The sequence below is a fragment of the Lissotriton vulgaris genome, chromosome 12 (genome assembly GCF_964263255.1).
Source record: "Lissotriton vulgaris chromosome 12, aLisVul1.2, whole genome shotgun sequence".
In the NCBI taxonomy this organism is placed as follows: domain Eukaryota; kingdom Metazoa; phylum Chordata; class Amphibia; order Caudata; family Salamandridae; genus Lissotriton; species Lissotriton vulgaris.
Genome location: NC_141700.1, coordinates 105,535,655 through 105,824,012, shown reverse-complemented (window position 1 = coordinate 105,824,012; position 288,358 = coordinate 105,535,655). Strand labels below are relative to the sequence as shown.

The window sequence follows — 288,358 nt, the reverse complement described above, 5'->3', positions numbered from 1 at the left end:
TCATCCTACTGACTAGAACTAGGACCCAGTACCTCACACCTAGTCGGCTGACTAAGTATGAGAGAATTTTGATTGGTGCTGAAAATATAACTATCTCCCGGTGCAATGTCCTAAATCCTGCGACACTGTTACCTGTCCCTCTGGATGCAGAATCGGATGAGGGTGGGGAACATAATTGCATTGATCTGACTGAATATAGCACCAAGCCCCGTCCTGACATTCGTGAAATAGCACTACGGGACGGGGATAAAACAATGTTTGTGGATGGCTCGTGTTTGAGACATGAGAGTGGGAGTCTGAGTGCTGCCTATGCTGTGGTTACTCTGACAGGAGTCATCGAGGCATCTTACATGCGCGAGGTGAAATCTGCACAGGTGGCGGAGCTTATAGCGTTAACTCGAGCATGCAAGAGGGGAAAAAACAAAAGAATTACTGTTTACACCGACAGTCAGTACTGTTTCGGGGTTGTTCATGACTTCGGCCAATTGTGGTTGCAAAGAGAATTCATGACTTCCTCTGGCACACCTATCCGAAATGGGAAAGTAGTGCATAACTTACTGGAAGCTATCCAATTGCCCAAAGAATTGGCTGTGGTCAAGTGTGCGGCTCACAGGTCTGGAAATGACGACGTGACTGCCGGTAATAGGTACGCTGACAAAATTGCACAGTTTTGTGCCCGACACCAGATGTCCCTACAAATTGCCCGGTGGGATGGAACCAGCTGCCAACTTATGTTGTTTGATAATGTGTCAACGTGGGAAGAATTAAGAGAGATACAACAAGCCACAGACAGGCAAGAAAAAGGCAGGTGGGCCGCAAAGGGATGCGAGTTGCGAGAAGATGGTGTGGTGGTAAATCCGGATGGGGTGCCTGTACTGCCTGATAGCTTGATCGACCCCATGGTCAGAATGATACATGAGCCAACACATATGGGAAGAGATGCGATGTGTCGGGTGTTTGAACAAGTGTTCTGCAATTCAGGGTTCAGGGACCAGGCGGAAAGGTTTTGCCAGAGGTGCCTAGTGTGTCAGCAATTCAATGCAGGAAAGAAGACTGTAGTGAAACAGAGTAATATTGGAAAGGCAGTAGGTCCCTTCGTAAGAATACAGGCAGACTTCATAACCATGCCCAGATGCAACGGATACAGATATGTTTTAGTCATAGTTTGTCTATTCTCTAGGTGGGTAGAAGCATATCCAGCTAAGAAAAATGACGCTATCACCACAGCCAAGCTATTGCTCAGGGAGTTGATACCTAGGTATGGGATCCCAGAGACAATCGAAACGGACCAAGGTGGGCATTTTGCCAACGATGTCCTATTGGAACTCTGTAGAGCATTCAAAATGAAGCAAAGATTGCACTGCGCCTACCACCCAGAGGCTTCTGGGGTAGTGGAACAAATAAATGGCACTCTGAAGTCCAGACTGGGAAAAATGTGTGATTCCACAAAAATGAACTGGATAGAAGCTTTACCCCTGGTACTGATGAGTTTGAGAAGTATCCCAAATCGAAAGACTGGCCTGAGTCCCCATGAAGTGTTGATGGGAAGAGTGATGCGCCAGGCATGGGTACCCGGAAACAAACTGCTAAGCATTTCTGATGATATGGTACTAGAATACTGCAAGCAGTTGGGTGACCAAGTGCGTTCTCTCTCTCAGCAGATTGGAGAGACTGAAGACGAGTGGCCAAAGACTCCAGCACACAACCTGCAGCCAGGAGACTGGGTGGTGTTAAAGAAACACACCCGGAGCAGCTGCTTGAAGCCAAGGTGGGGAAAGCGACGACAAGTGATCCTCGTCACTACCACTGCTGTGAAGTGCGCTGGTGTACCGAAGTGGATCCACGCCAGCCACACAAAGCGGGTATCTGGAGAAAACGCGACTGGAGCTGAAGGCAGCACAGCTGAAGAGACCTCCGAGGAGGAGAGTCCGGAGCTAGCTGACATCGAACTGCCGAGCACAAGTCAAGACGTTGAATGGTATCCCGCCGACGAACCGGTTCATGATCCAATACGAACCCGGAAATATTCTTACTTAGACAGTGAGTGGGATAGTCCAGGTGAGTCAGAAATAGAAGAAGCAGGTCAGGTCAACGAAAGCCATAACCCACCTGATCAGGAAGTAGGCCAAGTAGGGTCAGATCAGGACATCGACACTCCTCCTGAAACTCCCGAGAGGGGAGAGGGACAGTTAGAAATTAGGGCTGACGTTCATGCAGAAGAAAGCGAAGAGGTCGAAGAGCATGAACAGGAACAGATAGAACTAGATCAAAGTGCTCAGACAACGGAAACAACAGTAAAAAAAAGTAAGAAGAAAGTGCGATTTGAATCTGAGCAGGAACAGATTAGCGACCAGGCAGAAGAAATAGACGAAAGACCTGGAACTAGTCAGACAGGCAGGACAACAGAAGTGCCACAACAAAAAGTGAAAAGAGTGCACGGAGAAGGAGAAGTCTCCTCAACCACTGGGAGGCACGGAGGAAGAAATACACCTCGATACGTCAAGAGACTAAGGCTCAGACTAAAGACAGTCGAAGAAAACGATAAAGACCGAAAAAGGGCTTTAAGTGAAAGGAGTGCAGCCCAAGGCAAATCGCTGAGAAAGAGCGACAGAATAAAGAAACAGAACCGACTGTATCGGAGCCCTGAGTGGACGTACTTTGTGTTGGAAGAAATTGACGAGCCTCACCACAGTGGCAACAGTGACCACGAGTCCATTGCTGATCGGAGTTCGGACGAAGACCCTCCTTAAGAGAGCCCGAAGTGAGCCTTTGGTGCAGAGAAACGAAGAGGGGTAGCAAAAGCCACCTGTAAGCTAAATATGTCTGATCCGAGTGTCTCTGGGAGATCCCGCTGTGGGTGTCTCAAAACCTGTTGTAAGATATGCTTGTGTAGTGTAGCTATGCTAATAGTAATGTGGATAGGACTAACAGTTTTTCTACCTTTTATGATAAGTAAGAATCCTAACTTGTCCCCTACTGAACCCGAAGCAGTAGATGTAGGGGTTGTACAGACTGCAGAAACACCACGAAGACTAGAAAGACGCGACCAAAGAGTAGGACTGACACACACACGACCTGATTTAGAAGCACCAGATGAGGATGGACTACACTTTCACAAAATGAAGAACAGGACGCACTTAAATGTTTTTGCTAACTTGTTAGTGCATTATGTAGAAGCTATGGAAATAGAGGACTGTTATGTCTGCATGAAGCTGCCAACTTCAGTGGCTGAAGGCGTGACATACCACCACCTACCTTTGACCTATGGAATCTCCTGTAGTATATTAGCTAGCTTGTTCTATAGAAGCACCTTGCAGTACTATTATTCAAATGATGACGTAGTATTTTCTGAACTTCCTGTTAGAGGACATTTGAACCGTGTACATACTACAAGTGACGTGACCCGCTATATGGGAGAATATTTCCTGACTATAGGTAACATAGACTTAGATCAAGCAAGGGAAGACAATCTGACCTGTTCACTGCAAGAGCAGGAAAAGATGTTTATAAAGATGGCAGACAGAAGGAGAGAAAAGTTTCAGAAGAAGGCAAATGACGAGAAGGATAGAATCCCTAAGTGGGCTGAGCACATGAATATCACCTCAGAGGGCGAAGCCAGTCCTGCCTTGTTGCTGGATTTTGAAAGAAAGGGGAAACTTTGTATCCATAGGGAAAGGACAGAGTACTATAACAATGTATTCATCGGTTCCAGCGAGTGTGAACATAATTATAAGGTAATTGGAGGTTGGGGTTTCAAAAATGGGTCAGAACCTGTGTTTCCCGGAATATATTATATATGTGGGAACAAGGCTTATTTCAAATTGCCGGATCACTGGTATGGGAGCTGCTACTTTGGCATTGTTTTCCCGAAAATATACCATGTGAACAACGCAGCTGGAAGCGATGATGAAACTAATGGCTTAGTGCGTAGTAGACGCGAAAGTGTAGGCGAAATTGTAGGTGATATTTTTAGTGCACTGATACCTGGAATGGGGGTAGTTCTGAACACCCATAGAATCTGCAAATTGTCTACAGTAGTGGACCGGTTATCAACGGACACTGCTGCTGGTTTCCTGCTGGTCAATACTGAAATGGTTGCGATCAGATCAATGGTTTTACAAAACCGTCTTGCCCTTGACACCCTATTAGCAAAAGAGGGCGGAGTCTGTAGAATGCTGAAAGCGCAACATTGTTGCACCTACATTCCTGACAAGAGTATCGAATTAAAACAATATGTGAGGAACATAACTAATTTGGAAAAGGAACTCAAACCATTGGAGGTTGACAGTGCCTGGACGAGACTGACTGGAGGTCTCTCCTCAATAGGTAGTTGGTTTACTAATCTAGGTAGAAATATTTTGTGGAAAATACTGATGCCAATAGTCATAATAGGTGTGATTGTATTGATCATTTTTATCTGCTGCAAATGTCAGAAGTGTAAGAAAAAATATACAGTCAATCCGAGGGGGGTGAAAAGAAACATTGATGAATTAGAATTAGAAGAGCTGAAAAGTGCAATTTATAAAAAGGCGAAAAACCACCACTCTCATAAGGAAGCTGAAAGAAAACTAAACAATAAGTTTATTGAAATCGAAATGGACGATATGAATGAATGAGAAAGTTGGCATCTGTTTCCTTCATGTAGTGATGATAGTAAATATCATCAAAGAGGGGATTGATGAAGCAAGGATTCGCACGTATAGCGCCTTGCTCGTATGCAAAACCCTTGTTTAAATGGAATAATGATATTAACACCATTGTTCGTCATTTGTAAAGTGTTTTCCCCTACACGCGGGTGTCCCTAGGATGCTTGCTTGTTTGTCTTTTCACGTACTAACGAAGCTTGCACTGAATATGGCTGCTTTGCCGCAATTCAGTCTGCGCATGCGTCGGTCATACCCATGTGATGTGACGCACTCGCATTCTGGAGGGATTCTGTGCTCATGCGCATTGATGCTGAATATGGCCGCTTGTCTCTCACCACGCTCTCTGCTTACAGCAGCAGCTTTTAGCCTATCTATTCTTTCGCATTAATCCCTAATGCTATAGTTATTATAAAAGTAAGGGTTGGTTATCTCTTATCGTGGTATACAGTGCGATCATTTTTATGTATGATTCTAATTTGTTTTCGCTTACTTTTCATGTACCGCGTCTTTGTGGGCTGGGTATTCATGAGCGGAGCCATACTTGAAGCTCTGCTGGGCACTGTCACGTGACCGGAGAAAGTTCCAACTGCGCAGAAGCTAAACCTAGCCAGCTGGCTCCTGAAGCACACTGCGCCTGGGAACGTCGCTGGGAATACGGCGCCTCACCTTGGAAGTAGCAAGACTGTTGCTACCTATTGAAAACTGTTCTGTACTGCTGTATTCTATGCATGGGAACGTGAACCTGAGGGGCGGGTATTCAAAATTGCATATTTATCATGAGAAACTGAATTCTAGGAGGTGGTAAAGACCGCACCACCTCTCCTGACCAATCACAATATGGGAAACTGTCACTTGCAACATTAGGGGGTGGTCTGAGGGTCCCCAAAATTGTATAATTACCCTAGTTTAGCTTATGAAAATTGTCCGACTTGTCCGAGTAGCAGACCTGTCACTGACCCTACGATCTCAATAGGTGCTCATTCTGAAAGTGCTGCGGAGCACTTTGTCCATACTTTCCACAAACTCCCAAGGGGTGGAAAATCCTAAGTGCTGGCGAAGCACTTTGCTGGGGAATTCGAAATCCAATCAGGGTTTCTGGCAGATTACTTGCAGGAGGGGGTAACGCAAGCGTTGCTGTCCGAAGCTGTGGGTGTTGGTCGTACCCTGGGAGGCCCAGTCCTTGATCCGAACCTGAGGGGTATCCTGTCCTTATTCTCCGTGAGCTGTACCTGCTCACAGTCTGGCATTCCTTTTCTGAGGGTCCATGTCCCCGTCTTCCCAACTGACCCGTGGCCAGGGTTGGTCTTCAATCTGAATTAGGTAAATATAGATTGTGGGTTTGCGTATCTTTTCTCTCTCTCTCTCTTTTTATCTGATAAAGCTTTCTTACCTGTGTTATTGCCTTATTGCCATTGAACTCATATGTGCCTGAATTTTAGTTGGTTCCTTCTCTCCCCCTTTCCTTTAGAAATTCATTGATTTTATAAACCATAGCATGTTCCCGTTTTTCCCTTTCCTTTAGTGGATTGCAGTGAAAGTAGCAAGAATAGTTCAATACTTAGGTTAAGTACATGTTCTAGGTCCCATTCCCATCCTATGTTCTAGTGTAAAGTTGCAGTGAATAGTATGTGCTAAACTTCTCCCTGTAGTTTCCCATATATTCTAAATGGTCATATTGTTTGTGCAAAGTTATCTTTTGGTATTGATTTTGATGTTTGATATATTACTCTGTGTATCGCTTATTATTCTGGCTTCTTCACTTTGAATTCTTATATAAAAACTCGAACTTAATCAGGTGTCTGTGGTCATTTTACAAAACTGTGGAAAGTATATTGTGGATTTTAAGGTGCATTGGATGTTAGGCCTGTCTACTTTTCCTTAACAGCTCCAGGTCCGTCAAAGAATTGCGCCTGTGGTAAGTCGGGTGCATGGTAAGCAGAGGTAAATCCAAACTTGATTACTCCTAGCAGCGTGCAGGAGGAGAAATCCTCACCCAGTTCCACCCAAACGAAATTAATGTGTTCTTCACGCCAAGGGCCCAGTGCGTGTTAGAGAATTGGTATCCCGGGTGACCTGGGGAAAACTGCGCGCTCTAGCAGTAATATGGATGCAGATGCCCCTTTTAGAAATGTATGTTATTGGATGGGATTTTTCTTTGATGTTGGGTGCTCCAACCTCCAGACAAGTTGTTGAAAACAAGGATGGTGCACCAAGAAACAAAGTTCAATGGAAACTTCCGATTTTGCCAAAATAAGTCCTTTAGTCTTTTCAATCTTTAAAAAGCCTTAGCCAACGCGTTTCGTTCCATTGGAACTTCCTCAGGGCTCGGTAGTCTCTTGTAATTCCAACACAGAGGTCAACAAATAGAATAATCCATGTGTTTTCAGTTCACGGTCTCATCAAACAAAATATCTGGTGCTTTTTAGGGCTCGCGCCCTGCGTTGCGCTGCGTAGCAGTGCTTTGCGGCGGGAGCGCATTTTGTAATCGAAAAACGGGGTTTTGAAGCTGCCCTAGCAATCACACACGCTCGTGCGTGTGCTTTTCCTTCTGTGGGCAGCTATTGGCCTTTGCGTGCGTCTTTTAATTAAAGACTGCACGCAATAGGCCACAGGCGGGCGCATTGCTACGCCCGTGGTCTATTGGTGTCTATTACGCACTTGGTGCGCGTAATAGACACCAATAGGCCGTCACGTGTGTCGCAGGGGCGCGCGCGCATCACTCACACCGTTCGCTGGCTTTTTTTTAAACTTTGAGACTACCTTTGATCCTGACCAGGGCGAAACTCTGCATGCCTCTGAGAGCAAGCACATGGGAGCAAGTTGGTGTCCAAGGGTAGCTCCGGCAATCTACAGAAAGAAACCATGAGCCGCACGGATTACTAAATTTATCCTATCTTGGACAAGCTGCACAAGGCAAACACAAGCTTTTCTAGGCAAGCAAGTGAGAGACTTCTGTTGCTGCCCACCGTGAACCCTTTGCAGGCTCAGCTGGTGGCAGAGCGAGCCGTAACATAGCGTTTCAGCATTTAACTGGTTTTAAATATGCAAGTTGCTGTGAAAAAAGTAAAATAACTGTGGATCATAAACAAGTTTCAGATCTCAACCCAATACCACTCACGCTCGAAGTGAGCCGCTCCAAGCACACTGCCCCACCTCCCCTCCCCCCACCCCCCGTCCTAAACCGCCAGACCGTTGCCGCCATTCCACCCCTGCGGGCCAATGACTCCTGAACCACGCCTAGACCCAACCCCCCCCCCCCCCCCCCACCTCCAAGGTCGGCTGTTGCGAGCAAAACCCCCCCTAGAAACCCCTCCATCACCCACTGTCTCTTTTCACCACCCCCTGCGCTCCCAAGCCCTAGACTCCATCCTAACACGTTATTTTACTCGTGTCGCTTCCTTGCGCTTGCGGCTCCTTGAGACTGCACCCCCCAGCCAGGTGCACGCCGACCCATGCTGCTGGCCTTTGTCAACCTCTGCCAACAAAACACGGGTGTGCTACGGAGGCCTGAACTCCACTTGTTCAAGCAGTGGATTAAAAGGTGAGAGGGATTTCGCGGAGACACGTTTAGTGGGTGTACTGGCCACTTTTACCATATATATTTAGGGTCAACCCCGGTGAAAAGAGGGGAATGGGGACTACAGATTTGGCGAAACATCTTTGAAACGACGACTACCTACCAAATTTTAAAGTTACTGATGGACTGGACCCCTCCCAGCCCCCTCTCTTTAACTCTTCTAGAATCCTCCCTCTGCCCCCACCTTCCGTCTTTCTCGCCTTGCCTTCCATGTCTGCATCCTCTCACCCTCCCACCATCCACGGGTGCCTCTCTACTCGGGTTCACTCGGCAGCCTCTCCCCCCTGCTTGGGCCTCTCTCCATCCGTCTCATCACTGCCTTCTTCTTTACACTTCTTCCCTCCATTAACCCCTCCTGCTTTTCGTTCTATCTTTCCCCTCCTTGTGTCTCTCGCCTTTTCACTCCTCGCTCCTCGTCCTGACTCTCTCCTCGTTTCATTCTCTGCCCCCCTCCCTGAGGCCAACTCTCCTTTCTGTTCACCCCATCTCTAGACTGACACTCCTGCCATGTGGCCTCATCTGCCCCTTCCTTTGCCTCTAAGTCCATCGGTGATACCTGGGGAGCAGCACCGGGGCGTGGAGCTCTGAGGCTCGGGAGCCAGGGAGCAGCCGTGGACGTCAGTGCACCCCTCAGTGAGAAACTTGACTGCAACCCAGTATTGGGACTTTACATATGACAGCGCTGCGGCACGAATTTCATCATTACCATCATCAGGAGCGAGTGTGACAGCTGAGCACACAGTGCGGATGACAACAGGTTCGATGTCACACTTTCAGCCTTTTAACCCTGTTCTTTTCATCGTGTGCAGCTTGGTTCACTGTTAATGCTTTACTCTTAGGGCCTAAACTCATACATGCCTCTAAGGTCAAATGTCATGAAGGTTTGTGTTTTAATGAGTTAAAATGGCCGTATTTGTCATCTTGTGCAGCGCTTGATCCTGTTGTTTGGTCATTCTTAGCGCTGTAAAAGAAAGCTGCTGTGACTGTCTCAAATCTTCACCTTTTCAATCTAAGCCTTACAGGGGTCCTCAAACCGGTCCTGGAGGGCCGGATCCATGCCAGATTTTTAAAATTACAACATGTATCTCAATGGGGATATCCCAAAATTCTTGCTTGGATCCGGCCCTCCAGGACCGGTTTGGGGACCCCTGATAAGCAGTAAGACAAAATGCAGAGACAGCCTAGATGGATTCATATCGGTGACCTGGCCGTGAACTCACAGATCTTTGCAGTCAGTGTGTTAACCCACAGAGCTATTTTACCAACTGACTAACAGAAAGCATATCAAATAATTATTATTACAAACGAGAGCATACCATTGTAGTGGCATACCCTGCACCAGAGGGCATTACGTTCATGTCTCTGATTTGACAATGGCACATGACTATAGTTACTGCCATATTGCATTACACCATTTAATTAATGCTTCACAAAAGGAAAAAAAAACAATAACATTTACAATGCCAATAGCTCAAAACAATGTAATTGCGAGACCTATTGCATTTTAAATGCTTTTTTTTCTGTTGTTTGTGCTGTGAAATCCGTGCAGCCTCCATGTTACTGTAGTTTCTGTGTTTTGCATCTTTTTTGTGGTTTGCATTTTCTTACTTTTCTACTACGAGCTGTGTTTACTTGTCTGTTGGTTTATAGGGTGTGAAATACGCACACAGCCTTGCTGGTTTTGTATGACTTTTGGTCTGATTGTCTTGTCTGTAATTGTCCCAGCTTTGGAGTTTTTGGGTGTGCTTTTGGCTGCTTCATGCCCTCAGAGGCGGCCGAGTTTTGCATCCATAGCCTGTTCTAGTGTAGGAAACACAAGCAGCCCCACCACACCAGGACTTCAAAAGTCAAAATGTGTGCCTTTCTGAGTTTTTAAAGGGGTGCTTTTCCTGAGTAAGCGGCACCCCTTCCCTCAAAGTGTTTCACTTGTAGAGGGATCAGTGTGTTTGTACTCCGTCAGTGTAAAATGTGTATTGCTCCTGATCAATACGCAGTTTTTAGGTCGAGCTGATGTGGCGTTCATGCGAAGCATGAATGCTGTCAGCTCGACAACTTATGTTGCCCGTATTTAGGAAAGTGGACAGCAGTCAGACGCGCGCTTTCCCATTGTCAGATTTCACCTCGGGAGTGCGCGTCTGAGCTGCGCTTGCGCAGAGCACAGCCCTCGCTCACACACAGACACAGGCAGCCCCAACCCCTCTGCATGCACGCACGCACACACACACACAGGCGCGCGCATGCACACGCAGGCACACTATCCCCTGCCTCGCATTCTCTCAATCACACACAGTCACGCATGCGCACACACATGCACACACGCACACACGCGCGCACACACTTCCGCCCCCTCCCCTCCCCCACAGGCATACACACAGGCACGCACGGACTTCACATTAGCCCTGGGCCCCACTCACCGACTGACCAGTGTCGCATTTACGCAAGTCTCACCCTCACACTCACACACACCCTCACGCTCACACCCACCCTCACGCTCACACCCACCCTCACGCTCACACCCACCCTCACGCTCACACCCACCGTCACGCTCACACCCCCCCTCATGCTCACCCCCCCTCACGCTCACACCCCCCCTCACGCTCACCCCCCCTCACGCTCACCCCCCCTCACGCTCACCCCCCCTCACGCTCACCCCCCTCACGCTCACACCCCCTCACGCTCACCCCCTCACGCTCCCCCCTCACACTCACCCCCTCACGCTCCCCTCCTCACGCTCCCCCCTCATGCTCACCCCTCATGCTCACACCCTCACGCTCACCCCCCTCACGCTCACCCCCCTCACGCTCACACCCCCTAACGCTCACCCCCCTCACGCTCACCCCCCTCACGCTCACCCCCCTCACGCTCACACCCCCTCATGCTCACCCCCTCACGCTCCCCTCCTCACGCTCCCCCCTCACGCTCCCCCCTCACGCTCACACCCTCACGCTCACCCCCCTCACGCTCACCCCCTCACGCTCACCCCCTCACGCTCACCCCCTCACGCTCACCCCCCTCACGCTCACCCTCTCACGCTCATACCCCCTCACGCTCCTACCCCCTCAAGCTCACACCCCCATACCCCCCACACACCTCCTCATCCTCACACCCCTCATCCTCACACCCCCTCACCCTCACCCCACAACCCTTTTACCCTCACACACCCTCACTCACCCACCTACACCCTCACACCCCCTCATCCTCACAACCCTCTCACCCTCTCACCCTCACAACCCTCTCACCCTCACTCAGCCACCCTCACCCTCTCACCATCTTAAAATAACTTTTATTTAAGTATTTAAAGAAATTAAAAGGCATTATTTGTAATATCAATACATGTAAGTCACGTAAATACAACACATATTGCATTACAAATGCTATAGGTGTCACATTTGCGAAAGTTATAACTATTGGCAATGTAAATGCAAAGCTATTAATTTCGCTATTTTCAAAAACAAAAACTAAATAAAAAATGTGTCATTTACAATACCAATAGCTCAAACTTTCCTAATGCGAGACCTATTGCATTGCAAATGCTTGTTGTTACTGCTTTGAATCTGTTTGTCCCACATGGACAGTCATCTCTCCCCCACATACCCACTTCCCCTCTCATCTTTCTCTCACACTCACACTGCCGCTACCCACTCTCATCTCCCAATACCACTGCCCTCTCTCATCCCTCCCTCACACAAACTGTCTCCTCTCTATACTGCCTACTCACACATGCTACTTCCCCATACCTCCTCACGCTGTGCGCTAGGCCACCTCTTGTCTCACCCCCGGTGCCCCTTCCACTTGTCTCTTGTACTCTTTCTCACACAACACTCTCGCTCTCTCACACACTACTTCTGCCTCTCTCAAGTGGTTGACTCAGGTTTTCAAGCAAAGTTTCTATACTATAACTTTTCAAAGTTTCTGTCCCTCCAACCTACGCTCTCCTCCTCTTCTTAGGGTGTCTTCTGCATACACAAAACTTCACTCTTTATGCGTCAATGGCCTGCTCTCACCTTCTTATTATCTTTCTCATACATATTTCTGCTCCTTTGTCTCAAGTTCAATAACTGCTCCCTACACAAACTACCTATCCCTCTCGTTCTTCCTTTCTCTCTATTCTCTGCAGCTCTCACCACTATCCATTCACCATGGCATACAATTCCACTATACAAATACACTAGACAACACACAAATATACAACTAACAATTTGAATACAACCTGCATAATTCCGCTCTAGTCCATACCACATACATCCACTAAACTCCAAAACAAAACACACAGGTAAAAGACATAATTTACAACGCCAATAGCCCCAACTCTCACAAATGCGAAACCTTTTGCATTGCAAATGCTTATTTCATTAAGACAGGAGGGAACATTCTCAGAATTCAAATCACGGTCGAATGGTCCCAAGTTTTTGCACATGTACCTTACATACAGCCTTTATAAGGGCACAGATTTAGCAACCATATTCCTCCAGGATCAAAGGGGGTTCTACTGGCACATAGTCTTGGCACATGTACCGCTATTTACTGAAAAATATTTCGAGAAACTGTATGTTCAGTGTTGAGCCTCAAAATGATTCGAATATTATGGTCGTAGTGGGCCCAAGAATTCTTATTATTCTAATATGACATTTATAACCCACTATCTCAACTAAACTGGATGACAACCGAAATGACTGTCATTCATCCTTAAGATATAACGGGGCATGTATAACCCCCCGAAACAAAATAGCTCAGCGGCCCACCCGTCTGCATCTGTCCTCTCGACGAGAACGCCACCATAATCTCCGTGGGCGCAAAGAAAGCTGTGTTCACTTTCCAAAACAGTTTTCAAAATTGACACAATACACACACTTGCAACAAGGCTTTCTTAGTGATGCAGTCCCATTACAAAGCATGAACACCAACAGGTATGGGGCAGCACTTTTAGTGTGGCTGGGTCATGTCCGAAGCAATGCTTTAAATGGGTAGGTACTGAGCACTTAATTAATGTGAAAGGGAGAGTGCCAGCACTGGTGCATTACTTTTAATAGGGGAGTACAGGCATTTCTTGGTAGCAACCAGGGACCAGATGTACGACCCATTTTTGCATGCGCAAACCGGTTAGTGACCAGTTTCTGCATGCAGAAACTAAAAGGCCATGTACAAACCCTATTTACCGAGTCACAATTTATTTGCGACTCGCTAAATAGGATTTGCGACTCGCAATTAGGAAGGGGCGTTCCAAGGGCGTACCTTCCTAATTGCAACTCGCTACCCTATGTAAGAATGTTTTGTGGCCGCAATTGCGGTCGTACAACACTCTCAATTTACCGACCTCTTCAAGAGGGTGGTAATGCACTCGCAAATGGGAAGGGGTCCCTAGGGGACCTCTTCCCCTTTGCAAATGCAGGGATTTTTTTTAGGGGCAGGCAGTGGTCCCAGAGACCACTGCCTGCCCTTAAAAAAAGAAACGAAAACGTTTCATTTAAAAAAAAAAAATACATGCCATTTTCCGTTAAGGAAAACGGCTGCATTTAAAAAAAAAACCTGCTTTATTGAAAAGCAGTACCAGACGAGGAGGTCTGTTGAGCCCAGCAGGCCACCATACCTGGGAGGGCCAGCCATTCCTAATGGGATCGCAAATTGCGAGTGCTTCATAAATATTGATGAGGCATGCAATTGGCGACCCCATTGGGAATCGCAAACCGTGTCTCCGAAACTGTTGTACATGGCATTTAGCGACTCGCAAATTGCGACTCGCAATTAAGCTCAATTTGTAAGTCGCTAAATGCCCAAGTCGTACATCTGGCGCCAGATGTTTTGGGAAGTGAGTACCTGAATTTTTTATGTTTTTCTATATTTCCCTTTTCAGTTCTGGGCTTAGAGCACCCCCTAAGACCAGTACTGTGACTCCTTCACTGATCTGCTAGTGCACTGCAACATTGTTCTACAGTACCTCGCACCCTTTCAGTATTCACTCCTCGTCTCATAATCACAACTCTACTAAACTTCCCTAGTCCTGACGTAGTATCCCTGACCCATCAGCTATTCCAGTACTGGGAACTTCATACCTGCCTGTCCACAACTAGAACCCCGCCCTCCTTCTCCATCACTACTTTTATTACACATGCACCTCAAAGCTACTCTGCCTTACCCTCAGCTGCACCAGTACTGAAACCAGCTAACTGTATGCTTCTGACCCCCACCAACGCACTGCAATACTGCCCTGTAGTATCTGGTACTATTCTGTTATTGGCACCATTAACACAGTGATCCGTATATAGGAGGACATCAACTACCATAACTTAATGCCTGAAAAAACTGAATAGAAAACTAAACTCAATTCCTAGATCCCCCAAAAATGTAATTCAATACAACACTTTATTTTCTTGAAAGTTTGACAATTGACATTACATTTCACATAGCCATACCACCATCTCCTTTAAAAGAGTCCTTAATCTAGAGTTGTGGGTTCAGTCACTATTCCTTTTGGAGCAAAACTACCGCTGCCACTTGCCCCTTCAAATATAACTCACTAGATGATGGAGGCCAGCTCTTTCATCACAGTGAAAATGGCTTTTGTGTAGTCCTTCCTTTTTAATGGTTTGTCCCTCCCCTACAGCATGGGTGCATTGCTTATGTCCTTCCACTGCAAATTTTCTCAGGCTCTACTTTTTTCTGTGTGTTTAAGCATTCTTCTAGAGTGCGTCTTTTTCATCAGTCTGCCTCGTGTACTTCTACCTCCTCAGTGTTTCTCCCACCCACAGACCCTACACTGTCTGCCCCTCCCAAATATAATCCCGCCATTGTTCCTGTTGCCCCTCCTGCGATTGTTCTTGTTGTCACTGCCCTCACGCCCCTGTCTTCCCCTCTCATCCACCCTCCTGCCGTTGTCCTTATTCCCAGCCCTGGATTTGTAATACCCATGTAAGGAATTTTTGGGACTGTAGCTGCTGGTTTTTCGACTCTTGAGAGTGCACTGAAGCCGGCTAACCAGACCTCAGTACCAGTGTTCCAACACTATATCAAAGTTATGTGAAATTGAATACACCCAATTGGCAAAATACTGACTTAGACGTAAGTCCCTAGAATATGGTGCCCCAAGTACCCAGGGTATGTAAGGCAGAGTGTTTACCCAGGGCTGCAGCACTGTTTGTGCCACCCTGCCTGTGACAGACACAAAATGGACCCCAGAGTTTCACTGCAGACTGAAAGGTCAGTGTTTTACACTGCCAGTTCAACTTTGCCATCACACCTAATAGCAAAGCCATCACTTCCCATAAGGATATATGTATGTCTCCCCTAAGGAAGGCCCATGGAGCTCTATGGCAGGGAGCTATATAGTTTTAAGTAGGAGTTATGATTTTTTTATAGGTCTTAGCAGCAACACTTCCAAATTGTCGTTTTACTCTGGAAAGTTTAGGAACCCCATTGGATATCACATGGTTACCAGCTGGCATCGCAACCTGGCTAATCTCTGAATGGGACTGCCCTACAGGGTTGAGTAAGGTATCAAAATAATCATGGAATTAAATCTGACCCGATGCCCAGGCCAGATGTAAAGTAACTATTACATTTTGCAACTTTTAAAAAGTTGCTTCTCTGCACTCCATCTAGTACAGTGGCCTCACAAAGGCCCGACAGATTTCGGACCACCTGGGGGACCGGGAACAAAAGCAGTTGCTGCAGAGCGAGGAGTTACCTCCTCTCCCAGGAATGCCACCCAGGGTGTTAGCCCAAAGGTGAGCTTGAAAGGTGAAGCTGCCTTTGAAGGGCCGCTTGTAACAACATCCCTGAGCATGATGCCTTTTGTTCCGGCAGACAATTAGGAGACAAAGCCAAGGAAGGGAAACCTGAGCCCAAAACGTTTTTCCCATGTGTGTGTGTGTAGCCTACTGGTAGCCACACCTCTAGGGTGGACTACCCTGCTCCTGACGACTGAGGAAGGGTTGTGCCATCTTGAAAGGGGCAAGAATGGGGCACCTTGAGATAGCCAGATGCCACACAACACAGGAACATCACAAGGTAGGAGGGAACCCAGTAGCCCATTGGCTAGTGATAGCGTGGTACCCTCTGGATTCTTTCCTGTGATAAATATGACACACCTGGCACCCTGCCCCTTAGTTCACACTGGAGAAGAAGAGACTGCCTCGCTGCCCTTGACCCACACAAATAAAAGACTTCACCATCTACAGGACTGCACCTGCTACACCTTTGGGCTAGCAGTAACCTGGTCTGTGCCTGTGGCTCCTGACAAGGGGATAAGTTGATTTCCAGCCTTCACTAACAGCAGTGACTCCAAGGATCAATTAGCTGATCCCCCGGAACCAACTCCACAGTTACAAGAACTAAAGAGCCCAAACTGACAAGTTGGTTGCCATCGCAAAAGTTTTGCTGCTACCAGTCGGTCGGCACAAGAAATAAATACAAAATAGCCAGAACTTGCACATGGTGCACAGACAAAATATCGACTCCAAAATATCGACTGGACATAATATCGACTTTTAAATATAGACTGGACAAAATATCGACAGGACAGAATATAGATGACCAAAATATCGTTTTTAAGGTAAGTGATATAATATCGACTGTTAAAAATATAGATAGTAAAAAATATCGAATTTTTAATAATATCTAATTTTTATAGTGTATTTTTATGGTATAATATGTGTGAAAAGTGTGTATTTATGTTATAAATAATATTAATTAATGATTTTTGTTTTTATAATCATTGCGTAATTTAATTCTGTAGCGGGTTGTGGGTTTATAGGGGAATAGGGTGGGAAGTATTTTAATTATTATTAATTAAATTTATTTATTGATAGTAAATTTAAATTAATACTTAATTAATTTATAATAGTTAATTAATTAAATTGTATTTGGTAATTAATTTTAATTAATTGATTAATTGGTAATTATGTAAATTTTACTAAATTATTTTTGTAGCGGGTTGTGAGTTTATAGGGGAATTGGGTGGGAAGTGATTAAATTATCAATAATTAATTAATTACATTTATTTATATTTATTTAATTTCAAATAATTGTTAAATACTTTTTCATTATTAAATAATTAATAGTAAATATGTTTATTAATTAGTATTAATAGGTGATCAATATAAATAATTATTGTTAATTAGTAAATATAATATATTAATTAATAAATTGTATACAAATATTAATTATTTTTAATAAATTATTAATTGATATTCAATAATACATTTTATAATTATTTATGAAGTATTAATTTTGTATTCTCTGGAATGGGAATAGTAATTTTAACCCCTACGCTATCCAACTTTTTCCCTACTGTTGCACCCACTGGAGTGGGAATAGTAATTTTAACCCCTACGCTATCCAACACTTTCCCTACTGTTGCACCCACTGGAGTGGGAATAGAAATTTTAACCCCTACGCTATCCAACGCTTTCCCTACTGTTGCACCCACTGGAGTGGGAATAGTAATTTTAACCCCTACGCTATCCAACACTTTCCCTACTGTTGCACCCACTGGAGTGGGAATATTAATTCTAACCCCTACGCTATCCAACGCGTTCCCTACTGTTGCACCCACTGGAGTGGGAATAGTAATTGTTACCCCTACGCTATCCAACGCTTTCTCTACTGTTGCACTCTTTGGAGTGGGAATAGTACTTTTAACCCCTACGCTATCCAACGCTTTCCCTACTGTTGCACCCACTGGAGTGGGAATAGTAATTTTTACCCCTACGCTATCCAACGCCTTCCCTACTGTTGCACTCTTTGGAGTGGGAATAGTAATTTTAACCCCTACGCTATCCAACGCTTTCCCTACTGTTGCACCCACTGGAGTGGGAATAGTAATTTAAACCCCTACGCTATCCAACGCTTTCCCTACTGTTGCACCCACTGGAGTGGGAATAGTAATTGTTACCCCTACGCTATCCAACGCTTTCTCTACTGTTGCACTCTTTGGAGTGGGAATAGTAATTTTAACCCCTACGCTATCCAACGCTTTCCCTACTGTTGCACCCACTGGAGTGGGAATAGTAATTTTTACCCCTACGCTATCCAACGCTTTCCCTACTGTTGCACTCTTTGGAGTGGGAATAGTAATTTTTACCCTTACGCTATCCAACCCTTTCCCTACTGTTGCACTCACTGGAGTGGGAATAGAAATTTTAACCCCTACGCTATCCAACGCTTTCCCTACTGTTGCACCCACTGGAGTGGGAATAGTAATTTTAACCCCTACGCTATCCAATGCTTTCCCTACGCTTGCACTCTTTGGAGTGGGAATAGTATTTTTTACACTTCTGCTATCGTACGGTAATATAATAGTATCTTATTTAATTATAGTATGTTACTATATTTATATGTTTTAACAAATATGATTGTAAAAATTTATTTTTATTAATTTCATTTATTATTTAATTATTATAAGTTAATTTAAGTATTTTTAAGTATATTTTAGTAATTAAATTTTAATATTAATTTAATTTAACACTGTTTTTAATAAAGTCGATATTTTTTAAAACTATATTATTGTAAACGATATTTTGTACTCGATATTTTTGTACTTACCTGTTTGTAGATACAAACTCGATATTTTGACTGTCGATATTTTGTCCACGATATTTTTGCAAGTCGATATTTTGGCCCTCAATGTTATTTCAGTGATCCCTTGCACCCATGTCTACCGCACCCCGGAGTGCTATCAGAGTCCGGTTTCGTCATACTTAAGGGACACCATCCCCTACCAAAGAGTTTCTATCCAACCACGATGCAGCGAGACCAGTAGTGCAGCATCAGCTGTTCAACTACTGCAATGTAGAGGACTTTGAGGGACCCCGATCTCCGTGGCCAAAGTCGCTCTACGTCATCCGTGGTCAAGAAACCACCACAAGACACCCCTGTAGACCATAACACAACCGAAGCATCCTTTTGAGCTTCTTTGTCTGTATCCTCAGCATCAGGACCACTCCATTGATGACTATGGAGGCAGTCCTGTAAAGTTTGGAACTTGCTTCAAAAACGCTCTGGCGGCTAGGTAACTGTTCATAGTATCCTTTCGAACACCCTAGGCCTTTTCCTTGTTGGATTGGGTCACCCAAATCGGGCCGGAGTACCCTTTCTAACTCTTTAAAACTTTTCAAAAGTTTACAAATTTTTGTTGAATAATACTGGTTTGCGGTTGCATTTAAAAGTGATAAAAGCTTCTAAAATCTGTACCTCCGGAATCCTCCGGTGGATGATCGAGGTCTCTAAAAATAACAATACGCACTTTTTAAAATAAATTGTTGTTGTGTCTTGTTATTGGTGTGTTATTTTCTTATTTTATTGTTTGTTGCGGTTAAATGCTTGATGCTAAGTTCCTTTGCCAAGCCTTACTGTTCACAGCCACAGCTACCCAGGGTTGAGCTGTGGTAAGTAAATGATACTGACTGGACCAAAGATGGTATCTGCGAGGGTACTCCATGATAAGGGCCCACAGCCACATCATACAGTACACCCAAGTCCTCACAACCCCTTTTTAGGTTGAAGCTTACCACACAGCACAGCTGTCTGGTAGGTAATGACAACTTGGGGGAAATTCAGAAAGCTTCCTTGGGAATGCCTTCCACCCGTTTCTTATCATCAGCTTTGTGGTTTGTTACTCACATTTTCTGTTTTTTTATTTGCAGGCTCAGTTTGTCCATCCGAAGGAGCCAAGCCTTTTCACCTTACCTCTTCTTGTGTTTTTCCATGAGCGCGCCTTTCTGTAATCAGGTCTGTAAATCTTGTTGTTATCTTGTCACATTTGCTGTGCATTCAAAGACAGAGTTCAAATGTCATGCTCTGTCTTCCGAGGGAGCATGGTGTTCACTTTTCTTTCTATGACTTCAAAGTGAGAGGATTTATGTGACAATCTTGCTGGATTTGGGGGTGGGGGTAGGAAAGAGTTTTGTGTAGCACACAACAACATTTAAATGGACTGGAAAAGTACTTCAGAATATATCAGAATTAGCAACGCACAAATGAAGCACATTTTTTGTTAATTCTGAAGTGTGTTGGAAATAAATACTTTAATACGCTCAAAACAAATCAATACACTAGGTGATACCATTTCCACTCATTATCGTTTGAGTGCTGTATGATTATATTAGTTAAACTGTATGTCTGTGCAAATATAATGGTCATTTCAATTGAAAACGCGTTGTCTGTAATGGCAGTTTGCTACCACACCATGCAAACTCCACTCTATGCCACTGCACTCTACTCTGCACCACTCCACACCATTGCACTGTCTACTCTGCACCACTCCACTTTACACCACAGCAATGCACTATGTGCCATGTCATTGTACGCCTCCCCACTCTACTCTGCCGCACTCTACCCAATGCCAATACACTCTTCTCCAATGCACCCTACATCACTTCAGTCTAGGACACTCCACTATACTCTGTACAACTCCACTGTACTCCAATACAATATACGCCACACTGCAATACAGCACTCTCTGCTAATACACTCTACGCAATGCTCTCTAGCTTGTACCGTTCTACTCTATGCCCCTGCACTTTATCCCAATAAACTGTATGCCACAGTTATCTACTCTGCACCACTGCACTTTATGCTACTGTACTCTACACCACTTTATGCCATTACTTTACGACACTCTACCCTGCACCACTCCACTGTACTCCGAAATAACCTATTCTATACCACTGCACTCTACTCCACTGTGCGCCACTCCACTCTATGGTACTACACTCTACTTGAAACCACTGCACTCTACACCATTGCACTGCACTCTGCACCACTGTAGTCTACGCCACTGCTCTCTATGCCACTACGCTATGTCACTGCACTGTACACCTCTGCAGCACTGCACTCTCTGCCACTGAACTCTATGGCACTGTAGCACTCCACTCCATGTCACTGCACTCTGTCACTCAACTCTAAACCACTATACTGTACTCTGCACCACTCAAATCTACACCACTATACTGTACTCTGCACCACTCTACACCCTGTATGCTATGCCACTCTACTATCCACCTCTACACTCTATGCCACTGTATTCTACGGCACTGGACTCTATGCCACTCTGCACCATTCTACGCTACTGCACTCTACATCACTCTGTACCACTGCACTCTATGCCACTGTATTCTACACCACTGCACTCTATGCCACTCTACTCTGCACCACTCCACTTTGCACCACTCTAATCTACACCACTGCATTCTACGCCGCAGCATTGTATGCCACTATACTCTGCAACACTCTACACCAATACACTCCATACCGTGACACTCTACTCCACTCTTCGCCATTTCACTGTACAATACTCCACACCACTCTCCTCTACGTCACTAACTTGTAGCCATGCTGAACAGCATCTACTCTGCTGTAAAACATGACAAATACTTTGGTAAAGCCAATAATTCATTCTTGCAGAGGTGAGACCTATTGACTTTGCCAATAGGTCAGGCTGGCTGCTAAAGCTGTCTCTGACGGTACACTTCAACAAGGAATACATCAAACACATTGCCCAGTATCCCTTTTGACTGTACTAGGAGTTTGGAGGGCGGCCCCCAGCTGTTGGGCCCAGGAGGCATCTAGGGACAGCACACATGGCACCCCTCCAGAAGGAAGGCTCCTTGACTGCATCGTGTTTCAAAACATCAGCAGTCGTGTACACAAAGTAGTTGTTGGCAGCCAGATCCTCTTCCTTCTCCGAGTCAGACTGGAGCTAGCCTCAGTAGAAGGCCTGGCCGGTAAATTCCGTTCCCCTCGCGGAATTTGGGTAATTTTGTGTTCCGCAGAGAACACGAAATTGCCCAAAAATCTGCGTTCAGTGACTTCGCGAAATGTTTTGCTTGTTCGTGTTCTCAAAATGCATGTTTGCGAGATATCCCCCCCCCCACCCCCCCCGAGCACGCAAACAGCGATTACGAAAAGGAAAAAAGCATAGCGAACATGCAATTCTGCATATTCGCAGAGATTTTTTACCGTTTCGCGGAGATTTGTGTAAGGCAATTCCGCAAATTCCGCCCACCCCTACATAGCCGGTGGAAAATGTTTCAGGCAGTTTTTTTATATTGATTCCTTTATAGTTTTTTAATAGTGCCTATGTGGTCTGCTTACATCAGTAAAGCCCCAGAAGGGGGAAGGGTACAGCCACAAATATAGAGTGCAAGTTTTATAATCTGACAAAGAAGACTTTAGTGAGGTTATACGTTTTGCTTGTTGGACGAGGTTTGTTTTTAGAGCTTTCTGGAACTTTATTAACTTCACCCAAACACCAAAATGCCAAGGGCCTAACACACCGTCGAACCTTTATGACATCATAGCGTTGATCCTGTCCACAATTAGATCCCCAAGGTCCCCCTGCCGGTGCTGCTGTAGGGCCAAGCGGTAAAATTGAGGAATTGCAAATGTTTCCTAGGATGCTGCTTACTTTCTGTAACGTTGCTGCCATGAAGACATCTGAGATCCGAGGTTGCAAGGCAGTGCCAGAGGTACATAGGTTGCAGCCAGGGACAGCAAGTGCTACCGCTGCGACCCCTAATAGACATCCATCGATGGTCGAATGATCTATTAGTCACCGGTTTGGAAGGTAGGAAGGGATTAGGAGCAGAACCATGTGGAGCTTGAGGTAGCAGGATTAGGGTTGGAATTCTGAACTCAGTGTAGTTGGCAGGCAGTGGAGTTGATTCAGTGTGCTTGTGACTGACCTATGTTCAGGCTGAAGGTCCAGTTCTGTGGCTACTGAAGCTTGCACATCGTTTGTGGTGTGTGGCTGTAAATGCGTTGAAAACAATATTGGCGAAAAAGTTTGTCAAATTCAAATTATTTGCAACCTTGAGGAAAGCAGTGGTGTGGTCAGATCTACAGGTGGTGAACAAATGCTTAACTTGTAGAACTGTGGGACGATCAAAAGTAACATGCAGTTTGTGAACTGCTTTGGAAACAGTGTAACGTGGAGTCAAGACAAAATGATTCATTACGTGGTTGCAAGGTCTGAAGTAGCAGGACTTCCTTTTAAGTACACCACGGCTAGTCCTGTTATGTTGCATCCAAAGTTGTGATATGAGCAGAATTTATAAAGCGCAGCAAATGCCCGTAGGCGTCAAGGCACTGCAGTCTCAGCGGACCGCTCGGCAAAGAAGCAGGAATGCAAATGAACTGACTCTCCCTACAAGGTAAAGAGCCAGGTCATTAAGGCTTTCCTAAAGGGAGGGTGCATTTTAATACAAGTCAAGTGATGAGCGAGCGAGTTCCAGAGCATGGCAGCTGCAACTGAGAAAGCCCTGCCTCCTCATCTTTTCTTTCGAGCTCTGGGCACAGTTACCAAGTTGTAATGAGGGGAACAGTGATTTCTCCTCGGCGTACACCACTGAAACATAGCCTTAATTCCCTCCGGACTAACATGATAGAGGGCCTTATGCACAGTGCACAGTGCTTTGAACATTATGAGCTTTTTTATTGGGAGCCAGTGCAGATCATGTAATCCCTTGGACACTGACTTCCGTTTCATAATATTCAGTGTGAGCTTGACCAGCGCATTCTGTAGTAGTTGCAGTTTGGTTTAATTGTTATTGTTGGTCTCTAGGTACAGCGCATTACAATAATAATTCCTAGAGGAGACCAACGCCAAGGCTTCTTGTTTCCATGCCAGAAAGGGGATGATTGGGAAGATTTTCTTCAATATTCTGATGATCCAGAAACAGGTTGTCGTAGTGGGATTAACCTGTTGGTCCAGTGAAAGCTCAGTGTCCAGAGTCACCCCTAAATTCTTGGCCATGTTTGTAGGAGTTGGTAAAATACGCAGAGTGTCAGGCCACCAATTATTGTTCCACATAGAGGATTGTGTTCTAAAGAACATCACCTTCTCCTTCTCACCATTAAGCTTCAGATAATTATTTTTTTTATCCACCCAGCTCCTGCTATCATACAGCTATTAGAAGTTAGCTGCAGTGGCATCCATATTTTTCTAAATCAACACGATTATCTGGGCTTTGTCAGCATATGAAATTGCTTGTAGCCCAATGGAGCGGTATACAGACAAAATATCGACTCCAAAATATCGACTGGACATAATATCGAGTTTTAAATATAGACTGGACAAAATATCGACTGGACATAATATCGACTACAAAAATATCGTTTTTCAGGTAAGTGAAGTAATATCGACTGTATAAAATATAGATAGCAAAAATATCGAATTTTTAATAATATATAATATTTTATAGTGTATTTTTATGTAATAATATGTGTGAAAAGTGTGTATTAATGTTATAAAATATTTTATTAAATGAATTTTGTTTTTATAATAATTGCGTAATGTAATTCTGTAGCGGGTTGTGGGTTTATAGGGGAATAGGGTGGGAAGTAATTTAATAATAATTAATTAATTAATATATGTTTGTTAATATTTTTAATTAATAATTAATTGATAATTAATTAATATTAATTAGTTAATTAATTAATATAATTTGGAACATATTTTGTATTAGTAATTAATTGGTAATTAATTAATTGTAATTAGTTAATTACATTAATTAGAGTACATTTTTAATATATATAATTTTGTGTTATTTTTAAGTAATTAATTGGGAAAAAATATTATTAATTATTAAAATAATTACAGCTAATGTGCTAATATATTTACTTTATTGTTATTGTTAATTAATAATTAATTGGTAATTAAATAATATTGATACATTTTGGGTAAAGGAGCATTTTTAGGGTTCAGGGTCAGTTTTCAGTTTTAGGGTAAAGGGGTATTTTTGGGGTTCAGGGTCAGTTTTCAGTTTTTGGGTAAAGGGGCATTTTTAGGGTTCAGGGTCAGTTTTCAGTTTTAGGGTAAAGGGGTATTTTTAGGGTTCAGGGTCAGTTTTCAGTTCATGGGTAAAGGGGTATTTTTAGGGTTCAGGGTCAGTTTTCAGTTCTTGTGTAAAGGGGTATTTTTAGGGTTCAGGGTCAGTTTTCAGTTCATGGGTAAAGGGGTATTTTTAGGGTTCAGGGTCAGTTTTCAGTTCATGGGTAAAGGGGTATTTTTAGGGTTCAGGGTCAGTTTTCAGTTCTTGGGTAAAGGGGTATTTTTAGGGTTCAGGGTCAGTTTTCAGTTTTTGGGTAAAGGGGCATTTTTAGGGTTCAGGGTCAGTTTTCAGTTTTTGGGTAAAGGGGTATTTTTAGGGTTAAGGGTCAGTTTTGGGTTTTTGGGTAAAGGGGTATTTTTAGGGTTCAGGGTCAACAAATAAGATTGTAAAAAATTATTTTTATTATTTTCATTTATTATTTAATTATTATAATTTAATTTAAGTATTTTTAAGTATATTTTAGTAATTAAAATTTAATATTAATTTAATTTAACACTGTTTTTAATAAAGTCGATATTTTTTACATCTATATTATTGTTAACGATATTTTGTACTCGATATTTTTGTACTTACCTGTTTGTAGATACAAACTCGATATTTTGACTGTCGATATTTTGTCCACGATATTTTGGCAAGTCGATATTTTGTCCCTCGATATTATTTCAGTGATCCCAATGGAGCATGTGAGCCTGGCCACTGGGGAGATGTAAGGATTAAATAGCGTGGGGCTTAACGATGAGCCCTGCAGCACCCCAAAAGGCAGGGAAAATGGATCAGACTAGAACTGATTCACGCCCACCCTTTGAGGTCTAACTTCAAGAAATGAGGACAGCAGTTTCAGAGCCCGTTCTGTGATGCCCAATTCCTGTAAGCGTTCGATTAGCAGGGATGGAGAGATGGTATTGAAGGCTACAGACAGATCCAACAGTATCAGCACTGCAGTCTGCCCTGCATCCACTAAGCGTCTAATACTGTCCAGGTAACAGCGCTGTTTCTGTTTTATGATGTTTCCGGAACCCGAACTGAGAAACATCCAAAAGACTCTGTTCCTCCAAATGAGCCATCATGTGGCTATTAAGATGTTTCTCCAAGATCTTGGCTGGGACAGGGAGCAGAAAAATAGTACAATAGTTTTTAAGGTTGTTATGGCCAAGATTGAGCTTCTTGAAAAGTAGCTTCACTATTGCTTCCTTTCAGAGCAGAGGGTAGCATCCTCAGATGATGGCTTTGTTCATCGTCACTGATTACGGTTGCACTACCGTACCCGCCACCATTTTCCAAGATTTTAGTGCACATTGCTCAAGTGAGGAACCTGATTAGGTATTGAGAAGGTGTAGTTCAACAAGCTCCGGTGTAAGACAACGGAAACATGCAAACGTCTTTACTGTATTTCCCTTGACTTTAATAGATTTTACGGAGTCTGACTGCAGCTCTCTCCTTGAAGACAGCGTATCATCGGCTTCTGTTTTAGGATCTTCTAACTCTATAAATATTAGAATTTTTAAGTTGAACAACCTTTGCTAGCTGGTTACATAGCTCTTATGAGCCTTCGATTTCTGGCAAAGCGAGAGATATGGATAGCTGCTGAATGACTTTAGAGAGTTATTTGGAACAGTCAGTTACCTCAATTTTATTAGTGTATGGGCAGGGGGTAAAAAAAAGAAGAAAGCTACACTATGATCGGATCAGCGTAAGGGAAGCACCTTCTGGAAAGACAATTGAGGGTCGTTAGAAAAAATTCCATCCAGGATGCGTCCTCCTACATAAGTGCCATCCGTGACCAATTGTGGAAGCCCGAGGCAAGCCAAAGTCTCTTTCAGTAGCACTGATTCTCGATTGGCACTGTCCTCCAAGTAGAAATGAAAGCCCTCCAAAATGGTAATGTTTCTATTCACCATGTGGGGTTCTATAAGATCACAATAAGCTCTTACGCTAAAATGCACTTAACAGTATACTATTTTCCTGCTCACAAAGCACAATATATAATTCAATCAACAGGTGACGTTGTTTAGTTGAAGGGAGGAGGGGGAGGGAAGAATGAGATTGTTTGTATTGCAGGTTACTACTGTGCGCAATTAATTGACAGGGCTCAGCTTGATAGGACGGAATTACAAAACTTTGACATACTATGTATAATATCATGATTAAAAGCAATGTGTAACAAATATGTCGCATATAAATAAAATTCAATAAAGTTTGTGTTAAAAAAATGTGGTGCTCTATAAGATTTGATAATACGGTCGGGAAGGACGTTCTTGGGGCCTGTAGATTAGAATTCCAGTGAATGGAAAAGTAGAAGATATTTTAACATTAAAATATAGGGCTTCACAAGAGCTTCTACATAAATTTGACTCCAGGTGACATGGGTACCATACTTTATGTACAATAGCCAGTCCTCCTCCTGGCCTGCCCATTCTATTGAGTCTGAGGCTTGAATAATCTGATGGAATGCCATCCCCTAAACCAGGAAATGAAGCATCATTGGCCAATGACTCCATGATAACCACCCAATGCGGGCCGTGAGCAGACATAAATTCCGCAACTTCCGTTATATGTTTAACTAGCAGCCCGTCCCGACGTTGTCCGGGAGCAAAAGGCTGCTTCAGGGCCCCCGCCGGCCCGGCAGAAGAGTTGTCTGTGCTAGTCCTGGCCCTGTTCAACTGATTTGGCCCAATTGTGTTATTTTTTTAATTCGTATGTATTGTTTTCCGCGTTTTATGTTGTCCGCAAGATGTGAGAAAAGTGTCGTGTCACCTGTTTAATGTTTTTTTTTCTTTCGAAGGCTCTTTCCGTGTGTTTGTTTTTGTATCCCTACAAAGAAGTTTCCCTTTCGTTTTGTCAATTGTGTGGTGAAGTCCTGGCAGTGCTCGAGTGATTATGGGCAGTTGTGTTATTTTCGTTATTCGTATGTCTTATTGTAAGCGTTTTATCTTGTCCGCAAAATGTGAGGAAAGTCTTGTGAATGAGCAGTCAATTGCGTTTCTCCGTTAAGAAATGTCGGCTTTTTTAGTTCGTGTTTACCCCCCTGTGACGTTGATGGTCAATGGGCAATGGTTAAAGACTTTTTTTTTGGTAAGCCGAAGTTGTGTGTGTGTTTTCTTTAATGCGTTGTGATTGGTGTAGTATGCGATTAATCCTGCCCCCTGTGTGGTGTCATTTGACACTCCTCGTCGATGGAAGGCCCGCCCGGTTTTTAATGCGAAGGCGTCAATGTTGTCTGGGTAACTGCAACAAATTTGTGTATATTTCTTATAGCGCGCACCTCTGCTGTTTTTGTATATTGGTGTTACTGCCCTGTATGTGTGAATTTAAAATCACTGAAAGCGTATTTCTGCTGTATGTGTTGGGATTTGCAAATGTTTGTTAGAAATTCATTGAAAGCGCATTTCTGCTCTGTGTGCATATGTAAGTGTGTTGTGAAGTCGCTTGGCCTATGTTTGTTATTTGCACTTGGCACCGCCCTGTAAACTCCCACATTTGTTGTTTGAGACGCCCACGGCCATGCCCCCAAGGGACTACTTTACCACTTTTGGCGTTTTTGCTTTTTTAATGAATATGGCCTATGTCCTTCTGCCACATCTTCCCTTTCAAATGGTGTATTGGGTGTATTGATTGGTGCATTACTTTTGTAGTTTACCTGGCTCAAAGGTTTGTGTTCTCTCTTTATAATAGTAGTATGTTTAATAAATCACCTCACATTCATTAGGAATCCCTTAAGTGTAACATCCTGCCCAGCTTGATACTTAGGAGGCACATCAGATTTTGTGCTATTACAGGAATTCAGCGGCAAGGTTACAGATGGGTAAGTAGCCTTAAAGTTACAGGTGTCACAAATCCAGGTTCTTACATCATACATTTCTGCAGATCTGAATGGTGCACATTGATGAGGCTTACCCTCCCATTGTCTCTTCGGTAAGGATTTCATGAGATACTGACACTGTGTAGCTTCATGCTATGCTCTTTCGACTTGGGGTGCTTTTACGTAAGAATCCTTCCTACTGACCTCTGTTCCTTGCTTCCCATAGATTACTAGGGTTTCCCTGAAATGAGTATAGGGTAGGATAAGTTAAACTTTATTTGAAATACTAATGACTACGCAAGAGGATCGAATTCTGCAAATCGAACTTCAGATTCTCTTTCTCGTCTTCTGTATTGCAACCACCAAGTTTTTAGTGTGCTTCCTATTGTTTAGACTGAATTTCATAAGGAGTTTTGGCTTCATTCTTGTGATTCTATAATTCTATATTATGCTTTTCAGACTCATTTATATCAGTTTGTTTCTGAGCCGGTAATAAAACCCTTTAACTTTCTTTAGTAGTCCTTTTTAGGTCTCGCCTAGCGATGCAGCGTCATGCGCTGCTCGCGTAAGCGAGACTTGTTGTTGCCGGGTAGCATAGCGAAGTGGGACAGGAGAGGTGCACTAGCATGTAAATACATTGGAGACATGAGCTGTGAACGTGTGCTTCTGGAGACATGAACTGCGAACGTGTACGGCGGGGTCTGCAAGCGAGGGCGGCCGGTGCGTGCAAAGGCTGGCAGTCTGCTCCGCGCCGGCACTTCACTTAGGTTCCCTATCGGGCTAGCGGGAGTGAAGGATTTTGCAGCGCAATCCCCGATTCAGGTAAGGTGTTGCATTATTTATCAGGCCGCAGCGCACTTAGTGCCCCCAGGCCATGACACTGCCCTGCCCGAGCAAGCCGTCTCGCATGGCCCCACCGTCTCTCGCTCGTGCAAGCCATCTCACGTGGCCTCACCGTCTCTCAGCAGCAGGGTGGTCACTTAAAGATCTCGCTGTGAGTCGTGTGCTTTTCCTGGTGTGACGCAGTCTCCGGCGCCGCGTGCCATGCGCCAAGCACTGGCATGGGGTCCCCGCACACCTCGCAGCCTCCAGCGCATGCACGGGCATCTCAGCCCAAGGCGCCGGCCTCAGTCAGTCCACGTCCAGGGCCAGCTTTCGTTCCGCAGGATGTCTCCCAATAGCAGGTAGGCGGTAAATTTTTTCCCTTTAGGACGCAGCAAACTCCCTGAGGGATTAAAGTCCAGTTTGCTCCGATGTATTTTCGATTGGAGAATCCCAGTACGAGTCACAACGCGGTGCCCTATCCGGAAATGGTGTACTAAAATGTATGCTATTCTATGGAAGGTGGGGGAGCGGGGTCGGTGGGGGGGGTTGAATGGTGCTATTTCTGATAGGCCAAGGATGTAGTGACTGCTGATAGGCGGATGCGAACCACTTGCAGGGAAAGTTAACTTTTCCTCTCAAGCAAATATTTAACTCGAAATAAGTATTTTGTGTTCTGCTTTAGCTGCTCTGGGCCCAGACCGCAGCTCAGGTATTTGTGAGTGAGTTTGTTCGGGGTAGGGGAGGAGGTCTGGGATAATGCCGAGAGGAAGTGTTTGTGGATTGCCCCCTCGCACACTTTGCCTTTCAACAGACCTTATGTTCCAAATGTTGCCCCAGGCTCTCGCCACTGAAGCTCTGTGTGTATTGAAGAAACCCAGATCTCTTCTGGTGTTAATTAGCGCCGTTTGACACCCTATACAATGACCGACGTCACATGCCCCTCCCATCAGTGTTTAACCCATAACGCCGAGCCCCCATCGCCTTCACCTTGTTCCCTTTTCTTTAGGCCGCAGCAAACTCTTGCCGTCCTCCAGGCAGCAGGACGTACATTTTAGGCTCCCAATGTGGGTCACTGTTTGCTCCTGGAGCAGCTGTACCTCCGGCACAGTGTGGCATTAGCCCACGTACAGGACCCGCCTTTGTGTCTCGGTGTGTCTCCCCAATGCTGTTTTTTTTTTTGCTTTGGGTGATTGACTGAGGTATCTGATGTGGGGGTGGGAAGGTTGCGCATCAAAAATAGAACCCCATACCAACAGCAGTCTCCTCCGTGCCTCTGCTTTTCACTGCATACTTACTATTTTTAGAAATAGAAAAAAAATGGCGTTGTCCAAATTTGGAAGCTTTTTCTATCATATGTAAAATACTTTTTCTTACTCTAGCAGCCCAAGGTCGTCCTGCGGATTAGCGTTTTCAGATGGCTTAAGGAAGTGCTTGAAACAATTTCAGTGGTAAACGCAGTCCTCGTGTACCAAATGCCATGGCCTGGTGGTACATAAATGGGCCTAACAAACTCCACCCTGTAGCCGCATAGGTGCACAGATTGGCCGATAGGCAGGCGTCATGCCAAGGGTGCTGGCAAATTTGAATGGGAGGAAATGAACAGGCCAGCCTTTAATTTGTTTGTAATGGGGAGATTAGGCTTAAACTCTGGGATGACGAAATTCTTTAAATAGAAAGGAATCTGGCTTCCTGCTTAATCCAGAGAGTTCTCTGGGAACCACAGTCCTGCCTGCGCATTGTGTGCGTGCACGCACCAAGAACTCACACCCTGCACACCTGGGGCTTACTTAGAAGTTGGCGGATTGATACTCCAAAAAACGTGACAGATTATCTTTACAAGTGCCTTAAAATATTATCGGGTCCACTTGAATTATGCGGAAGTAGAGGATAAATTTATGTGCCAGGGTTTACAATAATATGCCGACAAGAAAAGGTACATTAGGAGGCGTAATGTGACTTATTTTCTAATGGTGTTACCTCGTTATCTTTTACATTTTGTACATACTATCTGGGTCACGGTTTCACCTCATCAGTACTAGTCTGACACCCAAATATAATTTAGCAATAGTCTTCAGAAGAGTGAAACCATTGCTCCTTCCTCTCCACTATGCATAAACAGGTTTTGCTTCAGTTTACTTTTTTTTATCCATGTGAACTGGATGTTTTGGGGTCAAAATATGCGTTTTGTGGCAATTCGGGAGATATGTAATTTTGCGGAAAGGCAGTGGCTACAAAATCACATCATTCCAGTGGCCCCAAATATGCACTTGTAATAAGGTGTCAGATATCCATAATGTTTGCTCCTGGGTAACCAGCCTGCCAAACTGTAAACAAGGGCCCTGGTCTCTATGAAGGGGCTTTATCAGTGGAAATGCAGGGAGTTGATTGGTCAGGCCTGCTGGGCAGGGAGCCCTCATAGCAAGACTCCAAACATTGTTTACCCAGCTATGAACTGCCAGTGATGTAAGGGAAAACATAACTGTTGCTGAAAACAGCTGTCCTTGACTGCTGGCATAGTGCACACTTATTCTCAATGGTGCTCCTGTCAGCATAGATATTTGTTCTCTCAGTGGTGCTAGTGTCTTTAGCTTTGTGAGGTTAGCGATAGTGCCCTGGTATATTGAGTACCCGTTCTCAGTGGTGATACTAGCATCACAGCAATCTTTGAGCACTCAGATGTGTTTGCATAGCACTCACTGCTTTGTATGGTGCTAGTGTGTTGCTGATGGGCTCTCTCAATTCTCAGGTGGCAATGTGCTGGGATAGTGTAAATCTGCTCTAAATGGTGCTCACTATCGTTATTTTTGCGCTATGTGGTGGCAGTGTGCAGTGGAGTCCAGTGTTGTCAGTATACTTGGGTGGTGGTGGCGTGTGCTGTCACCTCTATCTTTGTAACCTCTGTGTTGGTGGCGTTATCATGGTGCTCTCTGTGGTGGTAGTCTGCTGGTATGCAGAGCGGCCTTTCTTTCTTTTGGCAGGCGCTGCCATTGTGTTTGTTTTGTGCACTCTTTGGTGGGTGTATACCAGTATACAACACACCCATTCCCTCTGCTGATGCGGTCAGTAAGTGTTGCTGTGGTTGTAGAATTGCGGTTAGTCCTGCTGGGTTGGACACCACTACCCCACTTTGGCTAGTTTAGCAGCACTACTGACTGTTGTCGCTGCCCTCTGTTGGTAGGATGATGTATAAAAGCAGCAACACCTAACCATGTCGGCTGTCTCTGTGCTGCCGATGATGGTCCTGAGCCGCTAGGTGTCGCTGCTGTGTGCGAACTGTGTGCGTGATTGGCGATGAAGTCCTAGTTGTTTCATCAACTAAGGTGACCCCAGCAAGCTGCTCAGTCTGAGGTGGGTGGGAGTCAGGTCAGAGCACACGCTCTTTGCTCTGGAAAGCAGCATGTGCCACTTACATGAGACGCTATGGAACACAGTATGCAGCGCCTGTGCTATTCACACTTCCAACTGATTTCATTCTGAAAGCTGGTCGTCTGCATTTTTTGTTGGGGAACTATTTTCAGCATCAGTTGGCAATCATGGTATGTGTTCTGCAACAGAAAACACACTTGGCAAAACATCATATTAATCCATAGCTATCAGGAGTGGCAGTAATTTATAGCGTCTTATCCCACGTGCATAGACTTTATTTCCTATAACACATTTGCTCCACTATCACATACTAACATTATAAATAACCTTGTATTTATTTATTGCTTTGAAAACAAAATAGATAAAAAACAATGCCATTTACAATACCAACAACTTTAAACTTTGCTACTGCGAGAACTATGGCATTGCAAACGCTTGTCTGATTGTGTGGCTAATTTGTTATATCATTATTGTGATATTAAATTTATACTTGCGCTATTTTACCTCTCATGCAACTAAACCGACCAAGGAGAGAAAGATCGACAGGTTTGTAGCATATTCAGCTAATTGGGGACTTTTCCACCCACAGGCAGGGGAACTGGAATTATGCAATTGTGTGGCGGCGGCAATTTTCGAATAATAGATTTGCCGCATTTGCCAAAATAACCGCTGATGTGAACAAACACTTTTTTTGTTTCTAGCACAAATGGTTCAAAAGTTACAAAAAATGCAGTGACATATGCTGCTGCACAGAGGAAGGCCCTTTGCAAAGCTGGATTGGTCACCTTCCTGTTGCCTATGGCTATATTTGGGCCCTAAATTGGTACTAATGCCCATACAGTGTTACCAAGTTTAAAAATGATGAAATGATGAAGTAATACCATTACAAAATGTGCAGCATTATTTGGCTTTTCTAGCCGCATAATTTACTCAACCCTACTGCATAATTCGCCCATCTCTTGCCACATAATTCCATCGGCCTTGTCTACAGGGCAAGAGAAGAACAAGATTTTTGCTTTCCAGTTTCAGCCAAAAGACCTGATAGTAGTAGTACACGTGTTAACTCTTTTCAAAGTCTTAAGACAAGTACACTTGCATTCCAGTTTTAGAATAAAAAGCTGTTCTGCACCAACAACCGCCATTCTCTCAGTTATAAGTTTAAATAAGTCTGACCATTCAAAAAAAGAAACCAACCCTGCCGGTCCATTGAAATCTGCAGATTGTTGTAGTGTCTTGCGAATTAGAAAGGATAGATCCCTTTTGACTCCTAATAGACTCCATAGAACTGTGACTTAAGTGTCAGAACGGAATGCAATGAAGACTGGTTTAGAATGTTAGATTCGCAGTCACACACAGAGGAATAAAGACGTGTAAGACTAAGCTCTGTGTGTGGTGTACTCATTGGCGGGTACCCAGGCTGGGGAGGACTCTACAATTGTGACGATAGCCGTAGCCATTGAAACAAGCATTTACAATGCAATGGTTTCGCCTTTGGAAAAGTTAGAGCTATTGGCATTGTAAATGACAACATTTGTATTTATGTGTTGGTTTTGGAAGCAGATAAATAAATGAGAGAGAAAGAGGAGAGAGGAGAGAGAGTGAGAAGGAGAGAGAGGAGGAGAGAGAGCAGGAGAGAGAGAGAAGGAGAAGGTGAGAGAAAGAGAGAGAAGGAAAGCAAAAGAGAGCGAGAGAGAGAAGGAAAGAGGAGAGAGAGAAGGAGAGAGAGAAGGAGAGAGAGAGGAGAGACAGAGGAGAAAGAGAGAGAGGAGAAGGAGAGAGAAAGAGAGAGAGAGAGAGAAGGAGAGAGAGAGAAGGAAAGAGAGAGAGAAGGAGAGAGAGAGAAGGAGAGAGAGAGAAGAGGAGAGAGGAGAGAGAGAGGGAGAAGGAGAGAGAGAGAGAGAGAGAGAGAGAGAGCAGAGAGAGAAGGAGAGAGAGAGAATGAAAGCGAGAAAGAGAGAGAGAGAGGGCGTCTCTATATGCAGTGGTGGCTTTCCTTTGATAAAACCACTTTATTAACTGGGTCAGAAGAAGCTACCAGACCATAACTCCCAAAAGGAACCAACTTATTTAATGAAAATGTTAAGATCAGAAACAGTGTTTACAGTATGGATAAATCAAAAATTCCTACGGTGCCTGGCACTTTACATGCACCAACTGAGTCAGATTTTACTACTTGGAAGATTTTATGTAATTTCTTGCTTTGGGTCCCGAAAATATGGATTTTAACACCTTGCACCGAAGTAAAGAGTAATCTTTTATATTATTCCACACTGCTCGTACGCATTTGTTTACGTTAATAGCTCTTAATCAGTTCATGCAACATATCTTTGTATGGGGAAACCAGGGATGAAAGAGCTCTGAATTGAAGTCTTGTTAACATGAAGAGGCAAATGCCTTGACAGGCTGCCAAGACCGCACCTGGGTCAGGCGAGCAGATTAACGCAGGAAGAAGCCATAAGAAGGCCATGGAGCATAAACCGCATTTCATTTCTGAACACTCTTGCTTCACCAATTGTGCTACCACAGAGTGAATCCCATGGGACTGCGCTGGGAGCATTGCATCCCAAGCTCCTTTCAATTAGGCATATTTGGCAGATGTTATTTAAGTGAATCCCTCCAGGATCCTCTGGGGCTCTGCACATTTGACGCTCCCTCACCACAGGTTTAAAAGAGGTCCCTTGATTGACAGGTTGTGGATATTGTCGGTCCACTCCAACATTTCTACTCGGAAGCCCATTGATTGGCTGTCCTCTATCCAGGCGGTTCACACTTCCTTCGTCCTTGACACCTGTTATGCTTTTTTATAAAAACACTCCCAGGGTCGAAACGTCAACAACATTAATAATCAGGATCGGTCCTCTCGGCCATCAAGCCTGAAGAGTGAACCATCAGTACAACAGACTGCGACTTTGAGCTAACGGGATTGAAATAACGTGTGATCTAAACTTATCAGGTTTATGTCATGTGCTGATATTTGTTGGCGATTGTTGTTTTGTTCACACTTTGTCACCTTCTCATGAAGTCAGTACGTTTGCTTTCATGGTAGAACAGCCTTATATGAGACGTTTTCCCATAATCACAGACCTACAAGTGTGGTGTTAAAATCATTTATTGATGTTTATATGTTCCATTTGACTGTTACATATGTCATTAAGAAAGCAGGGGTTGGGCTTGTATCAGTCAGCAAAGCAAGGCCCTACAAATGACATTGCTGATGATCATTTGACAATACCACCGATTTTTGGTTTTATGACCGCACAATTTAATTACCATGGCCACTGTTTAATTCCCAGTATATTTAAAAATAAAACACCCCAAAAAAAGTAAATGAATCATTTATGTACACCAGCATCATACAAGGAAGTTGGACAAACATTCGAAAACAATTTTTTTTTTGAAAAATCCAAAACCACAACACATTTCACAATATATAACATGTAACAAAATATATTACAATGCCATTTAGCCTATGTGTAAACATATAACTGTGTTTGTATCCTGGTTTTGGTCTAATCTATAAAAGCTGTAATAATTACCAACTATTTCATAGCTCCGGACTGGGGGGCTTATTGCAGAAACAATTGAATTCTGTGACACATTACAGGGTGTTTTCTTTACACCATGAACTTCATTATCCCTGTGTGCCCAAAATGTCTTTTAGACCATGCTCTTTGGGTCATGCCCTTGTCGACTCGTTTCAAACCCTGGAAAGGCTTGAGGGTTGTGCTCAGGACTCGGAACGCATAGATACTCTTTGGTCAGGGTAAGAATCCATATACTGATATCCAGAAACACTTCTTGCTGGAATCTTAAACTTTCTCAAACCTACCAGCGCCTTGCTTGCATTAAATCTTCTGAAATGCAGGGAAATTGGTCTTATTCTGGGTGGGATCTTAATTAAACAATGCTACACACATGCTGAGGGCGAAGCCTCATGGAGTTTCTTCAATTGTCTGTGTGCGTTCCCTTCAATCTTTCATTTCTAACTCAGATTCAGGAAAATAATTTCTCCAAATTACATATGTGGCATTGAACATCCATTGGTCTGTACGAAGGTGTTTGCGTTAAAGCACCTCAATATCTTGTAAAGAAAATCACGACTCCCAACAGAACTCACTGACACACTGTAGATTTGTAATAATCAATTGTGAAGCCAGAAACTGCACTTGTCCCACACACCCAACAGTTAGTTCTCTGGGGTGGACTATAAATATATATCAACATATGTCTTACCGGCAACAAAGGTTGGGCAGCAAACGGGCCAACTACTCCCTCCTAGTGCCCTGATCATTCGTAGAAGCTCACCACCCAGGACCTGCCTCACACTTACTCCAACAGAGGCAGACACCAGGAAACACAGGCACATAGGCTCACTGGCAGTCGAGGGCAGCAGCACGGGGGAGGGGGGGGGCACCTCCACCCCTCTGAGGGTAACAAAAACAAGGTGATGGGTGGAATGCCTGAATTACTCACTGTGCGGCCGTAACTAAACTAAACCCGACTGAAATGCCCCAACTGGGGGAACATTAGGGGATGGGTGGGTGCAGAGTACCATAGCTGTACTACAGGAAGTAAGGCATTCCTTGCGCCCATCAATAAAAGTGATTCTAATTTAAACCCTCTATTACACGTTCCACTCAAGCACTACTAAGGCAAAAGATCACTGAAGTGCTGTAAAACGCTAGAAAATGACTAATAGCAGGTCGCGGCTATGAGCCCAAAGCCATCGGCTTCCCAGAGACATCAGAAAACGAGAAAAAAAGAAATGCCAAATCCATCGGCTTCCGCAAAGCATATTTTACAACACTTGTATTTCCGTTCGACCACCAAAAGGGCCCTTCCCTGCCCCATCGCCACACCGTGCTACCACTAGCCTGCACACCACACACCATACATCAGTGTTACCACAGCTCTCATATGAAACGGTCCCGACAGACTCCCCTCCGAGCTCACTTACAAACCGCTAATAGACGGTAACGAGCAGTTTATTCACCAGTTCCTTTTATAGACTCCCACAAAGCTAATTTCCCACCATGCCTGACCCTACTCGATCATGCCTCAGCCCGCAGGCCGGCGCTGCAAGGGTCCCCTAATTCACTCTAGGCGCGTAGGACGGATCCACCCGCACCTCGCCCCAGGCTCGACACAGAAGTATTTATCGCCACAACGTGGCGTGGCATTTTATGCAAACAAATGAAAGCACGCGGCCTCGGGCGGGCAGATATCACGTTCTCCGAGCCGGGATAAACAACAACCGTGCGCTGCTGATTTACACAAGCGATGCCTGGATCGGTGAACTATTTCAAAGGAGCGATGCAGAGACAGGACTTCCCTGATCACTCCCCAGACGCGTCATATCTGTGCCACCAGTTTAAAACTACTTCCTACGTCCATAGCGCCCTGAGAAGGACTTTGACTCTGATCGGAGATGCTCCCAATCACCACTGCTTAAAGGATGATAGCGCTGTGGGGTGAGGGAAGAAGGGAGCGAGGGAGGGGAAAGAGCAATGGGGGAGGGGTGAGAATCCTGCCTGGGTGGACGGGTGCAGGGAAGGGTGGACGGGTGCGTTTTTACTCGCCGTCATTTTGGGATATTGTTAAAAGTTGGGGGTACTTTAGTGGTCTGGTTCTTTCCTTGCTTTACGTCACCAAAGAGAAGGGAATGGGGAACAAGTTGGCACAACGCACAGCCCAGGAGGGGAAATTTGATCTTTGCAGTGGGTAAACATGAGAAGCGTGTTCTGCCTGAATCACAAAGACAAATATGACGTGAGAGCTACACTGTGCAGACGGCGACGAGGAACACATTTTAACCGAGAGCAATCACAAAATGTAATACAACACCCTACGAAAAGTGTCTTTTGTAGATCTGATCTGAAGAGTCTCGCATGGTAGATTTGATCACTACACACCTCCCCTACCGCTGGCCTCAATTCTTACAGCGCCTCGTGCTCCGAAAGAAGTACCGAATTGTTAGCACTTTATTTAGCAAGCTTCAGGAGGGTAGGCAGCCCGTTAGTACCACTTTATGGGATCCCGGGAAATAGATTTTCAGCTTTAGAGGGGCGGACAGAAGAGCAGAGGCCTACAAATGGAACACCTCTATATTAAAACGTGCCGCCGCCACCATCGAAATCACAATTAAAGCACCTATCACACCCTGGTTAGAAAAGCCGTCAATCTCCCGCCCGCGTCGGGCGTGTGCAGGTATACCCCAGGTACCCACACCAGAGCTTCCACGTGTGACGGACGCGGCCTGTAGCGCAGACCCAACACCCCCACGAGGGCGGCCCACGGCAGTGCTGGCCCGAGCCCCATCACACAGCAGCAGCGTGGGAAGCGGGGCCCCGGGGATTAGAGGCAGCGGCTCTGACGGCCAGGTGGCAGCCGGCCAGCGCTGTGCCAATCGCAGCCTTGCACTGCTAGGGAGGCGCCCGGCTGGATCCTGTCCCCAGGGACTGTCTGCAGCCCCGCTGGGGAGAGAGGGAGGCCTGCAGCTGAACAGCAAAGGAACGCGCACTGCCAAGGAGGCGATCGGCGGATTCAGCCCCCAGGGCCGGCCTTGTAGAGAGAAGGATCGCGCAGTGCGAAACCTTGCACTGCTGAGGCGGCGCCCGGCTGGATTCAGCCCCCAGGGCCGGCCTGCAGCTCCACGGGGAGGGGGTGCCTCTGCACCACGAAGGATCGCCCAGTGCGCAGGCTTGTGCTGCTAAGGTGCTGCCCGGCGGATTCAGCCCCCAGGACGTGCCTGCAGCCCCACTGTGGGATGGGGGGGGTCGCTTCCAACACAAGGGCTGTGCTTGGTCTCACTGAAGCTCAGCGGAAGATGCTTTAAATAGGAAACCCGTGTGACCTCACGACCCCCCCCCCCACATCAAGAAGGGCTCCGGCACACACACGATGGATGTTACTAGACGGCTGCGACCCACACCCTGCTGTGCACCCGAAAGGCAGCGCGAGCGTGGCATAACCCTGGAGCACGGACAGGCAAGGAAACCCAAGACACGACCCCGGGGATTCAGGGCAACTAGTAGCCAAGGAGCCACAAACCGCCCGACGCTGAAGATCGCTCTGGGGTCGACTGGCGAGCAGGCATGGGTGGCTGAAAACGTGTACCTATTACCCAACTTTGATGACGGACCACGTGGGGTTAATAGGAACGATTATGGTACGTGGCTTAACAAAAGCGTCATGAAACCAACGAAAACGAACCACCTGGCCACAATAAAGCTGTAAAAGGCTCCCAGAATTGCGGCACAAAGCAGGCTTCCCTGCACCTCCTGAAATGTAATCGATGGAGAATAGAACTTCGTTCAACTCTTGATCGAAATACATATAGTTTGGGATTCTGATTCAGCAGGGGGGGGGGCGGGAGAGGACACGGACGGCGGGAGGGGGGCGGGAGAGGACGAGGGGGGCGAGAGAGGACACGGACGGCGGGAAACGTGCACAGGACAGCGAGGGGAGGGGGGACGGCAGGAGGAGGGACACGGAGGAAGGCAGGACAGCAGCAAGCACGGCCCGGCCGGACCAGATTCGGGGGCGAATCTGGTCCGGCCATGACGGACGCCTCTCTGTTCCAATGGCTAGCCTCCATTTATGGAGCTAGCCAATGAAACAGAGGGGCGTATTCAAGGCACCCATACTGGAAACTACAGATTTCTCTGGGGGCGGAGCTAATAGCTCCGTTCCCCAGTCGAAACCTAATCACAACCACAGTTGGGTCAAGGTAGGACAAAAGGCAGGTGTACTGCTTCTTACAGCCTGAGTGTTATTCTAGAACCCTCAATGAATCAGTGGTGGCTCCTCCGCTAAGGCGGAGGAGCATCTCCACACTGCTCTGCTGGCAGGTTAAAAATAAAAATAAAATGTTAATAACGCAATGTCATTATCATTTTATTTTTTCATTCCTGCTTAGGTACGGGCCGGGCGGGGCTGGGCTAGCCAGAGCAGGGGCCAAGGGGAGTAGTAATCAGCACACTCTAAGTGCGCATGACAGTTTGTCGGACGTGTTTGGCTGGCCAAACAGTCATGCGCACTTTGCATGTTATCCACCTGCTGTAGTGCACAGTTTGGGTGGAGAACATGCACAGCCTCCCAGTCCCTCTCTGAGCACCGAACCATGGCATTCAGACCAATCACAATGCTGCTGTAAGGCAACCTAGTGATTGACTAGGGGAGTCTGGGAACCTGTATGCTTCCTCCTCCTGGAGTCGACCGATGAGCAGAACATGACCTAGAGGGGGCTGCCAGCCTACAGGTGATATTTTTTTCATTTACCCACTCTCCACCCACACCCCTGCCCTGCCACCCCCATTAAGTAGAAGCCACCACTGCACTGAATTCGAGGCTCTCTCCTGTCATCAAAAAATTATATGTAATCTTATACTACAGAGACTGTAATCGCTGTATTGCTATTAGGATGAACTGCCAGCCTTATCAGAAATGGGTACCTGGAAGAATCCATTCCAGACCTGAGTCTTTGTTGTGATGGTTTGAATACAATCTTCAGTGGTGTGAGTATGGTTAATAACGTGGTCCACATCTATAAACATGGAAACTTACTCCAAACAAGTGTGTTGTTGTAAAGGTTGAAGGTGGAGTTGCCTATTAGGGCAGAAGATAAGGGCTAGTTAGTTCCTTAAAATCTGACGACCCAGGATTTAATATTTGTTTTGACACTTAAATAAAGAGTTGTGTGTTTGTGAATAAATTACGTTGACTCCCTACCCAACAGGTTATACGTAAAAGCACTCTAAATATGTAAAAACACTTGTTGAGTGAGCTCTTGAGTGCTGACCCAGCTACATGTTAAATCATATCTCACCCAGGTTCCAGCACAGACAAAGAACATTTGCTTTGCTGTTCCCTATTTCAAGATTGGCAGGAGGCATTATTAACTTAAGTGTTGCTCTGGGGGTTTTGCTTTAACACTAATTTCTTATTGTTGAAGAGTACACATCTGCTTGTGAGTAACACGGTGATTCACAGCTGCGCTTTCTAGGGGCTCACTCACCACCTCAGGACTGTGCCAGAGCCCCAAGATAGGCAGACTTGAGTCAGGGCTGAGAGAATGAATGGGTCCTACAGTCTAGAATGTGTGTGCCTTGTCTTTTCAGAAGTCTTCCAGGCACTACAGTAATTAAAACTCTTTTAGATCAAATATCCAGTCCTTCGTGGTTTGTGCATCACGTCTTACTCACTAAACGACCGGGTATGTTTCGATTACCTCAGTAGATATAGTCAGAAAAGCATAACTCTCCTTTTAAAGTCTGGCTGAAGGGAGCTTTGGCTTTTTTGCCATGCATTCAATGCTGTTGTGAATCCTTTGCACGCAAGGCAAGTTGTCCGTTTGCCCTCCAGTTGGGTAGTAAAAAACAACCACAATTTTGCCGGCTTTAGTGCTGGTGGCGCCCTGTGTGACAATGTTTGTTGGTGCCTCCTCAACTGTGTTGGAGGTGGTGATCACCTCAACCACGGATTCCCTCACCCCCACCTTTCAACAGTGCCCCTCAAGCCTCCATGACCACTCTCTATCAGATGCATTTAATTAGTTATATAGTGCCACTCATACCAGTGTAGGGTGTCAGAGCACTTTACATCTCCCACACACATTACACAGAGACAATCAATCATACGTGTGTAAAGCGGCGTATAGTAAATGTTACATAAGACAAAGGACTACAAGGTATAGGAGTCACATGCCATCCATACTGGTAGGCAGTATAGTTTAAAAGTGCTTGATTTGGAGAAGCACTAACTCAGAATTGAAAACGGAACACCGTAGTTGGGGGTTCTCTTTAATAACAAGAATCGATTTCTACCCAAATGAACCCTTTTTGCAACATTCATCTATGCTCTAATCTAGACTTTGCAGTGTGCACGCAGTTCTTTGATGACAGTTAATAATTCACTGCTCTATATTAGGATTTTAACTTATAACTTGCATGTAACAAAAGGATGTATCTAAGAAAAGCAGTAACCCACTGACCAACTTACATTATATGCACTTTGTGATCTGCATGGTACACGTCCTTTGCAGTAGGCATATTTACCCTCTGTGCTATTTTATGATCAGGCAAAACCTCAACTAGCTAAAACTCCCATCTCTCTCCAGGAAGAATATTAATCATCGGAGTTATATTGACATTTTTATTGTTGCCTGGAAATTGCTGGAGGCGAGGAACGCGGCAGCAGGTGCTTTTAAAACCAAAATAAACTGGCAAACTCTGCAGTCACTCAGCCCTAGAGCTGGCCCTTTGTAGTTAGTTGTATATATGGCTACTGAAAACCTTAAAAAAAAGAAAAATTGTTTATAAATGCACCAATACAGTCTTGAAGTTACAACAACCCACTGGTAATTCATTTTATTAGAAGGGAGACAGAATAAATTACATTTCTGGCACTCTAACCTGATATATTTTGGTTGCTCACGTATCTATGCAGCAGTGGCATGGATTTGATGAGCTAATTTGCGAGTGCATTGTAAGAATATTTTCTAATTGTACTCTTTGGCCAAATCTTTGCAAGGTAGTCTGTCTTTTATGTCTCGGACACAGGAGGTATAGAACACGGTATCACAAAAATGATCTAAATGTATTCCTACATCCCCATTGTATGGGGTTATGTGTGGCGATGTAAAACTCCTCAAAAGACAAATGCAGCCCTCATATTCCACAAAGAAGAAACAAACGTTTATCAATGCAAGGCCGTATCGGACCTTGGCCTCAGCAGTGAACAGCTTTGATGTTAGGAAGTGAATTTCCAATTGTAACTGAATTCTTGTGAAGCTTATGTTTTATGTTTTGCGTTTTTTTCAAGCACTGGCGTAAAGGTCCAGGTTTTCGGTCCTTCACGAGAGCTTTCATAGTTGTGGGAGGCTTCAGACAGTGAGAGAGTGCAGTTTTGCATGTTGTGCCGGCCCACACATGAATTTCCTAGCCCCCAGGGATTCTTAGAAGCGATGTCCATTCTTTCCACAGCCATGTAGGTAGTCCTGCAGGTGTAAACATGACGACCCAAGTAACTGAAGGAAAGGAAGAAGGAAAGCAGGAAGATATATTGAAATAACAATGAAGAAATGTGAGAGGAAAAGATGGGCGGCTGTAGGAAAGAAGAGAAAAAATAAATAACGAATGGAAAGAAGAGAAAAAGAAAAGAGGTGCGAAGGAACGACATGAGCATAAGAATAAAATGATATGTAAAAGGATAGAAAGCTAGACAAGCACTGGCGTTGCCAATAGGTCTCGCAGTAGGAAAGTTGGAGCTATTGGTTTTGTAAATGACATTTTATATTTATATATTGTTATTGACAATGCCAATAACGATATATAAATATAAAATGTCATTTACAAAACCAATAGCTCAAACTTTCCAAATGCGAAACCTATTGGTAACGCCAGTGCTTGTTTTAACCCTGATTAAAATGATGAACGAGCTCTGCTGAGCAGCGGTGTCTGCCCTGATCAGCTTGCCACTACATGTTACTCAGCCGCATCAGATTACACCAGCAGGCTGCAGCCGCCACGGAGCCACCACGAACACCAGCCGGACGCCCAAGTGATGCCGCTGCCCTGGTGCATCGAAAACCGGCGGCATTAGTATAGTCACCGCACTTGTGGAAAAAGTCATTGCGGAAAAGGGATTCACTTCCGGGAAATAAACTGTGCTGCGGCAAAGGAAGTAAAAAGCTGCACTTGGAGATAGTTTTGTAGCATGCCCTGCATGGCCAATTAGCTATCACAAATCGGGGAACTAAATTACTTATATAGTTTTGTTGATTCAATACTTTCTCACAACGCACATAAATCATCGTTGAAGAGCAGGCTGCGCTGACGCTCTGCCAAGCTTGTTGAAGCAAACTGCGTAGAAGCAAATGACTACACCCAGAACAAGAGCAAGGCGTCCCCGGGGAGGGGGGAGGGCGGCGGAAGGAGGCTGGCGGGGGGAGGGGGCGAGAGGCAAGAAGGATGGATGAAAGAAGGGAGTGGTTAAGGGAGAGTGATTAGAGAACAAAGAGAGAGAAGGCAAGGGGGAGGGGGAGCGGTGACAGAGGCCAGTCGGGTAATGGAATTAGAGGAGGGTGAGGTGGTTTGAAGGGGTGGGATGTGACCTAGGCTAGTGGACGAAATAATAGCCCACACATGCAATGGCATATCAAAGCCACAGGTACCCCTCGCGTGTGATAGGGCTGAGGCCCAGAAGCAGGAACCAGTCATTAAATCCCGAGCACACAATCCTGGAGACAAGCAAGAATAGGGTTGCGTAAAAAGAAGGAATGAGTAACAGACAAGCTGGGGAAAAGATGGCCGTGTGCGAAGCACTTGGAGAGTGTATGCTGGCAAATGGTGGGGGGGGGGGCGGGAATGCGAGCGAGCGGAGGCAGGCTGGTGTGGGAGGGGGGAGGTGCTGGTGTGGGAGGAGTGCTGCTAGGGGAGGGGAAGCCTGATGCCGGATGGGGGCGGGAGAGCCTGGGAATGCGAGAGGCTGGGCTGGGCTTGCATGCGATGCGCGTTTGCCCTGGTGGTAGCAGAGTCACTGTGGTGTGGGACAGAACCAAAGTGGGCCAATAACACCCCTCAGGTCTTGATCTCTGGGAGCCCGGTCTACACCTCTGCAGGGAGTGAGTAGTAGAGTGGGTCTGACCCCAGGGCCTGGACCCCATGGGCATGGAGGAGGCTGAGACACGGGAGGAGGCTGAGACACGTTATGGCTGGCATCGAGACAAGGGGCAAAAGCGGTGGCATCAGCGCTGATCCCTGGCATAAATAAGTGACCTAGTGGACGAAATAATAGCCCACACATGCAGTGGCATATCAAAGCCACAGGTACCCCTCGTGTGTGATAGGGCTGAGGCCCAGAAGCAGGAACCAGCCATTAAATCCCGAGCACACAATCCTGGAGACAAGCAAGAATAGGGTTGCGTAAAAAGAAGGAATGAGTAACAGACAAGCTGGGGAACAGATGGCCGTGTGCGAAGCACTTGGAGAGTGTATGCTGGCAAATGGTGGGGGGGGGCGGGAATGCGAGCGAGCGGAGGCAGGCTGGTGTGGGAGGGGGGAGGTGCTGGTGTGGGAGGAGTGCTGCTAGGGGAGGGGAAGCCTGATGCCGGATGGGGGCGGGAGAGCGAGCGAGCGGAGGCAGGCTGGTGTGGGAGGGGGGAGGTGCTGGTGTGGGAGGAGTGCTGCTAGGGGAGGGGAAGCCTGATGCCGGATGGGGGCGGGAGAGCCTGGGAATGCGAGAGACTGGGCTGGGCTTGCATGCGATGCGCGTGCATGTTCACGTGAACTTCATGAAAACCGCGGGGCTGAAAGCCCTTTGGTTTGAAGATGTTTTCGCCACATGAATTCTCGCTCCGCTCGATGCGCTTGCGCACATCGATAGGTCGCGAGACCTAAAAAAGGTCATATGGAATGAAAGAAGAATAGACAGAAGAAAAGAAAGATGGAAAGACAATGAAATATTCATTAAAACAAAAGGAAGGCGATGGAAAGAAGGAAGCGAAGAAGCATTAAAGGAAAGCAAATAGATGGAAAGGATGAATGAGAGAAATAAGCCAGTACTGGTATCTGTAGTTTTTGGCCAAATTCCTTTAACATCTTTCTGTAATATTTATAATTTTGCACCATTTTCTGCTACTTTTCCCCAGGAGTACAGTTCCTGTGGCACTTCATAGTAAAGACTGGGGTCACTAACTTTAGTCGTACCTATATTGCTATATATGGGTCAAAGTGGGAGGTATTTAATTTTTATGGCTACTGCCTTGGTAGCCAGTCTCTAGCGTGGGCGGTAAAAGGCTGAGTTCAGTGGCTTATTTGATTCTGTGACACAATATGGATGTTTATTGAGAAGAAAAACACTGCTACTGTTGCACTCGCCTGAAAGCTAGGCAAAGGTGCTAAGGAGATGTAATGTAATGTATGTGTTCTTGTAAAGCGCACTGCTGCCCTGAGGCGTCGTGGCGCTGTAGACCGCTGTAGAAGCCGTCCTGGCTATCCCTGTGAGATGGTCCCTACTGGGTATCTCCAAGGTGAAACCAGGCATCCCCGGCGAATGTGGGGGGCGTTGTAGATATGAGGCAAGCTAATGCCCAGAGTTGCCGAGTGTGATCCCTGGTTAGAGTAGGCACTGAGGCGAGAATTATCGAGTCCGCTGACCCTGGTCCACGACCCTGCCGCGTCGGGAATTGAACCCTGGTCCCGGACCGTTCTCTGCTTTTGGGTCTGCCGCCTCTAACCAGTGAGCCACACCACTCTAAGATCTTACCTCCTGAACCAGCCATGCACAGCCGAAGGCCGAATAAGTATGTGGGTGAGACCAGGATATGGCCAAAGGGGTTAAATGCAAACCACCCCACCGTGCTAGGCCTATGGTGTCCACAGTGCTGTCTTGAGCAGTTGATTTTGGGTCTCTCATATCTTTGGTTTCATCTAGGAGAGTGCGAAAAATTTAATACTTTGCGTAGTTTAGCAAAATGTCGGTAATAGGCCAAATGAAAATGTAGTCATTTAACGCTATATTTTAGTGGGAAATGTGTTTCTGTGCTAAAAATAGTGCACAAATCAAAAGTGCAGCAAACAGCTGCCTGCGTTCTCTTGTTCTCATGCGTTCACAGTAAATGTTTACTGTAGATGGTGTGTAATTACGCAAAGTGGTACAATAGCGTAATTTCTGGAATTTCATGTTACAAACATATGTGAATGAAGCAAGCATAATTTACATTTCAACCAGGCCTAGTTTCATCATTGTACATAGTGCTAAATCGTGTTCAAATCCTTTGAAGTAACTAAGGTGGTCTTCAGCCATTTCTCATGCTCTCATCTTAGGCACAAACTGCACATCAAGAGTTGTCTATATATATATATATAACTCCGATTGCTGCCAAAAACGCCGTACGTCAGCTTTATGTGCCGGGGCCTGCGGTGGCGGCAGAGGCCTACCAAAATTCAGTGAAATCATGCCACAGACTACAAGGAAAGCTGCACACCGATTTAATCCACAGAGTTTATTTGTGCAAGAACAACGCGTTTCGGCCGAAACAGCCTTTGTCAAGTTAACATTACGTTCCCAAAATTCCAAATAAATACTTATTCTATTGACATTGAAGAATTTTTCGTCATGGATAAGGAAAAAATATACATTTATCTATGCATCCGTATATCTTCAGTAAAAATTCAGTATCAATACTCATAAATGGAGAAATTAAAAGAGAATGTATGCAAGAATAATTCCTCTGTGATCAATATCGTCAGCAAGAAATTTAATTCCGTGCATTCATAAATAAATAAGACAAAAGACTATACTTCTACATTTCGCTCAGTGATTTTCCTAATCATCATGATTTCTGGGATCATACTTGAAATCTTAATTACATTTCATACATTTTACTAAGAGGTGCCTTAAGTGATAAAATTAAAACCACAGGTTTTACGATCATGTAACAGTATATTAAGTATATGTTTTGACCGTTCCCATATGTCCATAAATTAATTGGATCCCATTAATTCATCAATTTTATTGCATGTATCAAATATACCGGGGACAGGCAGACAAATCCCTCTCTAGTTGGATAAATATCCTAGTGGAAGGATAATTCTATTTAAAATTAGATTATTGTTACTTCAATGTCTGGCAAGTGCCAAATTATCCATTCAATCCAAACAATTACATTTTAAAATTACGATCATGATCACGTGTGGTGTATAACCTAAAAAGAGGAAAAAGAAATTGAAATAGAAAGAAAGGGACAAATGATGTTTATAAAAAATGATTCCATAAACTCTCTTTAAAAAATACATAGGCAATGCAGTTTTGTCCCGGTAATCATAGAATAGATAAAGATCACACACCTATGTGTGTTGCTAACTCTTCCTCCCTATTCATGCCAAATGGTATCCTGGTATGCAAATCAATTATATATGCATAGATGTATGTATATTTTTTCATTATCTATGACAAAAAACTCTTCTATGTCAATGATGATGTAATACTTATTTAGAATTCTGGGAACGTGATGTTAACTTGACAAAAATGCCGTTTTGGCCAAAACGCGTTGTTCTTGCACGAATAAACACTGTGAATCACTCAGTGTGCCACTTTCCTTGTCGTATGTGACAGGATTTTGCTGAATGAATATATATAAAAATCAATGGAGCTTAAATATTTTGTTGTTGACTCTGTCCCTCCATTAAGAAGAAGAGGTGACCATGTGGCTATGTTACGCAAGTTAGAGACCAAATACATTCTGGAGCTGGACTGTAAGACTCCAAATGGTTTGAATTCGAGTAAAGATTTTTTTACATATTTATGAAGTTAAGCGTTTGTTCAAACTGCTTAAATCTTGTCGCTGCATCAGTCAAGGTTTTTTAAAATCTTGCATGAATTTGCACATGTGAATCTACGGGTTCATTGGCTGACACTTTAATTTGCACAAGCACTTTACCTTAGACAAAGAACGATCTTAGGAAGTGTTCACAATTTCTTAACTTTGGCATCATGGTGTACATTATTAGAATCATGTTGGACTGGTAAAAGGATGTGTGCACTGGCTATCCAATGGCAAGTCCCCGCGCCCAGATGGATTGCCAGCGGAGTTTTATAAGGCCTATTTGGATTTGCTGATCCCGGAGCTGATTCCGATGTACGAGACGGCAATAGAAGACTCCTCACTTCCACCCACGCTCAATGAGGCAACCCTTGTCTTCCTCTTAAAACCAGGCAGAGATGGGAAGCAATTGGGGTCGTACCGACCCCTTGCTCTTCTGAAAACCGATTATAAAATCCTAGCATCCACTTTAGCGCAGAGACTAGCCCCCTTCACGCCCACACTAGTGCATGCCGACCAGAACGGGTTTGTACCCACGAGGAGCACCTCATACAATATCCGCCGATTATTCAGAGTACAAGAGTATGCAGTGAAACAATGGCCAAGGTCGGGGTGCTTAGTGCTTGATTTAGAAAAAGCATTTGATTCCGTGGAATGGCCCTACCTTCGGGCGGTGATGCAGAAATACGAGCTGGGGGATGCCTTCATAGACATAGTCAACTTGCTGTATCAGACGCCCACAGTATGGGTCCGCACCGGCAGCCTATTGTCCGCAACCATCAGAGTCAGGAGAGGCACGAGGCTGGGCTGCCCTCTGTCGCCACAGCTTTTTTCCCTAGCGATGGAGCCACTAGCGGAACTGTTAAGGAGACAGAGTGAGGACTGGGCCATCCCCTTGGTAGACAGAACCCATGTGGTCTCGCTGTATGCAGATGACCTACTTTTGTATATTAAAGATCTCACGCAAGTGCCACAAGTGCTCACGGACACCCTAGACGCCTTTGCAGCCCTTTCAGGGCTCAGGGTTAACTGGGGTAAATCCGGGGTATACTCCTCCAGCCCAGACATGCAGGAATGCGAGGTGCGACTTGGTGGAGTGCGGCTGGCCTGGCACGCTACCACATTCCGATACTTAGGCATCCATATCTACCGGTCCCCCGCAGATGTGTTGGAGGGTAACCTGGTCAGAGCCATCTCTTCCCTGGAAGCACAAATAACCGTCTGGAAAACGCTCCCCCTAAACGTCCCTAGCAGAGTAACCCTGACAAAAATGATCGTACTGCCAAGGCTACTGTACTACTACTCCAACATACCAGTAAACGTCCCAAACCGCATCTTTCGAGAATTGGAAACCATGGTTAGAGCGCTCATTTGGAACACCGGCAGACCCAGAGTGGCAATGGCGAAACTTTACGCACAAGTGGCAGCGGGGGGACTAGCCGTTCCCAACCAGGAACTCTACTACCTGGCAGCACAATTGCAATGGGTGGTTGGTTGGCTGAGTGGGAAATGCCTGATGGACACGACTTCCGATACCTCAACTCTGACCCACACACAAGTCCTCACATTGTTTTATCCCCTGGCCAAACCACCTCGCCCGACGCAATTACATTTAGCAGTAGCATACAAGTGCTGAACGCATAGCTTGCGGCTAACACGGGTGGTGACGCCCTATGCCCCTGCGCTCCCACTGTTGGGTACTCCCAAAGATGGAGGGAACGTAACCACGCCCACACTAGAACGATGGGAACTAGCCGGGATAGACACAATTGCTGACCTCTATGCGGAGAGTGCCCTGCTTCCATTTGATAGACTAGCCGCGGCCACAGACCTACCGGTAGGACAGTTCCTGTCGCACACATCCTTGATGCGCACGTACACAAAAGCCTGGGGAGACATGACCGAGGAACCACAGATACACTTGCTGGTGCAGTATTTGCACATCATGGGAAATGGATCCCACGTGATACATTGGCTGGCACAGGCACTATTGCCACACACAACCCGCACCCTCCAACCACTAAGAGACAAATGGGCAGCTGATAGGGGTAGAGACTGGACAGACAAAGAATGGGAGAGAATACTGGAGGGACCCATTAATATCCTACGCAATTCACGTTTTAAAATCATACAATTTTATATCGTACTAGAGCATATTTGTCACGGACAAAATTAACCAATGTTTCGCAATAGACACGTCCGCATGCCCACGCTGCTCACTAACAAATACGGACATCCTACACATGCTCTGGACCTGTCCTAGACTACTCACATACTGGCAAGGCATAACGTCATTGTTAACGAAAGGGGCTGGCGTGGAACTGCCACACATATGGGAGGCATGTTTGCTGGGATTGTTTAAACGAACGAAACATACTAAAGTTCACACCAGGTTCTGGGATCTCAGACTAGTCACTGCCAAGAGACCTATCACCAAGCACTGGAAGAGTAGAGACCCACCATAACTCCAATATTGGTGCACCTCCCTTAATAACTGGGCGGCAGCGGAAAGCGCAACCCTTCACAGGGAGGAGACGGCGGGACTGAGAGCCATACCAATAGCACTACCTTGGGATGACGTTTTCAAATCATTTCACCAGGCGTGTCTTGACCAGGGAGTCACATAGACTACAAATAGGTAGAGCGTCATTGAAATAACAGATGTGAAGGGAGGTAGCCCACCTGGGGGAGGTAACCGGGTCCCAGTAGACAACAGCATGTCACGCACACGATACAAGGTATCGATCGCGCACCACCGATAAGCAACTCTAACCCGCCCCCGTACGTAACACAGGACACCGATGCCCCACTGTGACCACGCTGCGGAAAAGGCCACCCACCCAACGCCACATTCCCCATACCTGAGAGCAATGACATGCATACATCGACACAAGCGAACACGTTGCCTGCATATACGCCTTCCTAGCCATACCCCAGTATAGTGCTTCTTGTATTCCTTTTCCCTATTATTATTATCGACCCCCCCCTTTTTTTTTTCATTATTTCACCGGCATATTTGTTCTCCCCCCCCAGTTAGCCAAGTTGGCAATGTCCCTAAGAATTCATTAATGGACGCAATAGTTAAACTGATCGAAACCCACTGTGACACATGACATATGGTTGTTCCTTTAATGGTTCGTAACACGCACGCCTTTATCTGAGGAGACACTTTGCATAACGGGACTACTCGGCATGATACGAGACGAGATGAGCCGTCACATATGAATGACGCTGGGTCCTAACCGGCGCCCATAATGAAATGCACCACATTTACAACAGATCCAAGCGACGACGTGCCCTTACGACACCCCACTGGGCGCACACTTGCTGCACACGATGGGCCACAACCACATGACATGTACCATCGACTCAGTTACCAAGCGCCATCTCCATTCTAGCTGATGGTCCGTGGCTCTGTGGAGACAGGCAACACTATCAAGTATGAAGTATCACGAGGAACTGTTATTTGATTCATGTATTGTTTTTCCTTTTCAGCATCGACAGCTAAGATATGAGAAGACTGTAATGTATAATACTGTTGCTGTGCATGTTCATTGATATGCCTCGCAAAGATAACCTTTATTTTACCCTCCTCAACCTATTGCTCTGTATTGTTACTATACGTTGAACTCTCAATAAAAATATTCAAACAACAAATAAATAGGATGTGAGCACTGGTAATATGCTTTTAAATATGATAAAGTTTACATTTGTTACTTTTTATAGGCATTTTTAACCATTCTATGCGAGTTCTTTAACATCTAAGCATTCACAGTTTTTTTAATGAGCTCTATAGGTATGTATTTAATATTTATTTATTTATTTACATATTTATTGATATACAATTTGCTCATTTTGCACCTTTGAGGATTTGCCAAAGACAATTCAGGAGGCATTGAAAGCCCGCATTTACTACTGTTATTTTCCTGCATTCTGTGGTTTATGTTATGTTATAGAAATTTATTAAGTGCAAACTTTTACCCAGAGGTGTCAAGGCGCTTAGATAGAATTACCCAGCTCTTTAGACCATGATGATATAGAGAAGTGCACCGGTTTGCATTGTGCTTCAGGCACCTTGTCAGAGGGCATGGATGATAGGATTTTGCATTTAGTTTTGCCTGTGTGGGAGTTGTTCGTTGCGATGTGTGAGTTTCGGAGACATGCTTTAAAGTGATGCATTTTTGGAATATGAAGCAGGAAAAAAAAACTTTGGATAGGCTACCTTAGAGCTAGGTTTGTGCTATACTATATATATATAGTGTGCGCCTCACCACATGGAATGAGGTCCCTACTTAAGATCTAATGTGGAGAGACTTGGGAAAAGGGAAATGGCATCTGATGAAGGCAGTCGCTGAAACGCGTTATGACCTATTCCTTAATAAAAGACATTTTGAAGCCCCGCTGCATCCTTTGATTCTGCTCGAAACGGAGGGGATTTGTTTTGTGTGTATATATATATATATATATATATATATATATATATATATATATATATATATATATATATATATATATATATATATATATATATTAAAGCTCCAAGTTAGTCCACAAACAAGAGCGCACGCAGGCTGCAGCAACGTTGCAGGACGTTGTATCAGCAAGAATAAACTGCACCATTTACTGAGGCCACGGCTCCTGTGTCGTTCTTTCTGTCATCGCCTGAAAGGGGACGCTGGTGGACTGTGTTGGATATATATATATATATATTAAAGCTCCAAGTTAGTCCACAAACAAGAGCGCACGCAGGCTGCAGCAAATCCCCTCAGACCTTCACACACAGCGGGATGTCGCCGATGCGTTTCGGATAAATTCCTTTGTCACAGGCTGGTAACCACAGTTCACAGCGTTTCTTGCCACACCACTTTATTCAATTACAAGCCTCCAGATAGGCCGGTAAGCCGCTCCAATCAGCATCGTCCCCGGTCTTATGGGACATGTAGTGCAGTGATTCTACCCAGATGGGTGCAGTGTTCTGTGGGCCCCCAATCACCGCACTACATGTCCCATAAGACCGGGGACAATGCTGATTGGAGCGGCTTACCGGCCTATCTGGAGGCTTGTAATTGAATAAAGTGGTGTGGCAAGAAACTCTGTGAACTGTGGTTACCAGCCTGTGACAAAGGAATTTATCCGAAACGCGTCGGCGACATCCCGCTGTGTGTGAAGGTCTGAGGGGATTTGCTGCAGCCTGCGTGCGCTCTTGTTTGTGGACTAACTTGGAGCTTTAATATTTGCACGGCGGTCCAGCCGTGGAGAGCGCACCACCGCTTCTAAGAGTAGCGGGCCATTGAGCTTGATATCCTGTTGAACTCTGCATATGGGGAAGCAGTACCGAGTATGTAGACCTCACCCACTCCGGGGCCCATCAGTGGGTTAGATTGGGGACCCACAGAACACTGCACCCATCTGGGTAGAATCACTGCACTACATGTCCCATAAGACCGGGGACTATGCTGATTGGAGCGGCTTACCGGCCTATCTGGAGGCTTGTAATTGAATAAAGTGGTGTGGCAAGAAACGCTGTGAACTGTGGTTACCAGCCTGTGACAAAGGAATTTATCCGAAACGCGTCGGCGACATCCCGCTGTGTGTGAAGGTCTGAGGGGATTTGCTGCAGCCTGCGTGCGCTCTTGTTTGTGGACTAACTTGGAGCTTTAATATATATATATATATATATATATATATATATATATATATATATATATATATATATATACACATTCGAAATGAAATTTGCTCCACAAATGAAAGCACTCACGCAACGGTAGTTTCCTCCTTTTAAAGCAGGGCAGCTACAACGGACATGAATTCTCCTTCAAGCTGAGTTCAAAATGTAAACACCAATCACCTACGCGTTTCAGGAGAGGTTTTCCTTAATCATGGCTTCGCATACAAAGTGGGAAGAGAGCAGCCACGTCATTTTCAGGTGTTTGAAGGGTGTTAGTCCGGCCCCATTGAGCGTGCCATCCGCAAAGCATTCTGGTTCATGTAGTTTGCGAATTGTAGAATCCATAGTGGGTGCCACTCTCAAGTCCCCTCATATAGTGTTACCCGTCAGGTCGCTCTCCGGGTAAACCCCAGTGAGCTGCTGCCTGCCAGAATAAATAAGGGTAAACTCAAAGTTGTGAATGGAGTCTTCATTTGTGCGAGCAACTTCATTTGGAATATATATATATACATACATATATCCAAAACAAACAAGTTGCCCCATTGGAGACACCACACGCAGAGAAGTTGAAGAGTTTTTAATGTCAGACAGCAGAGTGGCAGCATTCGAGCCCTTCAAAGTTTCCATTCATTTACCCAATTCGTTTCAAGCACCACCGTAAACTAATAAACTATTAAGACCAGCATGCCATGGGGCATACGCCCACAAGGGCGGGATTACAATTAATGAAAAGAGCTTGCCGATCTGTTAACTTACCTATTGACCCGTGACCAAGAGCACGGTGGTGCTTGAAACGCGTTGGGTAAATGAATGGACACTGCTGTCTGCCATTAAAAGCTCGCACGCAGATCGAGTATTTGGTAGTCATCAAGAGCTGTGGAGCGGAGAAGGCTGCATGGCAGGACGTAACTACGAGACAGTGTAGCGGTGTTTGTTTTCCCTTCTCACCACTGGGATATTAATATTACAGGACACTTGGGAAAAACATGGGCACCCACTTGTGAAAACTAATAAACTACTAAGACCAGTATGCCATGGGGCATACGCCCACAAGGGCGGACTTACAATTAATGAAAAGAGCTTGCGGAGCTGTTAACTCACCTATTGACCCATGACCAAGAGCACTGTGGTGCTTAAAACGCGTTGGGTAAATTAATGGAAACTTTGTAGGGCTCGAATGCTGCCACACTGCTGTCTGCCATTAAAAGCGGTTCAACTTCTCTGCTTGTGGTGTCTCCAATGGGGAAACCTGTTTGTTTTGGATTTGAGTGGCCGGCCCGGTCGCGGAGACACCCTGCTGCTCGCACGCAGATCGAGTGTTTGGTAATCATCAAGAGCTGTGGAGCGGAGAAGGCTGCATGGCAGGACGTAACTATGAGACAGTGTAGCTGTGTTTGTTTTCCCTTCTTACCACTGGGATATTATTATTACATGACACTTGGGAAAAACATTGGCACCCACTTGTGAAAACTAACAAACTACTAAGACCAGTATGCCATGGGGCATACACCCACAAGGGCGCGACTTACAATTAATGAAAAGAGCTTGCCGAGCTGTTAACTCACCTATTGACCCGTGACCAAGAGCACGGTGTTGCTTGAAACGCGTTTGGTAAATGAATGGAAACTTTGAAGGGCTCGAATGCTGCCACACTGCTGTCTGCCATTAAAAGCTGTTCAACTTCTCTGCGTGTGGTGTCTCCAATGGGGCAACCTGGTTGTTTTGAATTTGAGCGGCCGGCCCGGTCGCGGAGACACCTTGCTGCTCGCACGCAGATCGAGTTTTCGGTAATCATCGAGCGCTGTGGAGCGGAAAAGGCTTCATGGCAGGACGTAACTACGAGACCGTGTAGCAGTGTTTGTTTTCCCTTCATACCACTGGGATATTATTATTACAGGACACTTGGGAAAAACATCAGCACCCACTTGAAAAAACTAATAAACTACTAAGACCAGTATGCCATGGGGCATACGCCCATAAGGGCGGGACTTACAATTAATGAAAAGAGCTTGCCGAGCTGTTATCTCACCTATTGACCCATGAACAAGAGCACTGTGGTGCTTGAAACGCGTTGGGTAAATGAATGGAAACTTTGAAGGGCTCGAATGCTGCCACACTGCTGTCTGCCATTAAAAGCTGTTCAACTTCTCTGCATGTGGTGTCTCCAATGGCGCAACCTATTTGTTTTGGATTTGAGCGGCCGGCCCGGTCGCGGAGACACCCTGCTGCTCGCATGCAGATCGAGTGTTTGGTAATCAGCAAGCGCTGTGGAGCGGAGAAAGCTGCATGGCAGGACGTAACTACGAGACAGTGTAGCAGTGTTTGTTTTCCCTTCTTACCACTGGGATAATATTATTACAGGATACTTGGGAAAAACATCGGCACCCACTTGGGAAAACTAATAAACTACTAAGACCAGTATGCCATGGGGCATACGCCCACAAGGGCGGGACTTACAATTAATGAAAAGAGCTTGCCGAGCTGTTAACTCACCTATTGACCCGTGACCAAGAGCACGGTGTTGCTTGAAACGCGTTGGGTAAATGAATGGAAACTTTGAAGGGCTTGAATGCTGCCACACTGCCGTCTGCCATTAAAAGCTGTTCAACTTCTCTGTGTGTGGTGTCTCCAATGGGGCAACCTATTTGTTTTAGATTTGAGCAGCCGGCCCGGTCGCGGAGAGACCCTGCTGCTCGCACCCAGATTGAGTGTTTGGTAATCATCAAGCGCTGTGGAGCGGAGAAGGCTGCATGGCAGGACGTAACTATGAGACAGTGTAGCGGTGTTTATTTTCCCTTCTTACCACTGGGATAGTATTATTACAAGATACTTGGGAAAAACATCGCCAGCCACTTGGGAAAACTAATAAACTACTAAGACCAGTATGCCATGGGGCATACGCCCACAAGGGCGGGACTTACAATTAGTGAAAAGAGCTTGCCCAGCTGTTAACTCACCTATTGACCCGTGACCAAGAGCACGGTGTTGCTTGAAACGTGTTTGGTAAATGAATGGAAACTTTGAAGGGCTCGAATGCTGCCACACTGCTGTCTGCATTTAAAACTGTTCAACTTCTTTGCGTGTGGTGTCTCCAATGGGGCAACCTGTTTGTTTTGGATTTGAGCGGCCGGCCCGGTCGCGGAGACACCCTGCTGCTCGCACGCAGATCAAGTGTTTGGTAATCATCAAGCGCTGTGGAGCGGAGAAGGCTACATGGCAGGATGTAACTACGAGACCGTGTAGCGGTGTTTGTTTTCCCTTCTTACCACTGGGATATTATTATTACAGGACGCTTTGGAAAAACATCGGCACCCACTTGGGAAAACTAATAAACTACTAAGACCAGTATGCCATGGGGCATACACCCACAATGGCGGGACTTACAATTGATGAAAAGAGCTTGCCGAGCTGTTAACTCACCTATTGACCTGTGACCAAGAGCACCGTGGTGCTTGAAACGCGTTGGGTAAATTAATGGAAACTTTGAAGGGCTCGAATGCTGCCACACTGCTGTCTGCCATTAAAAGCTGTTCAACTTCTCTGAGTGTGGTGTCTCCAACGGGGCAACCTGTTTGTTTTGGATACATACATGTAATTTGGGCCCTTGTTGAAACGGACACTTGGAGGCATGGTTGATGCGGTGTGGGGACTCGAGGGGGTGCTTTGTTTTCCACACACATCAAGACAGTGGCAGTGTTCTTTTGCTGAGTCTCATCGAGCCAAATTGTTTTCCACCCATTCCAGCATCGCCCGGGACCAGAACAATGCATTCTGGGACATGCGGTCCACCGCTACACAGTGGACAGTAGTTTGGGCGCACCAATCCACTTGGAAAGAGCGTGACAGGGTGGAACCAATCAGCTCAGAGCGGGACATACTTCATCAGGGTCTGAGCACACCTCCTGGTTCACTTACCTGGCACTGAAGAAGGCCTCACGGCCGAAATGCATTTGCCTTGTGTATTTTAAATAAAGCGGCCTTCATGATGTTCCCCCGCTGTGGCTTCCACTTCTTTTTTGTGAAGGAGATTTTGGTGTATTTCTACAACGTGTTCGCCAGTGACACGTTTCTGGAAGGACCCGCATCACAAGTCGGCTCCGGTCTCACTTGCTCGGCGGTTGCCTGTGTGTTGTTTGCCGAGTTATCGGATGTTCGGAGCGCACCTACAAATATGGGAGTAAGAGATGCGATGCTGAGGCTATTCTGCCTCACACCGGGCCTGATGCACTGTCGTTTGGGCCCTTGTTGAAACGGACTCCTGGAGGCAAGGTTGATGCGGTGTGGGGACTCGAGGGGGTGCTTTGTTTTCCACACACATCAGGACAGTGGCAGTGTTCTTTTGCTGTGTCTCATCGAGCCAAATTGTTTTCCACCCATTCCACAATCGCCCGGGACCAGAACGATGCATTCTGGGACATGTTATGTTATGTTATGTTATGTTAGATTGCATTTTTATAGCGCTCGGCTACTCTGAAAGAGTGTCCCGGCGCTTTACTCCGTGGACAGTAGTTTGGGTGCACCAACCCACTTAGAAAGAGCGTGACAGAGTGGAACCAATCAGCTCAGAGCGGGACGTACTTCATCAGCGTCTGAGCACGCCTTCTGGTTCACTTACCTGGCACTGAAGAAGGGCTCACGGACGAAATGCATTTGCCTTGTGTATTTTAAATAAAGCGGCCTCCATGAAGTTCCCTCGCTGTGGCTTCCACTTCTTTTTTGTGAAGGAGAATTTGGTGTATTTCTACAACGTGTTCCCAACCGACACGTTTCTGGAAGCCCCCGCATCACAAGTCGGCTCCGGTCTCAGTGGCGTGGGCTGCTGCGGCTGCTCGTGTGTTGTTTGCCGAGTTATCGGATGTTCGGAGCCCACCTACAAATCTGGGAGTAAGAGATGCAATGCTGAGGCTATTCTGCCTCACACCGGGCCTGATGCAGTCATTTGGGCCCTTGTTGAAACGGACTCCTGGAGGCAAAGTTGATGCGGTGTGGGGACTCGAGGGGGTGCTTTGTTTTCCACACACATCAGGACAGTGGCAGTGTTCTTTTGCTGAGTCTCATTGAGCCAAATTGTTTTCCACCCATTCCACCATCGCCCGGGACCAGAACGATGCATTCTGGGACATGCGGTCCACCGCTACACAGTGGACAGTAGTTTGGGCGCACCAATCCACTTGGAAAGAGTGTGACAGGGTGGAACCAATCAGCTCAGAGCGGGACATACTTCATCAGGGTCTGAGCACGCCTCCTGGTTCACTTACCTGGCACTGAAGAAGGCCTCACGGCCGAAATGCATTTGCCTTGTGTGTTTTAAATAAAACGGCCTCAATGATGTTCCCCCGCTGTGGCTTCCACTTCTTTTTTGTGAAGGAGATTTTGGTGTATTTCTACAACGTGTTCGTCAGTGACAGGTTTCTGGAAGCCCCCGCATCACAAGTCGGATCCGGTCTCAGTGGCGTGGGCGGCTGCGGCTGCGGCTGCTCGTGTGTTGTTTGCCGAGTTATCGGATGTTCAGAGCCCACCTACAAATCTGGGAGTAAGAGATACGATGGTGAGGCTATTCTGCCTCACACCGGGCCTGATGCACTGTCATTTGGGCCCTTGTTGAAATGGACCTCTGGAGGCAAGGTTGATGCGGTGTGGGGACTCGAGGGGGTGCTTTGTTTTCCACACACATCAGGACAGTGTTCTTTTGCTGAGTCTCATTGAGCCAAATTGTTTTCCACCCATTCCAGCATCGCCCGAGACCAGAACGATGCATTCTGGGACATGCGGTCCACCGCTAAACAGTGGACAGTAGTTTGGGCGCACCAATCCACTTGGAAAGAGCGTGACAGGGTGGAACCAATCAGCTCAGAGCGGGACATACTTCATCAGGGTCTGAGCACGCCTCCTGGTTCACTTACCTGGCACTGAAGAAGACCTCACGGCCGAAATGCATTTGCCTTGTGTATTTTAAATAAAGCGGCCTCCATGATGTTGCCCCGCTGTGGCTTCCACTTCTTTTCCGTGAAGGAGATTTTGGTGTTATATATATATATCAGCTCCAACTCTCAGGAAATCCAAAAGGAAGACAGCACTCGTGGGGGCTGGTTCTGTCAATTTATTAAACAGAACGCTGGCACTCAATAAACAGACGCGTTTCGGCAACGGCCTTCATCTATGATTGACGGAACCTGCCCCCACGAGTGCGGTCTTCCTTTGGGATTTCCTGAGAGTTGGAGCTGAAATTGCTATGCTGGTGCACTCCCACATCTGAGCAGCACCCGCCTGAGAGTGCACCGAGCTGGTGTTTTTGAGGGGAGAAAAAAAAAAAAATATATATATATATATATATATATAGTGAGGTTGAGGGACAAGGGTAGATCAAGCCGTTTATATTCACTGCTATCTGCCTCCTTTTGTGCTCTTACATTTTGCTCAGGACAAAAATTGTTGCATGGGCAGTTAACGCAGTTCCGTACCATCAGGCGACCATTGGTAACGGCCACACCACACTCACAGAGCTCTAAACAGTCTAAGAAGGAATAATAAAGTCATACTGTAACTGAAGTATAAACGGTTCTCCTTGTTAATTCACATTATATGCAGACATCAATCATTACCTGAAAGCGAAGCGGCGATATTTGCAACTCACCTTCACTAGCCAGTGGCAAAAAGGAGCCTTCTGCACAGGTGGAAGGCTGAAACGGGAGGAGAATTATCTCTTACTTCAAAGCTCATTAGGTGAAAGCCTACCATAGCTGTCTGGTTGCTACAGACTTCTTGGGGACATTCTGAAAGCCGACCTAAGAATGCATTCTGCCCATTGATTGCCATTGGTTTTGTGGATTATTTATCACATTTCCTTGCCTTCTATTTGCTGGATTTATTTGTTTTAGGCTATCCAGCACATTTTTGGCCCTCCTGTGGAGCATAGCCTCTTTACTATATTCCTCCACGAGTGCTCGTTTTTAGTAAACAGGCGTTGTTATCTGGTCACATTTGCTATGCATTTAGTCAGAGGTCAAATGTAAGACTGTCTCCTCCCAGAGAGCTTGGTGTTCACTTTTCTTTCTCTGACTTCAAAGTAAGAGGATTTATCTGGGAATCTGGGGGTGTGAAAGGAAAGGCTTTTTCCTAGCACACAACAAAATGTAAATGGCTGTAAACGAACTTTGCAAATATTTCAAAATGTATTAGAATTAAGAAAGCACAAATGAAGCACATTTTTTTGTAATTGTGTAGTGTACTGGAAACAAACATTTTAATATAATCAAAGTAAATGAATACACTTTGTGATCTATGCCACTCTATGTCCCTCCAGTCTACGCCACTCTACATAACTCCACTCTACGCCATACCAACCTGCGCTACTCTACTTTCCTCTACTCCACTCCACTCTACTTCATGCCACTCTACTGAACGCCACTCTTTTCTATTCTATGCCGCTCTGCTACACTCTATACCACTCCACGCCACTTCCCTCTACTACATTCTAGGCGACTCTACTGCACTATACGACACTCCATTCTGCAACATTCCACCCTCTCACTCCACTCTATCCCACGACACTCTGTGACACTCTACTCCATTCCACCCAACTCCACTCTGCAACACACTACTGTACCCCACTCCACTCTTCCACACTCTACACCACTCTATGCCACTGCACTTGACACTTTACTCCACTCTAAGCCACTTTACTCCACTCTGCGGCACTCCACTCTTCACCTTTTCATTCTGACACTTTACTTCACTCTACAACAATTTATTCCACTCTATACCCCTCCACTCTGTGACACTTTATTCCACTCCACTCTTCTCCCCACCATTCCTCTCCAAGGCATTCTACGCCACACTGCCACATAACACAAGTCCACTCGACTCAAAGACTATACTCTACTCTACTCCATTCTACATTGTGCCTCCACACTGTTCTTTACGACATTTTACTACACTCTATGCCCCCACTCTATGACCCTACAGGCTATGACCCTCTGCTCTATGACCTTCCGCTCTACGACTTTCTGCTCTATGACCTTCTGCTCTAGGACACACCACTCTGTGACAATCTATTTCACTTTAACACTCTACGCCCCTCCAATCTACAACACTTTACTCCTCTCCACGCCCCTCCAATCTATTACCTCTCCACTCTACACTGCTCTGCAACACTCTCCGACACTCTACTATGTGCCACTGTACCCAACACCACTGTACTCTACTCCATTCTACAAAACGTACCTCTACGACACTCCACAACACTCCCTTCTATCCCACCCGACTCTACACCACTCCACGCTTTGCCACTCCACTCTTCGACACTCCATTCCACTCTATGGTACTCCAGTCTATGACACTTATGCCACTTTATGCCTCTCCACTCTACAACACATCACCCCTCCACTCTACTCTCCTCCATGACATTCTACGCCACTCTGCTCCATTATATGACACTTTACTGCACTCAATGCTATGCCACGCCACGCCACTCTATCCCACTCCACTTACGACACTCCTCTCTACAACACTCCACTCTATAAACTCTACTCCACTCAACGACATTCAACAACACTCCACTCCACTCCACAACTCCCTACTCCACTCTATGCAACTTTACTCCATTCTGTGCCCCTCCACTCAATGACACTCTATACCACTACACTATACTTTACTTCTTGCTACACCCCTCCACTCTACTCTACAGCACAACACTCTATGCCACCCTACTCTACTCTATGCCACTTCACAACGCTCTACCTCACTCTATGCTCCTCCACTGTACACTCCTCCACTCTAAGCCCCTCCACTCTAGGCCTCTCTACACCACTCCACATTACTCCATTCTACACCACTGTACTCCATGCTATTCCACTCTACACCACAACACTGCACTTTACTACACTCTACGACGTTCCCCTCCACATCACTCCTCTCTACGACACTCTGTGCCACTTCCCTCCATTACATGACATTTCACTCCACGCTGCTCTCCTCTGTACCATTAACTTTTAGCCATGCTGAACGGCAGCCACTCTGGTGTACAACATGGCTAAAACACACTGGCATAGCCAATATCTCTTGAATAGGTGCGACCTATTGGCTTTGCCAATGCCTGTTTTATAAAATTTCTACTCTGCCAGCTACTAACAGCCGGAATCATTGAGCCATGTCTGACTCCTGCCTGTAATGCAGCCCCTCCCAAACCCCGCTGACACTCTGGCACCGAGAGTACGGAGCATTTCCAGCCTCTCTGGGCTCCCACATCCTCTATCCAAAAAAGTCTTGGCACCAATGCAGATCCACTTGTGTGCAAGCGGTGGGAGAGCAGCTGGAATATTTACAGACAGCAAGGAGCAGGCCCATAAAGGGGCACAGTCCTCGTAGTTAGGATGTGTAAACACCACCACAACCACCAAGGAAAACATGCACATGCTGAAACATCCCATTCAGATCATCAGAGCTACACCGGGTGGCTCAAAACACAACCTGTCTGCTGAGTGCTCTGCATTTATTATTATTATAAATGATCATCTTCTTCTTTTTCATCTTCTTGTTCCTCATCTTCTTCTTCCTCCTCCTTCTATTATTATTATTATTATTAATAATGGTATTAGTATTGTAAATTTTTGTATTATTACTATCATTTTATTAACAATTGCATTATTTTTTTGTGTTATAACTAATCGAATACTTGTTGTCATTATTAATGTTATTATTTTCCTCTTTTACTAATGCTTTAGATAAGTACACATCTTGCCTTGAAAATATAGAAATAACAGAACATAAAAGATGCTTCATTCTGCCAAAATCGTATGGAAGGTTGTTCTTATCTGGGGTTAATGGTTGTCTGTTTTTGAAAGAAGAGCAAGTCTATTTGTTACAGCTCACCAAATACAGTAATTAAATATTACTTAAATAACATTATATACAAATTATTACTTTTTTACCCTTTAACCATGTAAGGCTCACAAGCGGGACTATACAGGTCACCAATTCATTCACCTTTTTACCATCTTTACAGCAAAATACAAATGTACAAAAAATGAATTAAAAGCAAGGTTTTACACGTACTGTTTGTTTACGGGTATTTTGTGATCCTAATCGATAAATGAGAAACAATATACAATTAACAGTACCAATATGTCCCCAGTTCTCTTGGATTATAGGGTCTATCCTGTGAACACTAATGATCAAAGGAAATGACATCACACAACCTTTGTCTTCTCTTATGGGCTAATATACCATTTAATTCTCTTACCTTAGAAAAGTGGACTGCAAGCATTCTAACCAAGGGTTGCTTCTGCAGAACTTTATTCTTGAAAACCTTGTAAAAGGATAAAACGCCCCACAAAGCCCAAAAATACTGAAAATACACATGTTCCAACAGCATTAGCCTTCAAACTCCCAAAGTCTGGTCACAAAGATCATTGTGTAGTAATCTGAATATTTACCCAAATTCCCTACATAGTTCTGAGGGAGAGTTTTTTTGGGAATGTTAGAAGTGTCATAGTGGTTCATTAGTAAAGTTTTTGTCTGTTCTACACGCGAACAGGTCTCGGCATCAGCTACTTTAAGGAAAGATTTTGCTTTAGGACATTGCCGACGAGGACATTAAAGTGATATATTAGTTAAGAGTTAGAACAAGTCCAGTTGCCGAGGATCTGTCAGTCTTTACTGTATGGTACTACCAACACATCATATGCCCCACGGACAAGCAGAATTGGAAAATACCTACAAGAGTATGCATTACAACACCATGCTGCAATCTGTCCTCCATTAGTCTGCTATCCATCCTGTGTCTCCTTTTCCTTACCTAGTACACGCCCTAAAGACCCTTGCTGGAGCATGGTTGTTACGAACACACCCGTAATATAAATGTTATACTATTGATTTAAGCAAAAAGAACAGATGATGTCTGAACATGCCGTTCCCACTTGAGGCGACAAAAGCAAAAACAACAGACGATGGACAGAATTCTGAATGAAACATTTACACCCAGTCACAGATCTGGGTTCAATCCATCGTTTTTTTGCTCTCCACGCCACCCCAATTTAGATCCAGCTATATGCAAATCACTCTTGACCTTGCTCCCCATGGGAACAATCCAGACCAAACTGCCAGGCCAGGTCTTCCCTGGACCGGAAACAAGCATTCTCAGTCCAGTTAAGGGGTATCACCCCATATCAGCCATGCTATTCGGAATCCAGTGGCACAGTGAGAATGGAACCCACGTCTGGGTATACCCTTCCCACTAAGGGCGACAAAAGCAAAAAGAACAGATGATGGACGGCATGCTGAACAAATTAAACATTCACCCCCCATCACAGATCTGGGATTAATCCATCATTCTTTTGCTCACCATGCTACTTCAGTTTGGACCCAACCATCTGCAAATCAGTCTTGACACTCCTCCCCATGGTAACAGTCCAGTGACGGCTCCTCTGCTAAGGAGGAAGAGCGTCACCCCACTGCTTTGCAGCAGTGTAATAAAGGAAAAATAAAATGATAATAACTTGATGTTATTATCATTTTATTTTGTCCTGCTGCTGCAGCTTTGCAGGGTAGGCAGGACTGCTCTTTTGACAGAGAAGCAGGGGGAGTGGTGGGCACTCTGTAAGTACGTAGGAATGTTTGGCCAGCCGTCTCGGACTGGCCAAACATTCATGCGCACTTTGCATGTTCTCTACCCAGGCTGTATTGCAGCCTGGGTTGAGAACATGCCCAGGCTCCCACTGCCTGTCTGTGCGCTGAACCACAGCGCTCAGACAAATCACAACGCTGCTTTGCAGCGTTGTGATTGGCTTAGGGGAGCCTGGGTGTGCTTCCTGTTCCGGCCGGAGGAAGGACGACGGAGGAGAGATGCGTCGAGGAAGCAGCGAGGAGGTACGTTTTGTTTCTTTTTTTCACCTCCCGCTCTACCGATCTGTGCTAGCTGCCACTGGAACAGTCCAGCCCGAAATGGGAGGACAGGTACCTGCACGCCGGAAAGAAGCCTCCTAGGACCAGTTTCGGGGTATCACCCCTGATCAGCCAGGCTCGCTTGAACCCAATGGCACAGTGAGCCCTGGCCCACATCTGGGCATACCCTTCTTATTTAGGGCAACACAATCAAAAATAACTGATGATGGATGGAATGCTGAACAAATAAAACATTCAGCCCGTCACAGATCTGGGTTTAATCCATAGTTGTTTTGCTTACCATGCCACTGCAGTTTGGATCCAGCCATATGCAAACCAGTCTTGTCCTGTTTCCCATGGAAACAGTCCAGCCCAAACTGCCAGGCCAGGTACTCCCTGTACCGGAAACAAGTACCCTAGGACTGGTTTCTGGGGACCAGCCCTCATCAGCAAGGCTAGCTGGAATCCAGTATCACAATGAGCAAGGGACCCACGTCTGGGCATACCCTTGGACACTTAGGGTGAACATAGCAAACACAACAAGATGATGGACGGAGTGCTGAAACTTTTCAACCATTAACCCCCAGTCAAGAGATCTGGGGTTAATCCATCGTTCTTTTAATCACTATGTCACCCCAGTTTGGACGCATCCATATACAAATCAGTCTTGGCCCAGCTCCCCATGGGAACAGTCCAGCCTAAACAGAAGGCCAGGTCCTCCCTGGACCGGAAACATGCATCTTCGGAACGATTTCGGGGTATCGCCCCATATCAGCCGGGCTAGCTTGAATACAATGGCAGAGTGAACAACAAAATAGAAGGGGGTTCCCCAGAGAAATGATTCAAATATAGGCAGGAAGAGGGGGAGGAAACAGCTAAATAGAACAAAAGAGCCCTGCCAATATTAATTAGTAGGTCCCAAAGGAGGGATCCTAATGATATGGGGGTGGTGACACAGTAATACGTATCAGAGTCAACAGTACATCACACAAATCGAATACAACTTATTATGAAAAATAGAGTTGATTTATTAATAAGAAACTGATTCATATTTAAATTCATGTATAAAGTAAGAAACAAATAGGCAACAGTCAATTACAATAGGGCTTCACAGAGAACAAAACATTTAGTCATGTCCCACACACTACCGACGTCATTCACTAAAGCATACACTCACTCACAGGCTCACTCACTATAATAATACAGTCACACACATAAAATGATGGAGGTACATTATAGTCTGCAGATGATGAATTTTAGAACTGCTAGGGCTAAATTAACACCATGGAGGCCAAAAAAGATGGGCAGGGTGAATTGATAACAGCTACATTAGAGGCCATCATGTAGGTCACGCCAACACGCGTTTCGATGCGAAGCCTATTTGGGCTGCACCTTCATCAGGGCGAAGAGGACCAAGGGGTGGGGACATACAAACTGTGGATGGAAAAGGAGGTAATTACATTTGAGTCATATGAATCGATACACATCTGATATATACATTCAAGAATTCTGGGATACATTGGTCATGATTAGTATCATTAAAAGCAATACAGATACATGTAAAAAAGAATTTTCAAATTCATGCACATGTTTAAGCTAGTTCAAGGTGCGTGTCTAGACTCTGATCACGAAGTCACTCAACATATTAGAGTCCTTCCTCAGTGGAAAGAACTAGTGGGGCAAAAAAGGATGACCCCAGGGATATACACCAACCAAGCAGAGAACCAGTGTGCCTACAACCGTACAATCCATTTATACTAAACAGTTCCTAGCTTTAAGAATATGGGGTAGCATCAGGACAGTTCAAAATTTTACAGCAACAGAAGGACAGTTTTCAATTTTCTACTGTTTTCTCCTTACTTTTAAAAGCACCAGCATAAGTCGACTGTTCTTGTTTGTGGACTAGGTACAAGCTAAGTGAATCTTGACTATGACGTTCCGTCATGTGGTCTATCTTGGTCCGGGCTAATAAAATGTACACCTTTTTGTGAGACACGTTTCTCACCTTCTGTGGCTGTAACACCATAGACCAGAGGAAGATGAAAACTCTACACCTGGATGTAAAACACCTCTCAGTGGCTATGATCAGTAGACAAGATCATCTTCGTTCACTTTTCATGATGAAATCTCATATATAAAACTCATTGAAGTGACATCATGCGTAGGCGAGAGGCGGTGCATGGTACACCTACCTTACAGGATGTCTCCAACCCATCCAAACCACCTACCTGAAAAAATATCTAATGAAGTTAGGGAAAAATGCAAGCACTAGAGGTCCCCAAAGGTGATGAAGCCATCAAAGTCATAGGGAGGGATGTATGACGGTACGACGCGTACCGTCACAACGCGTGCTTTTACAACGCGTCCCATACAACGCAAGTCGTTACCACGACTTGCGTTGGGGGCGCGGATTGAGAATAGTATAATTTACTATTCTAACATCAGTCCCCGTGGACACTAGGGAAGGTGTTAGAATAGTAAATATACTATTCTTAATCCTCTAGCACCCTCCAGCGCAAGTCGTGGTTACGACTTGCGTTGTAACGGACGCGTCCTAAAAGCACTGCGGAGTAAAATCCGCGTCGTAAAGGATGTTCCCCCATAGGGAGAGTTCAGCCAATCCGGGAGTCAGGATCAGCTCTAACTGCCAAAACACGGCCGAATCATCAAAAGAATTGCCATAAAAAAGAATTATAAAAATTGTTTAAGAATACTAAAGAGTGAAAAACGTTTAGCTTTGGTTGTGCGTTTCAACTCAGTACATTAACTTTTGGCACTGCATTCATTTACATTATTTAATATGAATCGTTTCTAAACATAGGCTGATGCCTTGCTTGTGTGACCCAAGAGACCATTAAGTTAGATATGAACAATAAATAAATGACCAGTCCATAGGTCTTCAGACGAACAAGTACCTGGGCTTCAATAGGAGAGATGTGGAATTGTTACTTTCTGCCTTTTGAAAGTAGAAATCTACTTGCTTATATGAAGTGTTTTATGCACAAAAGACAAATTAAATATTAGACCCTATTTAAAGTTTAGCGGACAGGAAAAACTGCCATAAATGTGGCGGGGTACCCTGTCCGTTGTACTCTCAGTTCACCGGCTCTTTTTAGAGTTGGACAAACTGTCACGTTTCTGCTGTTTGAATCTTCTGTGGCTTTGCCGGCAGAAATCTTAGACCTGCAGTCCCAGTTGTATAAGGCAGTAGGTCTAAGTACCTCAGACTGTACACCACATTTAGGGTGGGCCTTCTGAGGCTGCTGATACTGAATAAGAAAAAAACACAAATTACCCCCAAACACTGAAAGAAACCTCAGGGCTATTAGCTTTTTTACAACTTAAAAAAAAACTGCTTTTGGAAAAAAAACTGCTGAGCGGCCGCATTGAATAAGGCCGCCATACAGCAAAGCTACAGTGCCTTCAGAGGATCCGCTGTCATGGCCTCTCCTCTGAAAGTATATATATCTCCTCCAGGCAGGCTGAGATGTCCAAATAGACCTAGAGATTATTTGCCAGGGCAGTAGAAATTGTGACCTCTGCCACCCAGGCAGAATAGTGAGCCTCCCAACAATCTTTAAATAAAGCTTTTAGTCTAAACCCTGTAGCTGGTTGAACTGAGACCAAGCACCACCTCCTCTTGCCCGTCACTGTTGAGGTATCAAACCCCACTGACTTTGGAACAGTTTGGAACTCCACCTGCGAGATTACTTTTCCATTGCCTGCTTGGGCTGGCGTGAGCTCTGAAGTGACTTCAGAGAAAAATTGTTGAATAACAGAGTATCAGAAAAAAACAAATAGACATTATAGAGTATTTTAGATACATCCGTCAGTTACATTAGTAATCTCAGTTCTTAGGCAGAAAATATCAATTGGAAAAATGGCAAGCTATCTTTATTTAATAAGTTAATCTCACACTCATAATACATAAATGTGCAAGGTCTTCGATTTATATAAATATTGCAATTTGTTTAAAGTATCACCTTTGTCATTTCTCACAAGTTGGAAATGGTTATTAAGCACAGCTATTAATAGTAACTGTCCTCTGGGTGATGAAGGGGATACAAGTACTGTATACAATTCTATCCTGTGACCATTGTACAGTTTATCGTATGAACCAGGACAATGTGTGGTGCAAGATCTCGTATACGTCTTTGGCTAATAAATTAGTGTCCTGTGACATGAACATTGTCCAGTGTCCTATGGAACATCCAAGGGGTACCTGTTTATTCAGCAAGACGCCATTAATACATGTGCCGTTTATTATGACAGGACATTCATCGAAGGAAGGTATATGTGTTGGTGGTGTAGACTTAAGATATTACAGTGCATAGAACTTTGCCTGCAACTGTGTAATTTTAAATAGGGATACTTAACATATGTGCGTTCGTATCAACAGGTGATAACAGTCTTCATAGAATTACACCGACACGTGTCTGAGAGATTTTATTCATCGCATAAGTGTTGATCCACCATACCACTGATCAACCATCTGCACTAGCGGAAGGAAAGCTTTGTACCGATTTTGTTGCTGTTGTTTGCGATGTGGGTTTTCATTTCCTCATGAAGGTGAACGTCCACCCATAGGACAGACATTCAAATATTGCGGGAAAGAAAAACACTTCTTAACAGTTTGCAAGGCAAAAGAGAAACCAACTGCTTCAAGGCAAGAAGAGAAAACAGACGTCAGAAATTTCCAGAAGTGTTCTAGCCACACCCACAAGGCCAAAAAAACATCAGTTATGGCAAGTAGAAACCAGACAGTCGATCATCATCAAGTTCATCATTACAAGGATCTTCAACATCATTATCAAGCGCCAGTGAAGAAGATGGATGTGCATTGATGGTATTGAACGAAGAACAACATGCACATGTAGGTTTGGCTGCTTTCAGAGAAGAACGAAGGCCAAAGACAAAACTACAAATCAAACAAAATAAGTAATTTGGACACTGCCCCAAGATTACCATAAAGGTAAATGGTTGCCCCATAACCTTTATCAAAGACAATAACGCGTTAATTAACATCATGCAGTTGAAAAGTTTAACAGCCTGACTCCTGTGCAATGCCTCAACCTGTCAGATGCAAAGGTATACATGTGGGCTCCCACTAAACCTTTGCAGAGTCAAGAGTCGTTCACAGGAGCCATGTGACATAAAATGACGTCAGTGCAGTCGCCAATGCACGTTCTTCAAGGAACGTCATCTAGTGCATGCCTACTCTTTTTTGCCACTGCTGCAGACATGGGACTGATATCCCTCAACAATAACCTCCATACTCAATCTAAAATTGTGAGTCAGTTTCCGTCATTGCTTCATGGTCTGGGTAGGTTTAAGAAAATCAAAGTGCAACATCATATCAACGAGGACATTTGCCCTGTTGCCCAGTGGCACAGCCAAGTCCCATTTCACTTGCAAGCAGCAGTTAAGAAAGAACTGGAAACGCTGTTGAAGCATGACATCTTTGAGCGCTCCACCGGTTCTACACCCTAGTTCTCGCCCATAGTGGTGGTGCCAAAAATGAACAGTGAAGGTGTGGTGCACATCTCTGTTGAGGTGCGCCAGGCCAACAAAGCAATTGAGAGAAAAGACATCCTGGTCCACACATAGCAGACATGATCGTGCAGCTGAACGGAGCCAAAGTTTTCTCCCATTTTGACCTGAATAAAGGATACCCTCAGCTCAAACTGGAAGAGAAGTGTAGGTACATTACTACTTTTTTGACTCATGTTGGTTTGTTTAGATACAAAAGGTTGAGTTTTGGAGTGTTGTCGGCTGCAGAAATATTTCAGGATGTTATACGTCGAATAATTCAAACTGTTACACATGCTTTTCACTACAGTGATGACATACTGGTATTTGGGACTACACATAAGGAGCATAACAAGGCTCTTACACAAGTGTGCCAGCTACTTGCAGATGTAGGTCTCACTCTGAATGTAGCAAAGTGTGAGTTTTACAAGACCAAACCTAAGTTCTTTGGGCACATATTCTCTGATGAAGGAATGACTCCTGACCCAGATAAAGTGCAAGCACTGTCAGCTACTCGCCCAAGATGTCATCAAGCTGCGATCCTTCTTAGGCATGGCCAGATATTGCTCAAGGTACCTTTGTGACTTTTCTACTGTGAGTGCCCCATTGAGAGACTTGACAAAATGAAAGGTCCCTTTCCAGAATGCCTATTTTGACCCCAAGTTACATACTGAGATCACAGTTGATGCGAGCCTGGTGGGGCTGGGAGCCATCCTTGTTCAACATAATGGTCATCTAAATGATCAGAGACAAATTGTGGCCTTTGCCAGTCGAAGCCTGTCTGACACAGAAGGTGCCTATTCTCAGCTGGAGAAGGAGAGTCTGGATGTATTGTGGGCATTCAAACATTTTCATGTGTTTCTATACAGAAAACGTTTTGCTATCATTACAGACTAACAAGTGTTGCTCACTATTTTTGGAAACCTGAAAGCCAAGATGTCCCCTTGCATTGAGAGCTGGGTGTTGTGACTGCAAGAGTACAACTATGCAGCTGTACACAAGCCAGGTAAAAATCAGAACCCTACTGATTGCTTTTCACAAGTACCTCTACATCATCAGAGTTTGACATCTAAAATGGCTGAGGAGTACATCAACTTCATTGTGAGGTCCTGCACACCAACAGCCTAATCCATCGAACATATTATTGCTGCCACTAATGCTGACAACAACATGCTTATCCTTAACCCCTTCGATGATCATGACGGAACGGTTCCGTCATGAGGCACAGTGGAGCTGTGCTGATGACGGAACCGTTCCGTCATGACCACACCCAGTATCATTATACTCTAGCACCGGAGGGGAATATGGCTAGCAGCGATGAGGTTAAATAAATTATTACTACTCAATCGTGGAAAGAGCACTCAGCCTTTTGCTGACAATGTTGAATTTCAAAAATGTACAAGATGAGCTGTCTGTTACCAAGGAAGGTGTTGTATTGAGAGGCTTGAGAATCGTCATGCCTAGCCCACGAAGGACATCGTGACATTGTAGGCACCAAACGAGCCCTAAGAGACCGAGTGTGGTTCTCGCACCTAGATTAGCGATTTGAGAGGGAACTAAAAGAGTGCCATCTTTGCAACTGCTTTGCCCCCAAAGTGACGCAGCATCCATTCACAATGTTTGACTTTCCAGCACATTACTAGAAAAGAGTTGCAGTGATTTATTTGGGCCCTTAGGAAATGGACATCATCTCATGGTAGTCACTGATGAGTATTCACGCTTTCCTTTAGCAGAGGTGTTATCATCACCAACCCAGGACAATGTCATTGAGTGGCTGGACGGCATCTTTACTGCTTGGGGTTCCCCGCCATTCTCAAATCTGATAATGGGCCGCCGTTCAATAGCAAAGAATTCAAGGAGTTTCTAGTCAGACTCATTGTCAAGCATCAAAAGAGTACACCTCTCTGGCACAAGCCAGTTGTGTTGTGGAATGATTCATTGGCACCCTCAAAAGGGTAGTTCAATGAGAATCGAAGGAGGGAATCGGGTTAAACCAGGTTGTGAGAAAGTGCCATCTGTCTTGCCTTGGTATGCCCCCACTTTTTTTCTGAACTGCTTATGTACTTTGAATGAGTGTGCCCTGGGTCCCTGCCAATCAGGTACCCAAGGCCTGTGTGTGTTTCCTTCCCTACAAAGAAAAGCTATGCTGAAACAAAATACCCAATTGGCATCTCTGGACCCTGTCAGCCCCCAGTAAATGATACCCTAGGTACCCAGGACATGGTTACCAGAGAAGACCCCTGAGGGCAGCAGCACCCTCAGGGGCCCTGTACCCTGGCCCCCACACACTGCCTTTGCAGGCTGAGTGCCTAAGTAGAAAACAAAAACAAGAGTCGACATGGAACACGTCCCTGTGTGCCATGCCCACAGAACCCAATGCCCTGGCATACTTCAGTCACCCCTCTAGCTGGGTGCCCTATGCCAGAGGTGAGGGCCCAGGTGCATGAGCCCTGTGCCCCTACAGTACCCAGGGCCATTCCTGGGCACTGTAAGTGCAGGGTTGCCATTTAAGAGTATATGGTGCTGGGAGGTTGCCATTCACGAACTCCACAGCACCATAATGGCTTCACTGAAGACTGACAAGTTTGGTACCAAACTTCTCAGCACATGAAACCTGCACTGATGCCAGTGTGGGATTTAATGTAAAATGCACAAGAGGGCATCTTAGAGATGCCCTCCAAAAACCAGAACCTCCAATCCACATCTGGGCTGAGTGGCTGCAGAGGCTGCCACACAGCAGACATGTTGCTGGACCCCTGGGTGGGGAGCGCCCCGCTCTCCTGGGTCTGCAACAAAGCACATCCTGGGCAAGGTGCTATGTGTCCTCCCCCAGGATGAACAGGGGGAAGCTTCAAAGGCATACCGCCTCTGAGAGCTTCTCCAGACCATTTGCTGTACCCAGCAACCAGCCCCCCACCAATCCTACCCCCACTCTGGCGGGAAGGCTGTCGGGAAAAACTACTTCAGGAACGGTGGCGTGCCAACTCCACCCCTCAGGTGTAGGAGGCGAGGTGAAGCACGACCCGGGCTCCGGCCATCTTGTAGATGGAGTCCTGCCCAATCTCAGCTAGGCTCCTGCCCCATCCCACAGGAGAGGAGCAGGCTAGGGGGTGTACTCACCCCAGGACAGGGACCCATTGGTCCCGGCCCTTGCCGTACCTGTAACACCCCTAAATTTTGTATTTAGGGGCTCCCTGAACCTTCCTTCCTTAGATCCCAATAACAAAAAGAAGACAGATGATCAAGAAGAAGACCCGCCGCGCAGCTGCTAACAACAGGACAACAACAACTGACTTGGCCCCAGCCCTACCGGCCTGTTGATCCTGGAACCTGCTCCTGCCTAATCCCGGCGATCTCCGCTGACAGCAACCTTGGGACACCCAGAGGACTTGCCTGCCTTGACCCTCTCGAAGATTGGGACTCCCTACAGCAGAGGCTCTGCTGCAACAACCCACCTGGTGCCAGCCAGGAAGCTCCGGACCAGCCCACTCTGCACCAGCCGAGCCCGGGCCGGGCCGGGCCAACCCGAACCGAGACCACGAGGACGTCCCTCCGGCGACTGGGACCCGAAGTCCAGTGCCCAAAGACCCACCTCGAAGAATCAGCCGACCCCAGCACCCGGTGCCCCGCGGCCCCCTGTGCCTCCCTTTGGGGTACCTAACTGTGCTCCAACATCCCAACGTACCTCTCGAAGTGCTGGTCGCCCCTGGAGAGTCTCCGTCCCGAGCCTGCAGCCTTTGTTCCCTTTTCACGATCCTCATTGAATAACATTGAGCGCCCGACGACTCAAAAGCACCCTGCACCCAGCCACTCGAGTGCCGCTGGGTGTGACCTCTTTGTCCTATCCTACTTCCCCCCTTGCCCTGAGCAGGTGACCAGGAGCCCAGCTCCCAGAACCGCGTGGCCTGCTAGCCAGCAGCCACCAACCGAAGGCCCCCTTTCCACCATTGGATATCATTGGGCCTACCTACCTCTGCACCCAGCCGCTCCTGTGCCGCTGGGACCGAACTAACTCTACTTACCTGACCCTGGGGGACCCCTGAGTCTATGCCCAGAACCTTAACTTCACCAACCGGGTACTCACCTGGAAGCCGGTAACTCACTTACCTGCCATTGGATAACAATGACTCATTTTTAACTCGAAAATTTTCTAACTGTGAAGTTTTGAAAACTGAAAATATTCCTATAAAATCAGCCATTCCGAATTGCGAATTCCGAAGTACTCACCTGTGATCAGGGGAGAAGCCAGTGCTGTACCTTTCAGCCCAGTACTGAACCGCAAAAGTAATCCCTAGCGGGTTTACTAGTAATCTGTATTTTCTCCATAGGAACCCATTGTCTGCTTTTCTATGAAATTTCTTCTGTCTACTTTTGAAAACTGCAAATATTCCTTAAAAATCGTACGAAATACTTAACGTAATTACCTACCTGTTTTGAGTTAATCCCCAAGTGCTGGCCCTAGGAGACTAGTGCTGGGTTACAAAAGTAACGCAATCGTACTTTACCTCTAACCTGAATTTCCTCCCATTGAATAACATTGTGAGAATCACCTCGAAAAGTTTCTAAGTGTGAACTTTTAAAACAGCTTTATATTCAGGAAAAATCATCACTGTAACTAAAACGTTTTTGCTAATCTGGTTTCAGCTTAGACCCTAGGACTGAATCCACAATCTAGTCCTGGAACTACCAAAGTAAAACATAAAGTAATCAACTGTACTTTCCTAGGAAAACCCATTGAGCTCAATGCTAGAGTGTGTTTCAAAACTGTATTGCTTATTAACTAACCTGTAATTATTGTACGTACAAACGTATTGCTCCTCTGCAAAGTATTTACCTGAGAGTACTCGTAACTTGAAAAGTATATTTTTATAACTGTTGGTTCTAAAAATAAAACAACCATATCTTTGGATATACAAACAATTGGCCTGGAGTTCAGTCCTTGAGTGTGTGAAACCTTTTGCTGACTGAGTGTGTACATCAAATGTTTACACTGTCCTCTGGTACTGCCTTACTGCTCAACCAAGCTACCACTTTGGAGAGTAGGGTCAGTTCTGACTTTAATCTCTGTTATACCTCTGGGGTTGGTGGACTCTATACACACTGTACTTCCTTCTAGTCCAGTATATATAGAGCCACTTTTTCACACAAGTTCTGTGTCAAGCCCTCTGAGCTTATCGTTCAACTCCTCACTTCACCATTGTTGAGAGTCCTGCCACTTTGCTATTTGCGTGAGCCATCGGAACCAAACTGCCACAGTGGACATCCGACCGAGCAATTAATTCTTTTAAGGTTTGTATCACAGACTTTTCTCGAAAGTGCAAAATGAAAACATATGCCGATCAGCGTTGTCGTGCTCAGGGAACAGTCTTCGATGAAGTTGACTGGGTCCTGGTCAAGCAGAAACGAAAGTGGAAAACAGATATTTTGTTTGCTGTTGATCCTCTGAAGGTTGAGACGGGCAAAGGATACATGGTGACAGAGTATAGTCCCGGAAAGCCCATCACACGGGACTCGTCACACTTTAAGCACCTACCTCGATGTACGTCAGCTCCTGCAATCCTGAATGAAGCGACCCAACTGATATTTCAGATCAAGCATCAGAACCCATGCCATCGGTGCCCAATCAGAGTGCACCACAACTACTTCATACAACTCTATCTGTTCGACTAGTGCGAGCACCTTGATGACTTATTGAAGAACTATGATGTGACTGCTGTTTAGCTGACTGTCATGAGACAGTGTGCTAAGACCCTTGTGGTTCTGGATGGACTCAATATAGGAATTATGTAGCATGCTGGGAGGTGTTACGGTGTGGTTATTAATGGTAATGACGTAATGAGAGAGTAGTGTGTGATCAGTTCTGAGGAATACAGATGTCTAGTACAGAGCTCCGGGTGTGGAGTATTCCTTTGCATGCTGCTGGGCTGGGGAGGGCGCTACAACCAGTATCCCCAATACCTCATCAAACTACTGGTACATACTAGATGACCAAACGTCTGTGGTGGTACCCAGAACAGACTCCCCAGCTGACAGGCATAAAGCAAAAGTTTTGGCAACGGTATGTTAATGATCACAGAAGAAAGAACGCCCTCGTCCCACTTCTTATCCATGCAAAGGATTCCGAGACATTTCAAAAAGGCATTAAGATACACTTAGTCAGGCCTTGCTAATATATCTAATGTTACTTGGTAAGTGACGATTTTCAAGATATGACTGTGAGGGACTGCAGCTTATTGTGCTGGAGCTCAGTAAAAGAACATGGCTATTGAAATACCATAATCTGGGTCGATTGCGTTTCCTTAGACTTTCGTTTACTAACTTTATTGGCTGCAGTTTGTTAATTTACTGAACTTCAGCCTTCCCCCAAGAAGGAGCTTCAAATGTAAATGTGAAATATTGTCCCAAGAAGGGTGATTAGTGGTTTAGAAATGTTACGACCTTTGAGTTTGGATTTGCTTATTAAATGTGTTATTGCAGCCCAGTCCTTTGGGTCTGGTTGAATCAAGTTACACAGTGCTTGCAGATGTCTTTGTGCTGACTGCTGGCAGACATGTAACAGGCATGATGAATCCCCCATTGTCTCTTCATTTCACGCTCACTTTCTCCTTTATCTTCCCTCTCTATCCTCTTAAGCGGTCTCATTCTATATATGTTCCACTCTCTCATTCCTTCTGCTTTGCTTACTCGCTGACTTTCCCACCTATCATTCTTTCTCGTTTCTTCTCTTTCTTTTAGTTCCTCGCTCTGTTCTCTTTCTCGCCTTCTGTTTCTCTTTTCCCTCCTAATCCTTTTTTTCTTCCCCTCTTGTATCTTCGTTCTTTTGTTGGCTCTCACTCTCCTGTTCTCCACTTCTTTCTCCCTCCCCCCCTCTCTCTCCCTTTTCTCATTATTGTGCTATCCTTTTCTCATGCTTAAAACCGCTCTCCTTCTTTCACCTCTCTCTTTCGTGTATGTGCTTACCTTTCTGCTCTAGCAATTGGGCAGAAATGCTACACAAAGCTTTAATTAAAATGATTCATTTTAATTAAATGTATGTTGCATGGCGAATGGTTCAGTGTTTGGTTTTAGAAACTATCATATAGATGCATCCATTCTGCGAATCCCAAATAGCGAAAAATAACGAATCGCTATTTAGAATTAGCAGAATGGGATGCATCATCCAAATCGCTAAATATCTGCGATTCTCAACCGCCCGCAATCGACGAATGCGAATCCGCAAAAATCCCTACAAAATCGCAGATTCTGCTGTTTCCAACCCCCTAATTGTGAATCCGCAATTACCGATTTCGCAAATAGCGATCTCGCAGATTGCGAGATCGCAAAAACGTGAAGTCGCATTTTGAGCACAATGATGACATCACTACCAGGAAGTAGCCTGCTCCATGCATCATTTGGATCACAGAGCTGGATACAGGAGGAGGCAGAACGCTGAGCTCCAAGAGACACACCCTGCAGTGCCAATACAGGATTGAAAAAAAAAGCACAATCTCCCAGGAAGCTGCAGGACCAAGTGAAAAACCCAGGCAGCGCAAAATAAAATTTTGCAAAAAAGAACTGGAGTACCTGATAAAAGGAGTGAGCAGGGACCACGACCAACTGTTTGGGAAGCTGTCCTGGAAGGTGCCCGTGGCTACCAGGAGGCGCATCTGGCTGTGCCTCAAGGCAACGGTGAACGCGGTGAGAGTCACGCACCGGTCCATCGATGACTTATAAAAGAGCTGTTACAACCTCAGAGGCTGTGCCAAGGAGCGGATAGCAGGTAGACTGGGGGAGACAAGGGCCACGGGAGGGGGACACCCCACAGTCCCTGAAAACACACCCATGGAGGACCTAGTGGAGGACACCATCCACCCTGAAGCCTGCGTGGGCGTTACTCAACTGGACACCTCCAGCGACACACACCAATCTCAAGGTAAGAGCCATGCTACTGCGACCCCGTACCCTAACAATGCCCATGCCCCCGTGCAATCCATATTTGTGACCACAGTATTCCAGTCTCTGCTCCTCCCAAACGCCCAAATGCATTGTGGAACCTGTAGTGTGTAAATGTGCCCTGATAGCCACACACAGCCAGAATAGTCAAGTAACACAGACCCATAAAGCCAGTCAGGGAATGCAGACATTAAGCAATAGCGAGCCTGCATGCATGTTGCTACATCCCAGGTGCCTGAATCATATCATTAAACATGCACTCATCCACATCACAGGTGCTGCGGATGCTGACACGTCTGACAGTGAGATTCTCCACATTGCGGAGACACCTGAAGAGACGGAAGGGGAGAGCCAGCCTGCACCTGCACCTGCACCGAGACCCAAGGCCACCCCTGCAGCTACAGGTGGAGCACAACCTCACCTCTCGGCGCGTATGGCAGTGGAGCACACCCCACCCCCACCCAGGAGGCAGACACGACGCACAGCAAGTGTGCAGGCCCACGCCAGCAGCAGGTTAAGGCAGCAGCGCTCCGTGCCCACCACAGCATACATGGAGCAACACGCACACAACGTGGGCCTGGGCATTGAGGCTCAGATGCTTGCTGTGCACCGTAAACAGGCGCAGCACATGGCAGCAATGCAGCTGTAGCCATATAAAACAGCACGCAACATTAGTCTCCTCACAGAGAGTGTGCAGGAACTGACCACGGCGGTGAAGGAGAGCAACCAGCTGATGGTAGCGCAGCAGGACATCACCCGAAGACGCGACAGGCAGCTGATCACACGGCTGTCAGCCTACACACATTCCAATCACCTGATTGTGAACGCCACTTCTCAGCTCTCGCGCAGATCATTGGCCATGCAAATCCAGATGGTCCAATGCTGTGCTGACGTTGCAAGGGCCCTGGAGCAGGTCACCAATGCTGTGGAGCATCAACAGGCGGTAGACCACAGCAATGCAAGGGGGGGGATGATGCCAGCGAAGGGACATCTTGCCTCGGCAGCCTGTCTGTGCCGGCGCAAACAGAAAGGCGGCGCAGTGCCCGGCCCAACACTGCATCCCGACATAACCAGCCTAACGTGGAGGATGAGAGGCAACAGGGTGCGTCCGGCAGGAGGCACTAGTAACTTAACCTTTCCGGCAGTGCCGCGGTGAGGTAAGCATGCACGCCAGCTCAGGTTACATAAACTTGGATGTCTGAAAACAGTACCCCAATTTTGGGCTGATGAAAGCACATCGAGACCTTGTGAATTAAACAAGAGCTTTATTTTTTAAAACAAATCTTCCTCATGTCAATCATTGATGTGGCTTGCATGAGTGCAGTGTTGTGTGAGGGGTATGGATGCACTAGAAATAGTTCTGTGTGATGTGCGCGCTGAGCCTGTGACCTTCAGCAGGAGTCTCCCCGTGTGCATGATGCACATGTGCAGGTGGCAGGTCGTCTCCCTCCGACTCACTATCAGAGACCTCAACAGGTATCCTCCGCTTGGTGGCAATATTGTGCAGCATGGCGCACACGGCAAAGATGCGGCAGCAGATCTCGGGCCGGTATTTGAGGGCCCCGCCAGTATTGTGGAGGATGCAGAATCTACTCTTTACCATGCCAAATGTTCGCCCCATCACATTTCTGGTGTGTATATGCGCACCATTGTACCTCTGTTCCTGTGGTGTTGCTGGGTTGAGGTATGGGGTGAGGAGGTATTCACGGAGGGCGTAGGCGCTGTCACCTGAAGGGAGGAGCAGAGGGCCAGTGCATGTTATGCGCGGCAACATGGTCTTAACATACTGTATGTGGGCATGTGTACTTATCTAGGAGATGTCCCTCGCAAAATTAACCCCTGACCAAGCGGGTGTGTATGCCGCTGTTTCTGAAGATAAATGAATCATGCGTGCTCCCTGGGTATTGTGCCACAATGTCTGTGATGATGGTTTTCGAATTGCAGACCACCTGAATGTTGAGGGAGTGATATGAATTGCGGTTCCGGTACATGTATTTGGTCTCTGCGGGTGGACAGATATGTATGTGGGTGCAGTCAATGCAGCCAATTACATGGGGGAAATGGGCGGTTTGATAGAAGTCCTGTTTAGTTTGCATTAAGTCCTGTTGGGTTGTTGGGAAGGTGATGTGGTGATGGATCTGGCTCAGCATGGCGTCCAGGAAACTCTGTAGGCAGCGTGAAAGTGTACTCTGGGATACACCCCCTGCAACTGCGACTATTGCCTGGAACCTTCCGGAGGCCAGGAGGTGCAGGCAGCACAGGACCTGGACGTGGGTGGTCAAAGCATTGGTCCTCCGTGTTGGGTGCTGCATCAGGGTCTCACGGTCTCTGATGAGCTTCAGGATCATAGCCCCATTGAGCCTGTATTTGGAGAAGATCTCATCTTCAGTCTGGCCCAGTAGTGTAATCAGCAGCCGGAAGATGCGTTCAAGGATCCTGCGTCTGTTCTCTGTTGCAGCCTGGAGCCTCAGCCGCCTTGCCACGATGTAGAGACCTGCCATTGTGACTTTCCTCATGAGTCTCCTTAAGTGTGTCTGATTTAGCCAACACCTGTTTGTGATTTCAGAATTATTTTTTGTTTGCCACTTTGACTTCATGGTTACCACCTGATTTAGCTTCTCCTTAAATTGCGACTCGTAAATAGCGAAAAATTGTGTTTTCGCTATTTGCGATTTTAGATGCATGCGGATAGCGATTTGTTTGCGAATTCGCAATTAAATTAGCAGATTATGTGGCAAATAGGTATTAAGGAATCACAGTGGGGGTTTCTATGGGTTTAGCGATTCTTTGTTTTGCGAGTTCGCTAAATATTGCTTTTCCACTACATGCAATGCGGAAGGAGATTTTGCAATCACAAATGCTGTTTCGCAGCTATTGCGATCGCAAATTTGCTTGATGGATCTATGCCTAAGAGAGTAAAAACTGCATTTATTGTTATGTCTTTTGGGTACATTAACGCATGGGCTCCTCTCTGTCCTCTTCTTGGGCACTCAGATTAAACTGAAATCAATGTTATCAAAAAAGGGTAATCAGTGCTTAATATGTGAAAGGTGGTTGAAGGGTTCGACCACTGACTTTCATTTTTTGGGGACCAGAACTTACTTCAATCATTAGAATTTTCCCTAGGGCAAAACAGAGAAAGAAGGAAGAGAAACTCACAGAGCAACAAAAGGAGAAATCAGTGGTAAAAAGAACTTCAAGAATGACATAAAGATAGGATGATGAACTGTACTGACACTCCTGTCCAGCCAGCCCCTTTTTCTAAACAATTGACACCATCTATGAAGCCATCATGACCAGCGCCCATATCTATGTGGTTGACAGACTTACCATCTGTAGTGGCTCTCTGCACACCTGCTGCCAGAACACCATCAGTCTAGAGATGAAGAAGTGAAAAAAAAGCAATAGTCCTTCTCAGTTTATGCAACCTGGATCTGCAACAACATCAGGGGTAGCAAGTGTTATATAAATGCAAACTCTTCCCCTATTCTACCCCTCCACTATCCTTCTGAATCCAAAACACTGACTAACATTGCCACCTCTCAAATCACTTTCATCTTTCACTATACTAATTCACCACTAATCATTTATGGGTTCCGGAGTAGTGTGCTACTCACCGAACAAGCGCTTTGACACCTCGTCAGGGGTAGTAAGTGCTATATAAATGCAATTACAATACAATACATCAGTACTGCCCAAAATGTGCTCCACTTTAGGAAAGAGCTTAAGACACTGTTGTCTTAGAACAGAATGTCATAACAAAGTAGTAGTCCAAGTCTCTGTCAAAACCAAGTAGCCTCTTCAATAACACGTTGACTGTATCTTTGACTTAGACCCTGTGCAGCACATTGTGCTTTTGGCTCGGTTTGCGCTCTACAAATACCTAAGCCATACATAGGTACAATTGTAGGATAGTGGTGAAAGACAAAAGGCGTGAGGTGAAAACAAGTAGACAGCCTTGGCATTCAGCCACCCAGACATTCGGTTGCCCCAGTAGCAGGCTCAAAAACAAAATCCTGGCACCCACACACTTATGTTCTTTTTATTACAACATAAACAGTATACTGAGAGCATTCAGTGTAACTGGCTGACTTTTGAGGAAATATCTCAAAACGACTCCTGTCCTGAATCCTGTAAAACTATGCATTGAATAGACAAGCGATAGGATAACAGGTAGTAAAGGAACGCTCAAAGAATAGATCCGCATAGTCTTAAGGTGATATATCACTGGTCTAAAGTAATCTGAAGCTAAAAGAATTGGTGGAGAGTAAGCTAACACTCGGTAATAACCAAATTAATGTTTAAGAGATTGCTTGTAGAGGCATTGAGATACGTTGAGGTACTTCCCATTTGCAAAACAGCTTTGACATCATATACATACCTGTTGGGAAGGTATACCAAAAAGATCTGTGTTCCTGAGGAAGGTACTTGCACCAAAAAAATACTGTTACTTCCTGATGGAATGAAGATATTCCAATTGTATTTCAATCTAGACATACTCACAATGTGGAAAATAGTGCTACAGTTGCGCTACTTTCTCCCCGACAGAGGGAAGTTACTCTACAGCATTGAATCCGAAAAAGAAACTCTTAATGGAAAACCACTGTTACACTCCTATCCAATGGATATATTCGCAAAGAAAATCGAATGTTAGATTTGTCAATCTTCTGCAAGAGTAGTTCGTGAGATACTGAAAGCTCTCCGGCTACCATTAAGTAGCTCTCCGGTTTACAGCAAAGCCTTCTAACTCATAAGCTTTGTCTTGATTGAATTAATATATGGATACTAAAATTGAGATGAAAATCTATATATTTTCATAGCTCATAAGCTGATGTTTGGAGAAAAACTGCTGAATATCCAAAATATATTTACAGCTGATAGTTAAGTGATAAATCATGTGGTTTTGGGGAGACATTCCTAACATTGTAACAGTGATCCCAGGGCATTGCAGCTTTGGCTGCTATGTAATACCCATGTAAGGCATTTGAAATTGGCAACACGTTTTTGTAGTTTTCAGGAATTATGCCAGTATTTTCGATGCTCCAGGTGAAGTAGCATTATGCTGTTTAAGCATCCCCAATCACTTCTTAAAAAGGCAATTTTTGGCCTTGTCATTTCATGTCACTACTGTTGCTAAATCGGAAGGCTGCCCTTTTTAGTAACCACAAAACCTTCTTTATTTTATCACCCAAATGTCTGAGCAAGGTGTTCAGCTGGAATAACGCTGCTCCCAACTGGAGACCAGTGATGGATAAAAGGATAACCGTTCCACAACCGTTCAACAAAAAATGCTTGAGAGGCAATCAAACTCCTCCTTGTACTGTACCTGGAACAGGACGGTGACTTAGCGTGAGCCACTTCTGCCAGAACTTCCAAGCACAACGAGCAAGAACTAGGCTATGAACTATGAGCCTGCCTGTGTAGTGGGGTTTGGCAGTCACTGCCTTGACCATGTTGGTTTGGAGAAGGACGGGAGACCATTATCCATAGTAGGCGCACGGCCAGGTCCTAAGTTGAAGTACAAAATGTAAATGCATGTCAGTGAAGCACACTGCGACTATGTTTGGAAAGACTAAGGAATTAAAACAGTGCTTTGTGTGCAATTTTACAGCATCAATGGGCCCTGTTCAGAAATATTTTAATTTCATTATCCATTTTCAGCTAATTCAAGCCTTCATGATGCCAAAAGAATTTCGGAGGTTTTTGGGGGGGGGGGGACTCGAACGGTCGACCTCGAAGCTGGGGAACCAGGTTCGAGTCTTGGCAACGATGCTCAACATCCTGTGATCTTGGGCAAATCATTTAATCTCCTCGTGCCTAACAAAAAGGAATGTGTCCTCATGTAATGAAACTGGTGTTCACGTAAAGCGATCCGATACCCGATGTCTCGGGCCTAGTTTGCGCTATGTAAAACTCTAAAAAAAAAACTGTACCTTGCCAGAGGCCACAAAATCCTTTAGATGGCATTGGACTTTGAGAGGCAGAGGTGGGCAGAGAGGCGAGAGGTTGACATACAGAAATAGACATGTGAGAGAAAATTCATTTTCCCAGGGGGCGCTTTGGAAGGAGGGGGCCCTGGGCAATTGCCAACTTTGCCCATGCCTTACTTAAAACGTCTCTACGTCAATATCGTGACATAGAAACTCCGGGCCTAGAATCTTTCATTTTAGCAGTGAAAATACCTGTCTGTTTTCTTATTCTTCACTGACTCCCTTCTTTCAAAGTCTCAAGAGCCTGCGACAGCGCATGTGCTCGCCCTTGAAAGAGATATTGTATACAACAAAGGGCTTGCAGCCCACCCATTGCTTACCATTTGGTGTCTTCATTGTCACTCTTGCTTGCTGCCTTCTAATTGGCCAACAAGTGCTTCACTTCCTCTTCTTTCGGCTGGTGAATGGACCCAGTATGGATTGCTTCAGCTTGATTGCTGTCCTTTTGTTGTTGTGCTGTGATTGAGGTACTATTTATATTTATTCTTCTTCCGCTATTGTTGTTGTCTGTGTTGCTTTCAGTGTTGCTACTTTTGCTCTCACTCCCTTGTCTGTGTTGCTTCTTCCTCTCCCAAACCCACCACCCACTGTTTGTGTTGCTTCTTCCTCCTCCCTCCCACCTGCCCTTCCTTGTCTGTGTTGCTTCTATTGCTCCCACCTACCCTGTTGTTGGTGTTATCCACCCCCACCTGTCATAGGAAAAAAAAGATCTATACTGCAGCTAGAGCACTTTTTTGGTCCCACTGTCCTTTCCCACCCATGGTATCCATTGCTCTCACCCTCCATCTCTCTGTCCGTGTTACCCACCCCCATCTGCCTTAACAAAACAAGCATTAACAATACAATAGATCTTGCATTTACCAGAGTTTGAGCAAATGCGAGACCTATAGCATTTCAAATGCAATTTTTGGAAAAGCGCCCCAAGTTGACAAACAAATGCTTTTTTGTGTAAATGTGCCCAAAGCATGGTTTCACTTTAATAGCAGCTGCGCACCTTTCTTTAGACGTGGCTCGTCTAAAGCAAGGGGCGTGGCCGACAGTAAAGTAAAAGAGTTGTATGGGGCGCTTTTGCAAAAAAAAAATGCAGTGCCATACTTATCGCATTTTTTAGAGTTGAAGCGATTGTCATTTATAAGACCTATTTGACTGCAAAGAAATGGCCATGATTGTACCGGGCTGCTTTGAAAGTGAAAGCACGCATGGCATGCTTAATGTTGCAGGAAAGCATGTCGTGCCTGCAGTTCCAGAAACTCATTAACCCATTTGCTGCTGCTGCTGTAGGCCAATGGCCGTCGCGAGCACTACCTCGGTAGTGCTGCGCACGTCCGTTGGCAGACGCGGCCCTGCCCGCTTAATAGAACGTTCCGCACTGGAGCGGAACATTCAGAGCAGCAAACGGGATAACGAAAATTGTGCTTACAGACTAAAAAACATACTGTGTAACAACAGAAGTAAAAAGGCCAGTCCTCATGGGAGGTTACAAATGGAGATAAGGCGGTACTAAGGAAGGACTAACACGCCTATTAACGAATCCCAAGCCAGTATTTTCGAAGGATAAGGACACAAGCCTATGAAAAATATGGGTGGAGAGTGAGCGGGGCTCCAAGGACATACTTGAATACAGCATGCTTCGCAGAGCAGCGCATGTGCTGCCCAGGCTGGACCTAAAAAAACGCTATGATGTGACCAGCGCTGGCCACGTCATAGCACTTTTTTTTTTTTACAATATTTAACCATGCTGCACAGCATCTATGGTGGCCTACAAGGCTAAAAGACATTGGCAAAGTCAAGTGCTCTTGCATAGACGAGACCAACTGGCTTTGCCAATGCTTGTTTTGGTTTTCTTAGCATTGTGCAGTGGTTAACCAGCAGGTTGAAATCACCAGTATAGAGCGAAATCCATTGCCTCGGTCTGAGAGCTCCTTCAGACTGTAGTGAAGCCTGTGTTTCGCCTGTGACTCTCTCCCTTCATGCATATTAGGTTTGCTTTAAGATGCAATTGATGGGGGTGGCAGAGGGACCCCTGGGACTTAGGCTTGCAGTGCATACATGTAAGAAAGTGAATCTGCTTTTACATACACAGGGATGTGTGCCGCAGACTGGCTGACCTCTGAGTGAACCCTGGCAGCCTCTAAAACAAAGGTGTCTGGCCGCAATGAATGTCTCAGACTCCTCGCGCGCTTGGAGCCCGGTTTGTACAGGTTGTATTAGGGTGACCAGACGTCCCGGTTTTCCCCGGACGGTCCCCGTTTTTGGCAAAGTGTCCCCGTGTCCCGACACTTTTCCCAAAGTTAGTCAAATGTCCCCGTTTTAGACCAGTGTCCGGGGCAAACAGAGAAATGTCCCGGTTTTTTAGTGCTCTGGTTGCACGCATGCTCTGTTCGCACTGCGTGTGACTGTGACTTCACTGAGGTGAGCCGTAGCAGGGGAACTCCTTTGAAGAGATATTTTCTCTCGGGATTTCCCTTCTTTATCCACGTCGCAGCGCCACCTACGTCATCGTTGCGTTGCACCATCGCACAGCAGCTGGTTAGAACCACCTGTGACCGGCATGACCCTGATTTTACCTTCAGTCTCCTGCTGTGCCTTAAAGCGAGCGAGGGCCGGACATTCTTTCTCTGACTAGAGCAGAATCCAGCAGCAGCTTCGTGACTCTTCCCCAGCCCAGCCGAACCAGCACCGTCGTCGGGACCCGCTACCTCCACATCGGACCTGCCTCAGCCTGGAGCCAGAATCATCTCAAGCCACACAACGAGACTTGCCCTGCCAGCCTGCAACGTGTGTATTGTAATCCCCTTCCCCGCAGAAAACCACCTATGCCCGACTTTGTTTAAAGAGATGAAGCCAGAGCCCAGCTAGGGAAAGATTGCAATGTGACGACTGGTCCAATAAACGTCCTCTAAACACCTGACAAAGACCGTTTCTGATTAAAAACATTATTTCTTGACGGCACATATTTCACTTTAGCACATTATTCTACGTCACTGCCTGGCATCTGTAAAAAGTAATAACTTTTAATCCTGCACTTTTCCCGCCCCCTGTGTCCTGACAAATCTGCCTCATTGGACCACGTGCATCGATAAAAGAAACATTATTGCTGGGGCAACTGGAATTATTTGATTCTGGGTCCCAGCGTTTTCTGTATATTTATAGATGTACTGCACTTGCAACATAATTCTCCACCTGCCGCATAATATGCAGATAAAAAAAAATGATCAAAAGTTACTAAACCACAGCAACATATGTTTCTCCACAGTGGAAGGTCCTTCGCAGGGGTTAACAGGTCACCTTTCAGTTATTTATTGCTTTATGTTGGATGTTGAACTGTGTTAACCTGTGTAACAAGCATGGGCAAAGATATAAAAGATCTCCTCTTCAAGGCCTATTGAGTCTGCTGATGTCTTCACACTGTACAGCATGAACGCAGACGCTGCACAGATAAAAAAAGCAATTAAAAGTAAGCAGAATGAGGTGGCTGCTGGGTGTGACATTTGTAGTTACACAAATGTGTGAATGTCATTGAGTGGAGGTATAGATTGGCGAGGTAAATAAACGCAAGGATTGGCGGATCAATAAATGCATAGGTACATGAGAAGTATAAAACTTGATATGGTTTCAAAATTTGTGACAATTGTGGCTACACAAGGATTCAGGGAATCAGTAGCTATCTGTGCAGGGCTATAAAGTGACGGTGGACAACACATGTCCAATTACTTAGCGGTACTCTTCATTACTCCTGGTCCGGGTCAAAAAGCTGCATGGCAAGCCAGTAACACGCACCAAATAGGCGCTGCTCAGAAATGGCCTCTAGTGACAGCTCCCCACTGACATGATGTGTGATGTGTGGCAGAGAGAGCCGTTTCAACTAGAATATTTCCATGCTTCTTTATTGATAAATGTGCACCCTCCTAGGCTTCCTGGCAGCTTTTAGCACAACAGGCAGCCGTTTTTCACACAGTACTGCACTTGTGTGAAAACATTAGATTATTGTTCAAAGACAAGTGTTCGGTTCTAGTTACTTAAGGAGCACCCCCACCCGGTGCTGCCAGTGTGCCCAGATCTGCCCTGGCTAAAGGAGAGAGGCCTGGGGAGACAGACACTCGGAAATTGAACTGTATCTTCCATAACAAGCATTTACAATGCAACGGTCTCACCTTTGAAAAAGTTAGAGCTATTGGCATTGTAAATGACAACATTTTTATTTATGTGTTGGTTTTGAAAACAGATAAATAAATGGCACTGTCATTTACAATGCCAATAGCTTAATTTCTTGCAAATGCCACACACAAACACAGACCCACACAGAGTCCCACACACATACATACCTACAGAGCCACACGCAGAGCCACACACACACACATACACAGAGCCACACACACACATACACAGAGCCACATACACACATACAGAGAGCCACATACACAGACACACACACAGCTACAGACACACACACACATACTTCATCCACCCACTAAGTACATCCACCTAGCCACCACTCAACTCCATTCATCCACTGACTCCATCCACCCAACCACACCTTGTCAGGGGAAACCTAAAAATGCAGATCTGCCCTCCTAAACCCCTTCTCTGTTTGCACATCCTACTACCTTTTATGCTTCTCTACATTTCCCCTTCTCAGTGCTCTCATACAGTCATTTATACATATTTGTTCTTGAATTTTTTTACATTGATTTCAAAATAGTGCTAGCACACAGCAGTTAGCAAGTTGAAAATCATATTTACTACATTAAAAAATGGAAGGGTTGCAGGACCTCACTCTGCAGATAAATCATTAGAGTTGGGACTTAGTGGAGTATTGTGTGATTCTCAAAGCTGACACAACATTGTGCACTGCGAAGCCAGTCTCAGCCAGTGGATAAGCCTTTCATCAAACCTCCTACTCTGTGGTGGCTGGCCTCTCTTCCCTTGGCTGCCGAGCAGCAGTATCTGATTTTGACGACAAACAGTAGGTATATATATAATATATCATAATCGATAGCGATGCACTCGTTCACTTCCTTGCGGCAAAAACAAGAGCACAAACTCCTCTTAGATTGTGCGATTTTCTTTATCGTTCAAAGTTAACAATGATAATATACACTTATTTAATCAGCAAACATACATGGAATTTCAAGGCAAGGGTGGTCACCAACTATAGCAAATGTTGAGGCAAAGTGTGTTTAAATGGAATTAATGGTTACTGCTGATAAAAGACCTCTGATTTGTCATCTGTAATGCTACATCTCAGTTTGTGGAGGGAACTGTCATTGTAGTCCCTTTTCTATGTCTATGACAGCTGTGAAATAGTCCTACTTTTATGGCGATGGTTTCTGCAAACCTTAGTCCTACTTCTATGTCTATGACCTGTCCCCGTTTTTTGTTTTGAGAATCTGGTCACCCTAGGTTGTATGAGAAGTGACTAAGGACGACTGCGATCTCCTGAGCTAACGCATAAGACCCGTGGGATACCGCAACAAGGTGTCGCTTTTTTTGCAATTTTATTATATAGCGAACTCGACCCCGAAGGTATCAGAGAGGTTTAAACGAGCACCAGTTGCATCACAGATGGACACAATAATTTTTCAGGCACAGGGAGATTAAGTGATTTGCTCAGAATCACAGGATGCTTAAACGTCCCTGCTCCGACTTGAACCCGGTTCCCTAACTTCAAAGTCGGTCGCTCTGGCCGTTGAGCCACACCTCCTCTGCCACCCATGTACCTATCTGAAGCCTGAGTGAGGGCCCGTGTCCCAGCTTTTCTGGCACTCCATGGAACACACGTGCGACTTTTCTGTCCATCCATTTCTCCCCGGCCCCCGTCTCCATGCCTGGCTCTCTGTTTGCGTTTCCAACCCTAGGCCAGTTATAATGCGAAAAAGCCTGTCTCAGAGGTGGGGAAAATGTGATGGAATGAGTGTGTGTGTGGGGGGGGGGGGGCTCTGAAAGAAGCGCAGTCCGCTCACGGGCCGCCGTTCCGTGGGCCCCAGAGCGGGTCTGGCGCCTTTCTACCTAAACACCGTCAGACATTACGGGAATGCCTGTATAAAGCCTGGCACGCGACATCCCTCGTGCGCAGGACAACACCCTGCAGCCCGACCACAAACCTCAGCGGTTGGTGCATTTGCTGCAAAAATAAACGAAGCATTTACACCGCGCAACTTTCCATCCTTGCGGGGCCAGCACGGAGTCTCTCCCTCTCTCTCACACACAAACACACACTCTCTCGCGCACGCTGTTACTTTCTCGGGCGATTTATCTCACACTCACACACTCTCTCGCGCTTTATCTCCTCTATAAGTGCCACGGACTCTAATAATGTTATGGAAAATACTTTTGGGGATATTTCTTCCCCTTGCCGTTCCTTAATTTCGATAATATTCCTTAGAGGAGGTTGGTAATAATATATTGTTATACGACTGCTGTTTGCACCCAACTCTTTAGCAAGTAACCGTTCAAGATCCATCTAGAGACCGGCTGCCTGTGGGGTCGTCGAGTTCAGACTTGCCTCTCCGCGAGGGAGCTGTGTGCAGAAGGAGCATTATTAAACCTTCGGCTGATTGCGAGGGTCGGGTGTGATTTGGGGGCAGGTAGGTGAGATAGGGGGTGGGGGAGGGCTAGTTTCCATTGGGTACGTGACTTTACATGTATCTGATGCAGCTATGATGAGCCACACAGACTCGATGTCGATAGAGTAGGTCTTTGCCAGGGTAGCGCCCTCGATGCTGAAGGAAATGAGGCAGCGGGGAAGGGCGCTTTTGAGGTCAGAGGTCAGCCCCCAGCTGCTTGCATGAGATGAGTGACTGACCTGACCTCCTCTCTGGACCCCACCCACTCACCTTTATTGTGCACAGATTGTCATCTCACGCAGGTGTTAAGTTGTTTGTTTGAGGGGGATTGATAGTGTCTGGCAGGAGGGGGTAAGAGGAGATAGGTGCAAGAAAGCAGGCTTGCGGGGTGTTAAATACTGCGCCTGCAGCACTGGTGCCAGGTGACAAGGACACTGCTGTCTGCATGCAGGCAGCTCCTTCGCCCTTCTGAAAATTGACGCCCTGGGCCTGGGCCTAGCTCGCCCATACCAAAAGCACGCATTGAATGCCAAGCCCACTCATTATGAAAACCAATGAAGAAGGGGGTGGTGAGAATAGCTTTCATTACCATGAGTATTTGTGTGCAGCATAGGGCTCGGTCCACGGGAGCGCCGAAGGAGGCTGCTCCCTCCAATCCAGGCACTGCTTTCATAATGCATGAAAGCAGCACCAGGATTGATTACTGCAGTTTCCTGCGCCCGCGTTGGAGCCTGCCTGGAGAAGCCCCGAGCGAGGAGGATGTCGCGCCAGGATTGAAGGTAAGAGCAATTAAAAAAAAAATGTCTTTATAACTTATTTTTTCCCTCCCTCCCACCCACCACCATCCTTATATGCCAGCTACCACTCGGTTGATGACAAAGCCTGGCAGCAGGGCAAATCCTATTTCCAAGCTATACTGGCTCACCTGTGGTGGATAGGATGCAGAGCCTGGCTGAAAGCCATCAGAAGTTGTCCACCTTGGCGTGCTAGGCGCAGGGCCTTCAGAATACCCATTGTTAACTCACAGACCAAATGTAAGAACCAATGTCATATTTCAGCATTAAATGGATGACTTAACTGGTAGGGTAACAGTGGAGAATGAGCAGATGGGGAATCAGTGAAGGGTTTGCCAATGAGGACCTAGTGTATGGCGGACGGGTAGGGAACCAGTGTAGGGTTGGCAGGGAGTTTGGGGGTTCTCTTAGAAGAGGGTCTCCAGGATAGAAATGTTACCCGGGGAATTAAATTTGAAATACAAAGTAATTGTAGTCAGTGTCGCCACAATCCCATATCCCGAAGAGTTGGAATATCCTATGTTGCTCGAAAAGAGAACTCTCGAAGAGTCCTACCACTATTTTTGAGGTACAATTAGCCAGTTGGTGTGACTCTGTGCCAATTGGCAATACAGTGGCAGGCAAATATCCTTTTGCATGTGAGTGCAAGGCTTAGACACTCTTGCCCAAGGTAGGCCTGCAGTGGGAGGATAAAGATACAATGAAGAGGTTGTTAAGGGAGTGTTCATTTGCACTACAAATATTTATGCTTTTCTCACACTCGTACACTGTTTTACAGTTTCAGACCTGCGACGCTCCACAGGGACAAAATGGCATTTGTCTAACAGACGTGATTTCCTGGAGACTAAATTAGAACACTGGAATTTTGGAACACTATTGAAGACAATGGAGTGGCCGAGAGCCAATTGCTGTTGTAGACAACCTCACCAACATTGTGATGCTTATGTTAGTGTTTGTCCCAGTTTAATTTAGAACACTCGATCCTCAGTGCAGGAATGTTCTAATAGCATTACATCAAGTGTGCTTTGGGATATACAGGTCGTTTAAGCCTCTCTCTGTGGAGGACCTTAACCTGTTGCTCTGACCTATAACTTAGGTAGAGGACAAATAACGACTGTCATAGCCATGGGCAGAGGCTCCACAGAAGACAATTAAGTGGTTTGGGGCAAAGATAATGGTTGGTACAGACCTTCTGTTTCAACATTGCAATATTTATTTTTCTGTTTCTCCCTTTTTAAGTTATAATATCTACCCCAAGTAGGAGGAATGTTCTAATAGCCTGATTGCCCTTCTGCCTTAGGCAGTAACGGTTGTCACTGCCTTTGATGTAAGAGAGAGTAATTCTTTCAGTCTCATCATGTCAGAACTGAAGCATTTTCAGTTTTATATGCAACAAATCTGTCGCTGTTGCTTATTTATCTTATACAACAACCATTGAAAAAAGCCAATAGTCCTGGCTTGTTGTAGGTGTGATGTTACTTGTATTATATATCTGGATGCAAGGACAGAACCAGCAAAATACCAGTCAGGCAGCACAGATTTTTAGCTTGCGTGTTTTTAAGCCATGCCTTAAGTACATCAGCCGTGCCCCTGTGAATGACCCCTCAGTTTTTTCATCCCACTTAAAGCCATGAGTGAGGCAGAGCGAGGATGGGGTAGAGCGAGGATGGCAGCGGCAGTGCTCCATTTAGAAACAGGCTGGCAGAAGCAGCGCTCCCTTCAGTGGCTGTGCTCCCTGCAGAAGCAGCGATCCCTACTGAAGCAGTGCTCCCTATTGTGGCTGCACTCCCTGCAGAGGGAAAGCTGGCTGAGGCAATGCTCCCTGCATGGGAGGACTGGTCTCACTGAGCTGGTGCTTCCTACAGAAGGAGGGCTTGCAAAGGCAGTGCTCCCTGAAGAGAGATGGCAGCAGAGGCAGTGCTCCCTGAAGAGAGATGGCAGCAGAGGTAGTGCTCCTTGAAAAGAGATGGCAGCAGAGGCAGTGCTCCCTGAAGAGAGATGACAGCATAGGTAGTGCTCCCTGAAGAGAGATGGCAGCAGAGGCAGTGCTCCCTGAAGAGAGATGGCAGCAGAGGCAGTGCTCCCTGAAGAGAGATGACAGCAGAGAGAGTGCTACCTGCGAGAGGGCAGCAGAGGCAGTGCTCTCTGAAGTGTGATGGCAGCAGAGGCAGTGCTCTCTGAAGTGTGATGGCAGCAGAGGCAGTGCTCCCAGAAGAGAGATGGCAGCAGAGGCAGTGCTCCCAGAAGAGAGATGGTAGCAGAGGCAGTGCTCCCTGAAGAGAGATGGCAGCAGAGGCAGTGCTCCCTGAAGAGCGATGGCAGCAGAGGCATTGCTCCCTGAAGAGCGATGGCAGCAGAGAGAGTGCTACCTGCGAGAGGGCAGCAGAGGCAGTGCTCTCTGAAGTGTGATGGCAGCAGAGGCAGTGCTCTCTGAAGTGTGATGGCAGCAGAGGCAGTGCTCCCTGAAGAGAGATGGCAGTAGAGGCAGGGCTCCCTGAAGAGAGATGGCAGCAGAGGGAGTGCTCCCTGAAGAGAGATGGCAGCAGAGGCAGTGCTCCCTGAAGAGAGATGACAGCAGAGGCAGTGCTCTCTGAAGTTTGATGGCAGCAGAGACAGTGCTCTCTGAAGTGTGATGGCAGCAGAGTCAGTGCTCCCTGAAGAGAGATGGCAGCAGAAGCAGTGCTCCCTGAAGAGAGATGGCAGCAGAGGCAGTGCTGTGCTCCCTGAAGAGAGATGGCAGCAGAGGCAGTGCTCCCTGAAGAGAGATGGCAGCAGAGAGAGTGCTACCTGCGAGAGGGCAGCAGAGGCAGTGCTCTCTGAGGTGTGATGGCAGCAGAGGCAGTGCTCCCTGAAGAGAGATGGCAGCAGAGGTAGTGCTCTCTGAAGAGAGATGGCAGCAGAGGTAGTGCTCCCTGAAGAGAGATGGTAGCAGAGGCAGTGCTCCCTGGAGAGAGATGGCAGCAGAGGCAGTGCTCCCTGAAGAGAGATGGCAGCAGAGAGAGTGCTACCTGCGAGAGGGCAGCAGAGGCAGTGCTCTCTGAAGTGTGATGGCAGCAGAGGCAGTGCTCTCTGAAGTGTGATGGCAGCAGAGGCAGTGCTCCCTGAAGAGAGATGGCAGCAGAGGCAGTGCTCCCTGAAGAGAGATGGCAGCAGAGGTAGTGCTCCCTGAAGAGAGATGGCAGCAGAGGCAGTGCTCCCTGAAGAGAGATGGCAGCAGAGGCAGTGCTCCCTGAAGAGAGATGGCAGCAGAGATAGTGCTCCCTGAAGATAGAGGGCAGCAGAGGCAGTGCTCCCTGAAGAGAGATGGCAGCAGAGGTAATGCTCCCTGAAAAGAGATGGCAGCAGAGGCAGTGCTCCCTGAAGAGAGATGGCAGCGGAGACAGTGCTCTCTGAAGTGTGATGGCAGCAGAGACAGTGCTCTCTGAAGTGTGATGGCAGCAGAGTCAGTGCTCCCTGAAGAGAGATGGCAGCAGAAGCAGTGCTCCCTGAAGAGAGATGGCAGCAGAGGCAGTGCTCCTGAAGAGAGATGGCAGCAGAGGCAGTGCTCCCTGAAGAGAGATGGCAGCAGAGAGAGTGCCACCTGCGAGAGGGCAGCAGAGGCAGTGCTCTCTGAAGTGTGATGGCAGCAGAGGCAGTGCTCCCCAAAGAGAGATGGCTGCAGAGGCAGTGCTCCCTGAAGAGAGATGGCAGCAGAGGCAGTGCTCCCTGAAGAGAGATGGCAGCAGAGGCAGTGCTCCCTGAAGAGAGATGGCAGCAGAGAGAGTGCCACCTGCGAGAGGGCAGCAGAGGCAGTGCTTTCTGAAGTGTGATGGCAGCAGAGGCAGTGCTCCCCAAAGAGAGATGGCTGCAGAGGCAGTGCTCCCTGAAGAGAGATGGCAGCAGAGGCAGTGCTCCCTGAAGAGAGATGGCAGCAGAGGCAGTGCTCCCTGAAGAGAGATGGCAGCAGAGAGAGTGCTACCTGCGAGAGGGCAGCAGAGGCAGTGCTCTCTGAAGTGTGATGGCAGCAGAGGCAGTGCTCCCTGAAGAGAGATGGCAGCAGAGGCAGTGCTCCCTGAAGAGAGATGGCAGCAGAGGCAGTGCTCCCTGAACAGAGATGGCAGCAGAGTCAGCGCTCCCTGAAGAGAGATGGCAGCAGAGAGAGTGCTACCTGAGAGAGAGATGGCAGCAGAGTCAGCGCTCCCTGAAGAGAGATGGCAGCAGAGAGAGTGCTACCTGAGAGAGAGATGGCAGCAGAGGCAGTAATCCTTGTGTGGAAGGCCTGGCATAGGAAGCTGGCTCTCTATATACTGCACTAAAATGAAGTACACTGTGTAGCGAGTCCAGTTGATCCCCAATTGGTTTACAGAGCCTAAAATAGATCATACTAATGCTTACTTCCGTGGCAGTGTGGGCAAGTAGTTAGGCTTATCACAGGGTAGTGGAAAGCATTTGTTGTACTCACAGAGGCAATAACACACACTTAAAGAACCGATCCGAGACAAGATTAGAATAATAATACTTGTGCAGGTAAGTAAACTTATCAAAGTTGTGAGCTTTTACGCCCAATGCAATCCTATGGGAGGAAAAACCATGTTTGCACAGCGGTAAGTACAGTCAGTTTCAGGGGGTTCACCTTCTGGATTTCGGTTTGTAGTGGGCCAAGGTCCAAAGTACTACCAGCAGTTCTTGGGGAACTACCTAGGTTTCGCCTGGTGTTGGTGAGGTTGGTAGCTGTGTGCCCTACGGAGAAGGGGGGCACCTGGAAACAGGCTGCAAAGGAGGATTTGGGGACAAGTCTTAGAGCTCTGAAATGGGGGCTTGTGTCGCAAGGGGTCTTGGAGCAAGGGGGCACAGCCTGTTCTGTAGTATCTAAGCCGGGCGGCTCGGGTGCAGAGTGGTTAGATTGGTTGGGCTGGATCCGCATAGGTGCTCTTCGCGATTAGGGACAAACATTTGGCAGAGCCAAAGTCAGAACAGCTGGGCCACTCACAAAGTGTGTCTCAGTGAGGCAGATGTCCCTTGGCGGCTGCTCGGTCGTGGTGCAGTGAGAATCCAGATTGGACTATAGCTGACTTTTTTTGTGCAGGGCATCTGGCAGCCCAGGTATTGGTGCTGCAGGCTCCAGTTGGTCCTGGTGTCTTCACACTGGGTGGAGAGACAGATCTGACACCCAACAGCATGAGTACTTCTTCCTGGTCGTCTGTGTTGTCGGTTGGGCCGGGGAGCTGCAAGGCGGGGGACCGTACTCTGCTTCTTGGTGCCTGTAGGCTGCAGGGGAGTAGATACTCTATTCCATGGGAGACTGTATGTGATTTTCAAAGTGCTGGCAGGGTACCCAAGGCTGTGGTAGATCTCCAGCTTGCAGGAAGTGTCACTCTGTCGCAACTGTCGAGAGAGTTGTGATCAGGCATGGTTTCACACCAAAAGTTCACAGTTCTTCTTCAGTTCTCGCCAGGCAGTGACTCTTCTTCATTCTTCTTCTCTTGATCCGTCGAATCAGAGTTCTGGGTTCAGAGTTGCCACCTAAATACCCAATTTAGAGGAGTGGCAGGTAGTATCCAATGGCTAGCTTCCTTTAGGGGTCTACATCATCTATATAACACTTCCTGTAGGAAGCAGGCATAACCCTGACCCTAGAAGGCCAATTCCGTTCAAAACAAGATGGAGGAATGTGAAATGATGGTGTCCACATCAGCTAGTCCACGTTAGGGGTGGTGCTGGCTTGATCTGAGCACACCTCTTAATCTTACTCATTTTCCTGCCTGTCTTGCTGCTAAAAAGTGGGGTCAGGACAGGGGTAACAGCATCTGCATTACCTGGAGAGGCCTGGGTCGCATAAGAAAGGTGGTAGGGCCTTTGAAGCTTCCTGACTTGAAATGCAGTGCCTGGGTGGAGGAGGTGTAAACACCTCCACCCTGAGCAGGCTTTGTTCCAGACCACTGGGAACGATCGTTCTCATTTCAGGAGTAAGAAACTTGTCTATGGTGGCTGGCTGGTCAAGACCAGTCAGTGAACACACTAGTAGTCAATAGGTTATCATGGGGCACCTCTCAGGTGCCCTCTGGGTGCATTTCTTAATACATCCAACACAGGCATCAACACAGGTTTATTAAGAGGAGATATTTGGTACCAAACATCTGGGGGTACAGTGAAGTCATTATGTAGATCATGAACTCATAATTACGAGTGTCAAGCCCTTGTATTCAGTATGGCTTCCCTGTGCACTTTTGGTACCCAGGAATGGACTTAGAAATCACAGGGACATAGCCACTCGGGCATATATGCCCACACATGGGGTATAGTGTACAATGCCATAGAGCTGTAAGGCCTGCTGTAGGGGTCTTACCAATACCACATGTAGTGCTTTGCAGGCATGGCACACAGGTATGTGTGCCCTGTTGACTCTTCACTTTTCTCTGCACCAAGACACGGAGACTGCAGTGGCAGTTTGCACAACCTTGGTGAGGGGTCCTATAGGGTTGCACAATTCATGTTGCAGCCCTTAGGGACCCTCTTTAGTCCCAATTCCATAGGTACCAGGGGTACCATTTACTAGGGACTTACTTGGAGTCTAAAGTGGTGCCAATTGTGGAACAATAGTACAGTTTAGGGAAGGAACACTGGTACTGGGGACTTAGTTAGCAGGGACCTAGTACACTTTCAGTCGAAGTTGCATCATATAACAGGCAAAAGGTTGGGGGTAACCATGTCAAAAGGGGCACTTTCCCACACCTGGCCTCACAGAATAGGTGCTTCTTGCAGAGAGAGGGCCGAAAGAGGCAATTCTCCCTGAAGAGACAGAGGGCCAGCAGAGGGAGTGATCCCTACAGAGAGAGGGTTCCCAGAGACCCTGCAGCGAAGAGGGGCTGGTTGAGGCTGCGCTTTCTGCTGAGAGAGGTCTTGCAGAGGTAATGCTCCCTGCAGCGAGGAGGGGCTGGCAGAGGGAGTGCTCCTTGCTGCTGAGAGAGTGCTGGTAGAGTCAGTGCTCCTGGAAAGAGATGTCTGGAATAGGCAGCGCTCCCTGCAGAGACACGGGCTGGCAGAGGCAGTGCTCCCTTTAGAGACACGGGCTGGCAGAGGCAGCACTCACTGCGGACAGAAGGCTGGCAGAGCCAGTGCTCCCTACAGAGAGAAGGCTGGCAGAGGTAGCACTCCAAGCAGAGAGAGGGATTGGCAGAGACAGCGATCCCTGCAGAGAGAGGGACTGGCAGAGGCAGCGCTCCCAGCAGAGAGGGCTGGCAGAGGCAGCAGTTCCTGCATGGCAGGCCTGGGTTCACAGAGTTGGTGCTTCCTGCAGTGTAGGACTGTTCCGGCAGCAACCGTGAGCCCTATGGGTTAGGTCACGACTGTTGCAAACAGTGCTTTCTACGTGTGGTTTAGTAGATACAGTGCTCCATGTGGAGCGGCTCTTGCCCTTCAGAGGCAATACCTCCTACGGATGATGCCTGGTGCAACAGAAGCAGTAGTCCCTCTACATGAGTGATAGTAGTGGCCACATAGGGAGATCTGATTTGGGAAAGGGGTGCTCTCAGCAGGGGTATGTGTGGTCTGGTAGAGGTATCTGGAGAGGGAGGACTGGCTTGGCAGGGCTGTGCTGGCTCCTGTTTCCAGCACGGACAAGTCAGGTCTAGCAGGGCCTGGCCATTTTGGCCTGGAGCGTGCGTGATCCCCTTAAAGACAAGTCAGGTAAAAGGGAGTATCTGCAGAGGGTCTGCTCTGGTCTAACAGTTGCTGTGTTCCCCAATGTGGCAGTCCGCTCTGGCAGATGCTGTGCTGATTACACACTAAGGTTTGTTCTTTGTTCCCTGCAGAGTCATGTAATTCAGTAAGGCAGGATTAGTGCTCACTACAGGTCCAGGTGAAGTATAGTAGATGCTTAGCTTCTTACAGTGGCAAGTCTGGCAGGGCTCTGCTCCAGAGAGGGTAAGGTCTGGCAGGGCCGTGCTCAAGATAGGCTAAGGTCTGGTCTGGCTGTGCTCCCTGCAGGGTAAGTTCTGGTCAGGCAGGACTCTGATCTGTGGAGGGTAAAGTCTGGTCTGGTTGGGCTGTGCTCATGGCAGGGCGAGATCTGATCTGACAGGGCTGTGCTCCCTGTGGGGTAAGGTCTAGTCTGACTGGGCTGTGCTCCCTGCAGTGTAGGGCCTGGTCTGACAGGGCTGCTTCCTGAAGTGTGAGGACCGGTCAGGCAGGGCAGGTCTGTGCTCTCTGGAGGCTAAGGTCTGAGGGCTGTTCTCCCTGGGGTGCCAGGTCTGGCAGTGGGCGCCCTCTCTCTTGTGGGGCAGGTCTGGTCTGGTGGGGCAGTGTTCCCTGAGTCTATGGGCTGAGGACTGTTCTTGTAGAACCAGGAGGTAGGGTGGCGGCTGTGCTCCCCGCAGGGCAGGTCTGGCTTGGGTGCCTGCTCCCATGCTGGGGCAGGTCTGGTATGGTACAGACAGTGCTCCCTGCACCTTGGCTGGGGGATGCTCTCCCTGGAGTACCAGTTAGGGCAGGGGCTGTGCTCTCTACAGAGACAAGTCTTGCAGGCGTGCCCTCTGTCCTGTTGGGGCAGGTCTGCTCTGGTAGACAGTGCTTCCTGCACCTGGGCTGAGGGCTGTTCGCCCCGCAGTGCCAGGTAGGGCATGGACTTGTTCTCCCTGAAGTACCAGATAGGGCAAAGGTTTTTGCTCTCTGTATGGCCAGGTGTTTCAGATGTGCCCTGTCCAGTAGGGGCAGGCTAGGTCTGGTACAGATAGTGCTCACTGCACCTGGGCTGAGGTGTGTCCTCCCTGAGGTGCCAGTTAGGGCAGGGGCTGTGCTCTCTGTGGGGCCAGGTGTAGCAGAGGTGACCTCTGTCCTGTTGGGGCAGGTTAGGTCTGGTACAGACAGTGCTCCCTGCACCTGGGCTGAGGGGTGTTCTCCCTGTTGTGCCAGGTAGGGTAGGGGGCGTGCTCCCTGCAGGAACAGGTCTTGTTTGACAAGGGTTGTGCCCCCCGCGGCAGCTGCTCAGACGAGGGCTGCACTCCCCGCAGAGGGCGGGCCTCTGGAGCTGGGCTGGCAGTCCCCGCAGCCCCAAACACTTTTATGGGCGCTGGTGTCTGCAGGCTACAGCTGGGGCTGTCTGTCTGTGATTGAGGGTTCTTTGTTGCTCCCCTGCACGCCGGACCCTCCCCCTGCCCGAAGCTCCCATCCCAGCTGGCCTCTCCTCCCAGCACTGCTGAGACTCTGCGCGGTGCTCGCCCTGTCCTGCAGCCATCCCTGGAGAGCACAGAACCCCAGACTCGACCGCCAGGCTCTGGGCAGCTCACGACAAAATCATGCCGAAGAAGGGTCCCGCCGTGATCGCCCCTTTGCTCGTTCTCTTCCTCCTGTGCGCCGTGAAGCCCGCCAGACAGGAGCTACAAGGTAAGAGAGGGCAGATCCCGGGGCATCCATCGCCCTGACCGTGATCCTCGGACGCCTTATGCCCTTGCATCCCGACGAACCGCCGTGTTCATAGCCATATGTGTACATGCTTCTGCCCGCTGCCAGAGCCCCGGACACAGTCCCTTCTGCCCCTTCCCCGTTGTCCATGCTGCAGTCTTAGGCATGTCCGTGCACGCAGGGATGCCCCTCGCAGCCTTCCCAACTGGCTGGCGCTGGTTCCCGGTCCGCTGCCCATCCATCTCCGAACATGTGTGCCCGGTGCACGCTCCACCTGCCGCCCTCACATCCCACTGCCCCGTCCTCTGCATGGTGCCCATTAGTTGTCCTGTCCGCATTCTACCGGCGTGCGCGTGCTCCCTCCGCGCGGTCCACGTCCCATGCCTGTGTGCGTGCTCCCTCTGCGCAGTGTACGTCCATTGCGTGTGTGCGAGTCCCACAGCGCATTTTACGTCCCATGCGTGTGTGCGTGGTCCCGCCGCGCATTGTACGTCCCATGCGTGGGTGTGTGCTCGCCGCGCGGTCCACGTCCCATGCCTGTGCGCGAGCCCACGCCGCGCAGTGTACGTCTCATGCGTGTGTCCGTTGCCCTACGCCTTAACCCGATTCCAGTGCCACCCTGATGCTCGTCTTCGCTTCTACGCTTGCCAGAGATGGCCGTCACATGCTCCCCATGCACGTGCCATGTTTGCTCTCCCAATTCATCATAACAGGCACTTGCCGCCCTTGGCCTGCCCCTGCCCGCTTTCACGCACTGTGCCCTCTGCATCGACACCCTTCCTCCTATGCGTACCCACTCTGCCCTTTGAATGCCCCGTGCGTGCTTTTTGTTCCGTGAATGTTGCCCACTGTAGCCAGCCGGTCCGGTGCATGCTCCCTTTGCCCTGTCTGTGCTCCTTGGTTGGCCCTGCGCATGCTCTTCTCGTTTGTTCACACTTCCTTCCCCCCTTTGTACCACCTTACACCCCTGCCCGATGGCGGTGCATTCTGGGAGTGCCCCTGTTTTCTGTCTGCTCTCTGGCACCCAGTGTTCCCCCCATGGTGCGCGTGCTGCTCTCAGAGCTGCCAGCTGAGCTCTCCCTAACTAATGTGAGCAACCGGTGCATAGCACCTAAACGTGCAGCAGCCTTGCCCACGTGCCAATAATAATAGTGTAGTGTAGTGGTACTGTCGCGACTGCCATCCTGTTAAAATTGTAGCGACACACAAGTTCTTCTGTGACAATACTCCGAATTAACTGTAATTCGTAATACGGTGGAAGTTTAGGTTTTTATTTGACCTGTTGTCAAAGATGGTTTTCAGAATCTCGTAATTATTTGTATGTGGATTTTTTAACAAACCAAGAATAAGCTGTTGAAGCGCTTAATGTCCTATCACACGCCTTTCTAAGTGCATATATCACATTAAAAGCAGTGAGTCCCTGTTGACAACGCCTTCTTAAAAATGTAAATAGTCTCGCTGAGAAGTACCATATTGTCCCATTCATAACATTGCCACCGCTGAGAGATGCCCCATTTTTGGAACTGCATTGCTGCTGACAAGTGCTGTTTTGTATTGTAACATTTATATATTGCTTACTACCCTCTTGTGGAGCACTGAATACCTATGTGAGACGCTACACCGTGTAGACGCTACACCGTGTAGGGTGTGTGAGTGGCATTGTGTTGGATTTTTTTGATCCGATGTGGGAAGTGTTGCCATCCATGTCCTGTGTAAAGACCACAGAGGCGCTGTTATCGTGTTGTGGGATGTAGTGCTTAACAGTGTGATGGCTTAGAGAAGTGTGAGCATGGTTTGAGCAGCTCTGCAGGTGACATTATGCTCTATCTTATGTGCATTGTCCACTTAGGTGGTTACTGTCAAAACTGAGGTGGTGTGTTGGGCAAAAGAATGATGGGTTGGAGAGCTACTCCGAGCGATGGCCTGTGGTTAGATAGATTGCAAGCATTCCTCCCCTAACTTCTTGAGTGTTTGATGTACTGCCCTAAGTAGCAAGGGTATGTATGCTCAAATGTGGTCTTGTGCTCACTGTGCCACCGTAACCAAGCTACACTGGACTGACAAGCTCCAATCACAGCAAAAATGGCCTGGGACCAAATTGAGGTGGCATGGTGGGTAAATGAGCTTTTAAATGCCTGTTCAGTTAGTGATATGTGGTTTGTGTGTCATGGAATGGTAAAGTGCTTGGTGATGGACACAACCCTTAGAATTTTTCTCTTATGTGAATGTAAGAGTGTCGCAGGGTAAAAAGGAATTATTATGCTGACAGTGTGAACTCCAATCAGAATTATTATGCTGCCTGTGTGAACTCCAATCAGCTGCCCACACGCTGAGTGTTATGTATTAGTGTGGGTTACATACTGTTTTGTAATTGCATCCACATAGCACTTACTACCCCTAACGAGGTGTTGTGGAGCTTTATTCCGGGTAGGAAGCGTCTCCGTAATCCAGGGTTATTAGTGTTTTTGTTTATTTATTTATAAAGTTTTCTTTAGCACGAACATGATCCCAAAGGATATCAGAACGCTTTACAAAAGAATGGAAGGAAGGGCATTAATCCAATATCGACATCAAGTAAGAATACACAACAGGAATAATCACATAATTCCCAGACAAACAAATCAAGGAGAGTAATACAATAAACAGCTTTATAGCGGGTTACGAAGGGGGACACACAGTGCGGTAAAGAAGAGCAGCATCAAATCATGTTACAATGGTTGTAGGATCAATGATTTCGAGCAGGTGAACCTAGCCTAAATTAAGGTAAGAATTTATTCATTAGGAATCTTTTGGCTTCCAGTTTGAAAGCAGAAGTTGAGATTCTGCGTACTTCCTCCGGTGGAAGAGAGTTTCATATCTTTGGGGCAGCGCCGGAGAAGGCTTGGTGACAAGTTCCCTTTTTGCTAAGGATGAGTGGTTTCAGGAGGAAAGTGTCAGCGCTACTTGAGGCTCTCCCACCATAGGAAAAATCAAGCTTTTGCGCTAGGTACCTGGGAGTTTTGAAATGCAGGGCTTTGATTGCCAGACCGGCAATCTTTAACTGAATTTCAGCTTCGTAGGGCAACCATTTGAGATATTTTATGACTGGGGATATGTGCTCATATCTTTTGGTACCTGTGACCAGTCTGGCTGCAGCATTCAGTGATGCCCTTAGTGGAGCCAGGGTGTATTTGGGAAGGCCACAGAGCGTAGCTCTGCCGTAGTCTAGCCTCGGCAAGACAAGTGCTTGGACCACCTGCTTGAAATCCTTTTGTGGAAGGAATGGTTTGATATTTCTAATCAAGTGGTTAGCTCTCTTACACACATTGCTGATATGATTTTTCATATTCAGGTGCTTGTCCATGGTGATTGAGAGATTTGGCTGAGTATATGATGAGAGGGGTGCAGTTGAAAGCATTGAGGTGATTCAGCCAGAGGTCTAGCTTGAGAAGGAATTCAGTTTTGGAGGTGTTGAGTAGGAGATGGTTCTCCGTTAACCAATTTTGAGTAGACGTTAGGGTAGTGTTGAGCGAGATGATGTTATACGGGGATGAGATTTTCAAATAAAGTTGTGTGTAGGCCGCATACATATGGAAGAGAATGTTCGTGGAATTTAGAGAATTAGCTTGTGGTTTCAAGAAAAGGTTGAAGATGGTAGGAGATAGTGCGGACCCTTGGGGGACACCCATGAGTACTGGAGAGGGCTGGGAGAGGGAGTGGTTTGCCTTGTTATGTTTTTCGGTTATTGTTGATTATTGGGATGACTTTCACTCTTAAGTAAACCATACCATTCATTTACATACATTTTTTATGTGCTAGATTAATAGTAAAAGAGTTAGGTTTGATTTAGTGGCACAGTGGGATATGTGAATGTATGCATTGTTTGAAGGCATTAATAGATGAGCTACAGGAGATTAGGTGTTAGCTTGCAAGGTATGACTTTTAAAAGATTGGCTGTGATCTTTGAAATGATGGCGGGTAGCACACAGGTGGGCAGTGGATGCAAAGCAGTAAGGCTCAGGGCAGGCAGCAATGGCAGCCAGGCAACCATTTATCCATCCATCTCTCACCACTTATTTTCATTGGTTGCACCGTTGTTGAAAGTCAGCCAATGAGGGAAAGAGTCTAAATAAGTGACTGGTTTGAACTTCTATTAGGCAGACTTACTCTGAATTTGAATCCTGGGCAAAGTGAACAACTGCTTTTATGAACCGGTCAGCAAGATGGTGCAGTAATGCACAGCTTTCAAATCTAAAAAAGGTTTATGCTACAAAATATTTTTTTCCGCTTCTCTTTGAGGCAGACATAAGATCTGGAGCAAAACTGAAGTTGCCTTACATCTGTATGCCATACCATACATGTGACAAGCAACGTGTGATGCAAACAAGGGTGTGAAATCCCTACAGCCTGGCACCTTGGACATATTGTTTGGGGTCAAGGACAGCAAGTTTTATTTTTTTGTACCCACTTTTGTAGTAGATTCAAATCCCTGCAGTATAAACCCTTTGGCTGCCAAATTACAGTGAACAATATGGTTGTGGAAAGAGGATTGTCTGCTACAAAGGCGAGATGTGCATCCACATTTGTGATATGTAAAAAATGTATATATGGTTTTCTTTCAGGGGATCCTTATCAATAGTCGTATGCTTTGATTTGGCCCGCCCATGTGCGGGGACCACAAAACACTTCTTAAATATTTTATATATATTTATATTTATATATACCTCGCACGTAGTACTTAACATTTTAAATATAAATATATATCCAAAACCACCTCCTGTATCTCTACAAAGAGCACGCTACCCGAAGACTGAAGTGTTCACTTCTCTTAATGCGCTGGGCCTCCCAATATCCGGCAAGTTAAAAAAACATTCAGAGACGCGTTTCTGCTGTCTCACAGCCTTTTTCAATCTGAAAAACACGAATTGGGAGGTGCCTTTTAAAATTAATAAACCAAGAGGAAACATTTTTCGTAGGCAGGAACCGAGATTATACCTGAATTTATTGCATCTTGCAACGTGAAGAAACATAATTACTGCAAAACATCACAAACATTTCATACCAATTAAAGACAGAAAAATTTCAGCCCTACTTATTTGAGCATCAACAATGAATTGTGATGAATTTTAACGCTGCTGCAGCTGCCCAAAAGCACTAATAATCATTTCACTGGATCTCACACTGCAGATGCTTCTACACAACTTTTAACCCACCTGGGAGCGAGAAGGCTGTTGTCTGTCCCTGAGACCTCGGGACTGTCTGCTGTGCTGGGCTCTGTCATCACCGCCGCCTCTCGCCGCACCCGCTCCGCGGGTGCCGCTTCGTGGCTAGGGGAAAGTGTGCAAGCGCTGTGCTGAAGGAGGCGCTGAGAAGAACACCACGTCGGCGCTCTGCAGGGACTCAGAAGTCCAGGAGTCCCTGCTTTCCCCAGGTGCAAGCGGACGCGCCCACAAACAGACACGCCCCCCGCCTGGCCAGAGTGAAAAGGGCGCGTGTAGCACTACTTGCTGGGACCCACCTGGGAGCGAGAAGGCTGTTGTCTGTCCCTGAGACCTCGGGACTGTCTGCTGTGCTGGGCTCTGTCATCACCGCCGCCTCTCGCCGCACCCGCTCCGCGGGTGCCGCTTCGTGGCTAGGGGAAAGTGTGCAAGCGATGTGCTGAAGGAGGCGCTGAGAAGAACACCACGTCGGCGCTCTGCAGGGACTCAGAAGTCCAGGAGTCCCTGCTTTCCCCAGGTGCAAGCGGACGCGCCCACAAACAGACACGCCCCCCGCCTGGCCAGAGTGAAAAGGGCGCGTGTAGCACTACTTGCTGGGACCCACCTGGGAGCGAGAAGGCTGTTGTCTGTCCCTGAGACCTCGGGACTGTCTGCTGTGCTGGGCTCTGTCATCACCGCCGCCTCTCGCCGCACCCGCTCCGCGGGTGCCGCTTCGTGGCTAGGGGAAAGTGTGCAAGCGCTGTGCTGAAGGAGGCGCTGAGAAGAACACCACGTCGGCGCTCTGCAGGGACTCAGAAGTCCAGGAGTCCCTGCTTTCCCCAGGTGCAAGCGGACGCGCCCACAAACAGACACGCCCCCCGCCTGGCCAGAGTGAAAAGGGCGCGTGTAGCACTACTTGCTGGGACCCACCTGGGAGCGAGAAGGCTGTTGTCTGTCCCTGAGACCTCGGGACTGTCTGCTGTGCTGGGCTCTGTCATCACCGCCGCCTCTCGCCGCACCCGCTCCGCGGGTGCCGCTTCGTGGCTAGGGGAAAGTGTGCAAGCGCTGTGCTGAAGGAGGCGCTGAGAAGAACACCACGTCGGCGCTCTGCAGGGACTCAGAAGTCCAGGAGTCCCTGCTTTCCCCAGGTGCAAGCGGACGCGCCCACAAACAGACACGCCCCCCGCCTGGCCAGAGTGAAAAGGGCGCGTGTAGCACTACTTGCTGGGACCCACCTGGGAGCGAGAAGGCTGTTGTCTGTCCCTGAGACCTCGGGACTGTCTGCTGTGCTGGGCTCTGTCATCACCGCCGCCTCTCGCCGCACCCGCTCCGCGGGTGCCGCTTCGTGGCTAGGGGAAAGTGTGCAAGCGCTGTGCTGAAGGAGGCGCTGAGAAGAACACCACGTCGGCGCTCTGCAGGGACTCAGAAGTCCAGGAGTCCCTGCTTTCCCCAGGTGCAAGCGGACGCGCCCACAAACAGACACGCCCCCCGCCTGGCCAGAGTGAAAAGGGCGCGTGTAGCACTACTTGCTGGGACCCACCTGGGAGCGAGAAGGCTGTTGTCTGTCCCTGAGACCTCGGGACTGTCTGCTGTGCTGGGCTCTGTCATCACCGCCGCCTCTCGCCGCACCCGCTCCGCGGGTGCCGCTTCGTGGCTAGGGGAAAGTGTGCAAGCGCTGTGCTGAAGGAGGCGCTGAGAAGAACACCACGTCGGCGCTCTGCAGGGACTCAGAAGTCCAGGAGTCCCTGCTTTCCCCAGGTGCAAGCGGACGCGCCCACAAACAGACACGCCCCCCGCCTGGCCAGAGTGAAAAGGGCGCGTGTAGCACTACTTGCTGGGACCCACCTGGGAGCGAGAAGGCTGTTGTCTGTCCCTGAGACCTCGGGACTGTCTGCTGTGCTGGGCTCTGTCATCACCGCCGCCTCTCGCCGCACCCGCTCCGCGGGTGCCGCTTCGTGGCTAGGGGAAAGTGTGCAAGCGCTGTGCTGAAGGAGGCGCTGAGAAGAACACCACGTCGGCGCTCTGCAGGGACTCAGAAGTCCAGGAGTCCCTGCTTTCCCCAGGTGCAAGCGGACGCGCCCACAAACAGACACGCCCCCCGCCTGGCCAGAGTGAAAAGGGCGCGTGTAGCACTACTTGCTGGGACCCACCTGGGAGCGAGAAGGCTGTTGTCTGTCCCTGAGACCTCGGGACTGTCTGCTGTGCTGGGCTCTGTCATCACCGCCGCCTCTCGCCGCACCCGCTCCGCGGGTGCCGCTTCGTGGCTAGGGGAAAGTGTGCAAGCGCTGTGCTGAAGGAGGCGCTGAGAAGAACACCACGTCGGCGCTCTGCAGGGACTCAGAAGTCCAGGAGTCCCTGCTTTCCCCAGGTGCAAGCGGACGCGCCCACAAACAGACACGCCCCCCGCCTGGCCAGAGTGAAAAGGGCGCGTGTAGCACTACTTGCTGGGACCCACCTGGGAGCGAGAAGGCTGTTGTCTGTCCCTGAGACCTCGGGACTGTCTGCTGTGCTGGGCTCTGTCATCACCGCCGCCTCTCGCCGCACCCGCTCCGCGGGTGCCGCTTCGTGGCTAGGGGAAAGTGTGCAAGCGCTGTGCTGAAGGAGGCGCTGAGAAGAACACCACGTCGGCGCTCTGCAGGGACTCAGAAGTCCAGGAGTCCCTGCTTTCCCCAGGTGCAAGCGGACGCGCCCACAAACAGACACGCCCCCCGCCTGGCCAGAGTGAAAAGGGCGCGTGTAGCACTACTTGCTGGGACCCACCTGGGAGCGAGAAGGCTGTTGTCTGTCCCTGAGACCTCGGGACTGTCTGCTGTGCTGGGCTCTGTCATCACCGCCGCCTCTCGCCGCACCCGCTCCGCGGGTGCCGCTTCGTGGCTAGGGGAAAGTGTGCAAGCGCTGTGCTGAAGGAGGCGCTGAGAAGAACACCACGTCGGCGCTCTGCAGGGACTCAGAAGTCCAGGAGTCCCTGCTTTCCCCAGGTGCAAGCGGACGCGCCCACAAACAGACACGCCCCCCGCCTGGCCAGAGTGAAAAGGGCGCGTGTAGCACTACTTGCTGGGACCCACCTGGGAGCGAGAAGGCTGTTGTCTGTCCCTGAGACCTCGGGACTGTCTGCTGTGCTGGGCTCTGTCATCACCGCCGCCTCTCGCCGCACCCGCTCCGCGGGTGCCGCTTCGTGGCTAGGGGAAAGTGTGCAAGCGCTGTGCTGAAGGAGGCGCTGAGAAGAACACCACGTCGGCGCTCTGCAGGGACTCAGAAGTCCAGGAGTCCCTGCTTTCCCCAGGTGCAAGCGGACGCGCCCACAAACAGACACGCCCCCCGCCTGGCCAGAGTGAAAAGGGCGCGTGTAGCACTACTTGCTGGGACCCACCTGGGAGCGAGAAGGCTGTTGTCTGTCCCTGAGACCTCGGGACTGTCTGCTGTGCTGGGCTCTGTCATCACCGCCGCCTCTCGCCGCACCCGCTCCGCGGGTGCCGCTTCGTGGCTAGGGGAAAGTGTGCAAGCGCTGTGCTGAAGGAGGCGCTGAGAAGAACACCACGTCGGCGCTCTGCAGGGACTCAGAAGTCCAGGAGTCCCTGCTTTCCCCAGGTGCAAGCGGACGCGCCCACAAACAGACACGCCCCCCGCCTGGCCAGAGTGAAAAGGGCGCGTGTAGCACTACTTGCTGGGACCCACCTGGGAGCGAGAAGGCTGTTGTCTGTCCCTGAGACCTCGGGACTGTCTGCTGTGCTGGGCTCTGTCATCACCGCCGCCTCTCGCCGCACCCGCTCCGCGGGTGCCGCTTCGTGGCTAGGGGAAAGTGTGCAAGCGCTGTGCTGAAGGAGGCGCTGAGAAGAACACCACGTCGGCGCTCTGCAGGGACTCAGAAGTCCAGGAGTCCCTGCTTTCCCCAGGTGCAAGCGGACGCGCCCACAAACAGACACGCCCCCCGCCTGGCCAGAGTGAAAAGGGCGCGTGTAGCACTACTTGCTGGGACCCACCTGGGAGCGAGAAGGCTGTTGTCTGTCCCTGAGACCTCGGGACTGTCTGCTGTGCTGGGCTCTGTCATCACCGCCGCCTCTCGCCGCACCCGCTCCGCGGGTGCCGCTTCGTGGCTAGGGGAAAGTGTGCAAGCGCTGTGCTGAAGGAGGCGCTGAGAAGAACACCACGTCGGCGCTCTGCAGGGACTCAGAAGTCCAGGAGTCCCTGCTTTCCCCAGGTGCAAGCGGACGCGCCCACAAACAGACACGCCCCCCGCCTGGCCAGAGTGAAAAGGGCGCGTGTAGCACTACTTGCTGGGACCCACCTGGGAGCGAGAAGGCTGTTGTCTGTCCCTGAGACCTCGGGACTGTCTGCTGTGCTGGGCTCTGTCATCACCGCCGCCTCTCGCCGCACCCGCTCCGCGGGTGCCGCTTCGTGGCTAGGGGAAAGTGTGCAAGCGCTGTGCTGAAGGAGGCGCTGAGAAGAACACCACGTCGGCGCTCTGCAGGGACTCAGAAGTCCAGGAGTCCCTGCTTTCCCCAGGTGCAAGCGGACGCGCCCACAAACAGACACGCCCCCCGCCTGGCCAGAGTGAAAAGGGCGCGTGTAGCACTACTTGCTGGGACCCACCTGGGAGCGAGAAGGCTGTTGTCTGTCCCTGAGACCTCGGGACTGTCTGCTGTGCTGGGCTCTGTCATCACCGCCGCCTCTCGCCGCACCCGCTCCGCGGGTGCCGCTTCGTGGCTAGGGGAAAGTGTGCAAGCGCTGTGCTGAAGGAGGCGCTGAGAAGAACACCACGTCGGCGCTCTGCAGGGACTCAGAAGTCCAGGAGTCCCTGCTTTCCCCAGGTGCAAGCGGACGCGCCCACAAACAGACACGCCCCCCGCCTGGCCAGAGTGAAAAGGGCGCGTGTAGCACTACTTGCTGGGACCCACCTGGGAGCGAGAAGGCTGTTGTCTGTCCCTGAGACCTCGGGACTGTCTGCTGTGCTGGGCTCTGTCATCACCGCCGCCTCTCGCCGCACCCGCTCCGCGGGTGCCGCTTCGTGGCTAGGGGAAAGTGTGCAAGCGCTGTGCTGAAGGAGGCGCTGAGAAGAACACCACGTCGGCGCTCTGCAGGGACTCAGAAGTCCAGGAGTCCCTGCTTTCCCCAGGTGCAAGCGGACGCGCCCACAAACAGACACGCCCCCCGCCTGGCCAGAGTGAAAAGGGCGCGTGTAGCACTACTTGCTGGGACCCACCTGGGAGCGAGAAGGCTGTTGTCTGTCCCTGAGACCTCGGGACTGTCTGCTGTGCTGGGCTCTGTCATCACCGCCGCCTCTCGCCGCACCCGCTCCGCGGGTGCCGCTTCGTGGCTAGGGGAAAGTGTGCAAGCGCTGTGCTGAAGGAGGCGCTGAGAAGAACACCACGTCGGCGCTCTGCAGGGACTCAGAAGTCCAGGAGTCCCTGCTTTCCCCAGGTGCAAGCGGACGCGCCCACAAACAGACACGCCCCCCGCCTGGCCAGAGTGAAAAGGGCGCGTGTAGCACTACTTGCTGGGACCCACCTGGGAGCGAGAAGGCTGTTGTCTGTCCCTGAGACCTCGGGACTGTCTGCTGTGCTGGGCTCTGTCATCACCGCCGCCTCTCGCCGCACCCGCTCCGCGGGTGCCGCTTCGTGGCTAGGGGAAAGTGTGCAAGCGCTGTGCTGAAGGAGGCGCTGAGAAGAACACCACGTCGGCGCTCTGCAGGGACTCAGAAGTCCAGGAGTCCCTGCTTTCCCCAGGTGCAAGCGGACGCGCCCACAAACAGACACGCCCCCCGCCTGGCCAGAGTGAAAAGGGCGCGTGTAGCACTACTTGCTGGGACCCACCTGGGAGCGAGAAGGCTGTTGTCTGTCCCTGAGACCTCGGGACTGTCTGCTGTGCTGGGCTCTGTCATCACCGCCGCCTCTCGCCGCACCCGCTCCGCGGGTGCCGCTTCGTGGCTAGGGGAAAGTGTGCAAGCGCTGTGCTGAAGGAGGCGCTGAGAAGAACACCACGTCGGCGCTCTGCAGGGACTCAGAAGTCCAGGAGTCCCTGCTTTCCCCAGGTGCAAGCGGACGCGCCCACAAACAGACACGCCCCCCGCCTGGCCAGAGTGAAAAGGGCGCGTGTAGCACTACTTGCTGGGACCCACCTGGGAGCGAGAAGGCTGTTGTCTGTCCCTGAGACCTCGGGACTGTCTGCTGTGCTGGGCTCTGTCATCACCGCCGCCTCTCGCCGCACCCGCTCCGCGGGTGCCGCTTCGTGGCTAGGGGAAAGTGTGCAAGCGCTGTGCTGAAGGAGGCGCTGAGAAGAACACCACGTCGGCGCTCTGCAGGGACTCAGAAGTCCAGGAGTCCCTGCTTTCCCCAGGTGCAAGCGGACGCGCCCACAAACAGACACGCCCCCCGCTTGCAACGTGTCTACTTTACGGCCAGCACATCGCTCAGCGGGACGCGAGCGGGACGCCGAGCGAAGCCCGGGCAAAGGGCGGGCCGTCTGTGGCCGTCCGGGGCAGGAGGAGGCAGGGCAGGGCCACCCCATTTCCATCTATTGTACTGGTTCCAACTTGTGGTGCCGCATCTTAGCATGTCAACACGCTCCGGTAAGGCCTTGAGGGGTTGCGGGGAGAGTGCCCCCGGGGGTGCTATGTTTGGCTCTATGGACAAATTCCTGACAAGGGTGGCGGCTGTCATAGACAATGAACTTGCCATATCTGAACGGCGCCTTTCACTTGACTTCCCTTCTGCCAAAAGTCCATCGCCAGGAATAGTGTTGTCCCCTCTAAATCCTACTCCCCCTGCACCCTTGCTTGGGGACTTACCTGGGGATTCCCTTATTGCACCTCCAACGGGTGGTCTAGAGGGGGTAGAAAGCTCATTGCCTGGTGTCCACGGTACCAGTTCATGTGCCGTGCTCATAGACCCATGCAACGAGCTCTCTCTAGTAGGTGCACCTGGCATTCAGTCCCCACACTGTCCTGAGGTTCTTGCTCCCGTCCCACAAGCACCGACCAAAAAGCAACCCATCCAGGAGACTATCAAAAGGAAGGGGAAAAGGGCACATCACACTAGAAAGGGTTGCCCATTTAAGACCACTAACCATCCCAGGTACCTGCCCCTGAGGGGTCCCTTCCCTGAGAGCACCGCAGGACCGGTATCCACAGGGACAGCCATTTGCGCCCCGACTGTTATCGATACAGTACCACCCTCCTTGTCGGCCCCACTAACGCCTGTCCAGGACAACGCGGGTCACTCTATGGAGGCGTTTGAGAAGATGGTCAAGTCTCTTGTGTTGCCACTTATAGACCAGGTCAAGAGGTTGGGGGAAAGGCTTGACTGCTTTGAGCAGGCTACTAGGGACAACTTCTTTGCCCTAAAGACCCTTCTCAAGCACCAGCCAAAGCCCAGTAAGGATAGGACTGATAGGTCAGATGAGTCCAATAGGATAGAGGTCCCAGAGACACCCCCCCTGGGAGACCAACTGATGCAGACGTCCAAGCTCCCTGCACCTGGGAATACGATCTTGGCTGCTCCTAAGGTTGGTCCTAGACAGATAAAGCCGAAGGCTTCCACTTATGATGCCCACGTGCATGCTACCCTTCCCCTAGCAGCAATATCCACGGTGGCTACCCAGGCCCCAAGTCAACACAAGAAGGGAGGGACGGGCCCTGCTTCGCAACCTGGGGTTGCTATATCTGATGCAACTGGTGGTGTTGCATCAACCCCTAAGGTTGCATTTATTCCCGTCCCACCTATAAATCGGCTCCCTCTAGGTCCTCCTCAGAACAGTAGACGCAAGTGCCCCCCAGTTAACCTCCCCCCTGAGTGCCACCCGTATGTCGTCATCCTCACGAAAGTCCCCCCTATTGGGAGTACCCAGCGGGAAAACCATCAGGAACTAAAGAATAAGGTCACCCACTGGCTGAAAGTCAACAGGCCCTTGCCTGCGGGAGTGGATGGAATTATTCTTGGTGTACGTAGGGTGGGTTGGATTGGATACGGGAAAAAATCGCTTGAAGGGGATTGTGTGGTTGTAAATTTCCAAGACGCTAGGGTTGCCCAATTTATATGCTCACAAGGCCAATCCACGGCTGGTTCGGGTATCGACATAGTCGATTTGACATTTTTTTACCCACGGTCTATTATGACCACCCCCTCCATCCACCTTGGACAGCCCTCCTTTATTGGCAGCCCAGTGGGTCAACTTTTGGTGGAAAACACTGCCCATGGCCTTCTGACCCCGGGGGTTCTTTCCCAGCAGATATCCCCAGCTCCAGTGTTACCAAACTGGGGACCTGGGAGTTGTTGACTCAGTCATGATCAGGGGGAGGTCGTTGTGGCCCCAGGTTTTGTCGCTGAGTCAACACCATACCCCAAACCCAATGGCTCCTCCTACCACCCGCAGACTCTGGCTACGGCCGGGTCTGTGGAGGGGAAGGGGGAGACTGGGGCTCCCCATAATTCTACGCCTGGTCCCCCTAATGTGGGTCCTGCGGACTTGTCACCCCCTGTCGAGGATTGTAGCATTGCAGCTGTAACGGACCCCCAGATTAGGGTTTTCAGCTGGAATGTTGCGGGCCTCGAAAGGAAACTGGCGTTGCCGGATTGGAGCGAGCATGTGGAGCAATACTCCATATGCCTGTTCCAGGAAACCTGGAGTCGGGTGCCCCTTCACAAGGCGGGTTATTCCACCCACTTTTTGCCGGCGGCAGAAAGTGTAACTGGCAGGGGCCGCCCCTCTGGCGGTCTGCTAATCTGGGTAGCCACCGCACTTAACTGTAGGGTGGAGGAGAAGGACACTAACTGCCCCGACCTCCTAAACATTTTGCTTAGAAATTCCAAGGGCAGAGTCATTTTAAATATTTTTAACATTTATGCCCGTGGTACTAAGGGGGGAAGAGAATCCCCAGTTATAGCTTGCTTGGAAGCGCAGCTCCGCTCATCTCCATACAGGTCTTGTACACTGTTGGCAGGTGATCTGAACTGCACTTTCGAGCCTCTGGATCTGGACATCCTGGCAGACCAAGAGGAATTTGATAATGGGTGGGGGATTCCTCCCCTCGAGCTTGGCCCTGTTAAAAAATGGACAGAAGTGGCCCTCCAGATTAACGCCCTAGTTATGGAGTTTGGGCTTAGAGCTGCCAATGGCAGAACCAGGTCCGACAAAGTAGGGGCGCACACCTACAATAGGCCAGGACACACGTCACGGATTGACTATTTCCTCCTTGACATACACCTGTGGGGCATGGTGGAGGACATGGTAGTTTTACCCTCTGTGGAGAGCGACCACAATCTCCTGTCCCTCACCCTGTCCCACAGGTGTGTCAATAGCACCGTGTGTGGTTCACCTTGTAATCCCGCGCCAGACCTGTCAGTGGTCACGAACTGTGGGCGTAGGCTAAAGTGGGCGAAGCTGGCTCTTTCGGAGGAGAAAACCTCTGCGATTAGGCAGCTTCTGGTTTCATCCCTGGCCAATCTTGACTGCCAAGAGGAAGGGCTGATGGAGGTGGCACCTAGGTTTTGTGTCATAATTCAGACCATTGGCGACCTCTTTGTAGTCCCAGCCCACCGGAGCGGAAGGAAACCCAGCCTACGACCGGGTCAGGGCTGGTACAACCAGAAGTGTAGGGAGGCAAAATCACTTCTTATTGGGGCAGTCAAGTCCAAATTGCCGTTTAGGACTAGGGAGGCCAGGAGACACTACACACTGTGCCAGAAAAATGCAAGGATGGAATGGGAGGATAGCTTCTGGCAGGACCTTCTGGCTGCCAGCCGAGGGAAAGATGCTAAAGGTTTTTGGGACATGGTGGGCAAAAGGAATCGTCCCGCCGATTCCCGGAGGACTTGTGCGATTAATGCTCAGACTTGGTTTTCCCATTTCCAAAATCTGTACTCTGCTGTTGAAGGTCCCCTAAATGATCCCTTTAACTTTCCAGCCTTTACCCTAGACCGTGACCTGGATCTGTTTTCCCCCCTTGATGTAACAAAGCAGATCAAAACCTTGGTCCCCTTGAAAGCAGCTGGCCCGGACGGCCTACCGGGGGACATCCTCCGTGCTTACCCGGAAGAATGGGGGGCTCTAATCTCTGCACTCCTCAATGCAATCATGGGGGGAGGGCTTGTGCCTGACTCCTGGAGAGGTGCAGAGGTGGTCCCCATTTTTAAAAAGGGCAGTCGGGATTTACCCGGGAACTATAGGCCTATAAGCCTAATAGATTCCAGCCAGAAATTGGCCGGGAAAACCATCTTGGGGAGAATTAATCAATGGGTGGACGACAATCACATTCTGTCCGACATGCAGGCTGGGTTCCGTTCGGGTACAGGAACTATTGAACAGGCCTTTAGACTTTTGTTGTTACACTGGAAGGTGGTGGTGCTGGGCAAAGGCAGTCTCTATCTGGCCTTTATTGACCTTAAGACTGCCTTTGACCTGGTACCAAGGGAGGAACTTTGGAGGGTACTTCATGGTTTAGGGATGCCCCCATACCTACTGAACCTCCTCATTAACCTGCACACCAACACCTATGCACAGGTTAGATGGGGGCTGAATGGGGAAAAGACCGATAAAATCAGGGTCGAGAGGGGAGTAAGACAGGGCTGTGTTTTGGCCCCCACCTTATTCTCCCTCTATATTAACGGGGTGGTAGATCATCTATTGGGCGAACCATCAGATGCCCCCAGCCTGGGTGGAGTAAAAATTCCAACTCTGTTGTTCGCCGACGACACCCTCCTCATCTCCAAAACCCCCCAAGGTCTACAGTTTTTGCTGAACCGCTTCCAGGATTTTTGTACCACTAAAGGCCTCGTCATTAATATAGACAAGACCAAGTACCTAGTCATGCACCCACCCCGCAAACTTGGTCGCCCTCCAATCCTGAACTCCATACCCCTAGAAAGAGTGGCGGAATTTGATTATCTGGGGATCCGTCTGAATGATGCAATGAGCTGGACTGCCCACATTGATAAAATGACTCTGGCCCACAAAAGGGTGGGGGGCGCTCTTCTTAAGGAATACAATAACTCCTCAAAACATTGTGTTGCACCCATACTGGAGATTTATAAAGCTCGTGCAGTCCCTGCTTCTCTCTATGGTTCGGAACTGTGGGGCTTGGGCAAAGTCGACTCATTGAGTAAGGCCGAAAATAAATTTATCAAGGATCTTCTTGCTATCCCATCGAGCAGCCCGACCATCCCAATGCTCTTGGACACTGGCTGTAAAGCCATAAGGGACCAGGCTCGGCTTCGTCCCCTTCTGCTCTGGGCACGTTTGTGGAGGGTCCCGGAGCTACAATCGTATGCCAATGGTCTAGCAGAAGTGATGCATGCGGACGGTTGGAGCAACATCAAATGGCTGAAGGACATAAAACACCTTTTAGGGGAACTGGGTTTGGCTTCTTGCTGGCATAGTCACTCCGCTCCACCTAAGAAGATTCTAAAAAAACTTTTCTGGGAGTGGGTCGACGTGAAGCGTTCTAGTAGCCAGCAGCATTGCAAAACCACCGCAGCTTTCCTGTTGTTCAAAGACGTTGTCTTGTATGAGCCATATATGGATATTATAACAGTGGCTATGGATAGGTCCTTGTACATAAAATTTCGGCTAGGAACCTTGCCCTTGGCGGATCTCTGTTCAAGGTGGAATAAAGCCCAGCCCACATCACGCTTTTGTGCCTCTTGTCCGGACAAACCAGAGACGGTGCCACACTTCCTTTTCGAATGCCAGGACTATGGTCGCCCCAGATCGCGTTGGCTTGCCCCCATTTGCAGAGAACTGGGGACTCGTCAGCACTCTGTTGCCCTACGGATTCTTTTAACTAATACGGCCCCTCCTATTGTTTGTGCTGTTGCAAAATTTTTAAAATGGGCTTGGTTGTTAAGACTTAGAAGACTGTCCATAACAATTTAATTCTTTTTTATCTAATTTATGCTGACATACCGTGTTTTAATTATCATTCCATTTGTACAGTCTTATCTATTTCGACATGCTGTTTTTATCTTTTTGTACTGCTTTTATGATATGTGCATATCGAAATAAAGCATCAATCAATCACAATCACAACTTTTAACCTCCTTACAATGTAGCAAAATTGCGCTGGTATTGCGTGTACCATCACTGCCAAAACTGAAATTAAAACTGAAGTCTTTCACTTTACAAATATAAAATGAGTGGAGGCACAAAACATACCCGAAGCAACTGAGCCACCCACCAATTATAGTTTACATATATTATCTGCCACATTCAGGTATGACCAGGCATTTCAAATGTCTTTCTTTGGCAAAGTCTAGCATTGTGTTGATTTATATATAATGTCACCTTGTAACTCAAAGCCCGTTTTCGGCATGATTGGTGAAGTGTAGAAATCCCAAGATCGGCACCATGGTTAAAAACTGTCACGTCGGTGAACGCCTTCCCGTAAAAGCAATAGGAGCCCACAGTCCTCACAGCAACGATATTTTGCACGGTGCCCAGAACCAGAAATCCTTATTGACAAACTCAGTGTCGCCACATGCTTAACGTAGAGAAAGACAGTCCCTGTGCTGAAAGTCTCCCGACTTCCTCGCGCCAAGTGCTCCTTTCCACCTCAGCCAGTGCCACTTATTCCTCATCTCAATTGAAAGTGTGGCGGCTCGTCAATGGTTCTCTTTCAGGGAATCCTCCCGAATAGTTGTGAGCTTTGATTTGGCCCGCCCATGTGCGAGGACCAGGGAACACTTATTAAATATTTTATATATATATATACCTTGCACATAGTACTTAACATAATATATATATTTATATTTATTTATTTATTTTTCTTCGACGTGTGTGGTCAAAATTTACTCGCACCCGCGCATACGTAAATTCCGGAATAAATCCGGATTCCAAATCAAAAAAGGAAACCGCACTCCAGACGGTGTTTTCACTCCATTTAATCCATCATTTGGCAAAGATAAAGCGTCAGACTTCTTTCGGCTGTTAAGCCTTTGTCACGACACTGACCTCGTCAATGCACACCATCTTTAAACTTTTCTCCACAAAAAGAAAACCTAAAGAAAGGACTACACATTAGTCCATTCAATTCGCTGCCATCCTATAATGTCAAACAAAGGAAAAAGATGGTGTATATGTGCACATTTGAAATATTGTGAGCTGTCTATTTCAAAATTGGGCGTTGCGATAATGTTATATTCAACAGATGCAATATAATTATTTCCTGAGCATAGCTTTGAGGCATCAGAGAATCATGATGTTAAATCCCTATTGTTTTTACAACGCTCATTTGCGCATGTAAAGAACAAAACGGTAGGACTTCTTATCAGCGCTTTTACTTCCCCACATCTTATGTCACCATCTTATGACCTAAAATGAAAACAAATACAACGGGCATGTGTACGTACACATTTGAAATACTGTGAGTTGTCAATTGGAATATTGGACATTGGGACAATATATAATCAACAGATACAATATCATAAGTACATGAGCGTAACTTCGCGGCGTAAGGGAACCATATTGTTAAACCTTGATTGTGTTTCCGAAGTTCATACGCATTGTAAATGATTAGTGCAGCATCTGTGGTCAGCTTGCTTACATATAGAACACAATATTGGGGTTTGAATGGGTAAAACTATGCCTCAGTGGGCAGGTAACATTCCCTGAATTACAATCATGTATCATCACACCTAATAACACGGTTTGAGGTCCGTCTGAAACATAATCCTGAAAAACTTGCATCATGTGGAACAAAGCCCTAGCGGGCAGAACTTATTTCAAGGCACAATTGTGTGTGAGCCCCAATACTCTAAACTTCTTAGATAGGAAATTATATCTGTGCCCCAATGTGTCTGTGCCCTTATTTCGTTTTTTGCCCCAGTGGGCTAGTCTTATTAGTCTAAAAAATGAGCCCGCCAGTGGTATAAGGTACACCTAGCTCTGACCGCCTTGTGGATTTCCACTTGAGTGCAGCTGTTTCAAAAAAGTAATTATTTTATCTGCCTCTCTTCTTAACAGTGAACCTGTGACGACATTAATTATAAGAAGTGAAGATTAGTGAAGTACGAAAGACAAAAGTAAAGTTGGCTAAAAACATGGCATAGCTCATGTTCTGATGTGATTTAAAAACGATGTAAAAAGTGTCTACAGAGTGATGTAAGTTCTTCGGCAATATTTAGCCCGTTGGACTCTAGTGTCTAGTCTTAGAACATATTTGGATTCCAATCTCCGCAGTGTTCTCTCCCTGTCTCCTCCTCTTAGTATTTTTGGAATACAGTCTATCACATTGCATGTCAATAGGCTATGATCATCACTGTTGTGAGTGTCTTGCTGTGGGGTAATTCTCTTCCAGGTTCCTTATGGCCCTTATATGCGGTAGTATCCGTTTATGTACCCGCAGTTTGGTGCTTCCTATGTACTTTTTGGGGCATGAGCATTCAAGCATATAGATAGCGTAGTCTGTTTTACAATTCACAGTATATCTGATTTTAAATGTTTCATTGAAGTCCTTCTTAACCTCTGTGATACTCCTTCCATATTAACAAGCCTTGCATCTATTGCACCTCTTGAAGCCCATCTGAGGTTTCAACCAGTGAGTTTTTTCCTGCGTCACATTGTTGTGTACCAGCTTGTCCTTAACCAAATGTGCTTTCTGTATGTGACCTTAGGTGTTTTTCCCACTTCCTTCCCTATCACTGGGTCATCTCTGATACAATGCCAGTTTTTTTGTAGTATTTTCCAAATTCCTTTATGTTACCTGTTGAATGTGGTGATAAATCGGCAGATTCTCTCACTTGTGCATTTTGAGGTCTTTTGCTGGAACAACACTGTTTCCCCTTTCTGTTTAGCAATCTTTCTTTTTGCTGTTGTTAATGTTTCTGAGGTGTATCCTCTAGCTTTCAATCTGTGAATAATCTTTGTGTTTTTGTGAAAAACTCTTCGGTGCTGCAAATACACTTGACCCGCATGAGCTATCCATAGGGGAGGATGCGTATCAGGGGGGCTGCCTTGCTCTTCCTATATACTGTGGTGGTGAGCTTGGAGGTCTTAACTATTAATGTGATGACTAAGAACTCTATTGTAGTGTTACTGAATCGACTGGTAAATTATAAGCTTGGATTGTTGTTGTTTCCCAAACTCGTTAGCAGTGTTAATGTCACCTTTTCACAGAATAAACAAATCATCTTTGTAGCACACCCACATTGTTATATGCGGGGACCACTGTTACATAGTGCCACCGTTGAGTACCTGCTCCTCCCACCAGCTCATATGCAGATTTGCATACCTGGGGGTGAAGCAGGTAACCATCGCAGTCCCCCCTCATCTGCTGAAACAATTTGTTATTGTACAAAAACATGTTGCACGTAAGGCACCAGAGTATAATTTTAAAAAGGATTTCGTTGTGTGCACAAAACTTAATTGTTCTGGACCTTATAAAAATATTTCACTGCATTGATACAATCTATGCAACATACTTGTATACAATAAGGTTACATCTAGACACATCATTTATGAGTTTACCCTCATGTATCAAAACACCTCAGATTACTTAAGGAGAATATTTCATATTCAATGGGAAGAGGATCTCTTAATGATATGTCTAGATGTAACCTCATTGTATACACATATATGTTACAGGGATGGTAATAATGTTGTTCCCGCACAGAGTTCCACGACAGAACCGTTAACATGCTGACATTGCCTCTTCTCCTGAAACACTGCCTCCACGACTGCGCCAAATTAACTCAACTGTCTTCTATTCAACGCACAATCTCTCAGCAAGTACACCACGGGGAATTGGGATACCATCACCTAACTCACCCCATATGTGGTCTTCCTCGTCAAGACCTGGCTCAACCCTGCTTCCACGCCTGAAATTGCTGCAGCAACACCGGACGGCTACAAGATCACACCCAGAGACCGCATCAACAAACATGAAGGTGGGATGGCCATCATCCACAAGGAAACCATTCTCTGCAGCACCACCTTAGACGATGCACCCTGGTCATGGAGCACATCAACTTCCAGGTCCAAACCGATGGCAAAACCACCTTCAGATCTTGCTGCAGCTTCTGTGACGCCATTCCCGAGCTTATTGTCCCACTCGCCATCAACTTCAAGCACTACATCTTCCTCGGAGACCTCAACTTTCACCTCAACTACTCCAATGACACCAATACAGCAAACCTCCAGGAAAGCATGGACAACATCAGCCTCATCCAGATTGCCACCGACTCCAAACACATTGCAGGACACACACCCAACCCCTTCTTCAATAATACAAAATGAAGGGTATCCTGCGGAGATAGTTGATCGCAACCGCAGGGACCCTTTGGCTCAGTTGCACTACTAAAACCTGCCGGATCGGCTAATAAATAATGTAAAAGATTGAGCCTAAAACGTGTTATTAAAAATCTGTCCTAGGCATTGTGTATGAGGGCCAGGTATGGTTCTATCCCTTCACTTGACCTCACCAGCCCATAAGCTTTGACCGACTTTTTGTTCTAGTCCCTCTCTTCTCTAGAAGACGCTTTATACATAGAAACCCCTTCTTTACATTAACCTTATCCCCACCTGTGATCCCACCCGGGTTTGAAAAGAGATCTTTACGACCAATCGCTTCAAAAGCGGCCTTCAGATAATTTAGCCATGGAATGTTCATTCCCCTGTCCCTACCTAGACAATCCGTAATTATTTGTCTGGTTAGTTCTGCTTCAGGGTTGTTCCAATTTTTAGCCAAGCTAACCGGGGTCTTACCTGGACCTTGTCCTCTATCTGGAGAGCCGCACCCAGTTGTTCGTGAACAATGTGGGAGGGAACACACTGTGGGACCTTGAGGAGTCTTCTCATGAATTTGTACTCCTCTACCTGTAGTTTCTCTACCTCAGCAAACCCCCAGAGTTCCGCCCCGTTCGCCGCTTTGGCATAACAGATTGAGTTATATAAACTCATCATTTGGTCTGGAGACCAGCGTCCGAGCCTACTACCTAAGTTCATAATTGCCCCTGTGTTGGACGCTAGCTTATTTCAACGTTCTTCCATTAGAGCTTTAACCCGTTCAGTGCTGCGAACGTCCAACGGTCGTCGCGTGCACTACCTCGCTAGTGCTGCGCACGACCGTTGGACGTCCGTATCCCGTTAGCGCAATCGAACGTCCGCACTGGGGCGGAATTTGCGGCGCGCTTAACGGGTTAAAATGTAAGTGCCCATCAAATAAAATGCCCAAATACGAGAAGGTCTGTACCTTCTCTAGTTTATGGGCGCCTATTTTATAGTTATAGATTTTCCTTAATTTACTCCCTGTTTCTAGTACATACGACTTGGTCAAGTTGGCAGACAAATTTAATTTATTCATAAAATCCACTAAGCCATTTAGCAATCTCTGCAGGCCCAGTGGGGTGCGTGCCAACAAAACCGCGTCGTCTGCGTAAAGCAGAACCAGGATTGCTCTACTTCCTACTCTCGGTGAGTCCGCATTTAGACATAGTAGGGCTTGTTCTAAACCATTTATGTATAAGGAGAACAAAAATGGGGCCAGGATGCATCCCTGTTGCACGACACTGGTGCAGATAAAGGACTCAGTGCATCCCCCCTCTGTGTTGTACCTTACTTTGGCCGAGGTGTTCCAATGCAGGGCTTTCATGATCTTTATAAGTTCTTGGTCTGCCCCTAAATTACTCATTAGAACCCACAGCTTCTCCCTATTAACGCAGTCAAATGCTGCAGTGAGGTCCATAAAGGCCAGATAGACTGCTTCATTGCTAGTGATAGTATATTTTGCCACCAGTAAGTATAAATTTAGACATTGATCTGTGGTGGATCTACTTGCCCTAAATCCATATTGGACATCAGTGATAACGTGCTGGTCCGCAGCCCAATCCATCAGGCAAATTAGAACAGCACGTCCCAGGACTTTAGCGGTAACATCTATCAAGGAGATTGGGCGGTAACACTGGGGACTGTCCCTGTTCCCCTTTTTGAAAATGGGCACTATAGTGGCCGTTGACCATGATCGGGGGAGTCCTGTAGCTATAGCGGCGTTTATTATTCTTGTTAGGATAGGTGCCCATAAATTACTTAAGAAGAGGTCCGGAGGGATCCTATCTGGGCCTGGTGCTTTATTTCTGGTAAGACCCATAATTCCAGCGGTAATCTCTTCTAATGTAAATTCGATTTTAGCATTTCACACCTCCCTCCCTTCACCGTTGTGCGGCTGCACAGCGTTGTGCAGCTGCTCGCTGTTCCCCCGATTATACAGCCCTCTAAAATGCTCCACCCACTGTTCTGGGAGGACATTAGAACCGATCTGATTATTAGATGCATCGTGAAAACAGGGATTGTTAATTATTTTCCAAAAAGTGGTCATGTCTTTCTTTTCGGAGGCTTCTTTTAGGTTCTCCCAAGTTTGGGTTCGGAGAACATACTTCCTTTGCTTAACTACCTGCTTATAATTTATCCTGCACTGCATGACCCTGTATTTGTCCCTTGGGGTGAGTCTTGGGGCACCTCAGAGCTTCTTCTGTGCAAGGGAACATGCCTTATCTAACTATCTAGGGTCATTTTTGGGCTTACCCTGTCCTGGTGTTTTTAAAAGGCCATCAGTTAGCCGACTTAATCCTTCAAATAACTCCACCAGGTGTGTCCCTTCCATTGATAAATCTAAGCAGTCCTCCAAAAGATGTTTACCTTCTGCTACTAGTGACCTGTAAAGGTTTTCTCCATTGATTCAAGTCCATTTTAGTCACCTGCACGATCAGTGGCCTTTTCTAAGTTTGCCTCACTCCCCTTTTTCTTGGTCTTATTTGGGGGTGGATCTGCTAGCGACAGTGTTAAGGGGTTGTGGTCACTGAAACTACTCATTTCAATTGAAAAGCCCCGTAATCTCATCTTAAGCTGTTGGGACATTAGGATAAAATCAATAAAAGAATTACAGCCCTTTCCTTTGAAGGTCGGGGTGACCAATTTGTTTGGGTAAACCATCAATAATTCCATTGTATGTTCCAGGTTGTGGGTTTTCATCACCAAGTCAGCTCCCTGCCCACCGGTGTATGCTCAAAGTGTGGACCCTCCTCTGAACTACAGGACGTCCAATCTTGCTTGATGGGTAGTAAATTGGGGCACAAGTGACAGTTGAAATCCCACACAATTAAAAGCATGGGTGTTTTTGGCCCCTGCCTCTGCTCACTTAGGTCACTTAATCTGTCCTCTAGCTCTTTTGCTTTCTGACCTCCCGCGTTGTAAAAGTTCACCAAAATTATGTGGAGACCCCTCATTCTGAGACCGAGGCCCATCATGTTTTCCGAATTCCATTTCAGATCGACCCACCTCCCTTCTATACATAAATCAACAAGTACTAGGAGACCTCCCCTTGCTCTTCCGGAAGATGAAAGTTAGAGTGGTCTACCTCCCAGGTTTCCTGAACACAAATTATTTTAAATTTACTGATATATTCTAACCATTCCTGGTTCTGGCACTTGGTTGATAGATCTGCTACATTCCAGGATAATAATTCGATCGTACTCACTGGAACATGGCCGTCCAAACCTTGGGCTACTTCGGTTCTCAGTGGTATTATCTTATCTCAAACCTACTGGTACCCCTGCAATGGCACTTCTTTTGCCTGATCGTCCCCTCTTGATTTTAAATTCAGTAGGGCTGCCCTCAGAACTTGTTCTTGTCCAATGTTCTCACCCGGTAGTCAGTCCACTTCGCTGAGGTGTCTTCCCCAGTGGGGTGGTACGTCTCTACTTTATTGCGAGAATGCCGGCCCTGCCCTCTCTCTCAGTGATATCAGCTGTTGACCATACATATTCCCTCCCCTTGATGCAGTTGACAATTGCATGTTCCTTGCCTCCATCGCCCCCCCTCTTAACCTTCCTGGGTGGCCATATCTATCCTCGTCATCTTGCGGGTGATCTAGATTTGCAAAAAAATTTGGGGGCCTATAAAAATAACTTAGATCTTGTACCTGAATGTGAGATCGTGAGTGTGTCCAGATACCCCTACAGATATGATCTACCACCTTAGGGTCGTTGAAAATAATGACAATGCAGTCTCCTGCTATATTTTTAGTCCTGCCACCTACCCAATTCACACTCCTAACATGCAGAATTTTGCATTTTTCGTCTCGGGCATTGGTCTATTATTGTTTAGCCAGTAAATTGCCTTGTTTTTCAGCTGATCATAGGATTCAGTCTTACTGTCTTCCAATACCGGGACACCGGTCAAAACAGCCACGTACGGTGTGCAATCTGGGGGTAAATCTAGACAAGGACCCAAATTCTTGGCTAATTTCTTGTCCCTACCCCAATCATTGCTACCTCCGCCTAGCTCAGTTGGGGGGACATTTCCACCACTCATTATCCCACCCCTTGGGTCTTCTGGGTGCGTTGGGTGCACAATCGGGTCCACAATTGATGACACAGTGGCGTTGGGACATACAGACAAATCCCTTCCTCCCTCCCTCCTTGCTTCGTTTACAGGGCCAGAACTCGCTATTTAATTTTCAATACCACCCAAAGTGGACATTATCGGACTTCCTGTTTCCACAAGTCTATTTTCGATTAGTGAAAGTCTTTTCATTAGTGGCTCCAGTGAGGACGATATTAGAGCCCCTATTTTCTGCCAATATAGTTCCTCCAAAAAAGGTAGACACGTTGTAGTTCGGTCCAAGGTTGTGGGAGTTAGTGCGTGCGCTGTTCCATGTGATTCTTCAGCGATTGGCAAGTCTGCTTGCGGTGGCTCTCTCTGTTTGCTCTGATCAGTGATTTTGGGCTTCTTTCCCCTAAGCTGGGTGCCTCCTCGCGTGCATCCTCTTTTCCTTTTTAGGTGACCCCCCCTGCATATGATTTGTAGGGTTGGAGGGATCGGTGGGCTGCTCATGAATTTCTGCCACACACATAGCCGTTTTCTTCCAGTAGCTGTGTGGTGTAGCCTATAGTTGTGCATTAGCTCCTCACAAGTATGTTTATATTTGTTCTACTTTATATAAAGTAATACATCATTGATGATTAAAAGTGCAACATGGCATTAAGTTATATTCTACTCAGTGCTGACGCTAATAGGTGGTTTTAAATGAAGAAATATTCTACTGTGGCCTAAAGGTTTGGCACAAAGTAGTGAGTGGCTTATTTTTGGGTAGTTTGTGCATGTTTTTTGTTCAGTCTTGGCTATGGGGCAAAGCTCACATTTTTCCTAGTGTTTTTTGCTTTCCTTATCTTTTCTGAAACTTAATGTATAGTTTTGGGATTTTCCTCTCCTAACAGAATTGCCTATTAAATAACTCCCAAAACCAGGACATTTATGTTCTCCCTTTGTTACCGATTTTGTGTTGAAATAGATTTTCCAATTATTTCTTGCCCTTAAATTGCAGACAAACTCTTTGAAAGTCCATTAGAGATCCGAATAACAGCAACAAATAACAGCTAGCAGCACAGAACTGTAAAACCGTTTCTGCTAAAAAGCCACAAGTGCTTCCTAATAAGCTATCCTTTGTATAGTAACTACTGGGCACACATTAAGTAATATCAGTCGCAGCCTAAAGGTGCGAAACACTTTAGCAATATCTTAATGTTATGCATTTTACCAATTTATGTTACTCAGATTGATGGAACATGTTGCTTGTCACTGCTAAAGTAACTTCTTCATATTTCTTGCTCATGCTATGCACGACAGCAAAGCAAGGTGAACAGAATTTTACTAAGCTATTTACAGAGATGTAAATTGTGCCAATAACACATCAACCTTATTGATAATACTTTATGTCATTTGCCACAAGCCCATCTTCTAGTAGATAGAAACAAGAGCAGGAGTCCTTCTCCATCCGCACCCATGCAGCAGAATGCAGGTCTTTTGTGGCAGCAACATTAGTGAGCAAAGCTCCAAAACAAACTTAGCTGACTCCAATACATGATATATTGCACTTTGTATGCTTGGCTCCTTCAACTGGAAAAGCTAATTGGTTTGGCTTTAAAGCACTAAGACTCTTTGTTTACCGTGGCTGTGCAACGTGCCTCTTTCTGTGCTCCTATGCCTGCACCGTTTTTTCTTTAATATCAACATGTGAGGTGCATATAGGACACATGCATTAGGCACAGGAAGATGCAAGTTGCATGTAGGCACAGCATAAATAGACTGTGCATATATGTGCATGCCTGTGTTTGTGGACATTAACACTGGCAAAGCCAGACCTATTGGCTTTCCCAGTGCTTGTTAGGTCGAGTCAACAGGACAGCACAAACTATCTGTTTGCAAAAAAACTATTGCGGGTTTACCAAGAGTTTATAGGGACCTATGCTCACCATTGGTTGGCTTAATTGTCACTCTCATTTGTTTGCTTCTTATACGATAACTTTCCGTGTCCCAGCTTGTTCATCTTGTGTTTGCCCCTCCAGTGAAGCATAGCCTCTTTACCATCTCTCTAATTGGCTGGCTTCCATCCTTCTGCTGCTTACTTTAAGGGAACTACTTTTTGTCTTTTGTGGTTACGCACTCCATGAGAGTACATGTGTTTTCCTGCTCTCTAATTTTCTCCTCCATATGCTTTGCCCAAATTACCACCCATTTTTTTCTGTTATTCTCTCGTGTACTTCCCTCATGCCCCTTGCACTACCTGTTTTTCTCGTGTGTTTCTCCACGCTGCTTGTGTTGCTGTCACTTTTGTGTGCTTCTCTTTCTCATATGTGTTTCTTCCCTCCCGACCATGCTGGTTTCTTATCTCTCCATGCTCTTTTTTCTTTTCTCCATGTGTGCTTCTCCTTATGCCCACAGGTGCGCAACAACCATTGGGCTGAAAGGGCTTCAGCCCCCCCCCATCAGGTTCCGTGGGCTGGGCTGAGGCTGCCAGGCAGTAGTCAAGGTTCATCGAGGGTATTACTCGATCCATCCTAAAGCCCTGGCGGTCACAGCTTTCCTCTTGTTTATCCTACTTACCTCTTTCATTCTTTTAGGAGACTCCCTGCATGACCCTTTCATTCCTTAATGTCTGTGTCTGCATGACAACAGCGGTTTAAAGGTGTGAACTAAAGTCAACACTCCCCGTCCAGGAATGAACAGAGTATCTTGCGAACACAAAGGAATACACCCACATCACAACAGACGATTGCAAAGAAGAATGTAGGGGAGAGATGATTTTAGAATGGGCATATGATATACATAGGGTTGCCACTTTTTCAAATGCAAATGGGGACGAGGCTGGTAAGTGAATAGCAACTAAATCTGCTGTTAGCCTTTAAAAAAAAGTATTCACTCACAACTCTTATTTTTTTTTGCTCAGGCAATTTAATTTTATTTTATAATGTCACCAAACTAAAATGACAGTGGGGTTTAAAATGAACACAGTATAGTGAGTGTTACAGAAAGTATAGTAGTCTTGATGAGTTCGCAATGCACCCTCGGATATTATAGACAAAAATAAGACTTCGTCTGGAGCACAGTGAATCTGAAGCTGCAATTATGTGGCATAATGCTGCACATTTAGTTATAGCATTACTATATTAATTTGTAATTTTTCCCCTATTAACATTGTCTAAACATTGGTTGCATCTCATTAATACCAGTTTAAAACTCAAATACAGATATAAGCAACTGGAACGTAACCAGTCACCATTTGCAAAGGTCCTTCCACTGCGTGGCAACATGTTGCTGCGTTTTTTAGTAACTTTTGAATGTTTAAGCTCAAAACATTTCTTTCTGTTAACATCTGCAGATTGTGAGGCAGACGATAGATTGTGGCACATGCAGCAAATATTCAACTATGCGAAAAAAGCCACAGCCATACAGTTGCATACCTCCAGTGGCTCTGAATATATACTGGAATTAACTGCTTGGACCTCATATTTTAAACCCGAATAACTATGAGCTTTTGTTGAGTTCCAACAGCTGTTACTCAAAAATATCCGCTATTTAGGTAACAGACTGGCCAAGTGGCAATCCAATGGGAAATTACAGCATGGGCGGAAAAATGGATGAAAGTGGAGCAGAGCCACTGAGCGAAAGTAACAGACTATAGGGGTGAGGGAGGGAGCAGGGGGAAAGGTTAGTGTATGAGGGAAATAATCAGTGAGAAAAAGTAATGCTCCACAAGAAAGAGGAAGGGTAGACATAAATGGAAGAAGGTAAGAGACAGGGGAGAGATGAGAGTTGAAGATTAGGGCATGGAGGTAAGGGATGGACTGCAACTGCGGACACTGCTGACATATTGAACCTATATTGCTCACTATAAAGCATACTCGTGCATCTCTGGTAGCAAAGATTGACACTCTAGTGCTTGATGTAGGATTAACTATGTTTCTAAGAAACAGGCAGTTTTAATATCAGAAGCCAAAGCAAAACTGACACAAGATCTGGATGGACCATACACAATTGATGATACACAAGTACTGATATTTCCAGATTACACTCCAATGGTGCAACAACAGAGGAGAGCATATCTGGAAGTTAAGAAACAACTCCCTGAATTACACCTCAAGTACATGTTTTCATTCCCAGCCGACCTAAAAGGCTTGTACAATGGGAAATCCCACATCTATACTGATACATCAGCAGTATGGAAATGGGCTGAAGCTCTGACAAACTTGGTAAGCCCTATTTATTGGTCATCCCAGAACACACTGAAATCCAGACCCCAACGTAGAAGAAAAACACAAAAGGTTGACAGACCAGCCGCTACTCTACACAAGCTGATAGGGCTGCTGCAGCAGTGGAGGCACTCCGTGAATCGATGGGCTTGATTACCAATTCAATTCAAAAGTGCTTTATTCGAGTATTACTCATAAAAGCAGACATACAAACACATAATAAAATACAATTAAATTACAGAATCGAATATGACGTAAGCACATTGAACATATAAAAGAATTACAATTACATTTAAACATACTACATACAATCCCAGGTGCAAAGTTCATTTGATAAAAATCAGGTTAAAAAACAATCCAATATCTCTATTAAAAGTCAATAAAAATTTTTAAAATTATTCATCCGATAAGACACCTCACGTGGGAACAGAACAGAGAATAGATAATCTAGCAGTCTCTGTTCAACTAACTAAGCAGAGAGTAGTTACCCTACTAGCAATCTCTGCCTAATTACCCACGCCCACCCCAAGTACTTTGCAGTCGCTATTATAATCCAGGTTAGGGAGGTAGATTTTATAATACGCAAGGCTACCATACTACTTTTAGTGCCCAAATTTCTACACATAGGAGCCAACCAAACACGTCTGGGAGCAGAATATACATAACAGGAGAACAAGAAATGACCTAACGTTTCCTTTCCTTCCCCACATACTGGGCAAGTAGCTGGACCTCCATCTCTCCACTTAGATGTTAAATTGCGTAGAGGTAGAGATCCAGCCCTCATTTGGAAAAACAGTTTCCTGTCCATGGGTTTCATTATAAAATCCCAGTACATTTCATACGTAGGAAACAGCTTAACTTCAAGGAAGGCAGTGGTCATAGACCCATTGTTAATACTAAGCAAACTCCTGTTTTCAACCCGTTCCCAGAAAAGATTTTTTATGAATAACTTAGATGGAAATGGGCTGAAGCTCTGACAAACTTGGTAAGCCCTATTTATTGGTCATCCCAGAACACACTGAAATCCAGACCCCAACGTAGAAGAAAAACACAAAAGGTTGACAGACCAGCCGCTACTCTACACAAGCTGATAGGGCTGCTGCAGCAGTGGAGGCACTCCGTGAATCGATGGGCTTGATTACCACCAGTGACTTAGGAGAGAGCACATTGGTGATTAGTGGCAACACAGATGACCCGGAAACTTTCCTGAATATGGGACTCGTGGCTGAAGCTCATTAAGTATGCAAAATAATAAGACCCACAGGCTGCTCTTAGTTAACCTGCGCTGGGGTATATTGCCTGTTAGCATTCACTCATGGAAACTTTAGGTGGCAGCGCTGTGAGATGCAAATTTTTGGGGGGCTGTGAGGGATGCCAATGTGGACTATTGTAGGGAAAGTGGAGGTAAAATAGGGAGAGTGCTGACTGAATTATAAGTGTTAAAGCTAATGATTCGGGTAGTGTGTATCAGCATAGTAATTGGGGCTCGAGTGCTGCTAGAGAGGGAAGTATGCAAGAGAGAGACTGCCATGCATACTCCTATGAGGGAATGGCGTTGACATTAAGAGCAGTGATAGATTTCGAGCTTGTAGGGAAAGGTACAAGATGATCAAACATAGATTGAACCCCATTTGCTTTCAAGGAATTCACAGCCAAGCAGCTCAGTGTGATAGATCAGGTTGATAGTTAGCAAGCTTTCTTAATTGCTTCATCTGCTTGGATGCGCTATCATGTGAGATATAGGGCGCATTTACTGAAGATTTAAGGACATAAGGTTCTTCCCATTTCATCCCAAGATCAAAGACTTGCTCTGGAGGCACCCCTGGCTAAACTATTCAAGCTATAGAAGTGATAATTAATGGCCAGAACCCAGGGTTGGATAGCCTGCCAAACACATTTTACTCAGCATACATAAGACTAATGGCTGCTCAGCTCTTGGATGTCTATAGCCAGACTTGAACTTTACTCATCCTTCCGCAAATGACAGACATTCTAGTAGTGATTCTGCAATTTGGCTGTGATAGTTTTGATAGGACTTTGAAGCAACCACTCTCTATGATTACTATACAGTATAAAATCCTGAGGAAGGTGCTAGCAAATAGATTGTTGCCCTTGCTCTCTGTCTCATGATCAAAATGGCTTCATTTTGGACATTTAAACTTCCTTGAACTCTAAAGTGAGTAGTCTACTCGATGGCAGCCCTCCTAGATGTTTTACACTTACCACCAGTGGCATCCTTGCCCTTTTTAAATTAATACAATTTAATGTTCTTCATCAAAACTATCTCACCTCAAGGAAGCTCAAAAAGATATGGAGATTAAAGATTAATCTTTCAGACATGAGGGTCTAAAGATAGATCTGATCATCATCTGTCTGTCTTTAGGAGTGCTGTAATCTATTAGACTACTGGAAACATGACTTAAACAACAGCAAAAGTAGTGGGTGAAAGAACAGACTGTACTTGGAGGGTGAGCATGATGGTCTTGACGCCTAGAGCCAAAAAAAGGAACACTCTTCAGGTGTGCAGATTTGACGATAGTGGCAGCAACATGTAGTATAGCTGTGTAGCACTTAACAAAAAAAAAGGTTGAGGGAGACAAAGAAATGAGTGGAGGCAGAATGTACAACAGTGAGAAACTCAGTTATACACATACATGGAACAGATAGGTGGAAGCAATAATGTTGTAAACTGAAAGGCTTTCGGATTAAAGGCCACCCTCAATGACCGGCCCTCCCAACTGCATAAAACACTATACTGGTGTGTGCTTAACAATTAAATATAGACTGTATAAGAGGCAGAAGGTAATCAAGGGGTGGACACACACTACTCACCGGAAGAGCAGATACACCGTTGAGTTTAATAGACTCACACCAGTGGGAGACCCAGTTTACTCGGGGTTCAAATCAGTATCCTAAGGTATTGCACAGTTGTGATCACCCATTAAAAACAGGTTAAAGCTGACCCCCAACACAGTTTTTTGTATTTTTTGCTGAGGTATACATCTTATTGTCTACACTTATTGAAGGATAGTCTATGTCACATAAAGAGTAAATTTTAAAATAACAAAGTATGTGCTTTAAGGTGATATTCATATGCACTTTAATAACATGATTGTTTTACATTTTATAAAATGTTCATTAAAATACCAATTATTTGTAGCAATGTAGCATTGAAGATACTGCACTGGAGTGTCTTACCTTTTTTCTATCTGAGAGGGCATAAAGAGTCCTCATCCCTGTATCTTAGTCATGTTCAAGACCTCTCAATTGCAGTATCCCACAGGGCTTTTTGCTGAGCCCTACATTGTTTACTCTTTATCTTATTAAGTTCACTTTATTTGTACAACCCTTTAGTTTCTCTTTGATGTCCTACACAGATGATAACATAGGATCACTTTCTTTGGCAATGATCTGGGGTCTGCCCAAGAGAAATTATGATATTGCTTTTTCACAGTTGCCTCCTGGATCAAGTCAAATCAAAACTCAATTGTGACAACACAGAGGGCTTCATCTTTAGGGAATTTTCAATGAATAGATATGGTTTTCAATTTAGTGGTGGTGGCGGAGCTGGACCCATCGCCCACTCGAGGTTGACTCAGCAAAAATCCTGGATTAATTTTCAACAAATTTTTCTCTTTCTTTCAACAGATCAGGCACATGTTTTACTTGCATTAACAGCATACTCATGTTATGCAAAACCATGTCTTCTTGCAATCACATGACTGCTATAAATTCAAATATTTTCTCACAACTAGATAATGGAAGTCTATCTTGGGCTTCCTGCTTTCAAATCATTCAAAACCCCCTGCATGCCTCATCTGAGGACTGCCCCCTTGCTTCACTATCTCTTCTCACTCACTGTTGTACTGTCTGTTGCCTTTGAACGTGAAACAATGTGACTTCAAAGTGTTGTTCCTAGATCTTGGCGCTCTCCATAAAACAGGTTCTCTGCTTCTTCACCATTGTATCACTCTTTATATTCTTTCCAAAATCCTGTGCTTTGCAGTAGTCAACTGCCTGCATTCCTAACATTAGGCAGGTAGCTATTGGATGCTGAGGCTGCTCATTTCTGGCATCAAAGCACAGGAACTCTCTGGTTCCCGAGCTCCAGAAACTCCAGTCCTTAAAAAAAAAAATTTTAAAGTGCCTTTTCCATATTAGTGCTGTCTCCACCTCTTCTTCATTTACTGCTCAGCACCGAGCTGCTTGGTTAGGGTACAAAGTGCGCTTTACAAATTATTTTCAATCATTCACTTTATTCAGTAAAACAATAACTATAAAAGTGTGCTTGAACTGCAATATTTGCCACAATTTCTCGAAACACTCTGGGAGGTGGGACGATGGAGGAACCCAAATATCTTCTAAAAGTATTTTGAACAAAACTGTCATTATAAATGTCATGTGAGAGTAGGTAAACTCATTAAATATGTACTAAAATACAACATTTAATATCTGTTCCACTACTAGAATTCCTTGAAGGAAAGTCCTAGACTTCCTGCAAAACTTGTTAAATACTATTATGAATACATTAATCGCATCGCTGCTGCGGTTATTTTTGCGCTGTGCGGCTTTTTTCGATTAACCGCGTTACATGACGAGCTCAGCTCGTCATCCACACACGCCACCCTTGGCTGATGACGAGCTGAGCTCGTCATCAGCATCGAAGGGGTTAATGTTAGAGCCCAGCGAGCTTTGAATTGAGCTGTGATGTATTGGCAAAAAAATAACCCCTATGCATTATACCACTACAATGACAGGATGACCCACCAGCATTTGAAGTGTTAGCCCCCCCCCGAAATTTGGGTCTAGTTGCGCCCCTGCACCTGTGTTGTTCTCTCCCTCATGCGATGCTCCCTTTTAGTGCCCCCAATTGCTACTCCCATTCACACCTCTGCTACCTCCAACACATGCAGTCCATTTTTTAAATGTTGCTCTTCCACGCTTAGTTTATAAAAAAATGACTGATCCAAGAGTCATCCATTATTCTGGATATGTAGATAAAAAATATAAACAAATGACACTTGCGTCATTCCAATGGCATACGCATACCATGTACAGGGCCTGGATACCCTCACGGGTGACAAGCAGCCAGGGGCGGCTGGTGACATTTGAAAGTGGTGCGGCGTAAACTAATTTGCATATTGCACCGCAGCGATCGAGCGCAGCGAGCGAGCCCGAACCACCTTGCATCCATCCATACATCATTCATGCATCCACCCATCTATCCACCCACCCACCCTGCATCCATACATCATTCATTCATGCATCCACCCATCCATCCATCATGCATCCACCCATCATGCATGCATGCATCCATACATCATTCATACATCCACCCACACATCCACCCACCCATCCTGTATCCATACATCATTCATTCATGCACCCACCCATCCATCATGCATCCACCCATCATGCATGCATCCATGCATCCACCCATCCATCCACCCACCCACCTTGCATACATCATTCATTCATGCATCCACCCATCCATCCATCATGCATCCGCCCATCATGCATGCATGCATCCATACATCATTCATGCATCCACTCATCCACCCAACCATCCTGCATCCATACATCATTCATTCATCCATCCACCCATCCATCCATCATGCATCCACCCATCGTGCATGCATCCATCCATACATCATTCATGCATCCACCCATCCATCCACCCACCCATCCTGCACCCATACATCATTCACCCACCCATCCATCCATCCATCATGCATCCACCCATCATGCAAGCATCCATCCATACATCATTCATGCATCCATCTATCCATCCATCCACCCATCCATCATTCATTCATGCACCCACCCATCCACCCATCCAGCCATCATGCATCCACCCATCATGCATGCATCCATCCATACATCATTGATGCATCCACCCATCCATCCACCCACCCACCCTGCATCCATACATCATTCATTCATGCATCCACCCATCATGCATCCACCCATCATGCATGCATCCATCCATACATCATTAATGCATCCACCCAACCATCCTGCATCCATACATCATTCATTCATGCACCCACCCATCCATCCATCCACCCATCCATCCATCATGCATGCATCCATCCATACATCATTCATGCATCCACCCATCCATCCATCCACCCATCCATCCACCCACCCATCCTGCATCCATACATCATTCATTCATGCACCCACCCATCCATCCATCCACCCATCCATCCATCATGCATCCACCCATCATGCATGCATCCATGCATCCATCAATACATCATTCATGCATCCATCCATCCATCCACCCATCCATCCATCATGCATCCACCCATCATGCATGCATCCACCCATCCATCCATCCTGCATCCATACATCATTCATTCATGCATCCACCAATCCACCCACCCATCCATCCTGCATCCATCATTCATTCATGCACCCATCCATCCATCCATCCACCCCTCATCCATCCTGCATCCATCATTCATTCATGCATCCACCCATCCATCCATCCATCCATCCACTCATCCATCCTGCATCCATCATTCATTCATGCATCCACCCATCCATCCATCCATCCACTCATCCATCCTGCATCCATCATTCATAAAGGGGTGGGGATCGTGGGGAATAAACATTGCATGTAACACTGACAAACACAAATGTTGCAGAAGGGCAGCAAAACGAGTGTAAATGAGGGCAGCAAAACGAGTCTAATTGACGGCAGAAGGGCAGCAAAACGAGTTGCAGAAGGGCAGCAAAACGAGTGTAAATGAGGGCAGAAGGGCCAGCAAAACCAGTCTAAATAAGGGCAGCAAAACGAGTCATTAGCAGTTAGATGGCCGACAAAGCTACACTCATTTGTAGCAGCGCGCCAAAAACCGCCATTCCAAGCGTTACTTCCTATAGTGTTTCTTTAATGAGTTAATCAGGTATTTACTTTTCTATCACCACATTTCATAAGCAAACCTGTGCTGCCTAACTGGCGATTGCTACTGCGGCATAATTTAATAAATAAAAATCACTCGGCATCTATATTTCTCAAGGTCGGATTTCACTTTCCGTGTACACTACACTACTACAGTGAACCCGTTTAGTAAACAATGTTCCTTCATAGCACTCTGATCATACCTGAGCTGGTGTGAACGCCGGGTCTCCCTGGCCGAGCGGTTCCTTCGGGACTTGACTGTCGCAGTGTCGCCCTCTCAAGTATTCCTGCCTGGGTCCGGTCAGGTCAGGTCTGAGGTCAAGTCTTCCATCAAACGAACCCCATAAACAAACAGAGGCCGCAGTACGAGGGAGGGAGAGAGCTCTGGCCCCCCAGACAGGGGGTTATGTACCCGGGCTAGGTATTGACCAGCCAATCCTGTGGCTGTATGGTGCCCCCCCAGCCAAACTGCTCGCCCAGTCGCCCTGTACAAATCCGCCTGCCCCCATGTCCTCTCTCTAAAGGGAAAATCAGGGGGGAAACAATCTGCGCATGCGCGGGCATGTTTGTGCCCAAAAGTCGACATGCGCAGCTTTAGCAGGCCCATCAGGCCCCCACCCCCCCTGCGCACTCCGGGAAAGTCGGGTGTCTCCCCGATTCCCGGCCGGCAGGTAGCGCGATTTTTGTAAAAAATTTGTATGTGGTTTAGTGGCGACGCGGTGGGTCCATGGGGCTTAGTGGGGCTACGCCCCTACGCCCCAATGGACGCACCTCGCCTGCAAGCAGCACTCTACAAATCCTCTTTATATTCCATGCGTTCTAGCTCATGCACCAGGTGAATGACGTGACCACCAGTAATGGTCATGCCATCGCACCTCTTTTTCCTTTATTTATTTATTTTTATGATCCTGCACATCGTCAGGAGGAAACGCCAATAGGTCCCAAAGCTGAAACCTGTTAGCTTTGCCAATGCTTGTTTTGATTGCCTTGCTGCTAAAAGTCTAAGACTGACTCCGGTGTGGCTGACGTTTGGTCAAGGGTTGGCCCTTTTCTGTTGTTTAACTTCCTTGCCTATTAAGCATAAAAAAAACAATCTCAGGTGGAGTCTGTGTACAGGTGCATTGTGTATTAGAGGAATGTATCACGGGTCACCTTGAAACCGAAAATAGTTCTTTGAAGTATTCCTAACACTTGAAGGCAGGAGGGTGCTTGGCATATGAATCTACAGCACTGCAAGTGGTCGATCAAGTGTTACTGGTTTGTAACATTTTGGATGCCTACCCAAGTTGATAATTGACTGATTGATTTGGATGCTTAGGAAGCTCTGGGCTACCAAAAGATTTCATGGCTCTAAATTAAATGAACAAGTTTGGAAAGCTTTGAAAGCTCTCAAATAAGCAAAGAAATGTTGGCAGTCTATTCAGATTGAAGGCTGCAAAACAGGAGATAGTGGCACATGCATAAAAGTTACATTTTGCAATTAGTAAATAGCGATTTTTAAGAAATCGCTATTTGGTAAGCACAAAATGCAATGCAAGAAAATAGGGAGCAAATAGCGAATCTCTAATTGAGATTCCTCAAGAATTGCAAACGCAATTAAGGAATTGCTATTTGCAATCGTGACTCCATTCTTTCATATGGGCCTCAAGGCCCATAGGTGAAAATGGTCTTGCATTACCTAAATTGCGATTACCTAATTGGTAATCGCAAATTAGGTAATGCAAAGGCAAGGTGCCCCTGAAAAAAAAGGTGCACATGTAAGACACACATGCCTTACATGTGTTTTATGTATGCAGTTTTATGCATTTTTCAAAGTATGCACATGGTTAACATCAACTTGAAGTTGATGTTAATTACTGTTTCCTAAATGCGCAGTTTGCATTTAGGAAAGGCCTTTTACATGCGCATTGGGGAATCCCAAATTGCAATTCCCTATTTGCTTTTGCAATCTAGGGAATCTCAATAAATTGGGATTACCTAAATTGCGAAAGCAAAAACTTTCATGCATTAGGAAAGGCCATTTTTCAATCGCAAATAGCCAATTTGTGCGAATCGCACTCTTATCTTTGGTAAAGCTGAGATTGTCGAGATTTCTGTCTTCAAAACCTAGTTTTGCAGATTTGTGTTTTCCAATGAAAACACAAAATCTTTGCACAGGGTTTAAAACCTGCTAAATTGTGAATCAAAAAACACAGCTTAGAGAGGAAAATGTCAGGTTGAACACTTGGGAGGGCTCGTTTTTGTTGGCAGACAACTTACGAAAAGTGATAAGTGGAATGCTTGAATTAATCTCAGCCACTGATATTTACTCTTGGCCACATTTCCTTCCATGGCCTCGTTGCTTTCAATGAAGCTACAGTCAAGGGTCAGCCATGTGCAGTACAGTCGTCTCCCCAGTCTCAAAGGTGCAGCCTTACCCAAATTTCCGGGCTCTGCCCTCATGGCATGGAAATACAATATAACCCCTGACTGGCCTTATTCAGTCCAACTGGTAAGATGCAGCTTAGTTAACTTTTTTAAACCAAAAATAAAATTCACATATAGGGGCAGAATGAAACAAAATTTGATTGTTTCAAATGTATTAAAACTTGCTGATGTTGACTTGCTGCCATTTTTGTAAAGCGATTATGGCTGATTATGGGTCTTGTAACTGCTTAGTAAAGTTGCATCCAAAGGTATAAGTTCTTCTGGGCCGTAGCAATACCAGGCAATAACAAAGCTGCCACGAAAAATATTGTATAGCATGTGAATCCTACATGTTATTCCTCATTTTTGGGTGGTTTTTATCTGGGCATCTTGTATGAATTGAACAGGTGAAATGTCCAGGTGAAAAACTCAGGAGTCGTAGTATTCCTGTGAATCTCGTAATCACGGCATGACTGGTGATGAGAGTTTGACTTTGGTTCAATAGCAAATAATTTCAAAATAATGTAAGAACATTTTTCTAATTTAGTCACAGTAGTTGCATTCAGGCAATGAGGCCGGCACTTGGCCTCATTCTTGCTTATTTATTTTTTTTGAAAACCTTTATTGTGCAGTATCAGCATACAGTTACGGGCCTACAACCACCTGGCCGGCCTCGACGTCAATTTGCAGCACATACGCAAGTTATATGACAACTCAGCAGTACGCCGATATAAAAACAGCAAGTATTCCGTGTAACCCTTAAGGCAAACGTGACTACTGAGATGCAGGAGTAAATAAGGTTCATTTTTAAAATGTAAGAATATAAAGGCTCAGATGCTATACAATCGATCAAAGACACCGAGTGGGCAATACACACGTCAGAACGGCAACACAGCGGATAATCAGAATACCGGTGCTGAAACACTTAACAGGATAAGAGAGTACATATTCACGTATCGCACCAGTCATCGCCCACCCCATGAACGTGGGACAACCCTAGTACCTCCTGCGTTACTACAGTAAGCAAAAACAGCAAGAGGCACCACACTGACCCAGCATACTGACCCAAAAGAAGAAAGAATAGCTAAAGGAGACAAGAGAGAAAGAGAAGGAGAAAAAAGAGGCCCATAGTAACTAAGGGAGAATGAAACTAAAAACCCAACCCCCCACCCTGCACCCCTGCAGAGGCTATGGCCTACCCCCCCCGGCAGCGTGCCTGTCGCCCTTAAAACGAATACCCGAAATATAGGTACAGCAAGAGAAGAGAGACTTTTAAACTAGATAGAAGGGGGAACCCCTAGAACGAAGACAAGAACAGAGAGAGAACACAGCCAAAGAAAGAGGGCCATAGAAATAAGGAATACACAAAACCAAGAACCCCACTTCTCCCAACCCCCCACCCTGCACGTCTGAAGAGGCTACGGCCCACCCCCCTACCAGCGTGCCTGTCGCCCCGGAAATGAACCCCAAAGAAAGGGGAAAAAACGGAGGAGAGCCATTAAAACCAGGCCCCTGCCTTCCCCCGCCCCGCTCGCACTAAATAGCGCAGGATCGGTCACAGATAAGCCCACGGATTGACAATCAACTGTGGCATTATGAAGAACAGAACAATAAAGCACACCCCTCTCAGTAGCTGGCCGGGCATCCGTCCCTTGTCATCTGGAAGAAATTCACCCCTGACCCACCTTAACCCGTCCATTGGTACATATCAACTGAACATTCGCCACACAGCACAATCCCACACAATCAGAAACGCCAGGAAAGCAAGGCAAAGCCAACTCTATGTGAGACTCCAGCAGCAAGGAAAAGACAAAACACAATGTACGGTCTAGTAACAAGGTTCCAAGCCACCCTCTCAAATCGCGACACAGGCAGGGCCACAAAGGATAGAAAGCCACATCAACAGGGTGCAAAGGCGGTGCAACTCGGGTGGGCAAAGGCACTGTTCTGTGGAAATATTCCGCCTGCGGTGTAGTTCCAGGCCACCATGTAGCACTCGTGTGATCGGCCAAGCGGAACCTATCTCTCATACCTGCCGGGGCCCCACAAGTAACCAACTGTAGGTGTGCAACAGTGACCCCCGGTGCCGGTGCAGAGCCGTGAGCGGCACCACTTGTCCGAGGACCATCGGGGCTCTCATCCATCGGTGGGACACCAATGGCGTCCAGCCTCTGTCCAAGCTCTCTGGCTCCTCCCACCCATGCGGCATGGAGGGCGCCGAGAGCAACAAAGAGGTCTCGAACCGTGGGCTCCATCGTACGTGTCCGGGCCAATCTCTGTCTCTCGCGATGTAGCTCCTCACCCAGCACAGCACCAAACGCCCGGACAGGTCTACCTGGTATAAGATCTATATTTAGATCCACAAGGAGGGGGCCGACACCATCCTCAGCAATTAGGGGCAATCCGCCACTGCCACCACGATCATGCACAGCTCATTCAGTCTCTGGACCCCTTGTGTGCGGCGCAGGCATCAGCAGCGCTTTGTGACACAGGAGTGTATTTTTAATGATTGACCCTCCAAGTGTTTGTAGGATCAACAACCTCCACGTCACTGATGTCTGGAAAGCAGGATGCACAGGTCTGCCCCAATTCCGACATTAATTGCGGTGCTTTGCCCAATCCAAAATGGCGGCCTGCCGACTCACACAAGCAAGCTTCGAATTTATGATAAAGTCATGCAGGCTCTTTAATGTATTGCATCTGTGGCTGGGACAGTGCCCTTACCCCACCTCCACCTGCGCGGGTCCTGTGTCGCCTCCCGCAGTTCCATTTCGCGATCGTCCAGGCCCTCACAGCCGCGTCCTCAATTTGCACTAGTAGCAGGTGCCGACCTCCAGCACCTCCGCTCACAGCCCAACTTCGCCACAGCCCAGGCAGTAAGGAGTCGAAGATGGGTTCCCGTTTGTGCCAGGACACCAGAGTTGCTGTTGATTATTCCCCAGGCCATCCGAAGGCATATCGTGTTGTTTCCGAGTTTGTGCATGCGGAAACAGGCAGGATTTTATCAGGATTTATGTTGCGGCCGGCGGAGCTCGCTGACTAAGCGGCCATCTCGCTGCTCGTTCGGCCACGCCCTCCATTCTTGCTTACTTACTTATGGATTACTACCTCTCCTGGGGTATAGGCCATCAACCAGGACTCACCAGCCTCCTCTGTCCAGGGCTTTTCTTTCAATCTACCTCCATGTGTAACCTATCTCCTTGCCCTCTGCCTTAAGGCCTCGGTGGCAAGTGTTTTTTGGCCTTCCTCTCTTCCTTTTCTCTTGAGAGTTCCAGGTCAAGGCTTGCCTGGTGGTGTTTGATGTGGGCTTGCAGAGGCTGTGACCTATCCAGCCCTAGCATCTTTTCATAATTTCTTCTTGAGCAGGGGTTTGGAAGTTCTGCTGCCATAGGTTGTTGTTGCTGATGGTGTTTGGCCAGTGGATTTGGAGGATTTTTGTCAGACAGGTGTAGATGAAGGTCTGTACTTTGTTGCTGGTGGTCACTGTTATCCTTCAAGTGTCTGCTCCATACAGAAGGACCAATTTTACGTTGGTGTTAAAAAGCATGCTCTTGCTTTGCAGCGTTAGGTCCTTGGAGCTCCAGATCTTCTTTAGTTGAATGAAGGCAGCCCTTGCTTTGCTGATTCTTGCCTTGATGTCAGTGTATGTGCCGCACTACTTGTCTAATTGTTCTTTTTGCAATTGTCACCCCAAGTGAGACTGATATGCCCAGACGTAGGTCCTGTGCTCTCTATGCCACTGGAGTCAAGCTAGCCTGGCTGATATGGGGTGATGCCCCGAAACTGGTCCCAGGATGCTTGTTTCCAGTTCAGGGAAGACCTGGCTTGGCAGTTCGGGTAGGACAGTTCCAATGGGGAACTGGGTCAAGACTGCTTTGCATAAGGCTGGTTCTGAACTGGAATGGCACGGGAAGCAAAAACCACAATGGATTTAGGCCCAGATCACTGTACGGGGATGCATGTTTGATATTATGTAGAATTCTGTCCATCAATTGTTTTTTTTGCAATTGTCACTCAGAGTGGGACGGGTACGCCCGGACGTGGGTCCCATGCTCTCCATGCCACTGGAGTCAAGCTAGCCTGGCTAATATGGGGTGATGCCCCGAAACCGGTCCCAGGATGTTTGTTTCCAGTGCAGGGAAGACCTAGCCTGGCAGTTCAGGCTGGACTGTTCCCATGGGGAACAGGGTTAAGTGATTTGCATATGGCTGGGTCTGAACTGGAATGGCAAGGGGAGCAAACCAGAATGGATTTAGGCCCCGATCTCTGTACTGGGGCGAATGTTTGATATTGTGCAGCATTCTGTCCATCAATTGTTCTTTTTGCCACTTGTCTATGACACAGCCCAGGTAGGCGAAGGCCTCAACCTCTTTCACATTGCTTGCAAGAGTGACTGCAGTTGTGCTGGCCGTGTTAGCCTTTAAGATCTTGTTTTTTCCCTTATGAATGTTGAGACCAAGTTGCGCTGATGTAGCTGCCACCTTGTTGGTCTTCTCTTGTATCTGCAGATGGATATGGTAGAGTAGGGACAGGTTGTCTGCAAAGTCATAGTCGTCAAGCTGCATCCATGGAGTCCACTGGATCCCATTTCTTCTCCATGCTGTGGATGTCTCTGTGATATAGTCTATGGTCAGCAGGAAGAGAAAAGGCAAGAGAAAACAACCCTGGCAGACTCCGGCCCTCACTTGGAAGGCTTCCATGAGTGGTTCTCCATGGACTATCTTGCAGGTCATTCCCTTGTAAGAGTTCCTGATGATTCTTACGAGTTTATCTAGCATACCGTAGGTATGTTATGCATGTTTATAAAGTGCATAGCTACCCAAAAGCTTCCCAGTGTTGCATGAGTAATGACTTGCACCTTAAAATATCATAACTATACCAAATTGATTTGGTTGGGATACAGCTAGGTTTTTAGCAACTTTCAAAACATATTCTCATTGGATTCTGTCCTCATATCAATTGGCATTGAGTTCTAAAATTTAGGGGGATAGAAAGGAAAAGGTTCTACCACCCCATCTGGTCCTTTGAATGTGTGGGACCTTCAAAAGACCTGTGTTGGAGGATCTTAGAGTCCTATTGGGGGAGTAGGGTACCAAAAGAGCCCTAGTCATAGGGGGACCCTTGTGGCAGAGGAGATTCTAAAGGGTTTCTCTGTTCACAAAGCCGAATGCCTTCTCACAGTTGAAGTTGACACGAGGGCGGGGGGACTTCCATTCCATCGACTTCTCAATAATGATTTGCAGTGTTACGATATGGTCTGTACAGGATTTATCTTTGCAGAAGCCAGCGTGCTGATCTCCGAACTGAGCATCGACCTGTTCCTTCATTCTGTTCAGGATGACTCTGTTGGACACTTTGCCTGGGGTTGACAGAAGAGGTTTCCCTCTATAGTTTGTGCAGTTACTCATGCCACATTACTTGGGTATCTTGATGAGATATTAACTGTGCCTTTCTTGACCTCATTCAGTGTTCAGAAACAAAGCTAACCTGTCTTTGGACTACACCAGAAATAACAGCAGACAGCATGTCTGGCAGCCTTTACTGGCTCTATTAGCACATTGTTTTCACAGGCCAGGGAAGAAACGACAGACCCCGCCAGGCTTGAAACCAGACCTGAAGTTGAAATAAGGTTGCAAGTCCAAGCAAAAACGTTTCAGAATTACTATGTGGCCTTTTGCTTATGGAATGTGTGCCCACTTGGAAGAAGAGATAATCAAAAGCCCTTTTAGACAAGATATACAGGAAAACTAATAAGTTACTGCCACACCTGAAGTTACAGATTGCATGGGGTATGGTAATGCTATGTTTCCCAACTTAAAATGAGGAATACCTCCTGGTGTTGGTGTAATTCCATCCTACCCTGAACTTTGTCTAAGGCAAATTCCACCTAGTTTTAACAGGATATATGTGTTGGAGATCGAAAACTAAGTGTGCAGTATTTACCACTCATCTTGTAAATAAGATTCGGTCTGAAACTCTTGTACTATGAATAGTATAGGAATGGACATTGTTAATTTTTCGAAATGTGTGTGTGTTTTGGGATGAAACTGCTCTGCATGTCTTGGAAAACGTGTCACCCTGCCACATTCATAATGGGATAGGATAATATTAATCTTCTTTTATTATTTTTTGTTTCAATTGGGATGGATTTGTTTAATTTTTTCTTTATTATCAGTATATCCTTTCTCAGTGTTTATTTTAGGAAAATTGAGTCATTTAAATCTTTGTTTGGTTCCTTTCTGTGTTTTAGATATTCAGTATCTTTTGAAAATGTATTTGTAATCTGTAAGTAATGTAATTATTATTTGGTGAGGGTGACTGCTCACCTCAAGGAATATTCTCAACTTTTTCTGGGTGAACTCTCAAAGTCACTTAATTAACTTGAGTAGCTATGGCACAGAGCAGATAGGCTTAATTTAGGAAAGTACCAAACAGTAATAAAGTCAAAACACCAAGTAATATATATCCTAAACCGAATTAGTAAAATAGGTACATTTTAATCAATAAAATGACACCAAAATGACATAAATGCAATATTGGGAATCGAAGATACGATGTAAAACAATTTGGGGGCAAAATAGCGCCAAACCCATTAATGCCAATTGAAGTCAATGGTCGCACTTAACCGTGACCTTGTTGCGATATTCGGGTCATTGTGCTGGAGCGCAAGCCGAATAGACCAAGCAGGTTTGACATGGTCAGAGGTTTTACCTTCGGGCTTTGTCTTAAAAATGGAACTAAAAATCCTTTTGTGGGGCTATGCAGCAGGCTGCATCTGATGATGTCGGAAACGTTGGACAAGGCTGTGCTGAAGCTGGTGGTTTAGGGGGAAAAGCTAAGAGGAGGCAAATTAAAATTGTGTGCTCCTGGAAGTCTACTCGCTGGCCTGATATTTTTGGTGCAGTCTCCTGGTCAACATTTCTACCTTTGGAGTTTATCTCTATTTTTGGAGCTTGGGATCAGGCTTTGGGCTGCGCCAAACAAGGGCCCCATGAAGCCAGCTAGCTTTTTGCAAAGGGCCCCCGTAATTAGATTTGCTGCTGAGCAGAAAGTCAGAGCACGAAAAACTTGATTTCAAAGCTCAAAAAGGTCGTGCTATGGTGGATAAGCTGCAGTGGTTTGTCCTATTCTGGAGGGCTTGAAGTCCAAAAAATTCTATGTCCCAAGTTTTCTGGGATTTCAGGAGACGACCAGTTAAGACAGAGCCCAGTGTTCTTGGACTTTAGGACTAGCACTTGTGGGTCAAGACTCACTCCAGCTGAGGCCCCCACTGGGTTTGGTGCCTGCCTGACCGGGAGGATAAAATCTGCAGCCTTTCCAGGTGTCACCTAACATTTTCTATTGACAGCGGAGACCCCTTTTTAAGTAAATAAGTTCTAGGGCCCAAACAAGCCGGTCTTCCTGCCAGACGAATAAACGCCTCCCCATTCTGAGGCCTTTATATCTCCTCAGGAGGGCTAATCACCCACCGGGCTACTGTTGGGGAGCTAATGCAAATTAGCCTCCAGGGGTTTCAGTAGGAAAAGGTAACTTTAGAGACTTCACACAAAATAGTGTAATTTCCCACATATTCGGAGAAATTTCCGTAAGAGATACCCTGCTGGAGTACCTTTTGATGGAAATTTCTCACATGCAGCATGTTATTTGTAGCTGTTCCTTTCCAATACAATGTTGTCTCAATGTTATGATTTTCTATATAGATCATAATACATACTTCTGTACATAATACTGTACAGATTGGCCCTTCACCAGGTTATTACTCTCTGCGCCCCTGTGGGGTTGTGCACATCCATTTAAAAGTGCCCACTACACTCAACCTTTGGCCTACGACAAGGCCCTACACCCAGCCGTAAGCAGGCAACCAACCCCACACTGCACATGTCCTTAGGCTTTGAACAGAGGGGTTTCCAGCAGGGCCTGGTCTATAGCTCGGCCCTTCTTTCTTTCAAAAAACAAATGTTTAATGGATATGCTGATCCTAAATTTGTTCTGCTCTACCAAATGCAAGCGACTTGATCTGGTACTGCAATCCTAGGATTTGCTCCACAGACCCGTGCTGAAGCTGCCGTTCCAGACCTGGAACCATGGATCCAATAGCAGTCCAATAATGACCTGTACAACGTGCCTCAGAGTTCAGATACACAGCTGTGAAGCATGTGCAGGACTCCCAATTCCTTGCCAGGGTCCGCAGAACCCGGCGCTGCTCTGGGAACCACTGCTCCATGGAAATGGACACTAATTGCACTCTGTTATTGAGAAGGGCACTGATTGCACTGGCCCTGGTTGAGAGATGGACACTATTTGCACGGGCCCTGGGTGAGAGATGGACACTGAATGCACGGGCCCTGGGTGAGAGATGGACACTGATTGCACGGGCCCTGGGTGAGAGATGGACACAGATTGCACGGGCCCTAGGTGAGAGATGGACACTGGTTGCACTGGCATTCTGTGACAGATGATCACTGATTGCACAGTGTGAGAGATGGACACTGATTGCACTGGCTTTGTGTGAGAGATGGACACTGATTGCACTCGCTCTGTGTGAGAGACGGACACTGATTGCACTGTGTAAGAGATGGACATTGATTGCACTGTGTGAGAGATGGACACTGATTGCACTGGCTCTGTGTGAGAGACGGACACTGATTGCACTGTGTAAGAGATGGACATTGATTGCACTGTGTGAGAGACGGACATTGATTGCACTGGCTTTGTGTGAAAGATGGACACTGATTGCACTGGCTCTGTGTGAGAGATGGACACTGATTGCACGGGCCCTGTGTGAGAGACGGACACTGATTGCACTGTGTAAGAGATGGACATTGATTGCACTGTGTGAGAGATGGACACTGATTGCACTGGCTCTGTGGGAGAGACGGACACTGATTGCACTGTGTAAGAGATGGACATTGATTGCACTGTGTGAGAGACGGACATTGATTGCACTGGCTTTGTGTGAAAGATGGACACTGATTGCACTGGCTCTGTGTGAGAGACGGACACTGATTGCACTGGCTCTGTGTTGTTGAGAGGGGCACAGATTGTTCCGACATTCAGTCAGGGATGGCACCATTTGTCCTGGAACTCAGTGATAGATGGATCTGATTACACCAGGACTGCAAGAGATGGACACTGCTTATAATGCACACCGATTACACTCGCACTGCATTGTGAGTGAAAGATGAACACTGGTTCCACTCTGGCACAGGGATAGAGATGGCCACATTAAACTCTGGGCGGGTTTAGAGTGAGAAAGAGAGCGAGAGAGAGTAGGTCTGTCTGTCCGTTTGTTCATCCGTCCATCCCCGGGAGACATTGTTATGTTGATTTGTATAGCGCACTAATCACCCAAGAGGGTATCCAGGTGCTTGGCCAAGGTGTGTAGATTGTGCTCCCAAGGTGCTTATGCGAAGGGCCAGGTTATCAGCTTCTTGCGTAGCTCAAGTAGTGATGAGGAGGCTCTGATGTGTTGAGGGAGGTCGTTCGAAGTCCTGGGTGCGATGTAGGAGAATGAGTGCCCTCCCGTTATGCTTTTGCGGATGCGAAGCGTGTGCACGAGTGACTGAAGTGTAGGTGTCTAGTGAGTTGGTAAAAGTGTATACAGCTGTTCAGTTATTCTGGTCCTGGTCCTGAATGCAGGCACCTACTTGCGTCCCTCCGGTCCGGATGTTAACATAACATCCGGACCGGAGGGACGCAAGTAGGTGCCTGAATGCAGGAGGTAACCAGAGCACAAAGTTGCTAGGATACCGATACCCCTCCGACTCCATGGGGCCCAGTTAGGTCTCTTAAAAAGAACCACGTGTTTTTTGGAACAAAATACGTAGGTATTATTGCATGCACTTAGTAGAGTTTGCTGCAGTTAAAAGTCTTTTTCTATAATATCTCATTGAAAGAGCTAAGGAGTGGCGAACACAGGGCTGGTCCCTGTGTAGTCCCGAAGAAGTGCTTGGGGTATGCACGAAACATGTCGACTTAGGAGTTGATAGGTACATCTGGACACATTAAGTTTAGGGCAGCCTATCTCCCCACCCCGTTTTTAATGTTACCACCTAGAGGTCAGAATAAAGTTTATTGAAAACCTACTGGGCAGGTATTTTTAAACCCACATCACATAGTCCACTCCCCACAAATACACATGCACCACACATAGTCCTTAAAAGTGCTCCTACGTAATTTCGCAAGTCGTAGCACGCCCCAGCCCGTAGAGGACTGGGATGGCCCCAATGATGAAGCATGTCACCGTGGGGCAACCCCGGTGAGTGAGGGGACACCTAAAAAAGGAACAACTTTTCCTTTTTTATACACATCAAACATATTTCTCACAGTCAACCCCAGTGTGTGCTGGCTGTTCTTCTAGCGAGGCTCTTAGGTATCTGGAAACAGGAACCTTTTTGTTTAACATAGTTGTTGGTCCTAGCTCATACAGCCACCAGGTGAAATCTCATGGAAAGGTCTTGTTGCTAAAGACTAGTACTTACGTTTTGTCGGAAGTTGAGCTTCAGGCAGTTGGTTCCCCATCAGTCTGTGCCATGGTCATACAGTTGGTGAAGTTGATTCTGGCGGTGGCTGTTTTGTCCGTTTACGGAGAGGATGAGTTGGGTGTCGTCATTGGCATAGGCTATGAAGGTGCTGTTTTGTGTCTGAATGATGTTGGTGAACGGTGCCCTGTATATGCTAAAAAGAGTGGGACTGAGGAATGATCCCTGTGGGTCACCACATATCAATTGCTTGGTCTCCGATGTGAAGGGGGGCAGTCTACCCCTTTGGGTTCTTCCCCTGAGGAAGGAACAGACCCATTTGACAGCGGATCCTTGTATTCCAGTTTCGTGGAGTGTTCAGATGAGGGTGTTCTGGGAGATAAAGTCTAAGGTCGCAAAGAGGTCAAGCAGGATGAGCGCTGCTGTTTTCCTCATGTTGTTCCTCATGATATTTCAAATGTTGTTGATGGCAGCGGTACTGTGGTTCTTTCTGAATCCCGATCGTGTGTTGTTTGATTGCAAAGTAAAGAAGTGAGAGCTGAACATTTATTGCAGTGACTGTACTAGATGTACAGTGATCACTGTGACCGACTCTGAGAGATGGACTCTGATTACATTGGCCCCGAAGAAGTGAGGATCACTGATTGCACTTGGCCTAATGATGTGAGAGACTGTTACTGATTGCACTGCATGCAACCCTATTACACTGCATGTGAGAGAGGAGCATACACCATGAGAACGACAGTTTGTTGGATTTCTCCCCAACGTGACCCACACCACGGAAGCGAGGATGGCCCCACCCCTCTACCCCTATTCGGAACGCCACACGCCCTTTAGATATCAGCGTGGAAGCGGACCGAACAAAGGAAGAAGGTAGGAGAAACAAAACAAAGAAAGAGAAAAAACGCCCGGGCTCTTTCTATGTCACAGCCAGAGAAACTCTGTATTGGCCTCTAGGATACGTTTTCTAACCTGCAGCATGATAAGACAAAAAGCAGAGAAGAGTACATGGGGTTACTCACAGTTCCAGTGTCCTCCGTATGTATCCCCCTCCCTTACCTTTAACACTGCCCAACTCACCCCCTTTTCCTCCTTACCTGTGTAACATAGAAGGCACTTCCAAAGGGAGATGTGTAACAAGTAGTCCCACAGGATTTGGCAAACAAACTCCCATAAAATGAGCGTTTAGTTCAAAATAGGGGAAAAAGTCATTCTTCTGACTCAAAAAACCCCTTAAATAAGTATGCCAGCTTCTATTGCCGTGTATACATTAAACAATCCTATCTGTGGCCACAAAACTAAAGTGCGTTCTAAAAGAAACGCTAGAAGCAGAATGCTTCGTGAAAAAATCCCAACTGCACACAACGATGCGGATCGGGTACTCAAGAACCCGGAAATCGGCACCGCCGTAGCGCTCACTGAATCCAGGAAGAGCTCCAAAAATACTCTTGAAACAAACAATCAAAAGTCCCAAGTCCTTTTTACGCTTCTATGTCCTGAAGCGCGGCTCAATTCTCCCGATAGCATCCGATTTCAGATAGGTGTTTCAGGCAACGGAGATCCGGATTGCAGAACGAAGCCTCGTTCTGCGCAGCTCTGCAAACAGCGGAACAACGCCGGGAATGAAAGAACGCACCCAACGGGATTCAAGGTAAATCCCCACAACACGTTCTGGCAAGGAAACAAAAAACCCAACCAGGTAAGAAACCAAGCCCCGATCAAAGGCACGGGCACCTAGTTATGGAAGGAGTGGAAGGAAAAGGGGGCGGAGGCTACCGAAAGGTAGACACAAACAGAGGACACTGGCGAAGTCATGCAAACAGATGGAAGGAAGAAAAGAAAAGACTGCCTAATTCCTAACAGTACCTCCCCTCAAAGGCCTCCCAACCGGACGGGGTTTAGTCGGGTGACGGAGATGGAACAATCTAACTAAACGAGGGGCATGCACTCCTGTAGCTGGTTCCCAGGACCGTTCCTCAGGAGGGTACCCTTTCCAATCAATCAAGTACATCAACTTCCCCCTTCTCCTCCTAGCATCGAGAATAGCATTAACCTCGTATTCCTCTTCGCCATCCACTATCACAGAAGGGGGAGGGGGCAAGGTCTGATCAGTGTGTTTATATGGCTTCAACAATGAAGTGTGGAATACCGGATGTATACCATATTCATCAGGCAACTCCAGCCTCATAGCCACAGGATTAATCACTCTTGCTATGGGAAAAGGACCCACATATCTAGGTTGGAGTTTCCTGGAGCCTTCCAATCTCAAATTCCTTGTTGACAACCAGACCCTGTCTCCAACTACATAGGAGGGGGAAGGTACCCTATGTTTGTCGGCCTGCCTTTTCATGTCCTCCTTTGCCTTCTTCAGATGTTCCTGGGCTATACCCCAAATCCTACCCAAAGCTATTCCTAAGGAGTCGACCGCGGGCACTAGACCCGAAGGTTGGATAGGGATGGCCTTGGGATGAAATCCCATAGAACAGTAAAAGGGGGACATACCCACAGCGGAATGAACGCTGTTGTTGTATGCGAATTCCGCAAGAGGTAGGGCTATCACCCAATTACATGTCAAAGATGTCAACAAACAACGCAGATACTGTTCCATCGTTTGGTTGATTCTCTCAGTCTGGCCATCGGACTGAGGATGATAGGCAGAAGACAAACAGATTTTCATTTGTAAAGCCTCACATAACTCTGTCCAAAAATGGGACACAAACTGCGCTCCCCTATCGGATACTATGGCAGATGGTAAACCGTGCAGTCTCACTATAGATGACACAAAGACTAAAGCCATTTCCTTCGCAGTAGGCAGCTTAGGTAAAGGGATGAAGTGGGCCATCTTTGTGAAGGAATCAACCACAACAAAAATCACAGTACACCCTGACTCCTCCGGTAAATCTGTAACAAAATCCATACTAATCGTATGCCAAGGTGCAGGGGGTACTGGTAAAGGTTGTAACAGGCCAGAAGGACTGGAATGAGATGGTTTACTCACAGCACAAACAGGGCAAGATGCCACGAATTGTTGCACGTCAAGTGGGAAAGACTCCCACCAAAACCAACGTAAACAGAATTCTCTAGTTTTATTTATTCCGGGATGACCTACTAAAGACGATGAATGACACCATCGTAACACGGTATCCTTCAAAGCAGGCGGAATGAACAACTGTGTGCCGTGATACAACAATCCATCTCTCATTGAAAAGGAAGGAAGAGAATCCCAAGGGGTCAGATCCATGCTTTTCAACTTATCCTTTACTGTGGTCAAAAAGTCATCCAAAGAAACACAGCCCACAATCTTTTCTGGTGCAATGAAAGACCCCACATCTTTATCAGTCCCCCACTCGTTCTGTTTCACATGTATTCTGGACAAGGCATCCGATTTCAACTGCTGAGCGGCAGGCCGATAAGTAATCATGAAATCGTATTCATTAAAAAATGAAACCCACCTCATCTGCCTAGGGGTCAAAGCCCGCGCGGACCTGAAGAATTCAAGATTCTTATGGTCCGTGTAAATGGTAATGGAATGGCGAGCTCCCCACAAGTGGTGTCTCCACTCCTCAAAGGAGAGCTTGATGGCCAACAATTCACGTTCTGCCACCGTATAGTTTCTTTCGGCGGGTAACAAGGTTTTTGAAAAGAAAGCCACAGGATGCATGAACCCCGTCTCTACATCTCGCTGAGACAAGACGCCCCCGACAGCACTCAAGGAAGCATCCGCTTCAACAAAAAAGGGCAACGCTGGGTCAGGATGGACAAGAACAGGGGCTGAAGTGAACCGTTCAATCAATTGATCTAATGACATTTGTGCCAAAGAGGACCACACAAACGGTACTCCCTTTCTCAATAAAACAGTCATAGGAGCAACAATCTCAGAGAAATGGGAGATAAACCGCCGATAGAAATTAGCGAATCCTAGCAATACCTGCACCTCTTTTACACATTTAGGCGGTGGCCAAGATGTTATAGCCTCAATCTTGCGTGGATCCATTCTGATCCCCTCAGCAGATACCAGAAATCCCAAAAACTCCACTTTATCTGTATGGAAACTGCATTTCTCAGGCCTCACAAACAACTGGTGTTCTTTCAAGGTTTGTAAGACTTGGCGCACGTGGGTCTCATGTTCTTTCTCCGTGCATGAAAAAATCAAGATATCGTCTATATAGACTATTACGCTCAAGTCCAAATATTCCCTTAGAACTTCGTTGATGAAGAACTGAAAAGCAGCCGGAGCATTACACAATCCGAAGGGCATAACACAATACTCATACAGACCGAACTTAGTCCGGAAGGCAGTTTTCCACTCATCGCCTTCACGGACTCGTATGAGATGGTATGCCCCTCGGAGATCCAATTTTGTGAAAACCGTTGCATGCTTCAGTTGATCTAGCAACACAGGTATCAAGGGAAGAGGATACTTGTTCTTAATTGTACCCTTATTGAGCGCTCTATAATCTACACAAGCGCGGAGGCCACCCTCACGTTTGGGAATGAAGAAAATAGCTGAGGAAGCAGGAGAGGAGGAAGGACGAATAAACCCCTTGGCTAACATCTCATCTATGTACTCCTTCAAATGATGTTCTTCTGGTTCGGACAAGGCATAAATACGACAACATGGCAGAGTAGCCCCGGGAACCAAATCTATTCTACAATCGAACGAGCGATGAGGAGGCAAATCCCTAGCTCGTCCTTTGTCGAAGACCTCGGCAAACTCTACATACGCCTCAGGAATCTTTTGCACGTCACACCTCAACCCATCTCCCACCGCACAGGTTAAAGGAGTAACCCAATCCGTGGCTACCTTATAACAACGTTTCAGACAATATACTGAATCCAGAGTCACAGTTCTTCGAAACCAATCAATCCTAGGATTGTGTGACTGCAACCAAGGTACCCCCAACACAATACCAAAAGAAGGAGCATCAATCAAATCAAATCCGAGATATTCAGAATGGCCATTGTCACATATCATACACAAGGGTTCAGTCTGTTTCGTTATAGTACCAGAGGACAACTCAGTTCCATCTATGGCCCTCACAGGTTCGGGTTGGTCCTTCATGATCCAAGGCACCTGTAATTGTTCAGCTAACCGAATATCCATAAAATTGCCTGTGGCACCAGAATCCAATAATGCCGATCCAGGGGCCCTATGACTGTTAGATATAACCAAACAGACGGTAATCATGAAATGTTTGGGAACCCTCTTTACTATACCAGCAATCTGATAGGATGGATTAAGTTTGTCTAGCACCGAGTCTTCAGGTGTTTGTACACAAGCTACAACTTTCTTAGAAGGAATAGAGGATGGTTTTACAGAACAATCCCTGGCATAGTGGCCTCCTTGCCCACAATACAGACACAAATTCTGAGAACGTCTTCTACTCTTCTCTTCCGCGGACAGGGGACCCCTAACTCCACCTATCTCCATAGGTTCCGGAGTTGTTCTGCCTTCTCCTGTACTCTTAACGTCACTTCTAGTAGGAACTCCTCTGGACAACTGAAAGCGGTTTTTCTCACCTTTCCTCTCCAGTAGTCTGTGGTTCAGCTTTACCACTAGGTCAATAAACTCCACACAGTCCTCAGGGGGATTCACCACTTAAGAAACAACGTCCTTCAAGTCTTCTGACAACCCTTGATAGAACAAAGAGGTTTGTTTATCAACGGGCCAGTGGGTCTCAGATACTAAACGATTAAATGTGGACACATAAGTCAATAAATCCTGTTTCCCCTGTCTTAATTTTAATAACTCAGCATCACTGGCTTGCATAAACGCATGTTTCGCAAATAAACAACGCATCTGCTCCTTGAATGCTCCATAATTATACAGAACCGGATCATCATTGTCCACCAAAGGTACCGCCCAAGAGGCAGCGGTTCCCGCCAAATATGAAATGACAAACGCCACTTTAGAGGAGTCGTTAGGGAATGAAGCAGGACGACACATAAAGTGTAAATGACACTGATTCATAAACACACTGTATTTACTAGAATCGCCAGAAACCTCTCCGGGACGGCCAACGGGACAGGGGTAGGAGTAGTAACATTCACTGTAAAAGGGGGGTTACTAGTACTAGCACTTGTACTCCTGTCAAAATGGAACGTAGCAGGCTGAACTACAGAGGATTTTCCCATTCCCCAAACAGGCTCCTTACTCTTTCCTACACTCATTTCCTGTCTTAGCCCTTGATTCTCCTGTTGTAGTTCCTGCACTTTGATTTGAAGAGCATTGACAGCCCCCATTAATTCCTGCATCGTAGGGGCCCTCTCCTCCAAAACATTCCCATCCTCATCCATTCTCGCTCAGGTGGCGCGAATTTCGTGGGCTTGGTTTTCTGTAGGATTTCTCCCCAACGTGACCCACACCACGGAAGCGAGGATGGCCCCACCCCTCTACCCCTATTCGGAACGCCACACGCCCTTTAGATATCAGCGTGGAAGCGGACCGAACAAAGGAAGAAGGTAGGAGAAACAAAACAAAGAAAGAGAAAAAACGCCCAGGCTCTTTCTATGTCGCAGCCAGAGAAACTCTGTATTGGCCTCTAGGATACGTTTTCTAACCTGCAGCTTGATAAGACAAAAAGCAGAGAAGAGTACATGGGGTTCTGTAGTAGGGGATCTCTGTGTATAGTCATAATCTAGTGAATAGTCCCGCCCATGTGCATGGACCCCGGCAATTAAAAATAATCTCTTAAGTTGTCAAAATAATGCAGAAACTGCAAAGACACTTAAGAGAGAATTTAAAGACAAATAATGCAGCCTATATCCACAGGCTACACTGTCCAGTACTTCAACTAGAAATTCCACCAAAAATCACCACACACAGCACAGCCTGCTAGTTTCTACCATAGAGAAACCTGCCTCCCCCAGTCAAAGACTCAGGAATGATAGAGAGGAAGGTAGGGACAGACAAGCCCCATAGGCTGCCGTTATGTGGCTTAAATAGGATACTGTGCCTTTAAGAGAACTTTCCAGAACTTCTCCCAGTATCCCAGAATGCATAGCAGGTCCCTCTACTTTCAGTTCTTTTTTCCGGCTCCTGCTTACAGGACCCTGGCATTGAGCTCTCCCTTTTTCAAGGGTTTATTGAATTTGTTTTTGCACTTTTGAAGTCTAAAAAGTGTTGCAGTTTACTTCTTGGTGTTCTCTTCTCCTTTTTGTGCTGTTTTAGGCGTTTTGGGGCTCCAAAATGCCTGGCCTTTTTGTTAAGTGCCCAGCATGTGAGAGGAAGAAGGCCAAGAGTGACCCCCATGATGTCTGCATCGTGTGCCTTCCAGAAGATCATGTCCCTGAGGATTGTGTCATCTGCCAGCAGCTTTCTGCTCGGACCCTGAGGGACAGATTGAAGATCAGGCTGGCTGGCCTGGAGGATAGGCGTCTGCGAGCTGCAGGTGGGTCTGGGCAGCCTGGGAAGGTTCCCTCTGCCTCTGCTGAGGCCCCTGGGGGGCTCCCCGGGGGCAGGAAGTCCAGCAAAAGGTCCCATTCTCCGTCGACGTCGATGGCATCGACGACGACGTCAGGAGGGATGACGACGGCGTGCTTCCCTTCTCCCCGGGGCTCCGGGTCGAGACGGCGTGGCGGCTCGACGACGAAGGAAAAGCCGACGTCGCAGCCACCGTCGACGTCGTCGTCTTCGTCGACGTCGAGATCTTCCTACCGACGCCGAGGGCGAAGTGACGTGCATCGGCGCTCGCCGTCGAAGCGGCACCGACGCTCGCCGTCGAGGCGACACCGTCGATCGCCGTCGAGGCGACACCGCCGATCGACGTCGAGGGGCTCCTCGACGCCGAGGACATCAAGACGACTGCGGCGTTCGTCGTCGAAGGCGGAACGCCCGACGTCGAGAGGGCGACGTGAGAAGTCGCGGAAGAGGAGGTCGACGTCGAGGAGTCAACGGTCGACGTCGAGGAGTCGACGGTCGACGCCGAGGAGAAGAGGGTCGACGCCGAGGAGACGGCGATCGACGCCGGAGTCCAGGAAGCGTCATTCGACGCCGGAGAAGCGTCGCTCTGCGTCCAGCAGACAGCGGTCAGCGTCGAGGAGTAGGTCACCCTCTCCAAAATGGCGAAAAAGGGACTCTAGTCCCAGGAGTCACGCTGCTTCCAGTGGGGGACACAAGAGGAAGCGGTCGCCTGCGGATGGGGATGGCTCCCCGCGCCCTTCGCCTAAAGGGTCACCGGGCTCGGTGTACTCGGAAGTGTACACCCCATCTCGGCCCAGGACTCCGACTCCTCCCCCTGTTCCCAAGGAGGACCCTCCACCCAAACCGCCACTGCCTTCAGGAGACCCTCCTCCACCTCCGGTCCCTCCGCATGGGCCCACCCCGCAGCCGAAGGTTCCTCCTCCGAGGTCCGCTTCCCTGCCGTCCCTGCCTGTTCCTCCTAAGGGGACTCCAAAACCGAAACCCCGGGAGGAACCGACGAAACCCCGTGAGGAACCACGGAAGACCCCTCCACGTAGACCGAAGGAGCGCCCGCGAGCTGGCAGGTCTCGCTCTCGCTCTGGGAGGAAGGAGAGATCGCGGCGCAGATCATCCACGAGATCGAGACACCGCCATAGGAGGCGCGAATCTCGCTCACACACGAGGTCCTCTGGAACCAGGGATTATTCCCCTACCCTATCGCGGTCACCGGACACCAGAGTGTCCCCGATAGATGACCTGGTGGCGTTTCAGGATGTCCTGTTGAGGGGCGCTGCGAAGCTAGGCATATCCCTGACGGTGCCTACTCCAAAGACGTCGGTCATTTTCGAGACTCTACATCAGAAGCACCTGGCTCGTCCTCTCCTGCCTCTGGTGCCGGGCCTGGAAGAACCGGCGATGGCTCTGTTTCTCACCCCGGCGGTGACGAGGGCGGCTCCATCACGATTACTAAAGAAGTACCGGGCTCCCGACTCGGATCCGGCCTTTTTGAGAGCGGAGCCTCCGCCTGACTCTGTCATCGTCACGGCGGCCCGCAAGCAGCATGCCACCACTCCGTCCTCCACGGTTCCTCCGGACAAGGAGTCAAGGTGGATGGATTCGGCGGGGAGAAAAGTCTGTGGAACCTCCGCTACATCCATGAAAGCGGCGAGTGCCACGGCTCTGTTGGGCCGATACGACCGCGCCCTCTGGGACTCCCTCGAGCGCTTTGCGGAGCATTTGCCTCGGGAGCAGCGTGAAGACTTCATGGAAGTCCTGAGTGAGGGGATGCTGGTGGCCAACCAGATAATCAGCGCGGCAGCGGACTCTTCCCTGTTGGCGGCTCACGGATTTTGCCACGGAATCAACCAACGGCGCCACGCATGGCTCCGGCTTACGTCCCTGAAACCGGACGCACAGCAGAGGGTGGCCAATCTGCCGTTCTCCGGAGAGACCCTCTTCGGAAAGCATGCGGATGATGAAATGGCCCGCATGAAGGCGGAGGCAGAAACGCTGACGGCTGTGGGCCTGGAGAAGCCCAAAGAGACCAAGAAGCAGTACCGCCCCTTCCAGCGGCGGTTCGGCGGGCAAGGCCGAGTAAGAGGACAGGCTTCGGGACACTCGCAACAGCAGCAGCAGTTCCGTAAGCCGTTTCAGAAGCGGCAGAAGGGCAGGGGAGGCCAGCAGTCGGCTCCGGCGCCCAAGGGCCAGGCTGGGTCTAGGCCCTAGGAACTTACTTCCCCCGGATCCGTTACCCACTCCGGTAGGGGGAAGCATCCAACTTTTTCTGGCAGAGTGGAGAAAAATTACTCAGGACAAGTGGGTGCTGAATATTGTTTGCAATGGATACAGTCTTCGGTTCACCAGCCCTCCTCCAGCGATTCCCCCGGTCAGCTCGCAGTTTCAACTGCGCGAGCTTCAGGCGGAAGCGGATGTCCTGTTAAGGAAAAGGGCGATAGAAGACGTACCTCGGTCTCAGAGAGGAAGAGGTCTGTACTCCCGGTTCTTTCTGGTTCGCAAGAAGGACAAGAACGAGTTCAGGCCCATTCTGGATTTGCGACAAGCAAACAAATGGATTCGCAGGGAAAAGTTCCGCATGCTGTCGTTGCATCAGATTTACCCTCAGTTGCAACAGGGAGAACAGGATGCTTACTTCCATGTGCCCATTGCACACAAACACAGGAAGTTCCTGCGGTTCCAAGTCGGCACCAATCACTATCAATACACAGTACTCCCATTCGGACTGAAGTCTGCGCCGAGAACGTTCTCGAAGTGCATGGCGGTGGTAGCAGCACACCTGAGGAAGAACAAGGTGTTCGTCTACCCTTACTTGGACGATTGGTTGATCAAGGCATCCTCCTTCTCGGAAGCGCGAGCACACTTCCAGAAGACGTGCGTTCTCCTGAACAAGCTGGGGCTGCACATCAACATGGCCAAGTCTGTCCCGACTCCGGTCCAATGCATACAGTACTTGGGAGCCTCCATCAATACGCTGTCAGCAAGCGTGTCTCCTTCGGAAGAGCGACGATTATCACTCCTTCGGAAGGCTCAGGCTCTTATGACGACTCCATCTACAACAGTGAGGACGGTGTCTTCTCTACTGGGATCGATGGCCTCTTGTATCTTCCTGACGCCACACGCACAGCTGCACATGAGACCGTTGCAGGAGTGCTTGGAGGACCAGTTGGATCAGAGGAAAGGATCTTGGGACGACAAGATTCGACTGTCGCTGCATGCTCTTCAGTCTCTGAAGTGGTGGTGTTTGGCGGAGAATCTCCTCAGAGGGGTTCCCTTTCACAAGGACATTCCCACGCAGACTGTCGTGACGGATGCGTCTCTTCTGGGATGGGGAGCGCACTCCGGGTCTCTACAGATTCAAGGCACGTGGTCACCGATGGAGGCCACGTATCACATCAATTTCCTGGAACTCAGGGCTGTTCACTTGGCACTGAAGGCCTTTCTTCCGTCCTTCCGGACCAACTCTCTGCTTGTACAGACGGACAATACTACCACGATGTATTACCTCAACAAGCAGGGGGGCTCGAGTTCGCGCACTCTGTCACAGGAGGCGCAGACGATCTGGCACTGGCTCCTGGCCAGAGGACTGACGATAACGGCCACTCATCTACCAGGTGTGCAGAATGTTCAGGCAGACGCACTGAGCAGGCTGCTTCAGGAAAACCACGAATGGGTCATAAACGACGAAGTACTAGGAGAAGTCTTCGCAAGGTGGGGAACTCCAGACGTAGATTTGTTCGCCACCGCCGAAAACAGCAAGTGCAGAGACTTCGCCTCCAGGTACTTCCAGCAAGGGACGCTGGGGAATGCGTTGTGGATCGACTGGACGAACAGCTTTCTGTACGCCTTTCCTCCCATTCCTCTGATTCCGGCGGTGCTCATCAAGCTGGCCCGGTCCAGAGCTCGGATGATACTCATCGCCCCGGAGTGGCCCAGGCAGTGGTGGTTCACGGACCTACTTCACCGGTCTCTCCTTCCTCACATTCGGTTGCCGTGCAGGCCGGACCTTCTCACGAAGTTCGGGGGACGGATGTTACACCCCAACCTCTCGTCTTTGAGTTTGGCGGCATGGCTCCTGAGATAGTGCAATATGGCCATCTGAATCTGCCCGATGATTGCATGGACATACTGATGGAGTCCAAGAGACCTTCCACTCGGACTTCATATGCTTACAAGTGGAAGAGGTTTTGTATCTGGTGCCAGTCTAAGAACCATGATCCTACGACCTGTAAGGAAGATGTCATCCTTCCTTACCTTTTACATTTGGCGCAGTCTGGCCTTAATGTGCATTCCATTAAGGTTCATCTGGCTGCATTGACTGCCTACAGGAAATGCCCTTCACAGACTTCCTTTTTCCAGATCCCCGTGATCAAAGATTTTCTGGAAGGATTGAAGAAAGTATTCCCTCCTGTCAGGCTTCCCTCGCCTTCATGGGAATTGAATGTGGTGCTGTCCAGATTGATGAAGGAACCTTTTGAACCTATTCATAAGGCTTCGTTGCAGCACCTGTCCTGGAAGGCGGCGTTCCTCGTGGCCATTACATCGGCCCGCAGGGTGAGTGAAATTCAGGCGTTGTGTTGTAATGAACCTTATACTGTATTTCATGCTGCTAAGGTTGTTATGCGTACTCACCCTAAATTTCTTCCAAAGGTTATTTCTGATTTTCATGTCAACCAGACTATAACTTTGCCTACGTTTTTTCAGAACCCTTCATCCCCAGCGGAGAGGTCTCTCCATTCTCTGGATGTTAGGAGGGTGTTGAAATTTTATCTAGATAAAACCAAAGATATTCGTAGGTCTGACCAGTTGTTTATCAATTATGGATCAGTCAGGACGGGTCTTGCGACCTCTAAGCAGTCCATCTCTAGGTGGATTGTGTCCTGCATACAATTGTGTTATCAGAAGGCTAATAAGACCTTAGGAGGTAAGCCTAAGGCTCATTCCACCAGGGGCAAAGCTGCCACGACGGCTCTGCTCCGTAACGTGCCGATTGCTGAAATCAGCAAGGCAGCCACTTGGAAGTCGGTTCATACCTTTGCTAAGCATTACTGCCTGGACACTGACGCCAGGGCAGACGCTCAGGTTGGGCAGGCTTCGCTGCGAAATTTGTTCGCACAGTAGTGGCGTTATGTATTTATTCTCCACCGCCGCTTTGGTGTGGGGATGGGCTTGCCATTCTATTCACTAGATTATGACTATACACAGAGATCCCCTACTACAGAAGGAGTAGTTTCTGTCCTGTAACTCCAGTTCTGTAGTAGGGGTATCTCTGTTATAGTCATAAGCGCCCGCCCTCCTCCCCGGTGGAGATTTTTCATCATGTAAAGAATGCGACAGGTCTGGCGTGCCTTGCCTTCAAAAAGAACTGAAAGTAGAGGGACCTGCTATGCATTCTGGGATACTGGGAGAAGTTCTGGAAAGTTCTCTTAAAGGCACAGTATCCTATTTAAGCCACATAATGGCAGCCTATGGGGCTTGTCTGTCCCTACCTTCCTCTCTATCATTCCTGAGTCTTTGACTGGGGGAGGCAGGTTTCTCTATGGTAGAAACTAGCAGGCTGTGCTGTGTGTGGTGATTTTTGGTGGAATTTCTAGTTGAAGTACTGGACAGTGTAGCCTGTGGATATAGGCTGCATTATTTGTCTTTAAATTCTCTCTTAAGTGTCTTTGCAGTTTCTGCATTATTTTGACAACTTAAGAGATTATTTTTGATTGCCGGGGTCCACGCACATGGGCGGGACTATTCACTAGATTATGACTATAACAGAGATACCTCTACTACAGAACTGGAGTTACAGGACAGAAACTACTCCTTACTCACAGTTCCAGTGTCCTCCGTATGTATCCCCCTCCCTTACCTTTAACACTGCCCAACTCACCCCCTTTTCCTCCTTACCTGTGTAACATAGAAGGCACTTCCAAAGGGAGATGTGTAACAAGTAGTCCCACAGGATTTGGCAAACAAACTCCCATAAAATGAGCGTTTAGTTCAAAATAGGGGAAAAAGTCATTCTTCTGACTCAAAAAACCCCTTAAATAAGTATGCCAGCTTCTATTGCCGTGTATACATTAAACAATCCTATCTGTGGCCACAAAACTAAAGTGCGTTCTAAAAGAAACGCTAGAAGCAGAATGCTTCGTGAAAAAATCCCAACTGCACACAACGATGCGGATCGGGTACTCAAAAACCCGGAAATCGGCACCGCCGTAGCGCTCACTGAATCCAGGAAGAGCTCCAAAAATACTCTTGAAACAAACAATCAAAAGTCCCAAGTCCTTTTTACGCTTCTATGTCCTGAAGCGCGGCTCAATTCTCCCGATAGCATCCGATTTCTGATAGGAGTTTCAGGCAACGGAGATCCGGATTGCAGAACGAAGCCTCGTTCTGCGCAGCTCTGCAAACAGCGGAACAACGCCGGGAATGAAAGAACGCACCCAACGGGATTCAAGGTAAATCCCCACAACACGTTCTGGCAAGGAAACAAAAAACCCAACCAGGTAAGAAACCAAGCCCCGATCAAAGGCACGGGCACCTAGTTATGGAAGGAGTGGAAGGAAAAGGGGGCGGAGGCTACCGAAAGGTAGACACAAACAGAGGACACTGGCGAAGTCATGCAAACAGATGGAAGGAAGAAAAGAAAAGACTGCCTAATTCCTAACAGTTCACGTCTGTCTTTCCAAGGAAGAGGCCCATGAACGGGCATTCATAGCAGTTCTTAGTGTGAGAATTTGTATTTGCATACAAATTACCAAAAGTACGCAAGATTAACACTGGCGTAACCAAATTGTTTTCCCAGGCCTAGTTTAAATGTTTAAAAGTAGCCAGCGTAGATGAGCTAAATCTCTCCGTAGCAAACAGCATAAGAGAACAAGCATTTGCAATACAATAGGTCTTTCCTTTGGAACCTTGTACGTTTTTAGCTATAAAGCACAGAATCGCTTGTTAAAGCGATTCTGGTATTTTACTGACCTCTGCTGGTCGTTTTCTTTCAAGACAGTTAAATAGAGGCAGTTGCTAGAAAAATTAAAAAAAGAAAGTCCCTGAGCAGCAGAAAGCGGTTCTGTTATTTTACGGACCTCTGCTGGTTGTTTTCAATTAAGACAGTTAAATAGAGGCAGTTGCTAGGAAAAAGGTAGTCCCTAAGCAAAAGCGGAAGCAGACAAGTCCTGGGGAAAGGCTCCAAAGCAACAGATCTTCCAGACAGTGCAAGCACTGTCTAGGTTCGACCTAAAAAAGTGTATTACTTTGTTCACAGGATCTTCAGTTTTTGTCATTCCTAGCTTTACATGATGCTGGCTGCACAGCACAGGACCCTGTCCTTTTGAAGTCTCTCAAAGTTAATACTGACAGTGGTACAAGAGGGATAACTCATGGCTCTTCCCTGCCTCTTACTGGCCAGTGGAGAAAGTCTCTACTTCACAGATTTTCTGTGCCCAAAAGGTTTTCGCAGGCAACTGGCAGGAACTTACTCCAGTACAAAAGGTAGGTTACACATTACCTTCCTCCAAAGAAGATGACATTCTGGCATCACTTTAGAATAGAGGATAATATTGAAGCCCTTCTATCTTCTGCTCAGTATGCACTTCTCTAACAAAGTTACATGTACTATTCCATTATTCAACGTAGGACCATTAGCTAGTTCTATGAAGACCAAGCTTTGTGGGCCCAGAAGTCATACTACAGGAAAGCAGTCAAGCGCCATTGCTCTGGAAAATCTTTCAGAATTTATTCTGATTTATTTTTTCAATTTACCGAAAAGCGGTACACAACCTTTTTAAGTTGGATATTCCCAAAATCTGTGTTTTCCTGAGTAGTTTTTATGTAGGGGTTTTCATGTATTTGGTAACTTATTTGTACAAAAATATTATTTTTACTTCTTTCAAAAACCACTTGATTGTGCAATGCTGCAATTCCTGCCAAGAATTGCTGCAGTGCTCATACCATACTCTATTAAATAGTGTAGGACACGTAAGTCCTGATTGAGTTGTGCTACTTAAGTATGATATGTGGGTAACTACTATTCAACATAGATTCACATGCTTGAATCATTCCAGCCATCTTGGTGGAATCCCACAATAAATTTACAATAGCAGTACAAAGCATAGTATGCCTGAAAAACCTTGAAATTTGTCACTTTAGTAGCACACTCACCTCACTAGAAAAGGCCTACACTTCAGCCATTGAGGTGAGAGTGTTGCAATACATACCCCTACCAGAGGCCATCTTACCTCAGAGTTCTAGTTTACATCATTTTGAAAGGCAGTCCCAGAGATTTGCTCTGTGTTTAAGCACATAAGTCTCTATGTTACTTTAAAAAAATGAAAACTTTTTTTAGCCTTTCTCTAGGTTGTGTGTGTCGAGTTCTTCCGCCACTACCTTTGGAGTAGTTAAACATTTGAACTGGAAATGGACATCCTTCAAAAAGGAGCCTTTTAAGGCTTGTGACTCTGGTGGTAAAATTAGAGTTTTCACTGATGATGATTTACTACCTCTACCCGGATCATAAATCAAAAGACTGCAAAACTGATGTAACATTTTCAGTCAAAACCCTTCATGACTGTGCGGGATGGCTTCTGAGGTGTTTACTGAAAGCCATGGATGCAGACAACCCCTCCTCAGACAATGAAAGGTGCCAATGCTAAGGAACTATAGTTACAGGTAAGTAACTTTTTATTCTGCCCTGTGTAATTCAAAATGCACTGTGTACTTCAGCGTTACTTAAAAAGTTCCTTGGGACTGAACTCCCTAGTGCCTCTGTAGAACTGTCTTTGATTATTGTTTAGGCTTCCTGTTTTCCATTTTTACACATTTGTTACAGATAAACACAGACAGAAAACATTGTATTTTCAGTCTGCATTTATTTTTTAAAGTGGATAAATAGTGAAAATTGTACTTCTTTTATGTGACTCTCCATACTATCTTTCATGAATTGTAGCCCAGCAGATGAGTAGATGGACAGCATGAGAAATTTAAAAGCAGGATGAAATTTCTTTAAATAATTGCACGTCAACATACATTTGTGGTATAATGCTTATATTTTAAATAGCCACGTAATATTTGGCAGCTTAAATAGCTAAATCGCGACAGACATCAAAGGACGAGTACGCTTCTATCAGTTAAATAAATGTGGAAATGTACAGTTTTACAACTTCATTTATACATAAAACACAAAATAAATATGGATAATTACTGATCAAATGGCCCAAAAATAAATATGGATGAATACAGACAGAAATGTTAAAAAAAAATACCATAATATAGGGAGCCCTAATTATTATCCAGCTATACCTGGACTTAGTGTCTTAGATGCAGGGTTTAACTTCCATGAAGTTCATAGCAATAATGACCAGGGCTGGCTTTAGGACAGTGCGACCAGTGCAGCCACACCTGGTGCCGACCTTGGAGGGGGGGGGGACAGGGAGGGGGGCTGTCTTTAGAAATAACATGAGTTTAAAGGCAACTGCTGCAGAGTATATTGAATGTCCAACGATTTGTAGGCAACCATAAAATTGTAAAGATTACACTGGTGATTAATGTTTCTGCTAGAAAGAGAGCAGAGCTTTGTCTAGAGGGAGTTTGACTCATCCTAAAGTAGAAGGCCTGCTGCAAAGGGTATGTACCATTGAGATCACAGAACTACATTTTTTTTTGTAAAAGTAGGTTCACAGAACTACATTTTATGTGGATAGCTCATAAGGTTACTGCTTTTGACACAGAAATACTTTTGTTACTTGCAGTTCATAAGTCACAATCCGAATATAACACAGTGGCCCATGAACTGTCATCGAAAAGCTGCATGATAACCTGCATGGTATAGGTTAGAATACTGTGGTTTTTCCCCGGTCTTTCATTAACCTAATGTTGCTAAAAAGGGTTAGTTTAGGTAGATATACATTCTCATTAGTAAAGCCAACCCAAACCACTGAGGTATGGTTTAAATCTTGAGTTTGTGCTGCTCCAGGCAAACACTCTTAAAATATACTGCCTACTAGTATGAATGTCATGTGATTCCTACACCTTGTAATCCTCATTGTCCTATGTAACATTTCCTATAGACTGATTTAGGCCACAGAAAGCCTCTAGGAGGTAAAGAAACCCTGCTATTCACAGGATCTGCACTGAGATAAGCAAATATGGGGATTCATTCTGAAACTGTCCGAGCTCTGCTTACTACCTTCTCTGCTTACTACCTTTTGAGCGGAACAAAGTAATAAAATAGAAACAAAAACTTTATTTGGTTTGAAATTGCTTATCAGAAAGAGCTACATAGGTGCGGGTATAATGCTGCAAAGTGTATTGGAACCTGTTATTTAGCACCTAAAAATTGAGAATCCTGTAGAGGAGTAGAGCAGTCTGTGAAGGTAGAGCATCTCAGATCCATCTAGCAATATTTCAATACAATATCATTATGAAATAATGCTTGGATCATGCAAGCATTTTAGTAAAGGGTGAATAGTATCATGAAGTTAGTAAACTTAATTGACAGAAAAAGCTGGTGAGGGCTACCCATCTGTCTAGCCGGCATGATACTGTGCACAAGATAGCTCACCAGGCACCTGCCTCTGCTGCAGATCTTCGCCAGATAGAAGCACACAAGGGTACATTTTGCCATCTTTATATAACAAGACAAAATATCATAGCTGTATACAAAAAACTGAGGAATTCAGCACAGTGTCACACTCAGGCGGGAGATTGAGGCAAACAAAATAAGTTCCATTGATGCCATAATCGGGAGGTCACAATATTTGAATGGGGTATAAACTTCCCTGTCTACCAAATTAGGGCAGCGAAGACCTAAAGCATGAGCAGGCTGCGTGACAAAGGCGGATGAGGAAAGCAACAGACAAATTATTAGGCTGGTAGTTACAAGTTTCGTCTTGTGAAATGAGCACCATTAATATAATGATATTCACCATTGTGTTTGCTGTTTAATATCATATAGGTGGAAATTTCCGCCTTGCTCAAAATTTAAATCAACATAATTCATTAGAACTTTAATATTTTGTCATGTAGTGTACTACTTTGCAATGTGGCAAGTAGTTTTACCTTAGTCTTGGTACCGATATTTTGTCATTCATCTGCAGCGGTCCGACTGTATTGTGTAAATCTCAGATCAGGTTTCAAGCGTGTTCGACTCAACCTTTTATATTCCTGAAGCCGAAAGATGAGTACTATTAAGTTAGAAGATAAAAAATATTTGTTTATTTAAGTGGCAAGGAGCATCTTATATTGTGGAGCGACCTATAAATGTAGTTAATAGTATCACACACAATTTGAATTTAATTTAAATTTGAATTTGAATTTGAATTTAAAAACATTTATTAAGCGCACATATACCTAGCTTTCTTGGCGCTGTCCCTCTGATTTCCATGACTTCCAAAAAACAAGTCCTTCTTCTGTTAGTAGCAATCTCCTGCCCCCTGAGCTGTTGTTTATAATCTATTTTTTTTCAATTGTTGTCTACCTTCAGTGATGGACCTTCTGACGGTCAGCGAGACCCGCCAGATGCCCAGCGTGGTTGACAAAATTAGGACTGAGCTGCTGATGGCAAATGATATTTACCTTCTGTCCACCTTCCGCCTTCCTTCCAAGCTCGGCGGTGTCCTCTTCGGCCTCTACTCAAAGAAGGATAACAACAAGTGGCTGGAGGTGTCCGTGGTGGGCAAAATCAACAAAAGTAAGTTTGGTGCAGTATTTGGCTACAAGAACCACTGTGGCTACCTAGTAACTAAGCAGCAGAATAAAATGGCATGTGTTTGCTCATCATGAACTGGGGTGTCCCCCCCTGTCTGCTTCCTGAATTCTGTTTTTGATTTCTATACTGCTGCAATGTTTAATTTTTTGAAGTAGCAAAAAAAAAGCTGTTGATGAAATTTGGAGCATAGTTGAAATGTATTTATTTTACTTTACACCTAGAAGTTTTTTTTTTGCTTTGAGTTGTCTTAAATCCTTTGTGGCTGTAATGTGGACATGGTACAGTGGCCCAGTGATACCCCTAATGAAAGCTGCAGCTTTGGTATGTCGCTAACAAGCAACGAGCAAAATACAATAGGGCTGAAGTGGAGGAATTAGAACTGCTGGACCAGAGATATATCACAGAGCTTTTGAATCCTCCTCACAAACCACTAGACAGTTCACTGCTCACAGCTCTGCTAATCACTCCAAAGACATAATAAATAATAACAATTCCTATTTGTAAAGCACAAACATATCACCCCTTAAGGTTTCAAGGTGCTGGGGGCCATCGGGGAGATTAATGGCCAGGTGTAGGTAAATATCATTTACCGATTCTAAAATACCTAATTTTACTGATTCTGTATTTTAGAATCGGTAAATGATATGTAGCTAATGATTCAGTAAATTTTACCGAATCGGTAAAATTCGGTAAATAGCGATTCGGTATTTACCGATTCGGTATTCCCCATTCATTCCTATGGGCCTGAAGGCCCATAGGAATGAATGAGATTTACGGATTTGGTAAATACCGAATCGGTAATAGGGGGTAGACTTACAAGGGTGGCAGGGTGTCACATTGACACCCTGTTGCACCCCTGTATAGTGCATGGGTGTACATGTGGCACACATACATGCCCTAAGGGCATGTATGTCTGCCACATGGCACAGTTGAATAAAGCACAAAATTGCTTTTTTTAAGGTTTTCGATATTTACCACCTACTATTAGTGGGTGGTAAATACCGAATCCTTAATACACATGAGCACTCTTAGATGCGCTTGCTACATATCATCTACCGATTCGGTAAATACCGAATCGGTAAATACCGATTCGGTAACATCCGGGGCCAGATGTAGGTCGCCCAATACCGGTCGGTAACGGCCGAAATTCACTGATTTTGGCCGTTACCGACCGGTATTGGGCGACCTACATCTGGCACTAAGTGAGCTATTGCCCAGAGTCACATGATGCTGAGCTGAGCTGCTGCTGGCGCCGGGGATCGAACCGGGAGCCCCATGCTCCAGAGTCAGCCGCTCTGGACGCTGCGTAACACCTCTCCCTCATAAGGCATAAGAGTACGCGAATCACAAATCTGCTTTTCCCTAATCCGGTTCATCCGACATTGCTAAAAACTCTACAGTATTTTGTGAGGGGGGGGAGATTTGAGCTTTCATTCTTTTTGAGCACTTACCTCCACCAAGCACGTTCTTCATTGCCTCAAAAAGATTCGTCAACAGCAGCTGTTGTGTGCTAAACACGTTTAATCTCTTCTCTGTCAGCAATAATGTTACAGTTGTCCATCTTCTCCAGAGCTCTCTCGTTGACTCCATGACTGTCAAGGGCTAAGCCTGCATGTGTCTGTCAAAATGACATCAGTGGAATTATTCACAAATACAATTGTATAATCCAAGCCTTTTTATTATGGTTTGAAATCTATTTTTACCTTGACATCAGTAGTGAAAATAAACGTTCATCCTCAGGATTAAATGGAAACACAAGACTTCACTTATGTCCATATTGAATACCAATGATGTTCACTAACTTCAGTTTGGTAGATAGTCCAGTGAAAATTAAAATTTCCAGCTCTGCCCATTTAGAAATATAATTTTTTTAGTGCAGCTGAATAAATACTTAATCCGTTGTATTACTAGGCTTTGCCTACATAAAGCTACGTATGCAAGGGAAGGGTTTTGCACTTTATTAATGCAGCATTAGGGAGATTTATTTCATAAGGAACATGCCAAAAAACTAACCTGAAGAAGACCAAGTAACTGTCTATCCAGGAACCAAAGACCCCTCTTCATTGTAAAGGAGGAAATCAATAGCAATCATCATTGACACTGTAGCTCCTTGTGCATCACGATGAAGTTGCTGCCTTCACCCCAACCAATTATTACAAAATACAAGGGAACCCAAAAGGTATTTAACAACAAAAGAGGGGGACAGTGAGGGGACAATATTTATAGGGGTCCAGTGTGCATGTCCCAACGAACTGTTTCCCAACCAATGGCACAAAGTTCCCCTGGTGGTAGTATCTATGTAATCAAGAGTGGGCTATCTTCCTCTCTCAGGAAGGGAGGTTGTATCTGGAAATCAGGGACGATTGTCCCTTTTCGGAATTTAGGGAAACCTCACACAACAGGTTGGTTCTATGGCTGCTGTCACATTCCCAACCGGTCGCTTCGTGTCATCATCGGCTTCCTGCTCCTGCGTCAAGCCGGCACTGCAATGCCTGACGGGTAGTACTTAGTGCTACACTTTGTCGGAGATCTTTTATTCCAAAGCCGATGTTTGAGTGGGTGTGAGGGGCCCTAATAGTGGAGTAGTGAGCGTGGCGTGTGGTGATTCTAAAAAAAGTTAAAGTGTAGTCTACTCTGGGTATTTTATTCCTGTAGCTACCTACTTTATTAAAACTAAGAGGGGTATGGGATTTCAACCAACCTATGTGTGGGAAGCCCGTTCAACCCTCAAAAGTGATCTGGTCGACATGTTTCATGCCATCACGGCAATTCATCAGGACCAAAAGGAGTGCTCATAAACTAAAAAAGAAGGAGCCCATTGTGGGCTGCAGGGTTAAGTAGATACAACCTGTGGGGTCAGGATCTGGAACAGGAGGAGTTCCTGTAATGTTGTCCGCCCCACAGTCGCTGTAGATAGTTTCCCCCAGGCTGCTTTGGTAGGACCTGCGTAATCAATTAGTGACCTCGATCACGCATAGAAGGAGCCTCTAAACCTACGTCCAACTGGCCGGCGATACTCGGTCAGTCAAGCAGCTGGTGACTGGGGGAAACTATCTACAGCGACTGTGGGGCGGACAACATTACAGGAAATACTAAACTAAGTTGTGTAATTGTGTGAAGGACCCAGGCTGCCATATTTTCTTTGTCTTGCAGTACTCGTGCGCTACATGCGTGAAGACTCCAAGCTGCACTCCGTCAGCCTCCAGAATGCCAATGTGGCGGACGGCAGAAGCCACATGGTGATCCTGCGCATGAGCGGCCTGCGTGGTGACACAGCCTCTTTGGAGCTGTTCGTGGACTGTAAGCAGGTGGACTCAAGCCTGGGGCTCCCAGTGCTCATGCCCATTCCTCAGACTGAGCTGGAGAACATGGAAATCCGCACAGGGCACAAAGCGTACCTCAGAATGCAGGTGAGTACTGTGTTGCCTACAGCGCCCCTGGCTGGTGCGACTCAGGAGAATGCTGAGGTCTAGCCACATTCACTTCTTGTTTATAATTTGGGCTCCCGGTTTTATGGTATTTATTTTTTTAACATTTTCATAACAACTGTAACTAATAAAACGTCTACCATGAAACTTATCCTACCTGCCTACCTTTCCCGGCCCCTGCTCACAAACTGACCTCCCCCCCCGGCCTCCTAGGCGTTTTAACTTCTGAGTGGCTTTGCACATTAAGGGCCAGATGTATCAAGGCTTTTGCGACTCGCAAACGGCCGATTTGCAATTTTTGATATGTATCAAAAAATCGCTATTTAAGGAATCGCAATTATTTGCGTTTCCTTATTTTGCCATAGCATTTAAGGAATCGCAAATTTTGCGATTCCTTAAATGATATGTATAACACATTTTTGGTTTGCGAATTAGTGTTAAGAAATCGCAATTTACCACCAACTTGTAGTTGGTGGTAATTTGCGATTTCTTTTAACAATGCCCTAATTGGCATTTGTAAGGGTGGCATGTGACACTCATACATGCCCATAGGGCATGTATGTGTGCGACATGCACACACATGTAGATTTGAGGGGTGCAGCAGGGTGTCTTTGGGACACCCCTGCACCCTTCAAATAATTCTCAAATTGCGATTAGCAAATTGCGAATTCGCAATTTGAGAATTATTGCACTATCATTCCTATGGGCCTCCTGGCCCATACAAATGCATTGGAAATTATTCCTTATTTGCGAATTCGCAAAATGCGAATTCGCAAATAAAGAATAATAAGGAATCGCAAAAAAATTGTGATTTTGTACATACATACCGTTTTGCGAATTCTAAATAGCGATTCGCAAAAAATCGCTATTTAGGATTCACAAAACGGTATCTTGATACATCTGGCCCTAAGTGTTCTAGCCAAAACCTCTCTAATGTCTAAAAGGTATAAATCCACTCCAATCCTTGAAAGGTGCACTTCATCCCCTCTAAAAATTTCAGCTGTGTCAAAATGAAATTCTTTATGTGCAGTCCTGCCAAAACCCACTTCCCTGCAAAAACATGACATCTCAGTGTTAAGCTTTCTACGGGCCCTGTCTACTGCTCCTGGGATAAATGCACCACGCCAAACCCTGCGGGGAACAAATTCAGTCCAAAACACAAAACAGCCTGCCCACTGTTGCTTGATCAGTGCCAAATCCCTTTTCATATTCCTCATAAAAACTATGCCTTTTTTTTACCCAAGTCGTTTTCTCCAAGGCTTATTACCAAAATGTCTGGGCACCTGCCGCCCGTCAACAAGCTATTCAGGAATGGAATCAATTTCTTCCATGACATGCCCCCTTTTTCTTTCCAAGAAACCTTAAAAAGCTCCTTGTTGAAACCTAGGTTCTGTCCAAAATAACTCTTGCAGGCCTGGAGTTGAGCCCACTTCACAAAGGAATGCTCCACAACCCAAATTGTCATCTCCATGGAAAGGGGGCCAGCCACTGAAACGAGTAAAACGAAGTGAGTTTATGCATTATTAACAACAGCGCCATTATCCTCATTTTTGCTTCACACGTAGCGCCTGTATCACTCTGACAACCACCTCCTCAGACGCATGAGGTCTACCTACTCCCACCCCTATTGTTTGCTTCTGATGCTGCCGCAATACGAAATGAAGGTGTCCCAAAATCCACCCCGTCGATACCCATTTCTATTAACGCTTTCCTCAGTACTGCTAGCAGCTGAAAAGCTGTGCTTCTATTAGCATGCTGAAAAATCAACCCCATAAACCCCTTAGACACTGCGCGCCAACATGCTTCCCAAAAGCACGGACAAGTGAGCTGTGGTATTGATGTTTGTAGTGACATCAATTTACCTGAACACCTCTGATCAGTTTTAGATTTTCTCAACCATATATGTATCCCAGGGCTACGTGGTACTGCATCTTCCCAATGAATCCCCCTGCCCTTTCTGTCTCCCAACAATTCTGATACCCAAAATGCGCCAGAAAACATCCCCACCATCAATGTGGAAAACAAGCAGGTCTCAAAACCATCCATGCAGATTTTCTGCAATATCTGTATAACCGTGTCCAACAGCTGCCACAACAAAGGCTTCCTTACATGTCTCAATTGTCCTTGTTCCCTGGCCCATCCCTTTAGCATTCGCATACCCAATTCCCCTGCTTACGGCAAGTAGCCCCATAGGAGTTTACCAACAAAGGCAATCCCTGCTAACCTCCCTGTGATTGTCACTTTAGATAACCCTTTCTCAATCATATCCAATATGAACTGAATGACATCTTCCCCCCATTGCTATTTTCCAACGCGCCGCTGGCTGCCTGACATTAGAAATTCCTTCCATGCTAAATTATAAGCTCTCATGGTAGACTTTGCTAGCGACTCTAACACCAGTTGTAGAATCCTGTGTTGCCATGCTGCAGCATGGGCGTCGGAGTTCTGTCAGCGTCCTTGGCTAGCCCACCGAATCTCCCCCACTGCGAACAAGACAAAGCAACCGCTATATCATTGTCCACACCCAGGACGTGGAATGCCCTGAATGACATGACACGACAAACACCCTCAACAACTTCAGAACTTGTGCATTCCTTGCTGACTGTCTGTTCACTATCTCAACGACTGCCATGTTGTCCACTCTGAATGTCACTCTCTTGTGCGCTAGCTGTGAACCCCTCAATGTCACTTCCACTACTAAAGGAAAAAAACTCTAGAAATGCAATGCTCCTACCACCATTCCACCATTGTGCCAGCCACTGCTCAGCACACCACCTTCCCTGCCAAAACAGGCCAAAGACCATACTGCCTGCTGCATCTTAAGAGATCTGTACCTCCCATACCAAATCCTCTTCCCATGCAAGTGGAATGCCATTAAAAGACTGCAAAAATATCTGCCACTTACCGTTACTTTTTCACAAGCCAGCATAGCATTAAGCAAATCCAACATCTTTTGTTTCTTATCCTCTGGAAAGCGTGCCTGCAATGTCCCTGAACTGATTTCTATTCCTAAGAAAGACAGTGCTGTGCTAGGGCCCATTGTCTTTTCCAGTGCCAACGGCACCCCCAATTCCTCCGTCAGCTCTTTGAAGTTTTCCAGGGCCTCCTGGCACTTTGTGGAGTCGGCGGTGACCACAAAGAAGAAATCGTCCAGATAATGTGCCACCAGCTTGTGACCTGTGCGCTTTGAAAACAACCACTGCAGAAAGGTGCTAAAACACTCAAATAATGCGCATGACATAGAACAGACCATCGGTAATGCCTTGTCCACGTACCATTTCCCATTGAAATGGATACCCAGAAGATCCCAATCATCTCGATGGACTGGAAGCAATCGGAAAGCCGATTTCATGTCGCATTTTGCCATTTGTGCCGTTGCGCCCACCGTCACTAGCAGTGACATGGCCATGTCAACTGAGGAGTATGAAACTGTAGATTCCTTTTCGTCAATAAAATCATTCACTGAAATCCCTTCTGGCCATGATAAATGTTGAATAAGCCTGAATTGATCTGGTTCCTTCTTTGGCACTACCCCAATGGGTGACACAGTCAAGTTTTCCAAGGTCCAATCAGTTAAAGGCCCAGCCGTTCTCCCTTCCCTCACTTCCTTGTCTAATTTTTCTTGCAGTATTTGTTTATGTTCTTTCGCTGACTGTAAGTTTTCAGCCCAGCTTCTGTGCAGCTTCTGTGCCTCGGTCCCCCGTACCCCACACGGAAACCCCATGTGAAGCCCTCTCTAAACACCTATGCAGCCTTCCGGTCGTCATAACCCAGTAAGGCTGCATCTAGCTTCTCTGTCTTAACCGGCGTATGGACCAGACCCCTGAAATCCCCTACACCCATGCTCCTGCAAACTGTTGCTGCCCCCCGGCGTTGACTCCACCTTGCTGCCACTGTTGGCCCCCTTGTTGGGAACCACCCCACCCTGAAGCTTTCCCGGGTGGGTTTCCTCTGAAAGGACCGGTACACTATTGGGAGCCCACTGGCTGGGAACATGGTCTTGCCCGCACTGGACGCCCCCATAGTGTGCTGCCGCAAATCTGTGTCAAGTTCCCCCCATTTTGCCTCTGGATCCCAGGCCATGCGCGCTCTAAACTGCTCATCGTATTGTGCCCATGCATACCCCCCCTGTAATCTTCGCTTTCGGGATTACATCCATGTATTTAAATAACACTACACAGCTTTCTGGATATGTTTTGCAGTAAAAGCTGGCATAGATCAAAAACGCAGCCGTCCAATTCTCTATGGTCAACGGAACCCTCGGCTGTTTGGCCAACTCATACTCTTCTTCTTTTGATCCTTCTTTTGCCCGCATTTCCCTATGCTACAGTTTCAGCATTTCCACGTATTCTCCCTTCCAAATGCGTTCTTTAGTTGTCAGCATCAAATGTGCTCCTAGCAGGTTGGTCACCCACATATATGGCAGTTTTTTAATATTCAACTCTTTACTCTCAACCTTATCTTTCTAGGCATCAATTGTCAACTCCCCTTTGTCAGTTTTCGATGCGGTTTTGTCAGCTTCAACTTTAGTTTTGCCCTCCTTACCCTCTTCTTCGGTACCCCAGCCAATATTTTGCACATACTTGTCTTTCCGCAACCTGCCCTCATCCCCCCCTATAACGTCACCCCCGTCCTAACAAAACCATCACTGGCTTCCCCACCCTTCCTTGTGCTTTACTTGGCTCTAAGGAGGGTGCCCGTGTTGCTGCAGTCCGTCTCGCCAGTGTTCTTGTGGTCAATCCCGACTTAGCTGACCTCCCCGCCGGCTCCAACGCCCTCCGTGTAACCTGCAAAATACTATTAGAGACATTAATGTGTCCGCCCCACCCCGATTTCTTCCTCTTGCAATTCGCCTTCTTTAAGGCTCTCCTCATCAAAATAAAGCCCTTCGCACAATTCGCGCGTCTCAACCTGATGGCTCTCACTGAGCCCCGACCCCTTGCTTCAGGGGATGCCGACTGCACCCGTCGGTATTCCTCTGGACCCCTTGACAGGTTGTTCCTGTAATCCTTTGGCCCCGTGGACCGCTGAGGCCCGTCGGGTGTTGGGGCCAGCGAGACCACCCAGGTCCTACTTATGCCGGATGCGACGGGTCCCCCCATGGTAATGGGTATGCCGCTCGAGACTCCGCCCTCTCTTCTCTGCGCCAATAAGCTGCTCTCAGCTCTGCCAAGTCTGGACTTTCATGTTGCTCCTCTCCTAAAAAATAAATGATTGGTCTGGTGTGCTGGGCCTAATCACCCCCCCCCAGCTCCCATCTCCTGTTCCTCCCCCACCTTGTACAAATTGCCCACCTCCCTGTCGCTAACCCCCGTATCCTCACCTTCACTCAATTCCAGGCCGGCGGCAACGCCTGACGGGGACTGATCCTGCCCTACTGCTACCCCAGGCCCCCCTACTCTGTCTTGAACTGCTCCTCATATCCCCCCTGCCCAACCCCCTCTCCTGGCTCAGGCCCCTTCCCTCCACCCCAACAGATCCACCCCAGGCCAAATAAGCATCCACCTGACCCAAAGTGCTTAAGCCCCTCACCTCCTCTTTCCAGGAGGTGAAAATGTCTAACCCCTCCCAAGCTTGGCTGCCCCCTCCGCCTCCCTGCCCCCCGGAATCTCCTCCTCATCCCCTCAGAAACCAGGGGCTCATCATCCCTTTTAACTTGATCTAAGTCTCCTCCCCGCCCCACCCAGTCTTTTTCCCTGTCCCCCAGTGACAGAACCTCCTGCCTGGTATTTTCCTGGCCTGAGGTCATCCCCCAGCACGTCCCCTGGGCTTGCCCTCTAAACTGGGGTGCCTCTGGAGACCCCACCCCCACCGGTCTCCTTTAACTTTCCCACCTGGGCACACCTCTCATCTCATTGCCAGGGCATCTCCTTCTCCCCCTGCCCACCCCCTTTCCCTTTGATGCCGGGGCCTCAGCCCTATAAAAACCCACTGCCCGGGTGGCCTCCACCACACTCGGTTCAGGCCCCGGAGCTGGCAACACCTTTCCCATAGGCCCTCCCTTCTGCGCGCCTGACGCACTTTGACGGGCTGAACCGGTCCCGCCCCCACGCTCAGAGGCCAGAGCCTCAGACCGCTCACGAGGCACCAGCGGAACGGATGTCCCGGGGATGCTCTCCTGACATGTAAGAGGCCCCTAACACTCACTGCACCCATTTTTTGTCGTTTGGGGGACGTACAGGCTGTGTCGATGGCTGCCACTCCCACCGATGCCCGCCGAGGAGGGCGGGACACACCAGCAGCGTCCGGCAGCAACAGATCAAACCTCCCTGCCTCGCTAAGCAGGCGCACTTCTTCTAAGACACAGTAATCCTCCATGCTAATTACTACTAAGCTTCACTACTCACACTGCTAGCAGCAAGAAAAACTTCCTCACTACACTAACCTGCTCCCAGCCACCAAGTCACCAAACTTAAAATGGTGGCTGGGAGCACGCCTCAGCAAGACTTATACTATTGGGCTCTAATTGGGCTATTTACTAAAATAGCCCAAATTAAACAAAATGGCCGGGCCTGACTCTGCCCTGCCCCTCCCAATCTGCCCGGGGGCAGACCTCCCTTCGCTTGGCTGCCACCCAAACCTCCTTTGTAACTACAGATCACAGAGTAAATAAAACTTTATTTATTTATTCTGAATCTTGAGAATACTCCTACCTGTTAAACAAAATCAGTTTAGTCACACATAAGTCAAATCATGGGCTACATTCATCACTTTTGCTTTTAAGGGTGCCCTCATCAAGACAGGTTTGCAGATCTCAATGAGAAATCATTATGTGAAAAAGAAGTATATAAACAAAGAAAGCTGGATTAAGAAAATATATTGAGGTGCATTCTAATAATTTTTCTTTCATAATGCTGAGCATTCATTTTACTGTACTACCATATATTGTTTCGTTAGGTCTCGCACCTGGCGACGCAACGAGAAGCGCTGTCGCCAGCGAGACCTATAGTCGTCGACTTGGCTTTCTAGGGCTCTCGGGGGAGACAGGAGATTGGCACGCGCAGGCTGCAGGCCGGATCGGATCGGACTGGATATGTGGACGCACGCGTGAACCAGGTACAGTCATGCGGTGTGCACATCTCCTGCCCCCTTCCTCACGGCGTCATATACACGAATTGCCCGAGACGTGGCAGCACACTGGCGCTTACAATAAAATATGCCCCATGGAGTGGCCTGCAACAGCGGGACCGCTCAGGACAGGCCTATGCTTGTAATTAACATCTATAATCGAAGTGTTAGTTTCCAGAAAGACTCCTCACCTTGCACTTATTAAACAAAATACTGTCTTGTGACACTAACAACCACTACGCGATCATTGCAGGTGATCTAAATTTAACATTTAAGCCTTTTGGCTTTATCCAGGAGCTAGCTGCTATGGGCAACACTTTTGGGGGCATCCCTAAGCTAGTGGCTCCACCTAAAAAAGCAATTGTCATGTTCGGTTTTGCAAATGGCTAACTTAACTCTCACCTACTGCGTTCATGCCTGCAATGCCGCTCCTTTTCTGACAATAATGTTGCTCCAACATATCGAAGGTGGGCTTATACTAGTAACATAGCCTGTGTCCTCTTTGATGGATTTGGATGTCAATGAAGCAGGGGGTGAGCACAACCGAGCTAGGCGGACAGGTTTTGTGAAAGCGCAAACCAAGCAAATTTTTGGCAGAACGCTGCAGACCTTCGGGAACTGTCTGCCCAATTTACGCCTCCATATATAGCGCCTAATCGCCGCCTCTAGGCTTCTGAGTGGATTCACAGACATGCGTCAGAGACACATGGCAGGAGACAGCGAGCTGGACTCTGAAGTCTTCCACTGCGACAATTTCTTCAGCTGCGCAGGTAGGTGAAGCAGAAGTGAGAGTCGAGTCTTGGCCTCTCTGCTGAGACTTCAACAACGTCTACCTCTTTAAGAGGATATTGCATCTGCTAATTTTTAGCAGACCTAATGCCTTTCACAAAGGCATCCATTTATTTATTTTTTTAAATCGATGTTGACCCTACGTCAAGTTCAAAGTCATATCCGAGAGGACATTCACTCTAAATATTAAGTATGTCATTTTATTTTATTTATGTATTTATTTATTTTGAAAAACCTTTATTGCAGCATTCATAAAAGACAAGTATGGGCCTACAACCGCAGGGGCCGGCCGCTAAACAGAAGTAAAAATCGATTCATCATAACACAACACAGCTCTTCAGCCAACAACCCTGAGGTCCGGCAGCGATTCAGGATGGATCTTGTATTAAAACGCATTGTTAGGTCACAGGATATAATAAAGGTCTTCATTTTTATATTATTTAAATGATCGGATCAGGTGCCATACAGTCTAACAATAGGGTACGGGGGACAGGCCAAGAAAACAGGATATGCATGAAGAAATTGCCATTCGCGGAACTCTGGCATCAGTGTTCATATATCAGTATAAACAGTAAAACAGTATACATTTTCGTGAAAGCCAGTTCTCAGGGCCCGCCCGCCCAAAAAGTCAACTAACGTGAGAGTCATGGACACTAATTTCAGGTCACAGTGAAATCAAACTAAAGCACAAACCTTACAGATCCTAAAGGAATATATGGGAAGGGAGAAAAAGGCCATAGAAAATAAAAAAGGAAAAATAACCCCCCCCCCTCCAACCCCCCACCCTGCACCCCTGCCGATGGCTATAGCCCAACGCCACTAGCAGCGTGCCTGTCGCCCCTTAACCTAAACCCTAAAAGAAGGAAGAAGATGAAGAATGGAGGAGGGCATTGTCATACGATGTTCCCGGCACCTTGGCTCCCCCGCCAAAACACAGACACCCCTTGCCACAAAAGACGGACGCATAGCAACTCTTTCAAAAGACAATAAGGGGCACCGTGAAACACCGCCCAGCCTCTATAGTTAAACGGTTACAATTTAAACTGCCATACCAAGTGTTCCAAACCATCCCAATTTAATTGACCCAACCTTGTCCCTTTCGAATCAGCACACGAACCCTCCCTATCGAAACCCATGAGGACACAAACAAGTCATAGACGAGGGGGAAACCATCGAAAGTCAATCCGTTACCCCATGTAGCTGGTAACTCCACGAGGACCTCACACGCGGAAAATTCCCCTCTCCAAGCTGGACCGTCCCGATGTTTCTTACCCCGGGACCGTGAAACGTCCAAAAACGGGGGATAAAACCCCAAGATGAGGGAAGAGTTTACAACACAGGGTTCCGGGGGGCGAACGCCATTCGATACCTCCAAAGTCAACGATGATGAAAGGTACGGTGATACACTCATGGTCTCGGGGACACCATCTTCCAGGGCGCCACACGAAGTCAAAATGGCCGCGTCTTGAGTGGCTGTTGTTTGTTGGTTCAACAGTGGGGCAGGGTCCGGTACCTCGAACAGAATCCCAGTCAGGCTTGCATCCATTTTAGTTATGAACACATCCACTTGTGCGTGAAACGCCCAAAGTTCTGTCATAATTGATCTCAGCGTTAGCCCAGACGCCGTTCGATCCATGATGTCAAGTTCGATAGCTCACGATCAACTCTCCGGGTGAATCCGGCTTTTTCGGGGGGGACGAACAGGATAATGAGAGGGCAAGCGTGGACGGAGACCCGTAGTTATCCACAGGCGGGAAAACCCGGTACAGCACCGCAGTCCGGGGACCCGAACTGCCAAGCCCCGGCAGGAATCTAAAACGGGTCCGCCGAACGGGGATTCCCACACACAGTCAGCAGCAGCGGGTCACCTCTCTCTCAGCGCTGGGCAAGGAAACATTCACCACCAAATTCGGGCATAGACAAAGTCTCCACTACGATGGACCGGACCCTGCCAGGGTCTCTCAGCCGATGTTGTTGCACTGCAACCTGGCCATGCAATCACTCGAGGCCCTGGCTTCACCGGTGGAACAGGCCACGATCTTTAACTCGGTGTAAGTCCGTGAAATCAACCGATAAAAGCTTGGGGATTTCACCGCTGGAATTAGGAACACTTCATCCAGGCAGAGGCTGGGTGTAAGATCAGGATATCGTACAGGATCTTGTGGCGGAATACGGAGGTCGGCGGAGCCGGGAACCTAAGCAGCCATCTTGTTTGCCGTCGTAGCTCCTCCTGAGGTATGTCATTTTAAATAACACAGACCTGAAGCCCACATCCTTGTTTTGCTATTTCCAAGCAAACCAGATGTTTGACAGTCAGTTACTCTATTGGATAAGTAACCCAACTTTCTGGTTGTAGAAACCAACACTCCCAGAAAGTGAGGCTAGTGGGCAGCGGCTGGGAGCATGCACGCCCATTGTAAATTAACCTCCACCCTGATTTTTTGGGGGATTTTTTTTGCATTATTACTTTTACATTATAAATAATAGTCTGCATCAACAATGCAACGAAGGCAAGCTTCGACAAAAGCAATAGCTTTTGCGTTTTAATAACAATGGTTGTTCTGCATTTAATGCCGAGTTTATGCGTGTTTTTGTGGATAGGTGAATGGATGATGGGTTGAGTGAATGCATGAATTGGGTGACCAGGTGTTGAAGACTTACAAGCGGAACAGGTTACAGAGACGTATGAGTGGAAATTGACAGTCACCACCGACACAGAGAGGCTAAAGTAACAACACTCACTAATAGAGTAGGTCTACAATGTCGCAACATGCTCAAGGCCAAAATACCTTTAAAACAGTAAATTAATGTTTAGTTTATACAGTGTTTAAATAAAATCCTATGTTTTCCATGTGATTGCTGCAATATGCAGGATCGGGAGCTTTGTGACTTGTTTACATACTAATTAGACAAACATGGGCTACCATACCACCAGGAGGACAAGATGGATGACCTTGCTCAGAACCCTTATCACTCGAGTGAATAGCAGGCGGCTTTACACACAAATAACTAGCATAAAGCACTCAAACACTTCAGAGTGCTTAGTTTGCACATGCTGGATTTTACTAATCGATGCTTCAAGACAGCCCTGCAGCATCACTTGCGTTCACATAAAAGGTCTAACATGGATTCTGCTGGAGAAAGGGACATTCAAAAGTTTTTTTTGTTTGCTTTTTACGAGACATTCCGTTTCTTGAGTATCCCAATGCAGTTACCATTACCCCTTTAGGCTAGGCCACATTTTATGCTGAACTGGAAAATGTATGCAAGTGAAAATCTCATGTTCAAAGCTGCACTCCAATCGAGGAAAGGATGAAAGGTGGAGGCTCACTTGTAGTAAAGCTAAAATCAATTAAACATTTACTAAATTCATAAAAAATAAACTGGATTGTCCACTGACCAGGCGGTCAAAACTACTAAGGCCTTTTACAGATGAGCCTGGGACATGACTATACAGTACCTTGAACTGCCTGGCCACAAAGTATCTACGGACGGTAGTCGTGTAAGTAGAAATGATGGCGTTGGTAAAGTGATGTTATTCATGGTTTAATGGTGGCTGTAATAGTAGTTGTTAATGCAGTGTGGTGATGTTGGTAGTGGTAATTGTGATGATGGTAGCAATGGTGGAAGAGCAGAGCAAGACAGAGAACACGTGGCATAATTAGGAGAGTACTTGATGCACGTGGAGAGGTGGGGAGGGGCAGCAAAGGGAACAATGCTGGCGTGTGCTCTGCGATTCGTGCATGGGAACCCAGGAGGAGTGCAACGGGGCAGCATCAAGAGAGATACTGGGCACGTGGAAGTCAGCACAGCAGCAGAGGAGCCATATTGCGAGACAGGAAAGACTTAAGGGTAAGACCAATGTGGGAAATGTAACAAAAAGCAATCAGGCACCCACCTCAAGATCAGGCTCTCATTCTAACCCTAATAGAACATTTAAAAATCCTACTGCAGTTAAAAATACATGGGCTGCTTTCTCTATTCAAACCATATATGAATTTATAAATTGACGATGCGATGACAGTGTCTTTTACAGATGTAAATTAGTCGTTCGTGTCTTGGAATGCAAACACTTAGGAGAGATATAGGCAGTCCGCTCCATGTATATGTTAAAGACTTGGCAACAATACGTCTTGCAGACAGAACTAGAGCGACTATAGAAAACAAGCATTTGCAATGCAATAGGTCTCGCGTTTGAGCTATTGACATTGCAAATAACAATGCCTTTTATTTTTGTTTTCTTTTTAAAAACATAAATAAAAGGCATTGTTATTTACAATGCCAATAGCTTAAACTTGTTTATTTGAAAATGGTATAGCATTAATACAGTTAGGGGTGTCACTATTCTAACTGTAGTGGTTACGGTTGTGGTTACTACTCCAGTTTGGTTGAGGATGAAATTACGGGTAGGATTGTGATCTGCTTTGGGTTTACTGTTTGGGAGAAGTTTCATTTGGGAATTTCTCTAAAGTGCTAGTGCATCTGGTGTAAGCATCAATGTGCGAATGTAGTTGTGGAGCATAAACCTTTTTAGAGTGCCATTTAAGATTCAGATTTTGTGGTTTCTAGAGCTGTGGATGTTGCTAGGATTGCTGTCATAGTCCTGTTAATCTGTATGTTTGTGGTTTGGTGTAAGAAGCAGTGTTATTTAGTTATAGTCATGTTAATCCGTAGGTTTGTGGTTTGGTTTTGTGTTAGAAGCAGTGGTATTTATGGGTAGGCATAATCTAGTTAGGTTAAGGTAAGATACTCTATTTTCATGTTTAAGTTCAAGGTTCAAGTGAGGGTTTGTGTTGTAGTAGAGAAAGGTTGAGATTGTTAATCCTTAGGCTTACCTTATGTTGAATGTAGGCTCTGGGGTTAGACATGTGGCTAAGGCACTGGTTGCAGGTATGGTTATAGCTAACTTTAGGTTTAGGATAAGGTGTATAGTTGTGGCTTCTGTAGGTGGCAGAGTTAAGTCTTCTTAGGGTTTAGGGATATTTTAAAGATCAAGTTTAGAGATTGGGTAGTTGTAAGGTTAGTGTTAATAGTAGATTCAGGGCATTTGTTGTGGATTTTACAAATTTTGGTATTCAAAACAATTTTTTTTTCATATTTGTCAATGTAAAATACATAGCATTTTTCTTTTGTATGGGTCTACGACATCACTTCTTCATCACTGTATTATTCAGTATGAACCGTCTTCATTATCTCCACCTGAGTTATATACAAATGAGTACATCCTTTTGGAGTTTGTTGTGTTCGATGTAACATGGCTCGCGGGCAGCCCTCATTTAGGTTTGTCATTTTTCCTTTTGCCAGGGCTCCATGGAGTCGATGAAGCTGGTACTTGGTGGGTCAATGGCCAGAGTGGGCGCCCTAAGTGAATGTCCGTTTCAGGATGACGAATCCATTCAAAACACAGGTAATTGCATATGATTTGCGCCGGCACCTAAAGATCACATATTACAGGGGAATGGACTGAACAGGCCATGATGTCTACTAGCTGTAGGCATGTTGGCCTGTGTTAAAGTTGTCAATTGCAGAACCAGATGCCCAAGTTATTCTCTTAGTGACCCCACTTGAGCACTGTGCACATTCCTTGTCAAAGCGATTTATCTCCCTCAGTTAACTTATTTAGCAAAATCAGAACGTTTAAGTTTTTGTCTCAGTCTCAGTATAGTCGACTTTAAGAAAAGACTGGGCAATTATTTCAATGTACACCCTCAACATTAGTTGCCATCTGCACCATAGTAATGGGGTACATCTAAGCTTATGATAGCAGTGATAGAAAATTATTTCACTCTTAAAGTTTCAGATTTTGAGTGTTTCTCCAATGTCAAGAGCTTCTTGCTTTTAAAGATGCATCAAATGTAACTTGATGTCACACTCCTTCCAGGGCTTACTCAGACACCAGGCTTGGTGAGCAGATTTAGGGTTTTAAGATGAGTGGGGCTCTTGATGACATGCAAGACAACATCTCTTAAATGTAACCTAGGAAGATTGATATACTTTTATTAATAAATGACGTTTTATGGCGATTCAGTTGTATCGTGTAGTGCAGTGGTTCTCACACAGAGTCCTCTCAGGGACAACACAACTGTTTAGAAAATTAAATAATATTAGCAGATTAATAAAGTATAAATACAGAAAAGAGCCAAAGTACATGTGAAGGAATTTCAAATTAGGTTGGCATCCGTATCTTGATTTGTGGGAGCAGCACAAGTACAAGAGGAATACAGTATGGGCGATTGGTGTCCTCAATTAAAGCAATGGTATAATCGGGCAAAAAGTCAGCATACATTTGGAGTAAGAAAGTTAAAATGATATGCTCGCCCCAACGTATCTCTTCATTCTTTTAAAAATAAAAATACATTTTAAAATACTCCAACGTTCTGATAAAAATTTCGATTTTTGCTTATTTGTTGTTTGTGTATTTGTTAGAGGTATACTTCTTTCTGCATTTTTTTATTGTTTTGATGCTCAAATCCAAGAAGTTGATTTGGTGGGGTCTCTGGCTTCCAGCAGTGATTCAGTGGGGGTCCACGAAGACAAAACGTTAAGAACCACTGGTGTATGCTGTGAACGGAGTCACCTCTAGGTGTTCCAACTGTATGGCATATAAACCAACCAGTGCAAAGAGAGATTAAGTGATTTCACCAACATTGCTTAGTTAAAATAAACATTTCATAGCCTAATAAGCCATTGTGGCTGTGGAGTTGCGCTTCAATATACCCAAAACAGGCCAGTTGAAACTGATAGGATCCTCGGTTGATTTGATTCAGACCACAATGCCTATTATTTCTCAAAGTTATCCTAAACTGCTACCCCAAGCTAGTAAGCCTTGGGTTGCAGACAGTGGAATATGTGCCCAGTTGACTACATTGGGCTAATATTTTAAATAGGTTTTGTAATCAGCACAAACACGTACATCTTCCTGGGCAAGGCTACAGTGTGGTCCTGTAGTTAGTTAGGGTAGTCCAAAATCCAACATGAGCAAGAGTACAAGCAGTGCTTAATTTGTAAAAAAAAAAAAACGTGTTGGAGCCATCGTAGGGAGGCCACTGCAGGTTGCACAACACATTGCGACTGTACTTCCACAACTTCTAACCATCACACTGAAGTGTGACAATTCAGACTGTTTGAGGCCGACAACGCTTTAAGAATGTCTTGGGTGGCAGGTATTAGTTGTTGTTGATGTATACTGAATTAACAAACAACTGTTTTTCTGCTCACCGTTACATTACACAAACAGCACCACCATGTGGCAGCTGTCATAAGTGCAATTTCAGGCAATTAAGTGCCGGTGCCAAGCACTGGAACTCACCGGCTCTAATTAAGCATGGAGTACAAGAACAATTCTAATAAGTTTATATTTTTTTATAATTGTTCAGTTTGAATTGCTGTAAGAATTATAGAAGAATTCCCACTAGACCAACTGAAACATTTTCTCTAGGGATCCCACACTACAGTTCAACTGAGGTTACCAATATGTAAAGTGCATAGTTCATGTGAACCAATTACTTGAAATCAAAGTGCTTTGGTGCAAATATTGTCTGCAGTTGCGGGATTGCCTGTGGGGCTGTACTTCATGCGAGCATACCCGTGAACATTGCTTGTAGGTATGGTCTTGAATGAGTGTAGGGTTTTCCATGTACACTTAGTGGATGATTTACAGATTGTGGACAGGGTACTCTGTCACAAACATGACAGAGTACACCAAACTCTCAGACCGCCTTGCTCATTTAGAGAATGGCAAACTCTAAGCTTTTCGTCTCCAGAGCCCTTGTTGGCTTTTACGACGAAAAGCATCCTCCAATGGCTCAACAGAGTAGTAGACAGCAGAGGAACAGCATTGCACTGCACACTTTATTTAGGGTAGATGATGTGATGTCCTTCTTTCTGTTTCTCACTGGCAGCAAAAACCTGGAGGTAAGGGGCAGAAAAAAATTATTAATAACCCCACCTTCCTGAGAGAAAACACCCATAGCGTGGGCATCATTCATTTTTTTTTTCAAACCCAAAATCCCACTTAAAAATAAACTCACACTTTGGAGTGACTATCCAACTTGCGACTAGCCGCACAATCCCATTAGGATTTGAGATATTTTGCGTTTATCTCTGCAGTTTGTATCATAATGTGTGTGTAGACCTTTTGAACCACTGTTCATTGGTAGAAGTGTAGCTCATAGCTTTGGGTCTCACTTGCCCCTAGCCTCTGGCTCCAGCCTTTCCTGTGCATTTGTGGGTGGTAATGTTTGGGGTGCCGTGGTGAAGCTATCTGTCCATGCAAAATTGTTCACCGGCTGAGTCTAGTTTGTAGAGAATAACACGCGGTATTTACACTATGGAAGGTACACGCACTGCATGCAGATAGTGTCAGTATGCGAGCAAAATCGCCACCACACAATTATCTGCCACATGGCATATTTGTGTTACAGATAGAGATATGAGTGGCACAAGTTGGTTGAGATTGAGAACATTTATTTGCCCACTCACCTGGCATCAAATTAATGTTTGGTCTCAGCCAACACACAAAAATGGGAAGTTACATTACGGAATTACCGAAATGAAATGTGCTCATCTAATGTTGTGTAGTATCTGTCTCTGTTTTTTTGTACTTCACAGAAGGAGAATCAAGCATGACAGATAAATTATCTATTACACTCACATAAGAAGCAGCTACTCTGCCCTTATTTTACTGACAGGATTGGGACTCCCCTCTCTCTGTTTTCCCAGGGTGGATGACCCTTGCTCTGAAGACAGTCCAGGACCTTCACGGCTGACTCAGGACTGAAACATGTTGGCAATAGGGTCATAGGACCATAATACTTCCATTGGCCAGACTTTTAAGTATTTTTAACAACCCTGACTGACACAAGAATACAGGGAAACCAGGGGTCTGTTTGAGGTTTTTTATCTTTACTCCCCCTAGTCTTCATTTATCACAAGAGCTGCCAACACTGTGGTTGAGTCCACCCCGACTTGTAGGCGTCAGGGTGACCCGATGATGAAGCATGACACCACTAGGGTGTGCGAGGGTAACTAAACGAAAAGGAATTGCTTCCTTTCTCACCTTACGGTGGAGCTAGACATATATCCGCACACAAGATACATCCCTCTTCATAGTTAGGTACTCTTTTCTCTGACCACATGCTGGTCTACTGGAGTATTTTTTGTGGTTTAATACTCTGACATGGGAGGTTATACTCCAACCTAGGATCCTCTCTACCCTTCAGGCACTGGGAATTCTTTCCCCACACCCATTTGTATACATATTAACTGAGTGGCCACATCTTTTCTTTAGACGTGGGGATACATGGGTTGTCTATCTCAGTTGGGGACGTACTCTAATTGCTCACTGGTTCTGAATAGTACTTTACCTAGCTTAAAGTCCCAAGGTCTTACGCCTCCATTAAAGGTGTGCCCTCTGCTTCCAAAAAGCCCTGTTTCTGTGTTCCAATCCTCTTGCAGTTTGTTTGCCCTACAGTCATAAATATTCCCATATCAAGACATGTTATCTAGACTAGTTTTAATACATTAATACGTTCTTAGAATACACAGACATGATTTGAGGCCGCTTAACCTGAGCAACTTCATTTATTTGCAGAAACCTTCACCAGGACACCAACACCAAACAGCGCAATGAGGCACCTGGAAGTGCAATATAAATACTCTGTGGCGTAACAAATCATAACATATCTCCTTACACTTTAATGTGTGATCAGGGGCTGTTGATTGTTTAATGAAAGTAAAGTGGGTTGGGTGAGTTTTTGTAGTACATTATTACATTATGCACTTTTTCTTGGCTGATATTTTTTCCAAAACTCTTCGCCTGCTCTTTGTGGGTTTTGCACATAGATTGCCAGGGCTTCTCTCCAGACCACAGAGGTCTGAGTTTTCTGCAGATGAGCGTGGTTTTCCAAAAGAATCCAAGATACTTTACATTTTCTTTGCCTGACCTAAAAGTGAGATCAGCAGATACGGCGTCTGCTTTAAGCTACAAAGTGAGACATACACGTGTGTTTGCGGTTCTGTGAGCAGTTTCCAGTGCAGCCAGATTCCTAGGGTTTTATTCACGATTAATTAAACGGAAAAGTATGGGTAGAAATTTATGCCTCTCCTGAGCATAATTTTCCTTTTTATTTCAATTCACAAACATTCCCAGAAGTAAGTCTGGAATCCTGCGCCAGGCGCAGGTTTTTAGGCTTAAGTCGTGGAATGTCATGTGACATTTTCTTATTCCCCCTGTGCAGAATTCGCAATGGTGAAGGACCCTGAATGTGGAGACTGGAGCCTCCAATGCAAATGCACTTTCTTCCCTGTGGAAAACATTTTCACTTGTGGAGAACGTCCTTCCTTTACACCTCCACTAAATCTGGGGTTGATTTATTCCACTTTTCCAGAGACTTACTCCAGCGCTTGGATGTGGTAAATGTCTGACCATTTCCATTGTGTAAAGGAGAAAGAGAGGCGCAGGAGAATTCCCACAGATGTGCATGTTTTTTAAGTGTTCCTTAACTTTGGAAACAAAACAGGCCTTGACATGTATACTTCCCATCCACTGAATGAGATTTTCTATTGCGGATTTCGCCATGCTTATGGCGAGAGAAATATGCAGTAGTGAATGTATATACTCCTGCCAGAAATCCTCATGTGAACTTCCGGTAGGAATAACAAGCATTTACAATACAATAGGTCTCGCAATAGTGAGATTTTTAGCTATTGGCATTGTAAATGGCAATGCCTTTTATAATATTAAAAGGCATGGTCATTTACAATTTCAATAGGTCATACTTTAGCAAAAGCAAGACCAAGGCCTAGAGTGCGGTGTGGACGTGAAGCGGGCGCCGCGCTCACCAATAAAGTTAAAAAGAAAAAGAGTACGGTGTCCCTCAAGTGGACGCCGCGCTCAGCATGCAGTTTAAAAAATAAAAAACATTTGAAAATGCTCAGTGTCCCTGAAGCGGACGCAGCAGTCTACTAAAAATGTATAAATACATTTAAAAAGGCTTTGCCATTGTGGTGTGAGTGCTGTGGGGGTAGGGGGCAGCCGCTTTTAAAGTTAGAGAGGCATAGCGCTCTATACGAAAACCGGTGGGCCCGCTGCAAATACAAAAAAGCAGCCACCATCGTTTGTCCCCATGAGACAATAATCAAAATCGTGCTCCCCCACATATAATGCAGACCGTGTAACAAGCAAAGTTAAAGGTTCAGTCTTTATGGGAGGTAACAAATGCAGACAAGGTTGTACCAAGGAGGGACTGACATGCCAACTTACGAATCAAAAGCCAGCATTTATGAAGGACAATAACACAAGCCAATGACAAATATGGGCGGAGAGAGGGAGGGGCTTCCAGTGCATACCCCAATACAGTATGCTTTGCAGAGCGAACAGCGCATGCACGCTGCCCTTAGGCTTGAACTAAAAAAGGTACATTCAGTAGTGATTGAATTTAACTTCGTGACCAGGACCCCTAGACTTTTTTCACTACCAGGCATGAGAGATAGGAATAAAAGGAATAGCATTCTGTAGCTGAGACATATAGAAATATTTCTAAATGAAGAGAACAAATGTTTGCAGCGGTTATGCATGACTTGCAGGTTTACAGTCTTCTCCAGGCCAGGATACTTCATGCCTTGGATTGTATATGATGCTGTACTGGGAGCTGGTGTAGATCAAACTGAGTTGCAGTGATTTGTTCATGCCTCTGCACTTTTAGTAAAATGCACGCTTAAAAGTGCGTATTTGAGTGGCCATAGGTAACCTAACAAGGCTACCCTATGGCACCCCTTACCATAGGAGGTACCTGTTCCCACAGTCACGCATCTGTCATTTAAAGTCATTGAATTGAGTCCTTCTGAATTGAAGTAGCTGTATATTGAATTGCACATCTAAGCATACCGCATTAAAGGCAGCAGCTGCTAGAATAAGTGCTGCTAATTTCAGTTTCCAGTTCTTGAGCATTGTTGCTGGATTTAGCCCAGTTGTCCTTTGAGCTTGGCCTGTCTCTGGCTGTGTATGCTTCCTTTTGTTGAGTTCACCGCTTTCTCTCTCGTTCTCACAAGTGCTGTATTTTGGCATTGTCAACATATCACCAGCTGTGCACCACTGGACACACTTTCCCATAGAATTGTAATTACAGTTGGCACATAGGGGACCACTGCGCGGCACACTTGGCAGAGAGGCAAAGAATTGGATGAGCGTGTAATCTAAGCCTCGTTATTACACAATGGCAGGCGCCAGGCGAATTCAACTGCGCTCAGCCTGAACTCAAGAGCTACCAATCGTGCCCCGTCAGGGGCTCCCATTCACCTCCGGAACTCATCCAAAAACAAGCAGATGTTGCATGAAGAACACATCTGGGAAATTGAAATGCTTCTTGGAAAATGAAGTAAAGCGTGTGAAAAATAACAGGAACTGCATTAGCGACTTGTATCATTAAGGTTTCTTGCACACCTTGAAAAGGACTAAACCTCTGTTTTTGCTTTAATAATAATGACATTACCACAGGAATCAGTAGAGAGCCATTTAGATGTTTGTTTTTAAATACTGTTGGTACAGCCGACCAAGTTAGAACCCTCGTTACAGGGCCCTAAAACACATATGGCCCTTCAGGGTGCTGCAGAAATGATAGAGGTCAAACGTCTGTAGAAGCGGGTGGAAGGACCATGGGAGAGGTCGCGGGGGGGCTGGTATTAATATATGTTGATAATAATTTTTTTTAAACTTACCTGAAGCCGCAAGCTGCCACCCGTGTCACGACTTCCCTCCACTTCCTGGTCCCAGCAGCCCCTGGGACAGACTCCTATTTTGCGCAGGGATTGGCCTGAGCGGGCTGGAAAAACACTCCGCTCAGGCCAGGCAGTCTGTTGGGTTTCTCCAGCCCAGCTGCTCCATACAGCCAGCCTGGAGAAACCTAGGTGCGCATGTGTGTTTTGGCAGGCCTGAGACGACCGGCCAAATACATGCTCACTTAGGGAGTGCACATAGCACTCCTCCTCCCTCCTCCCATGCCTCAGCCCCGCCCCTCACTACAGTGCTGGCTCACAGCCAGCAAATTAAAAATAAGATGATGGTAGAGCATCGTTTTATTTTTCATTTACTGGTTCTGAGCCAGGCAGTGGGGCAACAGTCCTCCTCCATTGGGATGGAGCCGCCGCTGTGCATCTAGAGACCCAGGTAATGCTACCTTCACCCTTGCTGTGCACTCTGTGTTATGCATGCCCTCCTGGATGCAGTGTGTGTGTATTGATTTGTCGATTTAATGTTGTTTCCTTTTTCCGTCACCAGCTGAAACATTAGGGCTGCCATCAGTAGCTCAGTTGTGTGACCTGCCTCTTTTTTTTCTTTCCTTCCAGTTAATGGAATGGTGAACACCATCTTAGGTGAGTTCCACCCAGATCCTGTGCTCCGGCCGGTGTAAGTTTGTGTTTGACATTAGTCACATGTCTTCAACTCAAACATTGGAAGGCTACATCTCCCACAAAGCCATGGACTTCCAACATCATGTCCCACCGACGCATATTCATCTGTCAATCCTTATTCCTTATTATTAGTAATAGGTATTAGTATTAGGAGTGGGCGTAATTAAATTAATTCAGTGTAGTGTAATAACATGGAATTACCCAAGAATGCCGTAAGATTATGCATAATTACACCAGAAGTGTAATTCTGCATTGAGCACTTTTTTTTAGCGCAAAAATGCCCCATTTGTTTCCAAAATGGGTGCGAGCATGCGTTTTATGCTAAGAATAGCGCTGAATGCAACAGAACACGAATAGCGGGTGCGAGGAGCCTCTAAATGTGCTCCTGAAGTACGATTTTCTCCCAGCTTACTCCTGCCATTTAGCACTGTTTTCGCAGCACAAAAGTATTCCCACTTCCAAATTGGGCGCGAGAACGCCTCTACCGCTAAGAAATAGTGCTAAATGTGCTCTTGGGGTAGGATTTCTCCGAACATACTCCTGGAATGTATCTCTATTTTCTTAGTGCAAATTGCACCCTTGCATCCAAAAGGTACGCCAGGAATCATTTTGCGCTAAGAAATAGTACTAAATGCAGCAGAACAAGAATAGAGAGCGGGAACGGCTTCTCGCGCAAGCAGGAGTAATCATGTTATCTGTAATTCTGCATCAAAGAGTAAAGCGGAATTACTAAGATGAATATGATTACTCAGTTATAATTGAAATTCAGCCTGGATCTAGCTAGCATTCAATCTAATAATGTTTATTTTAGCAAGCACTGACGAGTGAAAGGTTGAGTATTCATTTACTGGGGTACGCGCCTGAGAGCTCTCTTCAAAGTTAGGCATGTATCTGCAGAAGGCAAGGGAGTTAGTGAACATGGTGACCAGATAGCTACATGTCACAGGGACACCGCTTTTCCATTCCGGACTTTGCTTTTACTTATCATTGTTATCAGGTGTGTTGGTACGATTGGGTTAATTAAAATGAACCGAGACTAGAACTCCTAGAATGCATTGGTATGTTAAATCAAAGGCCAAAGCTGGTTTAGATGTGACTTAGTGGCATGGAGTTATCTGGTCACCCTAGTGAAGAATCAGGCCTGTGGGCAGGGCTCAAGTGAAAGGTTTTTGAACTTCTCTCTGTTTTTTCTTTTCAGGTGCACAAACCAAAGCTCTGGTGACCCAGCTGGCTATGTTAGGCCAGGTGATGAACGAACTGAGAGAAGACATCCGAGACCAGGTGAGTGGCTTGTCCGTTACATTCCTTGCAGCGAAGGGGCATTCCGCTGGAGCTCCATCACTTTATAAACATTGATCCCTCCCTCTCGCTGTGAAGCAAAAGTGGTGGCACTTGTGCTGCCTTGATATGCTCTTATGAACTTACGGCAAAATCTTACCCCATGTCAGGAGTGAGACTTACTGCCAGTCCTGTTGTTTTGGCCAACAGCACTAAGCATGCTTGGACTTGTGGGCAGGTTTTTAAGTGGGTGTGGCTTCTTGGGGACCTGGTACTTCAAAAACTGAAACTGCTCTTAATACATTCAGCGCGGCGCAGATTACAGCGCTGTGCTGAACGTTCTAATGAGCCAACGGGCTCATGACGGAACGGTTCCGTCATGAGCACAGGCCAACCGACGCTCATGACGGAACTGTTCCGTCAATATCATCGAGGGGGTTAAGACTTGGCCGAAAAGTTTGCCCTCACTGTCTGGTAACAATCCCTATCCTTCCAAATGTAAAAGGAACAGCAGCCTAAATGGAAACAGGAAGGTAGCGGCCTTCGGAGATTCCACTTGCACTAACTGATGTTTGGTAGCTCTTCTAACACAAGTGTGGTATATCACAACACAATGGTGCATATGGAGGCTCTTATTAATGGGCTAATTATAGGGGGGATTCATTGCATAATGAAATTCAGTAGCCCTTCTAACACAAGTGTTGTACATCATTGGTAGATATTGCCTAAGGAGGATGTTATCAATGACCTGATTACAGAGGAGTTTATAGCATAATGATATTTGAACATTAAAACAAACATCTTTTTTGAATTGCACTGTTTATGCAGCTTTGCCAGTTTGTGCTCTTAGCTGCACTTCATGAGTGCATAGCTGCACACCGCATTCCTGTTTTTGCACTGTTGATGGTCGTCATTGGACCTCCGCAAAACTGCATTCTGACTGTGCATTATACCACTTCAGGTGAAGGAGATGTCGCTCATCAGGAACACGATTATGGAGTGCCAAGCTTGTGGTGAGTACTAAAATGACAACTTAAATTGCTTCTACCACCTCATTGCTTAATTTGTATTAGTTGTTCCTAATGCAGACCATCAGCACTTATTTTTGGGGCCTAGACATCTTCAAAAACAATTTGTCTAGGTTATCACAGCAATATTGGAAGGTGTTTGAGCTGTTTCACCTCTGAGCACCACACTAACTTTCTCAGTCCCTGCAATAGAGTTTCCCTGACAGCCAGGTATATTTACTGTTTATATTCTAGGATTCCACGAGCATCGCTCCAGATGCAAGCCCAGCCCCTGCTTCCCAGGGGTCGACTGCATGGAAACCTACGAGTACCCTGGGTATCGCTGCGGACCCTGTCCACCGGGCTTTCAAGGCAATGGGTCGCACTGCATGGACATTGACGAAGTAAGAGCCCTCACCTCAAGTAAAAGTACTTCAAACAGAAGAGGTTTCGTTCTAATGTTACAAGTAAACTCAAAGTATAGAAACCTTTCTTCTTTTTACTTTTATTGAGAGAAAGTTTGTATTGTTTCTTTACTGGAAGTGCATGCACTTCTGATGTAGCCAACAGCCATTCTGTTCTACATTTTTGTTAACAATTGATCTTTTACCAAATTTCTTTATCCTTGTTTTACTGTTTCTTTTTCTGCTAATTGTTATTTGATTCATTAAACACAGCAGTATTGTCTTTAAAATATGTGATATCCCCAGTGGCGTTCCATGTGGAGACACTGACTAGATTGGTGCCTACCCATTTCCCAAACTGCCATCACTTCTAGATCCTAATATCTCCTCGCCCATGGGGGAAACTGACACCACCAACCCCATGATGAAGAAAGATGGTCCGTATTCCATTAAAACATTGACGTGCTCACAGACTTCAAGATCCTCGAACTCCAATAAAATCAAATTGAGAAGATCCCTGGATACTACAACACACTGAGCTCTTGTATCCGCCAACTTCCTTTTTTTCACCTCTACTGTAATTCTCCAAAGAGTCTGGATTTCTATATTCTCCACTCTTCTTCATCCTCGCCTGCACCCAAATGTTCTCTAGAACAAATGTGTGTTCTCACAATTTATCTCCCTCATGCTTACATTCAACTGGAAAATGAAACTTTCCTCAAGTTGATCTACATCAGAAATGTGTTATCTTCAGTTTGTACTATTATCTTTCAGTGCTCTTATGCGAACCCCTGCTTCTCTGGCTCCAAGTGCATAAACACAGCACCTGGCTTCCGCTGCGAGCCCTGTCCCCGTGGTTATAAGGGCAACATCGTCTCTGGGGTCGGAGTGGAATACGCCAAAGCCAGCAAACAGGTGAAACTCAGGACGTACTGGGGTTATCCGGTGCATAGGGAATTTAGTGTTGGCTGGATGTATCCAGGGAAAAGAACATCATGGAGAGCTTAAGGTATCTATGAAGGAAGGCATTAAAAGGATGCTTCAGGTGCCATGGCAATGTAAATTATGGAACCACTGGCTTTGCCTAAAGGTGGAAATTCAGAAAAGGCTCATTTGTATCTATTAGGGAAGTTCAAGGAGCATGAAGGGTGTTGGGAATGACATTCAAGGAGTGCTTGAACTGTGTAGAAAAACGATGGGAGCTGTTGAAATGTCAATGGTTGTAGGAAATTTAGAGAGCGTGCTTGGTGTCGGGGAAAATCATGGAGTGATTTTGTGTGCAATGAAATTCATATACGTGCTGGAGGTGTCTAAGAAAAGTCTGGGAATACTGGAGGTGTATCTAGAAATGTATAAGTAATAAAGTTTTCTGGGTTTACCAACGTTAGTGTAGGTTCCCTCAATTAAAATGTTATCTAAAATGCAAGCGTGTTCACATCTTATTTACATTTGATTTTTAAATGTAGAGTAGGTTTGTTTTTCCATTTCAATTTGCTCAAATAGAACTTGCCTCTTGTGTATCGATGGGCGTTGATCCAGTCTTCTAAAATCAATGGATGGGCCCAACCTTAGCTGGTGATGATACAGAGTGAGTTTTCTCTGCTATCATTAATTGTGGAAGACTTAGCTATTCATCACTCATATGGATTAAAGCTTCAGAAATGGGTTACTCTAAATTAAAATAGCAGATAGTGTGAGGTTCTGAAAATATGCTTGGTTTGCATGGCCCGTAGACATGTATGCAACCAAACTGTACCTTCCGTAAGATATGTAAGTAAAACATTTTCATTAAGGAAAACTAAAAAAACTAATTAAGTATACATGGGAGTTACCACCAGTGAAGGGAATTTAAGAAGTGCTACAGGTGTTTGAGTTGAAATTCATATGGTGCTTATGGTTTATGAGGGAGATGACAGTCAGGGTATGCAAGATGTATCTGGCCGTGGAGAATCACAGTGTTGCGTGTGAGTGGGGTAGGTCAAGGAGCCCTTCATATTTCTTAGCTGGAGAAAACAGGTAACCCTAAGGTTGTTTGGAATAAGGACATTTCAGGAATCCTGGGATAAAGGGAGTTCTGGAAAGGTTCTTTGAGTGCTGGGGTTATCCGAGATAGGTGCAACTTCAAGAGCTATTGCTACATCCAGAGAAGGCAGGTTTGCAGTGGGCAGCATGCTCTGGAGTGAGGCAAGTCTGTTACATGGGAAGACATGGAGGAGGGGATTTGGGAGGTATGGTGTCTTTGGGGTACACCTGATTCTGGCCAAGTGTGGTAATCTGGAGAAGGGCTGATGTGAACTAGAGTAGTTAATTTACCATGATACATGGAGTGAGGTGTTGTTGAACTATGCGGTCTTTGTTTTATGCAGGGGTGCACCGACATTGATGAGTGCAATGATGGGAACAACGGAGGATGTGATGCCAACTCCATCTGCACCAATACAGTGGTGAGTGTGATCTGCATATGCAGCACCGTGGTTAATGCACTTTCCGCTAGCACAGTTGTACCGGCTGCATCAAAAAACTCTGTGGTCTGCAGTAACAATACACTCATGAACATGGTTACTGAGCTGCCAAAATCATGGTGGTAACACAAGTGACATTACATGCTCTCGACTGTCAATGACCCTGGATGGTTAACTCCTTACACGCCATTGGTCCCACAGTGGAGTCTTGTTTTCTACGAGGGTCTGGGGAATAGTACATAGTGGAATCTAAATAAAGTAAACTCTGCCGCCACAGGGAACTCAATACTTTCTGTTACTACCATTGCTTTGCTGACCTTTGAGTCCAGAAGTAGTAAGGACAGAGCCAAGGATACCCAGGGGCACCACTGCAGCCTCTAGAACTGGTATCAACTAGTTGACATCCATGTAGTTGAGTGTGGTCTGTCACAACACAGTGATGTGTATGTTCTGCATCAACAGTACAGCATGCAGTGCTTCTCCAGCCCCTGACACAACACTTAGGCCTGCACTAGGTTATCATGGGACACTTGCATCGTGCCCATCTCCGGACCCTACACTGGGTCTCTACTAACACAATAAGGCACCTGTACTGCTTCACTTTGGCCTGCGCTAGTGTCGCGAGGTACCTACACTTCTTGCCCAACTCCTGACACTGCACTTGAGCCTCTGCTAATGCAATAAGCACCTGTACCACATCATTTGGGCATGTACTAGTTCAGTAAGGTACATGCACTCCATGCCCGGATTGTGGCACTGCACTTGAGCTTGTACTAGTGGATAAAGGAGACCTGTATTACTAACCCAGCAGCAGACACTTTCCTAAAGGTCCTGCACTACTACCTTTAGAGGCATATTCTACTTACTCAGAGGCATACACTACTTACTGCAAGGGCCTATACTAATCTCTTACTTACCGATAATACTGCCCTAAGAGGGTTCTGTTACTTCCATTCCAGACCTGTTCTACTATCCTTGGTGCCTTTGCCTCAGGGCCCTACATAGCTGGCTGTAGGGACCTGTACTACTAGCCTTTGTGAGGTGTACTGCTACTCTCAGTAGAAAATAACAATGTCAGGAGGAGTCTGTACTACTAAACTTTGAAACCTATACTTCTCTTCTTTGCTACTGTCCTCAGAGCACTGTTCTGCTGCCCTCGGGTGTTGTGCGATAATCTTTATTTACCTATACTACTTCTCGAGGTACCAGAACCACTGCTGTAAGGGCCCAGTACATCTACCCTCAAAAGCCAATAATGTACTGCTGCCATTAGAGAGTGACTGTCCTGTGAGGATGGTACTGTCACCCTTGCAGACCTAACCTCTGCCTCGGGGCATATGCTATTACACTTAGATAACTATGCTACTGCTTTCAGGTGAGCTCCTATGTTCCACTGTCGTAGGCTCTGATGCCACCCGCAGGCAATCTTTCCTGTTATCCCTTCTTGTTCTTTTACCTCACTGCTCAAGCATCTAAGGTTCTTTGCGCATAATTCGGCCTCAGTCATCTCACTAACTACTGTTCTTCAATAACCTTGTTCTGACCTAAGCCCTCTACCTCTGCATAATCACCCTAGCGTACTCCATGCCTCACAATGCCAAGGAGCTACCAAATGATGCTGCATTTACCCATTGCCACTTCCTGTGTCTCACGGACTTTTCTTTTTTCACCTGATTGTATATTCTTAAGCACAGATACCTCCTTAGTAAACAGGCGTATGTGAGTCAAAGCATCCTTATGTCACATGTGCAAAAACAAACCTGACGCACACCTTCTTCTCTGGCAGGGCTCCTTCAAATGCGGCCCATGTAAAATCGGGTTTGTTGGCAACCAGACAGTGGGCTGCCTGCCCAAGAAGTCCTGCAGCAGCCCTGACTTCAACCCCTGTGACGAGAACGCGCACTGCGTGTTCGAGAGGAATGGCGATGTGAGCTGTGTGGTAAGTTATATGACTGTTGCCGAAACGTGTGACGTGAACGCGCACTGCGTGCTCGAGATGAACGGTGACGTGCCCGGACATGGCAACATTTTAGAGCAGGCAGTTGGGAAATTTATCATTTTTTTTTAAAAAAAGGTCTGGAGAATGTATTTTCCCCACTGACCCATTAAAGCAGAGACAATCGGCCTGAATCAGGTCTATTGGTATGGTGACCGACAACCAGCATTTAATTTTTGCCAGTTTAATAATATTGCGCACACAAAAACCGGGTTTAACCGCTTCGCTGCGGCTGGAATTCCTCCACTGTGCTGGAGAATTCCATGCATGAGCGGTTCAGACGGCTCCCGGCCGTCCTCCGCACACGCCCACCATAACATCAGACGGCCAGGGGCTGTCTGATGCACGGAAGCGGTTAAACAATGTTTTTGTTTGTACTGTGTAAAACTGACAAAAAATTAAATTGAAGCCTGTCACATGCTCTAATCTCCCCTTCAAGAATTAAGGACAAAGCATTAACCTTTGATGTCAGAGGTACTTCTTGGAGAGGGAGATTGGATGTCAGGAATCGAAATTTAAATTTTGTCCAGTTTTACAAAACTCCAAATCGGGTTTCTGCTTGCAGGAATTGGGAAGTGGGAGACTAGCCTTGAAATCAGCAGTCTCTCGCCTGAACCAGGAGGGTTGGCATGTTGTGTGATCTGTTCGGTAAGTGATGACTGCTGTTGAAATGCTATCCTTATGAGTAAAAGCACAGGAATACAAACAAGGGTCAGTGTCACAGAATCATTATTTATAGTCAGAAACACAACAACAACTCCTCACTGCGTCCAAGGACCACAGAACACTTAACTCATATACTACTTACAAATTGGGTGCAAAAACAAACAGCACAGTTAGTGTTATTTACTATGTTTCACAGCCTATCACTAGCCACCTAAATTGTAATTTTAAAAAATATATATATTTATTGGCATTTTTCATCGTTGCAGTACAGAAACAATTCTCAGCAAGAATTTGAAGACGTTTCAATGTCAATACCTCAGCATCACGTTTTTTATACAGTGGTAAACAGTAAGACGGCAGTTGCATATCCCTTCGGTCCCCCTCTGATCCACCCCGCCATCCCTCTTCCCACCCCGTGTCAAGACCTCACTGGGATTCAGCAAGCGTAAGCCCATAGTGTTTAAGCCACAGCTTCCATATTCTTCAGAACTTTTTGGGACAACCCCTTCTAAACTGAAATTTTAAGCATATAGTTAAGCATTTTTCGGATCTCACATGCAGTATAAAATTGTTCGAGCATTTATGGCTTCACTGAAGATCACTACAATGCACAACCAGGAAAGCAAGCAAGTAACCATTTCTTCTACCCAGAAGGACCATCCCATCAAAATAGGCCTCCCTCCAAATCTACGTACATATGGTTGAAAATTATTTGTTATGAGCATTCTGTTCTAAATGTTTAGTCGGAAATCTGTGGTCCTAAATGTACGTTTAAATTTTTTGGAGAAACTCAACAAATGGCGTAAACTATAAGTAAGAAGTCAAGTTAATTATTATTTTCTAAAGCACACTCTCACCCAATTGGTTTTTACTGGTGAGGTTGAGAGTCCACAAGGACTGGTGAGAGGGTTTGTCGATTGCTGGGAAAAAAGTCCTAAAGGAACACTGCGTACAAACGGGTTGATCCATCATGGTGGTAATATGGAACAGTAAGAAGACCATTTAAGGCTCATCACATTTGGTAGCCTGGAGTGTTGTTAGAGGATGCAATTATTAAAAACTCAAGCCCTGCCTCAAAGAACACTTTTTGAATCACATATTGGGAGTTGAATGCAATGCATCTGTGCACTGCCAGCCAGTTTAGGGAGTGGTAACCAGGGGTTGTTTGCTAAGTCTTATCAGGATCTGACTCATATGTTTCAGAGCTGTTGTAGGCAAGGTAAACCAGGTTTATATCTACCACAAGACAGAAATAATATGTTCCTTTGTAGTACCTGGTGTGAGGATGAGAGGAAGGGCAGAACATGTCTTAGTCTCTGCTTTTGAAAAAGCTCACTTTGATACCGCTATCCATGTGAAGTCCTTAGAGGGAGATCAGAGTCAAGCAGGATCCCAGATTATGTACAACATTTTTAATAATGGCCCATTCAGAAGATTGCCGAGAAAATTAGCTTCCAAATAGCTGAGGTGATAAGAAGCTCAGGTGGGTTGGATTCAGTCTGAGAACATTTTCAGCCAGCCACCAACTGTTCGCGTTTGACTCCAGAGACGTGTGTAGCAGTTTTACTCTCATTACGTTCCTGCTGTTCATAGGGCTACAGAAGATAACGTTGGAATGAGTATTGGAACCGGGATAATCTCAGTGGGCTTTCTAGTAAGGCGTCTTTCTTCTCAGACATTCTACATTGAGATTGCAGGTTTGGGTTGCCCTTAGGAGGATTTCTGTCTGGGTTCTATGACAGTGGTCTCCAGAAGTCCTTGACCGCTGTAGGCTACACTGTTAGGAGATATTCCCAAAAGAAATGAGAAAAAGACTTATCAGGTCTGGTTTAGACCTAGCTGTACTAGGGGCATCAGCTGGGAGGAGAGGGCTCCTCTCCCAATTTGGGAGAAGGGTTTCTCATCTCCCAGTGTTAGGTTGGTGAGCGCTTTTATGCCGTCTTCCAGTTTTATGATCGCATAACTTTTAACACCTGCACGTAATTGTAGAGGAAAAGTTTCTTGAGAAGGTAACTACCTAACTAACTGGCACATCATTTGGTCCATGCTTTTTGGCGTCTCACTGTTTTTCTTCCCGGGGTTCCTCATGAAGGTATTAACTGGATTTTGTTGCTGTCCTTTGGTATAAGTTGGCTAGACTGACCATCGGGTTTTTGATGGAATCGCTGAGGAGTTCGTGGTCACTGGACATTATCCCATTTAGCTAACGTTGTTTACTACTGATATCCCATGGCTATCAATATTATGGATTAAAAGAAAAATATGTGAGGCTTGCAGGGGCTGTGAAGTAAGATTGCATTGTAATGACACTGATAGAGATTCTATCGACTAAGTGGCAAGCTAAGAAACCAGATGTAGGGCTCATTATTAAAAGAGCATAATAATAAACAGTAGATATGGAAAGTTGGTTGTGTGTTCGAATAATGTTGACAGAAATATTTTCTTCTACAAATGTTGTAGTCAGGATATCAGTTAATCCCCGGGTGTAGAGTTTGTATTACTAGCCTTGGTGGAGTGATACTGTTCGAAACAATATTCAGGACATAATATTTAGGTCAAACGATATTCTGATCATGATATTCCGGTGACCGTGATTTAAGATTGGGATACATGAAGGACATTTTTTATCAGTGACTAAATATGTTCCCAACAAAGTGTGTGGATAGTCATTAAATGAATTAAAAAGTCCTGAAGCAGTTGTGTAGACTTTACCAGGATGAGAAAGTAGGGGTACTTCAAGTTTGTGGTTTAAGATTGTGCAAAGTGATGTGCAGATGGAGAGGGCTGGGCTCTTTTGGAATATTCTGTCTTTCATTATTTTTAACAAGCTGTAAAAAGTAGATCTTTGAGGACCCAGATAAAGGCAGCACATTTCCTGAAAACAGATAGAATTCACTTGAATTGATTTTAATTTGTGTCTTTTCTAATACTTCCACTCTAGTGGCCTGTTGAATAGCAGGAGCAGAAGGGGCAGGAAAGACGCAGTGCATGTAGAAATATGACTTCTAATGGCTCCTTCTGACTGCAGATGCCTTACCATGTAAATATCCTCAGGGCAGGCACCAGACTGAATCTGAAAAATTTCGAAGCAGTGCACCTGCGTGCCGGCAGGTAGTGCCATGTGACTCAGTGTAAATACTGTTCCACTTCGGAAGTGACAACAAATCCGCATATAAGTACTACCTTGTGCACGAACGTCATTTCCTTTTTTCCACACATTTTGACAAGGATACCGAGCTGAGCTCCTCTTTTTCTTCACTTGTGAAGAGATTTTCCTGAGCCCCATAAGGCTAAATGTTTAGGCTTGTTGCATGAATTTAAGGCTTGCAGCGACTGCACCCTGATGAACCCAAAATCCATCCAAGATTGCGAGGTGAAGCTCTACATGGCAAAGCACTGAGAGGCTCCGCACAGGTTTCGCTCCAAGTCGAAATCGAGAGTGCAGATCAACTCATGTTCGTGCTCCTGAAGCCAGTCCTGAGGCAGATCTTCCTCAAGGTTGAAGTCTCCCAGTAAGTCAGGGAAGACACAATAGAAGTCTAAGTGGGACTCAGCCTCTTTCCACCACTCCAAACATTGATGCAGGCACCAAAGCCACCAGCGCCAGAAGAGGACCCACAATTTATTGTGTTGTCAGACTCTGACCCAGCTTCGGTTCGATCTCTAACAACGGCAAGGGTCGGACCGTGATATTCTGCAAACTACTTTGAACCCACAGCACTCGATTCAACTACTGCGTTATCTTCGCACACTACACTGTATCAGCTTTTTGGCTTAGACTCTGATCATAGCCAGCCTTATAGGCATGACAATGGTGAGCATGGGGACGAATTTGCCCCACCTCAGGACAAAGACAGCTGGTACATGGACTCACAGGAGGCTGTGGGCTGGACACCCTTCCCCGACACTGGGCTGGTTTCCCACCCTGGACCAGCAACAGAAGAAACAACCTCTTTTTCAACGGCCATCAGGAGGTCTTCTGAGGTCCTTGAGGTACACCTCCCACTTATGAAAGTTATGACGAACATACTCGCAGAGGTCGTACAGTCGTAGATCTCCACATCCCCACTAAGGAATTTTAAAACAAACATACTTAAAGACGTCCTACAGCCTGACTAGGCCTCACCTGAACCTCCTTTACCCCTCATTAACACACTACTGGCCACCTCAGCTAAGTCATGCTCTGGCCTCCGCAGTCAACCGACAAGTTGCCTGTCTTCATAGACCTGCCCCAGACGACCCAGATTTTCTGCCCATCATTCAACACTTGAAAATTTGGTGGTGCAGGTATCCACTGATAGAGTGAACCCTACAGGTGGATGCCTTTGGCAAGTGTGCATTCTCTACAACCAATCTTGCCTTGAGGTTACTGATCAAAGGCTTCCTCCTTGGGTGTTATGCCTATGCATTATGCAACGTGGTGGGTGACACCTTACCTGCAGTCCCAGAAAACTTATGGGCTTCCTTGCCCAAACTATTCAAGATAGATTATGTCCATATATGCGATCTGCTGTGGCCTGGACACCATAGACAGTCCAGGCAGGGCTATGGGAACTAGCTTGGTGCTTTGATACAGCCCTAGAATGATTTAAAGAAAGCCGAGGTACAACACATTCTCTGGGTCTTTCAGCTCCAGTCCAGAAATCGCCACAGCAATTTTACCCTTTTAGGGGATATGATATTGGTCGGCCACATAGACAGTGGCAGTCCCACTGCCTGCACAACCGATTTCTCACCCCTTTAGAGGCCAAGCTGTTGTTCCAGCAGATAATGGCCCGGTTATCAGGGACAGTTTCCTCCCAGTCTTCTGGCCCTTAAGCAACAACCACAAAATCCCTCTGGGAGCAGGATCAGTCACTTTCTGAAAGGATGGGAAAACTTCACATCCAACACATGAGTCCTGCAGATCTTCCAACTGGGTTACGCGTTGCTATTCCTTCTCTATCAACAACACCTGCCACCTATGGTGGAATGCCGGTCTCAGAACCATCTGTGTGCCTCACTGCAGGAAGCACATACTCTTTTGGCCAAAGGAGCCACAGAGAGGGTTGCAGCATTGGAATCAGGGACTGGTTGTTATTACTTCCTTGTGCCGAAAAGGATGCATGCCTCCTTCCTGTTCTAGCCCATTGACCTTTCAATGCCTTCCTCCGCAAAGACAAATACAAGATGTTTACTTTGGTGTATAGTTTCCCGTCCATCTTACTGGCCCACAGACGCCACTTGCGGTTCAAGGTGTGTCACAAGCACTTTCCGTTTGCTGTGCTCCCTTTTGGCCTCACCAGTGCCCCTTGGGTGTTCTCAAAAGTGAAGATGGTGGTCACTGCCCCTCTTTGGATATCGGGTGTACCTTCATTGCCCTACTTCAGTGGCTGACTCTAAACAGTCAGTCGTGGACCATCTCCAGATGACAGCGAACATTTTGACATCATTGGGGTTCTCGATCAACCTGCTGAAATTACACATTTCTTCACTTACACGCCCTTTCATCAGGGCCAACCTGGATACAGTGCACTTTAGAGTTTTTCTTCTGGACCAGCAAGTCGCAGACATTCAGGCTATGATCTCGATGTTTCATTCTTCATCCTGAATCTCTTAAAGGTGGCTTTAAGGCTTCTAAGACTATCAGCTTCCTGCATCCTGCTCACAAGTCATGCCAGATGGCACCTGAGAGCGTTGAAGTGGGACATGAAGTCTCAGTGGGCCCAGCACCAAGGGAACTTATTGGATTGCATCCAGGTGTCAGAGGAGGCTGCATATGATCTGCTGTGGTAGCTGCTTGGCCACAACTGGCCAAATGGCACTCTCCTCAATGTACCCCACCCGGTGGTGATGAACGCTTGCTATTGGGTTGGGGACAACACCACCACTATGTTGTATTGCAACAAGCAGTGCTGGGTAGGGAAGGTCCAGGGCCCTAAGCCAGGAGGCTCTGCGCCTCTGGAGTTGGCTGAATCAACAGGGGATTTCCCTGTGGTGGTACCCCATACTGGCAGGATGAACAGCCAACCCAAGTCATCCTAGTGGCACCAGATTGGGCCAGGAGAGCGTGATACCCAGAACTTCTGGACCTGAGCATCTGCCTCCAATCAGGCTTCCACTGTGGGAGTACCTCCTGTTGCAGGGCAGGGTCTTGCGCCAGAGCCAGCACAATCAATATCTCCATTGATCTCCCTTCCAAGGTCATTGATGTTATTCTAGCAACCAGGTGCCCTTCCCCAAAATCTGCATATGAAGGGTGCTGGGACGTGTTTGTTACATGGTGTGGTATCCAGCAGTTAGATCCCTTTTAAGGTGAAACTTTCAGATGTGTTGTCGTTCACTTTGTTTTTGGCCCAGCAAGACCTTGCTCTGGGCACATTTAAAGGTTACCTCTGGGCTATTTCAGCCTGTTTAAGTCTGCTGGATTAACTGTCATTGTTCAGATCTCAAGTTGTGGTGCGTGTTATATAAGGTTTGCAACATGTGTTTCCACCAACACCCTTTGTAATGCCACAGTGGGGCTTGTATTTAGTGATCATTTAGAGATTTAATGTTTTTTAGTATGGGGCCTTGAACCCGCCCCTCTTCTCCATTGGCTGGATTCCTAAATGGAGGCCAGCCATTGGAGGAGAGGGGCATCACTCTGTTCAAGCCCCGTCTTTTTCGGATTCTGGGGCGTGTTTTTTGCAGTTTTCTCGCCGTGACGTCATCCGTCACTCAACAGCAAAAACCACGCCCCGAATGTGAAAATGTCGGCGCTTTTCGGACGTCATTTCTGCGCGACCGCTGCCGCAAGAAGTCGAGACGCTGCCGAGTCCTCCGGTGAGTGCTTGCTGTCCTGCCCCCCCCCTCGTTGCTCGTGCTTGCTATCCTGCCCCCCCCCCTTGTTGCTTGTGCTTGCTGTCCTGCCCCCTCTCGTTGCTCGTGCTTGCTGTCCTGCCCCCCCTCGTTGCTCGTGCTTGCTGTCCCCCCCTCGTTGCTTGTGCTTGCTGTCCTGCCCCCCCTTGTTGCTTGTGCTTGCTGTCCTGTCGCCCTTCATTGCTTGTGCTTGCTGTCCTGCCCCCCTCGTTGCTCTTGCTTGCTGACCTGCCCCCCCTTGTTGCTTGTGCTTGCTGTCCTGCCCCCCTCGTTGCTCGTGCTTGCTCTCCTGCCCCCCTCGTTGCTTGTGCTTGCTGTCCCGCCCCCCTCGTTGCTTGTGCTTTCTGTCCTGCCCCCCCTCATTGCTTGTGCTTGCTGTCCTGCCCCCTCCTCGTTGCTTGTGCTTGCTGTCCTGCCCCCTCGTTGCTTGTGCTTGCTCCCCTGCCCCCCCTCATTGCTTGTGCTTGCTGTCCTGCCCCCTCGTTGCTTGTGCTTGCTCTCCTGCCCCCCTCGTTGTGGTTGCTGTCCTGCCCCCTCGTTGCTCGTGCTTGCTCTCCTGCCTCCCCTCGTTGCTTGTGCTTGCTCTCCTGCCCCCCTCGTTGCTTGTGCTTGCTGTCCTGCCCCCCTCGTTGCTCGTGCTTGCTGTCCTGCCCCCCCTCGTTGCTTGTGCTTGCTGTCCTGCCCCCTAGTTGCTCGTGCCTGCTCTCCTGCCCTCCCCTCGTTGCCTGTGCTTGCTGTCCTGCCCCCCCCCCCCCGGTTGCTTGTGCTTGGTGTCTTGCCCCCCCTCATTGCTTGTGCTTGCTGTCCTGCCCCCCCTCGTTTCTCGTGCTTGCTGTCTTGCCCCTCCCCCTTGTTGCTTGGGCTTGCTGTCCTGCCCCCATGTGCTTGCTCTCCTGCCCCCCCTCGTGGCTTGTGCTTGCTCTCCTGCCCCCTTGTTGTTCGTGCTTGCTCTCCTGCCCCCCTCGTTGCTTGTGCTTGCTGTCCTGCCCCCCCTCGTTGCTTGTGCTTGCTGTCCTGCCCCCTCGTTGCTCGTGCTTGCTCCCCTGCCCCCTCGTTGCTTGTGCTTGCTCCCCTGCCCCCTCGTTGCTTGTGCTTGCTCTCCTGCCCCCTCGTTGCTTGTGCTTGCTGTCCTGCCCCTCGTGCTTGCTGTCCTGCCCCCTCGTTGCTTGTGCTTGCTCTCCTGCCCCCTCGTTGCTTGTGCTTGCTGTCCTGCCCCCTCGTTGCTTGTGCTTGCTCCCCTGCCCCACCTCGTTGCTTGTGCTTGCTGTCCAGCCCCCTCGTTGCTTGTGCTTGCTCCCCTGCCCCACCTCGTTGCTTGTGCTTGCTCTCCTGCCCCCCTCGTTGCTCGTGCTTGCTGTCCAGCCCGCTCGTTGCTTGTGCTTGCTGTCCTGCCCCCTCGTTGCTTGTGCTTGCTGTCCTGCCCCCTCGTTGCTTGTGCTTGCTCTCCTGCCCCCCCTCGTTGCTCGTGCTTGCTGTCCAGCCCCCTTGTTGCTTGTGCTTGCTGTCCTGCCCCCTCGTTGCTTGTGCTTGCTGTCCTGCCCCCTCGTTCGTTGTGCTTGCTCTGCTGCCCCCTTATTGCTCATGATTGCTGTCCCCCCCCCATCCTCCCCTCTCGTTGCTTGTGCTTGCTCTCCTGCCCTGCTATTGGCATTGTAAATGACAATGCCATTTATTTATGGTTTTTTTTTGAAAAACATAAATAAAAATAATGTCATGAGCAATGCCAATAGCTCTAACTTTAAGAATGCCGAGACCATTGCACTGTAAATGCTTGTTTTGATATGTACCCCTTTTAAACCAATGCACAGTTGTTTGTTGCATCAACTCACCTTAAGAACTGTTTTCCTGGCGGTAATCCCATCTGCGCGCTGGATGAAAGAACTTCAGGCCCTCTTGGTTGAGCCTCCTTAAACCATCAATTTCCTGGACAAACTAGTTTGAAGGACTCAGGCGGCATTCCAATTGAAGGTGATGATGCCTTTTCATATCAGTCAAGCCATCAGTCTTCTGATCTGCAATTCATTGGCAATGAAGAGTTCTCCAGAAGGCCTATGGGCTCACTTCATCAGAGCCAAAACTGCTACTAGTGAGTTGGCATGCAGAGTCCATGTTTTTAGATATCAGTCAGGCATGTACGTGGGCATCAGTGCAGGTATTCACATAGCACTACTGCCTCTACAGTCAGGTCTGTAGAGATGGGCATTTTGCCCTCTGGGTTCTGTAGAACTTTTTCGTCTGAGCCATTCCGCAAACTCACCTCTTTAGGAGATACTGCTTTGATATCTGCTCACAAGGTAAGGAATCTGCGGTTAGAAGTATCCATCAGAAGAACATGTTACTTACCTTTGGTAATGCTCTTTGGGGATACTGTATCGAACAGCAGATTACTCACCACCCTCCCACCTGCCCGGTCCGTGGAATAGTCTCTTCCATCTCAAAATAATCCCAATCTAGGAATCTGCACTCTGGTTCGTGCAGTGCACTGACGACTCCACGTCTGAGAACGCACAAGATTTCAAGAAAGAAACCGACAAGTGTGAGTATGGGTGCCTCTTGTAGGTGGCTCCGTTTATCACTTCCAGAGCGGAATGGTGTTGATCCGGAGCCGCGCGTTGCCACCAGCTGGTGTGCAAGAGCACTGCATTGAAATTTCCAGATCCCGCCTTGTGCCCGCCTGGGGATATTCACATTGTGAGGAAAATGCGGTTAGACAGAGTATCAACCAGAAAGAGCTTTACCAAAGCTAACTAACTTGTTCCTTGTGGCTGTTATGATGTGATACTTGCAATGTCAATTGGAAATTACAGTTATGAGTATCTTCAAACTGTGCATGTTCCTAAGGCTTTGAGGATCTCTGGATCTAAGGCTACGAGGTAGACTTATCAATTTTTTTGTCTTTTTTCTTTATTGTATAGTGCAATGTAGGCTGGGCTGGCAATGGATACGGGTGTGGACATGACACCGACATTGATGGATACCCAGATGAGCCAATGCCCTGCATCGATAACAACAAGCACTGCAAAAAGGTATGTAACAGCACTGTGTGCGCAACTTTAATTGAGTGCCAGAAGTTATTATGAACCTGTTTTTGTCTCTCATTTCAGGATAACTGCCGCTTCACTCCAAACTCTGGACAGGAAGACGCTGACAATGATGGGATAGGGGACCAGTGTGACGAAGATGCAGATGGCGATGGCATAAAGAACGTTGAGGTGCTTGCGCCTGACTATCATGATGATCTCACTACTTAGGGGTCATTTAGAGCCTGAGAAATCTAGTCCAATGATGTGCTGAGTTGGATTAACTCAGCCACAGGCAGTTGTGCTAAACTTTGTGATGGCATCCAGTGTGAGTAGGTACAATATGTTGGGATCAAGGTATGGATACAGTCTGATGCATAAGACATCACTGATCACTGCGTGTCTCTTGGAGGATATGTCTTTGCGAAATGGATCTGTGTTTCAAATTAATGCAGGACACATTAAGTGATTTCAATTTATAAAGCTAGAAATTAGAAATTTAGAACTTCTCTGAATCACAATCAGAATTATTAAGGATTCATCTGAACAATACCAATTGAAATTTGCAGGAGCCCTTGTTTGGCAAAATCAGTCAGAATCATGAATTTTCGAAAATACTCTAATTTCTGAGTCCATCCAATAATATAGATATTCGACTCATTTTGGGCTTCATTGCAACTGTGCTTCAATCCCTTGTGCTATCTGTTCACACTGTAGATGCTGATGCAGCTTGATGCGGTATTAATTGGGTGTGCTAAATTAATGCATCATTCCTAGTTGTCTGGCTGGGAATAAGTTGTAACCTGCATAATCTCAATTTGCACACCTTATTTGCATTTATTTTACCTTATTTTAAGCAGTGTTAGCCATTTACATTCTACTTTTTTTATTGCACAATGTGAAATTAAGACATTGGAGATATGGAGTAATTGCTGCAAAATTTTGAATCCTTATTTTTAGAGCAAAGAAGCGTTTCTACCTCAAATGGAATTTGCGGGTGATTTTAGCGCCTTGACGCCCTTGGGCTGTTAGCGCTTTATACATTTTATATTCATTCAATCATTTTGAAGGGTTAAGGCATGGCATTCAGGTAGCCATTGTTAATGTATTTTGTCCCGTTTTGTCCTGTCCTGATAAAGACCCTGTGTATCACCACCTCCACAGGACAACTGCAGGCTCGTCCCAAATAAGGACCAGCAGAACTCAGACACGGACTCCTACGGTGATGCCTGTGATAACTGCCCAAATGTCCCCAACAATGACCAGAAGGACACGGACAGCAACGGAGAGGGAGACGCTTGCGACAATGACATTGATGGAGATGGTAAGCTTCTTGTACAACATGGCTTGCTTAGGAATTGTATTTGTATTTGTATTTGTATGTGGATTTATAGAGCGCGATTGCTGCCCGGGGGCGTCCAAGCGCTAGGAACCAACAGAGGGGAGAGATGGAACCGGGTGGACTGGCGAGGCATTACTGTGGGGAGTTGAAGAGGAATGTTTTGAGCTGTTTCCGGAATGAGGAGAGGTTGGGGTTGGCTCTCAGACGTCTTGGAGGCATTGTAGGTGAAGGTCCTACCGCCAGATCTGACCTTCTTTATTCTGGGTGTTGTGGCCATGAAGGCCTGGTTTGATCGAAGATTTCTGGTAGGTTGGTAATGGGAGACTAGGTTGCGGGTGATGAGGGGGCCTGTGTTCCAGAAGGCTTTGAAGTGGATTCTTTGGCGAACTGGTAACCAATGTAATTTGATCAGACCAGCTCTGACGGATTGTTGACGAGGGAGCTGAAGTAGTGTGCGGGCTGCACAGTTTTGTAGAGTTTGAAGTCTCCGCAGTGTATATTCTGGGGCAGCAAGGTAGAGGGCGTTGTTGAGGTCCAGGCGGGACTGAATCAGGCCCTGGATGGCTGCCTGTTTGGCTTCCATGGGTAAAAGATGGAGGACCTTCCTTAGCATCCTAAGGAGGCCAAAACAGGTAGCTGAGAGTTTGGTGGCTTGGGTGCCAAAAGAAAGGGATCTGTCCAGCCATACCCCAAGGCTCTTGATGTTGTCCTTGGGGGCCGGGGGGTGCCCAGGCAGGGTGGCCATAGAGTATTAAAAGATCCAGGGTCGGCAGGGCCCAGAAGCATTATCTCTGTCTTGTCCCGGTTCATTTTGAGTGATGAGGAGGACATCCAGCTCTTTACCTCCTCTAGACATTTTCTGAGCCCTCCTCTCTTTGGCATGTTAGCTTCTTGCGCCAATGAGACCACCAGCTGAGTGTCGTCAGCGTAGGAAATGATCTTGACTCCAAACTGACGGACAACCTCAGCCAGTGGCCTCATATAAATGTTAAAGAGCGCCGGGCTTAATGAAGAGCCTTGTGGTACTCCGCATCTTAATGATCTGCTAGTAGATATTGACTCGCCGTCGGATACCCGAAAGGATCTGTCCTTCAAGAAGGACTTGAACCATAGCCATGCTTTGTCTTTTATGCCGGTATTAGACATACGGTCCAGCAGGATGTCATGGCTGACCGTGTCGAAGGCCGCGCTTAGGTCGAGGAGGATCACTGCCACTGATCCTCCTTGGTCCAGGATGGTTCTGGATTCCTCGGTGACCATGAGGAGCGCGGTTTCGGTTCCATGCTTTGGTCTGAAGCCTGTTTGGGTGGGGTCCAACAAATGATGGTTTTCTAGGTAGGCGATCAGTTGGCCGTTGATGTGTTTCTCTAGGATTTTGCTCAGCCAGGGCAGTAGAGAGATTGGCCGATAGTTGCTGAAGTCTGAGGGGTCCAGGCTAGGTTCCTTTAGCACGGCTCGTTTCCATTCCGGCGGGACCATGCCGGCGGTAATGGAAGAGTTTAGGAGGTCCATTATGATGGGCAGAGTGACTTGGGAAGCTGACATGTCGATGTCTGGAGGGGCTGGGTCGTCAGGGGAACCTGATTTGACTTTCCGAGCCACGGATTCTAGGGTCGCAAGATTGAGGGGGGGAAAGTGGTCCAGTGTGGAGGAGGCTGAGATAAAGGGGATGTCAGGGTAAAATTGGTCTGAGTTGGGGGGGCGGTGGGCAGGGGGGGGAAGGATTCGTAGATTTTATTGATTTTTTGGAGGAAGAAGTCTGCCATCTTGTTGCAGTGTTCTGTGGATTTGGTCTCAAGCAGGCTAGGTGGTAATTTAGTAAGATTTTTCACAATTTGGAAAATTTCTCTAGGTTTTGATTTGGCTGAAATAATTTTATTAGAGAAGTGTGCTGCTTGGCTGGCTATGATTTCTTCTTTGTACTCTTTGATTAGCTTTCGGTATTGGGTTTTATTTCCTGGTGAGGAGTCCAGACGCCATTTCCTTTCGGCTTGCCTACACTGGCGTTTCTTTGCCCTAAGGGCTTCTGAATACCAGAGAGCGGACTTGTGGGGACGTTTAATTGTGGTTTTTCTTTTGGGTAGGGAGTGATCGAGTGATTGGGTGATCCATTCTTCGTATGTCTGGTTTGCGAGGCAGGGGTCCTTACTGTGGGTCTAACGGCTAAGGGCCTAGGTGTGGTCCATGAAAGGGGGACCAATAGGTGGTCAGTCCATGGGAGGGGGATAGGTAGACCAGTTTCCAGGTTTACGCAGTTGCTAAATACTGGGTCCAGCAAGTGACCCTTAACGTGGGCTGGAGAGCTGACAGATTGGTGTAATTGCAGCGCTGCTAGGTCATCTGTAAGTGTGGTTGCCGTATGGTCTGCTACAGAGTCAAAGTGAAAGTTAAAATCACCTAGCAGGGTGAAGTTAGAGAAGGTGCTGGCTCGTTCGGCCACAATCAATGCAAGTTGGTTGTGGAATTGCTTGGGGGGACCGGGGGGACGGTAAATTAGAGTACCTGAGAAGCAGTTGTCAGGGGAGAGTTCGAGGCTGAAGGCTAAGCTCTCGCAGTCCGGGATGGTTTCTGGGATGACTCGGCAGAGGAACTGCTCTTTGTAGATGATTGCTAGGCACTACAGTAGCTCACAGATGTGGTGTACCTACAACTAGAGCCTTGTATTCTCAACCCCGGAGTACACTTTCAGTTACAAAGGAACATGACTACGTTTTATTGGGTAAAAAGCGCCAGAGTCATTGAAGAGGTCGTTTGCGTGTTCCTGCCACAGATTCTTCCAAAAATGACCCACAGAGCAGGTCTATGGTTCATAGTCAAAGACTGGAGAGATGGTTAGTGAAGCCTGCCGACCAGCTGCGGCTCTTAAAGATAACAGTGGTGGGCCCGGGTGGCTTGGGGTGTTACGACAGACGACAAGGAAAAAATAAATAATACATTTTCCCTCGTCTGTTGTAATCTCCCCCACACCTGGCCCACTTCTCTTACCTGCATGAGCCACTGCTGCTGCCGACCCCTTTAAATAAGAGACTCGCCCTTATTTGGAAGGTGGCACCTTATTTTCTTTCGTCTCCTTTTGGTTCTCCCTCTGCGGGAGTCCTCGGAGCATGATTCAGTGCCACCAGTAGAGGGAAAAGTCTCTCCTCTCCCCTCAGAACTTTCATCCGCCAGGGAATCTTGGCTTCTGCGGTGCTCCACTTGGCCATGGAGGTGAGTCTTTTCCCTGTCCCTAAAAGTGCCCTGGAGAGGGTCTTGCAATGGGGACGTCTTGGGGTCTTGATAGTCTGGCAAACAAAGGCTACAGACCCTGTGTGAGTCTGTTTTTGCCATTTTTCTGCCACATTCTGGGCAGTTAGCAAAAAGAGTTGGCGTTTTGCAAAAAAAAAAAATCAATATATTTCCTGTCCGGAAACTATTTAAAAATACTCTACGCGACTACGCCCTGAAGTACGTCAAGTAAATCAGCTTTGAAAAATCTACAGATGAAAAACTTTGATGAAAAACCTTAAAAAATACAGAGCTCTGCTCCAGGATCGTGTCACCAGGAGCTGCTAAAAAGAACTGAGAGGAGACACTAGAGGTCAAGAGGCCCTTACATTTTTTCATTGCTGCAGCCTATACAGCTAAATTGCTATATATTCCACTATCCCTTACTTTAAAAAGCGTTTGTGAAGGACATTTTTAAAAGGTCACTTTTCATTTTACTTAAGTGACTTTGAAAGGTTTGACCTTTTTTTCCTTCTAGATTTTAAAGTAATTCATTAAGATTGGCAATATAGCCTGTTTTCAGGCTGCAAAAGTTTACATTTTTGTTGCATATGTCTCCTGGTCTTTCTGAAGTAAAGTGAAATGGATGTAACTTTGAAAGAACTGCTCTGGGGTCATGAGGTGTAGGCAGGTCTATTCGGTGCTCATGATTACCAATGGAGATCCCCTGAGAGAGAACTAGGATTACAGGTAAGAAACGATTCCTAACCTCAAACATCGCAGTTATTAGTCTCGTAATGAATATCGACTGGTCAAAGCACGAAAATCTGCATGTTATTCCACCAAAACTCTTAATTGGATGTTATTGTACCCGATAAATTCTGACTCGGGTCCAACAATGTCGCCTAAATTACCGAGCCACTCGTGAGGAGAGCCCCACACATGAAATAATGACCATACTGAAGTTTAAAAGTCTGGCATTTTCTGAATGATTTAGAAAATTATGCTCTTACAAAGTAAGCTAAATATGAATCTGAAGATAACAGAAATACTAGGTGATTGATTGTTGCCTGGGAAAAAGCAGAATCTGGGAAAAGCCTGATTCAATAGATAGTAGCACACGTTCCATTTTTCTGCTACTAAGCCAAATCCTTTATTAATGAAATCAAATAAAGCTGCAAGAGATGCAGCAACTTTTTTAGAAGACACTTCAGAAACATTCCGCTAACTAAAATGTGTAAATGCGTTCTGCTATCCACTGATGTTCTAAACTATCTTTTTCAATGCTGCTGATTCCTACAGCTCCTGTTCGCTAAAGAAATGCTGATAAGTATGTTCAGAGAGGATGCTCTTACTATTGGTCATCTTCTTTGAAGGGTCTCACTTTCTACTCCGTGGCCAGCCTGTGAAAGTATGACATTACTGCACATGCAATAATGGTTTTGCAGCTTCGTGTTTTTCATGTACTGACATGTCACCCACCTAACCAAGTCCAGGAGGCTAAGGTGGTGCAACAAATGAGTTGTTCAATGTTCATAAGGGCTGCCCAAAGATGTGAGGCTGATGACAAACCAGTGAGAAGTATGGGCTTGCTTCCAACCTCATATGGCAGGCCCTTCTCTGCTGATGTGCAACTATTTCTCACAGTTCCAGATAAGGTTCTGCATCTAGACACTAGGTGGCAGGAGTGTTCAGAGCATGCAGATCTACAAATTCTTCTTGAGCTGTAAAGTAATTGTGGATTAGGGAGAGGAATTACTTGCAGATGTTTTCGGGGTAAAATAAACTTCCTGGCTGCATTTAAGCCTACACATTGCAGACGCCTTTTGGCTCATTGGCCATCAGACACTGACCCCTCTTGGTTGCTGGTTGAAATGCATTGCAGGATGGATCTCTTTGCTGTTTGCTTGTGTCTCACAGCTTTTACCAGGGATTATATCAAGGGAAATTGTAGCTGAATGCACCACCATAACAGGTGGCTCAAATGGAACTGAGACAGAGGGGAGGTGGGCGTTTCCTCGCGTGTTCTTACAATGTAAGCTACTTCACTTCTGTAGAGAAATAATCATCCTGGTTACTGGGACATGCTCTGAAAAAACAGAAGCAACATTTCGCTGCTTCTTTTCAAAATATGCACAGTAGGAAATTCACCCCCAGCATTTGGTTGAACATGTTAGTTAAAATATTGGGATGTGCCACACATTTTTCCCGGGTGCTCTTGCTTTGAGAACAGCTTTGCAGGCTTTGTTACATTACACCCATTTAAAATGCGACCATTGTAAGGGCCTGTGTTTGACCTTAAGGTCACCGGTCCAAATCCCTGCGGGTCCACTCAGCTTTTCATCCTTCTGAGGTCGATAAAATGAGTACCATTGATTTGGGTAAAAATAAACATCTGTTATTCAGCGCCAAGAGACCCTTCTGGGTCAACTCGCACTTGACAAGTACACGCTATGTTTTGTTACTAGTGACGGTGTCTGGCAGGTTTTACTTGCACCAAAATAATGGCAAGAAGCTCGCAGTGCCTCGTTATATGTTGATTTATTTGGAGTTATGCCGGATTTTTTAAGGTGCAAATAAACTCAGGAGCACTTTACAGAGATATATGTTAATCGTAAACCAGCGCTTTACCTTTACAATAGTCATTCTAGTTTAAATTTCCATATGTGACCCGATATTAATATCCGTGTGATCGGAAAAGAGAACAATATAGTGCAATGAAGATGTGTTGTGGAGCAATCAGAAAAGTTGAAATAGGGGATAGAGGAGCGGGGCAGAGAGGAAAGAAAGGATCGAAAGGGTAGAGGAAAGGACAAAAGAGGGCAGAGGTTCTACTTTGATTCTTTCAGTTTTTGGAAGTTACCGTGGCTACAGAAGCGAGTTATGCTCTGTGAGAACAGTTCGAGGTCCCTCTGATTGCTAATTGGAGATTATTTTACAACTTAGTTCGGATGAAAGTTTTGCATCCCCGAACCTCAAGATGTGTGTTGCCTGCACACAGCACAGCAGTATATTGACCCAATTATCTTTTCACGTAGGTATCCCCAATGTATTGGACAACTGCCCGAAGGTGCCAAACCCTCTGCAGACTGATCGTGATGTTGACGGAGTGGGTGACGCCTGCGACAGCTGTCCCGAAGCCAGCAACCCGACACAGGTGAGAGAGCAGAATGGATTGAGACAGCACTTAATATGAAAAACCTTAAGTGCCATGACCCAGAGTATTTCATAGGAATCCGAAGCTGCCTAATGCCAGTGCCAGCGTTGCCTACTAACATTCAATTACAAACAAGTGTAACATACTGAATTCTTTCTGGTCACCTCTAAATATAGGAATGGCCCTGAAGTGCTAGTTTTATAATTAAAAAAAATAGATATGTTAAATAGTTAAAGGCTCCATTGATGTGCTCTGCAAATAAAATAGACTCACAGCCCCATCTTGTGGAGGACTCTCATAAATACTATGTGCCGGTGCCAAGCATCCGTACACACCGGCACAAATTAAGCACTAGCTTGAGGGACTATGAAATGCCACTTCTGCCTGAGGTCTGTCTCCCTCTCAGTTCCAAAACTCATCCAGAATCATTACTGGCCACTTGGTGCCGCTGAGACAAGGTGTCTATATGCTCCCCCCACCCCCCTTAACCCCTTGCTGTACGAACCAATGGGTTCCACTGGTATATAATCTTCCAAATAAAAAGTCTCATCCCTTGCCAAAGGTCAAGAGGCCACTATGTGCTTCTATTTCACCAATGCATGTCTGCTCTCACCCTACAGGACTCAAATCAACAGTGTACAGACACTGGATACTGCCCCAGTGTGTGCCTCCCCCTCTTTCTCACCAGTCGCGGCCGGCATGACTTCGAAGGGGCATGGGGAGGGAGTAGAGCAAGGGGGGGTTTAATTTTAAATAAATTAAACATTTTTAACTTACCTTCGGGGCCCGGTCCGGTCTCGTAACGACCCGCGTCCTCTCCTCCAAACAGGAAGCAGCTCAAGCAGGCAGCATCCCTCCCCTCCCCTAAGTCATCACAACACTGCAATGGCAGCGTTGTGATTGGCTGAGGAGGCCATTTTCTCCATGTAGGCTGCATGCAGCCTACATGGTGAAAAAGGAGAGGGCGTATGACTGGTTTGGTCGGCCCTGGGGCCGACCAAACAATCAGCGCCCACAACAGTGGGCAAGCCACTCCTCCCCTGCCCTGGAGCAGGACCTCCCACCCCCAAGCAGAAACATAAAATTGTATGTATAATACCATTTTATATTTCTGCTTCTCGCACTTCGAAAAAGCAGTGGGGCGATGCTCCTCCGCCCACATGGAAGAGCTGCCCCTGTTTCTCACACTCAATACCCTGTGTAGTGACTTGCTATTAGATGTCATTGTTGCAGCGGGACCAGTCTGCTGTCTTCCCTCATGCAGTGTGTATTGTGGCTTGATTTTGGGTATCCCTGAGCATAGAATGGTATTTATCTGCTATATCCAAGACCCCAACAATTGATTTCCATCGAAAGGTCATTGGGAGCCCCTTCTATATCGATGTATGCCTGCACTCTTCCTGCAGGTCCTCACCCAATGTTACATTAATGCAAGTCACTTGAGGTCACTAGCAAGTTTAGCTGTTGTTTTTTTTCACTCAGCCAGTACCATACCAAAACTGACAACGGCGATCCTTGTGGCAGTTTGAATACACCTCCGCATCACAGAGACACTGACTTGACAGTAGTATCAGCCCATACAGCTCTGCCAATAAAACTGTATATACTATTCTCTTTGTTCTCCAGTATTGGATCTTTCATAGATTCACATGCTTGAATCATTCCCTGTTGTCGAAGTGGGAGATATATAGAGATATGTTACTGAAGCAAAGGCTGTATGACCATCCCAAACTATGTTTAACATTACCCTGCTTTTCTAGTTGTACCGTGGGACTCCCACTTCGACGACAGGGAATCATTCAAGCATGTGAATCTATGAAATATCCTATACTGGAGAACTACAGTTACAGGTAAGTAACTTATTTTCTTATTTATCGATAGATAGCCTCCAAACCTAGTCTCATTTGGCTTAACCATAAACTCCCTGAAAAATGAAAGTCACGTTTATGTACCTTTGTCTGCTAGCCGCCACAGGTAGTATTGCCCAATCCAAGTTTAGATTACATAGCAAATATAACCTAAATGCTAATGTCCAGTTGTTGGTGTAGCGCTCCATACCTGTCTCAAGAACTTTTTAAATATGCCAATTGTTGGCTGAATTGGGAACTGGGAAATACATTTTTTTTAAAAGGGCCTGTCTTGAATCACATATATTTGCCAAATGATGAGACAGGATTCAAATCCATGCTTCCTGGATGCCAATATTTGTAGTGCTGCCAGAGACAGTATCTCCCAAATATAAAGGGGCTTTTCAGTAGCAGCCTCAGGGAGGTGGAACGTCCTGTGTAAGAGGATTGTAAAAGAGTAGAAACCGGATGGAGGCCTTTAGGAAAGTTTTACAAAGATAGACATAAGTAGCTACTCCATTACACATTGAAGCTACGATATATATGTATTATATAGCACTGTATACTACTCGGGAGCCCTCAAAGCTCTCCTATTCACATTGAGTTTCTGCTGCACATTCGGCAGAGAACTTGCATGGGTGTGGATTGCAGTTTTGTCTGCTGGAGGGGTTGACTGAGTCGCATAATGTTTAGAGAGGTGCTCTAGACATGATGTGGTAAATGTCGCTGCAGATGATCATGATGTCTTGCAGGTGTCGCAGAGAGTGTGACAATAGCCCCATTCTAGAGCACACGTGCCTGCCATTTTGTTTTTATAAAGGAGCCTGTCGTTATTAAGGCTACTGGTTTTATGATATTTCTTTTTTAGGTCTCGCGACCTATCAATGCGCGCAAGCGCATTGAGCGGAGCGAGAATTCATGTCGGCAAAATCCTCCTCAAACCAAGGGCTTTCAGCCGCGGTTTTCATGAAGTTCACGTGAATCACGTGATCAAACAAGCACGCGCATCGGCAGCATTTCTCCTGCACAAGGCTCGCAAAAGGCTCTCCTCCCTCCCCACATCAAAGGCATCAATCACCCGCCCACAGGCTTCCCCAGCGCTGCCCCGCCTTCACGGCCAGGCCATCTGTTCCCTGCCAGACACGCGCATCGGCAGCATTTCTCCTGCACAAGGCTCGCAAAAGGCTCTCCCCCCTCCCCACATCAAAGGCATCAATCACCCTCCCACAGGCTTCTCCAGCGCTGCCCCGCCCCCTGCTTCACGGCCAGGCCATCTGTTCCCTGCCAGACCTCTCACACCTCCGTCACAGCATGTCGCCTTCTCTTCTCTCTGCTCTCCCCTCAGGCGCCGTGACATACTTCAAAGGCTTATCACTTCACACAGCCACAGACCGTGCAACCAGAGCACTTCAGTTGGTGCGCAGCCCCCCTCCCAGCACTGCCTTGTTACTCTAGGCAGCTGTGACTCCCTAAACACTTTTTATATTTAATTAGCAGCAGCAGCATTTCATATAATGTGTTTCCAGCCTGAGATATTCGTCGCTTTTTGATCCTCGCGCCTTTTCCCTTTCAGTTTGAAGGCTCGAGGTCTCTTTCACGCTTCACTACTCACAGCGTATTTATTTTACATTAGAGACTCGTGCTGCTCTTCGTGCTGCTCTTCGCGCTCCACTGCACGCAGAATATTTACATTTGGTTGGCAGGCTCGTGTTTGTTGGCAAGTTCGTGTTTCTGTCAGCGCCCTGCCTTTTAGCTGATGCATTTTCACACGAAATGGCTTGTATGTCATAGGACACGCGCCTTTTGATTCCCATTTTGTTTCTACCATGAGCCCAGAGGACGTTAAAATATTCCCCTTTCCCTCTCTGTATGCTGCCTTAATACACTGTGGCAAGAGAGGGTCTGGATTTTACATGCGGCTTTCTTTGTAATGCGATCCGAATACATTATGCTTTGTTTCATTTGCAACATGCACTGGCGAGCCATGGGCATGCTGCAGCTCTCGAGTTATGTAACTGCTGCTTTCAAGCTTGTGAACAGAAGCAGCTCGGTTGCAAGGTAAATAATAATTCAACTCCCCACACACACACCCCCCAACACACACAACCCCCCGACAAACACAACCCGCCCACACACCCAACCCCCCACACACGCAACCCCACACACACGCAACACCACACACACGCAACACCACTCACCCACGCAACGCCACTCACCCAAGCAACACCACTCACTCACGCAAAGCCACTCACATCCACGCAGTGCCACTTTCACCCACATAGCACCACTTTCAGACACACAACGCCACTCACACCCACGCAAGCCCACTATCACCCACGCAACACCACACTCACCCACGCAACGCCACTCACCCAAGCAACACCACTCACACACGCAACGCAACTCACTCACGTAACACCACTCACACACGCAACGCCACTCATCCACGCAACGCCACTCATCCATGCAACGCCACTGACACATGCAACGCCACTCACCCACGCAACACCACTCACACATGTAACGCCACTCACCCACGCAATGCCACTCACTCACTCAAAGCCACTCACACCCACGCAGTGCCACTTTCACCCACACAGCACCACTTTCAGACAAGCAACGCCACTCACACCCACGCAAGCCCACTATCACCCACGCAATGCCACACTCACCCACGCAACGCCACTCACCCAAGCAACACCACTCACACACGCAACACAACTCACCCACACAACCCCTTTCACACGCAACGCCACACATCCACGCAATGCCACTCATCCACGCAACTCCACTCACACATGCAACGCCACTCACTCACGCAACGCCACTCACACATGCAACGCCACTCACCAACGCAACATCACTCACACATGCAACGCCACTCACCCACGCAACGCCACTCACTCACGCAAATCCACTCACACCCACGCAGTGCCACTTTTACCCACACAGCACCACTTTCAGACACACAACGCCACTCATACCCACGCAAGCCCACTCTCACACACGCAACGCCACACTCACCCATGCAATGCCACACACGCAACGCCACTCACCCACGCAACGCCACTCACCCACGCAACACCACTCACCCACGCAACGCCACTCACCCACGCAACAACACTCACACATGCAACGCCACTCACCCACGCAACGCCACTCACTCAAAGCCACTCACACCCACGCAGTGCCACTTTCACCCACACTGTGCAGTGCACAATAGGTCTCGCAGTAGGAAAGTTGGAGCTATTGGTTTTGTAAATGACAAAGCCCTTTATGTTTTTAAAATGAAAACAAAAATAAAAGGCATTGTTATTTGCAATTGTAATAGCTTCAACTTTCCTACTGCGAGACCTATTGGCAACGCCAGTGCTTGTTTAGCATCTCTGTATTTATATATGTTAAATTTGGCCAATTTTATTTGTGCTTATCCATATATATTTTTGGTTTTGAAAACAAAATGAAGGTGAAACTCGTGCATTTCCACACTTATTTAACCAATAGAGGCACACTCATATTTGAAGGCCTGACAGGTTTCAGTGACATTAATATTGATAGATGATAAATCAATACAGTTATATGAAAACATACATATTTTAGCAACAACCTTGTGCACGTCTACAACTGTTCAAGCTTTATCAGGAAAGCTTTTATCCTTTTTAGGTCTCGGCTAAGCGCGTGTCGCTGTGTCTGCTTTCCAGGAGACAATCCTGGCCGTGCGCATCGCCTTGGAGGCGATTTGAAACTGGCACGCGCACGCGAATGCGTTCGCTTTGGCCAGCTGCTGTCGTGCATTCACAGACACACACACACACGAGCGCCCATGCACGCACGCACATACAGACACCCCCCCACACATACACATGCGCGCGCGCACACACACACGAGTGCTACCCCCTCCCCCCCGCACACAGACACACACACAAGTTCACCAAGACCCCCCCAGCCCTTTTTAACTTACCGGGCCAATCTCGGGGGACTCCGCCGCTGCGGCTCTTGCCAGCTCCTTTCCCGGGGCTCCCTCTTGGTCAAGGGAGCCCCGCAACACTTGCGTAACCTCCTGCTGGCGGCCCCGGGGCTCTCCACCGCTCACAGGAGCCCCGGGCCGCGATACACATTTACTCTGCCTGCCTCCTCTTCCGGTCCGACGCGGCCCCGCCCCCGTCACAGGCAACATTGCCTGACTTCCGGTGCATACGCCAATGGAGACACAAGACTGCAGAAAGGTGTGTTTTGAAGGAAGTTCATGTTACCCTTATTTTCTAGTCTTTTTTGTATGGTTTGTTAAGTGCAGGTGCAGACTTTACCTTTCATTTATATTCTTTGTAAATTATTTGCACTCCCTTTTTAAGGATAACATTTATATTTCACTTTCCGGTCAATAAAAAAAATGTAATTGTCTTCAGCTGTTGCATCAAAATTGCCTCTGATGTTGAAACCCTGTTTCTTATCATAGATGCTTCACAGTCGAATGCATGTGCGGCGTGTTGCGTGGCTGTGCCACCACAGGTTCCACATTCAAAGTGCTGAGCTCCGGGTGGGGACTCATAAGGGGTTTGGCGACCTGCACAGCAGTGCCTTTAAGGACTAGGTCTGTAGTTTCCTCTTTTGACAGGTGGAAAGTAAGCTAGCTGTGGAACGGCATGCGAGTGCCCTGCACCCACATGCGTGCATATAGTGCCCGGGTCTTTTAAGCAGACTCCATGTGTGCTCGAGCCAGCCTCCCATCTCGGTAGAGAAAAAGTGTTGAAGCTTGTAGGTGCTATTGCAAAGTCTGTTGAATAGTTGTTAGCCCATTGCCCAAATGCCCTTAATATCTTTGGATGATTAAAGACCTTAAGTGTTTTGAAATTACTACCCCTTTTGACAAATCACTTAGTATTAGCTCTCAAAAAACTCCAATTTTGTAAGGCGTTGTTTTATCAACACAGATGTATTTCTCACTAGTTAAGCAGGATATCATTAATGATGGCTCAGTTTTGTGACATTTTAGAAACATGAAACCTTTTGGTGAAAGGATAACATTTTGCAAAATTGCTAGTGTTGGCTGTTATGCGCGCAGAGTTCCCTTCCGAATAGTAGAGGCATGCATGGGAGTAGTAAGCATACTCCAACATTTATGTCCCATGGTGGATGAGACGTGGGAGCCAGTTGTGCTAACACACAAAATATAGTTCTTCTTTTGCTGTTCAAGAGCTCCTACATCCAGGGAACCCTATGCCGTGCTGCAGGTACCAGAATCCCCTAGTCTGCATGCTTCCCTTTCAAAGGATTCCATGTCCATGTCCATATTTGCAGCAGCACCTGTGCCAGACCTACCGATCAGCAGTGCTGGCGCAGCAGACGGCTAGCACTACGGAGGCTTCTCTTCCAGCTGCCTGCCTGTCCTGAGACCTGCTGCCTGCCTGCCCTGACACAGCGCACTGCGCTATCTAAAGCGCCTGGTATCGTTATCAATCAATTTAAAAGCGCTGTTTATGCTACATTGTACGCGCGCGCTATCGCTCTATCTAGCATTTAACTGATTTGCATACAGAGCATTGTAGTGCAGCTAAGGAGCGGGACTTTATACTTTATTAGTATACCTCACTCGAACTCGAAACCCAGCTCTGCCCCAGTTTCGATTTTAATAGCGAACGGCCATCTTATTGTTTATTTTCATTGGCCCGTGGCTCCTCCCCGCACCCGCCTCCCAGCTGACCCTCCCACACAAGGATAGTTTACTATCGCCCCGTACTCTCCTTCCCTGTGACCACCTGGATCCCCTCCATTGCGGTCGCTCACCCTGCACTCGGCTAGCACTACGGAGGCTTCTCTTCCAGCTGCCTGCCTGTCCTGAGACCTGCTGCCTGCCTGCCCTGACACAGCGCACTGCGCTATCTAAAGCGCCTGGTATCGTTATCAATCAATTTAAAAGCGCTGTTTATGCTACATCGTACGCGCGCGCTATCGCTCTATCTAGCATTTAACTGATTTGCATACAGAGCATTGTAGTGCAGCTAAGGAGCGGGACTTTATACTTTATTAGTATACCTCACTCGAACTCGAAACCCAGCTCTGCCCCAGTTTCGATTTTAATAGCGAACGGCCATCTTATTGTTTATTTTCATTGGCCCGTGGCTCCTCCCCGCTCCCCGCCTCCCAGCTGACCCTCCCACGCTCCGCCCCTCCATTATCCATTTATAGCGGATGTCCCAACGCGCAGCGTCCACGCGCTACGGCCGCGCCGAAGGTGCGCCAAAGGTAAGCCTGTCTACGCCCGTCCGCGCCTGGACCGCGCCCAGCGCCAGAGCCCCTGCCCCTCGCGCTGCCCAGCCCTCCCACATTACCTACGATGCCGCCACCCTCCTAGCCCTTAATCCCGGTCGCGCCCCCAACTGCGTCCAAGCCGCTCCTGGACACACCCATGGACCTTTCTCTTGCTACTCCTGCAAATTCATTGGTACCGACAACATCTCCGCTACAACCACACCACAGATTCCCGACCCCAACCACCTACAATGCATCCTGCTCAACACCCGCTCGGTCCACAGGCATGCCATTGACCTCTGGAATCTACTAGACACCATCTCTCCAGACATCGCCTTCCTTACAGAAACATGGATGAACGCTTCCTCAGCCCCAGACATCACCATTGCCATCCCTGAAGACTATAAGATCACACGCAAGGACCGTACCGGCCACACAGGAGGAGGAATCGCTATCGTTCATAAAAAATCAATCCACGTCTCAACCAGCTCTGACGTCAACCTCGCCAACTCTGAACACCTTCACTTCCAGATCCACATCGACCCGAAGACCACACTCAGAGGCACCCTCCTTTACAGACCACCAGGACCCCGCGCAAAATTCAGTGAAGACATCACGGACTTCATCACTCCACACGCGCTCCCCTCCAAAGATTACATCCTTCTGGGAGACCTCAACTTTCACCTTGAAAAGAACAACGACCGCAACACCACCGCCCTCTTGGACAACCTCGCCAACCTCGGACTTAAACAACTGGTCACTTCCCCCACCCACATCGCAGGTCACACACTCGACCCCATCTTCACCTCCAGCAATCATGTCTCCTTCAGCCACACTACGGATCTCCTCTGGACTGACCACAGCTGCGTTCACTTCACCTACAACAAGCCGAAACCCATCAACCACCTCCAACCAACTCTGCAAAAAAACTGGAACAAAATCACCATCGACCAGATCTCCTCATCGCTCCTACTAAACACCCCAGCCCACTCTTCTAACCCTGACCAAGCCGCCGCCAACTTCACCCTATGGCTATCCAACACCGCCGACATCCTAGCACCACTGAAAAAACGTCAACGCAAACCTGGCAGCAAGAAGGCCTCATGGTTCAACGATGATCTTAAGAAGTCCAAGAAACTCTGCCGATCCCTTGAAAAGGCCTGGAAAAAAGACCCAACCACTATCACCAAGGACGCCTTCAAAAATGCCACCCGCACACACCACCAACTAATCCGAAAGGCCTAGAAAACAGCATTCAAGGATCGACTAGACAACAATGCCCACAACAGCAAGGAACTTTTCAACATCGTCAAGGAATTCACCAACCCCTCGGCCAACTCCAACGACATCACCCCTTCTCAAGCCCTCTGCGACTCCCTGGCTTTATTCTTCCCCAACAAAATTGCGGACATCCACAACAGCTTCGACAACCAACCCGGAGACCAACCCACCCAACCATACGCTGAACATTCTCCCCCCTCGAACACTCTTAACGACTGGAACCCAATCTCCACTGAGGACACCATCCGCCTGATGAACTCTATCCACTCAGGATCCCCCACAGACCCATGTCCTCACCACATCTTCAACAAAGCAGACTCCGTCATAGCACCGCACCTCCGAGACGTCATCAACTGCTCCTTCAACTCCGCCACCTTCCCGGAAAGCTGGAAACACGCTGAACTCACCGCCCTTCTGAAAAAACCCACAGCGGACCCCACCGAACTCAAAAATTACCGCCCCATATCGCTCCTTCCTTTCCCAGCCAATGTCATCGAGAAAGCTATCAACAACCAACTCGCCGCCTTCCTCGAAGCCAACAAATCCCTCGACTCCTCACAATCTGGCTTCCGAGCAAAACACAGCACTGAGACCGCCCTCATCGCAGCAACAGACGACATTCGAACTCTACTGGACAATGGAGACACAGTCGCCCTCATCCTCCTCGACCTCTCTGCAGCCTTCGACACAGTCTGCCACAGCACCCTTTTACAACGCCTCAGAAACATCGGTATACAAGGAAAAGCACTTGAATGGATCACCTCGTTCCTCACCGGAAGAACCCAGAGAGTCCGCCTTCCACCATTCAAGTCCGAGGCCACTGAAGTCATCTGTGGCGTACCACAAGGATCCTCACTCAGTCCCACCCTCTTCAACGTATACATGAGCCCCCTTGCGGCCATCGCTCGCCAACACAACCTCAACATCATCTCCTATGCGGATGACACTCAACTGATCCTTTCTCTCACCAATGACCCCAGCACCGCCAAAACAAACCTACACGAAGGAATGAAAGAAGTTGCCGAATGGATGACACAAAGCCGTCTGAAACTGAACTCAGATAAAACAGAAGTCCTCATCTTAGGTACATCCCCCTCTGCATGGGACGACTCTTGGTGGCCGGAAGCCCTTGGAAAAGCACCCATCCCGACAGACCACGCACGGAACCTAGGCGTTATCCTGGACTCTTCACTCTCAATGAACAGACAAGTCAACGCCGTATCCTCATCCTGCTTCAACATTCTTCGCATGCTCAAAAAAACATTTTGCTGGATCCCCACCGAAACAAGAAAAACAGTCACCCATGCTCTGGTCACGAGCCGACTGGACTACGGAAACACCCTCTACGCAGGTACTACCGCTAAACTCCAGAAGAAACTCCAACGAATCCAAAACGCCTCAGCCAGGATCATATTAGACATCCCGCGTCACGAACACATCTCTGGCCGCCTGAAAGACCTCCACTGGCTACCCGTCAATAAGAGGATCACTTTCCGACTGCTAACCCAGGCACACAAATCACTCTACGACATCGGACCAGAATGCCTCAACTCACGACTGTCCTTCTACACCCCCTCCCGCCAACTACGTTCTTCCAGCCAAGCCCTCGCCACTGTACCCCGCATCAACAAGACCACCATGGGAGGCAGATCCTTCTCATACCTGGCAGCTAAAACATGGAACTCACTCCCCACCTACCTTCGTCTTACCCAGAACCACCTAGCATTTAGAAAGCAACTTAAAACGTGGATATTTGACAAGTAATCCTCCTCCCCTCCCTAAGCGCCTTGAGACCCTCTGGGTATGTAGTGCGCTATATAAATTCTCTGACTTGACTTTTCCATAAGACAATTTTGCAAGTATTTTGAAGTTATATAATCATTATCCTGGCCTGGTTATGATCCTGGGCTGTCAGGTTGTAAAAATAAGAAGACGAAAATGATGCTGGGCAAAAGACCAGGTGTGGATGCATTAATGACCACTAATGTCACTAAGTATGGATTTGTGACACGGTGGATTGAAACGTTTGAAAAATAGCTTGACCTTGGGCATGTCATAGATAATGTTTGGTGCAAACGAAGCGTGGAGTTTACTTAAAGCTGTTCATTTGAAGGAAGTTTACACTTTAACCACAGTGCTACAATGGACCACACAACACACCAGCCTTACAGTACACAAGTAAAACTGAGAAGTAAAAAATGCAAAGAGATAAGTAGCACATAATCGCAAATGAATGTAAGCATATAATAGGTCCTGTTTCTTCCTCCCTCCCTCCCTCCCTCCCGTGCACCTGCTTCTTCTTTCCCTCCCTCCCACCGACCCTGCTTCTTCTTTCCTCCCTCCCACCCGCCACTGCTTCTTCTTTCCCTCCCACCCGCCCCTGCTTCTTCTTTCCCTCCCACCCGCCCCTGCTTCTTCTTTCCCTCCCTCCCTCCCGCCCCTGCTTCTTCTTTCCTCTCTCCCTCCCGCCCGCCCCTGCTTCCTCTTTCCCTCCCTCCCTCCCTCCCACCCGCCCCTGCTTCTTCTTTCCCTCCCTCCCACCCGCCCCTGCTTCTTTTTTCCCTCCCTCCCTCCCACCCGCCCTGCTTCTTTTTTCCCTCCCTCCCACCCCTCTTTCTTCTTTCTCTAGCTGCTTCTTTCCCTCCCTCCCACCCGCCCCTGCTGCTTCTTTCCCAATACTCCCACCCGCCCCTGCTTCATCAGCAAGAGATGCCTAAACAACCCAGTTTCTTTTTCAACTCTGTTTATTCTCTGCCCCTCTCAATGAACAGAATAGAAAGAAAAGTGTTATGCCGCACTTTTTACTGGCCCGTTACCCACCCCGACCTGCTCTCCTGTTCCTTGTAGCTTACCCCGACCACATTGGCATAGCCATTAGCTCGCCCATAGGCAAAACCTATTGGCTGTGCCAATGCTTTTTTTTCTTGCCTCTGTGTGTGTGTGACTCTGTGTAAGGGTGGCTCTGTCTGTGTGAGGGTGGCTCTGTCTGTGTGAGGGTGGCTCTGTGTTTGTGTGGGTGGCTCTGTGTGAATGACTGTGGGTGGCTCTGTGTGGGTGGCTCTGTATGTGTGTGTGGGTGGCTTTGTGTGTGGCTCTGTGTGTGGGTGCAAATGCAATAGGTCTCGCATTTGCGAGAGATTAAGCTATTGGCATTGTAAATGACAATGCCATTTATTTAGATGTTTTAAAAACAAAAACATGAATTAAAAATGTCATTAGCAATGCCAATAGCTCTAACTTTAACAATGCCGAGACCATTGCATTGTAAATGCTTGTTTTAAAACTCCTTAACATGTCAATCTGCACAGATATTGGTCTGACAGTCATAACTGACAGCATTTAGAATCACAAAAAAAATTTATTTGCATTTTTATCCATATTTAAATATGAATGCAGGCAGGGAAATTGTGTCTACATTTATCTGTAGAAATCAGTATAAACTGAAAGATTTTGATCCTTAATCATACTGTTGACTCACCATTGAGTGTGCGTCGCCTGTGTCAATCGTGAAAAAACAAAAGTGTCAGAGGGTCTAGTTAATCCTATGTGTGGGTCATTAAACTAATAGAACCGTGTCAGATCATCTAACCAAAACCAAAAAGGCGAATTGTTGGATACCAGTGATCACTTACAGGTTATCCATCAGTCACCACACGGAACCGCCCTTCATCATTTGGCATTCCTGTTGTCCACAATCATTGGTGCGTCACTGGCTCAGACTGGGGGAGGTCAGATGGTATAACCTCCAGAGAGCCAAGTGGCGACCAAATAGTGGTAGAGTGTCACAAACTACCCATCAACTCGTTTGGTGGGTGACTGATTTGCAGTGCTGTGAAAACGGGTGTGTGAAAGGGGTGAGTGAATATATAAAATTGGGTGAGTGAGCAAAAATAAGAAAACTTTATTAGGTCATATGCTCGCTCCGCCAACATTAAAAAGCAGCATAGGTAGTTTTAGCAAATATCTACCCTGGTATTAAATTGGTCGACATGTTTCAGCAAATTTCTAGGGACTAACGAGTCCATTGCTTTCATCAGGACCGGAAATTATATAGATGCTACTGCAACAGGTGAGGTGAAGTGAAAAAAAAAAAAATTAAACGTGACTTAATACTGAGATTTCTTACAACATGAAAAAAGATCACCTGATGTATGAGGTGTATCCTTTGGTTTGTAGAAAGTATTGTCGTCACATGATAGTAGGAGTAGAAGGCCCCACCCCGCCTGGCAACAGCTCAGGGAACGAGTGAAGCACCGCACTCTCCGTCGGTACTTCGTTACCTCCGTCTGAGTCAGTTGGGGAGGTGTCAATCCACATTCCCTCTAGAAGTCCACCCAGAAGCAACAACCCCTCTCTTGGCAGTCAGTCAATTCCTGGTAATCCTCGTTTGCAATGACTGGGTTTTGTGATTCCAGAATTGAACGCCTACATTTCCTTCCAGATGGGGATGATTGAGTCTTTTCTATGTAACGCTAAATTCAGCCGTCCGGTCAAGCGTTCGGCTGTGAAAGCGGGGCAACTTTAGCTTTAATTCCAGCTTCTGCATTTAAGGGAAAAAAAGTGAGTGAATCTTAGCATATCATGGCACATCTCTGTACCTCAGTTTCCTTATCAGGAAAATTGGTGGGTGAGTGATTGAGAGTTGGATGTTTGTCTACGCGGAGTTCAACCAGAGACATCTTGGAATTAAGACTACAGAAATTCCACAAACCGATTACACAGCACCATCTGAGATAAGAAAATGAAAGCTGCCAACTACCAGGAAAGAATGTGCCTGATGGCCTTCTGAAAGGATAAAGGGTTACCTTCTGACAAAGAGCAATGTGAAGCAGATTCCAACTCTACAGAGTCAGAACAGAAAAGGCCCTACCTCCCAGACTCTGGCTGGTAACTGATAACCTCAGGATTAAATGTTGCATAAGAGAATATGAATGTGGGTTTGTGTGTTTCTAACTGGCTGTTATGAGGCTGAGTCAAGTACACCATGCAGAATCATATTGCTCAATGTGTACCTCATTTTCCTACTCAATCCTTGTGTGCTAGCAGCTAAAGCTGCTCAGATATCTACATCCAGCTTTCCCTTGACCTGGTGTGCTCCCCTGTGGTGTTTACTGGGCTCCTCTGGGTCTCAGAAACCCCCTAACTCTCGCCTCTCTTCTCCAGACAGATGCTGATAGTGACTTGGTGGGAGACATGTGCGATACTAACGAAGACAGGTATGTTAGCACCTGGAAGCCTTACCGCTCTGCGGTGCTGGTAAGTGGGACGGGAGGGTCTTTGAACCATATCAACATTTATTTCAAATCCAGAGGAAACCATCTCAATTCAGGCATGGTCTAGTTAGCACAGAAGCAGAATAGGCTATGTGGCAAATAGAGAGGTTTGGGTGCTTGACATTTCACTTGGTTTAGCTTTCAGAGGCACTGAACTGTCAGAGGAAACACAGGGGCATCCCTACAAGATGAAGTTTAATAACTGCACTGAAATTGTTCTGCTTCCCTTTCTACTGTTCGCTTATATAACAGTGCCTTCACTTTGCTGTTTTGCTTTTATTTCTGTTCTAAGTTCGCCTGCATCACACTCTGACTTTTGCCTGCGAATGGCATATGTCATTGCAGTATTTCTGTTTCTCCTTCACTCTGCCATCCATTTCTTCTGTCAGTCTGTGTCACTAACTTTATTTCTTTTGCAACTCAGTTTATGTGCATTGCCCTCTGCATTGCTATTCGCCCCCTCTCTTGTGTATTTTGGCTTTTGTCTTTCTTTCTTTTCCCCTTTTTTGTCTATTTGCTTGCCACACTATCACTCGATCTGGCTGTTTACCCATTTTTTCTCTACCATGTCAGTCTATGATCCTCCATGACTGCATCTCACTACTAGCCCCTTCCTCACTTTTTCCTCTACTTTTCTGAATTTATTGCACCTTGTTATTTGTCTGTTTCTTTCTGTTGCCTCTGTCATTGGGGGTGGGACGGAGGTCTCCACATGGCGTTGCAAATATTCTGTATAGTTTGTGTCCCAGTCAATAACCTTAAAGTGCAAGTTTTCGCCCCAAACACAAGAAAAGCTTGGTTGATGGGTTATGTCAGGGGTAGCTCCTGGTTGTTAGCATCAGCCCTGGTTCTTGGTCATTCTCCCGTGTGGGCCACAGGTCTCCGGGGCCTCTGAATTGCGGCTTCTTTCCTTCACAATCCATGAGTACTTCTGTCACTTTCTTACATTCACCTCCTCAAGTCTTCCTGCTCCGTCTCTCCTCCAACTTCCATCTGTCTCTGTCTTTGTGCGAAGTGAATGCCATCGATGCAGGGCATTGCTGTATTCGGTGAGCATTTTTTTTGCCATAGATGTCAAGCCACAGACAGAATTATGCCAGATTCTCAGAGCATGGCTACTGCGCTCACGGGGATTCCGATTCATTAGCCATGTTGGCAAATGTCTCTATCTCTTATTCTTTTGTCTTTGTATCTAATTTCCTCTCTGTTTCCATTTCCTTATTTCTATATCTCTCTCTCACTCTCGGCCTCTCTTTTGTGCCCACTTTTTTTTTCATTCCTATTCTCCCTCCACCGCCCTGTAACTCCTCTCTATTTGCCCTATCAATCTCTGGCTGCACACCTTTGTCAGTGTTATTCAAGGGGCCAGGCAGAGTTTGGCAAATTAAAGAAGCACTGAAGTAATGAGTCCAATTTGGTTTTTGTAAAGAAAATGTAAAATATATACTACATTGCAAAGATTATTCTCTTCTTAGGCTAACTTATTTTTAGATGCCAGCTTTCAAGAATAATTTAGCTCTTTAATTAAAATTGACTGGCCTGCCTAGGGAAAACTAAAGAACTAAAAAAAAGTTAAAGAACTGGCTGGTGCACACACTACAGCTGCTGCACCCCCATTAAACACGCAACAATGTCAGGCGTTAGCATGTTTCTTTTCTGAGAAAATTGAAAAAATCGTCCTAGATATCAAGGCAAAAAATACACTACCATCCTCTCCCTCTGACTCATCACCGACTCTCCTTGGTGAAAATTTACTTGAATCCTGGCCTGCTCTTTCAGTAGACACACTGAAAGTTATTCTTAAAACCATCAAATCTGGCTCCCCCAGGGACCCTATTCCTATCAAAATCATTAAAAAACTGGATGAACACTCTCTGGAGATCATTGCTAATCTTCTGAACTCATCCCTTGATCTTGCCACTGTTCCAGCCGTATGGAAACATGCCATGGTTACGCCCCTTCTGAAAAAGCCTACTGCCAACCCGGAAATACTGGCCAATTACAGACCTATATCCCTGCTCCCGGCATTTTCCAAATGCCTGGAGAGACACGTACATTCTGCTTTAGCCACGTTCGCAGAAGAAAATTCGCTACTACATACATCACAATCAGGTTTCAGGGCGGGTTTCTCTACAGAAACCGCCCTGCTTGGAGTCACTGAACACATCAGAAAGCTACTTGACCAAGGCCAGACGGTCGCGCTCGTGCTATTGGACCTGAGCGCGGCGTTCGACACCATCTCCCACGAAACACTCATTAAAGAGTTGCATAAAAATGGTGTACGGGGGAAGGCACTGGATTGGATCCGGTCCTTCTTGACAAACCAAACTTTCCAGATCGCATCCTCACTAGCCGTTTCAGACACCCTGCCTGCATCGCACGGAGTGCCCCAGGGGTCTATTCTAAGCCCGCTGTTCTTCAATATATATCTCAAACCCCTGGCCGACCTTGTTGAACAATCGGGTCTTACTCTTATGAACTACGCCGACGATTCCCAAATCGTCTTTTCCCTATCCGAATCTTGTCCCCACTCCCCTTCATTACTCAAAGAAGGACTCTTAAAAATCCTGAATTGGATGACAAAAAAACAGTTAAAACAAACGGCGACAAGACGGAAATACTGGTTCTGGGAAAAGATCAAGATCTCTGGAATCCAGTACACTGGCCTGACCAGATGGGCGCCTTTCCTACCCCGGTGACCCACGCTCGAAACTTGGGCTTTATTCTGGATAACTCCTTGTCCATGAACAAACAGGCCAGTAAGGTAACCGGCCTATGCCTTACCATAATTAAATGGTTGAGGAAGATACTCTGGATGCTGCCTGTGTCAACGCAAAAGACCGTAGTCAATGCCCTCATCACTTCAAGGCTTGACTACGGCAACATTCTATACTTGGGCGCAAACAAATCTGTAATCGGCCGACTACAGGTGGTGCAAAACGCAGCGGTGCGACTACTCTGCAATATTCCCAAGAACTCCGGAGTCTCAAACCATCGTCGGAATCTTCATTGGCTCAGGATCGAAAACAGAATCCGCTTTAAAGCCCTGAACTATATGTTCAGAATTAAAGCGGGTACAGCGCCCAAATATCTTCAATCCCTCGCCTACCCCTATACTCCCAAGAGAAACCTTCGGTCGCAGACGGCAGCCTGGTTCTGCGTGCCTAGTTTCAAACGGGCGAGAACAGGGGGCAGATCCTTTGCCCATCTGGGACCCTCCCTTTGGAACACGCTCCCCCCCCTGCATCCGGAAGGAAGAAAATTATTTCAGGTTCAGAAACCTTGTTAAGACCTGGCTGTTTGAACAATAACACTCATCAGCCATTTCCCCATTCTGTCTGCCCTCAAACTAGCTGTGTCTAGGCGCCGGGAAACCCTTTTTGGGTAGCTGTTGCGCCCTATAAATTGAATAAATAAATAAATAGGGAAGAGAGTTTTGAAAGCTAACAAGCAAAAATGTCTGTGTTAATAAAGGTACCATCATTGCAGTGCCCACCACTCCTCCTCCCCCTGCTGCATTTCTGTTGGTTGGATGGACCCGCCCCCAAGGCTCGGCTCGGTGAAGAAAAATAAAATGAGAATAAAACAGCTTTATTATCATTTTATTTTTCAAGTTTGGATCTGCTACTGGGGGGGGGGACTCTCCTCCGCTATAATGGAGGAGCCACTGCTGATCTACCCCGATTGACAGTGTTGCTGTAAGTCAGGATGCAGGTACATTAGGATGGGTTTGTGCGGGCTAGCTTCGTAGTTAGCAGAAGATGCTGCAGGGCGGGAATGAGGTGCCTTGGGAGAACTATGTGGTGGTCCCACTATTGGAATCGCAGAAAATGATGCAGGCCAGGAATGAGGTACCTTGCTGGTCCCTCTACTGGAATGGCAGAGGACGCTGCTTGTCTGGATTCACTGACAAAGCTCTGTGTGGGGGCCCAGTCTTTTAATAGTAGAGGAATAGCATACAGAGCTAATCATGGTTACTTGCTTGTGTGTGTGTGTGTGTGTGTGTGTGTGTTCGTGTGTGTGTGTTCGTTCATAAGGCCCAGTACTGGGTAGCAGAGGCCTCTGTAGAACAAGGCCCTGGTGCATTAACAGAGCTGACACTAAACCGTGAGTTGCTACTGCCTCTGCTGTCCTCTGATGGGAGGGATTCGATTTTTGGAACTTTTTATGGGTTTGATGAATTGCTTGGATGCCAAACCACCACCCTGTGTGATTTTCAGGGATGATGATGGTCACCAGGACACGAAGGACAACTGCCCTGAAATACCGAACAGCGCTCAACTGGACTCGGATAATGATGGAATTGGCGATGAGTGTGACGATGATGATGACAATGATGGAATTCCTGATTACATCCCGCCAGGTCCCGATAACTGTCGTCTCATCAATAATCCCAACCAGAAGGACTCTGATGGTGAGCCTCACAACATGTGGATAGTCAACAGGGCTGGGGAAAATCATAAGTACATGTGGATTCCACACTTAGCGGTGTTGAATGGTTATTAAATAGAAAAACATAAGAAGTGAGATATCGTTTCACTTCACAAACTGCCACTAGCATCACAAAATAGGCTGTGTGGAAACATCCACGTTGTTTTAAGGTTCAGCCCTTGTTCATGGATTTTTGGGGTTTTAGAGTTCAAATGCAGGGACTATGATCTTGAGAAGCTTTGACCTGTTACCATAACCTAAGCCACACCAGAAGTAGCAGGACATTTACCACCACAAAGGTGGTACTTGACCTTGAACCATGTGTCGTGTCATGTCGTGTCATTCTATGTAGCTAATAGCAAGATTTCTAATACAGCTGGTGTAGCCTTCTCTTGAGGCAGTGACCCATACTCTGTTAATACAAGTTTATGCTGTGACAGAGTGATTGTTTTTACATTTCTCAGTAGGTTTCTGTTTCTTGGTTATTGTCTCCCCTGTTTTGCTCCCCCATTGTGGTGCACCAAGTACTGCTAGCCCTTCACTCAGTTATTATTTTCTCCATTGGAAGGTGATGGCGTGGGCGATGTCTGTGAGGAAGACTTTGATAACGACACAGTAATCGACCCTCTCGATGTCTGCCCAGAGAGCGCAGAAGTCACACTGACAGATTTCAGAGCCTATCAGACAGTCATCCTGGATCCTGAGGGCGATGCACAGATTGATCCAAATTGGGTTGTCCTGAACCAGGTACAGTATGTCCTGTCCTTTACTGTGCATCTTACCAAGGTATTGATATACCGGTTGAATACGGGGTCACTGCACTGGTAGGGTTTTGCTAAATAACCGCAAATGTAGATGTTTTTTGTTGTATTACGTTCGTAGTTTCTCTTCCTTTTTTAAGAGTGAGGTGTTCATCCCAAAAGTGGTTAACTTATTTTCTGTATGAATGAAGAGATGCTTGGAAAATAGATAAACTATAGTAGCTGGTTTTCAAGCATTCACTTGACTTGTATTTAAAACATAAGATTCAAGTTCTGTTTGTCAAGGTCAAAACTATTTGAAGAACCAATGGCGTCCTTGGTATCTGAGGATAAATTGCATGCCCCGGAGGTGACATATGGACAGAGGACATAGTGTGATAGATCTTCGATCTTCTAAATCTCAGAAAGGAAGGTAGATACGAATGGTGCATTACTTGGCAATTCATAGCCCAGAAGAGGCTTTGAAGCCCTCCAATTTGCATGAAGATCCTGGGCACCTTTTCAGAGTAACAAGTAAATGGGGTTTCTAAAAATACCCGCACTGTATCATGAGCAATATATAGCATGACATTATATTGCATCCGCTACATCGCCATACCACAACATTGCAATGTAAGTATAGGTAGGTTCAATAGATAAACACAAATGTTGATAGTGCTAGGTAGACGATATAAAGGTAATAATAAAATACTTACCATGACAGTGTAATGGTGTTGATGAATTTTATGCAGTATAATTGAAGGTCAATATAATTGATGACAACATAGTGTCATGCAACCGGGTGTTAGATGTAGTATATATTTACCATTCTTAACTCGACATCTATATACATTATAACTACCTTACAGTGTAGTGGTTAGGTTGTCGTATCAGTTGAAATTGTTTTGTCATGTAATAGATTGCAGGCGTTATAGTGAGAGGAGTGCCATTTATTAGGCTTATCTAGGTCCATGACTTAGTCAGTTCCTGATATGGGGCAGGGTGTTCCTCACTTTCTGTGATTCATGTTGTAAGGAATTTAATTTGCAAGTAAGAGTTTATGATCATGCTTACACTTGGGCTATGCAATTATACGTTGAAGCCTCCAACTTACATGTGAGTGGGGGAGAGGAAAGATGAGTGTGGCTGTGGGTTGTCCACTGTCAGCCTGTACGTGAATGAATCGTGTGCACTGGTATACATGATATTTGAGGCTGCTGCTCTCTCTTCATTGGGTCCTGTCTTTGTGGTATTCTCTATCTAACTACCTTTCTCTCTCTGTCTCGCTCTTCTCACTCTCTCACAAGGGGATGGAGATTGTCCAGACCATGAACAGCGACCCAGGACTGGCGGTAGGTACGTGAGGACCAGTTTCCCCTTCTTTTTGGGGTGAAGATTTTACAGTTGTGTGCTCTGTGTATGTGATTTCTTTGATTGACTGAGGAGTTTGCCATGCTTATAAGCAGCATTAGCTTCGTCTAGAGCTGTGTCTGCCAAACTGTGGGTCGAGACCTGATTTTTGTTGGGTCGGGAAAGTCAGGGCAATAAGTAAAGATGCCTTTAAATACTATGTGTAGGTTGTCACACTTGCCAATGATTCAAAGACAGGTCAAACGTCAGGCTGCTTTATTCTTTTCAATTAGTGTTTACTTTTCTTTCTCTGACTGCAAAGTGAGAGGAGTTTTTAAAGAGAATTATGTGACAATGTAGGATGTTGTTTTTTGCAATACGCAACAAAATGTAAATACCTGTAAATGTACTGTATGCATCCAGCAGTCAAGAAAGCAAAAATGAAGCACCTTGTTTGTAATTCTGAAGTATACTAGAAACAGATTTTAATAGGATCAAAACATCTCAATTCACTTACCTGGTGATGCACAAATGATATATTTTCACAGAAACACGATTTCCACACATTATCATTTGTGAATTATATATTTTTATCAGTAAAACTGTCTGTGCAAATTTACGGAAATATGCTGTGTGTAAATGACACACGATGCTTTAGGTACATTATAAAATCACCTGTCTCACGTCTATTAAAGGTAGGTGGATTGCAAACGTTTGTTGTTCGAAAAGCTGGGTTGTGGTTCTTAAATGTTTGGGAACCATTGATTTTTAGAGTGTTTTGAGATATACTATAGCATCTGCAGAAGCAGGTAATATTTTAAAATACATCATTCTGGGTGCACAGTCTGAGTATGCTGTATCATGTCTGTATACCCCATCTCTCTTATACATATGTGCATATCATGAAATATCATGACATACGCTCACACATAAGTTGAAATGGCTCTCTTTATATACACTCAGTACATCTTTATTATAAGCTACATTTAAACCTCACCAGTGCCTCCTCGCAGAGGCTCTTTTTCATTGGAGCCATTTGCCTTAGCTCCAGAACGATGAGTCCAAAAATTTAAGCATTGATCCCGATGGCTCTTAGCATTCTTGACCCACTAGCCCCCTGCATCCTGCTCACAGCCCATACCAGGTGGCATATGCAGGCTCTGCAGTGGCATCTGAAGACTCAGTGGGCTCAGCACCAAATGAACCATTTGGACTGCATCCAGGTATCGAAGGAGACTGCAAAATATTTGCAGTGGTGGCTGCTTGCCTGCATTTGGCCGCCATAAGTGTGGCAGGGTATGCTCAGACGTGAGTCCCTTGCTCACTTTGCCACTGGATTCAAGCAAGCCGGGCTGAAGACGGCTGGAGTGCCAGAAACCGGTCCTTGAAAGCTTGTTTCCGGTCCAGGGAAGACATGGCTTGGCAGTTCGGGCTGGACTGTTCCCATGAGGCACAGGGTCAGACTGATTTGCATATAGCCATGTCTGAACTGGCGTGGCAGAGTGGGCTAAAGAACGTTGATGGATTAAACCCAGATCTTTTGACTGGGTGTGAGCGTTTGATTGATTCGGATGCTCCGTCCATCACCACCCCTTTTTGTACCGCTTTTGGTCGCCATAAGTGTGGCAGGGTATGCTCAGACGTGAGTCCCTTACTCACTTTGCCACTGGATTCAAGCAAGCCAGGCTGAAGACGGATGGAATCCCAGAAACCGGTCCTCGGAAGCTTGTTTCCGGTCCAGGGAAGACATGGCTTGGCAGTTCGGGCTGGGCTGTTCCCATGAGGCACAGGGTCAGACTGATTTGCATATAGCCATGTCTGAACTGGCGTGGCAGAGTGGGCTAAAGAACGGTGATGGATTAAACCCAGATCTTTTGACTGGGTGTGAGCGTTTGATTGATTCGAATGCTCCGTCCATCACCATCCCCTTTTGTACTGCATTCAGACCAGCGGCAGAACCTTTCCCTACCCCCACCTAGAGCTAATGGTGGTGACAGACAAATCACTGCTAGGTTGGGGATGCTGTCTAGGAGAGGTAAATATCAGAGGACTAGTTTACAACCAAGACCTGTCTCCGCAGCAACCTGCAGGAATTGTGGCCATTCAGTTGGTGCTGAAACCTTCCTACCATCCATCAAGGGTAGCAGGTTCATGTCCTCATGGACCACACTACTGCCATGTGGTATTGTAGCAAGCAGGGTGGTCGGGGTCCTGTGCTCTGTAGCAGTAGGCCCTGTGCCTCTGGACCTGACTAAGTTCTCATGACATGTCCCTGATCGTTCACCACCTAGCAGGATCTTGAAACGCTAGGGTGGAAAACCCCCACCAGTGATGCCTAGTGGATCACGAATGGCAGATATATAGGCTTTCCTGTTTTCAGTTTCTATTTTTGGTAAATTCTGGTGGGGTTTTTTCAGTGTTTTCCAGTGATTTCAATACCTAAAAAACGGTTGTAATCAGCGGTGACACATTTTGCCACCATTAAAAACAACAGAAACAGTGTTTTACCAGTGTTTATGGATTGTTTGCTTTTATTATTGCTTGCTTTCTGCACTGATACATCATGGTATGACAGTGTACATACTGTGTATATGTGGTCCACTGGTGTCAGACCAAGTTTCTGAAATTTCCTAAGGACTTTAGACCTTGCTTTATCTTGTTAAGAGTAGCAAACGTTTTGACCTTCTAGGACCTGGGTGACTTCTGGTAATACAGTGCTTGACAAATACGTGAACGCAAATACATATTCAAGACTCTTATAAGGAGTCTTAGAAAGCAGTAAATTGAATTACTACAAAGCTAATTTACATTAATACATTTGACAGCAATAGTATTACGAAAGCAAATTTAAATCTCAGAACCTCTGTGAAGTAGAGGCTGAAAATTAGCTGCCAAGGTGGGACTAGGTGCCTTTTATCTACTGCCACATTTCATGTTTCTAGAAGCAATACATCCCCATAGAGGGCTAGGCTGATAGGGATTCATGCATAACTTATTCTAGAAAGATTTAGGCTTCACGTTCTGTTATTATTTAATGGCTGATGGAGAAAAACATTTGAAGTGAGAAGAATAGTGTGGCGTCAAGGCTGCTTTTTTTGGTCTCTCCAAACAAAAAATCACTTCCACTACATGATATAATAATTAATTTTTCTTGCCCTTGCTCTCTTTTGAATGATCACCCCCCAGGTAACAATGAAAAGCACCCTGCGTGCCCATCCCATTAATGGCCTCTTTCAGTAGCTTGCATTCTGAATGCCCATGCCATCTTTTTCTTATTTGCTATAATAATAGGCATGTAGCACTACCATTCAGAACCTGCATCACTCTGGCACGAACATATTTTACATTGAAGGCATTCACATAGTTACTTTTTTACTAAACATGTATCCATTCTTGGGATTTTCTTTTTTGTAAACCACGTTTATCAAGTGTACCATTCTGGTGCAGTAACATAATGCGAACCAAGTCTGCAGCTTTGATCCCAGTTTGGAGGTACTAATGGTTGTAATACTGTTTGCACACCATAGCAGGCCAGTTTTGGCACCCCAGTAATCCTTAATTGAGAAAGGTGAATAATGTACGAGAACAGTCTTTTTGACTCTCCCAGAGCATTTTTCTGTTGGCACAATTTCCTAGCGGTAAGACCTAGGGTGACAAGCGTGTGCAAAAGTCATCAATCAGTGAAAACTATTTCCATTCCTCATGAAACACGCACAAAGTGAAAAGATATGCGCAGAAATCTTCTCTGAACAATTTTTCGCTTTTGGACCCAGGGCTAGCTTTTAACATGGCATGGGTGAGCTGGACCAAGGCACCAATCTTCAGAGGGGTAAAAAGAACTATGTGCATAAAGGTCCTACAACCAGCAACGCCCCCTACCTTGGCTCGAGTGATTCAGTTTAAAGTACATTCAACTATTCTTAATGTGCTGCAAACAACATATTTTAGCACCTATTCACCCAATACCTTGCCCTCCTATCTACCCCTATCCCTAGCTCTCCTATGCTCATTAGTTGCACCTGGCGATTTTCCATCCTCTGCGCCTTGACGCCTCCGGGCAAAGTCGCGCATTACAAATCACCAATCAAATCAAATCAAATCACCCTCTGCCGGCGCTGACCTGTGAAAAGGGCCTGCTCTCTCATTTTTTCACCAGCAAGGGCGGCATATTTCCTTCTCGCCAAAGGAGCGATTGGAGCAAAGGCCGCCTCTGTGTGCACCTCTCAAATGGGGCCCTGTGTGTTTTTGATGTTTAAAATAAAAGCTCCGTATTCGAAACGTAATGACACAATTTAGCATCTGCTGCAGTTAATTTGCAGTTTTTAATACATTTTCATTCTTTCTAGTTTCATAGATCAAAAAGTATTCGGTAGTGAAAGGTGTGGGTGCGTCTGCTCACAGGGCATGAGTGATCTTTGGCAAATACAATGTATAGGTGACCTGTATGTTAAAGGTATGTTGGTACCGGTATGTCATCTGCCTAACTAGGATTAAGTCGTCTCAAAACCCAGCCACGTGACTAGTCACAGAGATATTTTTCAGGGGGCAATATTTGCACAAAAATAGGTCTTTAAAAGACCATTCGCATATTATTGAGGCATTGTTGTTGTTTCACCTTTTCTAAGAGCCCCTGCAGCTCCACGCTGACTATTGCTTAAAGATTCAGCCCCCCTCGAATTTTTTTCTTAGCCCCCCCCCGCCCACCCCCAAATTTGGCTCTAGTTGCGCCTCTATCCCCACTCAAACTGAACACTCACCAGACAGCCTGCAATGGATTCAAAAAGATTGGTTGAGCAGCGTACACCCAAATAAAAATCATTACCCCGAGCTATGCCGCTACCTGCCTATGTCACAGAGCAAGACTCTGACTTCGTAACTCTCTGGCTCAGTGGCGCACTGCAAGTAAAGTTGATGTTGTACCCGGGTCTTAAAACAAGATTAGCGTGACGGAGAAACACTGAAAACTAGTACAGTGAGCAGACACAGTGCAGCGTTTCAGCTCAGAATGAATATGATGACATCATGACAGCGTGGTGCGCTAACTCTAAACACACATTTTTATTAGTAGCAGGAACTTAGGAATGATACATTACTCCAGGCTAGGCACTTACTTTATCTTTGCAGTAGTGAGGGCAATCAGAGTGGCAATTCGGACCGGTACGAGCCTGCCTGGAGGCTGGCCATCGCAACATTGGCTCAGACTCCCAGCTTACAGTAACGCCTGCTGGGCACGATTGAGGCTCAGTTAGTTAAGCTGCACAGAGGAGTGTACTCTGCGGGCTGCAGAGTGAGGACCCACTCTGGCACCTGCTGATGCGGTCCCTGGCTCCGGAGGGTGGATCACTGAGGTCCAGTCCCAGGATTCATTACTGCGGGTGGAGCTATGTAGGGAGTACCATTGCTTACAAGCAGTCAAAAACGTTATTCTTCCTCAAACTGCCACCCGCAACAAGACCCACCTATTACCGTGAGTCAAATACCAAAGACCTTACCTGACTGGTTGATGATATTATCTCCGTAGTAGTAGCCATCTAGCACTGACTCCTGACGTCTCTGAAATGTATTGCGGGGAGTTTTAATGTTTTGTACTGCTTTGGCTCCCTCAAGTGGCCAAGCAGTGCAACAAATGTGAAAAATCAGTGACACCCAGTTTCAACCGGGTCAGCTGATTTTCATCCGGTAGGGTAGAGTCGGTTTTAACAGAATTCCGGACAGCCTACAGATATATCTTCCAGCAATGGGTTAAGCTCTGGCTCGACTTTTTTTGCCACTGCAGAGAATGCTTTTGCACGTTTGAGTTCCCAAGAGGGCTCTTTACTGTAGACCTCTATTTCTATAGAAAAACGAGGTGTCCACATTATTATGGTTATTGCTGAATACTCTGCGTCTCAACATCTCGATGTCTCACAAAACCTCTATAGACCGAATGATTAGCTACTTTTCAAACAAAACATGCACAAAAGCGGGTTTTGAAAAGAAATTCAAATTAAATTAAGTTAGAGATTTATAAAAATTAGAAATAATTTAAATGCATGTGTCCCAAAGCAAAAATCATCAGCACTATATGCTATTTCTTGCAACACTCCAACTGTCTTGTTTGTGGTTCAGTGTTGTTTTGATACGTATGTTACATCATATTGAATTACATTTTTTTCTTGCGAAACAAAATGGGAAACAACGTATCACTGATTGGAGGAGAACCAAAACATTAAAGGAAAAAAATCAGTTTTCAGGTAGGCATTAGATAAAGGGCTACATTAAAACTAGATGCAACTTGTGATGCCTATTGATAGGATAAGAGAATATAAAGAGCGAATGAATAGGAATAAAAGGTTAGAGTTCAAATTAGGACTACGGGTAGGAGAAGGCTGAACAGCAGGGTGGGGAACTGGTTACATATAAGGAGATGATTAATGACCGGAAGTAGTGGTTGCTGGAAGGGTAAGGTGCATGGGTAAGCAAAGCGGTATAGAAGGTATGGCGTGTCTCCACCATAAATAAAACAATAATTGGCAAAGCCAGTTTATTGTCTTTGCCAATGACTGTGTTTTCTAAGATATATGATTTTTTTAAACAAAAACAATAAAAAAAGGTTCCTGTCTACAACTTATATGTGCATGGACAGGCGATTGTCATTTATTTTTTTTTGCTATAAAAGTTTTACACTTGCGCATGCACATTAGTGCGCACAATTTTACGTATTTGAATGTTTTTGGAAATAAAGTTAAACAAAAACATTCAAACATGGCAGCCTTTCTGTGTGCATGCACACACAGGCTTAGCCATTTTGGATTGGGCTGAAACCCCATTGGCACAAGTGATACCTATATGCATGCAAAGGCTCCCATTTTGAAATTGGTTAAAAGCCAATTTCAAAATATGGCCACTACAAGCAGTGCAAGCAGGATGCAACACACTGCAAGCAGAGGCGAAGGCACAGTAGCAGTGTCTGGGGTGCTACCAGACCCTCAAAAATATTAAAATGTCCACAAATAAAACATTGTTTTTAAACATTCCACAACTGCCCACGTGTCCCTGGTACTAAAAGGGAATCTTTTGTTTGTGGATGACGGCATGGACCTGGACAGAATGCCATCACTCAGAGAGAGAGAAACAAATGGTTTAAGTGGACTGACTCATAGGCCAGAGTGAAAGCTTGGTGGACGAAAGCAAAATGTGGAAGAATCTTGAACAGACCAATGGATGAAGCGTGATGGCTGAAACCGCTTCTGGTATGTACTTTTTATGAAATTGTTTAACAAAAACAAAAGGCCTCACCTCATATAAAAATAAAAGCATCATCGTACCCTACTCATCCGCAGAGATGTGAGTGCCCATTGTGACGCTAGCCGCATTTGGAGGTCTGGTAATCTTTGTATTTACTGATATGCCAGTTCGAATTGGCCTCTTTATCGTTCACAATATCAGGTGCACCAAAGATCCAAGCGTGGGGTCCTCCTTACCATGTGATATTTTGCAGTGCAAGGATGAGTCCATTCCATGTCCTGTGCCCTCATGCCCTTGTCTTTTCCTCTGGCAGGTTACACGGCCTTCAATGGTGTGGATTTTGAGGGCACCTTCCACGTGAACACAGTAACAGACGATGACTATGCTGGCTTCATCTTCAGCTACCAGGACAGCTCCAGCTTCTATGTGGTGATGTGGAAACAGACGGAACAGACATACTGGCAATCCACGCCTTTCCGAGCCGTGGCGGAGCCTGGCCTGCAGCTGAAGGTCAGTGAGTAGGCGCTATGCACTGAATGACATGACTGCCCAAGAATTAACTTTGCACTGTAGGCAGCTGCTTCTCTGTGGTGAGGTGGAAACAGGCAGTCCATGCCGGTCCGAACTGTGCCAGATAGCGGGTTGAAGTCCACGGCCTGTTTGCAGACACTAAGCACTGTATGAATGCTAGCGAATGACCTGTGAGCTATGTGTAGTTTGTACTAAACACTGTTGGAAGGGCTTAGAGTGCACAATGTAACTCCACAAGAAGAGGATGCACACTCTACGCACGACTCACTATTCGCTCCACTAACAGACACTATGCACTCAAAGTAGAACCTTTGGTGAACTGTGTTAGGGAAGACACGCAAGCTATCATGGACTCTGTGCACTGTACTAAGAAGACACTGCATTGTATGTGTGACGCGCTCTACATAGTATGAAGGACATTTCATCTTGTACAAAAAACGTACTCCACACTGTATGGATACAAGTTGACGAATAGGATTTACACTCTATGGAGGATTCATTGTGCAGCAATAAAACACACCGTTCTCTGTACGTAGAAGATATACATTGCATGAGTGACTTGCTTTGCATCTGTGAATGGCACACTAAGCATTATATGCTGGAATCATTGTGCATTGTGTTTACAACAACCTATGCACTAAAATGCGGAATGCAACATGTATTGAGTTGATGAAAGTCACAGCAACCACTACCTGGAGTATAACACGCACTGCATGAGAAACATACTAAGCACTGTATGTAGAGCATACTATGAAGTGTGTCAAATGTTCATTACGCCCTGTATCTAGAAAGCACTAAGTCACTGCAAGGAGGCCATGCGGTGCAGTGCATGAATGACACAGTGCACAGTATGTGGGGCATGCTGATATGCTACGCATTATACAAAGGGCACAATATATGTAGAACACAACATGCGTTGAGTGTTGGGGACATATTTTGCATTGTGTTGGGGACCCAATGTACTTCACGAAGGGTGGACTCTGCAGTCTGTGTGGGACACACTTTACACTGCATGAAGGACACAAAAGGAGCTACTTGAGAATATCCTGCAGTTTGTGACACGCACAAAGTACTGTATGTAGAACATAATAGGCCTTTTTTGGAAAACAAAAGGGACCCCTACTAAACAAATGAGTTTTCTATATGTAGGGAAATAGCACAAGGTGGGAAAATTAACAATAGCAAACATACATTACACAACTTAACTTAATGGGTGCAAGAAGGGTAAGTCCACACCCTTGCCTGCTATCATATTTAAAACAATTGATTTATGGAATAGAAATGATGCTAAAGGACGGTGTCCTGATGAAGGCAGCGGTGCCGAAACACGCGTATTTCCTATTCTGCCGCTAGCCATCATCATATACATCCGCTCTCTATGTTTTGAATCATGAATGTGACTAGTAAATGTAAATAATGTGTTATACTTCATCAGATATTCTGAAAAATGTGTAAATCTTTCTAAAAAATAATAATGAATTCAAAAACTATCAAAAGAATAGAATAAAGATATATTTTTCTAAAATATCTAACTGTGGACTTACCCTTCTTGCACCCATTAAGTTAAGTGGTGTAATGTATGTTTGCTATTGTTAATTTTCCTAACTTGAACATAATAGGCCTTCCAGGAACAACACCGAGGTACGTGGGACACATTATGGTCACTATATAAAGGACTCTGGCATTGTATGTGAATGTCACTACGCACTTTATGAAGGGCACACTGTGCAGTCAATGTAGGCTACTTTCTGCAGTAAGTGAAGGCTACTAGGAACTGTCTGAAAGACCACACTATGCACTCTATGTAGAACACACTAAGCGGTATATATGTAACATTATGCTTTACCTGAGGGAGACACTGCAATCTTTATGTCAGGGGGAGTATTGACTGCGTGAAGCACACACAACTGCACAAATGACAGTTTGTCCTGCACACTGTTCACTGCATGTGGGACACAAGGGGCCGTATTACCGATGGTGCCCCGGGGGCGCAACAGGCATTTGCGCCTGCTTTGCGCGCCCCCGGAGCACTATTATAGAAGGGGACGCAGACGCTTGTGCATCTCCTTCTATAATACCGATAGTGCTGGTGCATTTAAAGTGCCAGTATTATCAACAGAGGATGTCCCTCGTTTGCATAGGGGCTTGCCTTATGCAAATGAGGGAATTACTTTGACTCTGCACCCAGGGCGCAGAGTCAGAGAAGCCCTCAGAAGGGGCGCTGACAGTGCGCCATTTGCAGCAATGCAGAGTGCACACTCAGACCACCATCAATCTTCTCCACAGTCTAGGATTTACTATCAATCAATCAGGTGTTTGTTAAGCATGACTACTCACCCGTAAAGGTCTCAAGGCGCTGGAGGGGTGGGGGGATCGCAGGTTCTAGTTAATCAAGGAGGGGGTCTGTCGAAGAGCCAGGTTTTGAGGTTTCTTGCAAAGATGGGGAGCAATGTTCTCTGTCTGAGGTGTAGTGGAAGGTCGTTCCAGGCTCTGGCCGCGTAGAAGGAGAAGGAGCGGCCTCCCGATCTGGTCTTTCTGGTGTGGGGGACCACGACGTAGGAGAGCTGGGCTGATCGTAGGGTCCTTTGGGGTGCGTAGAATTGAGTCCGCTGTTCTGGTATGCTGGTCCGATGTCGTGGATGGCCTTGTGAGCTTGGGTTAGTATCTTGAAGGTGACTCTAGCTTCGATGGGGAGCCAGTGGAGTGTGCGAAGTTCTCGTAGATGCTCTTGATTTTGTGGTGGAAAAAAGTACTGAGTTTGTCACAGAGGTCTTGTGAGGGAGGGATGTCGGTGGACTTGCTGGTGGGTTGGGCGAACTCCTTGATGTTGTTGAAGAATTCTTTGCTGTTGTGTGCATGGGTGGAGACTCTGTGTAGACAAATACCACCACCAACCCCATCAAGGATGGCCTTTCCTCAGGGCCATACTTGTCTCCTACTTGGGGATAACTTACCCCACACCTGCAAGTGTAGAGGCATTCCAAGCACGACTACCTCTTTTTCAGCCAGATTGCCAGGTAACAGTCAGGAAAGAATTGCGCTTGCTTGGCATGATGGCATCTTGTATCACCATAGTTCCTCAAACCAGGTTACACATGCGTCAGTTGCAACAGTGCCTAGTGGCATAGTGGTCACAAGCAGAGGGTCATTGGGAGGATCTAGTGTTGATCTGGAACAGTACTCGCTCTCTGCAGTGGTGAAATACCAAAAACCTGTTGCAGGGACAACCCTTTCCAACCCAAGACCATAACCACAGATGCGTTGTTTACTGTCTGGGTAGTGGGCTTACAGAACCTGACTAACCAAGGTGCGTGGACCTCTGTCTAGTAGGGACTCCACATCAACCACCTTGAGTTGCTAGCTTTCCAACTGGACCTCAAAGCTTACCTTTCACTTATCCAACAGAATGTAGTCTTAGTCTGGACTCTCACCACAACTGCCATATTTTGCCCACAAAAACAGGGTGGTATGCATTCACTCCATTTGTCTGTTTTAGTCGGTGGGCGATACATCACATAGTCCATCCTAATGCAGCAAATTCCGGGGCTGGGCAACATTTTGGCAGACCTGCTCAGCCGGAAACATCAACAAGTCCATGAATGAGAACTCCACCATCAAATCCTACTCCTCTACTTCAACCGCTGGGGGTTCCAACATATAGATCTGTTTCCCACCGCTGAAAATGCAAAATACCCAAGGTTCACCTCCAGACTTCCACACCCACAGTCCATGAGCAATGCACTATGGATGAACAAGGATATTTGCCCACGCTTTTCTGGCTCTCCCACTCCTTCTAATCATGGTTTGGAAGCAAGACAGACATGCTTCACTCTCATCCTAGTAGTGCGAAACTGGGCGTGCCAACTCTGGTTCACCACCTTAACTAATTTCGTATCCAGCAGTTCATGCCCTCCCCACCTTACCCTCTGTCTTCCATGAGCACTAAGTACTTTCTCTTTGTCTTACTCTCTTTTGTCATTACTATCCAGTAGCTCTCGAACCCCTTATTTCCTTGCTTGGTTGACCCCCCTCTTTACTCCTACTTTCCAGGACCAGTGTGTGAACGGATGAGATGCACAAACTCTCAACAGAACACATGTGATAGAACAGTGTACAGATATCCAGCATGGTACAGATGTGCCAGGTAGGGGAGTGTCATAATGCTCGTAACAGCACAGATCATGAGTCATATGCCATATCACGGAGATGGCTGACGGGTATGTTGTTGTGGGGGGGGGGGGGTAAAAGCAGATACACAAAACGACCTTCCGCCAGGGTCCCAATGGGACGTACACTGTGATGTGTTCCTTTTGAGCGATGTAATATGCCGCCCGGCCTCCGGGATGCGGGCTGAATGGCTGTGTACGACTGTGACCTATCATTGGACGGGGGGAGCCCACAAGTGTACTGGCTGTTTAATTGTATCCTGTGGTTTATAACTCTGCAATAAAAATATAATTAAAAAAAAAAAAAAAAATGAGTCATATGCCATGTGCACAATATGCAAGAATACACTTTAGACAACATTTTACACGCATCAAAATCAGCACAGACTAGTCCTTTGAAAAGCTTTTCAATGTCTCTGGTCAAATAATGTTTTCGTCGCCCCACTGTGACTTTCACTGTGTAAATAAAAAATAAATTCTGAAGAAAAGACAACAAAAACAGTATTTGTCTACACCTATTGGGCGAGGCCATGTAGGCAGCCCCGGGTTGTGTGAGCAGGCCAGTTCTGATATTTAGGTATCTGTTGTTAATGACCCACTGTCCACACTACTATTGTCTACAATACAAAACGGATTGAGTGGGCTTTGGGTCTGCCACTTGCTCATGAGTAGATGGGTTTCTTGTCTTTCTGTTTCATGCTCTGTTTTTGATGACTCCCCTCTCTTTTCTTGTATCTATCTTGCCCTTGAATCGTTTCCTCTTTACATTGTTTCTGAAAGGGTTCTTCCATTGCCGCCCTGAGGAGACAATTTTTTTTTAGCTCACCATTAGAAAACATGGCTTTTAATGCTCTCTCCATGGTCTTTCCTTCTTACATCCTCGCCTTGCACCTGCTTTTCCTCACTGCTTCCCTTGTTCCCATGCCCCTCTCCACTGTATTTTATTTATTTAAATTGTAAAATTGCTTTTGCGAAAGCCTGGTGGCTGCACAATTATTCCCAGCTCCTCGCTTCTTACTCTTTGCAGGGCGCCACGTTTAGACTTTCTTTTGACTCTGCAGTTCAATAAGTCAGGCATCATGGAATGTTACATTTAAAAAAAACAAAAAAAAAACAGAATTGCTACTGCAATGTAAATCTCAGAACCGGTTGGAAAGTAAGTGCCTTCCACAAGCCAATAACACTGCATAATATAGCATAACATAGTAATGTCTCTTCTCTGCATCCTGTAGGCTGTGAAATCTAAGACCGGTCCTGGTGAACAACTGCGCAATGCCCTGTGGCATACAGGCCACACCCAGGACCAGGCCCGACTGCTCTGGAAGGACCCTCGCAACGTGGGCTGGAAGGACAAGACCTCATATCGTTGGCAGCTTATCCATAGGCCCCAGGTGGGCTACATCAGGTCAGAAGGTGTGGTGGGCACCATCATGATGGGAAGCATTTGTGTGGGCATGGGATGGCTATAAAGGAGCAAGAAAAGATCAGAGACCTTTGATCAATCCTTGGTTACATTTGGGGAAGTTGTTCGAGACTCAGCAAACTATTCGATCAATTCTCCCGTCCCCCACAATCACGCTTAGTCAGTTTGTAGTAAAACAGGAATGGTTTTTGGAACCGAAAGGAAACACTGCTTTCTGATAGATACATCTGCCGTGTGGATTCCTCACCTTGTGAATATCCCCCTTGCGTCAGCAACATTCGGAAACTCTTTTTGTAGCTTCGCGCCGACGTGGATGCGGACGTCAGAGAGACACGGCTCCGCTCGCGACTCCGCTGACGTCACCGACGCCTATAACAGGCCCACGCCGGCGTGATGACATCAGTTCCCTTTTTTCCGCGTCATCGACGCTAACGGTTTTCAGGGATCGTACTGTAGCTTTACAGTAACTTTGTTACTATTCTCCTGTTATTCTGTTTAACTTTATATTCTTCGAGATGTCTTCGAAGAAGACTGGTTTTAAGGCTTGCGGCGAATGTGGCAAGACTATGTCTATCACCGATCCTCATGATTGCTGTGTTTGGTGTTTAAGTTCCGACCATGACGTCGAGGACTGTCCATGCTGCAAGAAGATGACTTCGAAGGCGCTAAGAGAAAGAGAGGCGAAGCTCCTTGTGGCTAAGCTTAAGAATAAGAAAGATAAGTCTTCGAAGTCTCGAACTCGTCGATCGAGATCGAGGTCGAGGTCACGCTCGGAGTCTTCTTCGGCTCACGCTTCGAAGTCTTCGAGGAAGAAGCACAAGAAGCGGAGTCATGAGTCTCGTCATCACTCCGGAAAAGACTCTAGTTCAAGACCGAAGTCCCAGGTCAAGCTTCTGAGTAAGGAAGTGGTGGTTTCGGAGTCGGAACATAACTCTGTTGGTGAGGCTTCACATCCAGGTTCACCCGAATCTCAGAAGCAGGTACATTCTCCAGTTCATCCAATCCTTCTGGTCAGGAGGATGAAGGTGAGGAGCAGGGGGCTGGTGAAGTCGAGGTTCCGGTGCCTGCGGGTTTGTTGACCCCGGTTCCTGGACTCGATGAAGAGGTCGACGTCGTTTCGACTCCGCCTCCTCAGGAACGACCCAGGGATCCATATCCAGAGTTTCCAGCTCCAGGTCAGGATCCATCTCAGTTCTTGAACGCCATGTTTGGTGTCTATTCTAGGGCGATGTTCCCGTCTGGTGCACCTGTTGGTCCCACGGGTCCTATGCCATTCAACTTGGGTGTTCCCCAGGCTTACGCCCCTGCGCCCTTCATGCCTTTTATGCCGGCTATACCACCGCATTGGCATTTTCCGACACCTCCGGTGTCGTCGACGCCGAAGCGCTCGACGCCGACTCCGTCGACGCCAGTCACATCGACGCCGATGCCTACGACTCCGAGGCAGGATTCTGTCCGACCTCGTTCTGAGAAGCCTCGTCCGACTTCAGGTTCGACGCCGGCTCCGACCCCGTCGGAGTCGATTCCGAATCCGTTGGTTTCTGCTGTGAAGGAAAGGTCACGGAGAAAGGCTCAGAGACTTCTGGAAGAGGAAAGGTATCAATATTCGGATACTGAAGAAGGGGAGTTACAGGATTCTGAGGATCCTTTTGAAGATTTGTGTGAGGCCAGTGGGCTTGAACTGTCGCCTGAGTGGGAGTTGGCATCAGTGTCAAATGTACCATCAAAGGATGTGGTGCCTTATCACACTGTTATTAAAAAAGCAGCAAGTCTATTGAATATTACTCTGCCTACTGCTGACTATAAACCTAATATCTTAACTGAGGTTCTTCATTCTCCCTCGTCAGTAATTGAGCCTGTGTTACCCTTCAACGAGGCCTTATCTGAGCCCATCTATGAGGTTTGGAAGAAGCCTTTATCTGCTCCTGCAGTTTCAAGAACAGTTGCGACGAGATACAGAGTGGCACCTGAGGACCCTGCGTTTTTATCTATTCATCCCTTGCCTGAGAGTTTGGTGGTGCAGGCTGCTTGCTCAAAGAAATCTGCTGGTGCTTTCCCACAGGTTCCTGGGGATAAAGAATCCAGAAAGCAAGATCAGGGTGCCAGGAGGGTTTTTTCATCAGCCAGTATGGCGTTAAAGTCAACCAACGCAACGTGCCTGATGGGGAGGTATATCCATGCCTTGATGGATCCTGTCAAGCAGCTAATTCCGAAAATTCCTGAGGATGACAGGAAGGATTTTCAGGAAGTGATTTCAGACACTCAAGCAGCTGCGAGACAGGTGATTCAGAGTGGCCTGGACACTGCTGATTCGGTGGCAAGGGTCATGAGCTCCTCCGTGGCCACCAGGAGGGCTGCCTGGCTTAAGTCATCGGAGTTCTCTGCGGACGTCCAGTCTGCTTTGTTGGACTTGCCTTTTGATGGCTCAGGATTTTTTGGCAAGAAGGCTGATGCTGCCTTGAAACGTTTTAAGGATAGTAGGGCCACTGCAAAATCCTTGGGTCTTCAGTCTAGAGGTACTACTGGTAGACGCTTCAGGGGGTTTGGAAGATCTTCCTTTCGCTCTTACAGACCATCCCAGCAGCAGCCTCAGCAGCAACAGAATACGCTGTACAAGTCGTACAGGGGCAGGCAAAGATCCCGCCCTAGAGGTCGTCAATCCTCCTCCTCCTCCTCTCCTTCCCAACCCCCAGCCAACGCAGCAAAGCAGCCCTAGATCCGCCATTCCGGATCATGTGGGCCCAGTGGGGGGTCGGCTTACTAATTTTCTTCAAGATTGGGAATTAATAACATCGGATCTTTGGGTTCTCAATCTTGTAGAGAATGGGTATGCACTTCCTTTCCAGGAATTCCCTCCCAATTACCCTCCTTGCCAGGGTTATTGTTCGGAGGACCACCTGCTTCGCCTGCAGGAAGAAGTCCTGGCTCTTTTCAAAAAAGGTGCGATAGAGGTGGTTCCAGAGCAGGAAAGGGGTCAGGGGTGCTACTCCGGGTATTTCCTGATCCCCAAGAAAGATGGCAGGCTTCGGCCAATCCTGGATCTCAGGATCTTGAACCTTTACCTGAAACAGGAAAAGTTCAAGATGCTCACTCTTGCGCAGGTTCTTCAAGCGCTGTTGGAAGAAGACTGGATGGTGTCGATCGACTTGCAGGATGCGTATTTTCATATTCCCATCCTGAAGTCGCACAGAAAGTATCTCCGTTTTACGGTTGGGTCACAACACTACCAGTTTGTGGTCCTTCCGTTTGGACTTACTACTGCGCCTCGAGTCTTCACCAAGGTGATGGCGGTGGTGGCAGCTCATCTCTGGAGAACGGGGATACATGTGTTTCCGTATCTAGACGACTGGCTGATCAAAGCGGAGTCGCCGGAGAAGGTGCTCAATCATCTGCAAGAGACGACTCAGTTGTTGCACAGGTTAGGTTTTTCGATAAATGTGCCCAAGTCTCACCTGGTGCCCTCACAGCGCAACCTGTTCATAGGTGCGGTACTGGACACTACTGTATGTCGCGCATTCCCTCCCCCTCAAAGGATTTGCGACATACAGGAGATAATTCCTTTGTTTTACAATGGAGCGGTTGTTCCAGTCCTTAAGGTCCTTCGCCTGCTCGGTCTGATGGCTTCATGCATCCTGTTGGTCAACCATGCACGCTGGCACATGACGGCGCTCCAGTGGTGCCTCCGCAGGCAGTGGTATCAGCACAACGGAGATCTCAGGGAGTCAGTGAAGATCTCCGGAGAAACTGCAGCGGATCTGTCTTGGTGGAGTGTGGAAGGCAATCTGTCTCAAGGGAAGCCTTTTCAGATTCCTCCATCGGTGGCCACAGTGATAACGGATGCGTCCACCCTCGGGTGGGGTGCTCATCTGGGGGTCCTGGAGGTCAAAGGTCTTTGGTCTCCAGAGGAAAGGTTGCTTCACATCAACCTTCTGGAATTGCGGGCAATACGTCTGGCGCTCAAGGCCTTCCTCCCTTCCCTTCGCGGGCGGTCAGTTCAAGTCCTGACGGACAACACGACCGCGATGTGGTAAATCAACAAACAGGGAGGAGTAGGGTCGCAGTGTCTCTGCAGAGAGGCTCTGCGTCTCTGGTCCTGGGTTCAGGACCATCAGATTTGTCTGATGGCGAATCATCTGGCCGGAGTTCAGAACGTTCGTGCAGACAGTCTCAGTCGGCAGTTCTCTGCCGATCACGAGTGGAGGCTCCATCCAGAGGTAGTTCTCGACATCTTTCGGATGTGGGGGACTCCTCGGGTGGACCTATTCGCCACTCACGAGAATGCTCACTGCCTGTCATTCTGCAGCCTCCAGTTTCCGATGCAGGGAGCCTTGGGGGATGCGTTTCAGTTGAGTTGGAGCTCGCAACTCCTTTACGCGTTTCCTCCCATACCCTTGATTCCTCGGGTTCTGAGGAAAATTTGCCAAGACCGGGCCCAAGTCATATTGATTGCCCCGGATTGGCCAAGAAGGTTGTGGTACTCAGACCTTCTCCACCTCTCCTCTCACCCGCCGCTCCGTCTCCCTCTCAGGGCAGATCTCCTCTCTCAGATGGAGGGGCAGGTTCTACACCCCCACCTCCAGACATTACACCTTCATGCCTGGAGATTGAACGGGGCAACCTGATTTCTTTTTCTCTCCCTCACGATGTGGTGGATGTCATTTTGTCAGCCAGGCGTGACTCCACTAAGTCCATCTATTCTTATAGGTGGTCTAAGTTTGTTGTTTGGTGCCGGGAGAAGTCCATAGACCCTTTGAGGGCCCATTTATCTGATGCTCTCCAGTTTGCCCTTTCTCTGGCACAGCAGGGGCTTGCTGTTCCCACGGTGAAGGGTTATCTGTCAGCGCTGTCGGCGTTTATCTGTTTGCCTGACCAGCCTTCTCTGTTTAAATCTCCTATAGTTTTGAGGTTTTTGAAGGGCCTCACTAATAAGTTCCCTCCTATCCCTTTTATTGTGCCTCAGTGGGATTTGAATCTAGTTCTGACATTTTTAATGGGTGCTCCTTTTGAGCCTCTTCACAAATGTCCTATGAGGCTCCTGACTTTCAAAACAGTTTTCCTCGTTGCAATAACCTCGGCAAGGAGGGTAAGTGAGCTTCAAGCTCTTAGTTCCAAGCCCCCATTCCTGTCCATTCATGCTGATCGAATGGTTCTTAGGACCAGGGCTGCTTTTCTGCCAAAGGTGGTGACTCCTTTCCATTTGGGTCAATCCGTTACCCTCCCTACCTTTTATCCTCCCCCACACCCTTCCAAGGAGGAGGAGAGATTACACCGTCTTGACCCCAAGAGGGCGGTGTCTTTTTATTTGGACAGAACTAGAGACTGTCGCATGGATGACCAGCTCTTTATTGGCTTTGCTGGCTGCAAGAAAGGAAGAGCGGTCCATAAGAGGACTTTGTCGAGATGGATCGTCCTCTGCATTAAGATCTGCTACTCTTTGGCCGGTAAGGAACCACCAGAGGGCATAAGGGCTCATTCAACTAGAGCTAAGTCTTCGACCTCTGCATTGGCTAGAGGTGTGCCTGTAGAGGATATTTGTAGGGCGGCAACTTGGTCTTCCCTCCACACTTTCGCGAAGCACTACTGCTTGGATTCCGAAGTGAGGAGGGACGGTCATTTTGCGCGCTCTGTCCTTCAGGATTTCCTGGTCTAGAAGAGTGGACACCCTCCTCCGGGAGTGGGGACTGCTGTGGGACTCTATTCACAAGGTGAGGAATCCACACTGCAGATGTATCTATCAGAAGAGCAAGTTACTTACCTTCGGTAACGCTTTTTCTGGTAGATACAATATCTGCCTGTGGATTCCTCACTGACCCACCCGCCTCCCCGTTGTCCACTCTTCTTTGCCAGAGTATCTTTAATGAATTGTTTTATTGTCAAATGTTTTATTGCATTTTCTTCACACTGTGTGTGTTACCTTGATTTCTATACTGTGTATATTGTGTATATATCTACTGTCATCGGTCCGTCCGTGTGCCTCGAAGGCACGGAAAAAAGGGCGGGACTGATGTCATCACGCCGGCGTAGGCCTGTTATAGGCGTCGGTGACGTCAGCGGAGTCGCGAGCGGAGCCGTGTCTCTGTGACGTCCGCATCCACGTCGGCGCGAAGCTACAAAAAGAATTTCTGAATGTTGCTGACGCAAGGGGGATATTCACAAGGTGAGGAATCCACAGGCAGATATTGTATCTACCAGAAAAAGCGTTACCGAAGGTAAGTAACTTGTTCATCTGTTTGTAAGTGGGTCAAGTGAATGTTCCTCTTAGAAGAAGATGGGCAAGGGCAAATTAAATGGAACACAGTGGTGCAAGAATTCACAATTAATAGATACATGAAAAACATAAGAAGACAAACATAAAAATATTCTTTTAAACTACTGGAGCCTATGGAATTCTAGCTACCCCTTGGATAACTCTGGTTTGCATCTACACCTAACAAAGCAACATATTTATTCGAAGATATCTGAAAGAAACAGGTTAGTATTAGATTCTTTACCTTAGAATATCCCCAGGCGTCAGACTGGATCCGGAAACTTTTGCGTAGCAATACCCCTGCGCGTCGGTAGGCATCGTCTGCGGCTCCGCGTCCGTCGTTGGTGCCGGGATGACGTCGCCAGAGTACTTAGATGCCGCCGTCGCGCGCTGACGTCAGTTCTTTTTTCCGCGCCAGCAAGCGCAGATCTGGAAAAAGTGGTACCCCGTAGTCAATTTTTGACTAAACATTTACGATAATTTTTGATCCTTTTCGAAGTCTAACGACTCCGACGGTGCCGTTAGGGATGCCCGGGTTTAAATCCTGCGCCGACTGTGACCGACTGATGTCGGTTACCGACCCCCACCGCCGGTATCTTCATTGCCTGGGCCTCGACCATGACGACAAGGCCTGCTCCGACTGTCGAGCCCTGACGTCTAAAGCTAGGCGGGACCGGTACCGCAAGTGACTCGAGCTCCTGCAGTCGGCCCCGCGCCGCTCGAGGTCCCGATCCGCGAGGAGGTCGAGGGACCGGTCGCGGAGTCAGAGCCACCATAGCTCCGGGAGTTGTCCTGGGTATTCCGGCTCGAAGTCCTCAGGTAAGCACAAGAAGTCGAAGAGACGTCATCGCTCTTCCGACTACGCCCGATGCTCGTGTAACGCGGCGGGGGGTTCGGGCGACACCACCCTCGCGACTCCGCGGGCGTCGCGGCCTGCTTCATACCCGTCGGTCCCTGGGCACAACGCGACGCCGGAGGAGATCAAGGCCTTCCTCACGTCTATGATGTCGCTCACTCCTCCGTCGGGCTCCGAGGCGCCTTCGGGCCCAGCGGCCCTGACTGGGGGTCCCAGGGGGTCGGGCGCTTCGGCCCCGACGCCGCCGGTGACTTCGTTCCAGGTGCCACAGGATCCGGGTCCAGATCCGGGTCGTCGCCGGTCGCCCTCACGACATCGCCGGCGCCGGGCGGCGCCGGCCCCGATCCCTTCCTCAATTCGGGTCTGGCACCGCTCTCGACGCCGATGGGAGATTTCTACTTCTATGACCCGGCCCCATCCTTTGGCCCTGAGTATCAGGAGATGGGTGGCAAGGGGGATTGGGAGGGGTCTTAGGACCCTCTGGCACGGGAGTGCCAGTCGGATCAGGACTGGACAGGTGAGCTAGGGGAGGCCAGTGGTCTGGACAATGGTTTTGTCTCCCCTCCTACCGTGGCTACGGAGGAGGGGGCTGCCTATAGTGTGGTACTGACGCGGGCGGCCAAGTCCTTGGGCCTGGAGCTTCCCGTCGGGCTGTGAGGACTAACCTCCTCACTGAGGTCCTTAAACCGCAGGCAAGCTCGGCCGAGCCTCTACTACCGTTTAATGAGGCCTTGTCTGACGTTCTTCTGGGCACTTGGTCCAAGCCCGCTACAGACAGCCTGTAGATAGGAACGTGGCCAGACGCCACCGCCCGGATCCGGGCGACCCTTGGTTCCTGTCCACCCATCCCAACCCCCGAGAGCCTGGTCATCCAGGCCTCTAACTCCCAGACCGCATTCCCGACGGCTCCCCCCGATCGGGAATCCAAGAGGTACGAGCAATACGGAAAAAAGGTATTCTCCTCCCTGAGTTTAGGGCTGCGGTCAGTCAACACCTCGTGCCTCTTGGGCCGTTATACCCACTCTCTGTGGGACACGGTCGCGGACGTGCTGCCACAATGTCCGGCGGAGGTCCAGACTAAACTCACCCAAGCCCTTGCGGAGGGTCGAGATGCAGTACGGTACTCCATCCGAAGTGGACTGGATACCACAGACTCACTGGGCAGAGCGATGGCAACGACGGTGGCGATTCGTCGCCACGCCTGGTTGAGGTCCGCCAACTTTTCGGCTGATGTCCAGAACACCCTTATGGACATGCCGTTTGATGGCCGTTGCCTCTTTGGTGACAAGGCAGACCATGCGCTTGAGCGCTTTAAGGACTCCAGGGCTGCGGCCAAGTCCTTGGGCCTCTCGGCCCCGCGCCAGCAAACGGCTGCTTTACGCTCCTTTCGTGGCCAAGCAAGGGGCGTCCCCACACGTCCTGCCAGCCACGGGCCGCAGACTACCGTCCAGCGCGGTGGCAGACGTGGAAACCGCCGTGGCGGCGGTCGGGGACAACGAGGACAGTCCACACCCGCCCCTGCAGCATCCGCCTCCAAACCTTCATAGGCCGAGCTTTCAGGCCCATGTGACTACAGTGGGGGGTAGGGTTTGCCATCATCACCTCAACTGGCGCACTCTCACATCGGACAATTAAGTGCTGCAAATCGTCCAAAGGTGCTACTCCCTCCCCTTCGAGGCGACCCCTCCAGCCATAGTTTTGAGAAAAGAGGAGCTGTAGAAAATGAATTATACCTTATCTGCCATATCCTATGGGGTGGATTTTTCTGTCAATATGATACATATAACATCATGAAAACAACAATAATACTTAAATTTTATTTATATTTTTCTTATTTTGTTTTCATTTGATTTATAATAAATTTCTAAATTTCATATTATATCTGGTAGGTTTGGTCAACAATAAACAACATATACAAAGAAAAAACTACAAAAACAAATGACTTGTTGGTTTAAAGGACTAGAGAAGTTGGCAATGCGGTGGGTTGGAACACTACGCGCGTTTCGGCCACTGCCTTCATCAGGAGACAGTCATTTGCAACAAACACAATGAACAACGACAACACAGAGTTTAAATTTGCAGCAGACTGCGTGGTGCTGGCACATCAGATAAAAAGGACACGACTTTAGAGCATGCGGGAACGACTGTCCAATTCTAATTTTCTTTGGATGGATATTTCTATAAAGAGTCGCAATTATTTAAACGTCTTTTGGCCTTGTATGAGGTCAATGGTTGAGGTAGGTAATTGGGCAGCCCCCAGCTCGCCTAAATATCGATTATTGTATACACATTTCCTTAAATATTAGTTGATACTAAAGAAGGGATTTTCTCTCATGAATCTTTAACGTCCGTTAGCAGTGTGGGAGCCATCGTGGATAGTGTGGCGTCCTCGTGAACTTTTTAAATAAGCGAGTGATTCCGAATAGCTGGGGTTCTATTGAGTGGGCGCCGTCATCTGCGTATCAGAGAAGTATATGACCCCTCCAGCCATGCCACCGCGATACCACCGCGTGTCCCCAGGACACACCCACGGACCATTCGCATGCCACTCATGCAAGTTCGCCTGCATCAGGACCCACACCAAATCCTCCTCCTCCAAACACAGCTCCGACCCTAACCACCTGAAGTGCATCCTGCTGAACACCCACTCGGTCCACAAAATCGCCACTGAACTCTGGGACCTACTCGACACCACATCACCGGACGTCACCTTCCTTACAGAAACCTGGATGAACGCATCATCAGCGCCCGACATCGCCATAGCCATCCCGGACGCTTACAAGATCATCCGAAAAGGCCGCACCAACCAAACAGGAGGAGGCATCGCCATCGCCCATAAGAACACCATCCGAATTACGACCAGCTCCGACGATAACCTCGCGACCGCCGAACACCTTCACTTCCAGATCCACACCGACCCCAGGACCACACTTAGAGGCACCCTCATCTACAGACCACCAGGAACACGCACACAATTTAATGAAGACATCACTGACTTCATCAGCCCACATGCCCTCACCTCCGAGAACTACATTTTACTGGGAGACCTCAACTTCCACCTGGAAAAGAATAACGACAACAACAACACCACCATCCTTCTGGACAACCTGGCCAATCTCGGACTCAAACAACTTGTTGACACCCCCACCCACCTTGCCGGACACACGCTCGACCCTATCTTCACCTCCAGCAAACACATCTCCTTCAATCACACCACGGCTCTCCATTGGACGGACCACAGCTGCGTTCACTTCAGCTACAAAAAGACCACGACCCACATCCCACTACAACCTATTCCTCGAAGAAACTGGAACAAAATCACCACCGACCAACTCTTCACATCGCTTAACCAAAACCCCCCCGCCATATCATCGGACTCAAACCAAGCTGCCACCAAACTCACACAATGGATCACCCACAGCGCTGACAAATTAGCACCCTTGAAAAACCACCTGATCAAACAAGGTAGCAAAAAGGCCCCTTGGTTCAACGATGACCTTAAGAAATCCAAGAAATTATGTCGTACCCTCGAGAAAACCTGGAGAAAAAACCCAACCACTAACAACCTGACCACCTTCAAGGACGCCACCCGCAAACACCACCAACTGATCCGATCCACCAAGAAATCAGCATTCAAGGATCGACTCGACAACAACACCCACAACAGCAAAGAATTATTCAACATCGTCAGAGAATTTACCAACCCCACCGCCGGCACCAACGACATCACTCCCTCCCAAGACCTCTGCGACTCCCTATCCTCTTTCTTCCTCAACAAAATCGCCGACATTCATAAAAGCTTTGGAAACCTGTCCGAAGAACAACCCACTCCACCCACCTCCGAACCAAAACAGCACTCTCACAACCTTTGCGCCTGGAACCCAATCACGACTGAAGACACCATCGGCCTGATGAACTCCATCCACTCAGGATCGCCAACCGACCCATGTCCCCACCACATTTTCAACAAAGCAGACTCCATCATCGCACCCCATCTTTGCGATGTCATCAACTGCTCCTTCAACTCCGCTACCTTCCCAGAAAGCTGGAAACATGCCGAACTCAGCGCCCTTCTGAAGAAACCCACAGCGGACCCCTCTGAACTTACGAACTACCGCCCCCATCTCACTCCTTCCCTTCCCAGCCAAAGTCATCGAGAAAGCCGTCAACAGTCAGCTCGCCGCCTTCCTTGAATCCAACAATTCACTTGACCCCTCACAGTTCGGCTTCCGAGCCAAACACAGCACCGAAACCGCCCTCATCGCCGCCACAGACGACATCCGAACGCTACTGGACAACGGAGAAACAGTTGCCCTCATCCTACTTGACCTCTTCGCCGCCTTCGACACAGTCTGTCATAACACCCTCATACAACGCCTCAGCAACATCGGAATACAAGGAAAAGCGTTGGACTGGATCATCTCGTTCCTCGCCAGAAGAACCCAGAGAGTCTGCCTCCCCCATTCAAATCAGAGGCAACCCAAGTCATCTGCGGCGTACCACAAGGATCATCACTCAGTCCCACCCTCTTCAATGTGTACATGAGTCCTCTCGCATCCATCGCGCGACAACACAACCTCAACATCATCTCCTATGCTGACGACACCCAGCTGATCCTCTCCCTCACCAAAGATCCTAACACCGCCAAAACCAATCTACACGAAGGAATAAAAGAAGTAGCCGAATGGATGAAGAACAGTCGTTTAAAACTAAACTCGGACAAAACCGAAGTACTCATCCTAGGATCATCCCCCTCTGCATGGGACGACTCATGGTGGCCACTGGCTCTGGGCACAGCACCCATACCTACAGATCACGCACGTACCCTGGGCTTCATCCTAGACTCCTCCCTATCGATGACCAGACAAGTCAACGCCGTCTCATCATCATGCTTCAACATCCTACGCATGCTCAAAAAAATCTTCCGCTGGATCCCCACCGAAACAAGAAAGACAGTCACCCACGCACTGGTCACTAGCCGACTAGATTATGGAAACACCCTCTACGCCGAACCACAGCCAAACTACAGAAAAAACTCCAACGCATCCAAAACGCCTCAGCCAGACTCATACTGGACATCCCCCGTCAAGCTCACATTTCCGGTCATCTGAAAGATCTCCACTGGCTTCCCGTCAACAAGAGAATAACGTTCCGTCTCCTCACCCACGCACACAAGGCCCTCCACGACCTAGGACCCGAATGCCTCAACAAACATCTATCCTTCTACACACCCACCCGCCAACTACGTTCATCCAATCAAGCCCTCGCCACAATCCCGCGCATCAATAGATCCACCATGGGAGGAAGATCTTTCTCCTACTTAGCGGCCAAAACCTGGAATTCTCTCCCCACTCACCTCCGCCTCACACAGAACCACCTCTCCTTCAGAAAGCAGCTAAAAACTTGGCTATTCGATAAATAATGCACCCACCCTCACTCAAGCGCCTTGAGACCCTCTGGGTGAGTAGTGCACTATACAAATTACTGAACTTGAACTTGTGTCGGGGGATCACTTGACACATCTACAAGAGGAAGTTACGGCCCTCTTGGCCAAGGGGGCCATCGAGCGCATTCCTGGGCCAGAAGTAGGGTGTGGTTGTTACTCCCACTACTTTCTGGTATCCAAGAAGGGCAAAGGGCGCCTACGCCCTATCTTGGACCTGTGGAACGTCAACGGCTTCCTCCGGCAGGAGAAGTTCAAGATGCTGACACTAGCTCAGGTCCTAGCTGCCCTGGAGCCAGGATACTGGATGGTAGCGTTGGACTTGCAGGATGCTTATTTTCATATCCCTGTCCTGCCGGCCCACCGGCGTTACCTGCGGTTCACGGTAGGCCATGAGCACTTTCAGTTTACCGTGCTCCCCTTTGGCCTTACCACCGCCCCACGGGTGTTCACAAAAGTGATGGCGGTGGTTGCAGCTCATCTGCGCAGGTTAGGGGTTTCAGTCTTCTTCTACCTCGACGACTGGTTGTTGAAGGCGGGCTCACCCCAGACAGTCGTCAGCCCTCTCCAGACTATGGCCGACCTCCTGCACCTGCTGGGGTTCTCCATCAATGTGCCGAAGTCACACCTGTGTCCCTCTCAGAAGCTCCTCTTCATCGGAGCGGTTCTGGACTCAGCGCAGTTTTGGGCTTATCCTCCTGAGCAGCGGGTTCGGCATATTCAGGCTCTGATTCCCATCTTTCAGCCGTTATCCCGAGTCTCAGTCAGGTTGACGCTGCGGCTTCTGGGGCTGATGGCCTCCTGCATCCTTCTGCTGCATCACGCCAGGTGGCGGATGCGGGCTCTGCAGTGGGACCTGAAGTTTCAGTGGGCCCAGCATCAGGGCAACCTGTCCGACCATGTCTTGATCTCAGAGGGCACTGCAAGACAGTTGCAGTGGTGGCTCACGGACCGCGATTGGGTCAGCGGCAGATCCATCTCCCTACCCCAACCGGAGCACGTAGTTGTGACAGATGCGTCCCTACAGGGCTGGGGGGGCCACATGGGAGAGGCAGAGATCAGAAGCCTCTGGTCTCTGGCGGAGTCCCGGCTCCAACCTTCTGGAGCTGCGGGCAATCCGGCTTGCACTGAAGGCATTCATCCCCTCTGTCCGGGGGAGTGTAGTGCAGGTGTTCACAGACAGCACCACCGCCATGTGGTACTGCAACAAACAGGGCGGGGTGGGGTTGTGGACCCTATCCCAGGAGGCTCTGCGCCTCTGGAAGTGGCTAGAACATCAGGGCGTGACCCTGGTGGTTTAACACCTGGCAGGTTCTCTGAACGCCAGGGCGGACGAACTCAGCCGTCGGTGCTTGATGGACCACGAATGGCGTCTGAACTCGGACATGGCGCAAGGCCTCTTTCAGCAGTGGGGAGAGCCTTGGTTAGATATATTTGCCACAGAAGAGAACACGCAATATCATCAGTTCTGTGCGTTGGAATTTCCAAGGCGGCACTCGCTCGGAGACGCTTTTCGTCGTGAGTGGAGCTGCGGTCTGTTGTACGTCTTTCCGCCTATACCACTTCTGCCCAGAGTGCTGAAGAAGATTCTGCGCGACTGGGCCCAAGTTATCCTTGTGGCTCCGGACTGGGCACGAAGATACTGGTATCCTGAGCTACTCAGTATGTCTGTCGATCCCCGCCTCTTCAGAACAAGAAGGAAACCCTATATTTTAGGTCTCGGCTAGCGTAGGCTGCGCACATGCGCAGTCTCGCTTGCGAGATTTAATGTCTCTGAGTAGCGAGGTTAAGCCCCGCCCCTCTTCTCCATTGGCTGGCCTCCTAAACGGCAGCCAGCCATTGGAGAAGAGGTCTCAGTGACATTCTCTTTTCGCTCTAAGCCCCGTCTTTTTCAGATTGGGGGCGTGTTTTTGACATTCTTTCTCCCTAGTGACGTCCTCAGTCAAAAACACGTCCCCCAGTCTGAAAAGGACGGGGCTTAGCGACAAATGGCGAGCGCTTGTTGTTCAGGTTTTGTTCTTGCGGTGTAATAGGTAACCATTGAAATTGCAGTGTGTCTCCGTGATCGCCACGTGCTGACAAAACAACACTCTAAATACTGAGACCACCTGTTAAGAAAAATAGGCACACTGGAATCCTTTTGTCAGCCGGGGTTATTTTATGCCTTGTACGGAAGCCTATTGTGTTATCTCATGAAGGACTGTGAGGTACTCCAGGGGCTTGTAGTATTTCAAATATTCCAAACCAATCAAGTAGTTGGAAACATATTCTTTGAGTATTGAAAACTTTTGGTGATCATGGATTTGTTGCTGCACGTCCCGCCCTCTGTAACGATAGCACAGATATGCTGATTTTTCAAGGGGTGTGTAACTTTACTCCTCCATTTCAATGAGTCGGTGCCCCTGGCAGCCAGAGGTTTCCCATTGCCCGGTTGCACGGAATTGGTGGAGGCATGTCAACTGTTCCCTAAGGCGGGCTGAAGTCTGAGCATCGACTCCGCCCCGCAGCAGGTTCCTTGGTGCGTTCCACTGGGAAGAGCCACCCGGTCTGTACTTGCTTTACGAGCGTGTCACCTCCTGCGGGGCCCCCTTCTGACTATCCCTCCCTCCCCTTGCTCCGGAGCACCGCGGCTTTCAGCCCGGGCCTAGGCCCCACCCTGTACCACAATTGCAGAGAACCCCTTCTTTGCGCAGGGCTCAGGCTGATCTCCGCGGTTCCTGTTTGGACGACAAATCTGGTTCGCCTGCAACTTTCACCTCTGGCCTACACCTCCGCCCGGGGTCCATAAGACTGAGGTGAGTGCTGTTCTACCTGCAGAGGGCCGCTTTATTCGTGCTCATGGAGGCTAATCTGGGTCTCTGAATCAACCCATTCCTGGTGGAGGGAAAATGGGTTGGACTTTAGACAGTTCCAGACCCACGTTCCATCTGAGGTAACTGCATGTGGACTCTCACTCTGCCCCCACTACACCTCGGGGCGGTTCTGGGCTCCACACCCACCATTGTGTGGGCATGTTATTGTACTCTCCATACCCCGTAATCTGCACTCCACACTGCCAAGAATGGATCACGGCTAGGTAACAAGTAGTTTCCGATTAAACCCCTTGACTGCCTAATTAAAATGTGTGTCTGCATTTATGTTTGAATGTGTGTGTAGCCATCCGCTCTCATGACGTGACCGAGCTAGGAAATATGCGTCAACGCGTGTGGCGCAACACAACAAACAGCGCACGTCTACGGCGCACATGTGCCCAGCCGACACAGGCAAGCACCCGTTAAAGGTTCTTCATTCTCTTTTAAGCTGAGCACTCATGTACCAAAAAAAGTGTCCTCCCCGCACACCTCTTTGTGACATAATCTGCTAAAATGCTTTAACCCCTTGCGTGCTGCCGACGGCAGCACTACCTCCCTAGTGCTGCCGTCGGCCAACGCAGCCCCGCCCACTCTTAAGAACGCCCGAACCGCGGCGGAAAAACCGCAGCGGTTAAGGCGTTAAAATGTTTTCTGTGTGTGACAGGAAGGGCGGGCCTGGGAGTAGTGGGGCTTTTTTTAGGTCTCTGGCGCCTCGTGACGCAGGGTGTTTACCTCAGCACCCAGTGATGGAACCCCGGGCGCACAGTAGCAAATAAGCTGTTGGTGCCTCCATGGTGCCCCGGATGCTTCTTCACAAGTAATTTTTAAACTACATTGGCTCTTTGGATTATGCTCTGGGGCTCTGTGTGTGTGAGGCTCTGTGTGGCTGTGTGTGTGGGGGGGGGGGTCTGTGTGTGTGGCTCTGTGTAAGTGTGTGTGTGGCTGTGTGTGTGTGTGTGGGGGGGGTCTGTGTGTGTGTGTGTGCCTCTGTGTGTGTGGCTGTGTGTGTGTGTGGCTCTGTGTGTGTGCGGCTCTGTGTGTGTGGCTGTGTGTGTGTGTGTGTGTGGCTCTGTGTGTGTGTGTGTGTGTGTGGGTGCATATTCAATAGGTCTCGTATTTGCGAGAGATTAAGCTATTGGCATTGTAAATGACAATGCCATTTACTTATCTGTTTTGAAAACCAACACATAAATAAAAAAATTGTCATTTACAATGCCAATAGCTCTAACTTTTGCAAAGGCGAGACCATTGCATTGCACTGTATATTGCACAGATGGACTTAGCCGAAGAATTGTGTGGAAAAGTTGGAAATAAAAAAAAGAGGGTCATGATGTGTGACCTGTACATTGGTTAATGGTTAACAAGTACTAATTTCTACCCACCATTCGCAATGTAATGGCAAGACGTGTATTGCATTCCAAAACAGTGCATACAGTCTGCGTGGCCTACATTTCTGTGTGAAGACACCCACTGCCAACATACATTGGTTTCTTGCACTCCTTGCCACAGACAAACGTGGTGTGCAGGCTAACTTACATATGATGCCATGTAACACACCTGAGAAACCAGTCACACAATACCTTCAATATTTTACAGATTGCTGGCTGTGGGTACAACAAGCTTTTTTCGACATGCATTCCACTGTGTTCTAGCTAGATCAATGCTTTTACCTGTCACCGTTCTTGGAGTCTTTTACTACCAGGACTCTGGTCTGTCCATGTGCGCCACTCACAACAAGTTCATAAAATGCTTCCCAAAACTCCAGCACCCAATATAGTGAGACCTGAACTCTTTAATAAAATGCACCTTCCAGCATCTGCAAAGCTATCCACAGAAGGGGGTGCTGGAGCACCTGTGTGTATGCTTTAGAACATGAAGCCTTGTGTGTGGGCATGGAGGGGACGAAGTTTGCAGCCTTGGTCGCTAGCAATTTAAAGCATAGGGGTTAAGAGAGGCAGTTCCCTCAGCCATGCCTTTCACGATGTGGATGCTTCATTAAGGTCACCACATCCACCACCACATCCACCACCACCACATCCAACACCACCACATCCACCACCACCACCACATCTATGGGTGTGTGTGTGTGGCTCTATGTGTGTTTGTATGGGTGCAAATGCAATAGGTCTCACATTTGCAAGAGATTAAGCTATTGGCATTGTAAATGACAATGCCATTTATTTATCTGATTTCAAAACCAACACATAAATAAAAAATGTGTCATTTACAATGCCAATAGCTCTAACTTTTGCAAAGGCAAGACCGTTGCATTGTAAATGCTTGTCCTTTCTTCGTTGCTGAGGGTGGTCTTGCTTATGATCCTCCTGTGTTGCATCTATAGGTAAATAGATCATGTACCCCCATGGTCAGAGGCCTAAAGGGTCCCAGGTCCATGCACAAATAGCTTATCCAGTCCAAGTTTGTCTTGCATTCTAGATGGACTCTGTAGTTCTGATTATTCCGTTATATAATATGGACTACATGTCCTGAACTGGTTAAGATACTCATGCACGGACATGTGGGCTTGAGAGGTCGGTATTGTTAGGCCTGGAGGGCTAGGCTTAATGAAATTATCACTAATTAAATAACATAGGCTTCATTACTGCTTTAATTAAAAATATACATATATTGTTATGTCAGCAGAAAACTTGCGCGTGAGCTGTGTAACTTGCACAAAACTAAAGTTAGTAGTCAAATAAATGAAACTGGGGTAGAATTAGCGAAAGTACAGCGTTATTAATAGTCGTCGTTTCCAAATGTTTTTTCTACAAAATTGCGACCTGATCACTACTGAGTGCTTGAGTCCCCGCCCTACAATTCACACTGCGGTTTGAGTGGCAAGGGACGCATAAAGTATCTCTGTGGGTGGTTCCCGACCATTAAACTGCATAAAGAGGAAAAAAATAAAATTAACGAGTGTCGGCGTTTCAAAGGGCCCCGCTGCCCGTCTTCCCTTAACAAGCGCAGTGAGGCTTTGAATTGGGGCCGGGAATGTTCCCTCGCTTCCGCGGTGACATTCCGGGCGCTCCGGGGGCCTGTCCGAGGCGGAGGGGCCGCGGCGGCATTACCTCACCGGCCCATGCTTCATTTACCTCCTTCAAAAGCCGCCTCCCGCCTCTCTGCACAATTCTCCAAAAAGAGGAGGAAAAGGAGGCGCGCACACAGAAAAAAAGCGCGGGAGCGGGGCCCACACGGGGCCTGGGAAGCTCGAGTTCGGGGGCGAAGAATGGCCCGGGAGGCTTGTTGACTGTGCCGAGGGCCGGGGCCGCGGCCGTCATTGTTGGGTCCCTATAGCAACCCAATCCCCAGCTGGAATGCCAGGCCCCAGCGACGCGCCTTTCATATGCAAAGGGCGCGAACAAAGGCGCAGGGATGGGGCTCGGGCCGGGGCCAGGTGCCGGGGCCTGAGAACCGGCCCGGATTATCCGAAGGCGCGCGGCGCGGAACTCCTCGGCCGGGTGAGATCATGCGCGCGCGGGGAGGCGCCGCAGGGCCCGGCACCCGGAGGGGCTGAGGCGAACCCGCGGCTCGCGGTGCGTGGCGCGGGGGAGGCCAGGGACGAAGGGCCGGCATTGCTACAAGTGTGCGTGGCGCGGGGGAGGCCAGGAACGAAGGGTCGGGCCTTTGCTACAAGTGTGCGTGGCGCGGGGAGGCCAGGGACCAAGAGCCGGGCCTCGGGGCATTGCTAAGCCCAGGGTTCCATTGTGGGTGTAGTGGTCAAAAATAGAAACATTGAGGGGAGGCTCACGCAGGACACTCGGAACAGAATTTTCTGGCCTACACTTTGGGTCAGGACATTCCCAGGTCTATATAAATAAAGCAGTGACACCTGTAGGCGGCCTGACGTGTGTTATATGAGCTGTTAAACTAGAACAAGCAGCTGGTAAAATAAATAAAAAAATTGGGATCGAAACAGGTGAGTGACCATGATATGTGTTACCAGACAAAACTGGAGACTATCTAAAGTCTGTGGTGTTGTAGCAGGAAGGAAAATTAATGTAAAAAAAGGCATGGTCTAGGGGTTCAGGGAGAACCTCAAGAAATCACAGGCCTTGTAGTCCTTACCTGCAGAAAAAAGTACAGTCTGAATGGCTTATGGTTCTTATGTGAAGGGAAGACAGTGGGATGAAGAGTTTGGAAAGGTGGGCGAAATGTAGAGAGAAGAGAAATTGAATGGGCCCTGGCAAATTCTCTGTAGAGTGGATTCGCCAAACAAAATTGATCTGGCAGTCGTTTAATGCAGTGAAAAACAAATTAGATAGATCTGAGGCAAAGAACCCTCGTTAATTCTCTTATTTTTTCCTATGGAAACTTAAGTTGACTTCCATTGTCCCCGTTGGAGGTTATGGAAAGTGTTTCTGGTTCAAGATCCCAACTAGGTCAATCACACTCCCCTAGAGCTCTTCAACCAAAGCAATCACCACCAACCGACCCCGACCAACTGATCCATACCTGACCAAACCTACATAATCTAACCCAATCTGACCCACCCACAAAGATTAAACCATCAACATCCACACTCACCAGTATACTAATCCAATCCTAAACCAACTACATTTAATTAATCCTGATTCAATAAAACTCAACCTAACCATTCAACTAAACTAAATTCACCTCATCACTTGCCAACCAAACTCAAACCATCCATACTCAACTAAACCTAACCAGCATAACCCAACACATTACCACCTTCGTAGCATTCCCTTCCAGTCACACATTACTGAACTACACCTATTCAGACCTAAGCAATTGCTTCAACTAATTGTAGTTAATCAAATCAAGTCAAGTCAAACCTTACTTGCCCCCAAGCTAATCAGTATCGAACTACCCCCCAACTAAAGCAAGTGCACAGTAAATTATTCCAAATAAACTAGACATTCACTCAAATATATCGCTTCTAAAGGAAAGTTTTTTTATTTTCAGGCACATAAAATAGGGCAGTTAAAACATAATGTACTCCAAAAACTTGAAAATACCAGCAGCTTCTGGGGATGAGATATGATCCCAAACACTTTTGTGGTGTTTATACACTCAGCACTCGATTCTATTTATAAAACCACAACATATATGTTATTGGCACAAAACTGTTGAATGAACTTTAGATGTTCTCAGCGATCATGAGAAGACTTTAAGTTTACTGTTACATGTTTAGTCTCTGAGTCAGCGGGCTGGAGCTGCAAGATAATGAAGATGAGTATATGTGCTTCCCTAGCCCCAGCTTCTTGATAGCCTTTGGTGCATGGTACAACAGTAAGTTTGAGCCACTACGGCCGAGTTTGACCTATAACAGCCCAAAGCCAGTAAACCAAAAAACTCAGCATCTAAAGTGGTACAGGGATCTTACCCACTTTCAGAATATTGGTTATGAGTTTCAAAGGTCAGTTCTTACAATCTCTTGGTAATGGTGTTAATGAGGGTCCAGTAGCCAGAGGTTCTGGGGTACCTGGCACAATCAATGCGGGTACTTATTAGAGGGTCAACCGTTCTACAGTCTTTACAAGAGGCCTGAGTGCTAGACTGCGAGGGCACAAACAATGTCCTGTCCCTTGGGTACTACATGTTAGGGGTCTGTATCTCGCAAATGGGCATCCATGAACAAGATTTCGGATTGCCATGGGGCACCTGCAGGACTTTAGCTTCAGTTGCCAGCCACAGTTTTTAACATGCATACCTCTTGAATAATTATTAATGGGGTTCATTTTCAAAATATTGCACATTGGGGACAACTGGAGATCCAAAGGCCTGGAATGAGGAGGAAGTATCTGTGTCCCTCTCTGGGCAGATATAGCTCCATGTGAGTGTGGCAAGTCTCAGGCAGTTTGGCGGCTGTGGAAGCTTGGCACCCCCTCAGCTATGGAAGCGTCTCTGCAACTCCATAACATCTCAACATGCAGAAACTTCTTGTGGAAATTCTTGCCTCCTGGCTCCAAGGTCCTTGTGTATCCTGAGCAAGTCAACTTCTTGAGGAGCCCTCCATGCATTCTTCAATCACTTTGCTCTTTGTCAGGGGCCTGCCCTTCTTGCTCTCTGGGTATTTCGGCCGCCTTTCCTTATCAAGTTTGGGCTCAGCTATAAGGCTTCTTTCAGGCTTCTAACCCTTGAACCCTGACTAAAGGGGATGATTCTAGGGCATTTAGTCCCTACCTCCGCAAACGCACCTCTCAGTGCTGCTGCAAGCAGTCTCCCACTCGAAATCCAGAGAAAAACACAGTTCTGGCATGATGACTCTAGCCTTTATCCTACCTTGTTGCACTGTGAGGAGTTATATCAACACAAAGTGCAACCTTACTTCAAGATTTGCAATTTTCTAAACTGGAAGTAATTCATCTTTTCCTGTGTCTACTACTTTCCAAGGCTTTCCTAAAAGGCACGCGGTGGACGGGCTTGTTTCAAGCTGCCAAAAGATCCAGGCATCCTCGGCCTGGTGGTCCTGGTTTAAAGGCGTAGTTATTCCGTGCACAAGTCCGAGAAAGGAAGGGCAGGTTTCAGATAGTGTGTGGAAAACAGCTTTAGCAGAGAAATGATGCAGACCTTTTTCCAGCCCACAAGGGAGATACAGTTTCGCGACTCCAACTCAGGGAACATGCAGTTTGTAATGTCCATAGATGAAGGAGGCACCCTACAAAGAAATAACCATTTTGTGTGGCCATATCTACTGGGTTCCCTGTAGATACCATTCACATATGCACAACACGTTACACAATACACCACACTAATCACATACCCTCATGTAGGTAAGGGCCTCAGTTATGGGGACTGGCTAGATTGTACATGTTGAGCGCCGAGTTGCAGCCTCTGCGCCTGGACGCGGGCTATAAAGCCTGACCCCATTTATATCAATCAGCTACCACTGGTTCCCCATTGTCACACATTGTCAATGGTTCGATTTGTTTATAAATAAAGTATGAGAACAGTGATCCTGACTTGATGCCTCTATGCCTAGTGCTAGAACCGCGATAAGATAATGCAGCAGTAGATCTAGCTAAATTACAAGAAAAAGGAAAACAAGTCCTTTTTATTAGTGGATGTAGAGTGCTCCAGCTGTAAAATTATATTTTGCTTGAAGTGCAGAAAACTTTGCTCCGATCCTGACCCCTGCCATTGTCAATATGTACACAGGTAAACAGCTGGATGAAACAGAGCAAACATCTCAGGAGACATTTGGAAATAGGACTAGCACCTTTTGGAGTGAAACAAATAAACCACACAGATTAGAAAGTATAAAACCTCTCAGAATTGAACTGAGAGCAGTGAAAAATGCAGACGGAATAGACAGCAAAATCCAGAGAAGCAAGCGACTTGATGCAAGTGGGCAATGAAGACAAGTTTTATGCAGCAATTATGACAATCCAGATTAGGGTTTACTTATCTTTGGATATGGATCCTTTCCTGAACTGCTCATGCAGGCCCAAAAGTAGTAATTCTCCTTGGATTAGGGTTACAGATTGTACTCCTATAAGCGCCTCCATCTCACTTGGGGCTGCGTATCCTCCTGTTACGATCAGACGTCACTGTTTTGTTATGGAGAAGAAGGCATTCCAAGGTTGCAACTCCAAGCTACGCTTTTTTAAATTACGGAAACGAATAACATCTCACCAGAAATATGGACCACAGGAAGGCAGCATTCATTCCTTTTTGCATGTGCTGTGCAGAATATGAAGGTAAAGCTATGTATGCGAGGCACATTGGGGTGGTGAGAAATGGTAGCCGGCAGAGAATAGCAAGCCTAGAGCTGCTGGCCTTGGTAGTGGAGTGTGTAAGGTCTCTGACTGTGGAAAGCAGTGTCAGAAATACTGTTGCAGTGGTCCGCAACACTGAGCTGTGAGTTGGCGAGGAAAGACGCATGATTGCAAGCCTCGGCAAGTGGAGCCATGTGTGCACACTAAGCTACAGAGCAGTTGATCCCTGGGGTTTGAGCCACAATAGAGGTTGGACTGTGTCTCGGTGCATGCTAGATATGAGGGGGAAAGTAACCTTCTTTGGATACACTTTGGATTGTTGTTCTGCTCTGTTTCATTTGCTCCTGACTTCTGCATCGGGTTTCTTGAAGCACCAGGACACTCCTCGGAGTAGCTGAGCGTTATATAAAACCGATTTTAACATAACATAACATAACATTGGATGGACCACTTTCAAGAAGAGCTGGAAAAAGTTAATGGCCCATATCTATCAAGGTTTTGCGTCACCCTCATGCCACACAAGGGTACCCATGTGGTTTACCAAGCCACACAAGGCCACCTTATACATCTAGAGTAAGGCAAGGTGTGGCAAATCGCTGCCTTCAGCTACTCTGCAGCAGGGAGGCGTGCCATTGGTAGAGCGTGGGTGTCCCCACACACCCACCCACGCATTTTGACACATTCCAAGATTTAACAACAGAGGTAGACTTGGGAACTAGCCAAACACTTTCATATTCTCCTTAGTGCAGCCAGCCCCCAGTTCAGAGGAGTCTCAGGGACATAAAATGGTTTCCTTTCTCTGTTTTTGATGTGACTGTAACCTTGAATTGTATCTTGGGCATTCAATCTCTCCTGTTTCCTCTACCCAGTGGTATTTCCTTGAGTCTTTGCTGTCTTCCACACTTATTGTCTCTCCAGGTTCCCCATACATTGTGATCTGTCCCTGTTCATGAATTGTGTTTCTCCTGTAGCCCTGTTTCCCAAATATGCTTCAGTCTTTTTTACTGCCGCTTCTCCACCTGTGCTTTTTTTGGTGCACCTGCACTGTCTCCTGAACTTTAATCTCCTCTCAGATCATGACCAGTCCGTATACCTGCTGCAGTTTTCTATCTGCTCTCTACCTGTGGTCTTTTCGACTGTACACGTCATTCCCTTGGCTTACGTTTCCTTTCTCATCTCCACAGAGTGAAACTTTATGAGGGACCAGTGCTGGTGGCCGATTCTGGAGTAGTTATTGACAGCAGCATGAGGGGTGGACGGCTGGGGGTCTTCTGCTTCTCCCAAGAGAATATAATTTGGTCCAACCTGAAGTACCGGTGTAACGGTAAGTGCCCTTCATTCATTACCTTCTTGGGGTATTGTGAGAGTCCTTTTCCCTCCTGAGAGTCCTGGTGCAGTACTCTGTGTGTTATTAGGTCCTATAGTAACGGTCCAACAGTGAGCGTGCTCTTATACCCTGCAGTACTAGTGCAAATGTTAGAACATTGTTGCAAACCCCACAATACTGGTTTAACAATGAAAGAACATTGTTCTCCTCTTCAATACCACAACAATGGTGAGATCACTGTTCTCCAGACCTGCAAACTTTAACAAAAATCTCTTTGTGTGACAATAGGGTGGGGCCTTGTGCCGAGAAGTACCTATGAGACATTTTTGCCACCACCCCACCCCAAACTCCCTCCTCCCGCTCCAAAAGAAAGCTTGCTGGGGCTGACACCAATGTCCTAGGGTGTTTTCACACCCCTTAATGGACGTCAGTAGTTCAGAGACTAGGAAAACAAGCTGGAAATCCAAGGTTTACAGTGATTTTCAGCTCGTTTTCCTGCTACCGTGTGATTTCGGCTCCTCACTGGGTGACCGTGTGATGGGAGTTGATATCGTGTGTCACGCGCTGGCACCGTGTTAGTTAGCAGGTCTGGTTTTCTCTGCACGTCCTAACGATGAAGGAGTTGCGACAATGAGATCAAGGTTCCCTGATGACCCTGTGTTGCTTTACCTTTGGAGATATTTTAGAGAATTTTATACACTATTGTTTTGAAATGGGTTCGTCGGGGACTGAGGCATCTGTTAGGACACGTATGTGAGATGTAAGGTATTAGCAATGAATTAGGCAAAACTGAGAATACAATACTATGCACCCGCAACACAGGGTTAATGGGGAGAAACTGTTTCACAAAATAGTGAAGAAGGAGTCCAGTCATAACTAATGGTGAGGAATATTCAACCCTGCGACTCAGCAGTTTTGAAAATTGTTGAAGAATGCAGTACCTTACTAGGATTGTTCCAGCTAAGCAGCCTCTGAGAACACAGATTCAGAAGGTCTCTGTCTTCCGATTTATAATTAGAACCACCCAGACGTAGGCGATCTGGCCACCTGTGGGATGACCCAAGCTGTGTGCCTAGGGAAACTTGTTTCAAGAGACCCCTGAGCCTCCACTATGAAACCCAGCAAAGAACTACTGAACTTCCTTCCTCAGAGACCACCTTATTCCAGCTATCACATAGTCGTTAAACACAATCTATTTTTTCTAATGGTTTAATTTTTCTGCCCTTTACAGACACCATCCCAGAGGACTTTGAACCTTACCGCAGATTCCTGATGGAGGGTAAGGAGTAAGGATTTGAGCCTCTATGAAACTGTTCTAGCAGTGCGTCAGATGGTTGGAGCCCCCAGACCGAAGCAAGGCAGATCCATCCTCTTCTTATTTCTGCAAGATTGGTGAACAGGGGGACAGCTTTCCGGATAAAGACTCGTCAGTGCAGTGTGCCCCTGTCTTTGCATTAGAGAACAATTTTCTGTGCGACTACTGTTACAACAGACTGCCCATATGCTTCGTCCAGCCTCTTCCCTTATTGTCTCCTGGGCTACGTTTATGTTCTAAGCCTGCCAGCATCGCCCAAGTGTGCGGAGGAACATGCCATACATACTACAATAGCCGAGTGGTGGCATCGAATCTGAGGAACCCGGGCCCTGGTCCATGTTCTAAACCTATAGTGTTCCTATCTGTTCCATGAGGCTGGGGAGCAATCCAGTCCTGAAGAGGTTTTCTGGGAGGGATGAGCAATGCACTCCACCTCCTGACATTTAGCAGGAGGGTGCATTTATTACCACAGGAAATTGTGTTGGCGTCACATGTAGGGAACCATTCCTCTCAACTTCCCTTCCTTTTTATATTAAGTAACCATCAATTGTCTTCATTAAATGAATGTTATATTCCTAAATTCACTTCCAAAGTATTCAGAATTCGTCAGTAATCTTACCTTCTATTCTTACCGGCCTCCTCCTAGTTCTGCTTTCTCTGCTACTCTCTGTGGTGAAGTCATTCTCTTCATCCCTTTTTTTTTCCAACTCCTGGAACTACTTTCGTACTCATGTACCTCCATTTTACCTTCACTGTTTGACTTAATGTCCCCTTCATTCTCCTTTTACTTTTATGACTGCTCCCTTCCTTCTCCTGAAACATGTATGTCTTTTGCTACTCAGAAGCAAGAAACGTGGCTGTTGCTACTTCCAATTGAACGTGAAACTATACATTGAAATTTGCCTAAAAATTGCCAGTTTTGTATTTTCTTTTTGCAAAAAGTGAGATGTTGGGGAGCGGTTCTGGGAATGCGACTTCATCCTTGTGGTGGCTCAGCGTTTACACCATTGCTACTCATGCTGGGTTTTCATTGCCACGTTGGCCACCTGGCTAGGTGCTGTAATGAGCTTCTTGTCTGTGATAGGGCAGTTAAATGGCTGAGCTTTTTGCTGTGGGGCTGGTCTAGTTTTTCATTAGTCCACCACTCCTCATATATTTACAGAGGAATTCCTTTAACTTACTTGGACCATAAATTTAAAGTAAACTGGTGGTAAGGAATGTACGTATGAAAAAGTTACTTAACTGCAACTACAGTTCTTTAGCATTAGTATCTTTCACATGTATGAATTGTTTCCCTGCGTCACTCTGGAAGGTATCTGAGCCTGACGTCTGGGAATAATTTAAACATGTGCCTCTAAGAGAGAGTCAATGCAGGAGAAGGTGTGGAAACGACAGCTGCAACTCCCATCATTGAAGAACTTTTGATGTGCAATTAGACCCTAAAACAAATCTTATTTAGTGTTTTCAGTGAATCAATCAGTGAAAAGGCGTATCTTGGCAAACTGATGACATCATAAGCAAATATCTTGTGCACGCTCCCACATGCTCTGAATCAGTTGGTGCCACTTGCAGCGAGGCCAGCATGTTCTGCTATAGAAACATGTAAAATGCTGTGGGAAACAGGACACTTGTTTTTGGGATGGAAATGTCGATGTAGGAGTAAGCAAGATCATAGATGGTATCTCTTTAATGGAAAAGCCTTTGAGAGTGCTTTTGTTCCAGCAGAGAGCGAGTCTCAAGCATTAAATGATGTGCCTCATTCATCATCTGCTCTAGGACACAGAAACATGTCACTTGGTTGCATGAGGCCAGGAGGATGAATGCAATACTCCTGGGGCCTTTGTTAGTGATCTCAGCAGTCTTGCAGAAATGTGCATGCAGCCCTCAAGACAGAGAGCTCTAAAACACAACTAACAGACACTTGCTTTTGTTTAAGGCTGGTAACTTAAGAAGAGTCGTTGTCTCGTCTACCTATGCAGCTGGATGGTGCACTCAAAGATCTTGCTTGATGGTATGCTTATATATCAAAGGAACAAATAGGTTCTATGAAGCTGGGCACCCTTCTTCCTCCCCAGGCATACTGGTAGATTGGGATTAGTGGTTTGTTTACATTGTTCTTACAAAATAGCTCCACTATGAGGATAAGGTATAGGACTATGACAGGGTAGTCTCCGAGCATGGCTGTAAGGTTGGCTATCGTGATTCTCTGTTATTTACACATACTGGACTGCTCCCATGACCATAGTGACATGTTCTCAGCCTTCAACTGATGACTTGGTTTTCACAACAATCAGAAGCACTTGAAGATTTATCACATTAGAGTCAGAAATCTGGTAAACATCAGATGTGGTCCAAGAATCCAGGATTTACCCTTGAACATCAAAGGTGACGTGTATACGATTACAAATTAAAGAATCTCAGTTCTGTGCCATGAAGACTTTGCCTATTGGAGTTAAATGCAATATGAAGGAAGCATCGTCAAACAGGACAGACATTCCACGTAGTGTCCGGAAAATCAACCATCTACCTCAATATACTAATATTTCTCTTCAAGCTCCCACCTTAAGAATTTAAAAGACTTTTCCATCACTGCTCATTTTCAAAAATGAAGTGAGTTAATCTCCAAGTATCTTGCATTTATGGTTTAAGGCGGGTGAGCGATTTTAAGCTTAGGTGGCAGTGGGGACTAGGATACCCAATCCTTTTTTTCACACACTTGTGTCCTTCCTGCGGAATGCACTCACTGGTGTTTTGCTTCATCATCTTCCAACGAGGGGGGCAAGGTTTGCAGAGTGAAGCTCCTCAGAGCTGGGATGGTGGAAGCTGGGGGGACCAATGAATAGAAGGATGGTAGGGTTGTGGAGAGCCCTGGGCACTGGAGGACACATGTCATTTTAGAAATGTTACACTAATGGGTTATTGTGTGTAATGCAAGTGAAACTGGGTTTGCTTGCCCCTATAAAGAGCGTGCCCTTCTTCTATTGAAGTTGAAAGGGAGGATGGCGTAGGACATGCTGGGTGCAGAGGCACAACAAAGCTTACCAGGGAATGACGTTGGAAATAATTTCCCTTTTAAAGAACTGATCAACTTTAACTTCCAAAGATCATGCAACATACATGACAACTCTAAGAAATCACAGAGGAATTGTAGTAGTAGGGCTAAGATGTTTATACAAATTATTAATAAATGCAGTTAATTATAAAAAAAAATACCTTTCTAGTGTGGAGTAGTTTACAAAAATGCACCAGAGTGGTTATGGGAATATTTCCTTCTGGTTCAACTGTCTCACATGAGGCATTTCTGCCTAAGTTGCTCGAGTAAGTTTGTTCAACATTTTTTGATTAAGTATTTGTAAAGCGTTACCTTTGAAATTGAAACTCACAGTCGCAGAGTTATGACATCACACTTTGTTGTCTTACACCTTTACACATCCAACAAAAAACGAAAAACTGGGATGTATACACAGGAAGTTTGACATTCGAAGAAGGTCAATTGAACTCTGGTAGTCCAGCCACTGCCCTTTCCTAGCCCTTGTCTCCAGCCTTAGGCCCATGAAGAAAACATGAGGAGTAGCAAGTAAACAGGACTCCAGTCGACACCTTCGCTCCTCTGCAACAAACATGAGTTTATTGAGCTACTAAGGTTAGAACATTGGGTCAACCATGTGATGTCAGCAGGGTTTAAAGGTGTGTAATGCCACTTAGGCTAGCACCGACACATCAATCACTACCAATGTCTGGTTCTTACTTCAAAGATGGATTACAGTCGCATCAGAGAAGACATTGTGTAACAGGGTGCAAGGTAGGTATTCAGCTAAGGGCATGACCCTTTAGACTACTCCCACTGTCCATGCGTTACATTTATGTCGCGGTTGATGAAAGAAAGCCGGGACTTCAAGCTCTGCTCGAATGGGTGAATCTTGGTGAATAACTGTGGTAATGATCTTGCGTAATGCTTAGCTGTGTTAAAAAAAAAAAATCAGAAAATATTCTATTTGTCAGGAAATATTTATTGCTTCAAGAGTTATGCTACTTAGCCAACAGTGTTGTTCACTGAAGTAAAATTGCTTTAATTTACTTATATATAACATACCGACATTCAGCAGAAGAATAATAAACATGGGTTAACTCGTGCAAAACAAGACACTATATGTGTCTAAAAGCAGAGAAAATAATGACATTAACCGAATAAAGAACCCAAGATTGGCAAGAGTATAGTAAGACTGTGTTAGTACATTTTTGCGGTTTCACCAATCATGGCATGGTGCCCCCTGAGGAGTCTGACACCTGCGGTTGTATCTTTATGCATGGGTCAAATACCAAAAGCCGCCTCTGCAACTAATACCTTGATGTGCTCTTACACTCGCTCTATTTCCACACGTTTGTAGAAAATACTGTCAGTAAAAGACCCTCAAGAACCATCGGGTCTGCCCATTTGCCTGAATTTTTCTGCCCCTAGGAACTTGGGTTATTTATGACCTATCCACTCTGGAGTCATGTATATTCGGACAGGACATCCACCAGTTTCTAGTTAATATACTGCATCTGCAAAAAAATGTATTTTTCTTTCTGCCGTATACCTACACAGGACATCTGGAGTTTGCCCTCTGCCATTTACCAAGAAAAAGTCTAGACGTTGTAGCCATCACTGAATCCTCCAGGATTCCGTACAACCTTGCAAGGCTACCAACAGGTTCCTGCCTGACCTATACCCTGCACATGCAAAGATAAAACCAAATATTAATGAGGGCACCTGAACATGGAAATACATTTTAGTATCTTAAGGCCAGACACAGTCCTGCTCCATTTCTTGGCCTCTCTGCAACTCCACTCTTTCTTATCCAGGAAAACCTTCATCACTGACCGACTCAGATTCATGACTTTGACTTTTCATCGTATGGGTAGTTTTGAGCTGCAGTGTATCTGCTCGGTTCCATGCCTCTGCCCTCGGGATGGAAAAAGTGCTGGAGTAAATCTTAAATACTCTCTGTAGTTGCCGATCCCCTTCTGACTCCGGCCGGGACGAGTGCAATGCCATCCAACAGAGTCACGCAGATTACAGCTCTCCCAACCTTAGAATGAAAGGAAGTGCGTGTGCTCAGAGTTGACGTGAGCTGGAGAGAAGCTGTTTATTGAGGTTGGTTTTAGCACTGCTTGGACCCATGTAGCATAGCATCATGCAAAATACCTCTGACATAAGAAGACTGTTGGGGGAGCTTGCTGAGACTGTTTAGGCATGACTGAAGTGTAGTCTGTTCCATGCATGGTTTGGACACTTGAACATTGGCTGTAGAGAAGTCCAGCAGATCGGGAGGCCGGGACGAGTGCAATATTGGTGGTTACCGGACAACACTGCACTGCATCCCGTTCCTTCCGATCAGATGGGAAAATTGTAGAAGTTCTTTATGACGTCTGATTTGAGGAGCCAAGTGATAGGGTGTAAGGAGCTCTTAAGTGGCTATGTGCAACACCAGTCTAGATCCGTATGGAAAACATTAAACTGTTTGTCATTCTTGTATAGAGTATGGCTTACCTTTCCTAGAGCTTTTTTTAATTTTACTTACTTTACCTGAAACTCATCTTTCCTGGTGCTTTTGCCTGAAGTCCACCTGGCTCAGAAGAACCCACCTTGCTGGAGTAGCTCTTACCCAGAGGCAGACATCCCTTGATCATATATCTCTCAGGCCCTACCTATATAAACCTCTGCTAAACTAGAGCTAAATAAGCAACAGCCCCCCTTGCCTGGAGCTCCCCTATCCTCAAGGCCACCTAAAATGGAGCTACCTTTCCTAGAGACGGCATAAATAAGAACTAGCCTTATCTGAAGCTAGTCTTTTATGATGTTTGCCTAACCCTTAGCCTGTTTTCCTTGCAGCCGATATTACCTGGGCCTCACCTTACTGGAGGGCGCCCTACCTACAACCCACAAAACCTGGACCTCCAGTGTCAACTTAACCCAGAGCCTGCTCAATCCAGAGTCCATCAGACCCAGTGTTGCTTTATCTGAAGCTCACCTTACCTGAGTCTTCCATACCTTAAGCCCATCTTACTGGGAGCTGGAGAACACTGAGACAGTCTATCTCGGAGCGACCTCATATAGATCTCACCTTATCCTTAGCACAACATGCCCAGAGTTTCCTTTGCTGGGCCACACTTAACCTCAAGCTTGGCACATCTTTCCCTTTCCAGAGTTTACATTTATTGGGGCGCCCCTTAATTAAAGCTTTTAATTCGATCTTACCTATCCCGTAACCCACCTTAAACAAAGCTCACCTTACCTGGGTCCATCTTTGCTACAGAACATCTAACCAAGAGGTGCCTGAAATTGGAGCTCTACCTGTGTGGCCTCACC

At 46.8% G+C, this 288,358-nt stretch overlaps 1 protein-coding gene across 1 annotated transcript; it reads left to right on the top strand.

Annotated features, from left to right (window-relative positions):
- Positions 1-102,760: 102,760 nt before the first annotated feature.
- Positions 102,761-282,916, top strand: THBS3 (thrombospondin 3). The gene is made up of 23 exons (XM_086947390.1): positions 102,761-103,085; positions 171,474-171,680; positions 174,852-175,108; positions 188,288-188,390; positions 196,328-196,354; positions 197,592-197,674; positions 198,633-198,684; positions 198,934-199,082; positions 199,857-199,997; positions 201,449-201,526; positions 203,331-203,483; positions 213,962-214,072; positions 214,151-214,258; positions 215,231-215,390; positions 221,651-221,769; positions 236,310-236,362; positions 240,640-240,833; positions 241,419-241,597; positions 242,898-242,946; positions 250,481-250,677; positions 256,097-256,269; positions 280,549-280,688; positions 281,923-282,916. Exons 1-23 carry the CDS (start codon positions 102,998-103,000, stop codon positions 281,979-281,981), a joined length of 2,880 nt encoding a protein of 959 aa, XP_086803516.1. The 5' UTR covers positions 102,761-102,997; the 3' UTR covers positions 281,982-282,916.
- The last annotated feature ends 5,442 nt before the right edge of the window (positions 282,917-288,358 follow it).

What these genes read in the sequence shown, in the direction of transcription:
- THBS3 (XM_086947390.1), top strand. Translation starts at nt 102,998, where the DNA reads ATGCCGAAGAAGGGTCCCGCCGTGATCGCCCCTTTGCTCGTTCTCTTC. An exon ending in TATGGAGTGCCAAGCTTGTG is followed by an intron (nt 198,685 to 198,933) that starts GTGAGTACTAAA and finishes TTTATATTCTAG; the next exon opens with GATTCCACGAGCATCGCTCC. An exon ending in ATGGCATAAAGAACGTTGAG is followed by an intron (nt 214,259 to 215,230) that starts GTGCTTGCGCCT and finishes CCACCTCCACAG; the next exon opens with GACAACTGCAGGCTCGTCCC.